At 40.6% G+C, this 288,358-nt stretch overlaps 2 protein-coding genes across 6 annotated transcripts; one reads left to right on the top strand and one right to left on the bottom strand.

Moving 5' to 3' along the window:
• The first annotated feature begins 87,409 nt into the window (after positions 1-87,409).
• LOC132815823 (ATP-dependent 6-phosphofructokinase, platelet type-like) lies at positions 87,410-214,934 on the top strand. 3 transcript variants are annotated; one of them, XM_060825101.1, is made up of 23 exons: positions 87,410-87,788; positions 106,286-106,359; positions 120,292-120,369; positions 124,946-125,135; positions 132,247-132,412; positions 137,662-137,706; positions 137,823-137,931; positions 141,043-141,138; positions 141,400-141,495; positions 149,312-149,404; positions 156,042-156,167; positions 160,612-160,676; positions 163,681-163,750; positions 167,156-167,302; positions 170,916-170,986; positions 172,989-173,076; positions 175,615-175,767; positions 181,521-181,685; positions 199,803-199,864; positions 201,740-201,851; positions 204,607-204,706; positions 212,846-212,951; positions 214,359-214,934. In XM_060825101.1, the coding sequence occupies exons 1-23, from the start codon at positions 87,680-87,682 to the stop codon at positions 214,513-214,515; spliced, it is 2,478 nt and encodes an 825-aa protein (XP_060681084.1). In that variant the 5' UTR covers positions 87,410-87,679; the 3' UTR covers positions 214,516-214,934. The 3 variants fall into 3 exon arrangements, with proteins under 3 accessions (XP_060681084.1, XP_060681087.1, XP_060681085.1); XM_060825104.1 differs by lacking the exon at positions 141,400-141,495; XM_060825102.1 differs by lacking the exon at positions 141,043-141,138 and having other exon boundaries at positions 87,411-87,788.
• A 5,032-nt stretch (positions 214,935-219,966) lies between these two features.
• Positions 219,967-285,039, bottom strand: pitrm1 (pitrilysin metallopeptidase 1). 3 transcript variants are annotated; one of them, XM_060825098.1, is made up of 27 exons: positions 284,931-285,039; positions 283,015-283,117; positions 279,301-279,407; positions 276,422-276,573; positions 272,899-273,013; positions 272,713-272,809; positions 271,880-272,040; positions 270,316-270,442; positions 264,379-264,467; positions 259,651-259,779; positions 258,056-258,169; positions 257,280-257,376; positions 256,300-256,434; positions 252,090-252,228; positions 246,835-246,951; positions 245,835-245,967; positions 245,567-245,687; positions 243,679-243,755; positions 241,816-241,981; positions 235,480-235,580; positions 231,078-231,207; positions 229,119-229,190; positions 227,850-227,959; positions 226,762-226,887; positions 225,636-225,781; positions 224,704-224,806; positions 219,967-223,677 (listed from the first exon to the last, which is right to left on the bottom strand). In XM_060825098.1, the coding sequence occupies exons 1-27, from the start codon at positions 284,990-284,992 to the stop codon at positions 223,584-223,586; spliced, it is 3,123 nt and encodes a 1,040-aa protein (XP_060681081.1). In that variant the 5' UTR covers positions 284,993-285,039; the 3' UTR covers positions 219,967-223,583. The 3 variants fall into 3 exon arrangements, with proteins under 3 accessions (XP_060681081.1, XP_060681082.1, XP_060681083.1); XM_060825099.1 differs by having other exon boundaries at positions 245,835-245,964; XM_060825100.1 differs by lacking the exons at positions 270,316-270,442; positions 271,880-272,040; positions 272,713-272,809; ... (3 more) ...; positions 283,015-283,117; positions 284,931-285,039 and having other exon boundaries at positions 259,651-259,795; positions 264,379-264,466.
• Positions 285,040-288,358: the final 3,319 nt, after the last annotated feature.

Below are 288,358 nucleotides of genomic sequence, written 5' to 3'. Positions count from 1 at the left end.
TGGCCACTTTTAGGGAACAGTGGACCTGTATGCCCAGCTCTGCCTGTATTTGATGTTCCTAAGGGTTCCGACATTTATAGTATAATTCACACCTAAATTTGATTTTCCAATGTGACATTTTTCTGGGTTAAACTCCATCTGCCATTTCTGCGTCCAAGTTGTCAATCTATCTATATCCTGTTGTATCCTTTTACAATTGTCAGCACTATCAACAACTCTACCAATCTTCACTTCATCCACAAATTTAGTAATCAGACCACCCACATTTTCCTCCAGATCATTTATGTACACTACAAACATCAGACAACCTAAGATTGATCCATGTGGAACACCACTACTTACCAGCCTCCATCCCGAAAAACACCCTTCCACTGTTATCCTCTGTCCTCAGTTTTGGTCATCTAGCCAACCTGCCCCAAATCCCATGTGATTTTAGCTTTTAAGACCATAAGACATAGGAGTGGAAGTAAGGCCATTCGGCCCATCGAGTCCACTCCACCATTCAATCATGGCTGATGGCCATTTCAACTCCACTTACCCGCATTCTCCCCGTAGCCCTTAATTCCTCGAGACAACAAGAATCTATCAATCTTTGCCTTGAAGACATTTAGCGTCCCGGCCTCCACTGCACCCTGTGGCAATGAATTCCACAGGCCCACCACTCTCTGGCTGAAGAAATGTCACTGCATTTCTGTTCTGAATTGCCCCCCTCTAATTTTAAGGCTGTATTCACAGGTCCTAGTCTCCTCGCCTAATGGAAACAATTTCCTAGCGTCCACCCTTTCCAAGCCATGTATTATCTTGTACATCTCTATTAAGTCTCCCCTTAATCTTCTAAACTCCAATGAATACAATCCCAGGATCCTCAACCGTTCCTCATATGTTAGACCTGCCATTCCAGGGATCATCCATGTGAATCTCTGCTGGACACGTTCCAGTGCCAGTATGTCCTTCCTGAGGTGTGGGGACCAAAACTGGACACAGTACTCCAAATGGGACCTAACCAGAGCTTTATAAAGTCTCAGTAGCACAACGGTGCTTTTATATTCCAACCCTCTTGAGATAAGTGACAACATTGCATTCGCTTTCTTAATCACGGTCTCATCCTGCATGTTTACCTTTAGAGAATCTTCGACTAGCACTCCCAGATCCCTTTGTACCTTGGCTTTACGAATCAATGAGCTTTTGTAACAATCTGCCATGTGGACTTCATGCCTTAATAAAGTCGATAAGAACTACATCCATAGCCCTTACCTCATCAATTATTTTTTCAAAAAAATTCAATCAGGTTGGTGAGACATGACATTCCCCATACAAATCCATGCTGTCTGTCACTAACTAGTCCATTTTCTTCCCAATGTGCATCTATTTTGCCCTCAATATCTTCTCCGAGAGCTTTCCCACCATCAGGTACACCAGCTGTAATTTCCTAGCTTATCCCTGTTTCCTTTCTTAAACAAGGAAATAACAGACATCCTCCTCTGATGTGCTGTATTTGCTACAATTGGATTATACTGCAATTCAATCATTAACCTTGACTTCAAGATGTATTGCTCTCAAGTCAAAATGGCAAGAATATACCGCAAAGCCTAAGAAGAAATCAAGCTATCCAGAACCAAACCTCTTCCACAGATTTCTAGGTGTAATTCTGAATTATTTAGAACTTATCTGGGAAGAACACTTAATTCCAATGAACTGGGCTTTAATGAAAGGAAAATTCATGCAAAATTTTTACCAACACCTTCAATAGGCAAATAGCAAACAGCAACTGGAGTAGGCCATTCAGCCCTCCAAGCCTACTCCACCAGGCAATATGATCATAGCTAGTTATCCAACTTGGTATCCTGTACCCACATTCTCCCCATGTCCTTTGATCCCTTTAGTCCTAAGAACTACATCTAACTCCTTGAAATATTCAAATAATGAAGCTTTTTATTTTACACAAAGATTGGTGATAATTGAGATCTGACAGATAATATTGAATCATTTAAGGGGAAATTTGATACATTGCTGAGAGAGATGAGAATGAAAGGATAGAGTAGGACAGGATTAGATCAGACGAAGACTGGATCAAGATCTGGGCAGAGAAAATTGGATCATATCATCTGTACGCTGTAGATTTATGTGATTCTATTCATTACAACATGATAGTTCGTTATACAAAACTTTGCATTCAATAAACTGAAATGAAATTAGATAAAGTAAGGGAATTAATTTTGTAATTTAGCAAGTCTTTTTATTTTGAATTTAGACAGTACAGTACAATTTGGAACAAATAGCAGAGTTTTCATATTTAATTTTACATTTAACACATAAATATTCTATTTTTCTTGACAGTGATAATGTACAAATTTCTGATCTAATGTAAAAATGAAAAAGGTAAAGCAACAAGAAAACATTTAAAACTGAACTCTAATTGGTTTCTGTAAATATATTAATTTAAGATTGTGCTCTGATTTTATTATATTTTGATGAATGTTAAATGATAACGTCATAAAAAATTGTACGGCCTTCGTGATGAACAATTTCCCAAGCACAGTTACTGTTTCCCTGTAAGGAGAACAGAGAAGATTTAATTCTTATTGAAAAGTCTTTAAATTGTTTATATTAACCAACATTAAAGTTCAATTTTACAAGATTATGGCCTCTGTAAATTATTAATTTTAATCATGCCTTACTTAAAAATAAAATAAAATCATTATTGGAAAGATTAACAAAATATCTGGTAACAGTTCACCAGATTTAAGGTGGTATTGAGGCTGAATCTGTTCTATATCTGTAGAAAATTATATGTTTTTATTTTGAATAGAGCAATAGAGTTGTTGGTTAGGTGAATTGGCCATGCTAAATTGCCTATTCAGGGACGTATAGGTTAAGTGCATTAGTCAGGGGTAAATGTAGGGGAATGGGTCTGGGTGGGATACACTTTGGAGGGTTGGTGTGGACTTGTTGGGTTGAAGGGCCTGTTTCCACACTGTCAGGATTCTAATTCTAAAATGAACAGTAATCTCGAAGCCAGGACATATGATCTCCATATCTGGTTAAATCCCACCATAGTGGCTGGGGTATTAATTGAATAAGATATTAGAAATAGTAATGATTAAAGTGAATGTTAAAAACATCTGCTCCATTGACATGCTTTAGAGAATGAAAGCAATTGTTCTTAAATGACATGTCCTGCATATAACTCCAAATTCACAGAAAAGTTTCCTCTGAAATGGACAAGCAAACTATTAAATTGTGAGAGATAGCAGTGGAATGAACTATAATCAGAAGCTTTATCAGTAACACCTATATTCGTAAGTGAATAAGACAATGACTTATTGATATTTTCTAATCAACATGTTGAGAAATTTGATGATCTGGAGAAGGTAATATTTTAACTAAAGCCTCCTTGTCTATCAAAAGGGAATCTACCACTGTGCCACACACACCCTCAAACACCCTCATTCTGAGGGTCACTTGACCTGAAATGTGAACTCTGTTTTCTCCCCACAGATGCTGCCGGACTTGCCGAGCTTTACGTCAATTTCAGGTTTTATTTTTGACCATTATAAGCAAGAGGAATCTTGACACACTTTCGCAAACCGAAACGGTGCATCATTTTTATTATAACATTGTTATTTGATTACATAATTATTTGAAATATGTTATTGTGGAAATATTTTACCTTTTGATTGATAAAGTCATGTAGTTTCTGGAATCTTTGCCTTATATTTGAACGGGAAACATAGTCAGAATTCTGCGAGTTTACCTGCAAAAGAATAACATGAAGGGGATAAAACAAGGTGAGTTTTTTTCACTAAAGGTTCGATTTGATTTGCTTTCTTATTGTCACATGTATCTAGGTGCAGTGAAAGGTTTTGTGTGCAGTGCAGGCAGATCATACCAATACAAAGTGCCTTAGTATTGTCGAACAAAGCAAGGAATGCAGTGTTACAGCTGCAGAATCTGAAATTTCTGGAAATAGACGGCGTCCAACACAGTAAGTGAAGTTTGCGTTCTATTGCTGAGTGCATTATCCTGCAGAGTGAAAGAACGAGCCCAGAGTGAACTATACTCACACATGATCGTAGCTGAGACAGAATTTCAAGCAGAATGTTCATGAATTTGCGGCGGGGTCCTGTGGGCAAAGGGTTGCCGGGATAACTGAAGAGATTGAGAAACGCACTTAGCAATGCCTGGGCAGCCACTACTGTTTCGTTTCTCCCCTACATCAAAACGAGGAAGGAATCAAGGAAAGATTTAGAAGATGACAGACTCTTGTAGGGTGGCCTAACAAAGTCTTACATGACAACTCTGTTTGGCTGATGTGGCACTCACCGGACGTACAATTGATGGCTGATTCAAATCTGGAACGTATTCACTTCGACACGCAGTTGTGAAAGTTGGATTCTGTTGAGGAAATAAATGCTGAAGGTAACTAAGGAGTGACAGAAATGTTTTTTTTTATTTTTCTGAGCTACCTCTAATAACAGTTCTGGCTGAAATTACCAACTCAAGAATTTTACCCATCAAATGCCATCCCCAAATTCCATTTGCCAGGTGCCAACTCAAATTGCAATGGCAGACCCAAATCTGAAATCACATCCCTCATCCTCTTCAATTCCCCACCACACCACACATATCATAGCTCACATCAGGAATGTCGTTAAGAATAATTTGAGAATCGAATGCAAGAGTGCGTCTGGAGACAAGTCTCGGTTGTATCTTGAAATCACTTACTAGATTCTCATATCCCCGCAGCAGAGACTTCCAGTAGGTCCTCGTCATACAGAGCTGGTCAGGCTGCTGCCCAAAGGCACTTGGTGAGCACAGGGACAACAGAGCAAGAGGGAGGCCGACTCTGATCCAGGACATCATCTTACCGAGGCTGCAAAATCTAGTCAGTCAAGTAAAGGGAGCCTGAGCACTGGAACTCAACCCAGAGGCAATAGCAGTTTGCTCGGGTGAATGATTCCTTGTGGAGTCTCCCTTTCCTGGTACCGCTTGGTGCTCACCTTGAGCTCTATCACCCATGCTGACGGTCGCCTTTTTAAAGTTCCTTGCTTCCCCCAGACACTCCTCAGGATTAAGATCGAAACTAATGGGTCCTTTATTTTTGGTGGTGAATCCTGATCATGCATGAAAGGTGCAAGGTGTTCTGGGCTAGCACAGTATGAGCTGTGACCCATACTTTCCCAACAAATGCTGCTGGACTCGACCCATTGGCGTTGTCAGTTCCCGTGCTCAGTTGTCCTTGCAGTGCAACTATTCCTGGTGGAATGTCGAGCTCACAAGTCATTGAACTTGTGTCAAAACACTGCTTTGATGAATGCATGAAAGAGAAATCTCTGAACAGGGTAGTAATATTAGGTGTTTAGATCAGAGTGATGCTGGAAAAGCACAACAGGTCAGGCAGCATCCGAGGAGCAGGAAAATTGACGTTTCAGGCAAAAGCCCTTCATCAGGAATAGAGGCAGGAAAGCCTCCAGGGTGGAGAGATAAATTGGGGGGGGGGGGGGTGCGGGGTTGGGGGGGGGGTGCTGGGGAGAAGGTAGCAAAGAGTACAACAGGTGAATAGGGTGGGGATGGAGGTGATAAGTCATAAGTGGGGTGGGGGAAGGTAGCAAAGAGTACAATAGGTGAATGGGGATGGGGATGGAGGTGATAGGTCAGAGGGGAGGGTGGAGCAGATAGGTGGGAAGGGAGATTGGCAGGTAGGACAGATCATGAGGACAGTTCTGAGCTGGAAGGTTGGAACTGAGGTAAGGTGAGGGGAGGGGAAATGAGGAAACTGATGATGTCCACATTGATGCCCTGGGGCTGAAGTGTTCCGAGACGGAAGATGAGGCGTTCTTCCTCCAGGCGTTGGGTGGTGAGGGAGCGGCACTGGAGGGGGCCCAGGACCTGTATGTCTTTGGCAGAGTGGGAGGGGGAGTTGAAATGTTGGGCCACGGGATGGTGGGGTTGATTGGTGTGGGTGTCCTGGAGATGTTCCCTGAAGCGCTCTGCCAGGAGGTGTCTAATCTCTCCAATGTAGAGGAGACTGCATTGGGAGCAACGGATACAATAAATGACATTGGTGGATGTGCAGGTGAAACTTTGATGGATATTAGGTGTGCCAAGATTCAGCCATAAACGACAGATGTTTACCATTGTTTTAGAAGAAATAGGGAGCTCTCTGTTCATTACAGTACCCTGTGTATAGAATTGCTATTGTGTTTGAAAGGAAGCTATAATATTTTGCAATGAGCTTTATAACGCTATAACTTTATAACCCTTGCTCTGTCACAGTGTCTAAATGATACTGCGAAGGTAAGGAGACGATTTTCTCCCCATCTATTGCCTTGATAACATAATGATAAATTCAATTTTGAGAGCTCAGCAACATTGACTAGCAAGAGTCTTATCAGTAAAAGAGGGAGTTACTTATTCATATACCATTCAACATCTCAAAACACTTTGCAGCCATTTTTCTTTTGATGTCCTGTGGGCTAGGGCATAGAGCCTCTGTCTCTGACCAGAAGCTCCAGAACATGATGGGCACCAATAGTGCCTTCATGATGCAGCCAAAAAAGTTGCGTATCCACTTTTAAGTCCTTCCAAGACACACAGTAAGAGTAGGACAGATGCATGGTTGGCCATGCAATGAAAACTAGGTTTTAACATCATTGCCATTGCTCCAGGGTTCAACCTGCAAGGAAGGGTACATGTTGCTAGGCAGCAAGTCAGGTTCCCTGAGTGAACTGTAAAGCACCTTCACTGTTGTAAAGTAGGTAACGTGGCAATCCATATGCACAAAGTCGTCTCCCACAAATAGCAAACTGGTAATTACAATATAACTTGTTCTTTCTGTTTGCATGAGGGATGTATTGGACAGGGCATGAGGCATTATTCCCCTGCTTTTCTTTATAGCAATGCCATAGGATCTTTTACATCTCCCAAGCAGGCAGACAATACTCCACTTTACTAGCTCATCTGAAAGACTGTACCACCAACAGCATAGTACTGCACTGTATTGTTAGCTTTAATTTTTGCACTCAAGCTTGAACCTGGAGCCTTATGACTGACAGACTGCCAATAAATCCACAACTGACACTCAAACAGGTCATGTTCCCACCTCTAACTATACCTGAGAAGGTAATGTTGAGCTTTACTGTTGAACGACTGCCATCCATAAGATAAAGGAGTTCCCGATGTTGCAAGGTATGGTGCTGCAAGAGTTGATGCAGTAGTGATTTATATCCAATTTGCAATGGGTTGTGACACAGAGGAAAATGTGGATTTGCTAATATTTCCATGCAGCTCCAGGCCTTGTCCTTCTCGGTGTCAAGCAAGGCGCTAGCAGTCTTCTGCGTCTCCCTGGCCATAATGCTCAACTTCATACCTATGAAACTTCCCACAGCCGTGGAGCTAATCTACAGAATGAGTAGGAAACTGTTCAATCAACATTACGGGCAATCCAGAATTAATGCACTGCTGTCTTTAAGATAAAGAAAGCTCAAGCTCCAAACCATCATTGATGCATACACAGATAATAGAATGGACTTAGAGCTAAACATCCTGGAGACAAATATCCTCTATAAACCTATTCCCACTGCATGACACTGTTCCCTCGCTATCAAAATCTATGGTGAGCAACTGGACAATTCCCATAGCTTGGGAACCTCCTTTCAGTGAGGGCAGATATCAATAATGAAACTCAACACTGCCTCCTGTGTGTCAGTGCAGCCTCAGTCATCTGAGGTAATGATGACAAAGACCTCAAACCCATCACCAAATTCGTGGTCTACAGAGCAGCAGTGTTCTCAGGCCTCCTGTATGAGTCCGAGACATGAACAGTGTCCAGTTGACACCTCAAATCCCAAGAAAAATGTCACCAGTGATGTCTTTGCAAAATTCTCCAAATCCACTGGCACAAGAATCGCTCCAAAGTCAGTGATGTCTCTCAGGCCAACATCAGATATTCCATCACAAGCTTTAAGAAGGCAGACCAAGTTAGGATGTATTGGAAATTCAGCTGATTTCCCATTAATTGGCTTCTCAGACTACTAGAGTCATAGAGATGTACAGCATGGAAACAGACCCTTCGTCCACCCTGAATTAATCTAGTCTCGTTTGCCAGCACTGAACCCATATATCCCTCTAAAACCTTCCAATTCATATACCCATCCAGATGCCTTTTAAATGTTGTAATTGTACCCACTTTCACAACTTTCCCTGGTAGCTCATTCCATATACAAACCATCCTCTGCATGAAAACGTTACTCCTTAGGTCACTTTTAAATCTTTTCTCCTCTCACCCTAAACCTCAGCTGTCCAGTTCTGGACTCCCCCCACCACAGAGAAAAGACCTTGTCTATTTAGCCTATCCAAGTCCCTCATGATTTTATAAACCTCTGCTGAAAATGTGTTGCTGGTTAAAGCACAGCAGGTTAGGCAGCATCCAAGGAATAGGAAATTCGACGTTTCGGGCATAAGCCCTCTACAAGGTCACCCCTCAGCCTCCAACACTCCAGGGAAAATAACCCCAGCCCATTCAGCCTCTCCCTATAGCTCAAACCCTCCAACCCCAGCAACATCCTTGTAAATCTTTTCTTAACCTTTTCAAGTTTCACAACTGAATTATTTTATAATAGCTGTATTGTCATTATATCAAACATTTATTCTTGGCCTGCTAAATGTGAGAGTCTTGACTCCAATATTCTTATCAGTCGATTTTTCATCAGCATGAACCCCAGCAAAAGTTAACATATTTCACTGGTACTTCAGAGACTTACTTGATATTCGATTATAACTATAGCATCACTCAAAGAATAATAGTATTCTATCACTCAGTACCAACATATCATTATTCAACTTCTTCTTAGAGATTCTACCAGCTGAACAAGAAGCACAGTTAGTTCTCAGCACACTTTTTTTTCAATGTTAAAAATCACACGACATCAGGTTATAGTCCAACAGGGGTAATTTGGAAGTACAAGCTTTCAGACCACTATTCCTTTGTCAGTAATTTGACAAAGGAGCAGTGGTCCAAACGCTTTGTCCACCCCAGTTCAATAGCAGCACCTCCACATTATTTCTTCAATGTGTCACACTTTAATAAACTGCTACATGTTGATCGGTTTGTGGAACCAGCAGCCCCAAGTTAATCTGTTATTTCTCAAATGACATAGTTTAATGTCCACACTGGGAATAATATTGATTTTGGAAGCAAATGTAAAACAGGCAATAGCGATTCAGTATGTGAAAATCAATTTTTACACATTTGTCCAAATTTAAATTTAATTTTCTATCTCAATTCTATTTGCCTTTAAAGCATGTTAAACTCTGATTTCTTTAATGTTTAGAGAGAGTAGATTGAACTACTATTTAGCAGAGTTCTAATATTATAATTTCAAGTTCCTGGGAACATGCTAAACTTTGATTTACTCTGGAGTGCAGCCTGTAAGGGGAACTGACATGATTCTTGACTTACAAATGGCTAGCTTGTTACTAATGTGCTCCTGTCAGGGATTTTGTAAATAGATTCTAAACAACAGAATGACTGCTTAACAAGAGGATTTAAAAAAACTTTTGAAATTTATTTGCGATTTTAATAAAAATTTGAATTTTAAGTTTTATCTTGGGAATTGGTTTGAAAGATGAGCTGTGAATCTAGACAAAAATACTATTGTATATAATGTATAAATACCTTTCCCATTATTAAAAGGAATCTAAGAGGTACCTATTCAGGATAAGCAGGTTATAGTTTATATTCCAGAAATGGACTGACCAGATGCACGTAAAGGGTGAAGCTGAGAGAGGATTCAGAGCCACCTCATGTAACTCTTTTTCAATTCCTTAACAAGTTTTGAGTCCTATGTCAGAATTCTGTACTGATCCCTGTGCATTTGAGAAGACAATGGTGCTCAGCACTATGATAACCGGGTGACTTCCTGAATGACTTCAAAAGACAGTTAAGCATCGATTAAGTTGCTCTGGGCTTGGAGTAACAGACTGAGCTGGACTGGGTAAGAAATTGCTTCCATAAAGCACTTTAGTGGGCAAGATGCATTTCATAGCAATCTGATGGTCTCATACTCACTATTATTGAGACTAATCATTTTAATTCATCATTTATTTTATTAACTTATATTTCCCAGTTGCCATGGGTGAATATTTTGGGTAGACCTCTGTATTCTTGGTTCAGGAGCATAACCACTATACTATTGCTTCTATAAAGTTAAAAATCACACATGAAGGGCTTTTGCCTGAAATGTCGATTTCGCTGCTCGTTGGATGCTGCCTGAACTGCTGTGCTCTTCCAGCACCACTGATCCAGAACACCAGGTTATAGTCCAACAGGTTTAATTGGAAGCACACTAGCTTTCAGATTAGTGTGTTTCCAATTAAACCTGTTGGGCTATAACCTGGTGTTGTGTGATTTTTAACTTTGTACACCTCAGTCCACACCGGCATCTCCAAATCATTGCTTCTATAAACCACTATGCCATCATCGTGTGGTCAATCTGTGCCACAGCTGATATAAATATTTGTTTTAAAAGTAAATCATGAAGATATTCAAGTTAGAAGAGATTTCAGTTATGTCACTGTAAACCAAGTTATCTCCTCATAAATCTTATGATCTTACAATCTCAGTAATGCAATGCACTCATGTTATTTCATACTCGTTGGAACATGTTGGGCTGTTATACAATCACTTTTCCAACAACTGGTTTGACATGAAGTTTAACTTTCACTCATTTCATAAGTGAATTGCTGCAGAAGTCAACAGCTGACCTGAGGGGACTTGGTAATCTAATGATGGTAATTTTGAAGCAACACCCATTTAAAGTAAAACTATAACATTGCTGTCTGCCTGAGACAGGAATTCCTTTCTTTCTGTTTCGATTTTCAGGTACCAAATACAACCATTTTGCAAAAATTCAAGTAAAGCTTTTGATCTTAATTAATATTTAAGAATGCTGCGTACAACTTTCTCTTTGACTATAATATTTCCATTGTGAATATTTTAAAATCATGTGCAGTTTGCCTGTCAAGAATGCCAAATCTCATGATTTTATAAAATATATTCTTTCCCAGATGTATGCATCACAAGCTGTGGCAGTGTTTGCTGCCCATCCTTCTCCATTTACTCTTGAGGAGATAACCGAGGTGAAGAGACTGAGAATGCATAACCTTCACAGTTAGCTCAGCCAGTGTAGGAGTTGGTACCTTTGTGTTGGCATTACTTTGTGTCACAAACCAGCTGCCAATCCAACCGAGCTAATTGACTCTGGTGTCACTGTGGCTTGGTGATGGAGGTCATGACTGTTTAAGCATGTGTATGGGGTAGTAAATGAGTGGTTGCTCTATCCTGGATGGTAGGAGAAAGTGAGGACTGCAGATGCTGGAGTACCAGAGTTGAAAAATGTGGTGCTGGAAAAACACAACAGGCCAGGCAGCATCCGAGGAGCAGGGTATGTGTCTAGTGTGGGAACATGAGACTGTATGGGTAATAGAATACTTTTGATGGGCCAAAGGGCCTCTTCTTTACGTTACAATGCTGTGACCTATGTTCTTCTTTTGTAGCCACAGCATTTATTTGATCTTCAGTTTACTTTCTGATCAATGGTAATCCTCAAGGAGTTATTGCTGGGAATTCATCTATGCTATTAAATCTCAGGGAAGATTCTATCCTGTTGCAGATGATTTTTAGCTGTTATTTGTGTGTCACAACTCACCACTTATAAGCTCAAGCTTGACTGTTATCCAGGTCTTGCTACTTTCTTTAGTCATTCATGGGGTCAGGGCATCACTGGCTCGATCAGTATTTATTGCCAATCCCTAATTGTCAAGATGGCAATTAAGAGTCAAACACATTGCTGTGGGTCTGGAGTCACACCTAGACCAGAGCAGGTAATGACAGCAGATTTCCTTCCCTAAAGGACATGAGTGAACCAGGTGGGTTTTTCTGAGAACCGACAATGGTTTCAGTCATCATTATACTCTTAATTCCAGATTTGTACTGAATTCCAAATTCCACCATTTGCTTTGGTGGGATTCAAACCGAGGATTTGAACCATATGAACATGCGCAGCTTCAGTTTCTGTGGAGATGCAAACAACCTTGAATATTGTGCAAACATCAGTGAACAACCCCAAATGAAAGGAAGGTCATGGAAGAAGCATCTGGAGATTTTGGAGCTAGGATGGTCCCCTGGCATCCTTTAACTATAATCTTTGCCAGGTATGATTCCAAACCGTGGAGAATTTCCTCTGATTCTCATTACCTTCAGTTTTACAAAGACTCTTTGATGTCAGACTCAGTCAAAAGCAATCTTGATATCAAGGGCTGTCACTCTCACCTCTATTTTGGACTTCAGTTCTTGTGACCATATTTCAGCCAAGGCTCAAATGAGGTCAGGATCATTGCAATCCTGGCAGAATCAAATCCAGCATCAATGAGCAAATTGTTGAGATGAAAGTGTAATTTATGGTCCTATCACCTTGTTTCTCTTTACTGATGGTTGGAGTAGACTTAACAGGCAGTGATTAGCTGCACTGAATTTGTCTTGATTTGTGGACAGGACACACCTCTGCAAATTTTCGCATTGTCAGGTAGATGCAAATGTTGTAGCCTTATTGGTAGAATTTGGATAAGGGTGCAGCTTATTCTGGAGCATATATTTTCAGTACAACTGCCATGATATTGTCAGAGCCGAGTCTTAGCAGTAATCAGTATCCACAGCTGTTTCTTGTTATAGTATGAAGTAAATCAAATTGCTTTACAATTGGTATCTGTAATGTTGGGAATCTCAAAAGGGAGCATCCAGCAAGCATGCCTGGATGAAGATTGTTGTGAATGCTTCAGCCTACTTTTGCATTCATGTGCTAATCTCCCCCAGCACTGAGTGTAACATATTTGTTGAACCTCCACTCGCGTTAATCATTTATTTGTCCAGATATTTGAGTGGCAGATGTGCTGGGCCATGAGCTTACAGATTATAGTTGAATACAATTTTGCTGTAGCTGATGACCCACATTGTGTTATGGATGTCCAGTTTTGGTTTGCTAGATTTATTATAAAATTAATCCCATTCAGCACAGTGGTAGATCAACATGACATAATGGAGGTTACCCTGAATGCAACAAGGAACTTAATTTCCATAAGGAGTGTAGGTTGGTCACTTCCACTGATATTGTCATGGAGACAAGTAAGTGTGGCTGATCAATTGCTGAAGTCCACTTCACATATTTTTCTTTTCTTCTTCACTCACCACTTGCTGCATGCCCAGTCTCACTGTTATAGTCTTTAGGACTCAGTCATCTCGGTCACTTGAGGTGTTATCAATCATTCTTGGTGATAGCTATTGACGTTCCCCACTCAGAGTGTCCTTTTGAAACCTTCAGTTCTTGTTTGATTGGCATTCAACTTATTCATTTGTCGTGTTTGGCTGTGATGGGGTGCTGTGGTGAATTGGTAACAACAACAGGTTTCCTTGCCCATTTTAGACTTAAGGCCATGGGAATTACTCAATTGTGGAGTTCACGCTGAGAATTCTCAGGGCCAGTCCTGCCTGACTGTATATAAGTTGTGATAAGTCAGTCCTGTTTCTGACACAAGATTTTTAAAAAAATACTTTCATGGGAAGAGAACATCACTGGCTTAGTCAGTATTTATTGCCCATTCAGCCACATTGCTGTGGGTCTGGACTAACCTGTAGACCAGATCAGGTAAGAACATCTGATTTCCTTCTCTCAATAGTATTCATGAAGCAGATGTTTTTTTTCCCCCCAACAATCAATAATGTGCATCAATCATTAGACTCTTAATTGCAAGTTTTCATTGAATTTAAATCCCACCATAGCAGTAGCAGGATTCAAACCCGCTACTGGCTCTCTGAATTAATAGATAATACCACTGGATCATCAACCTACCGGCTAAGGGATGGTGGTGATGAAGTCTGGGACATTGTCTGTAAGGTATACTGTTGTTATACATGAAGTTTGCTGCTTGACTAGTCAGTGGGACAGCATTCTCAATTTTGCCAGAGGCCCATGGATGTTAACAAGGAAGACTATGATACTCCACAGGAATGGATGTTCCTTTGTCATCTCCAGCACTGAGCCAATGCCAGATAGTCCACCCAATTTCATTCCTTTTTGTCTTGACTGTAGCAGTTTAGTATGACACAGAGGTTTGCCAGAGACATTTCATACGCAATTCTGTGTCAACCACCCAGCTAAGGGTTTGCAGTTACATCCAAGTCAGGCAAGGATGGTAGATGTTTTTTGGAAAAAGGTCATTAATGAACCGGTGGGGTTTTTATGACAGTTTTTTGATGAACAGCACTGTGACTATTTTTTATTTAAATCCCAGATTATTATTAAGCAAATACAAATTCCACCAGCTGCCTTGGTAAAATTTGAACTTGTGACACATTCACCTGAGCCTCTAGATTACTGGTGCAATGATGTTAGCAACATGCTAAGTGTCCCTGTACATTTTTATATTGCAGTCAACTTGCGCAGTAACGTATTTAGAGTTTTATCCTTCTGCTTTCCGTCACCTCACAAATGACTAAACAAGTGAACAACAACATACTGCTTTAAGTAGAACACCATTAAATCCATTTATTTAATTGATACAGATATATTGTCTCATTTTCTTTGGGCATCAATAATGAGACATTGTGTTCGCTTCACCTGATCATTCTTGGGACAGCTATGCACGTTTTTTAAAATCTAAGTTAATTTAGTCACACACTTAAAACTATTTCAGATCCCCAGATTTAAGAATATGCTGAAATACAATGTTTAATGAGTAACTTTGATCCAGCTGAAACTAGCACTGAAATTCAGATAGAAAAGACTAGAATATAGTGTTGCTGTTTATTATAATTCAGGGTGCAACAGAAATTTACCAAAGGAAGTAACATGCAATACCTGTTCAAAGTGAAACTTCACCCAAAGGCAACAATTATACTGACATTTTCAGGAATTGAAATTGACTTCAAGCTTCCTTTACATTCTAGCTTTTCAGGCATGATGAAATCTTGTAATAATTGCATATATTAGGTAAAGTTTAATTGGACTGACACATCAATTGATGGACTTGGTTCCGTACTGCACTTTCAGTGACAATGCTGATTTACAAAGATACCCACTTGGACATTTGAGAGAGAGTACAGTGATGGGGGTTCGGTGGGGGGGGAGGTTTGGGGGGAGGGGGAAACAAAGCCTTTGACCAATTTGAAAGCTAGGCGGAGAATTTTAAAATCAAGGTGTAGGTCAGCAAGCTCCTGATTTAAGCCAGATAGTGAGCCATTCTTCATTTCAAGATGAAATTTAGGTAACAATCAGAAATATCCAAAGAAAGAACAGCAATCTGTATTTGCATAACACTGCTACGGGGAGAATGATTAAGCAAGGTTTATCATTCGATCATATATTTTAGGAGAGCTGGCCAAAGCATTTGGTCAGGGAGGTAAGGTTTAGGGTCAGGGAGGTAAGGTTTAGGGTCAGGGAGGAGACATTAATCAGACAGAGAGAGGAACAGAAATGGAGAGCTTGGCAAATGAAGCCAATGGCAAAACAATTAAAGTAGAAGATACATAACAGACCAGTATTTAAGACGTGGTAATGTCTCAGACATTGGATTCCATGAGGAGCATTCATCTGAACATTTCACTAAAGTCTTGGTCAAAATGTGGATAAAAGAGCTGAATTCAAGAGGTGAAATGCAAATGATTGTCCTTGGCACAAAACCTACATTTGACTGAGTGAAGTATCATTGAAATTGACTAAAATCAAAGTCAATGGGAATCAAGGGATGAACACTGCAGTGACTGAATTCATACTGACCATGCAGAAAAATGGGTGAAGTTGTTGCTTGGCAATCATTTGAAGCCCAGCAAGTATTATTCAGGGCAGTGTCATAGGCTCAACCATCTTGGGTAAAATTCACACAACACCAGGTTATAGTTGGACAATAAGCTGGTGTTGTGTGATTTTTAACTTTGTACACCCCAGTCCAACACCGGCATCTCCAAATCATGTCAATCATCTTGAGTTGCTTCAGCAATGAATGTGCTCCACTGTAAGGTCAAAAGTGGGATGCTCACAGTGATCACTACCAATATTCACTACTTCCAAGATTGCAGTGATGGGACAGGCAGCATTTAGCTCACGAGTGCGAGCTCGGCTGCTCATGGCTCATGCGACGGGTTTTGCTGCATCCATTCAGCTTTATCGTTGACCTTCCAGCTCAGTGGCACTTTTGGATGCCCTAGGGCCTCCTGCTATGTCCTCTAGTGGAAGGCTGGGGTCCCATACATCTCCATCCCTGCTCCATCTCGGGCGGTAGCATTAGAAGATGATCCAAGACCTGGTCGGTCAAATTGGAGCCAGGACCCTGTCAGTTGATGTCTAACTTTAAGGAGGTGAAGGACCAATGCAACGTAATTGTCTCCAGCTCAGAGGCACCAGATGCAGAAGTGATGGCACCCGTGGCAGCAGGAACAGAGCAGATTGCTTGGGCCCTGGGGACGATGTTGGATTGCAGTGACTGGATGGGCAGAGAGGGTGAAGTCTAAGGAGATGAAAGATGAACTTTTGAAGCTGTTTAAGTTTTAGTAACATCAATTTGCTTTTAATTTATTCAGCATTTTGCAATTTATGCAATTCGTTCAGTAATTTATTCCGTAATCCTCGGTGACGTTAGAACTTGGTGACATTCTCCACTTTTCGTTGTACTGAGGTACAAATGTCAATAGATTAAACAAATAAATGAATTGCACAGTGTTCATTTATATTAGTAACTCCTCAAATTAAGCATATATCTTTGCAGGAAAGATAATATTCAGACTTGATGCAGAGCAGGAAATCAGTGAATATATGTCGGTGACAATTTGGACATGGTTCCTGGATGAGTGGTGGTGAGTAAGGACTTTAGATTATGGCCACATCAGTACTCAGTGGTTTATGGTGTAAGATCTGAAAAGCATCAGAGAAAGTAGGAGAAACTAAGGACATTAGGTAAGTGTGATCAATCTCTGAAAGAAAATGATGTTTACTAGATTGGTTTTAAAATTCAAAATATTCAAAACAGTGGGAAAAGATCGTAAGTTGTGCCAGTCACTGAGGTCTTATTTCTTGCTTCTTGTTAGAGTACAGTGAAGGTTATATTCTTATTGAATAGGAGAAGTTATTGAGTATTGTTAGCAATTAAAACAAAACCATTCCACTGCAGAATCAGAATACGGATTTGCAAAAAATTGAAACTAAAAGTAGCAATTCCTCTTTCTGAAATGAATGTTGATTTACCTTGCGTGGGCGTATTTTTAAATTTCACATTCTATGATTATGAAATAACCTTAGTACAGATTTTGACTTCCTCTAGGATAGTTAACTTTTCCTATGAGTGAAAGTTCCTGTCATAAGTCAGATGTAGTCAGGGTGATTCAACTTTATTCCTTGCAAAATGCTGAAATGGGAACACGAGATGAGTCCAGTGTTGAGAATCAAATTCATTTAAACAAAACTATTTGACATCCAGGAACTTACTCAATGCTAGAATTTTTAAAAAATTAATATTTAGAATTACTTTATCTTTGAATGTTTCACAAAATTTTTGTTTCCAATTACTACATTTCTAGTGAGTGTTCAAGGGATATTAATTATTACTGATCACAGCACAGGACAAACCTACTCATGATTTCATGTTGTAAAAGGGGTAACAGTATTCATGCATCCTATTATTTATCGCCACCATTTCAAAATTAAATTGGAGTATATTCTCCATGAGCTTCCTCTACGAGTTTTGTTAATAGCTAAAAGTCTTAAGCTTTCTCAACAAACAGAAATATCTAAAATTGGCAGCAAGGTACCTGTGAGCCATGACTGGATGTCGTAATGTAGTTATTCCCCACAACATGAACAAAACTCCCTTGATCAATTAGTCCAGCTCAGCCAATCTTTTTGTCTGCAACATCTATTTCTCTCATTAATAACAATAGCTAAAAACATAAAGTCCTTCTGATGAATGTACTGTATTCTCAATATTTTTCAGTTTTCTATTGAATTAAACTCAAAATGGTAGTCTGCTCTTAGGCTTGTTTACTCTCAGCAATAATGGTGTTGGGTCTGAGGTGAAAGTATTTGCATTCCAATGTGCCCCTTTTCCCTCCTAGCTCTTAGCATTCCCTAAATCGTCCACCATTTATCTTTCTGAGACTTACAGAAATATGAAAAAAAAATGGTTTTCATTGAAATAAAGGCTTGCGGCCAAACTTGTAATCATCAGCCACGTTAACTGTGTTTTTAGTTTTTGAAAACTTTCAAAACCATATGTGTCCATACAGAGGTGTGAAGTGAGTTTTAAATTCTTCAATTAAATTCTTCAATTCTGATACCTGGATTTCAGGGGTTAAGCTATGAGGAGAGATGAAACAAATTAGGTTTATTTTCAAGAATTTAGAATGTTAAGGGGTGATCTAATTGGAGTCTTCAAGACATTAACAGGAAAAGGCAGGGTAGATACAAATAAACTATTTCCTATGTTTGTGGATTCTAGAACTAGGGGGGCATAGTCTGAGAATTAGGGTGAGACCGTTCAAGAGAGATGTGAGGAAGAAGTTCTTTACAAAGGATGTTAGTTGCTTGGGACCCTCTTTACAAACAGCAGTGGAAGTTGGATCAGTTGTTAATTTAAGGTCTGAGATAGATAATCTTTTGTTAAGCAAAGGTATTTAGGGATGTGGGCCAAAGGCAGGATATGGAGTTAGGCCATAGATCATCCATTATCTCATTGAATTATGGAAAAGGCTCAAGGGGCTGAATGGCCTTCTCCTGAATTGAATTGAATTGAATTGAATTGAATTTATTGTCACGTGTACCGAGGCACAGTGAAAAGCTTTGTCTTGCGAGCAGTACAGGCAGATCACATAGTTAAGTAGCATAGATAGTAAATAATAGGTAAACAGTGGATGCTATTAAGTTTGAAGAGTGTAGAACAATTGTAGGAAATGGGAAATAGGAAACTTAGATCTGCACGCAGGAGCTCGCAAGGAGTTGACCATACAATGCAGTTCCAAAGCAGTTACAACACTGACATCTCCCTGCCAATGTGGAAAATTGCCCAGGTCTGTCCTGTACACAAAAAGCAGAATGAATCCAATCCCGCCAATTACTGCCCCATCAGTCTAGTCTTGATCATCAGAAAAGTGATGGAAGATGTCACTGACAGTGCTATTAAGCAGCATCTGCTCAGCAATAACCTGCTCAGTGACGCCCAGATTGAGTTCTGTCAGGGCCATTCAGCTCCAGGCCTCATTACAGCCTTGGTTCAAACATGGACAAAAGAGCTGAATTCTAGAGGTGAGGTGAGAGTGACAGACCTTGACAACAAGACTACATTTGACCAGGTGTGGCATTAAAGAACCTTCATAAAACTGAAATCAATTGTTATCAGAGTCTAAACTCTGTGCTGGTTGGAGTCATACCTGGCATATAGAAAAATGGTTATGGTTGTTGGAGGTCAGTCATCTTGACATCTCTGCAGGAGTCCCTCAGGATAGTGTCCCAGGCCCAACCATCTTCACTTGCTTCATCAATAACCTTCCCCCCCTCATAAGGTCAGAAGTGGGGATGTTCACCAGTGACTGCACAGTGTTCAGCATCATTAGCAACTCCCCAGATACTTAAACATTCCATGATGAAATGGAGTAAATCTATACAATATACAGGCTTGGCTAACAAGTGCTGAAAATGTGTTGCTGGAAAAGCACAGCAGGTCAGGCAGCATCCAAGGAACAGGAGAATCGACGTTTCGGGCATAAGCCCTTGCCCGAAACGTCGATTCTCCTGTTCTTTGGATGCTGCCTGACCTGCTGCGCTTTTCCAGCAACACATTTTCAGCTCTGATCTCCAGCATCTGCAGTCCTCACTTTCTCCTTGGCTGACAAGTGGCAAATAACACTTGTGCCATAAAAATGCCAGGCAATGACCATCTCTAATAAGAAACAAACTAACCACCACCCCTTACATTTAATGGAATTGTATCATTGAATCTCCCACTATTGACACACTTGGGGTTACTATCCACCAGAAACTCAACTGGGCTTACCACATAAATACAGTGGCTACAACAGCAGATCAGAGGCTAGGAATACTGCAGTGAGTAATTCACCTACTGAATTCCCAAAGCCTGTTTACCATCCACAAGGCACAAGTCAGGAATGTGATGGAATAATCCCCACTTGCCTGGATGAGTGCAGCCCCAATAATACTCAAAAGCTTGACACCATCCTGGATAAAGCAGCCCACTTGATTGACATTACATCCACAAGCATCCACTCCCTTTACCACTGACTCTCAGTGGCAGCAGTGTATACTTTCACTGTAAAAATTCACCAAAGATCTTTAGACCACATGTTCCAAACCCGTGACCACTTCTATCCAGAAGGACAAGGACAACAGATACATGTGAACACTATCACCTGCAAGTTCACTTTCAAACCATTTAGTACCTTGACTTGAAAATATATCGCCATTCCTTCACTATTGCTGGGTCAAAATCCCAGAATTCCCTCCCCAAGGGCATTGTGGGCCAACCTACAGCAGGTAGATTGCAGCAGTACAAGAAAGCAGCTCAACACCACCTTCTCAAAGGCAACTAGGGACAGGCAATAAATGCTGCCCAGTCAGCGATGCTAACATCCAAGGAGTAAATTGAAAAGAAAGTCTTTTTCCTCAGTTCAAACTGTTTTAATTAAAATTATTTTTCTTCCTTGCATTCTTCTTTCTCTCTTTTCTCCCCTGACTATTCCTTTCTTGTGTTTGTAATGCTCTTTCACCTTTTCTCTTTGAAATTCTAGCTCTCACCTCTTCTGTTCTCACTGTATTTTAGCTAAAGCTATTTTCTTTGTTTCTGATGCTGAACTTAACTCTGGACACCCTCATCCTACCCCACCCGACTACATTTTAATAATGCATAACCACCATGTTTTGAATCTGTTTCTCAACTTTCAGTCTAAACTCCATCTTCAATTGCTGAGCCATATTTTTCACCTCATTAATGGACTATCACTTTAAACAAGTTTGAGAGTGTGCTCTGTTGTAGGACACACAAGCCTTAAAAGTGAACATTTGGTTAGCTTAATTAACAAGCAAACTGTATTTGTATTTTAAATAATGTTCAGGGATATACATAATTACAACTTTCAATTATTCTCAGTTCATGATGGATGTGAAATATTTATTCTGACCAAGTCTTTTCACACTGACTCTTCTCTTCACACCCCTGAACGGGTGACAGAAATTATCACATAAAAGGGTGGTAATAATGCCAACTTAATAAATAATTACTTCATTATGTTGAACTCAGTGTAAGAACTAAGTCAACCAGTTTCCTTAAGTTAATAATAAGTTATTTTAATATCTAAGTTACACTCAAGGAAAGATGTAGAAATTATAAAGATGTAAAAAATTTTAAAGGCACAAATGTATCCAATTATCCATAAATGCAAAGTAGAAACACACACATAGTCCCCAAGCATCAAGTGATGAAGGGATAGTTGAAGGGACACAAGGTATGTTTGCCAAATTTGCTGACAGGGTAGACAAGCAGGAGGCTGGATGAACACAGCAAGTCAGGCAGCATCAGGAGGTGGAGAAGTCAATGTTTCAGGTATTACCCATCTTCAGGACTGAGGGCAGGGGTAGGGGGAGTTGCAGATAAAGGGGGAATGCAAAGGTTTTTGGATGAGGAGAGGGGCAGAGTAGTGAGCTGGTAATAGGTGTTTATGGGTGGTAGGTACAACCTGGTGGATCGATAGGAGAATTGAATCTGGTTGGTAGCTGGAAGGAGGGGTCAGTTGCAGGGATGGAAGGGAAGGGGGAGGGCTGGAAAGGGAGTTTGGGAATAAGTAGGAAGGGTATTTGAAATTGGAGAACTCAATGTTGAGTTCTTTGGTCTATAGGCTGCTCAGGGAGAAGCTGAGGTGTTGTTCTTCCAATTTACGGTCTGATTCAGTGTGCAATGGAGGAGGCTGAGGATGGATATGTTGGAGAGGAAATGGGAAGGGGAATTGAAATTGGCAGTGATCGGAAGGTCAGGCTGGCCCATATGGGCCCGGCTGAGACGCTCAGCAAAACATGCCCTGAGTTTACCTTTGGTCTCCCTGATGTAGAGAAGACCACATCGGGAGCACCTGATGCAGTAAACTAGGTTGGAGGAGAGGCGAGTGAATCTTTGTCTTACCTGGAAGGTCTGTTTGGAGCCCTGGATGGAGGTTGAGGGGAGGTGTGCCGACAGGTTTTGCATCCTTTCTGGTTGCAGGGAAAGATGGGTGTTTGGGAAGGTGGTGGGGAGTGAGGCACGAACCAAGGAGTGGCAAAGGCAACTGTTCTTGCAGAAGATGGAGGGGTGGGGAGGGGAAGATGATGGTGGGGTCTAGTTGGAAATTTGCTGACAACAAGAAGATAGTTCAGAAAGTAAGTTTTGAAAAGGACATAATGAGACTACAAAAAGATATCCTCCTGTACAAGCACAGACGGTGTAATATCAGCCACTTTCCTCCTCCACCCTCACCACCCAAGGTCCCCAACATTCCTTTCAGGTGAATTAAATGATTTACCTGGACTTGTTCAATCTAGTCTATTGTTTCCTCTGTTCATAATGTGATCTCTACAGTGGGGAGATGAAACGCAGACTGAGTAAACACTTTAGAGAACATTTACGTTCTGTCCATGAAAGGGACCCGAGCTCCCAGTTGCCTGCCATTTCATCACACAATCACGTCTTCTGGCCAACCTTTCTGGGGCTGACCTGCTGCAGTAATCCGGTGACTTCAGCACAAGGTAAAACAATAACATCTCATTTTTGGCTTGGGGACCCTGTAGCTGCTCGGACTCAACATTTAGCTCAATAACTTTATAGCCTGATTCCATCCTTCTATGATTTTTACCCGCCCCACAACCAGTCCTGTTATAAAGCTTGCTTTTAGCACAGTCACCCATTCCTATGTACTCCTATGCACAATATCACATTATTTGAATTACATTCAATACAGCACACGCATTCACTCCTATTCTTAGATGTTAATAATCACTCATTCAACTTTTCTTCTCTCCTGCCCTGTCATACATAACCTCCATGGAGAAAATGAGGACTGCAGATGCTGGAGATCAGAGTTAAGACTGTGGCGCTGGAAAAGCACAGCTGGTCAGGCCGCATCCAAGGAGCAGGTGAATTGACATTTCAGGCTAAAGCCATTCATCAGGAATGAGACTTGTGTGCTGGGGGCGGACAGATAAATGAGAAGGGGTAAGGGCTGCGGGGAAAGTAGCTGAGAGTGTGGTAGGTAGATGAAGGTGGGGGAGAAGGGGAAGGTCGGAGACCGATACATAATCTCCTTGTTTACCTATCCCTTTCACATCCCTCTGTCTCTCTGCGTTCCATCTCCAACTATCCTCTCACCTCTCCCACCTTACTCCCAACACTCCAACTTCACCTTCAATATTGAGATAACTTTTCCCTGGCTGCTGGTAGTGCTGATGAAGAGTCACCAGACTTGCAACATTAACTCTGCTTTCGTCCCAAAGATGCCGACAGACCTGCTGAGTTTTGCCAGCAATTTCTGTTTTTGGTTCAGATCTCCAGGATCTACAACCCTTTGATTTATGTATACAATAAAAAAGATAGATTAAGTGATGGATAAAAGCATGGCAAATGGAGTATTAAGTAACTCCACAGAGGCCAGTATCCTGTTACTCAATCACCCTTTTTTGACACATGGAGCGTCTCTGATACTTAGGTAGCTCTCTCAGAGCCAGCTCAAAGTGAACAGGATGCCTGACATTCCTTTTTTTTTCTTTTTTTTTCCCTCTAACACCTTCAAGGAGGAGAGTCCTTGCACACACACTCACACTGATCCAGCTCAAGTAAGGGAAAAACACCCGAGTAGTCCAGTAACAAGCAGTGCCCTACACTCTTTTTTTTCTTCTTTCCTATTAGGAAGATAGGAAAACACCCAAATCTTATTTTGTTTTTAATCATATTTTTCCCCAGCACCCATGGTGTGTGTAGGTGTGAGACACAGTGAGAGACACAAAGTGCACGAATCTTTATTCAATTTCCACCACCAGGAAGATAGGAAAACACCCGGATGGCCAGTGACAAGCAGTGCCCTTCACATCAAAAAGGACAATGCTGTGTGATCAAACAGTGAAGGGGAGGGCAGGGACTAAATCAAAATAGAGTTGGAGGGGGAAATAATACACTCCACTCCCTGCGACGCCCACCTCTCCCTGAAACATTCCTGTTTATATCTGTCAGTCAGGGCTCACTGATTGGACCAGATTAACAGCCCCAATCAGGGAACTCATATTCTATAAGGTCCACCTAGCTGGCCTTGTTGTAATCATCGGATCCCTTCCCCTCTGAGTCTGAGGACATAGGCCAGTTCTTTTGTTTGTAGTTCCTTCTGGGGCGTTTTAGCACCAGGTCTGGTTCCTCCAACTCTACCTCTGATACAGGCAGCATCTAATCCAAAGTTGTGCAGGTCAGGTGAATTGGCCATGCTAAATTGTGTTAGGTGAATTAGTCAGAGAGAGGTGGTTTATTCTTCAGAGGGTCGGTGTAGACTTGTGGGGCTGAAGGGCCTGTTTCCACACTGTAGGGAACCTAATCTAATCTAATCTAATGCACATTAGCTCACCTCTTGCACCTGAGGGTGTTGGAAGTAATTAATTCTCCTCTTAAGGAAGCCAAAGTGTCAAAGTAGCGACATCTGCCATGTCCATCTCAGATTCTGAGGTATCTTCTGAAGATTGGATAGGCAGTTGAGAAGCCTGATACATTTGACTCCGCACTGTTTGTGAGTTTCAAGCTTTCATATGATCCACACAATTGTTCAAGACTGCTGCATCCATCTGAACTTCATACATCACTGGACCTGACCTTGCGTCAACCATATCTCGTACCCATGCAGGCCTTTCCTGTGGCTCCTACACCAAACTTTATCCCTTGAAGTAAACTCTCTCTCTCTCACTTAGCCAAGTTTTGTGTCCGCCATTCCTGATGCCATTTCTCCCACCGACCCCAGGTCTGGGAAGGTCAGATTTAATCTGATGCAGAATCTTCTCCCCCTGAGCAACTATGCTGGAGCTATTTCTGGGGTTGTATGGGGTGCCATCCAATAATCAAACAGGATTAGGGACAGTTTGGTATTTAGTGAAGCTATAGGATGTTTCATTAAGCTTGTCTTCAAAGTTTGGACTGCTCTTTCCACCAGATGCTGTCCTTATATGACGAATACCATTCGACTTTCAGAAATACTCAAATTCCCTGCCACGAAACGATGGCTCATTATCTATGACCAACATCTCCAGGAGACCATATATTGCAAAAGATTGTAGTTTGTTGATCGTCATGTCCATGTTAGATGAATAAACTCTATATAGGTCCAGCCATTTTGAGCATGTGTCTACAATGGCAGAGAACGCTGAGCCCATGAAAGGACCTGCATAGTCGACATGTAACTAGATCCAGAGTTTACTGGGCCATTACCATGAATGTGGGGGAGATGCTGGTGGTAAATTTTGTCCTTGTTGGCACTTTGCACACTGCTCCAGCAATGCAGCTATGTCTGCATCCAATCCCAGCCACAGGCATTACTTGTCGCCGACATCTTCATTGTGGAAACTCCTGGATGACCCTGCTGGAGTTCATCCAGTATCGACATTTGCTCGGGATAATCAGTCCTGCTCCCCCTAATAATATACTGCCCTCTATGGTGATCTGATCTCTCTGGCTCTAAACAGATTTCAATTCTGATTGTGACAGCCCTTTGGTTTCCCCCATCACCACCAGCTGTTTCAGTTTTGCCAGGACCAAATCTTTCTACGTCCAAAGTCTGAAATTGTGAAGCTGTGGCTGGAAATGTGTCCAGACAATTTAAAATTATTACTGACATTTCCAGTGGCAGTATCACTGGTGGTGTATCTGCCAGTGGGAGGTAGCTCAACTGGCCCAGATTAACAGCCCCAATCAGGGAACTCATATTCTGTGAGATCCACCTGGCTGACCTTGTTATAATCGCTGCAAAGTATATTGTGGAAAATTGTTAATTTTGACACAAAAACTGAAAAGAAGAATATTACCTAAATAGTGAGAGATTACAGAACTCTGACATACAGAAGCATCTTGGTGTTCTCATTGCATAAATGGCAAAATATGACTATCTAGGAAGAGGCAGTAATTAGGAAAGCTAATACAATGTTATCACAACATGGGGGTAATTGAATGAAAGCATTGGAAGGCCATGCTTCAGTTATACAGGGCACTAATGACATTGTGCAGTATTTGTGACATTTTTTAAGGCAAGATGTGAATGCATGGGAGGTTTATTAATTAATATCTGGAAAGGGCTATTATAGTCCAAAGATGCGCAGGTTAGGTAAATTGGCTATGCTAAATTGCCCATAGTGTTAGCTGCATTAGTCAGACAGAAATGGGTCTGGGTGGGTGTGAGGGTCGGTGTGGGCTTGTTGGGCCAAAGTGCCTGTTTTCACGCTGTAGGGAATCTAATCTAATCTAATCTTATGAAGAAAATTTGGACAGGTGAGGTTTGAAACCACTGGACTTTAGAAACGTATGTAATGATTTGATTGAGACAAATGAGATCCAGTTGGGTCTGAACAAGTTAAATGTGGAGAGGATGCTTCCTTTTACTGGATAATTTAGAATTAGGGATCACTGTTTAAAAAGATATAATGTGCAATCTTTCTCTCCCAGAGGTTTGTGGGTTTTTGGAACCAACTTCCTGAAAAGGTGATGGAAACAGAGTCCTTGAGTACTTTTAAGCACGTTGGATAAGATTCTTATTAAACAAGCGGGGAACAGTTATCAGGGGTACAGGTCATTCTGCTACAACACATGTTTCATTAATGCAAATTTGCTATAGCACAATTAATGAATTGGTGACAATAAAGCATGAACCTTTAAAACATTTATTGGTTATAACGTAATTCTGGTCCCATATGAGAATGGGATTATAGTGTTATCGCAGAAATGACTAGATGCAAATGCAGATTTGAGGTCATATCAGCCATTATCTATTGAATGGCAGAGCTGGCTAAAGGAGATGAATGGCCTCCTCCTGCCCTTAATTTGTACGTATGTATGCCTGTGAAAAAGACAGTTAAACTTTTTAGAGAATCAGGTTCTAAAACTTGATGACATAACATTTAAATCCAGGAAAGAAAATGATTCATGGGTTGTCCAGAGGCTTGTTCCAGCTGAAGAGCCACTTGATCTGCAATGGCTGCTGGTACTGGGGCTTCCCACTAGAATAGTTATTGCTGATTAATCACTCTTATTGTTTCTCAAGACAATCATATTGTTTCAGAGTTTCTCCCTTAAAGAAATCTCCAATGGTAGCAATGAAATCTTCTGATGAGTTTCCAACTCTCAAATTTTGATGACTGAATTTTCAGAGAGATACTGCAGGGCTGTTCTCTCTCTCTCTCTCTCTCTCTCTCTGTAAGCTTTGAAGACTGTCTCCATCTAGCAATTTGTGTTCTTTAGAAATGCAACACCTTATTGATGTATCCAGTGTTCTTTACTCTGAAATATGTTCCTTTCAAACAGTTCACGATCTGGATGTCCAACTAATTATCTATATAATTCATCCAGGGTTGAGAATGTGGTGCTGGAAAAGCATAGCAGGTCAGGCAGCATCCGAGGAGCAGGAAAATCAATGTTTCATGCCGGAGCCCTTCATCAGGATTCATTCAGTCAATGACATTACAAATTTATATTTGACACAAAGCATTGTCATAAACTGACTTGACAAAGTTGGAGGGTCATGATGGCATCATAATGAAGATGAGTGTGAAATATTGAATAGGACAAACATTGTAAGAAAGAAGTACTTAAAGGTTTTGAAAGCTATGAAAATAGATCAATCAACCAGCCCAAACTGAAATATATCCTAACTGCAAATGTGTTGCTGGTCAAAGCACAGCAGGCCAGGCAGCATCTCAGGAATAGAGAATTCGACTGAAATATATCCTAGGCTGTTGACAATAAGAAGAAAATTGCAGAGGTTCTGATTATCACATTTCAATCCTTCCTCTTTCCAACAACAAGGTAAGAGCTTTGAGGATTGCCAATGTTGTACTGCTGCTTAAAAGGGATAAGCCAAGTAATTATAATTGTTAATTTAACTTCAGTTGCGGCAGATTATTGAGGTCAATTCTGAGGCACTGTTTAAGTCTGAGCTTACCAATTTGATTGGAATTTTTTAAGGGACTGTCAATTATGCTAGATTAAGTCAACATAGTAGATGTGGTCCACTTGGATTTTAGCAAGACTTTTGCCAAGGTCAAAAGATCAAAGCTCTTGGGATCAATGGAAAAGTTGCCAAATTGGATCTAAAATGGATTTAATGGCAGGAAATAAAGCATTCATGGTTTTTTTTATAGGCTTACAAAGATAAACAACAATCTTAACACCATACAGGACAAAGCATGATTGGCACTCTATCCATCATCTTCAACATTCATTCCCTCCATCACCAACATACAGTGGCAGCACTGCGTACTGTATACAAGATGTACTGCAGTAGCCTGTCAAGGTTCCATTGACAGCACCTTCTAATTTCTGAACTCTACTAACTAGAAGGACAAGGACAGCAGGCACTTGGGAACACTGTCACCTGCAAATTCCTCTTCAATCCATCCTGACGTGGAAATGTGTCACTGACACTGAGTCAAAACCGTTAAACTTCCCAGCTAACAACACTGTGGAGGCTGTTGCATTAGATGAAGAACAACATTTCCAGATGGCAGTTTACAAACATCTTCACAAGGACAATTGGCAATAATACAATTAATGTTGGCTTAGCTTGATATATGTGTGTCCCCTATGTTGGGAATACATATGGATTATTAAAAATCTGGAGGATATGGCCATTTTCTGGATTGAAATATGTTTGTCTGGGAAAAGGTCAAAAGTTCTACAGTGAATTGTACTGTGGTTTACCTGCTGTTTACTGAAAGTCAAGTGACATTGGAGAAAAGAGAGTCACAATCTTTGGGAAGATAAGAGATGGAGTTTATGGCCCTTAATTGCTTGTAATCCTGACTTTGAAGAAGATTATGTGGTTCTCTTTGCTGGTTGCTATCAAATAACCTTTCTGGGTTTAATCTATTTTCACAGACTTAAGTGATCAGTAAGGAAGGAGACCTCCATATCTGCAAGCGTCTCTCCCCTCTCAATAGAAGTTCTTGGGAACTAACAAAAAAATTCCAAATATCATTATTTATGACACCATTATAAACCCTACAATCTCTAACTATGACCATTTTCTACAGACTCAAATCCAGCCTGATTTGAATCCAAATGGAACATTGTGTTTCAAGCTATGGTTGTCAGCAATTCAATTTCATCAACATGGAACTGGTGGCCCATGCATTGTCATTATGTTATTATCATTATTTCAAACTCTTTTTTTCCCTTTTGATGACAAAGATACCTTCTCTGCAAAGACAGTTGCCTGTCTGAGTTGTATGAGGGCAATTTGGGATTATATCTTAAATGTTAACTAAGGTTTGCCACTTGCTTTAAGAATAAGTTTGTGTTATAATAAATGGATTATCTTTATTTCACTAAGGAACCTTGGTGAAAGTCCCTTTTATACTGGTTAGTGGTACCAATAGGCATTTGATTGTTCATTTTGTTGACTAAATCAATAAATTTATATTAAGAGTTTCATCCAGTAAAGGAGTGGTGTTTAATTACCACACATTCATGCCATCACAGTCATAATAAATGATAAGATAGAATAGAATAAGGAAGAGAGGTGCAGAGGTGTAAACATTTGGGATGTAACTTCAGAATTCTGGGTATTCACTAATGACATACCCCAAGTTTACGGAAGGTAGAATGTTGGAAACATGCATTGGGTTAGTTACGTATGAAAGCAACAAAGGTACTAAAAAGGGTTTCAGCAGCCAATGTGCTAATGCAGGGATGGTGATAGCAATGTTATAGAGGCGGAAATAGGCAGTCTTAATGTTAGCCTGGATGTCTGCTTGGTAGTTCATTTTGGGATCATATCTGACACTAAGTCTGCAAACAATTTGGTTTGGACTCAGGAAGTTTCCAGAATGAGCAGTTGAGTCAATGGCTTGGGAAAGAAATTGGAGGAGGGAATGAAGACAACAGCCTTGGTCATCCAAATATTTAATACTGTTATCTTTTTTGCGCATCCAACTGTGGCTAACATAGGAGTCTGATAATTTACAAACAGTGGAACCTTACATAATCACCGAAGCAAGCTGTCTCCACTTTTTATTTTCATGATAACTAGAACCAGTCTGTATCTACCACTTAATACATGCTCCTGACAAAGCTGCCCAGCTTATTTTTCAGATTGGTCTTATCCTTGGTTCCAGTGGGAGACTGACTGCAGTTCTGAGAGTGACCAACATTTCCAAAAGCACTTTTGGAACTGCAAAAAGATCAACAGAACATAGAACAGTACAGCACAATACAGCCCCTTTGGCCTTTGATGTTGTACCAGCCTTCCATCCTACTTTAAGATCAGACTAACCTACATACCCTTCATTATACTATCTTCCACGTGCTTTTCCAAGAGTCACTTAAATGTCCCTAATGTATTTGACTCTACTACCACACCTGGCAGTGCATTCCATGCACACAATGCTCTTTGTGTAAAGAACTTACCTCTAACATCTCCCTACACCTTCTTCCAATTACCTTAAAATTACTGCTGATGGGAATGGATGCCAGGTTGATCTGCCTTTTCAATATAACCATTGTTGATTAAAACGCTGTCACTTTCATTTAATGACCCAGCCTTTACAGCCTTCTACAGTAAAGAACTCTACTGATTCACTACTATCTGGGAGAAGAAATTCCTCCTCATGGAGTAGAGTCCTACATCTCTGTTTTAAATGGGTAACCTTCTGTGATTCCTTCCTCAGGTCCTACAAGGGGAAACAACCTTTCACATCTCCCCAGGAAAGCCTCCTAAAAGTCTTGTATGTTTCAATAAGGTCATCTTTAATTCTTCTCAATTTCAATGAGTACAGGTCTGACCTATTCAACCTCTTCTCATAAGACAGTCCTTCCATGCCTGGTAGGACCGTACTTGTTCTCCACGGTAGGTTATATGTTATTAAATCCCAACTATCCCTCCCAAATTAGCACTGCTGGTGAATCTTAGCTTCCCTACTTGATTTACTGGACATGGTGGGGAGGTAGTGGTTTGTGGCCTTGACATGCCTTTTCATCTTTATTGTGTACTGCTAGTTTACCTACAGTGTAATTACCTTCATTAATGAGTTGCTTGTACAATGTATATTGTTGACCCCTTGACCTACCCTACCTGTCCATCTTCCTTCCCATCAATCTGTTCCACCCTCTCCACCAAACTATCACAATCACCCTCCGCCTGCATCCACCTATCACTTTCCCAGCTACCTTCCCCTCAGCCACATCCCCACCCTCTGATTTATCTCTCAGCCCACTTCCCGCATACCCCCCCAAACACATTCCTGACGAAGGGCTTATACCCAAGATGTCGACTCTCCTGCTCCTCGGATTCTGCCTGACCTGCTGTGCTATTCCAGTGCTGCACTTTTCGACTCTGACTCTCCAGCATCTGCAGTCCTCACTTTCTCCAATGTATATTGACAGTCTGTATTTCAATGTTTCCCTGGATTTCACATTCACTTTGCTTTACCATGTGCATACAAATGTGGAGGTTGGGCCACCTTTTGACTAATCGTGGAATTTGAGTTTTGGAAACATGATTTCTTTTTATTTATCTTTTGATCACTGACCATTGACACATGTCCAGCTGATCAACTGGAAAAATCTTGGTCCAGGATGCTGCAGGATTCATCAAAGATTTGCCTTTTATAAAAAGAAGCTGAGCTTATATCGCTTGTGCAATTGAGAAAGTTGTTCTCCTCTGTGAAGCCACTGGGTGTGGACCGATGCCTTAACTCTTTGGAGTTGATCTGTCTCCATTCTCACTGGCCTCACTAGCACTGCTGGTGAATCTTAGCTTTCCTATTTGATTTACTGGACATGATAGGGAAATAGCAGTTTGTGGCCTTGACATCCCTTTTCATCTTTATTGTGTACTGATAGTTTACCTTCAATGCAATTACTTTCATTAATGCTTGTACAGTATATATTGTTGACCCCTTGACCTATTCTACTTGTCCATCTTCCTTCCCATTGATCTGCTCCACCCTCTCCACTGAACTATCACAATAATCCCACCTCCCCCTCTACCTGCATCCACCTATTGCCTTCCCAGCTACTTCCCCCCCGTCACCCCCCCCCGTCCCCCGTCCCCGGGGCACTGCCCAGTATGCTGCTGAGGAGAGTGTAGCTAATGCCAGTGCTGGTGTTATTCTGAGAAAATTCTGAGGAAGGGTCACTAACCTGAAATATTAACTCTGATTTCTCTCCAAAGATGCTGCCAGACCTGCTGAGCTTCTCCAGCAATTTCTATTATTGTCTCCTGTGTTATTCTCTCTGTGCCCCAGTGCAACTGGTCAATTGGCTGTTTTATACTGCATCAAATGTGGACTATACAGTGGAATATGCTGCTGGCATTCTGTATGGACACTGCCTGTAGAAGAGTGTAACTCCACGGGAACGAATAGGTGAAGTAATTCACAAACGGCACAAGGATTCCTCAGGCCAACTCAGGGAACAAAATTAACATTAACCTTAACTGCATTTGTGAGGACCTCTATTTTCGACAAAATGGCCAGTTCATTTTACTTCTGGAAGACATCTGATATTCAGACTAGGAAATTATTACAATTTTGGAAGTGAGGAGTTGTCCATTTAAAAAGAGGCTTTTTTCCACCATCACCACACCTCCTCCCCACCCCCCACCCACCACCACCACCACCCAGCCGCAGCACTCGTAAAATGGTGAGCCTTTGGGTCTTTCGCTGAAATGATGGTAAAAGCAGAGTCTATAAATATTTCAAAAGGAGAGGAGGATTATTCCTGACGAGGAAGCCGATGAATGGTGACAGGGGAAAGGGAGTCACAAGCAGATCAGCCATGATGCTATTAAATTCTAGACTGGGCTCGAGGGGCTGAATGTTCAATCCCTACTCCATTGTTGGGACATCATAGTGACTGGGGGAATCCTCGTTCCTAACCATGCAGGTTCATTTTAATGTGTGCTCGAAATCTCGTTGCTGGCAGCGAGCCCCGCTTAAATTTGGGAAAATTGCAAAAGATCAGGAAGGTTCGAGGTGCGAATTGTGAAGTCAGGTTTTGGCACCGATACACTGCCTGGATCCAACTTCGATCGGAACCAACGTTCCCCCAGGCGAGAGAAGTGGTAAATGTAATTATTTATGTAATTAACTAGGAATTGTCTGAATCTGGAATTTGGCTGATTTGAGACTGTTGTAACATTAACTTTTTTCTCACTATCTTCTGTGTTTTGTTTTGCTTTTCATTTTTTTAAAAAGAAAAATAGTTGATTACTAACACAATTCGTTGTTTGAAATCTTCACTTGCTTTTTGAATTATAGAATCCCGTATTTTCACCTGAATGCAGAAGCAAATACGATGAGAATTTAATTTTTCCAACAATTTCGAGACCGGTGAATCGGAATGAACCACTTCATAGAATCCCTAGAGTGTGCAAAGAGGCCATTTGGCCCATCTAGTCTGCTCTGACCCTCCGAACAACATCCTATCCAGATGCCACCACATTGTATATTCCCCGTAGCCCTACAATCTCCCATGGCTAATCCACCTAGCTTGCACATCTCTCTACAACATGGGCAATTTAGCATGGCCAATCCACCTAAGCTGTTCATCCTTGCCTGTAGGAGGAAGCTAGAGAATGTGGGGAGAATGTGAAATAAACATTGGTGCAAGGGTAGAATTGAACCCAGGTGCCTGGTGCTGTGAGGCATCATATCACCCAATCCTTTTCTTTCACACTTGCAATTGTTGCCTTTTCTTGCATTTTCAAGAGTGTCACTTTGCATTTTGTAACAGGAGGAGAATATCAAGCTGGCGCAGGTCATTGAAATCCTAACAAGGATTCAAAGCATCTTCAGTGTGCCCGAGGTGCCTTTGGACAGTCGCAATCTGCTCATGTTCCTCAACAGAATATTGGAAATCCTCTCTCATCTGCAATCCTGCTTAAGAACAGTTTGCCACAGCATCTCAAAGACAGTATTATTGGAGGTTTTAAAATTTCAAGAAATAAGCAAGTTTTCTTTATCATTCTGTGCAGATGAATTCACTGCTAGACACTCATCATCACCAATCAGCAGCACGAGAAAAGTTCCAGAAACTAAAGATATTTTTAAGACAGAAGGTAATGCATATGTGATTACTTTAGATTACTTACATTGTGGAAACAGGCCCTTCGGCCCAATAAGTCCACACCGACCCGCCACCCACCCAGACCCATTCCACTACATTTAACCCATCACTTAACATTACGGGCATGGCCAATTCAACTAACCTGCACATTTTTGGGCTATGGGAGGAAACCAGAGCAAACCCACATAGACACGGGGAGAATGTGCCACCTTTACACAAACAGTCGTCTGAGGCAGGAATTGAACCTGGGTCTCTGGCACTGTGAGGCAGCAGTGCTAACCACTGTGCCACCGTCCCGCCCACATGTACAGTAATCACTTTTAAAACAAAGTAATGGTTGGTTGTAGAAATCAGAGAAAGATGCTCTTTGTTACCTAGCCAGATTTCCATTACCCCTGTTGAGGCATCAGTCCTGATATACTCTTCAGTAGGTACATTTTAGGCCCCAATCCCATTGCAGGCATTGAGGATTTCACTTAGAATAACACTGCACTGCTGAACTGAGGGGTCTCAGAAGGGATGTTGAATCTAGATCCTATTTGATATCTCAGGTAGCAGTGAAAGATCATTTGTCAGTATTCTGAAGAAAAGCAGTGGTGCTTTATTAGTATCCAAGCCAATGTTTTACCCTCAAATATATCCCTTAAACAAAAAATCTCATCCTTTCACATTATTTGTGAAATTTTGCTTAAATCAGCTGCCATGTTTCACATCCTACAACGGTGACTATCAGTGTTGGCAAAGGAATATGTGATGGACCCTGGGAAATACCAAGGATCAGAGAGACCTTCATGTGCATGTCCACTGGTCCCTTAATGTATCAGGTTTAAAATTATTAAGAAGGCCAACTTTATTAGTCAAAGCATGGCGCTTAAAAATAATGGAAGTTATGCTGGAAATGTAAAAACAGTTGGCTACCCGAAATTGTATATAGTTTAGGAATCCACATTATAGGGGGGTTGACATTACAGTGGAGAACGTGCAAAGGAGATTTAACAAGACATTACTTATCGCAGTGATTTGGAGATGCCGGTGTTGGATTAGGATGTACAAAGTTAAAAATCACACAACACCAGGTTATAGTCCAACAGATTTAATTGGAAGCACTAGCTTTCAGAGTACTGCTCCTTCATCAGGTGGTTGTGGAGTATAAGATTGTAAGACACAGAAATATAAATTCTGTCTCTTACAATATTATACTCCACGACCACCTGATGAAGAAGCAGCTCTCTGAAAGCTAGTGCTTCCAATTAAACCTGTTGGACTATAACAACCCCTTTGTCTTTTGCACTGGGGCTCTACACCATCTACACTATTTTGCCTCTTGCTCCTCCTGTTCTTCTGTCAAAAGTTTAAAGAAAAACTATTTTCCTGAGCTTCTCAGTTCTGAAGAGGATTCATAACAGACTCAAAATATTAACTCTGGTTCTCTCCACAGATATTGCTACTTGCTGAGTTTCTCCAGCATTTTCTGTATTTGCTTTATATTTCCAGCATCAGCAGTATTTTGCTTTTATTAGATTTGCTTTTTGCTCATTTAATTTGACTTATCACTCATTTACAATCTATTATTCAATTTTAATGACATATTGTTGATAATGTTAATAACTACTAAATAGTATGTGCCTGAATCATTCAACTCAAAGTTAATAAAAACTCCATGAAAATTGCATACTAAAACAAATCTTTCCTCTACAGGGAAACAGTGCTTGTGCCTGGGAGATTGTCCATGCAGAAATCAGAACAATTCTTCAAGAGGCTGCAATAAACCATGCAAGAAAATGAAAAGCAATAGTTGACATTATCAATATAAGAGAGAAACATCTGCCTTATATTTTATGTATATTCTTGTTCTTTTCCCTCCCAACCCAACATTGCCTTAGATTTTTAAAAATATAAAACAGTTAAACAACTGAACTGATTTTGTAATGCATGCTCTGTGTGTTAATCTGAATTATATTATTTATTTCAGAACATGTACTAAAAATAAAGTCTTTTAAACTTTTACCTGACATTTTTGCATATGTTTCTTTTGAAAATGTGACTTTTTCTTAGTTATGTCTAATATAGACCAAGTCTTGCAATACATCTCACTAGTTGTTGATTAGAAAAATAGGCTTTATAAAAAATAAATCAATCTGTTCAGTGGCATTACTACACTGGAGTAGGTGGGTCTTGAATCCAGGCCTCCCAGTTCAGGACTGAGTTGTCTAACTCTGCACCATAAGAGGGTCCCCAGTTATTGATGTTTGACATTTGTTTTCAACAAAAAACACAGATATATCCCTTTGGTTAATGATCAGTTCATTGAGGGAGTTGAGATATTTCTTACTCTTGTGTTGCCAATAGCTGCAAGAAACTATATTTTTCATAAATTTCGTATTGAGGATATTAACCATGGATCTCCAATAATACAGGAATTAAAACAATGTTTCTTACATTGGTATTACTGTATTTACAAAGCATAAGCTAATAGTCTTGGAGTGAAATTAAATCTGTAATTTTAATTCTTTTGTTGCTGTTTGATTTGCAAATGTTTTTTATACCCTTCTAGAATAATCTAGAGAATATGATACTAGGGGATAGAGGAGCATTTGTGCCATGGCTAACAAAGAAAATTCTTTGATCTTGGTGCAATGTTTTCGTACCAGACAAATCTACCAGGAGAGGCTGAGAAATTCTATCAGTTATGATGTGGTGGGACCAGGACAGCTGAACTTATAATGTAGACTCCTATCAAACTTCACAAACTACAGAATGACATATCAATGGCAAATCACCTCAAAATTCAATCACCCAATTACTGACACAATTTTTAATGTTTTGTCACTGAGCTGGTGCTGCCCGTGAATTTCCCTGAACTCCAAACCTCAGCCCTTTTGGCTTTGTTTGAGGTGAACTAACCTACTGCTGAGACTGCATCCCACTTTGCTTCATAAATTGCGCTCTCATATCTCATCACCATCATCAGTGCAGCCATCCAGTTCTCTGGAGGGGAAAAAAAACACTATTGTCCATAGGACATCCATTGCACAAACTGTATGGAGCCACTTACAGCAACCCACACCCACAACATGATCAATTATGTCATTACATTCTGATTGGTCTAGGTTAGACAAAGTTTATTGCTAAAGAAAAAACAGTTCTGAAGTAGGGCCACCTGACCTGAAAGGTTAATTCTGATTTCTCTCCACAGATGCTGCCACACTGGTTGAGCTTTTCCAACAATTTCTGTTTTTGTTTAAAGCTTATTGCTAATTGGTATAAGAAACTTGTGAGCAACCTCTAACTGACTTTTAAGGGTGACTGACGTTGTTGCCTTACACTATCCTCTGACTGGTTCCTTCAGTTTTAATTATCTATGAGCCCATTTGTTCACTGTGGTCTGGTTACTGGCTCTAAATGACTTTTAGATAGTTGAAATCTTCTTTCTGTCTGTCATTGAGAATAGGTATGCAGTCAGAAACCAGTAGCTAGTGGGCGGCACGGTGGCACAGTGGTTAGCACTGCTGCCTCACAGCACCTGAAGACCCGGGTTCAATTCCCGACTCAGGCGACTGACTGTGTGGAGTTTGCACGTTCTCCCCGTGTCTGCGTGGGTTTCCTCCGGGTGCTCCGGTTTCCTCCCACAGTCCAAAGATGTGTGGGTCAGGTGAATTGGCCATGCTAAATTGCCTGTAGTGTTAGGTAAGGGGTAATGTAGGGGTATGGGTGGGTTGCGCTTCGGCGGGTCGGTGTCGACTTGTTGGGCCGAAGGGCCTGTTTCCACACTGTAAGTCTAATCTAATCTAAAGTTGATATCTTTATGCGCGTGTCTCAATTCTTGCTTAACTGTTGTAAGTGCCATGAAATCATAAACCTTTTTATCACAGCCCATTTGCTTTTCCTAGAATCATTTGTAAAATTATGCTATTTTTCCTTTATAGTGGAAAATGTCTGGAAAGAATTTCTTCTTTTTGATAAATGATAATATAACAAGCTGTTAATAACCTCAAAACTATATAAAATAGAATTCACATTATACTAATCTAAACAGATTATTATGCAGGGTATTTAAAAAGAGTGAAATAGTGAAATATATTTTACTACATAGTCTTGAGTGAGAAAGTGTAAAGGATTATACAGTTACAAAATGCAAACATAGTGTTACAAAATTAACTCTTAATGTAAGTTACATTATGTCAAAAGATTCTTCATAGCTAAAGCAAATTAAAATAACACTAATACAATGGCACAGCTGTGGTTATGATTTCTTGGTAAGGGCTAACAAACTGGGAGGAGACCAACATGCCTTATTCAACCTGGGAAGTCTGGATATTAACCATAAACAAGCAAAAGAGAGTACCCGGACCTTGGAACTGTAACTGTAAAACATCATGGTATTGTCTTTAATCTATTTGCAATTCCATGATGTATTTTTCTTTGTCAAGCTAAGTTACATGAAAGTACTAATATCTACAGTGGTTACAATTTAAGTGAGTAACTTTGCTTTTATTCATGTGCAGGATGTGGATGTTGCTGGCTGTGACAGCATTTATCACCTCTATCTTGTGTCCTTGAGAAGGTTGTGAGCTGTCTGCTTTAGCCACAGCAGTCTATTTGTTGTAGGTGGACCCGTTATGTTGCCGGGGAGTTTATCTCAGGGACACTGAAGGAATGGTGATTTAGTTCCAAGTCAGATGGTGAGTGTCCTGGAAGGGAAGTTGCAGGTGATAGTGTCTCCCTCTATCTGCTGCAATTGACCTTCTAAATGGAGGCATTCATGCACTTGGAAGGTATTTTTGAAGGAGTTTTGGTGAATTTCTGCATTACATCTTGAAGGTAGGGTGCGCTGCTGACACTGAGCATCAGTGGTGGAAAAAGTGCTTGTTTGTGGAGTTAGTCCCAATCAAGCAGACTGCTTTAGTTGGACTATATCAAGCTTCTTGAGTATTAAACTGCAGTAATCCAAGCCAGTGAGGAGTATTTCATCATAATACTGACTTGTGCCTTATAGGTGGTGGACAAGTTTTGGAAAGTCAGGTGAATTACTTGCTGCAAGCTTCACAGCTTGTGACCTGCTCTTGTAGCCACAGTATCTATATGATGAGTCTAATTCAGTTTCTGGTCAATGCTAATGCCCAGGATAGTGATAATAGTGTATTCACTGATAGTGATGCTTTTGAATGTCAAGGTAGAGATGCTAGATTCTCTCTTGCTGAAACGCTCATTGCTTGGCATTTTTGTAACAGGAATGTTATTTCCCACTTGTCAGACCACCCTTGCTCCAGGTGGGCAAGGACTGTTTCAGTATCTGAGTAGTCATGAATGGTGCTGAACATTGTTTGCTGATGATTGTACATCACCACTTCTGACCTTTATGGCGAAAGGAAAGTCATATATGATGCTGCTGAAATTGATTTGGCTAAGGGCATTATCTTGAGAAACTCATGCAGATAAGTCCTGGAGTTGAGATGACTGACCTTTAACCAACAGAACTATCTTTCCTTGTGCCAACTCTGACTCATAGAAATGAACAAGCATAGAAACTAGGAGCAGGAGAGGCCATTTGGCCCTGCAAGCCTGTTCCACCATTCCTTATGATCATGGCTGATCATTCAACTTAATAATCTGTTCGCACTTTCCTCCATATCCTTTAATCCATTATGTGCTGTATCCAACTCCTCCTTGAAATTGTACAATGCTTTGGCCATGACTGTTTTCCGTGGTAGCAAATTGCATAGGCTCACCACTCTGACTGAAAAAATTAATCCTCATTTCAGTCCTATATGGTCCACCCCATGTTCTCTGACTGTGACCCTGTTTCTGGACTTGCCCATCATTGGGAATATCCTTTCTGCATCTACCTGCCCAGACCTCTTGGTATTTTAGAGGTTTCTGTGAGATTCCCCATTCATTCTTCTGAACTCTAAGAAATATCATGCTAATTGATTCAATCTGTTTTCATATATCAGTCCTGCCATCCCAGTAATCAGTCTGGTAAACCTTTGCTGCACTCTAGCTATAGAAAGCACAAGATGGGTGCTTCAGAACCTCAGATAAGAAGATCAAATGCATACAATATTCCAGGTGCAGTTTCTCCAATCCCATATATACTTGCAACCGAACATTTCTCCTGTATCTGAATCCTCTCACTTTGAAGGCCAACATACCATTAGCTTTCTTAAATGCCTGTTGCGTGTACATACTTACCTTGAGTGATTGGTGTATGAGGGCATCCATGTTTTGCTGCACATTCCCCTCTCTCAGTATATAGCCATTCTAATAATATTCTGCCTTCCAGTTTATGCTCCCAAAGTGGATAACCTCACATTTATACACAAGTCCAAAGTTGTGCAGGTCAGGTGAATTGGCCATGCTAAATTGCCCATAGTGTTAGGTGCATTAGTCAGAGGGAAATGGGTCTGGGTGGGTTACTCTTCAGAGGGTCGGTGTGGGCTTGTTGGGCCGAAGGGCCTGTTTCCAAACTGTAGGGAATCGAATCTAATATTATTATACCGCATATGCCATGCTTTTGGCCCACTCATTCAACTTGTATAATTAACACTGAAGCTACACTGTAACCTCCTCACTGCTCATCCTCTCACCCATCTTGTGTCACTGACAGTTTCAGAGATATTAAAACCACATTCACTGAGATCTCCTCCTCTGTTCTATGAATCACATCCACAATGAATCCAGTAGATTCATCAAGAATGATTCCTTTTCGTAAACCCATGTAGACTCTGATCCCCTGGCTTGATGGCAATGACATAATGGGGATATGCCAGACCATGAGGTTGCAAATTGAGTTGGAGGATAAGTTGTCTGTTGCTAATAGCCCATCGTGCTTCATGAATACCGAGCCTTGAGTTGCTACAACTCTTGAAAATTTAGCACAGAGATAGTACCACATAACACGATCAAGGTATTTTCAATGTAAACGCAGGACGTTGTGTTCATAAGGACTGTGCGGTGTTTGCTCTTAGTACAGTCATGGACTGATGCATTTGTGGCAGGCTAATTGGTGAGGATGAACTCATGAATGTTTTTTTCCCTTATCGCATGCTGCAGACCCAGGCATTTTGTATTGCAATGGAATGCCTTTGTGTTTTTTTAGGTGGTTTTTCTGTTGTTACAATTATTATTATATTTGCTGCCTTTTTAAGAATTACAAACTTGTTGTCGCAGGCTTTCACCTGTAGATGGTGGTCAGAGAATCAAAGAATTTCTATTAAATTCAGAAGGAGACACATCATGTCTACGCTAATAATGGATCAATAACATGTGACCTTTTTATCATTTTCATGGAAATATTGATGTAAAATAAATGAAAGCAACCATCATTTGGACACTCGTTAATCTAGAAGAATGCTTTATTTTAGTGTTTTCTTTTAAGTTTTATTTTCTTTGAACAGCCCTTTTGGGACTACTTCTTTGTGGAGCTGTCCTTTTGGGACCACTTAAAATTACTCTTTCTTTCCAATCTGGTCACAAATAGCCTTTCATGTTTGCTTTGCTTTTAAGAGAGAGAGAGAGAGAAAGAGAGGTTGGGGGGGGGGGGGGGGGGCACAGTGATTATTGCTTTTCAGTACAGTTTTGTAGCCTATACTTTAAACTGTAGCACTTTTGATCCTGATTTGTAGGTCTGCATCTGACAAATTGATGGATAACAATTAGGAAATAAAGGACTTCACACCACCATCATGTTGTTGGTACCCGTTCAGCCTTTAGCATCCACTTATGCAACTAATTAGCTGTCACAACTAGCCCACTTACTGTCACCATGATGTTTTTTCAGGTTTGCTGCATGAAAGTGCACAAAATATGTACTGTAGAACTCTTGTGTCAGATGTTTTAAAGTTTATTGACAATACTAATGATTTATGAAGCTACAATATTACAGATTTGTACATTTAGTTTGAGTCCTGCATTTACTGATGTTACTGTACTTTCTATGCACTTAACTGGCCAATTATGCCGATTCCATTGCACCCAGATAGTGACTGAAGGTAAATGGATGCCTTTATTTGATTTGGTTTATTATTGCCACATTACCAAGATATAGTGAAAACTATTCTTTTGCATGCTATCCAGGCAAACCATATCTTACATAAGAACATCAGGGTAATAGAACTAAATGCAAATGCTTCATCCTTGTCTTTTTCACTGATATGTTGGGCTTTGCCATCATTTGAGGATGGAGATATTTATGGAGTTGTCTCCCCAGTGAGTTGTTTAATTGTCCACAACCATTTATGACTGGATGTGTCAGGACTGCAGAGCTTATATCTAATCCGCTCATTGTGGATTCATTAGCTCTGTCTATCACTTGCTTCTTTATCCTGTTTTGATTTGCAAGTATTCCTGTTTGATCACTTCGCCAGGTTGACACCTCATTTCTACCTGATGCTGCTCCTGGCGTGCCTCCTGCACTCTCAATTGAACCAGGATTGATCCTTTGGCTTGATGGTAATGGTTGAGTGGGGGATATGCCAGGCCATGAAGTTACAGGTGTGCTGGAGTGCAATCCTGCTGCTGTTGATGGATGCCCAGTCTTGAGTTGCTAGATTTGTTTGAAGTTTGTCCCATTTAGCACAACACATTGGAGGGTATCCTCAATGTGAAGGGACTTGTATCTGCAGCCAATAGATTGATAAGGATGAAGTGAAGTAGGTTTTTCCCTCACATTGGTTTCCTCTCCACGTGTCGCAGATCAGACCAGAGTAGATAAGCATCTGCAGTGTCTGTGGCAGACCCAGTCTAGCAGCTATGTCCTTTAGGACCCAATCAGCTCGATCAGTAGTGCTGCTGCCAAGACATTGAAATCCACCACCAAGTGTACATTTAATGCCCTGACCACCCTTAGTGCTTCCTCCAAGTAAGTACTGATACATCAGCTGAGGGAGGACAGTGCATGGTGATCAGCAGGAAGTTTCCTTGTCCATGAAGCCCTGAGGCTTCGATGGATCTTGATTCAATGAAGACCTCCAGGGCAACCCCCTCCTGACTGTGTATTCTATTGTTATATATAAATATTTTTATTGGAACAAAAGGATTTCAGGTTTTTTACAAAATTACAAAACTAGTACAAAATAGTATGACAGCTTTATAATAGCAACAATAGGGAAAAAAAACAAACTCCCCTTTTACTCCTCAGACTACCAAAACACAGAGAAGAACAGAAATAAAACTCTATAAAAACTACAGTTCAATAAATAGTCAAGGAGAAAGAAGAAAAATAAATAAACAGGCAAAATAAAATTATACAAGTTATAAAAAGGTAGCTTAAGTTACATTCAATTAAATTACTACACTCAGTGCAATCTCATCACAGTTTAGATCAGAGTGGTGCTGGAAAAGCACAGCAGGTCAGGCAGCATCCGAGGAGCAGGAAAATTGACATTTCGGGCAACAGCCCTTCATCAGGAATAGAAGCAGGAAGCCTCTATCCTCTCCACCCTGTAGGCTTTCTGCCTCTATTCCTGATGAAGAACTTTTGCCCGAACGTTGATTTTCCTGCTCCTTGGATGCTGCATGACCTGCTGTGCTTTTCCAGCACCACTCTGATCTAAACTCTGGTTTCCAACATCTGCAATCCTCACTTTTGCCTCTACAATCTCATCACAGCTCCCTAACACTGGGAGCAGTAGTGAGTAGACTGTATTGGTACGGGATTCATTCTTCCAGGGGCCTCCGGACCAACAGGCACAGTTCTCATGGCTAGACAAAGGCCCGGGATAATATAGTCAATATGTCTAAATCGATATAATTCAAAAAGGGCCACCATGTTCTGTGAAACAATTCCATTTTCTGGTACAGCATACTCATAAGAAAGTCTACAGAGATGTATTCCATGACTATCCTTGCCAACTCAAGAGCACTGGGGGATTTTCCGACACTCGACACCCATCTCATTAAAATGTTCTTCCTCGCGCAGAAAGAAGAATATTAAACAATTTCTTCCCATGTGCATCCAGGGAGGGAAGAGTTGGAAGACCCAGAAGGAGGGATACCGATTCCAACCGAATCAGTTGCCAAAATCTTTGCCAAAGCACTCACTATGTCATTCCAATACCTGAGAATTTTGTGGCATGACCACAAGCAATGAGTAAGAGTACCAACCTCCATTTTGCACTTGGGACACATTGGGGACGCTCCTGTTTTGAACTTTGCAAGCCGTCCTGGTGCCAAGTGAACCCTATGAAGTACCTTCAGTTGAATAGCCTGAGGCCTGTTACAAATTGTGATCTTCCTAACGTTTTCCCATATGTCCTCCCACATCTCTAAGGAGATTTCCACCCCTAATTCTTGAATCCAGGTTTTATATAGCTGCTCCATGTCCTTCAACACATTACTGCCTAACACGTGATAAAGAGTGCTAACCTGAAAGGACGCCTGCTGACTGGAGCACTCTCCTCTCCTTGTCTGAATTTTTTTTTAAGATTACTTACAGTGTTGAAACAGGCCCTTCAGCCCACACCGACAGCCTGAAGAGCAACCCACCCAGTGGGTTCACCTAACACTACGGGCAATTTAGCATGGCCAATTCAACTAACTTGCACATTTTTGGACAGTGGGAGGAAACCGGAGCACCCAGAGGAAACCCACAGACACAGGGAGAATGTGCAAACTCCACACAGACAGTTGCATGAGGTGGGAATTGAACCCAGGTCCCTGGTCGCTGTGAGGCAGCAGTGCTAACTACTGTGCCACCGTGCCGCCCATTACGGATTTGTAAGGATTGACCATCAATATGTTTTTTTTTGTACGAACTCTCTAACTTGGAAGTAATGAAAGAGATCCTTCCAAGGTAGCTCGATCCTCTGACTCAGCTGTTCGAAAGACACCATGACCTCCCCATCGAATAGATCTCCAAAACAGGAGATTCCTCTGGACTCCCAAAACATAAAGCCAGAGTCCATTGAACCCGGCTGGAATCCCAACATTCCCACTATCGGAATGAAGGGGAGGTTTTTTGTAAATTGCTCTCGCCGTGCCGCATCATTCTCCATGCTTTAACTGTGTTTAGGACAATTGGGTTTTTACAATGATCTATAACAGTTCTCATTTTGTCCATAAACAACAAGTTAATGAGAGGGAATCTTGTCTGGGAGGCCTCAATGTCGAACCAAATTGATCCCGACAGGCCCATTCAGCCACATAAGTAAACAAGAAACTCAGTTGGTACTTCCTAAAGTCTGGAAAAGTCTGGGGACAAAAAACGTGTCAATTCTTATGTGGATTAGAATGAAAGGTGAAACTCCTACCGTTAGGTTGAAGACATCTCCATACATCCATCACCCAACTTCCTGGTCAAGTCTACCAAATGACTAGATTGCGGAAACATACCAGCAAGCCCGCTAGGCATCCTGTCCATCTCGGGGTCAATAATACGGTTAAAGTCACTCACTATAATTGCATGGCACTCCCAAGGGTCATCAATCTAGAGAGTGCATCCATTACGAATTTAAAGGGATGTGCTGGGGGGCAATATACATTCAGAATACACATACTCCTCTCCAAGTATTAAAGGTTTAAGTATTATGAACTGCCCAGACTCATCCTTTATTTCGCCTAACATTTGAAATGAGAGGTTCTTCCAGATGAGAACTGACACTCCTGTACTTTTCAAGTTAAAAGGTGAGAAAAGCACCTGGCTGAATTCTCCCTGTTACAATGTCAAATGTTCCTTATCGATTAAGTGTGTCTCTTGTAATAAGGCGACATCGATTTTCTCTTTTCTAAGGCTTGCCGTGGCTCCAGAAAGTTGACTCAGTAGCCTCCTTCCTCCCGATTGGGAAGCCCCAGCAACTGGATATTCTACCGACGACCTTTTTTCTCTTGATCGGTGAGTGACTCCCCTTAACATTCCGGGTGCACCATTTAAACGAATGGCTAGCCATGACCATCCGAAACAGTCTGAGACCCCCCGGGAGGAAGAACCCCACTCATAGAGCACCAAGTGAGAACTATAAACAGTTCACATAGGTTTAAAAATGCAACTTTTAAAACTACTAAATCAAAGCGACTAACAACTACTTTTACAACATAACAACATAAAGCATAACTGAAAGGAGACTTTTCCCCTTATCCACAGGGGGTGCTCATACCACCCATTAATCCCACCATGACTCCTCCTAGCTGGAGCCATGCCCCCACCCCACACACCATCAAGTAAGAAAAACCAACACCAGTATCTTATGACAAGAAAGTAAAAAGTGGGTACCTAACCTGTCCCTTCTGTACCAAAACCCTAGGCACTCCTGGCAGAAAAATAACCTAAACAAATTTATAAAATTGGAATCCTGATATATATAAAAAGGGAAACCAAGTTCACACCCTGACAAACAGATAATCTAGGCAAATTACAGACAAAAGGGGCAAAATAAAATAATTGTCCATATAATTGTCCATATAATTCAGGCCAATCAGTCTACTTTACAGCATCCAAGAAGTCCTTTGCCTTTTCCGTGAATCAAAGTTGAACATGGACCCTCTGTGGCTGAAACGCAGTATCACCAGGTATCTCACAGAATACTGAATATTGAGGACCCTCAGCCACTTTTTTACCTCATCAAAGGCCTTCCTCTTGTGAATCACAACTGGGGAGAAGTCCTGAAAAAGTATAATTCTTGATCCTTTATATAACATAGCTAGGGATCCTTCCCCAGTGCTCTACAGACTCCCAGCATCATTTGCTTGTCTCTATAATGCTGGAGTCGCACTAGGACTAGGCAGGGCATTTATCAAATCCCAGCCTGCGTACTGCAACCTGGTGGGCCCCTTTGACCCGCACCTGGTCTATTATAAGCTCCAGCCTTAGAAACCATGGGAGTCATTGCTCCAGAAAGTGGCTTCCTTCCTCCTGATCATGAAGCCCTGCTTCTCGAAGGCCTGCACTTGGCGATCCAGAGCCTGAAGCTGGCTCACTGAGGATTCGGCTGCGGTCTTGGAGGCTGTGGCCCCTTGCTCCACCCCTCCAACATGCTGCCCGAGGCTCTGAATCTCCAGGTCGTGCCTGTGCAGCATAACCAACATTGATTCCCATCTGGCCCAGGTCTCCTACATCAACGCATCGATCTTGTCTCGGAGATTTATAAACTCCGAGATCAAACTCTGCTCTGTGGGTGAATCCTCTGGGGCGGCCGCAGATGCGTCCCTTGCTGTGGGGAGGGTCCCTGCCTGGTGCGAGCTCTGTGGTCCATTCCCCTTTGTCATTTCTAAACTGAGCAAACTGTTCAGAACTGGTGCAAAATAGGCTTAAGAGTCAGGAAAAAAATCTGTTTTATAACAAATTAAACAGTGAAGGGAGGGTGAGTGCCTCACTTTGTCTGGGTTCTGGGGCAGAGCTCAGCAAAAGCAGACCTACTGGGTTGCTGCCATCTTGAATTCCATGCGAATGTGCATTTAATGACTTACCTAACATCCACAATTTGCATAAGCAACCAAATTGTTTGATGTTATTTTGATCCTGAATTAGCAATATATGTTTTTGAGATTGGGAACAGCAAATGACCACTGCAGTCAAAAGGCTTCAATGTTATCGATCATGTTGGTACAATTGCAACACTTAAAAGGAATCTGGATGTAATTTGGAATATCTGGCTGGCATGGACGAGTTGGACCGAAGGGTCTGTTTCCATGCCGTACATATCTATGATTCTTTGTCACCATCAAATCATTTGGTCATGGTTTTAACAACCAGATTGGTCCTGTGGAATATTTTTCATCACTGAGAAGAATGGTGAAGACAAGTTACTTGGTGAAGCCATTAGAGGGCAGGATTGCACAGCAATTCAAATGAACAACAAAATAGTTTTTAACCAAGTGTTTTTCAACCATCATTTTAGTGCATTTCCCCAAATTCATTCAGGCAATATTCAAAATAAACCTTCTCTGAAAAAGGGCTATTTGTATTTTTATCCATTGCAATGTTACATTGCACACTTAGTTAGTGGTAGAATCACAGACACTGCCAAGGTTCTCAGGAATTCACCCAAGAATCATTTCTAACGATTTTCCTTTAGACTGCCTGAGTCAGTCCTATTAAGTCATATGTTTGGAAAGCACTTTGATCAGTTTGAGTCCAAAGTGGAGATTTGGCTGTGCTGGTCATTGAGTTTTCTATCCTTAATCAAAATCAGCATATTGTCACTGAGCTAAATTGTCAATTTAATCCCCAAGAATAATGCTGTACGGTGACAGTGCAGATTTACATTATACCTTCATTTGCCATTCCAGATTGCTGCAGTAATTGACCAGATGAATTCATATTGATCATCATTGCCTCTAAGTTCCGAAGTCATGCTGCTTCCTGAATTACAAATCTTTGTCAGCATTCTTGGTCAAAATCCTGGAATTCCCTCCCTCACAGCACAATAGGTGAACCAACGCCACATGTACTATAATGGTTCAAGATGGTGATCCACCACCACTCCATTCCCCAGGAATGGAGAATAACTGCCAGCTTTGTCAACAGTGTCCTCATCACAAAAATGAATTTTTGGTTAAACTAGCTTAATTTCATTGGTGCACAGTGACTGCAAACAGATCTGTGAACAAAAGTGAGAATGTGATCTTCTGTACTCGGGGTTATTTTTCAAACTAATATATATTTGTGACATTATTGGTAAGGAACATCCTGGGCAGCCTGACCACTCTGTGTAAAGACATTTTCCCTACCCTCTATTCTTTCTTACATTTAATCAAGAACTGACTACATCTCCACTCAGCAACTCAAGTAGAACATTAATTAGCTGGAGACAGGCTCTCTGCCCATCACTGAGGTAACAACGCTGGCCAACGCAGCTCTGTGGTCATAGCAGCGCCACCTGGAGTGGTGACCACTGCTGGGACTGCAAGTTTCATCTGTCAAAGTGTCCACAGTTCTGGGATGACAGGAAGTGTAGGCAGTTGGGGCAAGGACAATTTCAGTAAGGTCTTGGTTGGTTTAATTTTAAACTCAATTCTACATTATTGCATGTTCCCCCAATAACCTTTCATCCTGTCGGTCATGGCCAAGTTATCTGCATTTACAAAATATTTAAAGAATGTGTGACCACTGTCTTTTGAGGAATAGAATTTCAAAGACTTGTAATCCTTTAAGAGAAAAAAACATTTCTATTAAGTTACCTCTGATGCTTGTTAAAGTACAGAGGGTACAGGCCTGGTCTATGGCAAACACTTATTCCAGGTATTTATCCAGCAAACTTTCTCTAAACTGCTCCAATGCGTTCACATGCTTCTAAAAGTATGGAGACCAGTACTGTACATATATATGAGATACAGTCTCAACAATGCCCTGTATTACTGAATCATAACCTCCATATGCTTGCATTCCATTCTGCTCACAATAACGGTATAAAATCCAATTACGTTCCTGATTATCTGCTGTATCAACTCACCAACCTTCTGTGATCCGTGCATTAGGTTACCCAGATCTCTCTCACCCTCTACTACAATCCCAGAGATCCTCACCACCCTCCTCCCCAACCAAAACCCAGCCTCCTCGCAGCCACTGGATAAAAATTGTAACTGGGATGGAAACAGTCATGTATAGCCAAAAGTTTGCCATTCATGGCCTTCACTGAGTTGAAGAGTGTGAATCAAATCAACTTCTCCTGCCTAGACATGAAAACCCATCAACAGACTTTTGTAAAACCCTATCTATAATTTGAAGCATTTCTAACCATCATAACTTTTCTTCTCTCATTTATTGGCATAATCATTCACATAAACCAATTGAGGTGACAAGCCTTGATTTCAACACAGTGAGTAAAATAATTGAAGTTGGGATGAACAAAACAGTTCAGAAGAATGTTGCAGCTGAAGTCTTCCATCACCGAATTGTTAGAGTATAAGGAGGCCACTCGGCTCATCTTGTCTGCATCAGTTCTCATCATGAGCAATTCACTTAGTACCAGTCCTCAGCCTTCTCCCTATAATGCTCGTTGTTCTTTTTCAGATTATACCCTAATTCTATTTGGGATGCTTCAATCAAAACTGCATATAGCACACTCTAAACTAATGATACCAGACTCATAAGCCACAATGTATAAAAAGGATTTCCTTCTATCATTTTTGCTTAATTCACCAATTACTTTTCATTCTCAATCCTTTCATGAATAGAACCAGTCCCTTATGGTTCTGAATTCCTTTATCAAATCTCGTCTCAGCTTTCTTTTCTCCACTGGAAAGTAAGCTCCTAAATTGTCCATTCCATTTTCACAACTCCATTCTATATAATGCCACATTTCGTTCCGAAAGTGCAGTGCCCAGATCTGAATACCATTCTCCAGTTGAGGCTGAAATGGGGTATTTTAGGTTCAACACCACTTCCTTGCTCTTATTCTCTCTACTACCAATAATACAGATAGGATTGTGTGTATTTTATTAAGTCTGCTCTCAATCTACTTTGCCACTCACACGCTCTTGGTTCCAATTTGTATTCAAAGTGAATTTGGCTGAACGTATCTGGAATACTATGTACAGTGCTAGGTTTCTATACTTTCGTAAGGATGTGAATGCATTGGAGCAGTTCAGAGAAGGATTGCTGGACTAATAGCTGGAATGAATGGATTGCCTATAAAGGTCAGTTTTCAGGAAAGTGTTCAAAGTGACTCAGTAAAAACAAACAGTGGGCAAATACCAGAAATTGAAAGTAACATTTTAGTCACAGAAACAAATTTAAATGTTACTGTCTCCCTCAAAGTGCAAATTAATTCTTTTCTTTGAAATGCTATATCTCTCTTGATGATTGTCACCTACAATCCATTCCTAACTCAGTGATGATTTCTATGACAATATAACATATTGTCACATTTTGTATAAAGTTGTATTAACTCAAATTTTGTATCAACTCAAATTAAGTTGATTTTTCACTTCAACATAAGTTTGGAGTCAAGGCATTGACTCAGGAATCCTTAGTTACTGAATATTAATGTCAGCTAGGCAATCAATAATGCTGTACATTTGTTTTTTCTCTGGTTCTTAAGATGGGGAAAAGGCAAAAAGTGAACAGGATAAAGATCCTGCACAAACATCATTTCCATAATAGAAAAAAAACCTCATGAAATGGATCTTGAATGAAGAGATAAAGATGTTACACGATTTTTCCAGTAATGGCCTGTCATCTGATATAAATTTATACTCCAATATTGGCAAAAGTTGAAATTCCCACTAAGCACAGGAACATTGTGTCTGTCCATTACAGCCAATAAAAATCTATGTCATTATTAATATTGGAGACAATCCAATAACCTCAAAGAAGTAAAAGATTTCTGTATTTGTGAAATAGAGGTGATTCAGAGACTCTGATCCTTTATAGAAGTGAAGCAGTGCTATAGATGTGATGTATTTAATGGGTAAGAGTTTGCCAGGTTAGAGCTCTGAAATAACAAAGCTTAGGTCTTCTTGTTCCTACTTTCATAAAAATCCAAACTCATTCCCTCCGCTTACCCCATTGCTGCAGCTAACAGTACACTGGATGAATCTAATGGATATGATACCATTATACCATGAGAATGACGATTCCAGGTATACATCATTCTTTGCATGAAAAGTATTTCCGAACATCAGTCCTAAACTTGCCTCTTAATGGGTAAGTGATACTCAAAAAATACATTAAAATGTTCACATGGGACCACTAAATGTTAAAAAAATCATGTATCTTGTAATCTAAGGTCATGTAAAATCATTTGAAAGTCTTTTTGCAACAGAACAGATTGCATTGATTAAATCTGAATGAGCATTTGTGCAAATGCTACACATGACAGACTTAATGATGATCCATTAATATTAAATTTAATTTACAGTTAATTAGTCTGAGACTCTCAAGTGAATTTGCATAATTTGCACTTAACTGTTTAAAGATGATACACTTGAGTGTGATTTTGACCACAGTGATAAGATTTGGATCTGAGTTAACTTAGAACATATAAAAGAGGCATCTCAGTGTGATTTAGAACACAGTGCTAGTCTTTTGATGAGTAGTAGATTAGATTCCCTACAGTGTGGAAACAGGGCCTTCGGTCCTACCAATCCACACTGACCCTCTGAAGAGCAATCCACACAGACCCATTTCCCTCTGACTAATGCACCTAACACTATGGGCAATTTAGCATGGCCAATTCACCTGATCTGCACATTTTTTGGACTGTGGAAGGAAACCAGAGCAAACGCACATAGACACAGGGAGAATGTGCATACTCCACACAGACAGTCACCCAAGGCTGGAATTGAACCTGGGACCCTGGTGCTGCTAGTCAACAGTGCAAACCACTGAGCCACAGTGCCGCTTTGACGAGAATGCCGTGTGACTTTGACCAGAATGCTGGGAATCGAGAGTATGGGAGTATATGAAGAGGGGAAGCAGGTGCTCCTTTGTTTTTTCTATCTTTCTACCCCGTAAGAATTAGTTCTTTTTTACTATATAGAAAGAAGCTAGCTTTGGTGAGGATCTAGTAATTGGTTAAAGTTTATTCTGTTCCTTAGGTTTAATATAATGCAGGATATGGTGTTAATGTTAATAAAATGTATAACAAATGAAAATAATTAATTGATTAAAATAATCAAGTGGTTACTTAAAACACATTGAGAATAGCAGGACATGATGTGTCTTGATTGTGTCATATGCATACTCATGGATGCCAGTATAATCTCGGGTAAGCATTGTTATGGTTACCTGACCAGGCCAGGCCCACTCAAAATATTTTAAGAAGGCAGACTAGCCCCTAACCTTTTCTTATTTCAAAAGCAAATGTAAAGTGATTATTCCAGATGCAATACAACTGGTCAAACTACTCAATGCTAAGCGAAGCACAATTTATTTAAAGACTGTAGTTAAAACTTAAACCAGATGAAGTGGAATTTAGAATAACTTAACTCTATTGGAAAATGTAATAGAATAATAGATACAATAGCTGTTGTATAACTAACTGTTTCAATATAGTAACATCCCATAAACCTAACCCTCAGCAAAAAAGCAAGTTCAGACACAGATTCTCATATTCAGTTCTCTCATCCACAAGGAAAAAACACAAGAGGAATTTCAAAGACAGTAGCAGTCTGAAGACATTCACTGAAGTTTCTAACTTTGTTGAGACCGCAATAACTTCAGATGCTATTGAAAAAAACAAACCTCAGAAATCTGGATCCGAGAGAGCTGGCTACACCCATTCAGGTTGTTAAAAATTAAACCAAACTGTTTGCTCACGTTGTCTACAGTAGTCAGCTTGCTACGTCTACCTTACAAGCTCTCTTCAAGAAAAAAGGACAAAATAACTTCTTAAGGTGACAGCATTGTCACACTTGTATATAGTAAGTGCTTGCAGCTTGAAGAGCTTCAGCTCAGAGCGATTGAGCTAGTGCTGACCTGCAAACGCTTTGACACATCAGTGAAGAGAGCGGTTATCATCAATATGTTGTCCCAGAAGGTAGTCAAAGGCCTCAGCATAAAACATTCTGATTTGACAGTTGTTAGGGAAAGAAGAGTGTGGCTATATCTGAGGCAGTTCAAGGCACCCAGAAAGTTTGAAGTTCTTTCAGCTTGTGTGGATGAGAGTGGGATCTGTAAGGTTAATAAACCTTGGCATCGTGGTACTGGAAGCTATTCAAGAAGAGAGACAATTAGGAATGTAGTGAGGGGGTAGGCCACCATTCTTTGTAGCAAAGAGCAAAGGTCCAGAAGATGGTATCTTACCTGCTGTCAGTGTTTAGCATGTCTGCTCAGAGTTGGAGAGGAACTGTGAGAGTGGGAGGATCTAATCAACGTCGCCCATGTAAGTACTTACAACGTAGGCAGGAAAATGACAAAGGTTTGACATTGATGCATAGTAAACATGACAGCATCAGTGAAGAGAAAGCTGCCTTAATATTTTGAGTACAGTGACACTTCTTTAGAAATGATTTTATTCTGAAGAAGGGTCACTGGCCTCAAAACGCTAACTTTGCTTTCTCCCCACAGATGCTGCCAGACCTGCTGAGTCTCTCCAGAATTTCTGTTTTTGTTTCAGATCTTCAGCATTGGGAGTTCTTTGTTTTATCACATCATAAGTGTGCAAAGCTTGCCATTAAATTAATAAGCAGAACCTCAAAGATCCTCCACATTATTATTTGTGCCATATTAATTTGGCAAAGAGAAAATAAGATTAGAGAAATGAACATGAAGTTCAAAAACTGGTGTGTCAATAGTGGATTCCAGTTCATGGAGCACTGGCAACAATTTTGGGAAAATTGGGATCTGCATTAATAGGATGGTCTGTGCCTGAACGGTTTGAGAACCAATATCCTAACATGTAGCATAACTAGGTAGTGGAAGAGGATTGCTGCTGCAAATGTGTTGCTGGTCAAAGCACAGCAGGTTAGGCAGCATCTCAGGAATAGAGAATTCGACGTTTCGAGCATAAGCCCTTCATCAGGAATAAGAGAGAGAGAGCCAAGCCGGCTGAGATAAAAGGTAGGGAGGAGGGACTAGGGGGAGGGGCGATGGAGGTGGGATAGGTGGAAGGAGGTCAAGGTGAGGGTGATAGGCCGGAGTGGGGTGGGGGCGGAGAGGTCAGGAAGAGGATTGCAGGTTAGGAGGGCGGTGCTGAGTTGAGGGAACCGACTGAGACAAGGTGGGGGGAGGGGAAATGAGGAAGCTGGAGAAATCTGAATTCATACCTTGTGGTTGGAGGGTTCCCAGGCGGAAGATGAGGCGCTCCTCCTCCAGCCGTCGTGTAGTTGTGTTCTGCCGGTGGAGGAGTCCAAGGACCTGCATGTCCTCGGTGGAGTGGGAGGGGGAGTTAAAGTGTTGAGCCACGGGGTGATTGGGTTGGTTGGTTCGGGCGGCCCAGAGGTGTTCTCTGAAGCGTTCCGCAAGTAAGCGGCCTGTCTCACCAATATAGAGGAGGCCACATCGGGTGCAGCGGATGCAATAGATGATGTGTGTGGAGGTACAGGTGAACTTGTGGCGGATATGGAAGGATCCCTTGGGGCCTTGGAGGGAAGTGAGTGTGGAGGTGTGGGCGCAAGTTTTACATTTCCTGCGGTTGCAGGGGAAGGTGCCGGGGGTGGAGGTTGGGTTGGTGGGGGGTGTGGATCTGACAAGGGAGTCACGAAGGGAGTGGTCCTTGCGGAACGCTGATAGGGGAGGGGAGGGAAATATATCCTTGGTGGTGGGGTCCGTTTGGAGGTGGCGGAAATGGCGGCGGATAATACGTTGTATGCGCAGGTTGGTGGGGTGGTAGGTGAGAACCAGTGGGGTTCTGTCTTGGTGGCGGTTGGAGGAGCGGGGCTCAAGGGCGGAGGAGCGGGAAGTGGAGGAGATGCGGTGGAGGGCATCGTCGATCACGTCTGGGGGGAATCTGCGGTCCTTGAAGAAGGAGGCCATCTGGGTTGTGCGGTGTTGGAATTGGTCCTCCTGGGAGCAGATGCGGCGGAGACGAAGGAATTGGGAATATGGGATGGCGTTTTTACAGGGGGCAGGGTGGGAGGAGGTGTAGTCCAGGTAGCTGTGGGAGTCAGTCGGTTTATAATAGATGTCTGTGTTGAGTCGGTCGCCCGAGATAGAAATGGAAAGGTCTAGGAAGGGGAGGGAGGAGTCTGAGACAGTCCAGGTGAATTTCAGGTCGGGATGGAAGGTGTTAGAGGATTTTAAAGAAAGTAGTGTAGATAAGGGAATCAAATTTCGAAAGATATTGCAAATCTATTCGTAGACACAAGGCAAGAGAACAATACACTAGCATGAGAAATGATAAACAGACTGTGACGGGAGAGTAAAAATCTAAAAGTAAACTAACAGTGAGACTAGAGAATACAAAAATAATAAAATGACAAAACTATAAGATCTGCATCTGAATGCAAATAGCATTTAACAAAATGATTGTGCCAATGGAATTAAATATGATATATTAGCCACCACTGCAGAATTATATCAGGACTGAATATCGAAGAGTATATAACATTTTAAGAATATTAGAAAGCTGGAAAAAGATTGAGGCTCTGAAATTAATCTTGATATTGTAATAGACATGGATGACCCTTCCAGTTCGGGAAACCAGAATGTCTAAATGGTTATGATGGGAATAAGTCACTTATAGGATTTGCTTACAGGCCTATAAGATTAGCCACATGACAAAGCATGTGTTTGTGCAAAAATGAGGGACTGGTCAGATTAGACAGAATATCAAAATCAGCATTGAATAGTTAAAAGATTAATAAGCAGGAAAAATGTGAAGTACAAGAGAAAGCTAACTAGAAAAATAAAAATCAGACAGTAAGTGTTTCCATATATATTTTAAAAAGAAAAGAGTTAATGACATGAGCACTGATCCTGTAGAAAGTGAGTTTGAGAATTAGTAATAGAAAATAAGGAGATGGTAGATGAGTTGAGCAGGTATTTTGCATCAGTCATCACTCTAGAAGATCCAGGTAATTTTCCAGGACTGACTGGATATTAGGGAATCGAAGGGAGGGAAGAACTCAAGAGAATTATTATTTCCAGGGAAGTGATACTGGAAAATGTTTGGAGCTATGAGCTGATAGGGCCTGGGTTGTAATGAGCTTCATAAACTCGCAGTTATATAGCATGGAAACAGACCCATCAGTCCATATCGAACATAATCCCAAACTAAACTAGTTCCACTTACCTGCTCCTGGCCCATATCCCTCAAACATAGAAGAAGTGATGAGTAAGATGCCTGATATAGTGTTTTTAATTTTCCATATTTACTTCAATTCAGATAAGGTTCCATTACATTGGAAAGTATTGACTGTGACTGCTTTATTCAAAAGGGAGGGAGACAGAATGCAAGAAACTACAGGCCTGTTAGCTTAACGTCTGTCATAGGGAAGAATTTACAAACTTGTACTAGAGACATTTTAACAGAGAATCTAGAAAAGTTTATGATAATCAGGCAGAGCGAACAAAATTTATATGGGATTCAGTGGAAGAGTTGTGGGATTCAGTGGATTCTCACAGAACAGGAAAGTTTAAATTGGACTTGATCAGAGCAGGGAAAACATAATGAGATTTGATTAGATCAGGGGTGAGTTCTTAGCAGATACTTACAAAGCAAGAACAGTGGTTTTGTATTGCTAAATGGGGATCTAATTATAGAGGGAATGCAGGATCTTTAAAACTTAAGTTAACCACGGGAGTAACCACAGAGATCAGTTTCATGTGCCATTGCTATGGAACTTGATGTTGCTAAAAAAAGGTAACATTACTATAGAAATTAACAAATACAGTTACTCCCAAACTACTGAAAGCACAAGGGTATAGGAATGTGAGCCATGATTGAACAGGAGAGAGCTACTTTATACCATATATGATGCTGTCAACTCTTTGCAGAAGTTGTACCATCAATGTAATTGACACACTTCTGCAACAAAGACTGAAAGAAGACATCATGGAGTTCCCATGCCTGGTTATTCCTATAATCGGGCAAAACGAGTACTCAAAATACATGAGCGGGAAATCATGATTAACCAATTAATTGGATTTTTTTGAGGAAGTAACTAGAGCTGTGAATAAAGCAAAAAGATCTTGAGAAGCCATTTCAAAAAAAGCTGGATCAAAGGATCCTGTGGAATATAAAAGCCCATGGTGTGGGAGGTAACAGATTGGCATGGATAAATGATTAACAGGAGTTTGCATAAATTAGTCATTTCCTGCTTTGTAAAATCTGATGAATGGTGCACCACAAGAATTAGGTCTGAGCCTCGACTTTTTCAAATTGACATAAAGGATATGTTTGCTAAATTTGGTGATGTCACAAAGGTAGAGAGGAAAGTATGTTGTGAAGAGGACACATGGAGGCCACGTAGAAATATAGATTGTATAGTAAAGAAATAGGTAGGATTTGGCAGATGGAGTATAATTTGGGGAAATGTGGATTTGTCCATGATGGCAGGAAGAATAAAAAGAAGCATTTTATCTAAATTGTGAGACGTTACAGAGATCTGAAATGCAGAAGGATCTAATTGTCCCTGTAAATGAATCACAAAATGGCATGAAGTACAGAAAGCAATTATAGAATCTCTAAAGTGCAGAAGGAGGCCATTCATCCCATCAATCCCCTCTGATTATCTGAAGACTATTCCACCCAGGCCCAGCTTTCTGCTGTATTGCCATATTTATCATGGCTAATCTCCCTTAGCCTACAGTTCCCTGGTCAATACAGACAAATTTAGCATAGCCATTCCACCTAACTGCACATTTCTGGACTGAGGAATCCAGACCACCAAGCAGAAACCCACATAGATACAGGGAAAATGTGCAAACTCCATGCAGACAGTCACTCAAGGCTGGAATTGAACCTGGGTCCTCAGAGCTGTGAGGTAGCAGTGCTAACCACAGTGCCACCATGTTGTTCACATTAGCAAATTAGGAACTTTGTCTTCTTTTCACAACATTTAAAAATTACTTGGATAAACACTTGAAATGTGTTGCACAGGATGTAATTTTGCTGTAATCGTCTGCCATTCTGGAGGAAAGATCTGCAAGGAACTGAAGAATAATGAATAACTTGTTGTAATATATATTTAGGATAAATACAACAAAAAGCGTTAATTGTCGCCACACTCTGGCATCATTTCTAAATACAGAATGTAAAGAAAGATATAGCTAAGGCAATCTTTTGTTTCATCTTTTGTCCTCCTCATGGCTCCAGCGTTTCTGTAACAGGCTCCAGGCTTAGTATACCACAGCTGCTGTCACTATCACTGCGACCAGGTGTACCACCCCAGGTCCACAACAGCGTCACTGCTACAGATGCCACCGATGCCACCTTCTTCCACCATCGTAACCATCTTGGACAAGGAGCACGAGTGCTGTCTACCTTTCTACCAGTCCCGTCTTAGTTGTGATTTCACAGGTTACTGCCTCCATCCTCATTGGGAGATGCAACCTCTGTTGGACAAGTCCATTAGTCTCATCAATCTGCTCCTCAACAGATACGTCAGAGATGTAGACTAGCTAGCCATCACTGCTGGGCAGTAACTATCACCAACATGATTCTACCTCTGGCAGAGATGGGAATGCAATGGCTCATCAATTTGAAACCTCTCTTGGGACCTTCTTGCCAATCCCATTTGTTAAAGATGCTATGGTGGTAATGGCAAAATTGTTTCTAAGGACAGCAGTTTTACTTTAAGTTGCACCGTGCAGAGAAAGCACGGCACTGATTGGGAGAAGACTGTAGGTAGCAGCATTCATGCAATCTTTGCAATTGTATTTTCTCTTCTTTAATACTGTTAATGAAATAATCTGTTGGAAAATACAAGTTTTAACATGGACTTTACTTTCAAAACAACCAAAGCCAGAGACATCTGAAAAAGTTCTTTCAAACAGAAACGAGACCTCCCTGGAAAATATGATTAATTTCCCATTGCACATTATAAGATTTAGCTGACTCATTCATGAATCATGAAGGGCTCTTCCTTAGTAATCAAAGTGTTAACACATGGCTTTTTTTTTGCCTTGAATGTAAAACACAAACTGCAGCATTGTTTATATTTATTAAACAGGAATCATATCATAAAAAGGAAAAGATAATTCCTATATTGGTTTGTTTCATAGAAAGTGAAGAAGTTTGATTGATATTCAGCAGGTTAGCGCTTCACTGTCCATCACTTGGTTTTCAGAATATATACATTACCGGAATTTTATTTCTAAGTACTCCTGTTCAAATGCTATATGTCTTCTAACCCTTCTAATTATGCTTTAATGATCTATAGTACTTGTGTATTTATTTGTCAAACATGCCTCTTGCCAATCCATCAATTCTCTGTCACACTGCACATTACACCAACATTTTGGACACATTACAAGAAATAGTTCATAAAGAAGGAAAGACTTTGATACAAGAGACTGAATGATGCTATCTCTCCAAGCTCTCACAAGTTATACTTGCAAACCTCAGAGAAAGAAATGGCTATGACTTGCGATGTGCAAAATCATTTAGTCAATTGTTCATTAGGCTATTTGTTTTTATAGCTTTAAAAAGTAGCAGTTTCAGATTAGAAGCAGAATAACGCATTTGTATTTAAGTTTTGGCACTTTCTTTACAGCACAATTTGCAGAATATACTTTACATATCATGGGAAATGCACTTCGGAGTGAATTAATTTACAGCAGTAGTTTGTGGGCAGAAAACAAGAGTGAGACAAAGCTGTGTTATGTCATTGAATCAGAAATATACTTGTTCAAAGGAGGCTGTTTTTCCCATACATTTCCAATTATTAATTATTTCAATAGTGTCTGTTCATACAATTGTCTTTCCCTCATATAGATGCCAGGAATGAATTGTTGTGTCTGGAATGATCAAAGTCATGCACCATCCATGCAAATATATAATAGAGGTCTGAGTTGGGTATGATTCCATTAAAAACATTCAAAACACATAAATGCTCCAGCAAGGCAACTTCTTCACACAGAGGGTGTTGTGGGTATGGGATGAGCTGTCAGGGGAAATGGTGGAGGTTGGTGCAATTGCAGCATTTAAAAGACATCTGGATGGATTTTTAGATTAGATTAGACTAGATTAGATTACTTAGAGTGTGGAAACAGGCCCTTCGGCCCAACAAGTCCACACCGACCCACCGAAGCGCCACCCACCCAGTCCTAGTCCCCTACATTTACCCCTTCACCTAACACTGTGGGCAATTTAGCATGGCCAATTCACCTAACCTGCATATTTTTGGACTGTGGGAGGAAACTGGAGCTGACACGGGGAGAACGTGCAAACTCCACACAGATATCTGAATAGGAAGAGTTTAGAAGGATATAGGCCAAGTACTGGCAAATGGCTTAGATTAGGTTAGGATATCTGGTTGGCATGGACGAGTTGGACCAAAAGCTCTATTTCTGTGCTGTACATCTCTCTGACTAAGGAAGAAGGTGGCATTCTGCAGGCTGTTTGTAAATTAAATTGAAATGCAGACCAGAAGTGGAAAAGAAAAAAATAAATTATTGATAAGAATAAACTGGCAAGCAGCCTTTATTAATTACAGAATTTTCTCTGTCCTTCCTCCCACTGAAGGGCTCTTTGAACAAGTTGTAGGCCATTATCTCTTTACATGGCTCAGTGTCCAAGTTTGTTTGATAACCACTCCCGGAAAACAGCTTTATTGGTTTCACTGCATTTAAGGTGTTATTTAAGTATAAGTTGTTGTTGTTTGTGAAATTCATGTCATTTGCAGCTGCAGTTGTAAAGTAGGGAAATGCAGCAACACATTTGCTGACAATAGACCAACAGCAATGAAATAAAGGATCAGCTAACTGCTCGCTGATGTGCTGATTGATAAGTGTTGGCCAGCTCATTCTGGTTATTATGTAGACTTAATAACATCACAAAACAATGTTCGCTATAGAGAATTTATGTAACAAAAGGATGGCATGGTGGCTCAGTGGTTAGTACTGCTGCTTGAGCGCCAAGGACCCAGGTTCAATTCCAGCCTTGGGTGACTGTGTCTGTGTGGAGTTTGTACATTCTTCCTTTGTCTTCGTGGATTTCCTCCCACAGTCCAAAAATGTGTAGGTTAAGTGAATTGGCAATGCTAAATTGTCCATAGTGTTCAGGGATGTGTAGGTTAGGTGCATTGATCTGGGGTAAATGTAGGGTAGCGCAATGGGTTTGGGTGGGTTACTCTTCGGAGAGTTGGTGTGAACTTGTTGAGCTGAAAGGCCTGTTTCACACTGTAGGGATTCTGTATATATAAAATATATTACCAATGCAAAGCAAAACTCACAAAATGCAACAACGCTATTAAGAAGAAAATTGTCAAAATGTACCTTTCCTTATCTACCTGGTATCATAGTCGGACCATTCATTTTTGGTTGGTGACATCCCTATGTTCCCAGCAGAGTGTTTGACAGCGGGGCTAAGGGTTTGGGATCTGCTTCTGCCCAAATCTAGCCTAAATATCCATATTTCAAACCCTCGTGCCCAAACTGTCTTGGCCATTATATTCACACTAACCATAATTTCGCTCACAGCAAATTGTGCTGTAAAGGAAGTGGCAAAACTTACAATGCAAATGCATTATTCTGCTTCTAATCTGAAATGGTTACTTTTTAAAGCTATAAAAACAAATAGCCTAATGAACAATTGGCTAAATGATTTTGCACATTGCAAGTCATAGCCATTTATTTTTCTGAGGTTTGCAAGTATAACTTGTGAGGTCTTGGAGAGATAGCAGCATTCTGTCTCTTGTATCAAAGTCTTTCCTTCTTTATGAATTATTTTTTACAATGTGTCCAAAATGTTGGAGTAATATGCAGTGTGACAGAGAATTGATGGATTGGCCAGAGGCATATTTGACAATTAAATATACCCCAAGTACTGTAGATCATTAAAGCATAATTAGAAGTGTTCGCGAGTTTGCATAATACATCAATTCTTGATGTTTTCGTATCTCCCTTAATTATGGTATGTGACATCACAGAGTAATTTACTTGCATTCAGCATTTACTGAACTCAACAGATGCATCGTAATTAAATTTTATTTGAATGGCCAGACCAAAACATATGTTCCCCTGAAAAACATTCATCCTAAGGCCCAAAAAAGCTTCTGTAGACGTTAATAATGTTGTAGTGAATGTATAATTTTGTGATTTGGAGTGTGCTTTTACTGCTTTTACATGCTACTTTTATTTACTGCTGCATATAATGAGGGTTATTCTACAGACCCATTACAACAGTGCAGATAGTTCATTGAAAGATGAGTTGGAGATGGAGGTGCAACATTGCCACCTCACCTCTGTTGCTGTTTCTTCTTGTGTGTGCAGATATCCACTGAGAAAATGGAAGGACTGTTAACTTGTAAAATACATGTGAAGGAAACAAAAATGTGCACAGCATATTTAGATTAGATTACTTACAGTGTGGAAACAGACCCTTCGGCCCAACAAGTCCACACCGACCCGCCGAAGCGCAACCCACCCATACCCCTACATTTACCCCTTATCTAACACTACGGGCAATTTAGCATGGCCAATTCACCTGACCTGCACATCTTTGGACTGTGGGAGGAAACCGGAGCACCCGGAGGAAACCCACGCAGACACGGGGAGAACGTGCAAACTCCACACAGTCAGTTGCCTGAGTCAGGAATTGAACCCGGGTCTCAGGCGCTGTGGGGCAGCAGTGCTAACCACTGTGTCACCGTGCCGCCGATTTCTAAAATTTAGCTATGTCAGCCAAACAAGAATGAACAGTTTACACATTCTTTCATAATCTGCAGGAGAATCAACTCCCATTGGGCTTTAAGGAATACTTCCCTAGACAGCATAAGGAAGATAAACATTGCTGGTTGTAAAAATATGAATCCCATCTAATTCATAATGACCTGGTCATTGCATTATTAATTTTTTTCTTTTTTTTCCCACACAACCTCCTGACAGCGGTTTTGCTTATTTTTCCCCAGGACCCATGTCGTGTGTGTGCAGGTGTCGGACACAGTGAAAAGCAACAAGTGTCTAAATCTTTATTTACGTTCCACCACCAAGGAGAAAGGAAACACCCGAGTGGCCAGTGACAAGCAGTGCCCTTCTTAGAGGGCAATGCTGTGTGATCAAACAGTGAAGGGGAGGGCAGGGATTAAATCAAAACAGAGTTGGAGGGGGAAATAATGCACTCCACTCCCTGTGGTGCCCATCTCTCCCTGAAAATCTCAAGGGTGTTGGTAGACACTGCGTGCTCCTTCTGTAGGGACACATGGGTTCTGACATAACCACAGAAAAGGGGCAAGCAATTGGCCCTAACAACTCCCTGGTCATTGTATCATATTATGATAGTCAATTGTTGACTAAGCATAATGATTAATCTCTATCAACTAGGCTACAGGAGCCCTAAACCTGGAACTTTGCGTTGCTCACACTGCAAATCAAAACAAAATTGAACAGCTCAGGAATAATAAAAATGTATGAGCCAATTACATAATGACTGCTCACAAGAAGGATACAATTCATGTTATTTTAGGATGGTGCAATGCCTTCCTTGTAGTTTCTATTAACTTGTGCCAACAACTTTAACAAATAACTGTAAACTTTGATTAGTTATTAGAATATTGTATGTGTCCCAGTGTAATGTGGCATCAATGCTCAATTAAAATAGCATCAAACGTATTTGAAAAGATCTTAGTGCTGTGACTAAACTACTGATGTAAAGGACCAGGCTTAATCGCTGAGGGCACAAGTTCAAATCCCACCATTACAGCTGATAGAATTTAAATATCATAAAATCTGAAATATAGCATCTCAGTAATTAGTGATGACTAAGAAAGTATTAATGATTTTCTTGAAAACCAAGCTCTATCATTAATGCTGTGTAAGGAAGGAAATCTGCCATTGCTTTCTGATTTGGTCTACATGTGAGTCCAGACCCATATCAACATGATTGATTCTTTACCAGCCTTCTGAAATGACCAAAACAAGCCATTAGCTCAAGAGCAGTTAAAGGTTGGTAACAAATGTTAGTCTTTCTAGTAATGCCCATATCCCATGACAAGATAAATAAAGGAAAAGTGTTGTATGTAAGTATATTAACTCATGTCATTGCTCGAGACTGTTGTCAGCACGTCCAAAGTGTTTAGATTAGATTACTTACAGTGTGGAAACAGGCCCTTCAGCCCAACAAGTCCACACCACCCCTCCAAAGAGCAACCCACCCAGGCCCACTCCCCTACACCTATCACTACAGGAAATTTAGAATGGCCAATTCACCTAACCTGCACATTTTTGGACTGTGGGAGGAAACCAGAGCACCCGGAGAAAACCCACACAGACACGAGGAGAATGTGCAAACTCCACATGGATAGTTGCCTGAGGCAGGAAATTGAACCCGGGTCTCTGGCGCTGTGAGGCAGCAGTGCTAACCACTGTGCCACTGTGCTGCACCATGTTAATATTGATATTTATATAACAAACTATTTTCTATAACACAGCCTGCATAACTCTTCTGAACACCAGGCAGGAAAGAGGTCTCCCCAAACATCTCCCAACAAGATTTCCAAGGGATAATAATGAGAATCCAGAGAAAGTATATTCCTGTTAGGGTGAAAGAAAAGGCTGGTAGTTATAGGGAATGCTGGATGATGAAAGAAATTGAGGGTTTGTTTAAGAAAAAGAAGGAGGCATATGTCAAGTACAGACAAGATAGATCGAGTGAATCCTTAGAAGAGTATAAAGGAAGTAGGAGAATACTTAAGAGGTAAATCAGGAGGCAAAAAGGGGACATGAGATAGCTTTGGCAAATAGAATTAAGGAAAATCCAAAGAGTTTTTACAAATACATTAAGGATAAAAGGGTAACTAGGGAGAGAATAGGGCCCCTCAAAGATCATCAAGGCAGCCTTTGTGTGGAGCTGCAGAAAATGAGGGAGATACTAAATGAATATTTTGCATCAGTATTTACTGTGGAAAAGGATATGGAAGATATAGACTGTAGGTAAATAGATGGTGACATTTTGCAAAATGTCCAGATTACAGAGGAGGAAGTGCTGGATGTCTTGAAATGGTTAAAGGTGGATAAATCCCCAGGACCTGATCAGGTGTACCCTAGAACTCTGTGGGAAGCTAGAGAAGTGATTGCTGGGCCTTTTGCTGAGATATTTGTATCATCGATAGTCACAGGTGAGGTGCCGGAAGACTGGAGGTTGGTTAACGTGGTGCCACTGTATAAGAAGGCTGGGAAGGACAAGCCAGGGATCTATAGACCAGTGAGCCTGACCTCGGTGGTGGGCAAGTTGTTGGAGGGAATCCTGAGGGAAGGATGTAGATGTATTTGGAAAGGCAAGGACTGATTAGGGATAGTCAACATGGTTTTGTGCGTGGGAAATCATGTCTCACAAACTTGATTGAGTTTTTTGAAGCAGTAACAAAGAGGATTGATGAGGACAGAGTGGTAGATGTGATCTATATGGACTTCAGTAAGACTTTCGACAAGGTTCCCCATGGGAGACTGATTAGCAAGGTTGGATCTCACGGAATACAGGGAGAACTAGCCATTTGGATACAGAACTGGCTCAAAGGTAGGAGACAGAGGGTGGTGGTGGAGAGTTGTTTTTCAGACTGGAGACCTGTGACCAGTGGAGTGCCAAAAGGATCAGTGCTGGGTCCTCTACTTTTTTGTCATTTACATAAATGATTTGGATGTGAGCACAAGAGGTACAGTTAGTAAGTTTGCAGATGACACCAAAATTGGAGGTGTAGTGGACAGTGAAGAAGGTGGCCTCAGATTCCAACAGGATCTGGACCAGATGGGCCAATGGGTTAAGACGTGGCAGCTGGAGTTTAATTCAGATAAATGCGAGGTGCTGCATTTTGGGAAAGCAAATCTCAGCAGGACTTATACACTTAATGGTAAGGTCCTAGGGAGTGTTGCTTAACAAAGAGTGTAGGTTCATAACTCCTTGAAAGGGGAGTTGCAGGTAGATAGGACAGTGAAGAAGGCGTTTGGTATGCTTTCCTTTATTGATCAGAGTATTGAGTACAGGAGTTGGGAGGTCATGTTGCGGCTGTACAGAGCATTGGTTAGGCCACTGTTGGACTATTGCATGCAATTCTGGTCTCCTTCCTGTTGGAAAGATGTAGTCAAACTTGAAAGGGTTCAGCAAAGATTTACAAGGATGTTGCCAGTGTTGGAGGATTTGAGCCACAGGGAGAGGCTGAACAGGCTGGGGCTGTTTTCCCCAGAGCGTTAGAGGCTGAGTGGTGACCTTATAGAGGTTTACAAAAATATGAGGGGCATGGATGGGTAAATAGACAAAGTCTTTTCTCTGGGCTCGGGGAGTCCAGAACTAGAGGGGCATAGGTTTAGGGTGAGAAGGGAAAGATATAAAAGAGACCTATGGGGCAACGTTTTCACACAGAGGGTGGTACGTGTATGGAATGAGCTGCCAGAGGATGTGGTGGAGGCTGGTACAATTGCAACATTTAAGAGGCAGTTGGATGGGTACATGAATAAGAAGGGTTTGGAGGGATATGGGCTGGGTGCTGGCAGGTGGGATTAGATTGGGTTGGGATATCTGGTCGATATGGACAGGTTGGACCAAAGGGTCTGTTTCCATGCTGTACATCTCGATGACTCTATGACTGTTCTATAGCTGTAAACATAACTAGAACATTTTATGGTTTACCTTTTGTACTTTGTGATAACAATAGCGCTTTAAAATGTTGTAAGTTCACTATTGTTGAGTTTTCTGGTGTAAATAGTCCCTTCCTAACCGATGTAAATTTGCCTGAATCAGATGGAGCCAAGCAGAAGAAAATATTGTATTGCAGAAATGACATCTGAAGCAAGGCATACAGAGTAAAGGTGTTTTGATGTGGTTGCAAGAAACCTAGGTGAGACCTCAACTGGAGTATTGTGTACAATTTTAGTCTTTTAAACAATGTAAGGATTTACTTGCCATTCAGAGAGTAGACCAGTGATTATTCAGATTAATTCCATGGGAGACAGGTTGAATTATGTGGAGAGATTGAGGAAATTGGTTCTGTACTCTCAAGAGTTTTGAAAAACATGATGTGATCTCATTAAAACTGACAAAATGCCTGTATTATGTAGAATGTTGATATAGATAGAATGTTTCCCCCTAGCTGGTGACTCCAGACAGGAAATATAATTTCAGGATAAGGAGAATTTAAGATTGAGATAATTTTTAAAAAAAGGAAGTACAGCAGTAGATCAAATCCTATCTGCCTGCATATGCTCTATATCCCTCCATTCACAGACTGTTTATGTGTCTATCTAAATATCTCTTACACTTTGCTAACATTTCTTCTTCTACAACCTCTCATGGCAATGCATCCCAAGCACTTACCACCCTCTCTATAAAAACTTCCCTTGTCATTTCCTTTAAATTTCTCCCCTCTCACCTTAAACTGAGTATTTGATACTTTCACCCTTGGAAAAATACTCCAATTATCAATCCCATTCATGCTCCACATTGCCCCTCAACCTCTGACACTTTACTATGAGCAATTCAAGTATGTCCAACATTTCCTGAGAGCTAATACACTCCAGTTATGGGAATAACCTCTTCTGCACACTCTCCAAAGCCTTCCTGTGGTATGATGAATGGAACTGCACTCAATGCTCCCTATGTGGCCTACCTAAAGCCTTATATAGGAGGACTCCTTCATTCAGAGAATTGTGACTCTTTAGAGTTCTCTGTCACAGAGGGCTGTAGAAACTGAATCATTGAACATGTTCAAGACAGAAATCAGTGGATATCTAGAAACTTATAACATTACAGGATAGGGAAATAATGTGGGAAAATGGTGTTAAGGAGATGAGAGTTGAGAGTGTAGTGCTGGAAAAGCACAGCAAGTCAGGCAGCATCTGAGGAGCAGGAAAATCGATATTTTGGGCAAAAGCCCTTCATTAAGGAATGAGGCTGGGAGCCTCAGGGGTGGAGAAATAAGTGGAGGTAGGGTGGGGGGGTGAGGATGAGGCTAGGGAAAAGGTAGCTGAGAGTGAGAGTGCAATAGGTGGACGGTGGGGATAAAGGTGATAGATCGAGGGGAGGGTGGAGTGGATAGGTGGGAAGGAAGATTGACAGGTGGGACAGGTCACGAGGGTGGTGCTGAGCTGGAAGGTTGGAACTGGGATAAGGTGGAGGGGTGGGGAAATGAGGAAACTGGTGAAATCCACATTGATGCCTTGGGGTCCTGAGGCGGAAGATGAGGCATTCTTCCTCCAGGCCTTGGGTTGTAAGGGAGTGTGATGGCGTCCAGGACATGCATGTCCTCAGCTGAGTGGGAAGGAAAGTTGAAGTGTTCAGCCAGGGGGCGGTGGGGTTGGTTGGTAATGGTATTCTGGAGAGGTTCTCTGAATGCTCTGCGAGTATGCGTCCTGTCTCCCCAGTGTCGAGGAGAATGCATTGGGAGCAATGGATACAGTAAATGACATGTGTGGAAGTGCAGGTGAAACTTTGATGGATGTGGAAGACACCTTTGGGGACTTGAACGGCAGTGAGGGGATGTGGTGCAGGTTTTGCAATTCCTGTAGTGACCGCGGAGGATGCTGGGAAGGGAGGGTGGGTTGTTGGGGGGGCGTGGACCTGACAAGGTAGTTCCAGAGGGAAAAGTCTTTACAGAAAGCAGATAGGGATGTGGAGGGAAATATATCTGTAGTGGTGGGGTCCGTTTGTGGGGGAAATGGTGGAGGGTGATGTAATATATACGGAGGTTGATGGGGTGGAAGGTGAGGACCAGGGTTACATTGAATCATTCCCCCGCCATTTCCACCACCTACAAACGGACCTTACCAGTAGAAATACGTTTCCTTCCCCTACCCATCTGCTTTCCGTAAAGACAGTTCCCTCTGTGACTACCTCATCAGGTCCACGCACCCCCAACATCCCACCCTCCTTCCTCTCTCAGCACCTTTCTCAGCCACCACAGGAATTGCAAAACCTGTGCCCACACCTCCCCCCTCACCTCCACACAAGGTCGCAAAGGAGTCTTCCACATCCATCAAACTTTCACCTGCACTTCCACTCACGTCATTTACTGTATCCATTGCTCCCAATGCAGTCTCCTTTGGGGAGGCAGGACACCTATTCGGTATGGGCGGCACGGTGGCACAGTGGTTAGCACTGCTGCCTCACAGCACCTGAGACCAGGGTTCACTTCCCGACTCAGGCGACTGACTGTGTGGAGTTTGCACGTTCTCCCCGTGTCTGCGTGGGTTTCCTCCGGGTGCTCCGGTTTCCTCCAAAGATGTGCGGGTCAGGTGAATTGGCCATGCTAAATTGCCCGTAGTGTTAGGTAAGGGGTAAATGTAGGGGTATGGGTGGGTTGCGCTTCGGTGGGTCGGTGTGGACTTGTTGGGCCGAAGGGCCTGTTTGCACACTGTAAGTAATCTAACCTAGAACACCTCCGGGATACCTGCACCAACCAGCCCCATTTCCCCCGGTCGAACACTTCAACTCCTCCTCCCACTCCGTCGAGGACACGTCTTGGGCCTCCTCCATTGCCACTCCCTTATCACCCGATGCCTGGAGGAAGAACGCCTCATCTTCCACCTCGGTACCCTCCAATCCCATGACATCAATATGGATTGCACCAGTTCCCTCATTTAACCTCCCCCCATCTTATCCTGCTCCTCGGATGTTGCCTGACTTGCTGTGCTTTTCCAGCACTACACTCTTGACTCTAATCTCCAGCATCTGCAGTCCTTCTTTCGTCCAGTGTTAAGGAGATGTTCAGCCATGACACAGAATGGCAGGACTGGCTGAATAGCCACCTCCTATTCCTGTTTTCTCATGGTCAGGTGTAAATCACAGATGTGCAGTGTGATATCAAAACTTTCAGAATAATAAAATAAGCAATTAAATAATTTAAAGGTTCTTTAGCAGTTACAAATATAGTATAAAATTCCACTTCAAATTGACATACTTTTACAGCACCTAATAAAGGAAGGAATGGCTCTTGTCCCAGTCTTACTTAATGGCCAAGGAATGCATATCTATAATGTAGTGAAACAGGTTGTTAATCTGCATCTCATTGGTGGGTGGAGGAGTGGAAGGGATTTCTGGTTAACCATATGATGGACAAAAGTTGAACCATCTACCGTTGCTCCAGACTACAGTATGCATGTGAAAACACATTACCATAACAACTTGGATTCTCCTCAATGATCTTTAACACATTCCCACCACAATCACCATTCATGTTATCAAAACATGAGTTTTGATCTAATTCTAATTTCCCATGTGCAGATATAGAATTCATTATTTTTCAATGCAATAAAATGGAAAAGGTTATTGAATGATTGCCCTTGTGCTTTGTTTGTAGGAGAGACATAAATGGTGGAACTCTATGACACTGCCAATAAGAATTGAAACAAGCAAAACTGTGCGATAATTCACTGACATATTTTCAATAATTTAAATGCTGCACATAAAGGCTGCAAAACAGCACAACTTTCAGAAGAAATCCCTGTAATATGCACATGACAACCCAAACCCAAATACCTGTGCATTTGTTGCATTCCAATCTGCAAATCGGCAGAATCTGCAAAGTCATGCCCAATTTTTTTCACAATTTATCAATGTATATTCATTAATCATTGAGATATTATATATGCTGTAGTATAAAGGAGTTATCTTCAAGTAAAATTGCATCAAGCACAATAAGCATGGTTTTTGTGAGGGATCAAAACAGTCATATAATATTGCTGACACAGATTGCTGTTTAATGGGGAAAGCAAATATTTGTGTGGGTTTCGCAGAGAAATGCAAGCAATGGTGATCATCTGCTTTTGACTCTGTGTTTACACATGTGTAATATAGGATTTTCTTAAGGAATTAGTGAGTTTGTTACCTATGGATGGGTATCTCATGTCGACTCTTTTCCTTATTTGAAGTTCCCTAATTATTCTTTCAAGACCTAGGCCTTTGTCACAGCTTCTTCCCTTATTCATGACCCAAAGGTTTGTGTGGAGGGGCAGGTAGTGCTAAGGAAGCAGGAAAGCTGAAGAGTGACTTGAAGAGTGACTAGGATAGTGGACAAACAAGTGGCAGATGTGAGGTTTATGCACTTTGCTGGGAAGAATAGAGTTGCTGAATTGTTTCTAACTGAATAAAGGCTTTGGAAATCTGAAACACAAAGGAACTTAAGACTTCTTACTCAGATTCTCTTAAAGTTAAATATGTAGTTCAGTTGGCAGTTAGGAAGGCAAATGCAATGAAAGCATTTATTTTGAGAAGGTGAGAATAGAAGAGCAGAGATGCACTGCTGAGGATGTAACAGGCTGTGGTCGGACCACATTTGGAATATTATAAGCAGTTTTGGGCCACATCTAAGAAAAAACTTAGAGGGTGTCCAGAGGAGGTTGACAGGAATGATTGCGGATGTGAAGGCCTTGTCATATGAGGAGCTGTTAAGGACTCTGAGTCTGTACTCAATGGAATTTAGAAGAATAAAGGAGAGGGGAATCTCTTTGAAATTTACAGCATACTGCAAGGCCTGGATATGGTGGATGTGGAGAAGGTGTTTCCAGTAGTAGGAGAGACCAGGTCCCGAGGTCTGAGTTAAGTGTGCATCTTTAGAACTGAGAAAAAGAGGAATTTCTTCAGCCAGAGGGTGGTGAATCTGTGGAACTCATTGCCACAGAAGGTTGTGGAGGCCAAGTCACTGAGTGTTTTTAAGAGAGAGATAGATAAGTTCTTGATTAATAAGGGGTTCAAGGGTCATGGGGAGATGGCAGAAGAATGGCATTGAGAAACATGTCAGCTCTGATTGAGTGATAGAGCTGACCCGATGGGCTGAATGGTCTAATTCTGCCCCTTTATCTTATGGTCTATTTTCATGTGCCTTGACTCTTGATCAAGAGCAGAAACTTTTGTTGTACCTCCTCTGTTTCTTCATCCAGGAGTTAAGAGTTCCCTGATGCTGAATATCAAACTGCGGCAATACTCCTTGTTTGCTTATTTCTTAACATCTTCCATCACAGAGAAATGACTGGATAAACCAGTAATGCCAGATTTGAGGGGTCTTTGAGAGGTGAAATGTTTACTTAAAATAACTTAGCTCTCACAATATTGCAGTTTATCTTTCTCAGAGAATCATACATTGATTAAGGCAAAACTGAAGGCCACTTGACATATCGTGTCTCAGCTAACCCCTACAAGAGTAGACTCAATGACTCTATAACTCACCTCATCCCTTGTCCCCTTTTCCTTTTAGCATTACCTTTTCTTTAGGTAATTGTTCAATTCTCTTTTACACAATATGTGAATCTGCCTCCACTACTCTTTCCACTGTTACATTCCAGATCCTAACACCCAAAAACCAGCTTGCAATTGCAAGGACCAGAGGCCCGACGGGAAGGTAAATGTAAAAACTTACCTTGGCACAGCCAACACTGAGAAGGAACAGACATGGGACTGCTGGGTAAATGAGGCTTTTAAATGAGCAGCAGAGGGAGAGGCCACAGCGAGGTGCAGAGGACTGCTGGGTATATATTTGGGCAGCTGCTGAATCCCAAGACACTACACGTGTAGTGTCTCCCACCCGCCCTCCTCATCTGACCAAAAAACAAAAAACTCTAGTGTGTTGCTAAGGTAAGGTGTTTCAATTGATATTTCTTGACTATCCTATGATTGATTAAAAGTTTACTATTAGTTGGTTAGTTGAATAGGACCATAGAGAAGCACTAGAAATTATTTAACTCATAAATTTGTATAAATTAATTAAATAAGTAGAGGTGGCTGCACGGGTGATGTGCTGTAGCTGTACGATGTGAGAGCTGGCTGGTCCATTGTGAATGACAGTGAGTATTCGTTGCTGGAAGAACTCCGGATCAGAGTTGATGATCTGGAATCTGAGCTTCAAACACTGCGGCACATCCGGGAGGGTGAGTGTTAACTGGACGCTTTGTTTCAGAAGGCAGTCACACCTGGGAGATTAAGTAATTCAAACTCAGTTAGTGATCAGGGACAACAGGGTGTGACTGTAAGTGAGGCAGGTAGGGGGATTCTGTGTTCAGGAATGGAGGAGCCTCAGCCCTTGACCTTGTTCAACAGGCATGAGATTTTTGATCCTTGTATGGATGAGGAAAAGGACTATGGACTGGATGAGCCAGCTGACCACAGCACCATGGTGCAGAAAGCCATTCAACAGAGGAGAGCAAAAAGACAAGTAGTTCTTATAGAGGATTCTACAATTAGGGGGACAAATAATATCCTTCACGAGCTGGGTCGCGAGTCCAGCATGGTATGTTGTCTGCCTGGTGCCAGGGTGCAGGACATCTCCGACTGACTTGAAAGAATACTGGAGCGGGACGGGGAGGATCCAGTTGTTGTGGTCCACGTTGGCACTAACAACATAGGCAAGGCTAGGAAGGAGGACCTGTTTGGGGAGTATCAAGCACTAGAAAAGAAATTGAAGAAGAGGTCTTCGAGGATGATAATCTCTGGATTACTGCCTGAGCCACATGCAAATTGGCATAGGGATAAGAAAGTTAGGGAAGTAAACACGTGGCTAAGAGATTTGTGTGGAAGGGGGGATTCCAATTCATGGGACATTGGCATCAGTTTTGGAACCGGGGTGATCTGTAACAATGGAACGTCTCCACCTGAACCGACCTGGAACCAGTGTTCTGGTGAAAAGGATAAATAAGGTGGTCACTTGGACTTTAAACTTGTGAGTCGGGGGAAGGGAAAGGGAAAGCAACATGGAGCATGGAGTCAAGTAGAAAGATAAGCAGCAGGTTAGTATGTGTGCAGTGCTTAGGTTCAAGGCAGACTAGGAATGAAGCAAAAAGGAAGGATAACTTAGGACATATTACTAGAGATGCTGGAAATCATGAGGATAAGAAAATTAGCATTAAGGTGTTTTTTCTGAATGCTCATAGTATTCGTAACAAAGTAGATGAATTAGTGGCACAACTCATCGTGAATGATTATGATGTGGTGGGCATCACAGAGACGTGGTTGCAGTTGGTTCAGGACTGACAGTTAAACGTTCAAGGATTTACAACTTATCGAAAAGTCAGGGAGGTGGGCAGAGGGGGCGGGGTTACCTTGTTAGTTAAGAATGAAATTAAATCTAAGGCACTGAATGACATAGGTTCAGATGATGTAGAGTCCATGTGTGTAGAGTTGAAGAACCACAAAGGCAAAAGAACCATAATGGGATTTATGTACAGACCTCCCAACGGTGGCCAGGACCAGGGGCGCAAGATGTACCCTGGTGCAAGATGTTACGCCAGGGAACAGAGGTAGCTGGGTAACTGTTAGAGGTGGGAAGGGGAGGAAGCAGGCAGTGCAGGGATCCCCTGTGGTCGTTCCCCTCAACAATAAGTATAGCGCTTGGGATACTGTTGGGGTGGGGAACGGCCTAGCAGGGGTAAGTTGCAGTGACCGGATCTCTGGCACGAGGTCCAGCTCTGAGGCTCGGAAGGAAAAGGGGGAGAGGAGGATAGCGCTAGTTATAGGAGACTCTATAGTTAGAGGGACAGACAGGCGGTTTTGCGGACATGGGCGAGACTCTCGGATGGTTTGTTGCCTCCCAGGTGCCACGGTCCGAGACGTCTCTGACCGTGTCTTCAGAATCCTTAAGGGGGAGGGTATGCAGCCAGAAGTTGTGGTGCACATTGGCACCAACGACATAGGTAGGAAGAGGGGTGGGGAGATCATTTAGGAGCTCAGGGAGTTAGGCTGGAAGCTAAAAGCTAGGACAGACAGAGTCGTCATCTCTGGGTTGTTGCCGGTGCCACGTGACAGTGAGGCAAGGAAAAGGGAGAGAGTGCAGTTGAACACGTGGCTGCAAGGATGGTGTAGGAGGGAGGGCTTCAGGTATTTGGACAATTGGGCTGCATTCTGGGGAAGGTGGGACCTGTACAAGCAGGACGGGTTGCACCTGAACCAGAAGGGCACCAATATCCTGGGAGGTAGGTTTGCTAGCACTCTTCGGGGGGGTTTAAACTAATTTGGCAGGGGGATGGGATCCAGACTTGTAGTCCAGCAGGTAGGTTAGTGGTTGTTCAGGATGTCCAAGAATGTAGGAAAGCTGTGGAGAAGGTAGCACTGACAGGGAATACTTGCGGACACAGAGATGAGTTTAAGTGTGTATACTTCAACGCAAGGAGTATCAGAAATAAGGTGGGTGAACTTAAGCCGTGGATCGATACTTGGGACTACGATGTTGTGGCCATCACGGAAACATGGATAGAAGGGGACAGGAATAGTTGTTGGAGGTTCCTGGTTACAGATGTTTCAGTAAGATTAGGGAGGGTGGTAAAAAAGGTGGGGGTGTTGGCGTTGCTAATTAGAAATGGTATAACGGCTGCAGAAAGGCAGTTCGAGAGGGATCTGCCTTTGGAGGTAGTATGGGCTGAAGTCAGAAATAGGAAAGGTGCAGTCACTTTGTTGGGTGTTTACTATAGGCCCCCCCAATAGCAGCAGAGATGTGGAGAAACAGATTGGGAAACAGATTTTGGGAAGGTACAGAAGCCACAGGGTAGTAGTCATGGGCGATTTCAACTTCCCAAATATTGACTGGAAGCTCTTTAGATCAAGTAGATTGGATGGGGCAGTGTTTGTGCAGTGTGTCCAGGAAGCTTTTCTAACTCAGTATGTAGATTGTCCTACCAGAGGGGAGGCCATATTGGATTTGGTACTTGGTAACGAACCGGGACAAGAGATGGGCTTGTTAGTGGTTGAGCAGTTTGGTGATGGTGACCACAATTCTGTGACTTTCACCTTGGTTATGGAGAGAGATAGATGCATGTAACAGGATAGGTTTTACAATTGGGGGAAGGGTAAATACGATGCTGCAGGACAAGATCTGAGGAGCATAAGTTGGGAGCATAGGCTGTCAGGGAAGGATGTCGTTGAAATGTGGAACTTTTTCAAGGAACAGATACGACGTGTCCTTGATATGTATGTACCTGTCAGGCAGGAAACAGATAGTCGTGTGAGGGAACCTTGGTTGACGAGGGAGGTTGAATGTCTAGTAAAGAGGAGAAGGAGGCTTACATAAGGTTGAGGAAACAAGGTTCAGACAGAATGTTGGAGGGATACAGGATAGCCAGGAGGGAGCTGAAGAAAGGGATTAGGAGGGCTAAGAGAGAGCATGAAAAACCTTTGGCGGGTAGGTCAAGGCCTTTTATGCGTATGTGAGGAACATAAGAATGACGAGAACGAGGGTAGGTCCGATCAAGGACAGTAGTGGGAGACTGTGTATTGAGTCGGAAGAGATAGGAGAGGACTTGAATGAGTACTTTTCTTCAGTATTTACAAATGAGAGCAACAGTATTGTTGAAGAGGAGAGTATGAAACAGATTGGTAAGCTAGAGGAGATACTTGTTAGGAAGGAAGATGTGTTGGGCATTTTGAAAAGCTTGAGGATAGACAAGTCCCCCGGGCCTGACGGGATGTATTCTAAGATTATGTGAGAAGCAAGAGAGGAAATTGCAGAGCCATTGGCAATGATCTTTTCATCTTCACTGTCAAGGGGGGTGATACCAGGGGACTGGAGAGTGGCGAATGTTGTGCCCCTGTTCAAAAAAGGGAATAGGGATAACCCCGGGAATTACAGGCCAGTTAGTCTTACTTCTGTGGTAGGCAAAGTAATGGAAAGGGTACTGAGGGATAGGATTTATGAGTATCTGGAAAGACACTGCTTGATTAGGGACCGCCAGCACGGATTTGTGAGACGTAGGTCTTGCCTTACAAGTCTTATTGAATTCTTTGAGGAGGTGACCAAGCTATGGATGAGGGTAGAGCAGTGAATGTAATGTACATGGATTTTAGTAAGGCATTTGATAAGTTTCCCCATGGTAGGCTTATGCGGAAAGTCAGGAGGCATGGGATAGTGGGAAATTTGGCCAGTTGGATAGAGAACTGGCTAACCGGTCGAAGTCAGAGAGTGGTGGTAGATGGTAAATATTCAGCCTGGAGCCCAGTTACAAGTGGAGTTCCGCAGGGATCAGTTCTGGGTCCTCTGCTGTTTGTAATGTTTATTAATGACTTGGAAGAGGGAGTTGAAGGGTGGGTCAGTAAATTTGCAAACGATACAAAGATTGGTGGAGTTGTGGATAGTGAGGAGGGCTGTTGTCGGCTGCAAAGGGACTTATATATGATGCAGAGCTGGGCTGAGGAGTGGCAGATGGAATTCAACCCTGTCAAGTGTGAGGTTGTCTATTTTGGAAGGACAAATAAGAATGCGGAATACAGGGTTAACGGTAGGGTTCTTAGTAAGGTGGAGGAGCAGAGGGATCTTGGGGTCTATGTTCATACCTCTTTGAAAGTTGCCACTCAGGTGAATAGAGCTTGTAAGAAGGCCTATGGTGTATTAGCGTTCATTAGCAGAGGGACTGAATTCAAGAGTCATGAGGTGATGTTACAGCTGTACAGGACCTTGGTAAGGCCACATTTGGAGTACTGTGTGCAGTTCTGGTCGCCTCATTTTAGGAAAGATGTGGAAGCTTTGGAGAGGGTGCAGAGGAGATTTACCAGGATGTTGCCTGGAATAGACAATAGGTCGTACAAGAATAGGTTGCGAGTGCTAGGCCCTTTCTCATTGGAACGGCGAAGGATGAGGGGTGACTTAATAGAGGTTTATAAGATGATCAGGGGAATAGATAGAGTAGACAGTCAGAGACGTTTTCCCCGGGTACAACAGAGTTTTACAAGGGGACATAAATTTAAGGTGAAAGGTGGAAGGTATAGGGGGGATGTCAGGGGTAGGTTCTTTACCCAGAGAGTGGTGGGGGCATGGGAGTGGCAGAGTCAGAATCATTGGTGACTTTAAGCGGCAATTGGATAGGTACATGGATAAGTGCTTAAGCTAGGACAAATGTTCGGCACAACATCGTGGGCCGATGGGCCTGTTCTGTGCTGTATTGTTCTATGTTCTATGTTCTATGTACCAGGAAATAGAGCGGACAAGTCAGAAAGGCAAGGTCACGGTGATCATGGGGACTTCAATATACAAATGGACTGGTGAATAATGTTGTCGGTGGATCCAAAGAAAGGGAATTCATAGAATGCTTACAGGATGGCTTTTTGGAGCAGCTTGTGATGGAGCCCACAAGGGAGCAGGCTATTCTGGACTTAGTGCTATGTAATGAGCCAGTCTTTATAAAAGATCTTAAAGTAAGGGAACACTTAGGAGGCAGCGATCATAATATGGTAGAGTTCAGTCTGCAGTTTGAAAGAGAGAAGGCAAAATCGATATAATGGTGGTACAATTAAATAAAAGTAACTACAGGGGCATGAGAGAGGAACTGATGAAAAGCGATTGGAATCAGAGCCTAGTGGGGAATACAATTGAGCAAGAATGGCAGGAGTTTCTGGGTATAATTGAGGACACTGTACAGAGGTTCATCCCCAAGAAAAGAAAGATTATCCGGGAGGGATTAAACAGCCATGGCTGACAAAGGAAGTCAGGAAATTTATCTAAGAAAAACAGAGAGCCTATAAAGTGGCTAAGAACACTGGGAAATCAGAAGATTGGGAAGACTACAAAAACAAACAGAGGATAACAAAGGGAGAAATAAGGAAGGAGAGGATCAAATATGAAGGTGAGCGAGCCAGTAATATTAGAAATTAAATTAAATATTTATTTCAATGCATAAGAAACAAACGAGAGGCAACAGTAGAAATTGGGCCAATCTAAATTGATGCAGGAAGGCTTGTGATGGGTGATAAGGAAATAGCTGAAGAACTTAGTAAGTACTTTGTGTCAGTCTTCACAGGGGGAAGACATGAGTAATATCCTTACAATTAAGGCTAGTCAGGGAGCAGAGTTGAGTATAGTAGCTATTACAAAAGAGAAAGTGCTAGAAAAGCTAAAAGGTCTAAAAATTGATAAATCTGACCTCGATGGGCTACATCCTAGCGTTCTGAGGGAGGTGGCTGAGAAAATAGTGGAGGCGTTGGTTGTGATCTTTCAAAAATCACTGGTGTCAGAGAAAGTCCCAGATGATTGGAAGGTTGCTGTGGTTACCCCTTGTTCAAGAAAGGATCAAGACAACAGATGGAAACTTATAGGCCGATTAGCCTAACCTCGGTTGTAGGTAATATTCTAGAATCCATCTTTAAGGATGAGATTTCTAAATTCTTGGAAGGGCAGGGTCGGATCAGAATAAGTCAGCATGGATTTAGTAAGGGGAGGTTGTGCCTGATAACCCTGTTAGAATACTTTGAAGAGGTAACAAGTAGGTTAGACCAGGGAATCCTGGTGGATGTTATCTATCTAGACTTCCAAAAAGCCTTTGATAAGGTGCCTCACGGGAGTCTGCTGAGTAAGGCAAAGGCCCATGGTGTTTGAGGTGAGCTACTGGAGTGGATTGGGGATTGGCTGTCTGACAGAAAACAACGAGTCTTATGACTGAGATGAAGCGAAAGATCTTCATCCAGTGTGTGTTGATGAGCCTGTAGAAATCTCTGCCACAAAAATCTGTCAAGGTTAAATGTTTTCAAGAAGGAGTTAGATGTAGTTCTTCAGGCTAAAGGAATCAAAGGATATGGGGAGAAAGCAGAAAAAAGGTAGTGAAGTAGATGTCAACCCTAATGCATTGAATGATGTAGCAGACACAAAGGGTTGAATGGCCTACTCCTGCTCCTGTATCCCGTATTTCTCGGTAACACCTGCTATGTAACAATGTGTTTTCAGCTGGTTTTGCAAATTTTGCCAATCACCTGATTCTTAATCATTCGGCCAATGGTAACAGTCTCTGCCTCATTACTGTTTCAAACACCTCTGACAAAACTCTTCATAATCTTCTCATCTTCAAGGAAAATTCCCCCAATTTTTCCAAAAATATCCTAAATACTGAAGTTCCTTATCCAAAAGCAAAGGCATGCTGCTGCGGAAAATCAGAAACAAAAGTATAAATGCTGGAAATACTCAGTAGGTCTACCACCCTCTGCAAAGAGAAATTGAATTAACATTTCAGACTAACGATACTTCATTAGAATTGAGAGGAGATTAAAAACATAATTTGATTTGAATAATTACAAGGGGAAATTTTAATGAGATAGGACAAAAGGTTTGTGAAAGGCTGAAGGGTAGGAGTGAAGGAATTTGTGGTACATAAACCAAAAGGCGTGGTAATGGGACAGATGAAAAACAAAATTTGAAGCTCTTCATCCCTGGAACCATTTTCATGAATCCTTTCTGCATCCTCTTTGATGCATTCACAGCCCTCCTAAAGTATCGTACCACATATAGACTCAATATTCCACTTGGGACTGAACTAGTGTTTTATATGGTATGATGAGGGCACTTCAATCACTAATATTTTTTAAGAATTCATTTCCAAAGGATTATGAAAATTAGTTCACTTGAAATTATGATATCTTGACAGAAAGGACAGTGAGAGTCATCAAGTCATGGAGATGTACAGCACAGAAACAGACCCTTTGATCCAATTCCTCCATGCCAACCAAATATCTTAACCTAATCTAGTTCCATTTGCCAGCACCTGGCCCATATCCCTCCAAACCCTTCCTTTTCATATACCTATCCAGAAGCCTTTCGGATGTAATTGTACCAGCCTCCACCACTTTCTCTAGCAGCTCATTCCATACTCACACCACCCTTTTATATTTTTCCCCTCTCACCCTAAACTTATGCCCTCTAGTTCTGGACTGCCCCAACCCATGGAAAAGGCCTTGTCTATTTATCCTATCCATGCTCCTCATGATTTTCTAAACCTCTATAAAGTGAACAATCAGCCTCCGATGCTCCAGGGAAAATCCTCAAATCCTCCAACCCTAGCAACATACTTGTAAATCTTTTCTGAACTTGTCAAGTTTCACAGCCCTTCTTTTTTAAAAACACTTTTAAAAAATCATATATTTTAATCCAAGTAAATAGAAAATAGTCTGTGGAGCTGCTTCAATTTACTGGATCTCATGTGTTTGAGTTTTTGCTTGTCAGAAATTCTGGCTAGTTGATGGTGTGGAGTCAGTTAGGATGTATACTGTGTTGAGATAGGAACTACACTGCACCCCCCCCCCCAATCCCCATCCACCCACAATGCTCACCACATTCCTTTCAGGAAAACCCTTCGGATGATCCTTTGTGAGAGCTGAAGAAATGAAACAGCTATTCTCCAGGAGGAACTTCTCAAAGACTTCCTCTCAATACCTTCTGGGCACACTGTTCTGAGAAGATGCCAGTGATATTTGCATGCATCCAGTGACAGGCAACTATGTGAGCAATGATGTCAGACTGAAAGCTATCTAGAACATTTCTTATCTTATCTTTTATTCTGGAGAATTTACAAGTTTTTGGGTGATGAGTTTTATTCCAAATAAAGTGTTTATTCTGTACAAAATTTGTATGTGTGTGTTTGTATTGTATTGTTTAGAAGGGTAAACATTTATAAGTTCATATCTCAATCTATGCTAATCAGCTTTGCATTTTTGTTAAATTAGTCTTATTTATATAATAACTCAAAAATTCTATTATTATTAAATAAACCCAGTTAATGGATTTTTCATTCTGAATATAATACAGATAAAGTATTTAATTGATCATGTCACTAACTGAATGAAATGTTTACTAATGTGTTATGCCAAATGAGCCAAAAGAACTGGAGAGAAACAGCACTTTCCTTCAATTTTGCTTTATTATAACTTCTTTATGTTTGTATTTTCTGACCCTAAATATAAAGGCAAGGATACCATATATATTAATTATTTCTCATCTTGCCTTTCATTGGCTTATCCGTGATACCTATAAATCTCTCTACAGCTAATCTCCTTTATAATTTTATATGGATTCTCCCTTTTCTTCTCAACTTTAAAATTTATCTACCATTGCTCTGCACATGGCATCAGCTGGTCTATGTACATTTGAAGTTTATCACATTTCTACTCACATTTCATAATACTCCCAAGTTTATGTGATGCACAGAGTTTAAAAATGTGTCCTGTGCGCTCAAGTCGAGGTCATTACCTTATTAGGAAAACCAGGAGCTCTAACACCTAAGAAATACCACTGCATATCATCATCCAGTGATAAAAGAATTCACCTCTGCTTTCTTTTCTGTCATAGAATCATAGAGATGTACAGCATGGAAACAGATATCCCAACCCAATCTAGTCCCACCTGCCAGCACCCTGTCCATATCCCTCCAAACCCTTCCTATTTATATACCCACCCAAATACGTTTTAAATGTTGCAATTGTACCAGCTTCCACCACTTCCTCTGGCAGTTCATTCCATACACGTCCCACCCTCTGTGTGAAAAAGTTGTCCTGTAGGTGTCTTTTATATCTTTCCCCTCTCACTCTAAACCTATGCCCTCTAGTTCTGGACTCCCCGACCCCATGTAAACGTCTATAAAGTCACCCCTCTGATGCTCCAGGAAAAACAGCCCTAGCCTGTTCACTTCAGATAATTTTTTATCAATTCTGCTTCAGTTCCTCTATTCCATGGACTCTAATTTTGCTGATAAGTCTGTTGTGGAACACATAATTACTATTTCTTCCCACAGGTCCTAAAAGTGTTAACTCTCGTTTGTCATGGGACACTCTACAATAAACTGCCTAAATGACTATTATTCAGTGATAATAAAGACTCAGCAGCTCATTTGACTGTGGAGGAGGGAGATCCTCATTCAAGATCCTCACTTGCACAATTCAGGCAGAAGTTGCTGAATGTTGTGTTTAAATATGTGCTTCTAGTAATGCTGTTAGTGTAACTGGACAATCAACATACAGATGGATCTGTGGATAAATGCATCACCAGCTATATAATTGGTATATGGAGATCAAGAAGATCACAAACTTGATCCAGGGAGCTGAAAACCATCATACATGTTCAATTCTCATTCTCTGGCCTTCTTCATAAACTGTATGATGAACAACCATAAATCTGACTATGTAGCTCTCCTTAATTAAATATAGTGTGCACACATATATCAGGTGGGAGATATAAAGAGTGAATGTTTTAACGGGGCTGTGAGTTTGTAACTCTGTCCAATTTAGGAATTGGAAGAAAAGTATCCTAGGGTTATCCAAGATGCAAGGCTACATCCTTTTTAAAGCTTGTTTCAGTGTTCTTTGACATGTTTAATCACATTCAGGGCAGAATTTCATGAGATGTCAAGGATATTGCTTGATGCTGGAAATAATCCCTTTGCTGCAAATGTGTTGCTGGTCAAAGCACAGCAGGTTAGGCAGCATCTCAGGAATAGAGAATTCGACGTTTCGAGCATAAGCCCTTCATCAGGAATCCCTTTGACCTTTCAAGATTTATGGGCATGGCCTAGGTTGCCCATTCCTAAATGGCCTTGAGCTGATTGGCTGACATTACAAATCAATCACATTGCTGTGGGCCTGGTTCATATGTAGACTGGATCAGGTCAGGATGGTAGACTTTCTTCCATGAATTAAATTACATTAATGAATCATTCAAATTTTTATGATAGTCAATGACAATTTCATACTCAGCATTGAATTATTGAATCATACCATACAGAAAAGGCCCTACAATCTATCGTGTTTGTAGTATTAAACTACATTAAAACATCACTTGTCCCACTTTCCAACACTAGGTCCATAGCCTTGAATTTTATGGCATTTCAAATACTTTTTAAAGGTTGTGAAATGGCCCATCTTAACTACCCTCCCAGGCAGTACTCTCCCAATTTCCACCACCCTCTGGGTAAAAAGATTTTGCTTCAAAATCTCTCTAAACTACATGCTTTTCATTGTAAATGGGTGCCCTCTTGTTAATGAATTTTCAACGATAGGGAACAGCTGCTTTCTAACCACCTGCCCATGCCCTTTATCATCTTTGACACATCTGTAAGCCCCCCCCCCTCAATCTTTTCTACTCTAAAGAAAAAAGCTTGAGCTTGCCTCTCTTCATAGCTAAAGTACATTTTTGGAATTAACATTCAACGCCAGAGTTTTTGTTGAATTAATTTAAATTTCTCCAGCTGTCCTGTTGGGGCATAAACACATGTCTCCATGGATGATTAGTCCAGAGACATTGCCATTTTGCCCCATTTGCCTCTGAGTTGTGAAACACCCATGCTCCCTCTTTTCAGGATGATCATCCAGCCACAAGCCAATAGGCAGTGGCAGGCCAAGACCCCCGGGTTGGAAATCTTGTTGCTGGCCAATCAGAAGCTCGCAACTCTTTTGCTCAGCAACTCCAGTGGGAGGAACCATGACTGCTGCTGGGAGGAATGGATCATGGAGTATGCCAGGCCACATATAAGTAATATTGGGTTGATGGGAAGGGGTTCACAGGGTGGGCAGAGGAAGGTTGTGGGGTTGGCAGCAAGGACAGTACAGTGGTTCTCAGTAAGCCTTACCCCATTCTAATGATGATCAATAAGACACTGAATGCAGTTGATTGAGAAATCCCCATCACTGTGAAATGACAGGTTGGTTGCATAATTCTAGCTGCCATGCATCTTACCTGCCTGGAGTTGTGTTTATTGGGATGGGATGTAGAGATGGGATGAGGCTACCAACCATTTAAGAATCTCACTTGGTGGCAGGGTGGGGAAGTTGCCCTTGATCTACGCTCCCAGTAAACCTGAGCAAATCCAAACCGCTGCTGCCAATTCATAGCTCACACAAAATCTCATTCATTTACCAAAGCGCTCACTGACCTCCACTGATTCCTAAAAAAAACACTTTTCAAATTCTCCCCCCTTTCAAATCCCTCCAATTGCCTTGCTTTACCTTTCTACAAACGTCTACCCCAATGCACTCTGGCAAAACGGCATGCTTTTAATTCTGCCCTCTTAAACACTGCAGATTTTAATTACCTCACCATTGGTGGCCCTGCCTTCAGTTCCCTTCACTATAACTCTGGAATCCGTTCGCTCAACCTCACTTTCTTCCCTAAGGCACCCCTAAAACTGATCTCATCGGCCTGGTTTTTTTGTCATTACTCCTAATATTGGCTTACATGATTTGCTATCCTTTCTGTTTTATAATACTTCTGTGAAGCATAGAGTGATACTTTACTGTGTATGTTAAGGACATGTAATATAAGTTACTGGTGTAGCAAGGTAACCCTTGCACCTCCGAGCCAGAAGCTTGAGGCTAATTCTCACCATGAGCCGTCGGTGCATGTAATTTATACTTACAAAGTGCTTTTCAGGGCTCTCAATCAGCTCTGTGCACTTCACGGCCATTAACTATGATTCTTGGAATTAGTTTTGTAACATATGCCATAAAGCAGAAATTGTTATACTGTGTAATTAAAGTGTTTTAATCAACTTATCGGAATACACCACTGGAGCAGGTGGAATTTGAATCCAACCTCCTGGCCCAAAAGTCCGGACATTACCACTGTGCCACAAGTGCGCCTGCACCGAACAATCTAGACATACATCTTGGTGCAAGAGCGATGTCATATTAAATTGTCCCAGTTCGGTCTTTTGAACAAGGTTTTAAATTAAGACTCAAGTTGCTTCTTCAAATTAGGCTTTCATGTTTAAGATTCCACAGCACTTTTTAAAGCACTCCCAGCATGTTGGTGAGCATTTCTCTCTGAAATAACATCATTAAATAAAAAGATTTTGTAGAGTTCCTTTCACTGTCTTGACATATGCAAGTTGACTGCCTTAGTTGCGTCCAAACAAAAACGGAATTGTACTTTTAAAAATAATTTGTTAACTGTGGGTTTATGTTTTGAAACATCATAAAGGCGCTGTATAAATAAACGCCTTCATTATTGCTTCGAAAACAGTGTAAATATCAATAATACCTTCCAAGTGAAATAAATGGAAAACAAAAAGGGGCTGATTTACATTTTGGTTTGAACTTCCTTCCATTTAAATGCAGTCACGTTTCGCAAAATGTCAAATGTTTATATTTCTGGCTTCCGTTGGTTGGAACAACAGGACAACTTTCAGTTAAAACGAAGAACTCCACATTGTCCCCAAGCTGGGCTGGTGATGACCCTATAACAAACAGGATGGGCTGAAAAGTGGCTGAATCCAGGCATGCTCCGACTATCGTAGCTGAAATGCGCTGAACGAGTACACACAAAATCCACTTTTGCGCTGGAAATACCATCAGAAACCGTGAAACATACACACACACAAAAGCAGAAATTGCTGGTGAAACTCAGCAGCATGCGTGCAGAGAGGAAACTGTCTAGACCCTCCTTCAGACTAGTTTCCATCACGAGTTGCTGTAAAAGTGGACTCGAAATGTTAGCTGTTTTCTCTTCCACAGACCTGCTGAGTTTCTCCAGCAATTTTAGTTTCTGATTTCAAGTTTCCAGTGGAGACAATTATTTTTCTCTTTCCCCTTGCTGTAATGATTCAGCTTGCTCTTCGACAACCAGCAATGCCTATTGCTCTGCTCCCCAAAACCCACAAAGTGGGACCAGGTAGAAAAGCCCTTTGATTGACAGGAGTGGAAAGCGACAGAAGCCGGTCTGAGTTCATCTCAGGGGGCGCAACCTATCTTGGGAGAAAGTGGGGTGCGGGGTCGAGGGGGAGGGAGGATGAACTGAAACCCGCCCATTTAGACAGACGCACGTCTTGATTGGTGCGCTCTGGGGAACCGCTGTTCTCTCATAGGCTCAAAGCGGTTGTCACTCTCAGCGCGTCTGACGGCACAATGGGGGATGGCTGTCAGGTTAGGTTGAGAGGTCCGTGAATGGGGGGCGGAGCTGCAGCCGCAGCGCTGGAGCCGGGCGGTGGAAGCGTGAGAACCAGCGACTCTGAGCAGCAGCAGCAGCAACATCTGGGCTAGCTCTGGAACTCACACAGATACCATCCTCCAGAACATCACCGTCTCACACACTGCCTTAAAAAAAAGTCTTGCGCCTTGTAAAGAAAAAGTGTTTTCTTTTTGTCATATTCACAAACGATCAAATACATGCGAAGATGCACTCTGCCAGCGAGGACGTGTCGCAATCGGACAAGAAATTATTGGAAGATCTCTCGGGAAGCGATAAAGCCATTGGCGTCCTGACCAGCGGAGGGGATGCGCAAGGTAACAGGAGTTTTTTTTTAAAAAAGTCTTTGGCTGAGGATTGAGGGCTCCTGGTTAGATTTACAGCCGTGAGGGAAGCATCCTTGCGCTTGGCAAATGTTTGATGTACTTTTCCTCTGAAGGAAAGATGTACACACGTTTTTAAACCTGGGGAGCCATCCCACTCGGTCAGTGGAGAGAGACAGCGAGAGCGAGAGAACTGCATTTCCTCGTCTTGCATATTCCGAACCGCATTGCGTTGTTTTCGATTCTGTAAACCTGGTAAAATTCCGGGCAGCCTTAATGCAAAGATCTTCCATTTTGAAACAAGAATAAAATTTTAAAACAAAACTTTCAAACATTGTATTTCAAAAAAAGAGAGACAATTTCAGCCATCCAGGTAGAGAACCCCTTCCGTGTTCCTTTCCTATGGAGAAGTTACACCCGGCTGATTGGATTTGATTTCAGTGCAAGTTTACTGATGAGCGGTTTAAACAGAAAGATGTTTCTGCTGGTCTGTGTGTTTGCGGGTGTAGGTGGTGCCCAGGCGGGCTGTCGTTTGGTTTCTTCCCGTTGGCTTTTGAGGATGCTGTGACACGGAAGAGCGGTGTACGTGCTCCTCACCGAGTCATTGCGGCTGCGAGTTTCTGCGTCAGTTTCCAAGGGAGGGGTTCACGCCGTGTGTTACAGTGAAGGCCTGTCAACCACGTTATGCCATTCACTTTTAAATTACAAATCAACTCCTTCAGCCAACTTCCCAAAAGAGCCTCCGATAAGCCTTTACCCTTTTGGTGCTGGCTGGTTTACAGGAGCCACTCTTAGCCATGTCATACCAGCATCTTTGAATATGTGTGTGTGTGTTTGAGACTGTGTATTTGTAAATGCGGGTTTCCTTTTCCCCCTTGTTATCCCTGATTTATTGACTTGCGGCGTTTAACCCATTAATCTCCCCTGTCCTCATTGCAGCGGTGACCTTGAGATCTGTCGCCCTCATCCGTGATGAGTATATTGTAACCATTCTCTCAAAAGGCCCCATAAATCGTCCGTAGACAATTTAATTAAACGTTTCCTTCTCGAATGTCTTGTGGAAATTAATTATTTAAAGGCAGCAAATCGTGTTTGGGAAATTGCAACAGTTGCTCTGGGTCGGGGGGGGTGGGGAGGTGGGGTTGATTTCTGATCCGTCTGTGATTTTTTTTTTGAAGCAAGATCTTTGCTTGGATTATTTCCCATTGGCACCATAACGCCAGGAAGAGGAAAAAAGTTAGCCAAGCACCCCACTTTTGATCATATCCCTTGTAATTTATGAAATGTTGCAAAGGGTGCTATTGGAAAATTGTCGCAGGTGAAGTCAGAACCAGGAATAGACGCCCAGCAGCTTGCTGACATTAGGGGGCAGTATTTTAGTTTGTTTGGTTTGGGACCCTGACATTGGGCATTTCCTTGGAACTAGCTGAGGGAACTATCATACCTAGAGGGCTAATAGGAGGATGTTTAATACTGAAGAAGTGCAGCTTGAGCTGCAGGGTGTACCTATATTTTGAATTCACCTCCATGCACAAGCAGCAGGAGTAGACCATTCAGCATCTCAAATCTGCTCTGCCATTCACTAAAATTAAGGCAGATCTGATTGTAACCTCAAACCCACATTCCTATCTACTCTGACAACCTTTTAATCCCATTCCTCACCAAGATTCTATCCACCTCTGCCTTAAAGATATTCAAGGAATCTTCTTGCATCTTGTTTTCAGGACCAGACTTCACGATCCTCTTAAAGAAAATTATTTTGCTGTATCCCTCTACCAAATGAGAGACCCCTTATTTTTAAACATTGATGAATAGTTCTAGTTTCTCCCATCAGAGGAAACATCTTCTCCGCATCTACTTTGTCAAGACCCCTCAGGATCTTATATCTTCCAGTCAAGTCACCATCTACTCTTCCGAACTCTCTCCGAATTTAAAAATAAATTGATTTGAAAGGGCTCTCTTTGTGGATGGTATGTAACTTTGACAGGGTGACCTGCAGCTGTGTCCAGGCAGGCACAGAGTCCCAATGCTATCTAGCCTAATCCTTTACATCCCAGGATGCTTGACATTAAGTGAAAATGTCCACTGGTGTCTTACAGTAGGTCCACAATAATCAGGGAAAGGTCATAATTAATGATTCAGTGGAGACAATGGCCGAATGATATTTTTACTAAACTATTAATCCAGAAATTCAGCTAATGTGCTGGGGACTGGGGTTTGAATTCCAACACAGCAGAGGATGTAATTTGAATTAAATAAAGCATCTGGAATTATGAATCTACTGGTGGCCACTTTGGAGTTTGTCAGAAAATCCCATGTGATTCACTAATGTCCTTCAGTGAAGAAAATCTGCCGTCCTCACTGGTTCTGATTGACATGCAACTGTGGATGCACAGCAATGTGCATGACTCTTAACTGTCCTCTGAAATGGTGCAGCAAGCCATTCAGTTGTATCAATTACTATAAAGTCACAACAAAGAAATGTAACTGGGCCTATGGCATATAGACGGCAGTGGTTCAAGAAGGCAGCTCACCACCACCTTCAATAGGGCAACTACAGACAGACAATAAATGCTGGCCAACCAGTGACACCCATGTCCCACAAGTGAATAAAAAAACTTTGTATTTGTGGGTTGGCAGCCTTGACATCTGCATTCTTTCCCCCAACCCCCACCCACTGACTTCCAACCCCATGTGCACACACACACGCACACATATACATGCCCACATTCATACAGAATCCTGCCTCTTGGAGAATGGCCCTGGATAGAATAGTGCCAATAAGTTGACTTGTGTATGCACATTAAACTCCATCAGAGCCAAAGTGACCTTGGTCTAATTGACTGGACTTGTACTTAAAGGGTTGGCAAAGCAGTTAAACTTTAGAACAAATTATCTTCAAAACCAAAGGGATGATTTTCTACTTGAACTGAAATAATCTCCTAGACTTTACAATGATCAGACCATCTTCACTGAAGTGCAGGAAACCCTTTGAAATTCCTATCATAACATATTGCAAAGGATTTGTCTAGAAAAATGCATGTGCCACTGGAATTTCCCTATGTGTGAAAATCTCAAAATATTTAACTTGAAGAATTTCTGGGGTTTTGATTAAATTAAGTAATAGTTACTGAGTAAAAAATAGACAATTGAATACCTAGACTATCTCCCGAGTAACAAACTGACCTTGTGCTTAATAATCTATCCTCAACTACAACTCTCCACAAGCACCGATCAAACATTCTCCTTCACATCCCCAGCAACCTTGGATCTGACTCCGCATTACCAATCACCCACCTAACATTGCAGCCTAACCCAATTGTTGGACCTAAAACTCCTTCCTCTGCTAAAGATCTGACCCTCTGTAACCAGAACCTAATGTATTACTGCAGTCGTGAGGTGCAATCATTAAGCTTTATTAAGTTGAGTTCCTGTCTTCTATAAAGTGGACATAAGAGATCTATTGTCACTATCTTGAAGAAAAATGTGTAACTTCATTCTCAAGAAGGGTAATTGGACCTGAAACATTAAATCTTTGGCCAGATCTACTGAGTTTCTGTTTCTGTTTTTGTGGTACTCCTTCCTGGTGCCCTGGGCAATATTTATTCCTCAACCATCTTCAACATAATGGGTTAATTAGTAATTTATCTTATTGGTTATTTGGTTATTTATTATTGTTGGTGTTTATTGAAACTGAAAATGTGTTGCTGGAAAAGCACGGCAGGTCAGGCAGCAACCAAGGAGCAGGAGAATCGACATTTTGGGCATGAGCCCTTCTTCAAGAAGAAGGGCTCATGCCCGAAACGTCGATTCTCCTGCTCCTTGAATGCTGCCTGGCCTGCTGCGCTTTTCCAGCAAAACTTTTTCAGCTCTGACCTCCAGCATCTGCAGTCCTGACTTGCTCCTAGGTGTTTGTTGAAACTTGTGTGAAATACAATATACCTTCATTTATAACAACGTGTTTTCAATGTCATTTACTGTTACAAAGCTCTTTGAGATCTGAAAGGGACTTCTTGCTTTAAGTCCTTTCATTGAAGTCAAGGGTTTGAGGCTGTATCAGTCCATAGTAATAGGATACAGGGCTCATCTCTACTAGTTGTATGCGTCCTGTTTGAAATTAATTTGATACTGTTAATTGCTTAGACATTGGAAAACAATTGGTATGATTTATTGCTGAATTCTATTCCCTCAAAGAGACACTAGAAAGCATGTTGCTTTGAGAATGGAAATTCAATACTGTGCAGTAGGTTGTTTACTTTTGAAATTGGAGCTTAGCCACATTGTTAGCATGTTTAAAGACTTTGCACGGTGTACTTTATTTGATTAAGTTTATTCAGGACTATGCGAGAAGTGAAATATTGCTGTTACAGCAGTGCTGATGAGAACAAATTAAAGTTTTGGCATTTTATCTAAATTAAAGCCCTGATTTTGCGGTTGTTTTATAAGCACTTCTGAAGTTTTTAAGTCAAGCATGTTTATTCTTGTATTATTGTTCTCTAAACAATAGCATGTTTAACCTCCAAAACAGAAATCCTGATTCCTTTGAAAAGATTTCTGTTATGATAAAGCACTATATGCATGCATATTTTTAAGTCCAAAATTATAATAGATTTGCTTCCTTCCAGCAAAAAAAAGATTTTTAGATCCATGTTGTTATTAATGCAAGGTATTGCTTTGGTCTGCATCCCCAAATGTATTTGTTTTTAGGCCTCAGATGAAGAGCTACTTCTGTTTCAATTACGGGAAAGTGCAGCATGCTTGTCTAAATTTGGACACATTTTAAGCTGGTGAGCATATACTGAATATGCCAACTTTCATGTGTACTAAAGTGAAATAAAGCCGTATTTGGGCTGTTTCGCAGCTTAAGAGAGCCTTTTCATTATTTTTGTGTCTGATTCCTCAGCTATTAACAGATCCAAATGTGTAGAGTGAGGACTGCAGATGCTGGAGATCAGATTCAGAAAGTGTGGTGCTGGAAAAACACATTCTAGATTAGAGTGGTGCTGGAAAATCACGGCAGGTGATTCCTGATGAAGGGCTTTTGCCCGAAACGTCGATTTTCCTGTTCCTCGGATGCTGCCTAACCTGCTGTGCTCTTCCAGCACCACTCTAATCTAGAATCTGGTTTCCAGCATCTGCAGCCCTTGTTTTTACCTAGCTGGGAAAACACAGCAGATCAGGCAGCATCCAGGAGAGTTGACATTGCAGGGAGAAGTTCTTCATCAGGAATCAGGATTCCTGAAGAAGGACTTCTGCCCGAAACATTGACTGTCCTGCTCCTTGAATGCTGCCTGATCTGCAGTGTTTTTCCAGCGTGGAACTTGAGGACGTCGCTGGTTAGGCCAGCATTTATTACCCATCCCTAATTACCATGAGGGCAGTTAAGAGCCAACCACATTGCTATGGGTCTGGGGTCACATGTAGACCTGAGAAGGTAAGGATGGCAGTTTTCTTCCCTAAAGGGCATTAGTGAACCAGATGGGTTTTTCCAACAATTGACAACAGTTTCATGGTCATCACAAGACTCTTTTTAAGACCATAAGACATAAGAGTGGAAGTAAGGCCATTTGGCCCATTGAGTCCACTCTGCTATTCAATCATGGCTGATAGGCATTTCAATGCCACTTACCCGGACTCTCCCTGTGTCCCTTAATTCCTTGCAAGATTAAGAATTTATCAATCTCTGCCTTGAAGACATTTAACAATCCGGCCTCCACTACGCTCCGTAGCAACAAATTCCACAGGCCCACCACTCTCTGGCTGAAAAAATGTCTCCTCATTTCCATTTTAAATTGACCCTCTCTAATTCTAAGGCTGTGCCCACAGATCCTAGTATCCCCGCCTGATGGAAACAAATTCCCAGCGTCCACCCGTTCTAAGTCATGCATTATCTTGTAAGTTTCTATTAGATCTCCCTCAACCTTCTAAATTCTAATGAATACAATCCCAGGATTCTCAGCCGTTCATCATATGTTAGGCCTAACCATTCTAGGAATCATCTGTGTGAATCTCCGCTGGATATGCTCCATGCCAGTATGTCCTTCCTGAGATGTGAGGCCAAAACTTTGCACACTATTTTAAATGGGGTGTAACTAGTGCTTTACAAAGTCTCAGTAGCACATCGCTGCTTTCACATTCCAACTGTCTTGAGATAAATGACAATATTACATTTGCTTTCTTAACCACGGACTCAACCTGCAAGCCAACCTTTAGAGAATCCTGGACTAGCACTCCCAGATCTTTTTGTACTTTAGCTTTAGGAATTTTCTCACCGTTTAGAAAATGGTCCGTCCCTGTATTCTTTTTTTCAAAGTGCAGGACTTTGCAATTGCTCACATTGAATTTCATCAGCCATTTCTTGGACCACTCTTAAACTGTCTAAATCTTTCTGCAGCCTCCCCACCTCCTCAGAACCTGCCTGTCCACCGAACTTTGTATCATTGGCAAACTTCACCAGAATGCCCCCAGTCTCTTCATCCAGATCATTAATATATAAAGTGAACAGCTGCGACCCCAAAACTGAAGCCTGCAGGACACCATTGGTCACCAGCTGCCATTCTGAAAAAGAACCTTTTATCTTAACTCTTTGCCTTGTGTCAGATAGCCAGCCATCAATCCATGCAAGTAGCTCACGTCGAACACCATGGGCCCTTGCCTTACTGAGCAGCCTCCCGTGAGGCATCTTATCAAAGACCTTTTGAAAGTCTAGGTAGATTACATCCACCGGTTATCCCTGGTCTAACCTACCTGTTACCTCTTCAAAGAATTCTAACAGGTTTGTCAGGCTGACCCCCCCTTACTAAGTCCATGCCGACTTGTTCTAATCTGATCCTGCCCTTCCAAGAATTTAGAAATCTTATCTTTAATGATGGATTCTAGAATTTTACCTACAAACGAGGTTAGGCTAATCAGCCTATAATTTTCCGTATTTTTGTCTTGATCCTTTGTTGAACAAGGGGGTTACAACAATTGCCAAAAACTTGTCCAATCTGTGAGCATCCAGTGATTCTGTAGCCATATTAAGTCAGTATTTTAGTGCTTTTTACAAAACTGTTTCAGTCCATGATAATCCCATTCATTAAATCAGCCAAGGGAAATAAAAGATCAGTTATATAGTCATCGAGTTATACGGCACAGAAACAGACTCTTCAATCCAAACACACCAAATAAAATCTCAAACTAAACCAGTCCCACCTGGCCTACATCACTCCAAACCTTTTCTATTCATGTACCTATCTAAGTATTTTTTAAAGATTGTAATGGTGCTCGCATCCACCGCGTCCTCAGGAAGTTCATTCCACATGTGAGCCACTGTGTAAAACATTTACTTCTCGTGTCTTTTTTTAAACCTATCTCCTCTCACCTTAAAAATATGCCCCCTAGTCTTGAACTCTTCCATCCTGGGGAAAATAGACCTACCAGTAGCCCTAGGTATATTATTTATGACTTTATAAACCTTCATAAAGTCACAACTCAACTCGCCACCCTCCAGTGAAGAAAGTCCCAGCCTACCCAGCCTTATATTGTGACAACACTTAGGTTTTTAATCCAGCTACAAGTTGAATTTCTCTTCGATTTTGCCTTGCAATGAAACATGCTAAACCTCCATCCTTACACAAACATGTGTTGACAACAGCTTCACATTGACTTTTGTTGTCAATGGGGTCAATAGCGGCCCCTAAGTGCATCTATTCTTTTTCTACTTAACTGGTCATACTTAGCAGGCTTTTTTCTGTTCATTGATATTCCCACTAAGTTCCAAATGAAAGCTATTTGAGATCATTGAGAATGTTAATGATCCAAGCATTTAAATATTACTGGGCTTTACTAAGTACATTCACTCTTGAAAAGTGAATGCTTTTCTATTTGTCTCTTTTAAGATAAACAAAATGTTTTCTATCCACTATACTTTATCACACTGCAAGTTCCATTCCTACGTCTCCCATTGCCTCAGCTCATCTGCCAGTCAACGTCTCCATCATACCTCTGTTACCTCAATACGCAACAATTCCAGTGCTCATCAGTCGACCTCCCTCTCTCTGTAATCTTGAGCTCAACTGTAACTCTCCTGCCTTTATCCTGACCTACAACAAGTTCCATCACTCCATTGCCCTTGATTTTGCTGACCTGTATTTGTTCCAGGTTCATCAGTGTCTTGACTTTGAAATTTATATCCTGGTGATCAAATCCCTCCAATACCTTGCATCTTGCAATTGTCATAATTTCCTGTGACTCTGAAATCTTTTGAGATGTCTCCATTTCTCTTCAGAAACCTGATTTCAATCTATCCTCCCATTAGCTTGCATGTTTTCACCTTCTTAGCCTTTGATATGCGGATTTTCTTTTGCTAATCTATCTGCCTCTTTACTTCTCCTGTGATCCTCAGAATCAACTTACTTGATCAAATGTTCACGAATCTCTTCAAATCTCTACTCATTTAGCCCACTGTCAAATTTTGTCTAATAACATTCCTGTGAAGTGCCTTGAGACATTTGCTTCATTGACAACTCTATATAAATTCAAGTTGTTTTATTAGATTTCCTACAGTTTGGAAACAGGCCCGTCAGCCCAACAAGTCCACACCAATACCCTCCGAAGAGCAACCCACCCAGACCCATTCCCCTACACCTAACACTACAGGCAATTTAGCATGGCCAATTCACCTAAACTGCACATCTTTATGACTGTGGGAGGAAACCGATGCAAACACAGGGAAAACGTGCAAACTCCACACAGTTGCCTGAGGTGGGAATTGAACCCGGTCCCTGGCGCTGTGAGGCAGCAGTGCTAATCACTGAGCCACCGTGCCACCCAATGCAGTGATGCATTAATCAGGTCTTGATGTAGAGATATCTATTTAACCCAGAACATTTGATAGCCAAAGTGCAGAAATATTCCATGTTAACATTAGCTGAACATGGGGTCAATCAGCCCTTAGAGAATTAGGCATAGCAATTTCTCACGTTCATGAGTTTTTCTGCTAACATAGTGCAAATTATTTAAAATAAATAAACAACTAGTCCAAATTGTATAGGGCGAGAAAGTTGGAATGTGGTTTGTGTTTGAGAAGCCTCTTATCCCCTGAGCAGCCCTTTGAACTTACTCTCCCTGTTCTCATGTACTTTAAAAATAGCTGCATATTCTTTGCTGTACAGTTTTCATGATCACATTCACTTGCTGTGGATCTCTATTCTTCTGTAGTGTAATTCCACAATTAGGCTTTTGGAATATATTGGAGGAGAAACAAAGAACAATGACATGATATTCCATTAATACTGGCATTGTTAGCCCTCTTACAAAATGACTCTGTGCAGGTTAACACAATATTCTTGAGGTTGCAGCCTGTCATGGTTCTGCTTTGTGCAACTTTGGGCTGCAGTATGGGCCTCATTTCTTCCTAGAACTAGTAAGCACTGAAATAAGCGAGAATTTCAAGATTCTCACTCCATATCAAGATAGTAAATGGCTTGAGCATGGCATAACATTTTAATCAAATCTAACCAAGTCTTTTACTCATTTTGTGATTCATGAAATTTGGTGATTAAAAAGTGAACTGAAAAATAATTTTATAATCGCACATTGTCGAATAATTGAATGACTAGATTATTAAAAATATGTTTGACCTTTTACTTTCATCCTCTGTGCTGCCCCAGTCTTTAATTTAGCTTATGCAAAATTTTTATGCGCTTTTATTTTCAGTACCTTTTAGGTCCTGCCTGGCTGTCTCTTAAAATCTTTTAACGTCTTTGGTTTGTTGGATAGCCTGGTGATAATACTCCAGCTACACGCTGTGTAACCTAGTAAAGAACATTCTGTGATAGTACTTCCGTTGAGGGCAGTGATAGAGGTGAAATTCTCAGCCAGAGAGATAGTTAGATCTCTGAACAAGACTAACTTTCTGATCAATGGTGAGTGCCCTCACTTCACCACTCACTGCAATCATCAGTCCATCAGCACAATTTCATTGATCTATCTACCTCCTCACTCAGATAAATTGTGTGAAGGAAGAGATAAACTATTCTGATTTATATCCTTATCATTTTAAGCATTGATACAAAACAATGGATCACTCACGTAGAAGTTTCTGTCCTATAGAGAACCAATGATATATTTACATTTTGTTAGGAAGCATGTAATCAATTGATTCTGCTACCTGAATGAAGGGAATTAATGAAATTAAGTTGTTGCATTATTTGAATTTAGGCCACTTGCTTTTTCCTGTATTATTCTTTTTAATGTAATATACCCTTTTTAATTTAATACCTTTCCTAACCCTTCAAATTTCTACTTGGCCAAAGACATATACAGTACATGGTCTATTCTTTTCCATGCCACCAACAATCAGAGTCCCAGACCATGTATTGATTTAACCTCTTGACTTACAGAGAATACTCTTGTTAGTCTCAAACTAAATATAGTAGTGGTGAGGGTTCAAATGAATGGAAAAAATGTGACCCGTAGTTGTCATCTGTTTGCAAGCTACTCATTGCCAACAGCTGAAGCAAACTATTCTAATGAAACCATCACAGATAAGGAAAGTTACATGCAGCAGAAGTTTTATTATGGTTAGAATTGTTTCTGCATGAGGGAAACCAAGTGTTACAAGGTCACTATCCTTATAGAAAAGGAAAATGGTGGAATCTATTAACAAGGGTGTGATATACTTAAAAATAATGGTAGGATTAGGCAAGTTAATATTTCATTTATGAAAGGAAAATCATATTTCACAAACCTGCTGGAGGCTTTAGAGGAGGTAACCAGCAGAATAGATTATAGAAAACTAGTAGCTGCTATTATTTGAATTGTCAGAAGGTTTCAAGAAATTGGCCTACAAAAGAGTTGTAAGCAAAAATTAGAGCATATGGCCCGGTGTTATAATACTGGCATAGATTGAGAATTGGCTACTGATAGAAAGTAAGAATCAGATTGAAGAGATTAATTTTCAGATTACCAGACTGTAGCATGTGACATATTGCAAGACACAGTTCTTGGGACTGTTTGTAACCTATAGCTATGGTTTTGATGTTTGGACCAAAATAATATAAATATAATTGATAATACAATATATTTCTGAGATTTCTGATGACACAAAATTTGGTGCATTTTAAGTTGTGAGAAGGATGCAAAAAGGCTTCAAGGGAATTTAGACATAGCTGGGTAAGAACATAGAATCATAGAATCCCTGTAGTGTAAAAAAAGGCCAATTGAGTCCACAGCAACCCTCTGAAGAGCACCCCACACAGATCCACCCAGTCCCTATAACCCTGCATTTTTTGATTTAGATTAGATTAGATTCCCTACAGTGTGGAAACAGGCCCTTAGGCCCAACAAGTCCACACCGACCCTCCGAAGAGCAACCCACCCAGACCCATTCCCCTACATTCACCCCTGACTAATGCACCTAACACTACGGGCAACTTAGCATGGCCAATTCACCCAACCTGCACATCTTTGGACTGTAGGAGGAAACCAGAACATTCAGAGGAAACTCACACAGGCATGGGGAGAATGCGCAAACTCCACACCGAGAGTTGCCTGAGGAAATCGAATCCAGATCCCTTGCGATGCAAGGCAGCATTGCTAACCACAGAGCCATATAATGTGTAAAACTATAATCTATTTTGGTTGGAAAAGAATAAGTGCATAATGTAATGAGAGATAGGAAAGTATTGATGTCCAGTGGGACCTCAGTGTCCTCGTTCGAAGGTCACTGAAAGGTAGCATGCAAATGCAAAATGCAATTAGGAAGACAAATTTGTTTGCCTTTATTAAAAGAGAATTTGAGTGCAGAAGTAAATAGGTCCAATTATATACAACCTTGGTGAGACCACAGCTGGAGTATTGCGTACAGTTTGGTCTTCTTACCGAAGAAAGTATATGCTATGATAGATCATGTGCAACAAAGATTTTCAGATTGATTTCTAGGATGGTGGGGTTGTGTTTTGAGGGGAGACTAAGAGGCCTACGACAGAATTCTTTATGTTGGGTTGCTTGATTGGATTATATAAAGCATCGGAAACATGGCTCGTCACTGCAGTTGGTTAAAAGAATTTTCAACTTTCTTCACCCAGAGAGTGTTGGGCCTGTGGAACTCTGCTACAGAAAGCAGTTGGGGCCAAAATGTTGAATGTTTTCAAGAAGGAGTTAGATATAGTTTTTAGGGCTAAAGGGATCAAAGGTTATAGGGAGAAAGTGGGATCAGGGTCCTGAATTGAATGATCAGCCATGATAATATTGAATGGTGGAACAACCTGGAAAGGCCAAAAGGCCTACTCCTGCTTCAATTTTTCATGTTTCTATGTTTAATGCTTTTAGTCTGCCAAAGATTGCTTTCGTCAGTGTGTAAGTATTTTCTTTGACATAACTCATTTCAGACCCTCTGACTAAAAGGTACAACATTTCTGAATGAGTCAAATACTTGGATTATTGCAGATTTGTGCAATATTCTTTACTTATTCATGTCATTAACAATGATTCACTATTAGAATCTTTGTGTATGGACAGGATGTAATATCAAGTCATTGTGTAGTCCTCAAAAAATGAAGGTGAAAATCCATTTTGAAAGCTAATATTAAAAGCATCCAAGCACTGTTCATGACTACTTATGAGTCATTATTGAATTAAACAAACATCTAAATGTCAAGTATTGTAATGACAAGCTGATTTAAATAGTGAAACAGGCACTTCTGGATATGTTATTTTGTGGTTGATTTCGCAGAAACTTTGCAAATTATTTTCACCAGTTATGGTGCTGAGGCCCATTTTCCTGTAAATCAATCCAGTAAACTCAATTTCCAGAATGAATGTTCAGAACACCAGCACCACATTACAACAATGACTAAACTTCAAATGTACCAGTTTGAATATTAAACACTTCAGAATTTCCTGAGATCATGAGAGCACTCTATCATTGTGTGTTTTTCTTTTTAGTCCTCTTAGAATTCTGTGGATTTTGTTCATGCAGTGTTTAAAATAAAACCTTTCTGAATTGCTCTGAACTGTGATACCTGGAAATTTTATTTCACACTTCCTGTGGTCTTTTCAGGTCCTATAAATGGTAACAGAAAGTCTTTTCTCTCACTTCTATAATTGTCCACATACCTCACATTGATCTTTACTCCTAGAACAAAATTGTTTTGAGCGTATGTAATCTTTAGTTTTTAGACTTCTGGCTGCACATTTTTATGTCTGACATGTGTGCAAACTTTTAACATTCAGTGTCAAGATTTATATAAGATGAATGTCATCTTGGATATTATCAAAGAAGCCAGTCAGGGCCCTTGGAATAGAATCCCATTTTGGGTTCTTGCCTTCTGAAGAGGAAATTAAAGGATTGAAATTAAGTGTCAAACGGAGAAGAAAAATTTATCATGTAATGCATTAAATCATAAGGAGATAAACACAGGCCTCCCTGCCATTGAGTGTGAAGAGAATGCAAAACAGTTTAATAGCTCCTATATGGATGCTTCCCAGATATCTGTTGCAAGAATAATACGTTGATCTATTTGCTTCTATACTGTAAGTGGAAAACAAATAAATAATTCTCCTGCCTTAAGAATTTTAATAAATTCTGTTTCCTAAGTGCTCAGAATGTATATGTTCTGTTTGTATTACACTGATGAATTATCACAGACCTAACCAGAAATTATATCTGTAACTATTCTTTTGATATTGCTGAATCAAATTGCACTGCTGGACAGTTCCCATAAAAAATGCATTGATGATTTTGTGCATTGACAAAAAAATTAGTTTTGGTTGTTTGTGATTAGTATCTACCATGAACAGAATTATCTGCTGTGAGTGCATTGTGTGTATGCATTGGAGTAAGAGGATTGCTGCTTAGTCTTTGTTTTAAATTGAAAAACAATGTTATCAACTGGCTATCTTTAATTTTGAAGCAATTAAAACAAACCAGATGAATTAGTGATAACTATAAGGTATTATACTGAGTATTCTAACTCTGTTTTGGAAATGTGAAATTCTGGCAGTCCTGAATGTGAAACCTAGATCTGAACATTGGATTGGCAGTAAATTCAAATGACAGTTTAACTAGTTGAATCTAAGGCTTGGATAGATGAGAGCTTGTCATTGGTTGACCACTTTAGAATTTATTTGCTCTGACATGCAACAAGGTTAATTTGAAATGGAGCAAATTAGAACCTACGTGGTGTAAATATATAATAATAAAAATAGTATGTTGCTCTGAGGTTATTTTTGGGTGGAACAGATATATAAAGTTGATAAAAGAGCTTATTTGTGCTCAAGTCAGAATGCAAGACGAGTCAACTACAGAAAACGTCGTTGTGTTACTGGACAAATAATCCAAAGAATTGGATCAAATTTCCCAATAACAATATTTTAAAAATTCTAACTATAAAGAAAAGGCTGGAGTTTTTTTTTAAACAACTTAAAGGCTATAATTGCTAAGCTGTTCACCAATTCCATTAACAGGGAAGGACATTACTATCTCTACTTAATTGCCTTATCCATGGTCATGAAAACTTTACAGTTAATAAATTGTCTGTCAGCCATGGAATTTCTTTCTTCTGTATGCTTGTCAAGTCTAATTACTTCTGTACAGGAACAGCAGACTTCAGTTTTACATTTATTTAAAAGATATGTGGAGGGAGACAGGATAGAAAAGGATTTCACAAATTCTAAGAAGAGGCCACTTCATTGTCCTGGAAAAGTAAGTCATGCCAGAGCAATGGGGATGAGGGAAGCAGGTAGTTATGTTACAAAATCACAGAGTTGTTACAGTTCAGATGAAGGCCATTCAGCTCTCCTTGTCTGTATCAGCTCTTCAAATGAGCATCTTTCTTAGTGCAATTCTCCTGCTTTCTCCATGTAATCCTGTATATTCTTCCTTTTAAAATAACAGCCTAATTCCCTCTTGAATGTCTCAACTGAATCTGCCTCCATCACATTCCAGGCCCCAGTCACTCAAATGCAAAATCTTCTCGTCACATCACTCTTGTTTCTTTTTCTAATCACTTCAAAGTAATTACTTCAAATTACTTGAAGTATTTACTGTCTTCTCTCATTCTTAATTTTTTCACAAGTGAGAGCATTTTATCCTTTTTTGGCTTTGTACAAACTTCTCACAATTTGAATATTTCAGTCAATTGTCCTCTTAGCCTTCTCTTCTTCAAGGACAATAGTCCCAACGTGTTGAATCTATCCCATAACTAAAATCGTTCATCACTGGAACCATTCTTGGAGACGTCTTCTGTACTCCCTCCAATGCCTTCTCATCCTTGCTATGCTACTGGACTCTAGCTGAGGCTAAACTTGTGTTTTACATAACTTTGTCCTCAGTTGTGTATGTTTATTTGAGTCTTGCTATTTAATTTGAATTTTAGAATAGCAAACCTGAGTAGAATTTCTTTTGATTAATAATTACATGAACTGTATGAAAGTGCATGACAGACAGTTAAATTAGTTTAATAAAAAAGTTTTCTTGATTTCCAATACCGGGTGATTTCTCACAGATGTACTTATTATAAAATTAATTATTTTGAAATGCAAGCATTATAGTAATTTCAATGCATGATGGTGTCTTTTTCATACAGCAATAAAATGGATACCCAGTCGGTGTGGTATTTAAAGATAAGTTCGTCAGGAGAGTAGTGTTCACTTTGGCACTTTAGATAAAAATTGTTGAAAAAATAATTGGTTTAGTAGTTTAACAACAGCAAATCCGGAACTGCCAATTTCCTGTCCACTACCAAAGTGAAATTGACTCAATTCTCTCACTCCTTCCTGTTTTTCACTTCATGCTGTGAGATCCTTCACACCACCTGAGCCAATGGAAGGTGCAAACAGGGCCTTAGTTTAACAACACATTCAAAGGATCAGTTTTTCAATAATGCAATGCTGTCTCTTTCACTGCATTCAATTACATGATCAGTTTCTTAGAAACTCCGATCTTTTGACTTGGAGGCAGGATTACTGCAAATATGTTAAGCTGACAATAAATGTTGTGGAAGAAAGATGAAGATCTGTGTCATATGGATGTACTTTGTTAGGGAGTACAAATGCCATCCTTGAGTCATTGTTAGCCAGGGAACGTTTTGTCACAGCTAAGTTAAATTTGACAGCAGAATCCCAGGAAGGATGAGTTTTCACTGCCCAATTGCACGCTCTGTCACTACAAATAAACTTGACAATATTAAGGAATTTAATGTGTCATTTTGTTGTACGAACGATTCATATAGAACAGTGAATAAATAGCTTGATATCTCAGTTTTCTAAATGTTATTTTAAAAATGAATATTAAAAATTGCATGTTGTTACTTGCATGCTTACTAAGCTAAGATAATCTTGCTTGGCAGACTTCCTGACTATGGCACTGGTTAGTGAATATTTAGTCATGGAAGTATTTGAACATAAAGATGATATACTTTTGAGTTCATTGAGAATGCTGAATTCTACAATTACACAATACAGAATCTCTCCCAGTTTTTGCTTTTTCAGATTTGGAAAGAGTTGAAAACTTTGTCAGATTTTCAGGGTTATTTGTCTTGAAGTGAGAGTTAGCTCAGTGATCTCATGAGCTAGTGAATATGACTAAGTGTCTTCCTGAAATGGTGAGAACATGGGAGTTGAAGTAAACTGTGCAGCCCCTTGAGCCTGCACAGCCATTCAACATCATGGTTGATCATATCTCAATGCCATTTTCCTGCAATATCTCCATATCCTTCAATGTTATTAATGTATAGAATTTCTGTCTTGTAAATATTTAGTGACTGAACCCCCACTGCCTGCCAGGATAGAGAATTCCAAAGAAATACTAGCCTCTAAGAGATGAAGTTCCTCCTAATCTCAGTCTGAATGGCTCCCCCTTATTCTGAGTTCCTGTCTCTTAGTGCCACATCTCCCAGCAAGCGAAAACAATGCTTCTGCAGCCACCATATCTAGTCCTTTAAGAATATTAAGTTTCAATGAGAACTATGCCCATTCTTCTAAACTGTAGAGGACACAGGCCCAGTCTCCTCAATCACTCCTCATTGAATTGTCCTGCCATCCCAAATCTGGCAAATGTCTGTTGCATTTCCACTGTGGCTAGTATTACCTTCCTTGGGTAAGAAAAAAAAACTATTTGTTTGTAGCAAGGCACTTATCTCCTGTTCATGAATCATCTTGTCGTATGGTTCAACGTACAATTTGCCTTCTTAATTGCTTGCTGCACCTGCAAGTTAGCTTTCAGAGACTTATGAACAAGGGAACTAGGTCATTTTGCACATCAATACTTTCTAATCACTCCCCATTTAAAATGAAACTCTGTACTCCTGTTCCTCTAGCTTACACTTATCTGCATTATATTTCAGCTTCCATGTTTAGATTAGATTAGATTAGATTAGATTACTTACAGTGTGGAAACAGGCCCTTCGGCTCAACAAGTCCACACCGACCCGCCAAAGCGCAACCCACGCATACCCCTACATTTACCCCTTACCTAACACTACGGGCAATTTAGCATAGATTCCCTACAGTGTGGAAACAGACCCTTCAGCCCAACCAGTTCACACTGACCTTAGCCTGACTGAATCCAGTTGAAGCTTCTTTGTATTCTCCTTACAAAGCACATTCCTATCAGGGTTGTATCATCTGCAAGTTTGGAAATATCATATTTGGTCCCATATACAAATCACCAATATGTATTATAAACTACTGGGTCCCAACATTGATCCTTGCAGCCTGGCAATCATAACAAGATCCATCAATTTCTATTCTCTGTTTGCTTTCCATTAGTTAAACCTCAATCCACATTAATATACCATTCCCATCCCGATGGTCTAAATCTTAAAGCACTTAATTTCCTTTCATTGGCTTTATTGCCAAATATGGATAATACAGGCTTTGTTGAAAACCTTCTAAATATGCAAGTACACCACGTTCGCTGATTTTCCCCGTATCTACTCTGCAATTAACATCCTCAAAAAGCTTCAGTAGATTTGCTAAATATGATTTCTCTTTCATAAATCCAAGTTGATTCTGTAAATAAGATCATTAATTTCTAAGTGTCCAGCTACCACTTGTCTTGTAAAAGCCTATAGTATTTCCCCTTCTACTGATATCAGACTGACAGGTCTGTCGTAGCCCATTTTCTTCTCTCCCTCCGTTATTAAGTAATGGGATTGCATTTGCAAGTTTCCAATCTTCAGTTTGAGTAACAGTTGTTGGCAGAAATCAAAGCTATGAGAATGATTTACTCCTGTACTTCTGTTCAATTGGATACACTTTATTACAGTCATCTTGTTATCCTCAATATATCAAGTGCAGTAATGACGATAAATAATCTGTACTTCTAATATGGAGAAGTGCGTTCCAGTTCAATAGTATCCCTGTGTAAATTGTGTGCATGTCAGGTGAAATGGGGAAATTATTTTAAAGCATGGGTGACTGCATATCATTTCTTTTGTTGGTTTTGTTGGTACTGAGAGCATGTTCAGAGTGATGTTGATATCTGATTTCACTTATTACCATAGGTATGAATGCTGCTGTCCGTGCTGTGGTGCGTATGGGAATTTATGTCGGAGCCAAAGTCTATTTCATCCATGAGGTTTGTTAATGCTTTTTAAATCTTTTTGTGTAATTTATTTTGAGTTGCAACAAACTCAAAATGAAGTGAGACGTGATTCAAGTTTTTTTTTGGTAAAATGTGCAGTTGCTAAAACAAAGCGTTAAGCCGATTGTCAAAAAGGGCCGAAAACTGTTCACGTTCATGCAACCAAATGATCCAGACCCTGTAAAGAATAATAATGAGATTATCAGCACTGAAATGTTGTTATGGAGTAAATTGGCAGCGTTGGAGTCTGTACATGCGAAGCTACATGACGAAATCTGAAACTAGTTGTCCAATTTTCATTGGTCTTCCTGAACTACACAGTTCCATCATTGGTAGACTCAGCATTAAAATCCACATATTCCAGTGAAGTTACTATCCTCTAGTTGCCAACTAAATATTATAGAGGAAGTTAAACTTGATACGTTTAGGTGTAGGTGATTTTTTAATGGCACAGTAAAAATTAGGCATTGTCCAGCAGTGAAAGCTTAAATTTGCAGCCCACCACCATTCCTGATGAAGGGCTTATGCCCAAAACCTAAACCTTCCTGCTTCTCGGATGCTGCCTGGCCTGCTGTACTTTTCCAGTGCCACACCTTTTGACTCTGATCTCCAGCATCTGTAGACCTCACTTTCTCGACCACAAGTAACCCCACTGTGGAAAATGGAAGTAAAATTTTACGTTAACCAACAGATTCCCACTGGTCATTGCTTTGAGCTCGTTCACCTTGGGAGAAACCTGTTATAGAGGTGGACACTATTTGACAGATCAGATTGAAAGTTCACTCCAGCTTTAAAAGTCATTATTAGATGCTGCATGATAAATAAATTACGTTGTTACTGCTCTGTGGTGAGGGACGGCATGGTGGCCAGAGATTAGCATTGCAGCCTCACAATGCCACGGACCTGGGTTTGATTCCAGCCGAGAGGAACTGTCTGTGTGGAGTTTACGTATTCTTCTGGTGTCTGAGAGAGTTTTCTACCACAGTCCAAAGATGTGCAGTTTAGGTGGATTGGCCATGCTAAATTGCTTGTAGTGTTCATGGATGTGTAGGTTAGTTGGATTAGCCCTTGCAAATACAAAGTTACAGGGATAGAGTCATAGAGATGTACAGCGTGGAAACCTGTACAACCTGTCCCTGTCGACCATATATCTCAACCCAATCTAGTCCTATCTGCTAGCACCATATCCCTCCCAACCCTTCCTATTCATATACCCATCCAAATGCCTCTTAAATATTGCAATTGTACCAGCCTCCACTACATTCTCTGGCAGCTCATTCAATACACATATCATCCTCTGCGTGAAAAGGTTGCCCATTAGATCTGTTTTATATCTTTCCCCTCTCACCCTAAACCTATGCCCCCTAGTTCTGGACTCTCTGACCCCAGGAAAAAGACTTTGTCTATTTATCCTATCCATAATTTTGTAAACCTCTATAAGGTCACCCCTCAACCTCCAATGCTCCAGGGAAAACAGCCCCAGCCTGTTCAGCCTCTCCCGAGAACTCAAAACCTCCAACCCGGGCAACATCCTTGTAAATCTTTTCTGACACCTTTCAAGATTCACAACATCTTTTCGATAGGAAGAAGACCAGAATTGCAAGCAATATTTCAACAGTGGCCTAACCAATATCCTGTACAGCCGCAATATGATCTCCCACCTCCTGTACTCAATACTCTGACCAATAAAGGAAAGCATACCAAACGTCTTTTTCACGATCCCATCTACCTGAGACTCCACTTTCAAGGAGCTATGAACCTGCACTCCAAGGTCTCTTTGTTCAGCAACACTCCCTAGGACCTTACCATTAAGTGTATAAGTCCTGCTAAGATTTGCTTTCCCAAAATGCAGCACCTTGCATTTATCTGAATTAAACTCCATCTGCCACTTCTCTGCCCATTGGCCCATCTGTTCCAGATCCTGTTGTAATCTGAGGTAACCCTCTTCGCTGTCCACTACACCTCCAATTTTGGTGTTTTCTGCAAACTTACTAACTGTACCTCTTATGCTCACATCGAAATCATTTATGTAAATGACAAAACGTAGAGGACCCAGCACCGATCCTTGTGGCACTCCACTGGTCACATGCTTCCAGTCTGAAAAACAACCCTCCACCACCACCCTCTGTCTTCTAACTTTGAGTCAGTTCTGTATCCAAATGGCTAGTTCTCCCTGTATTCCATGAGATCTAATCTTGCTAATCAATCTCCCATGGGGAACCTTGTCAAATGCCTTACTGAAGTCCACATAGATCACATCTACTTCTCTGCCCTCATCAATCTTCATTGTTACTTCTTCAAAAAACGCAATCAAGTTTGTGAGACATGATTTCCCACGCACAAAGCCATGTTGACTATCCCTAATCAGTCCTTGCCTTTCCAAATACATGTATATCCTGTCCCTCAGGATTCCCTCCAACAACTTGCCCACCACCGAGGTCAGGCTCACTGGTCTATAGTTCCCTGTCTTGTCTTTACCACCCTTTGTAAACAGTGGCACCACCTTTGCCAACCTCCAGTCTTCCGGCACCTCACCTGTGACTATCAATGATTCAAATATCTCAGCAAGGGGCCCAGCAACCATTTCTCTAGCTTCCCACAGAGTTCTCGGGTACACCTGATCAGGTCCTGGGGATTTATCCATGTTTAACCATTTCAAAACATCCAGCACTTCCTCCTCTGTAATGTGGACATTTTGCAAGATATCATCTATTGCACCATCTATTTCCCTACAGTATCTTCCATATCCTTTTCCACAGTAAATACTGATGCAAAATATTCATTTAGTATCTCCCCCATTTTCTGTGGCTCCCCACAAAGGCCACCTTGCTGATCTTTGAGGGGCCCTATTCTCTCCCTAGTTATCCTTTTATCCTTAATATATTTGTAAAAACCCTTTGGATTCTCCTTAATTCTGTTTGCCAAAGCTATCTCATCTCCCCTTTTTGCCCTCCTGATTTCTGTCTTAAGCATACTCCTACTTCCTTTATACTCTTCTAAGGATTCACTTGATCTATCCTGTCTGTATCTGACATATGCTTCCTTCTTTTTCTTAACCAAACCCTCAATTTCTTCTATCATCCAGCATTCCCTATACCTACCAGCCTTTCCTTTCACCCTGACAGGAATATAATTTCCCTGGATTCTTGTGGAATATACTTTCTGTGGATTCTTGTTATCCCATTTCTGATAGGGAAGTGCGGGTCGGTCTGGGTTGGATATTGTTCAGAGGGTTGGTGTGAACTTGATGGGCTGAATATTATGTTTCCACCCTGTCGGGATTCTGTGATCATGAGGCTTATTCCTCGAAGACAATCATGAAACTGACCAGTATTCTATAAATGGTCACATGAATTAGAGTACTTTCCTCATGGATAAAGTGCACTTCTCATTTGAACCTAATAGCTGGATTTTTATGTTAATTTTAGAGTGTTGACTAATTTATGCTTTTAAAGAGTTGAATAGAAATCTGACATCTTCGCTTGAAAGTCCATCTGTTTATCCTGAAAAAAACATGAATAGACAGTTATGTCCTCAAGTGACCTCAAAGGTACAATTGAAAATGACCGAGATTGTTTATAGATTTGACAATGGAATCCCTTTGTGTTTGATTGCCACTTGTGGACTGAGGTCATCAGGCGGTGTATACACTGAGGAGAAAGGACCATGAGCTTTGACACTTTTGTAAACAGTTAATCGGGATAAAAGATTTCTGAGCCTTATTTTGACAGCTTCCCACAACTACTATGGCAACAAGCTGCGTTTGAATTCCCAAATTAATTTCTTGATGATGGTATTGTATTGATGACCTCAAGTTCTCCTTGAAAACACTTTCTCAGTCTTTACTCTGACAAAAGCTTCCCTTAATTTTAACAACCTCTTTTAGTGACAATTTCAGCCTCAAGAAATGGAGAACACCTTATGTCTGATTGGCAGAGTCTTTTAGTATTGCTATTAATCCTACAAATCTTTTTTCACCCTTAACTACATGTGGGTGGCACAGTAGCACAGTGGTGCCTCACAGCATCAGAGACCCGGGTTCAATTCCCGCCTCAGGCAACTGACTGTGTGGAGTTTGCACATTCTCCCCATGTCTGTGTGGATTTCTCTGGTTTCCTCCCACAGTCCAAAGATGTGCAGGTCGGGTGAGTTGGCCATGCTAAATTGCCCGTATTGTTAGGTGAAAGGGGTAAATGTAGAGGTATGGGTGGGTTGTGAGTCGGTGTGGACTTGTTGGGCCGAAGGGCCTGTTTCCCCATTGTAAGAAATCTGAGTATGTCAAATTCCATTTTATAAAATGTGATATGGAACCACACAGAGTGCACAAATATGACCTCGCAAAATGTTATTGCAAATTTATCATGACATCTGTGCCTCTCAATTTTATCCTCTTAAAATTAATCCGTGTACATGATCTGCTTTGTAAAGGCCTGCACAGTGACTTCATTGATTTTTATTGGTTCTCATAGTTCACCTTGCTCCTTTACCCCATTTTAGATTCAAATCTTCCAAGTGATATGTGGCCTCCTGATTTTTCTTACCATAGAAAAAACCCTCATGATTAGCAAAGTTGTAGTTATTTTATCAAGTACAAATCCACAAGTTTATTAAAATTTGAATTTTTTTGCATTCCTCCTCAGGAGATTGTTTCTTCCCATTTGGTTTCATCCACAAATTGTAAACTGCATTTTCACTTTCAAATAGCTAAAACACCCACAATAATCCTTGAGGTAACACTTTCAACCTTTTGTCATTCTGAATAACTACCCTTTATTCCTACTCTCATTTTTTTCTCTCTTTATGCCAGCTAGTTATTTGCACTGCTTTACCCATGATGTAAGAAGTAGCAGGACTAGACCTATGGGTCCCTTGAGCCCTCCCCACCACTCAATAAGAACGTGGCTGATCTGATTGTGGCCTTAACATTACTTTCTTCCTGACCTTATATTCCTAAGCTCCCTCGTCAATCAAACATCTATCCAACTGAACCTTGCATATATTCAATGATCCAGCCTCCGTTGCTCTCTGAGGCTGAGAATTCCAAATGTAAATGGCCTTCTGAGAGAAGAAATTCCTCTTCATCTTCATCCTAAGTGGGAGAGCTTTGCTTCCTGTGCCATTACTCGTTAGTCTATTTTATTTGGAACATTACCAAATGCATTTTGACATTTAGTTGTACACATTAAAATTACTTAATCTTTGATACCTCTTGAAAGAATTGAGTGAGGTAGGTCAAGCAAGAATTTCACTTTTGGTTATTATTCATGATTATAATTTTTGGTTCCTTGATGTTTTATTATATTCTCTCTTTATACGATTTCATTATTTTTCAGTGCATTAGCATAAAGTTGATTGTTCTATTTCACTTCTTCAATATGAATCTAAAAAGCCTCTGGCCTTACACCGTTTTCTAGTGAATTACTAAATATCTGTAGTCACACTTCTGCTATCTCTATCTGACGTTCTTCTCAACTGCAGGGATGCCATCTGTCTGGAGCACTTTGAATTTCATTCATTCATTTAATATTTTTTCTCCATTATTATTAATATATTTACATAATTTCTAATACCATTTTCCAGTATTATGACCAGATGATGCAAAGATGAAGCAAACCAATTACTTAATGCTTCTGCCAATTCACCATGCTGCCTGTGATGTTATGATTTGCTTCGATCTGGAAAACAACTGCTCCCTGCTCTGCTTTTTTGTGTACTTTAGCCAATTTTATATCCGGTATATTATTAGCTCTTTATTTGCAGGGTCTTTAGTTTTCAGTGGTTCAAGAAAGGCTGCTGAGACATCCTCAGGGGTTTACTTCTGTCGATTGCTTAATTAGGTCTTGGCAGAAGAAGCATGTATAGCTCTGGTTATCCACATTATGTTGAAGATCATTTTATGTGAATCCTTCTTGCATTTAATTTCCTCCCTGGGCTATATGTTATCATTGGCAGAGGTTATTGAAATAGTTCCTGCCATGAGAATTGAAGGTCATGCAGACTCAAGGACGCGCAATGAATCTGCCAGTACACTGACCGGTGATTGCCAAAGTGTTCTTTATAGTTTTTCTGACATTACATTTATTCTCAGAATAAGATTTAAAACCCAAAGCACTACAGGCACAACTTCCACCTCCCTGGATTGGGTGAGGACTTTGGAGAGAAGGCCAGATAATTGAATGAGCTGGCTGTGTTTGCATTTGTCTTGCCACGCTGGCAGTTAATTGGTCACCATCTTTACCCGCCCCAAATTATGGCTTAAGTTGTCAGGCAATGGCTGCTTAAAGACCACAGTTCTTGACTGCTCTACTTATCTTCCTGGGAGGTGGGAAAAGTGGGGGGTTCCTGATTGGAAAATCAGGGCAACCTACATGTTAGTTTTAGTGGAGTTGGCTTCAATATGCTCCAATCTTGGCCAATCAGAGGCCAGGATAAGCTTGAGGGGTTAGCTACAGAAATCCAACTCCATGCTCTGGCATCTGACGCCCCTGATCACCCTCTCCAGCCATCCCTGGCCTAATGTCTGACCATTGGAAGCTCTGAAGCTTGGGCCTTCAGCACCCAGCTCTAAGATTCAGAACTTGCCAGGCTTGGCCTGGCTAGCAGTTTCTACAGATTCTGGACTTTAGTGTCCTAGCATGGACGTAGACTTTGGTGGCTGCACTCCATGGGGCAAATGGAAGCATCTATCCCCAACACCATGGCAGGCAGGGCAGTAAACCAACCAGTTTTCTTGCATGTTGGGAGGGCAGTTAAGTTGATGCCTCGAAATGGCTGCTAATTGACCACTTCAGATGAGGATTTAGGGGCCTTAGTTTGTGGCAAGTTAAGATTACTTCAGTAGACTTCATGCACACCCCACTTGACTGCTGAGGTAGTGAGAAGGGGGCAAAGCTCTGAGGTGATAACTTGCCCAAGCATTTGCCCTTTTGTCACCTCCAGCAAGAAAGACATTCTCCTCTGAAAGTGACTGCTATCTATTCTTATTTGTTCAGTTTCTGAGTTTGAATCTTGGAAAGTTTGGAGCATATTCTTTAGTGAAACGTATTTTAATTATCATTCTGAGTCAGATGTCCGCCAATGATTCAGATGATTATATATTTCTGTGGCTGTTGTATCTTATGTTCTCACTTCTCCTTTCTCCGTTCACTGGCCCAGTGATAACTGTGACTGCATGCTCTTGTTTAATAATTTGACAACAGTGAAAAATCACTTTGCCATTTACTCTAGGAACACCTCTATCAAATTGAATCCGAGCTTTTATTCTGATTCCATGAAGTGATTTTCTTTTAAACATAGCTCTTGTAATCAAGAAATCTAGATAAATGTGAAGTGCTGCATTTTAGTAGAACAAATCAAAGCAGAACTTACCCTTGATAATAAGGTCCTGGGAAGTGTTCCGAACAAAGAGACCATGGAGTGCAGGTTCATAGTTCTTTGAAAGTAGAGTTGCAGGTAGATAAGATTGTGAAGAAGGCATTCAGTATGCTTTCCTTTATTGGTCAGAGCATTGAGTATAGAAGTTGGGAGGTCATGTTGTGACGACACAGAACATCGGTTAAGCCACTTTTGGAATATTGTGTGCAATTCTGGTCTCCCTGCAATAGGAAGGATGTTGTGAAACTTGAAAAAGGTTCTGAAAAGATTTACAAGAATGTTTCCAGGGTTGGAGGGTTTGAGTTATAGGCAGTTTTCCCTGGAGCTTTGGAAGCTGAGTGCTGACCTTATAGAGGTTTATAAAATTATGAAGGGCATGGAAAGGAATATAGACAAGGTCTTTTCCCTTGGGTGCAGGAATCCAAAACTGGAGGGCATAGGTTTAGGATGAGAGGGGAAAAAATTAAAAGGGATGTAAGGGGTATCTTTTTCATACAGAAGGTGAGTGATCAGAAGAAATGGTGGAGGCTGGTGCAATTGCAACATTTAAAAGGCATCTGGATGGATATGTGAATAGAAAAGATTTAAAAGAATATGAGCCAAATGCTGGCAAATGAAACTTAATTTATTTAGGATATCTGGTTGGCAAGAACGAGTTGATTCGAAGAGTCTATTTCTGTGCTGTACATCTTCATGAATTATGACTGTATACCCTTTCCACATGATTAATGTCATTCCCATAGCATGGGTCTCACGTTATTAATATCTGTCGTATAATGTGGGTAACTAGAACTGTGCACATTTCATCTAATAATGTATAATGACAGACTTGTGGAAGTGCAATAGCCACAGCATAAATGAAGTGCTCGAATATGGTAATTTATCTTAAACTGTTGTTATCTGTGTGCTAAAAATCTTGTTAATCCTTGCATTGTCTTAGTAAAACTGGATTGACTTTCTTAGGCCACATTGGAGGGAAACTAATGATCATCTGTGTTGTTGTGAATCTGGTAAAGCAGCAACAGTCAGTCGAACAAAGACCTCTCTCTTCCATGGGTGCTAGTGTCCCATTAAAGTTGATTATCATGACCACATTTTTCTGCCACCAACCTTCTATTTTTAAGTTCAGTTTTTTTTTAAACTTGGTGCAGTTCTGAAACGACAATGCTGAGATTTGAATTTGAATCTTATGATTCATATTCTGATTGCACTATCCTTTGGCTTTGCAATGTTACTAATGATTCAGCTCGTCTGTTGTGAGTTTTAAAGTGGGAGTAGTAGTCCTGTTCAAGAACGGCATGTAGGTTGCAATGGAGGCAACAATTGTTGACGCAGGGCTTACTGTCTGACACTGCATCCTGTGATGTTGCTTTTTAATTGGAAGAATTAGTTCTTCAAATTTCCATGCTCTATCACTGCCAAGTGTTTTGGTTACATGCAGACAATTTGCAGTCATTGAAGTCAGTTTGGCAGAAGATGATGTTTGATTTTCATGAGTCCTTGTATATTGGTTTTGGCTGCCCAGTGGGTTTTTCTGGCTTCATCAAGTTTTCCACATGGAGTGGCTTTTGAGAGGTGACCATTATTCATTTTAGCAGTGTGGCTGAGTCATCTTAGCTGGCATTGCTTGAATATGAGAGTCACAGAGTCATAGAGATGTACAGCATGGAAACAGTCCTTTCAGCCCAACCCAATCTAGTCCTACCTGCCAGCACCCAGCCCATATCCCTCCAAACCCTTCCTATTCATATATCCATCCAAATGCCTCTTAAATGTTGCAATTGTAACAGCCTCCACCACATCCTCTGGCAGCTCATTCCATACACGTACTACCCTCTGCATGAAAAAGTTGCCCCTTAGGTCTCTTTTATATCTTTCCCCTCTCACCCTAAACCTACGCCCTCTAGTTCTGGACTCCCCGACCCCAGGGAAAAGACTTTGTCTATTAATCCTATCCATGCTCCTCATAGTTTTGTAAACCTCTATAAGGTCACCCCGCAGCCTCCGTCGCTCCAGGGAAAACAGCCCCAGCCTTTTCAGCCTCTCCCTATAGCTCAAATCCTCCAACCCTGGCAACATCCTTGTAAATCTTTTCTGAAGCCTTTCAAGTTTCATAGCATCTTTCCGATAGGAAGGAGACCAGAATTGCACACAATATTCCAACAGTGGCCTAACCAATGTTCTGTACAGCCGCAATATGACCTCCCAACTCCTGTACTCAATGCTCTGACTAATAAAAGAAAGCATACCAAACGCCTTCTTCCCTATCTTATGTTCCTGTGGCTCCACCTTTAAGGAGCTATGAACCTGCACTCCAAGGTCTCTTTGTTCAGCAACACTCCCTAGGACCTTACCATTCAGTGTATAAGTCCTGCTAAGATTTGCTTTCCCAAAATGCAGCACCTCACATTTATCGAATTAAACTTCATCTGCCACTTCTCAGCCCATTGGTCCATCTGGTCAAGATCCTATTGTAATCTGAGGTAACCCTCTTCGATGTACACTACACCTCCAATTTTGGTGTCATCTGCAAACTTACTAACTGTACCTCTTATGCTTGCTTCCAAATCACTTCTGTAAATGACAAAAAGTAGAGGACCCAGCACCGATCCTTGTGGCACTCCACTGGTCACAGGCCTCCAGTCTGAAAAACACCCCTCCACCATCACCCTCTGTCTTCTACCTTTGAGCCAGTTCTGTATCCAAATGGCTAGTTCTCTCTGTATTCCATGAGATCTAACCTTGCTAATCAGTCTCTCATGGGGAACCTTGACGAATGCCTTACTGAAGTCCATATAGATTACATCTACCACTCTGCCCTCATCAATTCTCTTTGTTACTTCTTCAAAAAACTCAATCAAGTTTGTGAGACATGATTTCCCACACACAATGCCATGTTGACTATCCCTAATCAGTCCTTGCCTTTCCAAATACATGTACATCCTGTCCCTCAGGATTCCCTCCAACAACTTGCCCACCACCGAGGTCAGGCTCACTGGTCTATAGTTCCCTGTCTTGTTTTACCACCCTTCTTAAACAGTGGCACCACGTTTGCCAACCTCCAGTCTTCCGGCACCTCACCTGTGACTATCGATGATACAAATATCTCAGCAAGACCCCGGCAATCACTTCTCTAGCTTTCCACAGAGTTCTGGGGTACATCTGATCCAGTCCTGGGGATTTATCCACCTTTATGCATTTCAAGACATCCAGCACTTCCTCCTCTGTAATCTGGACATTTTGCAAGATATCACCATCTACAGTCTATATCTTCCATATCCTTTTCCACAGTAAATACTAATGCCAAATATTCATTTAGTATCTCCCCCATTTTCTGTGGCTCCACACAAAGGCCGCCTGGCTGATCTTTGAGGGGCCCTATTCTCTCCCTAATTACCCTTTTGTCCTTAATGTATTTGTAAAACCCCTTTGGATTCTCCTTAATTCTATTTTCCAAAACTACCTCATGTCCCCTTTTTTGCCCTCCTGATTTCCCTCTTAACTATACTCCTACTTCCTTTATACTCTTCTAAGGATTCACTCGATCTATCCTGTCTATAATTTACATATGCTTCCTTCCTTTTCTTAACCAAACCCTCAATTTCTTTAGTTATCCAGCATTTCCTATACCTCCGAGCAATTACCCAAACCAATGACTGAATTATTTTTTTGAAAGACCTCTGTTAAATCTGCTCTTCTTCAGGTGTATTGTGGTTCCGTAATGGTAATGTCACTGGGCTAGTAATCCAGGTTAATGTTCAAGAGATGTGGGCTCAAACTGCATTATGGGAGCTGGTGAAATTTAAATTTCAATGAATAAATCTAGAATTGAGAACTAGTCTCAGTAATGGTGACTACAATAACTGCAGAATCATTAATTGTTGTAAAAAGTAGAACTGTGTGATTCAATTTTGTCGTTTAAGAAAGGACACCTGTATTCCTTATCTATTCTGGTCTACTTCTGTCCCACAGCAACATGGTTGAGACGAGACTTGAAATTCAGTTGCAACAACTAGTAGAAAGGAAAACAAGGAATGAAGTCACATTTGGGGATTGGCAATGAGTGTTGTTTTGCCAGAAACTCCCACACCCCACAAAAGAGTAAAGAAAAGCAGTATTTCAAGTGGAAAGTTGCAGCACTTATGTGTTGTGGCCTCTTGTTTGCTGATATCTCCCAGTGATATTTTTCCAATATCACCATGAAGTTCTTTCCATCTGCATTATCATTATGATATGTAATCCAAGGCCAGGTTTCCTTGTCGAGATGGGAAAATCACCCTTTTGCTGCTTCTGAAATGTGAACCCATTTCCGAATCCTGCCACAGTTTTTCCGTGAGAAAGTGGAGTGGGGAGAGTTGCATTTGTACGATTCAACATTGTGCAGGGCAAGTGTGGGTGTAGCACTAGTTAGAAGGATTGCTGGAGTTCTCTGGGGCAACATCTCAGTTCCCAACGGTGTTCCTCCACCCCCTAAATCTCACCCGAACTCTGGGAAACGTCCAATGCAACAGATACATTTAAATCAGGCTGTTCCAAGTTGAACTGACAGCATTGTTTAAATGGTGCAATTCCCTCCTTTCCATGGGATACCACAAAGGTGACTTTCTGAAATTGGTACAAGTTATGTACATTGTGGGTTACATTGAGCATACAAAGTAGGAAAAGAACTTAATCAATAAAAGTAAATGTGTGCAGATGCTAGAAATCTGAAACAAACACAGAATGTGGGGAAACTCAATGCATGTAGCAGCATTAGTGTTTGTAATGGAAGTAACTTGCTCAGACTCTCAAGCCTGTGCTGCCATTCAGTATGGTCATGTCAGATCGTTGGGTTGGGTCAAATGCCATTTTTTTCATTTTTCATCAATACTATTTTTGGTAGACCTCTTTTGGTGTAAATTAGGAAGAACAGTGAACCATGTAGATTACTACAAATTTTGTTTTTGTCTGAACTAATATACTCCCATGGGAAAACAGTCAAGTTTTGGGAGGTGGAAAGAGCAAGGAGGAAGAAAAGACAAAGCAAGACGTACTGTAACAAGCCAACTGAATGAAAAACAGTTTGCTTATTGACAGCAGCTGTGTAAACCAAACAGCCCACTTCCACTATTGTTTGTAACTGCAGCCTAAAAGCAGTTCAACCATTTTTTTTCACATGAACAAACTCTTTAGTAAAAAATGGAAAGTGAATAGTGTAATTGTTCTCTATGCTTCACAACAAACTTAAAATGGTTTCATTCTAGCCCACCAAAGCAGCTTCCCAGTTATGTCTTTTAATGGATGAATTGAGTGTTGTCTGTGGCTGCTGAGTGTAAGCTGAACTTTACTGGCTTTACTTCAGTCATGTTTTCAAACCCGTAGGCTGTGCCCAGTTCAGATCTAATTTTGAATTAATGTTGATTTCAAAAAGCCACTTCCAAATATAAAAGCAAATTCCAAATATAATCTGAGAATGCTCACTTGCAGCGCAATAATAAGCTGCTCAGATTTATATCATTTCTGGTGATGTAGAAGTTTAGTATGAGGAGCAGAAAGGTATTTTAAGTTGTCACGCTGCCAGGACTGATGCTGATAATTTTAGGAAATAACAGGATAGAGAGCAAGCACCAGCAACCTTAATAACTGAAAGGGCCATTTAAAAAAATACTGAAAAATGCAATCCTGCATAAATTACACTGCTATAACTCAAATACCAATAATATTGAAAATTGAGAGAGAACTGAGAGATGGGTATAAGTAAGCTGGTAGTTCAAAACATCAGGAAATTAAATTTTGATGAAATTGCTGCTATTTGATTTTTTTGGAGTATTGTCTGCAGTGTGGTGTCATTTTATTTTTCAAGCAGACTTCATTATTAAATTGTCTTCCCCATGCAGTTAAGGAAAACTAAAACTGGACAGTATGCAATTCATGAACACCTTCCTTTCTGCTAAACGTGTTGTTGACAAATGCATTTGTTCAGCTGAGGTCAGGAGACACCCATACACCCTTAATGAGCCTGAGGTTGTTGATGCCTGCTGTAGAACATAGAGAGATGGATTGTGGCTCATTTTGTGAAACTGCAGTGGATAGAGTAAGATAACAACATGCTCCCAATGTTGAAGGGTGAATCATTGCCAGATTCTGCCATGCTTTATTAGCAAACAGTTCCCTGTGTCCATGGTTTCAGGTTGCAAGGACGTGCCTGTGTTTTTTAGTCAACAGGAGGGCATCAAGAGAAGAAAGGTGACAGCAAGACATAGAAATTTGCAATGTTTCCATTTCTGATTGATTCTTAACATGTGAATGAGTTTCCATCTTCCACCATTTCAAAACCAATGTTATCACCTAGCAAAGAGTGTGTGGCAGCAGCAGCCTGAAGGATACATAAAGTTATCAAATGAAAGCAGACTTCAAATGTAGCAAGAATGAATCATCCGATAACTGCTTAAACACGACCTTTTGTGTAAATGTTAATTGCATTTTGGCATTTGAGTGTTCCAGAATGCTTTCACTATAACATGGAAACTGCTTGGATTAATTAAAATGTCATTGTTTATTATTCTCTTGCAGGGTTACCAGGGTATGGTGGATGGTGGGAAAAACATTGTAGAAGCAAACTGGCAAGATGTCTCGAGCATCTTGCAAGTGGTAAGTAAATATAGTGCTGAAATGTGAAGTAAAAGGCAGGACTCCTTTTATGGAGATTCTGATTAACTGAGAGAGTTTCCAAGTTTGAGTTAAGTAGAAATAAAATGCATCCTAAAATGCTGAAGTAAAATGATTTGCATGGATTGCTGTCAAAAACAAAAGTTAAGCTTTTACACATTACCCTGTATTGGTAACTATTTGATTTAATTGAGTCTGAGATTTATACTTACGGAATACCTTACAGTTTTTCAACTGATAGCATTTCAGTACCCTCTAAACTCAGATGTTTACCATCTGTATATTATATGATATTTATTTTATTTGAAGAGGCTATTATGATACATTTTATAACTATATAGATTCTTATTAAGAAAATTATCAGTGCATACTATAGATTAGGTAATGCCTCTAATATCTGTGATCAGTTTGAAAGAAATACTATTTTCTTGTCCATTTATAAACTTAAAATAAAAGTGTAATAGTCCAATTTAGAAATTTAACTTTGGATTTTCACCATGGCCTTTCAGTAAAACTTGCCTCCTCCACAGTTGGGAATTGTGTGATTTTGCTTTATTTAATATTCCCATGAAAGTAGAACTTGCATGAATTTTAATGCTGAGATTAAACGTTTGGTAGAGAACTGTGCCTGTTCATGGAGTTGTAGGGTGATACAGCACAGAGGGAGACCATTCATCCCATTTTGCCTATACTGACTCCTCAGTAGAGCTCTCATTTTTTAAAAACCATTCTTGGAATGAGTAATGTGACATGAACTTGTCGTACTTGTACTTTAACTGATTAGCATACTGCCGTTTATGTAAATAGCTTGGTGACAAGTTGGCAGTGGGAGATAAAGCTCGCAATTGGCAAAGAATATCTTCATCATACAAATGTTTCTGGAGTTCCTAAATAGACTGGAAAGACCCATTTAAACTTTGGATAACATTGCAACATCAGCATTCAGTTAGGGTCAACTTCGGAATCCGACTCCAGCAGCTGGCATGGAGACAACAGCCCGTAGCTACTGTTGACTGGTTTATTAGTTATTGGATATTGGGACAAGACAAAGATCACAATTTTATTTGGAAGAAGAATCTCTGAGAAAATACTGGAGGTGGTAACCACATTGACCCCAGGAGTGGTATTCCACAAGGATTTGCTTGTGAAGATAAAGAGATGTGACATCATGAGTCTACTTAAAAATGATAAAAGCTAAAAGATGGTAAGGCAGTCAATGTCTGCAAGTACTTGGAACAGAAACAAACATAGGTGAGGTTGCCAAACAATGTAGACAGAGCAAAGTGTACAACAACTGGATCATCCTTATTCTTTCACAGGATCTGGGCATTGCGGGCAAAGTCAGCTATTATTGTCCATCACAAATTGCCCTTGAACACAATGGCCATTTCAGAAACCAGTTTAAAGTAATTGTGAATCTATTACCTCATGTAGGTTGAACTAGCCAAGGATCACCTTCCTTCAAGGCCATGTTTCCAAGTATGGGGATGGCAAACACGAGGGGACACAACTTTAAAGTGAGGGGAGATAGGTATAAGACAGATGTCAGAGGTAGTTTCTTTACTTAGAGTAGTAAGGGTATGGAATGCTTTGCCTGCATCGATAGTAGATTTGCCAAGTTTAAGTGCACTTAAATCATCATTGGACAGGCATATGGACGTACATGGAATAGTGTAGGTGGGATGGTCTTCAGATTAGTATAACAGGGCGGTCCAACATCGAGGGCTGAAGGGCCTGTACTGTGCTGTAATGTTCTATATGTTCTATATGTAATAAACAAATGGGTTTTTACAATCAGCAATTCATAGCATCATTACTGCATAAATCTTTCAAGAAAAAATGTGGCATTCTTGCGTCATGAAGATCCAACACACATTTGAACCATTAAAGCAGTCACTTTTGGCTGGGGCAAGCCTATGTTGTCATGATTCAAAGTAAGGAATTATACCCAAAGTAACTGCCTCACCAAATGGAGAATGTCATCTTCAGAAAGGCAGAGCACTTTGCTTTTGGTTCTAAAATTTATTACACTTTTAGGCATACTATAAATTATTGAATGGGAAATGCCTGCATCGTTATTCAGCATCACCAGGTTCTGTATTCATTTATTTGGCAAATACTTTGCTGTTGAGATTTGTCTCAAGTCACTTCAGATGTTTTGAAGAGCATCATTCACCAGTGAGGCAGCTAGACTTCAAACTTGGCTTCACATATCAGGATTACGATTGTGAGGTCAGGTAAAACCTTGGAAACCTCATGCCAATGTTGGACAGGCTTGAAGAGTATGGTGCTGGAAAAGCACAGCAGGTCAGGCAGCATCCAAGGAGCAGGAGAGTCGACATTTCGTGCATCAGCTGTTCATCAGGAATGAGGGGGTGGCCCAAGGGGGCTGAGAGCTAAAAGGGAGGAGGATGAGGCTGGGAATATGATAAGTAGAAGAAGGTTGGGGTGAAGGTGTTAGGTTGGAGAGGAGGGTGGAGTGGATAGGTGGGAAGGAAGATGGACCAGAGAGGGCAGTGCCAAGTTGGAAGGTGGGATCTTGGATAAGGTGGAGGGAGGGGAAATGAGGAAACTGGTCAGATCAACATTGACCCCGAGTGGTTGGAGGGTCCTAAGGAGGAAGATGAAACACACTTCCTCCAGGCGTCGGATGGCTGGAGTTTGATGGTGGAGGAGGCCCAAGACTTGCATGTCCTTGGCGCAGCGGGAGGGGAAGTTAAAGTGTTCAGCCACAGGGCGGTGGGTTGTTTATTGCTTTTCTAGCACCACGCTGTTCGACTGATTTCTGGCATCTGCAGTTCTCACTTTCTCCACACTGAACAGGCTACCCAAATCCATGGAAATAGAGTCAGGAATCACACAACACCTGGTAATAGTCCAACAGGTTTATTTGAAATCACAAGCTTGGAGTGTTGCCTCTTTGTCAGGTGAAGTTCTGACCTTGTGCACCCAAGTACAACACCGGCACCTCCACATCATGGAAACAGAGATATAATATTGTATGTCCAAGTGGATGAAACAGATGGGAATTAGAAGTTGGGTATGTCATTGCCTTAGCGCAATTTAGATGAGGCAAATGTGAGCAGCTTAGGTGAGGAACTTCTAGAGATCCAGTGCTCAGGGTATAATGACAGATCAACATCAGATGGCCAGTTAGAGTAAGAGGTTCCCACAAAATTCCAAATTTGGCACAGTAGGTGGAGTCAATTTCTAGGACAGACAAGTGCTGGTACTCAAAGTACTTTGTCAAGGTAACCTTATCCAATTGCATCAAAGTCACTTGGGCATTTCCCCCATAGCCCTGCAATTTTTTTCCCTTCAAATATTGATTCAATTCTCTTACTATTGAATCCACTTCATCCATCCATTTGGAAGTGCTCGTGAAAATCTTTTGCCATTCATCTTGTGTGAATCTGTGTCATTTGGTTAACAATCCTATTGCTAATTGCAATAGTTTCTCCTATTTACTGTAACAAAACCTGATTTTGAATGCCTCTTTCAAAGCTTCTCTTTAAGCTTCTCTGTACAAAGAACAGTAACCACAGCTTCTCCACTCTCTCCAGTTAACTGAAATTCCCTGTGTCTGGTAACATTCCAGTGAATCTTTCCAGGATCCTCGACAAAATCTGGACATCTTTCTGAAGTGTCGTGCCCGGATCCGAACAAGTAAACCAGCTGAAACCTATGTAACCTGTCACCACCTTACCCCCAACTGTCCCTTACAAAACTCCTTGCTTTATAATTGCCCCATTCAGTTCCTGTTTACTTACTTTGTTCATTCTTTCTGCCACAACATACCACTCAACCATTTCTGTGTTAAATTTAATCTGCCTATCCTATCCATTTATATCCTTTTGAAATTGATACAGTCCTCATTGTTTCTTCTACTGAAGAGCTTTATTTCAACTTTGTTTCATCTCTTCAGTCATGTCAGATACATCTGTTTGGATTGGAGACTGGCAGCCTCTTTCTTTTATTGAATTCATTATCTCTCCTGTTTCCAGGTTTTACTACTGCAAGGGCAGCCTTCTCTTCTTTCATGAAGACAAAATACTGATGAAGTAATGGAGACTGGTAAAATGGCAGCATTTAGAAGGCATCTGAATGGGTACATGAATAGGGAGACTTTAGAGGGATATGGGCCAAATGCTGGCAAATGGGACTAGATCAGATTGGGATGTCTGGTCAATGTGGACAAGTTGTGCTGTGTGACTCCCTGACTCTAAGACTCTGTGAAGCTTTAATCCCTTAGTTCACCATCACAAGAATATTATATTTTTGATACTTACTAAGCATCACCCTTCTTATGACAAGACATTTGTGTTCTCTTCATAGTCAAGCTTCTAACTGATTCTCATACTCTTTCTTTGTATCTTTAATTCCTTTTTGTTTACTCTCCCTGTACTATATGACTCAATGGGAAATAGCTAGTTTGATGACAATTTAACTCCCTTTGTACATTTTGAATGTCATCACTGAAGATTCTCCAGTGGTTGCTCTGATTTTGCACAAGAACATGTGAGGAAGATCACCAGGAACCTGTGTGCTTTGTTTTCAGGGTGGGACAGTTATTGGAAGCGCACGCTGTAAAGAATTTCGTACCCGCGAGGGTCGTCTCCGGGCTGCCAACAACCTCATCCAACATGGCATAACAAACTTGTGTGTGATTGGTGGAGATGGTAGCTTAACTGGCGCAAATTTCTTCCGTGAAGAATGGCAAGGATTACTGCAGGAGCTCATTCAGCAAGGTATGTTTTGTATTCAGGTTCTGTGGCTTTCCTTTCAGAGGCCTGATATAGAGTGAGATATCCTGCATAATAATAATCCTTGTGAAGTTGTACTTTTTTGCTTTCAGTGAGATTTTACAAAATGCAAAAGTCTTTGCTTGAAGATGTGTGAGTATTGCCAATAGCAGTGCAAGTGCCATACCCATGCAGTCATGGAAAAGAAATATGAAGCATGTTTGAAATGGTGTATTTTAAAGATAATCCTTAGAAATTGCTTGGCAGTAACTACTGGTTTACAGTTGTAAATGATAGATAAATGTGTGGCTGTTACATATTCTGCAATTGTTTATGGTTTAGTGTAACTCAGCTGAGAAAATAGTGATTCACCCATTACTCTTTAATAATGAGACCTTTGATTTATTGAAGGTTTTTAATTTCAATAAGATTTAATAAAGACACAGTGATTCCATCATTTTAGTTGAAAGTAATATTGAGTTCAGGGAAGTACTGAGGCTGTATAGTCAGAACATTTTAGTTATGTTTCCATATCTGCTATTAACTTACTTAATTCATTCTGAATTCTTTCTGCAGCAACGGGGTTTTCTGAAAATATAGCCAACATTTTTGGAAAGAGGTTTTTAGTGTAATGCGTTTGATCATAGTGATCTTGCAAATGTCTTAATGAATGTTCAAGTGCACAAGTGACATAGCCACACTTCTACATTCTACCTAAATTGATGAGCAGAAGGAAATTTTTGTTATGTTTGATTGTTTTCCAACAGGATGCTTTAAAAATGTGTTGTTATGATATACTAAAACAATTGGTGCAGCTGTCAGCCTAAACCAGAGGAGTTTGAAGAAAGTAATGCTCACCATTTGATGGGTCACTGAACAGTGCAGGAGCAGGAGCAAATTACTGCAGATGCTGGAATCAGTACTGAAAACAAAAAGTGCTGGAGATCACAGCAGGTCAGGCAGCATCCATGGGGAGAGAGCAAGATAATGTTTCAAATCCAGATGAAGTATTTGCTTGAGTTCTTTGAGGATATTACAAGTGGAGTTGATAAAGGGGAATCAGTAGATGAGGTTAGATTAGATTAGATTACTTACAGTGTAGAAACAGGCCCTTCGGCCCAACAAGTCCACACCGACCCGCTGAAGCGCAACCCACCCATACCCTACATTTACCCCTTACCTAACACTATGGACAATTTAGTATGTCCAATTCACCTGACCTGCACATCTTTAGACTGTGGGAGCAAACCGGAGCACCTGGAGGAAACCCACGCAGACACAGGGAGAACGTGCAAACTCCACACAGTCAGTCGCCTGAGGCTGGAATTGAACCCGGGTCTCTGGCGCTGTGAGGCAGCAGTGCTAACCACTGTGCCACTGTGCCACCCAAAAGGTGTATTCAGATTTTCAGAAGCCACTTGATAGGTGTTATATAAAAGGTTATTGCATAAGCTTGGAACTCACTGTATTGAGGTTACTGTATTGGCATAAACTGAGAATTTGTTAACATGCAGTAGATAGAGTCAGATTACTGATTTTTCTTTCAGGTTGAAATAGATAACGTGAAGTACCACAAGGAACAGTCCTAAGGCCTCAATTAATTGTTATCTATATCAACACTTGGAAAAGAGGAAGAGAATGTAATGCAGAGTAATGTATCCAAATTCACTTATGATACAAAACTAGGCAGAAGGGCATGCTGGATGAGGACATAAAGTATTTGCAACAAGATATAGATAGCTCAGTGGTGAGTGTAAAAACATAGCAGATATCTGCGACTGTGACTCTAACAGAGATTAACGTAGGAAATTGCGAGATCATGAACCTTGGTAGGAGGAACCAAGAGATAGACTATTACTTAAATTGAGAGAAAAAAATGAGGTCTGCAGATGCTGGAGATCACAGCTGAAAATGTGTTGCTGGTTAAAGCACAGCAGGTTAGGCAGCATCTCAGGAATAGGGAATTCGACATTTCGAGCATAAGCTCTTCATCAGGAATGAGAGAGAGTAGCCAAGCAGGCTAAGATAAAAGGTAGGGAGGAGGGATTTGGGGGAGGGGCGATGGAGGTGGGATAGGTGGAAGGAGGTCAAGGTGAGGGTGATAGGCCGGAGTGGGGTGGGGGCGGAGAGGTCAGTAAGGAGATTGCAGGTTAGGAGGGCGGTGCTGAGTTGAGGGAACCGACTGAGGCAAGGTGGGGAGAGGGGAAATGAGGAAACTGGAGAAATCTGAATTCATACCTTGTGGTTGGAGGGTTCCCAGGCGGAAGATGAGGCGCTCCTCCTCCAGCCATCGTGTTGTTATGTTCTGCCGGTGGAGGAGTCCAAGGACCTGCATGCCCCCACCTTTTCCTCCGCTACATCGATGACTGTATCGGCGCTGCCTCGTGCTCCCACGAGGAGGTTGAACAGTTCATCAACTTTACTAACACCTTCCATCCCGACCTGAAATTCACCTGGACTGTCTCAGACTCCTCCCTCCCCTTCCTAGACCTTTCCATCTCTATCTCGGGCGACCGACTCAACACAGACATCTACTATAAACCGACTGACTCCCACAGCTACCTGGACTACACCTCCTCCCACCCTGCCCCCTGCAAAAACTCCATCCCATATTCCCAATTCCTTCGTCTCTGCCGCATCTGCTCCCAGGAGGACCAGTTCCAACACTGCACAGCCCAGATGGCCTCCTTCTTCAAGGACCGCAGATTCCCCCCAGACGTGATCGACGATGCCCTCCACTGCATCTCCTCCACTTCCCGCTCCTCCGCCCTTGAGCCCCGCTCCTCCAACCGCCACCAAGACAGAACCCCACTGGTTCTCACCTATCACCCCACCAACCTCCACATACAACGTATCATCCGCCATCATTTCCGCCACCTCCAAACGGACCCCACCACCAAGGATATATTTCCCTCCCCTCCCCTATCACCGTTCCGCAAGGACCACTCCCTTCGTGACTCCCTCGTCAGATCCACACCCCCCACCAACCCAACCTCCACCCCCGGCACCTTCCCCTGCAACCGCAGGAAATGTAAAACTTGCGCCCACACCTCCACACTCACTTCCCTCCAAGGCCCCGAGGGATCCTTCCATATCCGCTACAAGTTCACCTGTACCTCCACACACATCATCTATTGCATCCGCTGCACCCGATGTGGCCTCCTCTATATTGGGGAGACAGGCCGCTTACTTGCGGAACGCTTCAGAGAACACCTCTGGGCCGCCCGGACCAACCAACCCAACCACCCCGTGGCTCAACACTTTAACTCTCCCTCCCACTCCACCGAGGACATGCAGGTCCTTGGACTCCTCCACCGGCAGAACATAACAACATGACGGCTGGAGGAGGAGCGCCTCATCTTCCGCCTGGGAACCCTCCAACCACAAGGTATGAATTCAGATTTCTCCAGTTTCCTCATTTCCCCTCCCCCCACCTTGTCTCAGTCGGTTCCTTCAACTCAGCACCGCCCTCCTAACCTGCAATCTCCTTACTGACCTCGCCGCCCCCACCCCACTCCGGCCTATCACCCTCACCTTGACCTCCTTCCATCTATCCCACCTCCATCGCCCCTCCCCCAAGTCCCTCCTCCCTACCTTTTATCTTAGCCTGCTTGGCTACTCTCTCTCATTCCTGATGAAGAGCTTATGCTCGAAACGTCGAATTCCCTATTCCTGAGATGCTGCCTAACCTGCTGTGCTTTAACCAGCAACACATTTTCAGCTTAAATTGAGAGAGCCTTCTGAGGGACCTGGATGTTCTCAAATGTGAAGCACAAAGTTAGCGCATGGGGGTAGCATGTAATTAAGAAAGCAAATGGAATTTTGGCCTTTATTGCTAGTGGGTTAGAAACAGGGAAGTCTTGTACAACTGTAAAGGTTGGTGGTGAGGCCACACCTGGTGTACTGTGGACAGTTTTGATTCCACATTTGAAAAAAGGATGTTTTGGCATTATAGGCAGTTCAAAAGACATTCAGTAGGTTGAAGGAGTTAGAGAGTCATAGAGATGTATAGCACAGAAACAAACCCTTCAGTTCAACTCATCCATGCCAATCAGATATCCTAAATTAATCTAGTCCCATTTGCCAACATTTGGCCCATATTCCTCTAAACCCAAATATTCATATACCCATCCAGGTGCCTTTTAAATATTGTAACTGTACCGGCCTCCACCACTTCCTCTGGCAGCTCATTCCATACATGCACCATCCTCTGCATGAAGATGTTGCCCCTTAATATCCCTTTTAAATCTTTCCCCTCTCACCCTAAACCAATACTCTTTAGTCCCCCCACCCCAGGGTGGCTATTTACCCTATCCATGCCCCTCATGATTTTATAAATCTCTATAAGGTCATCCTTCAGCATCCCACAGTCCAGGGAAAACAGCCCCAGCCTATTCAGCCTCTCCTTATAGCTCAAACCCTACTATCCTGACAACATCCTTGTCAATATTTTCTGAACCTCTTCTGTATTAGAATTTAGAATTAGAATTAGAATCCCTACAGAGTAGAAACACGCCCTTCAGTCCAACAAGTCCACACTGACCCTCTGAAGAGGAACCCACCCAGACCAATTCCCTACCGTACATTTACCGCTGACTAATGCACCTTGCCTACACATCCCTGAACATTATGGGCAATTTAGCATGACCAATTTATGTAAGCTGCACATCTTTGGATTGTGGCAGGAAACCGGAGCACCTGGAGGAAACCCACACAGACTCAGGGAGAATGTGCAAACTCAACACAGACAGTCACTCGAGGCTGGATATGAATCCGGGTGCCTGGCACTGTGAGGCAGCAGTGCTAACCACTGAGCCACTTGCCACCCATAACCATGACAAACATGACCTTCTGTAACCTCTTTCTCTCATTTGCTTTTAGGGTACTTTTCCTAATGGTAAGAGACCTGATACTGTTAAATCTGATCCATTGTTCCATCCCGATCATACTTCAACTCTCTGGATTTCTGCTTCTGGTCTCTCATTTCTGTCAACCCTTGCATCAAAACTTTTCAAGGCAATACACTCTACTCTTAACTTGAATTAAATAGTTTTAAATTATTTGATGACCTTATGATTAAATTGACTTATTAAGAGCCACTGTGCCACCAAGTTGACAGCTGATCTGGCACGGAAAAGGATTAAAGCCTGGGACACATCAACCATGATCTTGTTGAATGGCTGGGCAGGTTTGAGAGGCCAAATGGCCTACTGCTGATCCTATTCCTGATGTTCTTGGGGAGGAGATTTGAGTAACAGTGGACCCAGGCCTTTAAGAGACTTCTAAACATAATTTTGAATTTTAATATGTATAGGGGATGGAGAGCAATTGAAGGAGATTTGGAACGGCAAGGAATGAGGAGGTCTTGTCAAACATAACTGAACAAGCTCATCTAAATTTTATTTTCACAATTTTCTGCGTGGAAGCCAATCTAATTTGGGAGGTGCTGGTGGTGTGTTGGTGATCTATGGGATAAGAACATTAGTTTGTGGGTTATCTCACTAAGAAAAGAGGGGCTGTGGTAGTGATCCTGGACAGAGAGTTTTGTGAGGGTATTGACAGAAAAAAAACCTTGTATTTCACCTGGCCATAAATAGTTCTCTTTAAAAGATGCTCTGCTCGGCTCAGAGACAACTTGTTCCTTTAAGTTCCCAAATTTGCAAGCCCTACAAAACCTGATGGACAAACATTAAATCAGAGGCTACTTCTCTTTGCAGTTGAGGTGAGCAGGGCCAGGTTCCTGATAGATTAATTTTGCTTGAAATAGAGTTTAGACTCTGTAATTTGATCATTCAGGCTACTGCTTTGTGTAACCTGATTTGTTTAATGTCTGTCACACTTCTAAGTTCAGGCAAGGCCAACAGCTGACATTACAGACAACTCCCACTTCTGGTTAGGAGCATATACTTCAAAACACAGCAGTCCACATTGTGACGGTGTTTTCTCAGTGCTTATAGGTAGGACGTTCCATAGCTGTGACCAAACATTGATGAAAGAACAGTGTACATGCTAAGTTAAGATAGTGTGCTTTGGAAGTGAAATCGAAAGTGGTACTGTCGTGTGCACCTCGAGCTCATATCCTTTTAGATGGAAGAGGATGTGGGCTTGGGAAGCCTTAGAGAATTTCAACAACATATTTTGTAGTTGATACACATTGCAGCCATTGATCACCAGCGGTACTTTCTTCTAGGCTGTGTTAAACTTCTTAAACAATGTTGGAACTACACCCATCCAGGAAAATGGAGAGAATTGATTTAATCCTGAACTGTCCGTTGTTCATGACAGTCAAGATTTGGGAAGACAGGCAATGAGCTGTTTGCCATGGGAATACAGGGCTTTTGCCCGAAACGTCGATTTTCCTGCTCCTTGGATACTGCCTGACCTGCTGTGCTTTTCCAGCACAACTCTAATCTGGTTTCCAACATCTGCAGTCCTTGTTTTTACTTGGGTTACAGGGATCAGGTAGCAGGATGGGTCTGGGTGGGATGCTCTTTGTAGAGTCAGTGTGGACGTGAGAACCTGAGTGGCTTGCTTCCACACTGTAAGGATTCTATGATTCATTTCTTGTTAATGTGTGGACCAAGAATACAATGGAATCTAGATCTGTGTTCACTTGACAGGACCTAAGATGAATAGTGTTGAGTAAGTTATTGGTGAGTAAATCTAGCTGTGTTGTGAGTAGTGTGGGGTTGATAGTTTAGTAAAAAGCTGGTTGTGTGTAGTTGAAACTTCATGCTTCTTTTGGCCCACAGGTAGTCCTTCTTATTTAAGCTGTCAAGCTTCATGTGATCTGAGGTACCTGGTTCCTTGTGCTTCAGTACTGAATGGCTATTAAAATGAGGCTGCACAGTCCCACCACATTTCCATATTCCACTTCTGAACATATTTTCTTCTTACCTCTGACATTTGTTTTGGGAAGTTAAACTTTATCCAAAAATACCAGACTTTAGAAAAGTGTATATTTTCACAATGTGTATAATCTATTGATGCGTTCATCCAGTCAATCATGATTTACCGAATGAAACTTATTCATAATTAGTTGCACCTTGAATTTTCTGATCCTGACTGATGACATGTTCAAATTTCTTCTTGCTTTTTGCCTTCCTGCCCTACTTAGGTAAAATTGATAAAGCAGCAGCTCAGAAGTACAGCCACTTAAACATAGTAGGCATGGTTGGATCGATTGACAATGATTTCTGTGGAACAGATATGACCATCGGTACAGATTCTGCTTTGCACCGGATTATTGAAGTGGTGGATGCCATCATGACCACTGCTCAGAGGTAAATTTAGGGGAGGATATAAAATATTGTGCAGTGAGAACTGATTATTGAAGTACATAGCAATCATAGAAAATACAGCATACAAACAGGCCTTAATCCATACCATTGTTTGTGTTCTACTCAAACCATTTCCTTCTTTCCTCAGCTATCAGCATAACCTTCTATTTCTTTCTCCCTCATGCTTATCTAGCTTCCCCTTAAATACACCAGTGCTTTTCAACTACTTCCTGTAATAATGCATTCCGGTTTTTCAGCTCTCTGAGTAAAGAAAATTTCTTCTGCGTTTACTATGAACAGATGAACAAATGGACAAAAAAATAACAGTAACCATCCTGCCCCTTGACCTTGCTGCATCATTCAATACAATCACAGTTGGTCTGATGGAAATCTGGATTTGAGATTACAATCTGTTCCTGATAACTTTTTACCCTTTTGTTAATTGCAAGCCTATCTACTCTGCCTTAAAAAAATCATCCAAAAGCTCTGTTTTCAGCACTTTTCAGGAAGTGGGTCCCAAAGACTTACAAACCTCTACGATTTTTTTTGTCTCATTGCTGTTTTTAAATAGTGACTGCTGGTTCTAGATTCTCCTACTAAACATCCTCTCCACATCTACCCTGTCAAGATCCCTCAGGATTGTATGTGTGTTATTCTTCTGAACTCCGGTAGATATGAGCCAAGCCTGTCCAACCTACTCATTCCATGTATTAATCTGGTAATCTTTCTCTGAGCTGCTTCCAACATACTTGTATCCTTCTGTAAAACTGTTTGCCAATGCTAAGCAAAGACAGTACCACTACAGTACTCCAGATGTAGAGATCAATGGCCTTTATAACTGAAATATAAGCTTCCTACTTTTGTATTTAATTGCCTTCAGGGCAAATAATAACATAGAACATGGAACAATATAGCATGAGAACAGGCCCTTTGACCTAACTTGTCAATCTTCTTCAATAATTTCCCTATTACTAATCAAAAACTCATTTACTTATAATTTCCTAGATTATCCCTGTTGCTGTTTTTAAACAAAAGAACAACATTGGCTATTCTCCTGTCTCCTATGACCTTGGATACAAAGATCTCTGTCAAGGCCCCAGCAATCTCCTCCCTTGCTTCCCTCAGTATCTTGGTATAGATTCCATTAGGCCCTGTGGGCATATCTACCTTAATGTTTTTCAAACATTCTATCAGTTTTTCCAATTACGACTGCTTTTATATACAGAACAACCTCGGTTATCCAAACATCAATTATCTGAATTTCAGATTATCCGAACAAGACCTCAAGGTCCCATAAAAGTTTGAATCAATTTAAATAAAAGCACAGCGAGACCATGCCAGCACAGTGAGACCAGGCATCCTGGGCTGGTGTTGGGAGCAGGAACAGGGCCACCATGGGAACCCTGGTCCTGCTATTGCCGCCACCACGGAACTCTGTTCCTGCTATTGCCATCGCCATGGGAACCCTGAGCAGTTATCTGAACAACCAGTTATCCGAACAAAATACTCCACGCCTATCCCTTTCAGATAATTGTGGTTGGTCTGTCATAACCTTTTGTGATTCCTTCATGAGGGCATCCTTTTGCATCTCAGAGCTCTGCAATCTCTCACCATTTGCATAGTAATTATTCTTCCTCCTGCCAAATAGACAATTTCACGTTTTCCTACTTTTAACTCCATTCTCCATTTCTTTGCCAATTCGCTTAACCTTTCTATCTATTTTCTGCCTCCTTATTTTCCCTTTCACAATTTACTTTCCTCCCAGTCTTTGTGTCATCATCAGTTTGAGCAACATAACTTCCGTTTCTTTTTCTAAGTAATTTAGCTAAGCATTTGAGGTCCTAGCATTTTTCCCTTTGAAGCAATAAACCTTAAATCTTGCCAACCTGAAGTGACCCACTTACACCTCCTCTTTGCTCTTCATTAGCCAGCCAATCGTCTGTCTAACTGCCAAGCCATGAGATTTTATTTGTGCAGTGACCATTGATGTGGCACTTTATCAAATCCATCATAAGATTTTTCCTCCACTATGTTTTAATACCCATTTTATAAACTGTAGCCATGTATTTCCACAAAGGGTTATTTTGATCACCTCTTGTAACATCAGTGGAAATTTTGTAGAATCCCCCAGTAAATAAGCAGTAAAAAGACATGATTATGATCTTTACACAAGTGTTCTAGAGTTCTGAAGTTAAAATAGGACACCTGAACAACCCCATGCAAATTCAAGAAATTCATCTCTATAATACTTGGAGAAGAATGAGTGCTCTTCAGGTCTATGAGATACCTCATTAACCTCCTGCCATTGTCCCATTACCTTCACTTTGAACAAATGCAAAGAATTTCTGTGTCATTTCAATAAGGACTATTCATTCAGTTGCCTCTGCTGCTTTTTACTCCCATCTCCTGATCCCCATCATTTCCTTGGCAAATATTTTCCTTCATTTCGCTGAATTGTGTCATGTCATTTTTCACATCCTTGGACAGGGCAGATACGGCCTAGGTTTCAATACTTCACCTAAAGGCCATGGGGAAACCAGAGGCGTTGCCATGGAGAATGCACCAGCCATTCTCCTAATACATTCTCCATGGGAATGTCTTCATCAATCAAAGTTCACTTGTCAACCAATGGCACACTGCTTTCATATTGTGGCCTTCCCTTTAGGTATTTCTTGCTAATTGTCCTGATGAATGCAAGGCAAAACGTTTTGCCAGTATGTTTGTTTATTCAGCAATACTCATGTGCAGAAATTACAGGACATGAAAAAAATTAACTATTACACTTTGTAAATTAACACTTACAAAGCTGAGCTGCTTTTTTTGGGTTTCAAGAGCACTTTGCTTTGTTGACAACAGGATTAGCTTTCTAAAAACTCATTTATGTTTATTGATAAATCTGCTGTTATCTGGGCTATCCTTCATTGGCGTTTAGTTTGCTGTTGTTTCATGGCATATTCCAGTCTGATTAAGCACGTTTATCTTAATATCAGGAAGGTCTTATCCTGTTATGCATAAACCACTTGAAGTATGCCACTTGCAAACAGTTAAAGAAAGGTCGAATATTTATCTTTTTTATTAAGTGTTACCACAATGGTCAATAACACCACCTGACAGATGGTGCGAGTGTCCCTTTGTATTGGAGTGTTAATAAATTATATTAAACATATTGGATGTAACCAGACACCTTGCTGCAGGTACAGGTGTGCTTTTCGAAGAACACCAATAATATTTGTGTTCCTTTAAATGCTGCAGGTTTTATGGTTCTACGAACACAGCCAAATTGTACCAAAACAAATGGTGATTGTTGCCACAATATTACTGTGATTATCGAAGGATCTTTCATAACTTGACGGCTTTTTGTCAAGCTGCTTTTTAATCCACTCATCTCAAATGGAAATACCGCTAACTTCTTTGAAGGATTCCCTTCATAATTGTTAACTCCCTTGGTGACGTTGGTGTGAATTTATGCTCAAACCTGTCCTTTATTTTTAGTATTATTTCTAGAGTGCACCAAAACCAGTTATAATATTACAGTTGTAAGCTAAGGTCTTGTACACTTGCTGCAGACTTTACAATGGCTTTACACTTTGCAATGTCATTTTAATGATGTAACATTATGCTCTTCCTGTTCAATGCTGCTGTGCAGAACCGCACATTGCTGAAGTTCCTGCTTTAATTTCCCAGCACAATTCATCCAAATATGAAAGAAGAGATTATAATCTAGTGTTCAGATTCTGATGAAAGGCCACAGACTTGAAATATTGCCCTTGGCTTTCAACTTAGGTCACAACTGGGAAATGTCGGCTATTTCCAGCTCCTGAACCTGCACATGGTGTGCTTTAGGTAAATCACTGGGAATTTTAGTGCTTCATGAGGGAAGCTTGATAAGCATGTTGCTGACAGAGGAGGATCGATGGGAAGCTGTCCAGCTCTCAAGGATTGCATTTTTTTTTGTTCATAGGATGAGGGCATATCTGTCTAGACCAACATTTATTGTCTAATTCTAATTGCCCGGAAGAGTCAACCACATTGATGTGGGTCTGGAGTCATGCATAGACCAGACCATATAAGGATGGCAGATTCCTTCCCTAAAGGATATTAGTAAACAAGATGGAGTTTTTCCCGACAACTGGTAATGGTTTCATAGTCATCATTAGTCTCTTCCAGATTTTTAAAATTGAATTAAAATTCCACCATGGTGGGATTTGAACCCACGTCCCCAGAACATTACCTAGGTCTCTGGGTTAACAATTCAGCAAAAATGCCTCAAGGCCAACACCTCTCCAGGTGACCCACTGGCCAAGCTGGGAGCTCCAAGCTTGAAGATAAAGATTTCGAGGGATGTGGCAAGAACTGTTTTCTTGAGCTTTTTTTTAAAAAGAAACAGCTATTGCTACCTGTCATGGTTCTGGAACGGCAGTCCTTATAGCGGACAGCCAGCACTCATACCTGTGGCCTTATAAACCATTATCAAGCAGAGGAGAGAAGGAACCTAATGGGTGATCCATCACATGACCACACCCCCAAACCCCACCCACATCTTACTTCCTTCTTTCAGCTCTCTCCATGTTGACCTAGTATAGATCTGCCTACAATGCTAACTATCAATCACAGTCAGTGTGTGATGAGGCTTGAGAAAAAGAACATGGGTGGGGTCATATGCTCAGTTGGCTGGATGGCAGGTTTGCAACACAAAGTAACACCAACAGCACAGGTTTAATTCCCACATTACCTGAGGTTACTAACCTCGCCTCCTTGCCTAAGGTGCTGTGACGCTCAGGTTAAACTCTCCAATGAGATAGCAGCCCTATGATCTGCTGGGAGTTTCACAACTTTAACTTCAACTTATATAATTGAAAATCCATTGAATTAGCTCAGTATCTTTCCGTACTTAAGCTGCCAAATCTGCTGAGAATTTCCTGTCCCTCCTGTTTTTATTATAACCACTTGTTTTTAACAGCACTAATACAAACTAAAATATTTGTGATTATCTGGTGAACGTTGATAGTTATGATTGAGATTGTTTTCACGCACTCTTAAGTGTTTATCAGCAATTTCTTATTTTCTGCTTTTCCCAAATTATTAGCCAGAACCTTTCTGTGTATCAGGGAAAATAGTTCATGCACAGCAGGTCAGGCAGCATCCAAGGTGCAGGAGAATCAACGTTTTGGGCATAAGCCCTTCACCAGGAATCCAGAGGGCAAAGAACATAAAATAACTGATTCTGTAACTCTTTCCCCATTCTTTTGCAGCCATCAGAGGACATTTGTGCTGGAAGTGATGGGTAGACATTGCGGGTGAGCCAAACTAATTTGTGAGATTAACCGGTAGTTTTAAGATCAACATGATTGAAATTGTTGGTAATCGTTTTGAAGATAAGAATGAAAGATAATGAAAAATGTCTTGCTTTTAGATACCTAGCTCTAGTAAGTGCCTTGGCCTGCGGTGCAGACTGGGTTTTCATCCCTGAAAGCCCTCCAGCAGACGGCTGGGAGGATCAGATGTGCCAGAAACTCTCAGAGGTAAAACATTATCGAGGAGGCATGGCATTGCTTTATTTTTGGAAATGCTAGATGTGGTAGAAACAGTGAATTTGAAATTAGAGTTTGCTATTTACATTGGACAGGAATTACATTGGCAAATTCTTAGTGCATGATGCCAACGAGTTTCATAGGTAATGCAAAACAGAGGATCAGAAAGTGAGCAATTGGGATTCACTTCTCATTTCACAATTTAAATGATGTTTTTTGTGCTATTGATGAAGGAATTTGGTTGCAGGTGGATGACAGTTGGAGTGTGAATTTCTTCTGTTGATAACAAATGGAAAAAGTCAGTCTAAGTACAAGATGAGGAAGTAGTGTGTTGTAACACTCTGAATTTTGCTTAAATTATGAAGGATTAGTGCCTTTTAGCAAAAATACTAGTTCTGTTGTTTTATCTAACATATTGTCTGATTCTAAGCTGTGCAACTAGTAATCGCCTTTATACGATATGAAATTACTTCATACAGCACTGCTAAGTTTCCATCCATCATTGGTGGCATTATGTTGAGAAGAAAAATAATTCCAAAAGTGACTGACATCCAAAAGCCGATAACTTTTCACAGAAACAGTTCACAATTTGAACTATAAGGAGAGGTTGAAAAGGCTGGAGCTGTTTTCCCTGGAGCATCAGAGGCTAAGGGGTGACCTGATAGAGGTTTATGAATCATGAGGGGCATGGATGGGATAAATAGACAAAGTCTTTTCCCTGAGGTGGGGGAATCCAGAACTAGAGGGCAAAGGTTTAGTATGAGAGGGAAAAGATATAAAAGAGACCCAAAGGCAACGTTTTCACATGGAAGGTGGTACATGTATGGAATGAGCTGCCAGAGGAAGTGGTGGCGGCTGGTACAATTGCAACATTTAAAAGGTGTCTGGGTAGTCATATGAATAGGAAGGGTTTGGAGGGATATGAACTGGGTGGGACTAGATTAGTTTGGGATATCTGGTTGGCATGGACAAGTTGGACCGAAGGGTCTCTTTCTATGCTGTACATCTCTATGACTCTATCAGAGAAAATTATAAGCACAACGTTTTTATTATGATAAAATCCAGAGGTGATCTTAGATAAATATCTAGAGCAATGTCTGACTTCATGAGCTGAATGTTTTGCTACCGAGATGGTTGATTTCAATTAGGAAATCTATAAATGCGCCTTGGTAAAAGTGCTGATATTTCGTTGTGGGTGGAAGGGAGCATGGGTTGACATGGTTGAATCCTGGATGGAGTTAGGTGTTAGGAGGGCACAGACTGGCAAAGCTGTCTGGTTAGAAAGCCTGGGATCTGGGATCAATTCTCTGGGATCTGTTCCCAGTTATTACAGAAGATTTTAACCCAGTTGGTTCTCACCCCTCATACTCTCACTTTACCCAACCCTTACTGTCTTGTCTCGCTTGGCCCCTCTTAGTGTCCAATCCAACTCAATGTCCTCTTGTAACCATTATGCCAAATCAATTGCTAGTATGTTGTAAGGGCAAACCCTAGAAACCATGTAGAGAAGAAATACAAGTGGAATTTGAAAGAGTCAGACTTGTTAGTGAAAACAAAAACTATGAAGGCATCAAAGCTTTTAAATCTTCTTGAATGGTTAATCATTTATAAAAACAAACAAGCTTTTGTTCCGAACCTAATCTTTTGATAGCATCTTTAAATTATCAATCAAACTGTGGTATCAGAACTCTATGCTGCTCTGACTGTAGCTTTTGAAATTATAATGTATTGCCCGAAGGGAAATGTCAATGCATGACTTTATTGAAACTACTAGAACAGATCCTACACAAACTGACCTGTCAACCAAAACAGTCCAGAAAATTTTTTTTTAACAATCACTGCCAGATCTGGTTTATAGTTTGAAGAGCAGGGCATTTAAACTTCAGACCATGTTAGCAAACAGACATGATCTGTTTTGAGAGTGTTTATGTCTGTTCTATAAGTTCATGATTATTACACATGGCTTAGACTTGCAAAAGCCAAATGTTGTTTCTTTCAACTTGGTGCTAAGTTTGAATGGCCTTATGGAATCTAAATCTCTCTCCTGCATAATTCATACCATAGCCCCTTTCCCCATTTTGGCAAATATGAACTCAGGCGGAAATGGTTAGGCTTATGCAACATGTCCTGCCACCATTTTGAAAGTCCATTGAGTCTTCCAAATGCTACAAAACCAGGCCCTAGATGTTTCCTATAATCTATTGAGCTGCTCTCTTATGATCTAAGAGGCTATCTAAATCTCTGAAATGAATGCATCCTCAGAATATACTCTCCATTTGGTCAACTCAGACTTATTTTTATAATTTGATTGTCGCCTTCTACATGTTCAAAAATCACAAAATACACTTCACGGCTTCTAAATCTTCCCCAAAGTGGTTGATAATTTATCCTTTTCTCAATGCTCTTTTGTAGTTTATTCTCAATATTTTATTCTAATAGAATAAAAATGTTAAGTCGGAATGATGTCTTTTCCTAATGCATTTTGTAGGTATCCATTGGATATTTGAGGAACTTCCTGAGGTGACACATGGGTTTACGTGTTTATTTGATGTTGTCTCTGCATCTTCCCATACAGTGTTTCACATTTATTAATTGCCCAGTCAAGATGGGAGGCTTTCATATTGGGTCTTCGTGAGAGGCCGATTGTGTTCAACTCTTAAAGATAAGATTCATTCTGTTTCAGACTATACACTCTTTTGACTTCTACAGAATCCCTAAAAAGAATAACCAATTCTTCCAGTACATCTCAGCCGAATTCTAATAAGTTTTAAATTTTTCCAATTACTTGTAGAATGCATTCATTTGAAGTATTCCTGTCAAAAAAAAGACCGTGATTAAGAAATGGTAGCCAATGATGCTTATTGCGAAATTTATACATTTGTGTCAAATTCTTACATGAGCTAATTCATTCAAAATGAATAAATTGGCTTTAACATTCTTATTAAACTACCAGAACAGAAGAATAGTGTTGCACAGACAATTTCAAACAAAACAGAGTGAAATTAGAGGTCTTGATGCAGCAGCCTTTGTAAAAAACTAGAACGGTGTTCGCCTCATAAAATAAATGTTCACTTTTCCAGTATTTCTTTCTGCGTTCTTTAGAGCCGCTCCCGGGGCACCAGGTTGAACATTATCATAGTTGCAGAAGGAGCCATTGACAGACACAGAAAGGCAATTCCTTCCAGTTTTGTTAAGGATGTGAGTACCTGGAAAAAAAAATCAGGCTAAGGTGGAGCACTTGCTGCTCTAGTTTCCCTCCTGGTGCATTCTTCTGCTCTGTGGTCACATCCAATTCAAAAAGAATGCTTCCTTTTTTTTAACAAAGAGACTAATTCGATGGAGTGATTCAAGCATTTCAGTACTTCAGGTAGAGTCCTAGGAAGGAAGCTATAATGGCGGAAGATGCTCTAGTGCCTGAATTTTGATGTAGTGTCATGTGTTTTTTATTTTGTTCTTCAGAACCGTGCCCGAAAGAAAAGGCTGAATATCATAATTATATCGGAAGGGGCAATAGATTGTAACAACAAACCTATAACCTCTGACATGATTAAGGATGTGAGTACAGACCCTCTTGTGGTGCAACTCCTGCTCTGACCAACTGCTGAAGTGTCCTCTACCTTTCTGCTTGTGTTTATGGCAACATGAGTGCTGCGTGAACTAACCCTCAGTAGTGTTTTACTCAAGAGAGTGTTCCTGTTTGTATTTGCTTTGTTTTTGTCTTTTGTCACGTGATGAAGTAATTTTGTGCCATTTATCATGGAGACGATTACGTGCAGTACGGTTTGAGTTTGTTCAAAAATGCATGTGCATGCATCTTGAACCAAAACCATGAAATTTGCTTTTTATTTCAAAACTGAATATTGCATGCAATAAATGAGTAAACTCCTCATGAAATGTAGTTTGTGCCAGGATGAAGTTGTCTTCTGTTCCCCCTCTCTTTGTCCCTTCAGGAAACAGACATCCTGTACTTCATGAGAGAGGGGCAGAAAGTGGATGTATGACATTGGTAGAGATTTTGTTTTTGCTTGTAAGGTTGGTGGAAGGAGCTTGCGCAGCTTTTCCAAATATTAAATCCTGATATCCCATTCCTCCAGGACTATTGGTAGTGTATGCACCCAAAATATGAAGTTTATAATCAAGAAAACAAAAATCAAAAATGACATTTCTAGTGTGGATGAAAAGACAGTAAAAATCTATAATGCACAATAGCAGTTATTTCACTCCCAATAATCTTTTTGGAATTTGTAGGTAATGGGATATTTTCATCCTGAGGCATTATGTGGTCCTGCAGGAGTTGAACTCCAGAGATGTGTACTTCTGTCCAATAGCTCTCTTGATTTTGGTGCTGCAAAATATCTACTTTATAGATTGAGGTCTTACTGAATTTTAATTTGTGTATATGGTGACTGTAAGCAAATAGAACATTTCTCAGGTACTTCTTGACCTCTCTGCCTGCCCTTGTTGCACCTGCCATTGGAACTAACAAAAAAAAATTCTGTTTCATCTGTCCCTATATCTCTCAAAAGACAGCTTTATAAACTGAAGATTAAGTGGAAAATATTAATTCCCTTGTTTTGCAGATGGTAAGAATGTAACTTTACCTTGGTAAGGGCAATGTTATTCCAACTTGCTTTAGGGTTAACTGTATTTAATTTTCCAGAAAATAATAACTGAAGAAAATTGACAAAGTTCTTATACCTGTCAATTGTTTGGAGTTTTAAATATGTGAAATATAGGCATGTTCAATTGCATATGTTTTTGTTCATTGATCTGACTTTTGAGTACGATGAATCTTTTCTAACCATATCTGTGGTGCTGTTGCTTGTATATTTTTATGACTATATTAACAGATGCAATGAATCAACTTGTCTGCTTTGTATTTTATGCACTGTCTTATGATTGAGGCACTTTCTCTTTCCTATTATGATGCATTGAGTTTGCATTCTAAGCTAAAAATGATAACTTCTTTAAATGCAGGACAGTTTATGCGATTGATTACATCACTCAAAAGAAAATACAAAAAGAGAAAAAAGAAAGTAGTAAAGCTCCTTTTTGTGCATTAAGCAAAGTGAAGCTATCTTTGTAGCAGATGCACTTTTTAGAATTCATGAAATGATTATGCAAAAAAAAAGAGTAAGAGTGAAATTAAAAAGAATCCATCTGGTTCTCCTTTCTTCTTAGGGAAGGAAATTCTGGTTGGTATGTGACTCTAGACATATAGCAATTGGATTCCCTCTGAAATGGTCTGGCAGGCTACTCAAATGTAGTCCAGTTGTATGCAAAACATAATTATTTTGATAACACAAGATTTTCTCTTTGCACAATTATTTTATATTTTTGATGTGAGATTTTAAGAACAACAGGAATGCATTTATCAAGTCAGATGGAATGAAGTGCAGTCTATATCAGATCAGAAAGGGTTTGCATAGAGATCTCAGTCAAGATAAATGTGTGCACAATACCAGTCTTAGACAATAGGACTGATAGTGGGGTGACTTTCAGAGACAAAAGCAAGAAGATTATATTGGAGAATTTTTTTTATCCATTCACAGTACATAGGTATCACTGACTGGCAAAGACAGCGATACTCATAACAAACTGTGCTTACAATTAATCCTAATCTGCCTCCTTGAATTATCCCCATGCTGTGAAGTAGGGCATGAACAACAGTGAAGGATAATGATGTAATTCCAAATCTGGATGTTGTGTGACTTGGAGGGGGACTTGCATATAGAAGTATTCCCGTGTTATTGTTGCACTTGTTTCTTTAGTTAGTAGAGTTGTTGCTGAAGGAGCCTTGATGAATTCCTGCAATGTGTATTTTAGATGATACATCCAATTGCCACTATATGCCTGTGATGGAGAGAATGAATATTTAAGGGAGTGCAATTCAGGTGGACTGCTTTATGACTGATTGACTCTTAAGTGTTGTTGGAGCTGCAATCTGCAATCATCCAGGCAAGTGGAGAGAACTTTCTCAATCCCATTTGCGCCTTGCAGATGTTTGACCACTTTTGCAGAGTCAGGAAATGAGTTACTTGCTGCAGAATTTCCAGCCTCTGATCTGTGTTTACAGCCACAATACTTATACAGTTGGACCGGTTAAGCATTTGGTAGCGAGAAGTGTCTGATAAAGAACTCACGATGGTTGGACTCAGGACATTGCAGTAATGTCCTGGAGCTGTGGTGATCGACTTCCAGTGTCGACAGTTAATTCCTTTCACACTGGGTGTGACTCCAACCAATGCAAAGTTATCCCCGATTCCCATTAACTTCAATTTAATTAGGGGTTCTTGTTGCCACATTGAATCAAATGTTGCCTTCATGTTAAGGGTAGTTGCTCACCCTGCTGGATTTCAACTCTTGTCCATGTTTTTATTAAATCTGCATTAAGGTTTGAAGCTGAGTAGTTCTTAGCATTGAGTAAACGCCACTTAGTAATACAGTCAGTGACACCTTTTATCATTTTGTTGATTGAGATTAGCCTGATTGGGCAGTAATTGGCAAGAAGCTAACTGTCCTGCTTTTCACATTGCCAGAAAGATCCCAGTATTTAGCTGTCCTGAAGCAGCGTGGAGAAGGACATTGCTGGTTTTCAAGCTTTAAGTGTTCAATACTGCAGCTATTATTGCAGATATTGTTACAGCCCATAACCTTGCCACATCCAGTGCCTTCATCTTCACGGTTTCTTAACATCATGTGGAATGAATTGAATTAATTGGAGATCTGAGAAAGAGACTTCAGGCTTCAGGCTGGTGATAATTACAAATACTGTTGCCCTGATCTTTGCATTGTATCACTGTGTTTCCCAACTTGTAGAGGATGAAGATATTTGCAGAGCCTGCTTGTCCCCATTAGTTGCTAAATGTCCAGAACCATTCATGCAGGATGGTTATGCAGGAACTGGAGGAAACCAGAGTTTCTCACAAGATGAAAATGTTTAACAGTTGCCATAAGTAGTGGATAAGGATTGTCTCTTCGGGTTTGTCAAATATAGAGTCATAGAATCATAGAGATGTACAATATAGAAACAGACCCTTCAGTCCAACCCGTCCATGTCGACCAGGTATCCCAACCCAATCTAGTCCTACTAGCCAGCACCCGGCCCATATCCCTCCAAGCCCTTCCTATTCATAGACCCATCCAAATGCCTCTTAAATGTTGCAATTGTACCAGCCTCCAGCACTTCCTTTGGCAGCTCATTTCGTGCATGTATCACCCTCTGTGTGAAAATGTTGCCCTGTTGATCTCTTTTATATCTTTCCCCTCTCACCATAAACCTATGCCCTCTAGTTCTGGACTCCCCGACCCCAGGGAAAAGACTTTGCCTATTTACCCTATCCGTGCCCCTCATAATTTTGAAAACCGCTATAAGGTCACCCCTCAGTCTCCGATGCTCCAGGGAAAGCAGCCCCAGCCTGTTTAGTCTCTCCTTACAGCTCAAATCCTCCAACCCTGGCAACATCCTTGTAAATCTTTACTGAATCCTTTCAAGTTTCACAACATCTTTCTGATTGGAAGGAGACCAGAATTGCATGCAATATTCCAACAGTGGCCTAACCAATGTCCTTTACAGCTGCAACATGACCTCCCAACTCCTGTACTCAATACTCTGACCAATAAACAAAAGCATACCAAATGTCTTCTTCACTATCCTATCTTCCTACGACTCCACTTTCAAGGAGCTATGAACCTGCACTCCAAGGTCTCTTTGTTCAGCAACACTCCCTAGGACCTAACCACTAAGTGTATAAGTCCTGCTAAGATTTGCTTTCCCAAAATGCAGTACCATGCATTTATCTGAATTAAACTCCATCTGCCACTCCTCAGCCCATTGGTCCATCTGGTCAAGATCCTATTGTAATCTGAGGTAACCCTCTTTGCTGTCCACTACACCTCCAATTTTGGTCTCATCTGCAAACTTACTAACTGTATCTCTTAAGCTCACATCCAAATCATTTATGTAAATAACAAAAAGTAGAGGACCTATTGGTCCTTGTGGCACTCAATTGGTCACAGGCCTCCAGTCTGAAAAACAACCCTCCACCACCACCCTCTGTCTTCTACCTTTGAGCCAGTTCTGTATCCAAATGGCTAGTTCTCCCTGTATTCCGTGAGAACTAACCTTGCTAATCAGTCTCCCATGAGGAACCTTGTTAAACACCTTACTGAAGTCCATATAGATCACGTCTACTGTTCTGCCCTCATCAATCCTTTTGCTACTTCCTCAAAAAACTCAATCAAGTTTGTGAGACATGATTTCCCACGCACAAAGCCATGTTGACTATCTCTAATTATTGCTGAAAATGTGTTCCTGGAAAAGCGCAGCAGGTCAAGCAGCATCCAAGGAGCAGGAGAATCGATATTTCAGGCATGAGCCCTTCTTCAGGAACCCTCCAGCATCTGCAGTCCTCACTTTCTCCTATCTCTAATCATTCCTTACTTTCCAAATAAATGTATGTTCTGTCCCTCAGGAATCCTCCATCAACTTGCCCACCACTGACGTCAGGCTCACTGGTCTATAATTCCCTGGCTTGTCCTTACCACCTTTCTTAAACAGTGGCACCATGTTTGCCAACCTCCAGTCTTCCGGCACTTCACCTGTGACTATCGCTGATACAAATATCTCAGCAAGAGGCCCAGCAATCACTTCCCTAGCTTCCCTCAGAGTTCTCGGGTACACCTGATCAGGTCCTGGGGATTTATCCACCTTTAACCGTTTCAAGACATCCAACACTTCCTCCTCTGTAATCTGGACACCTTGCAAGATATCACCATCTATTTCCCTACAGTCTATATCTTCCATTTCCTTTTCCACAGTAAAGTCTGATGAAAAATACTCAACTAGTATCTCCCCCATTTTCTTTACCTACCAGCCTTTCCTTTCACCTGAACAGGAATATGCTTTCTGTGGATTCTCATAATCTTATTTCTGAAGGCTTCCCATTTTCCATCCATCCCTTTACCTGCGAACATCTGCCCCCAATCAGCTTTCGAAAGTTCTTGCCTAATAGCATCAAAATTGGCCTTTCTTCAATTTAGAACTTCAACTTTTAGATCTGGTCTATCCTTTTCCATCACTACTTTAAATCTAATAGAATTATGGTCGCTGGCCCCAAAGTGCTCCCCTACTGACACCTCAATCGCCTGCCCTGCCTTATTTCCCAAGAGTAGGTCAAGTTTTGCACCTTCTCTGGTAGGTACATCCACATACTGAATCAGAAAATTGTCTTGTACACACTTAACAAATTCCTCTCCATCTTAACCCTTAACACTATGGCAGTCCAGTCTATGTTTGGAAAGTTAAAATCCCCTACCATAACTACCCTATTTTTCTTACAGATAGCTGAGATCCCTTACAAGTTTATTTGTCTATTTCCCTCTGACTATTAGGGGGTCTATAATACAATCCCAATAAGGTTATCATCCCTTTCTCATTTCTCAGTACCACCCAAATAACTTCCCTGGATGTATTTCCACAAATATCCTCCCTCAGCACAGCTGTAATGCTATCCCTTATCAAAAATGCTACCCCCCTTTCTCTCACCTCCCTTTCTATCTTTCCTGTAACATTTATATCCTGGAACATTAAGCTGACAATCCTGCCCATCCCTGAGCCATGTTTCTGTAATTGCTATGATATCCCAGTCCTATGTTCCTAACCATGCCCTGAGTTTGTTTGCCTTCCCTGTTTGGCCCCTTGCATTGAAATAAATGCAGTTTAATTTATTAGTCCTACATTGTCCCTGCTTGACCTGACTGTTTGACTTGCTTCTGTTCTCAACTATACCAGTCTCAGATTGATCTTTTCCTCACTATCTCCCTGGGTCCCCCCCTTACTAGTTTAAATCCTCCTGAGCAGCTCTAGCAAATTTCCCTGCCAGTATATTAGTTCCCTTCTAATTTAGGTGCAATCTGTCCTTCTTGTGTAGGTCACTTCTACCCCAAAAGAGATTCCAATGTACCAAAAATGTGAATCCTTCTCCTATGCACCAGCTCCTCAGCCATGCATTCATTTGCTCTATCCTTCTATTCTTGCCCTCACTAGCTCGTAGCACCGGGAGTAATCCAGATATTACTACTCTCGAGGACCTCCTTTTTAAATTTCTGCCTAACTCTCTGTAATCTCCCTTCAGAATCTCAACCTTTTCCCTTTCTATGTGGGTGGTTCCAATGTGGACAATGACCTCTTGTTGGCCTCTCTCCCCTGTGAGAACATTCTGCACCCTCTCTGAGACGTCCTTGATCCTGGCACCAGGAAAACAAAACTCCATTCTGCGTTTTCGCTACTGGCAACAGAAATGTCTGTCTGTACCTTAGACTAGAGAATTCCCTTACACAATTGATCTCTTCGAACCCGACATACCCCTTGTTGCATTAGAGCCAATCTCAATACCAGAAACTTGGCTGTTCATGCTTCCACTGTTTTGGAAAATATAGTACATATCACTGTATTAAAGGCCATTTTTGCTCCTTCACAATCTACACACCCAGAAATTAACACCATCTTATTCCTCTACAAACATTGCCCCAGGTTAAATTAATAGTTATGGCTTATATTTTAATTTTAATCAAGAGACGTATCTCCAAAAACATATAATCAAGAAAGAACCCACTGTACTCACTACTGCAGATTTTCTGTAAGCTACACTTAAAACAACTATTAACTTTTTTGATTCTGCGCTGTGAACTTTGCCCAACAGTTCCTCCAAGATCAGTTGTGAATTTTACTGTTTGTTCATTTTCCCAGATACACTCCGATGTCCAGCGATACATGAATTCAAACAGCAAAGGCGGTAACTGTGTAGGTTCTCTTTCTCTCTCTCTCTCTCTCTCTTTTTCTCCTGCAATGATCTCACAATGTGCTTCTTTTGTCTGTTCTTCTCCCTTTTAAAACTGTTCCTAAGGATCATTGATATATTGCCAGTGGTTCAGCACTAAAATTAAAGCATTGTTGCAGAATCAAAGTCCTTTGTAAACGGAAGGAAACATGCCATGATAGGAGTATTGTATTCAATAATGGATCTCTTGGCAAAGTGTTGTCTCCACTTTGAAATAAAATTAGAGTTTTAGGTCTTAATAGTTTATTCCTATTCCAATAAATACAACAGATCAACTATCAAGCTTCTCTCCAGGTAGCTCCAAAAGATTTGGTTCCATTTAATTATTGGGGAATACAAAATTAATTCAAACTGAACATGGGCAGACATTAAACTTTTGGCTAACATTGTGCAAATACGAAATACAAGCAGACAAATTGATTCTATCAGATTTCTCTCCTTTTCTACTAACAGATCCACTCTTGAGTTTTGTCAGTTTTATCTGTTAAATCTAATAGAATTAACTTTATGTTCACAAACATTTCTAATAGCTTGTAGTCAAACGATTGGGATTTGACACACGTGTGACCATCTTGGGGCATGTCCAGCGAGGTGGTACGCCTTCTGCATTCGATCGAATCCTGGTAAGTAACTGGATCTTTCTTGTACCAGTTTGGGAAGTTTGAGAGAGACAGGATACCAGCCCTGTAACAGTTGTTAGGAACAATGGAACAGTATGTCATCCAGCTCCTCAAACCATTAAATTAGATTATGGCTGATCTGTATTTTGGCTTCATCTCATGGTTTCATAATTCTATGTGACCTAATAAAAAATCAATCCCAGTTTTAATATATCCAGTAAGTCTAATCCTGAATGTTTTCAGAGGATGTCAGAATTGTACATTTGCACAACAAAAGTGTAAAGACACTTTTCCTGACAACATTATGACTGATTGTTTCTCCCTATCCACCCTATATCCTCTAGTCCAGAAACAATCAACTCCTTTTACTCCCCTTAATAGACTTCAATTAGATCTACCTTTGATCTTGCTTTCATGAGGGAACGCAAGTTTTTTTTGTTTGGTCCAGTGCTGTTGACGTAAACATGTACCCTCCTGAACCAACTATGGTATTCCATTTAAATGCTCAGGAGCACACACCACTGAACTATTTCTCAACCAACTCACCTCTTTTTTTGTTCTTTCAATCTTCACGGTTTGGTCTCTCAAAAGGAAAAAAATACTTGTTGATAAAACTGTTCCTTTTGGAGTTTCAGCTTTTGTCAGTGGTGGCATTGTCACTTCTGAGTAAGAAGATTTTAAACAGTACTGGTGAAGAGTCATGTCGGCTCAAAACCTTAACTAGGGGATCCAAGATGGCGGCGACCCAGCAAGACTGAGTCCACAGTGCTCTACCCAAAGCTTGGGAAAAGTGGGCTATCCACCCCCACCACACTTACTAAACCATTTATAATAGTTGTTAACCTTAAATAGTTACCTATTAGTACATTTAAATAGTCTAATACTAGCTGGAAAATGAGTAAAGGGAAGGGAACAGGCGGCTCTAAGAAAGCAGGGACCCCTCCCCCACCCTCTCCCTTTTCATCTGCAACAAAGGTGTCTTCAGCTACTTCAGGAGATTTACCAATGAAGATGAGCTTTGAGGAGATGTTTGCCAGGTGGGAGGCGAAGATTGATGCTTTTATTGATGAGTCTCGGCAGAGCAGAGAAACACTATCAGCCGAGCTGCAGAAGCAGGGCAGAGACATTCAGGAATTGGAGTGCCGAGTCAGAGAGGTGGAGTCGAAGGCCGCAGCCTCAGAGACTGCGATAAAATCAACAGCCGACCACATCCGTTTTCTCGAGAATCGAGTCCAGAACCTAGAAAACCACATTGATGACCTCGAAAATCGATGTCGTAGAAAAAATATTCGGTTGTTGGGCCTGCCCGAGCAGGAAGAGGGAGGTCAGCTGACAGCATTCTTAGAGCATTGGCTGCCACAACTTTTAAATCTGCATAATGGATCAGGCCAGGTAAGGGTAGAATGGGCCTACCGGGTCACAGTACGTGGGCCTGGCTCAACCCAGCGCCCACGCCCGGTCCTGTTCCAGCTGCAGAGCTATAGGGAGAGGCAGATGCTCCTGGAAGCCTCAAGAAATCTGGGAAAAGATCCCCAAGCTATGACCCACAAAGGATCCAGGATCATGCTGTTCCAGGACTTCTCCCCAGCTTTGGTCCGAAAGAGGAAGGCATTCGATGAGGCGAAGAAGCGTTTAAGGGACTTAAATATCCAGTACTCCTTACGATATCCAGCGACGCTACGCCTTAGCCACGAAGGATCCGTATATAACTTCAGATCACCGGAGAAGGCTAAGGAATTCTTGGACTCTCTTAAATAAACTGTAAGAGATTGTGGACGCTGGTCTGCCTTTCCCATTATTTTGGTTTACATCCCTTCATCTTTTCTTATCTTTCCCCCTATGTGTGTATGTATATATATATGTTGGGGCGTTTGGTTAATGTTGATGGGGAGAGGTGGTTACCTTATTCTATTTTACTTCTGTTTTTAGGAGCGGGGTTGTTTTTCTTTCCCCTGTTATTTTGTGGTATTATATTTAAGTATTACATGTTGAGATTGTAATCTTATAGTTATATATGGTATTAATATTCCCAAATATATTTAGATGTGGGTGTGGGTGGGGGTGGGGTGTTCACTGTTAACTCTAGCTTTATATTATATTTGAATTCTCCTCATTTTATTGAGGAACACCTGGGTCAAGGGTGGGGCACTGGTTGGAAGAGGGTAAGATGGACTGTGGGAGAGGAAGTGACGCTCCCTGGGAACAAGGGAGAAAATCTCCAATTCGGAATGTTTTATATTTTTTATACTTAGAAAGAGTTTTTTGTTATATTGTTTTGAGTGTATCAGAGAATCTTTACTTTTGTAAATCTTGTATGCTCCATGCTCAGGATGTTCTAGATAGGGTTTCCCCTCCCGAGGGGTCTCGGATCTGTCCAGATGATTATGGTTGAACAGTCAGTTAAGTGGTGCACCTGGAATGTCAGGGGGAGTAATTCGCCAGTTAAAAGGAAGAAAATATTATCAAATCTTAAGAAGGAGAGAGTTGATATAGCTCTCCTACAGGAGACACACCTGTCGGATAAAGAACACTTAAAATTACGACAGGGCGGATTTGATCAGGCCTTTTTTTCCTCTTTTAATTCAAAAAGCAGGGGAGTCGTTATCCTTGTCCGGAAGAACTTCCCTTTGAAAATTCTAAATCAGATAAAAGACGAATCTGGACGATATATTTTGATTAAAGCCCTCATAAATGGAGAGGAATATGGGATCTTAAATGTATACTGCCCCCCGGCACACCCCTTTAAATTCATAACGGAAGCTTTTTCAAAACTGATGGCCTTTGGTGCCCGTCATACAATTATAGGGGGAGACTTTAATTGTATTATGGATCCGGAAATAGACAGGATTCCCAAGAGTGCCGCTGGAGTATCTCCCAGATCTAGACAACTGGCGGACCTGAATAAAGAATTAGGATTGGTAGATGTATGGAGATGTCTCCATCCACAGGGTAGAGATTTTTCTTTCTACTCTAATCCACATAAATGTCACACAAGAATTGATATGTTTTTTGCCCCATCGATTTTTCTAAACTCTATAGCAACCTGTAAAATAGGTACTATAGCAATCTCTGACCATGCCGCTGTATACATGGAAACGAAGGTAAAGAACAATGGGACATCTGCTCGGCATTGGCGTATGGACCCCTTCCTGATAAAAGATAGCAAATTTTTAAAGTACTTCTCCCAAGAACTTAAAACTTTTTTAGAAATTAATACTGGTACGGCTAGCAATCCGTCAATGATGTGGGAAACCATCAAAGCTTATGCACGAGGTTTGATCATCTCCTATTCAGCGACCCAGAGGAAAATGAAGGGAGAGCAACAGCGTCTGCTCGAAGCTCGCCTAAAAGCAGCCGAAACAGCATACGCTGATAGACCTTCTATCACAAAATTGCAGAGGATTACAGCTCTTAGGACAGCTTTAAACACCGCGCTTACTCAAACAGCTAAAAGGGAAATATTATTTGCGAAACAAAGATTATACGAATATGGCGACAAACCGGGTAGATACTTAGCATTTCTTGCAAAGAAAAAGAAAGCCCCTCAAACTATTCCGACCATCAAGGAAAGTACAGGTACCCTGACTCATGATCATAAAAAGATCAATGCGACCTTTAAAGAATTTTATTCTGAACTATATAGATCGCAGGATTGTGAAGATAGGATTAGGAGGATGCAGTCATTTTTTAAAAATTTGACCTTCCCGGGCCTGACTCCGGAACAGGTGTCGGCCCTAAATACCCCTTTAACAGTCCAAGAAATACTTGAGGCAATTAGGCAACTTCAGAGCGGAAAAGCACCGGGCCCGGATGGTTTTCAAGCTGAATTCTATAAAGAATTTACAGGAATATTGGTTGACCCACTTATGGATATGTATAATTTTGCGCATAGTCAGGTCTGTCTCCCGCCCACGCTGAAAGAAGCAAATATTTCTCTTATCCTCAAAAAAGGAAAAGACCCAGAAGATTGTGCATCTTACAGACCAATATCCTTACTAAATGTAGACTTTAAAATTCTCTCAAAAATGTTAGCACTAAGACTAGAAAGGGTACTGCCATATATTATAAAGGAGAACCAGACGGGATTTATTAAGGGCCGCAGATCATCCAATAATATCAGAAGGGTCTTGAATATGATCCAAGCCTGTCATCAGGGAAAGATACCAGGAGTAGTAATTTCATTGGATGCGGAAAAGGCATTTAATAGGGTTGAATGGTCATATTTATTTTACACATTGGAAAGGTTTGGCGTTGGACAGGTGTTTACCAAATGGGTTTCAACATTGTATAATGACCCCAAAGCAGCTGTTATTACTAATGGGTTAAGATCGGATGGCTTCAGTGTGGGTAGGGGCTGCCGTCAAGGATGTCCTCTCTCACCATTGTTGTTTACACTGATAATCGAACCATTAGCAGAAGCCATCCGGACTGATCCTAATATAACGGCCCCGAGGATTGGTACAGGTAAACACAAAATTACCCTCTATGCAGATGACGTTCTCTTATTCCTCAGTAATCCTTTAATGTCAGTGCCTCGTCTAATTCAAGTTATTAATACATTTAGTGCATTCTCAGGCTATAAAATTAATTTTTCAAAATCGGAAGCCATGCCAATGGGTGGTCTGGCTATGATACCCCACTTAATGGACGGATCCCCTTTTCCCTTCCGTTGGTCCCTGGAGGGCTTCTTATATTTAGGTATTTTTATCACGCCAGTATTTGATCAGCTGTATAGGGCTAATTTTGTACAATTAATGGAAAGGATAAGGCAGGACCTCCAGCGATGGAGAGACCTTCCGATTTCCTGGCTAGGGAGAATAGCATTAATTAAAATGAATGTTCTGCCCCGTCTCTTATATCCTATGAGAATGCTCCCGCTGATGCTGCCAAGGCTAGCCCTACGTAAATTATATGGCTGGTTGGGCTCCTTTATTTGGAACCATAGACGGCCCCTTATTAAGCTGAAGAAGCTACAGCTTCCACAGGCAAGGGGAGGACTGGACTTCCCAGACTTTAGGAAATATCAGTTAAGCTCCCTACTAAGTTACATAGCTGATTGGGTTTCATCTGATCCACAATCAATTTGGCTGGATATCGAAGCCTCCCAAGTAAAATACCCACTTATTAACCTTTTATTTTCAGATAAGAGGAAAATCATTACAGACCACTGTAAAAATCCCATAATATTAAACACAATTAAGGCCTGGAATATAATGCGGCAAAATGAGGGTAATTCACATAAAACATCCCCCCATGCACCAATAGTAGGCGTATGGGGATTCCAACCGGGGATTACAGATGCCACCTTTAAACTCTGGAGATCCAGGGGCATCTCATGCTTAGGGGACCTATTTAAAGATGGGATCCTGATGTCCTTTGAGCAGCTGCGTCTGAAATTCGGAATACCTAATGGGGATCTCTTTCGATACTTCCAAGTTCGAGATTATATACAGAGGAAGACTACATTAATAGATAGTCTTTATAAATCAGACAGAGAACGTAATGTCTTACGACCAGCGGGGGCATCCTCCGTTAGTACTATATACCATTTGCTACATGATGGAGTCTCAGGAGACATGGATGACCTGCTTAAAACATGGGAGCAGGACTTGGGGCTAGAAATCTCTGAGGATATGTGGAATGACATTTGGGAAAATGCTAGAAGAATTGCTATCTGTAACAGAACTCAGGCTATCCAACTAAAGATACTTCATAGGGCCCATATAGCTCCGGCTCGACTGGCAAAATTTAAGGCAGGAGCATCTCCAATGTGTCCTAAATGCAAAATAGAGGTGGGTACTCTTGTACATTGTCTGTGGACTTGTCAGAAAATCCGCAGATACTGGACTAAAGTGGCAAATACCCTGACAGAAATTTTAGGAACGGAAATTAGGGTGGACCCTGTATCTCTCCTTTTGGGCTTTTCGAACCTCTCATCTCTAGATATGCATGGGAAGAGACTATTTTCTATTCTCTCTTTCTGTGCAAGGAAAAATATTTTGGTGAACTGGGTGGCTGAGGGCCCCCCTGGACTTTCAAATTGGCACAGATTAATTATGGAATATATCCCCCTTGACTTCCTCACAAATATGGTGCACCGAAAGACTGAATTATTTTATAAAATATGGCAGCCCTTTTTGAATTATATAAATACAGATATTTCGGCTATCCTAACAAGGGCTTTTATTTAGTGAAGATTTCAGACCGGGCTGCTCCGGGGCCCCTTGGGAGAGGAATCCTGCGCGAATACGGGTTTTATTATATTTGATGTTTATACATTCCGAGCATGTAAGAGACTTAGGTATACACTCTGGTTAGTTATAGGTTAGATTAGTAGAAAGTTGAGTTTTTTTTCTTTCTTTTTTCGTTTCTTTCTTTTTCTTTTTTTGTTTTCTTTCTTTCTCTTTTCTTTGTTAAATTATGACTATTGTATATATGATTTAATTGTACATCAATGTTTGTATTTGAGAGTTTTGTTTATTTTTGTAAATTTGCAAAAATGTTAAATTTCAATAAAAATATCTACAAAAAAAAACCTTAACTAATGTAAAAGGTAGTTTATTACTGTGGACTCTTGTGTGAAGAATGTTATTGCTGTCATGTCATTAACCCTTGTTTTTGCACTTTTTCCATGATCCAGGCCAGCAGGATGGGAGTAGAAGCTGTAGTTGCCTTGTTAGAAGCTTCACCAGAGACACCAGCCTGTGTTGTTTCACTTTCTGGGAATCAAGCCATCCGAGTTCCCCTAATGGAGTGCGTACAGATGGTAAGGTCATAATTGTGAGCCAATACCAATGTTTACAGGGAGCACACGTCCATGCAAGATGATCTCTGTTTGGCAGTAATGCAAGGAAAGCTCAGATTGCAATCCATATTTTTGCTTTAAAGGTTGGGTTTTAAAAAAGCTTTTCTGTATGCTTAGATTATTTAATCAACAAATGTTTGCTACCTTGATTTCATTTACATGTGAATACTTTTTGGAGCTATAATGACAGAACAAATTCAAGGAATTATGTATCAGCAACTGCTCTCACTTGCAGGATTGATGCTTTAATCATTAAGCATTTATATGACTATCATTGCATAGAATGACCTAAAATATATGAGGAGAGCTAGGATGAAGGCTTTGCACAAATCCAATCATGGGAACAAATCTACATTTCAGTTAAGGCAAACCTCGTTAATGTTTTACGAGATTCTGTCCATTACTCTCCATTTATACGGTTATCAGTTCTTTCAAACAGGCTTTTCAAAGCTTTCACTGAGTAAGTACAAGGATTGAAAATGAAGGTAACCGAAAGCACTGTGAACAAAATCCAGATCATTAGTATCTAAAACGAGGAATCCTTTTAAAAAGAATTGTTGAAATTTGGGCTGGAGGTGTTGGTGGTAAATGTTAACTATTATTGTAGAATGGCCAATGGTATTAAATGGACTTGATAGTTTGTGACCAGGGTCTTATGAGTACTTCCATCCAGCATACTCACCTTATTATCCCCATTAGGGATATCATCATACAATATTTTAGTTTTTTTTGTGGGATGATGACATTACTGACATCATTTATTGCCCATTCCTTGTTGCCCTTGAGAAGGTGCTGAATAAATCTTCCTTTATTGCTGCAGTCTGTGAGGTGAAGGTACTTCTAGAATGCTATTTTAGGAGTTTAAGGATTTTGACCCAGTAATGGTGAAGAAAAAGCAATAGGATAATCTTAAGAATATACAATGATGTCTGACTAGAAGGCGAATTTGCAGTTTCTGGCATCCTAAATACCTGTGACCCTGGTCCTTCTGAGGACAAGGCATCATTCTCAGTGGAGTTGGGTAGTTTGGAGTAGATAGTGATTGCTGACTGAGTACTTATTTTTACTTCCATTTCAATTAAATATTAGTTAAGATCTATTAGCAGGTGATATTAAGAAAGTAATGAGCAGAGCATTTAGCAGTTATGGTATTTGTTTTTAATTGATCAATCTGCTCAGGAAAGCAGTTAAATCATTCAGAGAACTTTAATTTCCTTGCTTTACTTTACAACTAGAAATGGCATTAAATATTTATAACTGTGCAAAATTATGACTAAATTTTCCCATAAAATTGATTACTCAGTCTGCAGCCTTGATGGCTTTAGATTTTGCTCTCGTCTCATTAAGTTTGCTGACCAAGATCATAGTGAAGACAATTTATGCCTCAACGATGTAAATAAAGAATGTTGCGAGGGAGAAGTGAATAATTTGATATTGTGCTTTGGTTGTGATAATGAACAAACAATTCAAAGGAAACTTACTTCTTCTGGTAAGTTGAGCCAGCATTAAATGACACTTTTCGATCCACAAGAGCAGTCACTCTCAGCTCACCTGGATTTCAGTTCGTAAAGTCAGATTCAGAGTCAGACTCTTACAGCATGAAAACAGAGTCATACAGCATACAACCAGTTCATGCTGACCATAATCCCAAAATAAACTAATCCCACAAGCCTGCACTTGGCCCATATCCCTCCAAACCTTTCCTCTTCATGAACTCACCCAAACGTATGTAACTGTACCTGCATCCATCACTTTCTCTGGCAGTTTATTCCACATTCTCTGTGTTAATAAGTCACCACTCATGTCCTTAATAAATCTTTCTCCTCTCACCTTAAAAAATGCCATCTAGTTTTGAACACCCCCACCCTAGGAAAAAGACCCTTGCCATTCACCTTATCTATGCCTTTCATGATGGTATAAACCTCAGTAAGGTCACCTCACGACCTGCTTCTCTCCAGTGAAAAAGGTCCCAGTCTTTTGAATCTGTTTATTTAAGTCAAACCCTCCATTTCTGGCAACATCCTGGTAAACCGTTCCTGAGCCCTCTCCAGTTTAATGACATTCTTCCTATAATAGGGCAACCAGAACTGCACACGGTAAGGTCTCACCCATGTCCTGTACAATCTCAACAAGACATCCCAACTCCTCTGCTCACAGGTCTGAGCAATAAAATGCCTTCTTAACCATCCTGTCAACCTGAACAAAGAATTATGTTCCTGAACCCCTAGGTCTCTCAGTTCTACAACACTACCCAGAGACGTGGCATTTTCCCTAGTCCCCTATACTTTAAGAAAAAACCTGATGTCATAGGAAATTTGTAGCTTTGAGCTAACCACTGATTTAGTACAGGGAAAAAACATCATTTATATTTGACATGATGGTGAATTGAATTAATAAAAGAAGGAACACTTCTTGGAATTCTTAAAGCATGTTTCAATTGGGAAAGGAAAAGGTTGTAGCCTGTTGTAGATAATCTCATGGACCTTGTGCTTATGCTGTAGACATGGCTGGTGATTGATGACATTCCCTGTCAGTGAATTCTGAATGTAACTTGCACCTGTTGCTGTGTATTAACCCTAACGGTGATGATATAGCCTTTATTGCTAAGCCACACATTGATCAATGTACTAGCAACTTCTCCTTTGAGTATCTTTGATTGTTTCATATCTGATGTCTGTCAATCAAAATCTGTTTGGCTGAGCATTACAGCAAGTATCTAATTCAGATGTTTTCCTGGCTTTCCTCCCTCAGCATCCACATTGTGTCACTTCTGGCCCTCAGTGATTACAAACTCCCATCTCAAATCACATTGCTGCCTCTCCCCCAAACTCTTTTCAGCCCCAAGGACTCATCCTCTTGTATAAACCTTTTTTCCATTATTCACTTCCTCGATCTTTCCATCTTGCAAGGCCTTCCTATCCCCATTGTAACTGGTAGTGATGAGGCAATCTCTGGTCATTTTTCTGTTTTGCCTCCTATCCATACTTTCCCTAATCCCCAGCTCCCCCTTCTCCCAAAACCCCCTCCTCCTTTCAAGTCTAATCTTGGAAGATAGATTTCTGCAGTTACTAATTTGCTTAATCAGATCCTATAAGACCATAGGATATAGGAGTAGATTTTGGCCTTTCAACCCCTCGAGTCTGCTCTGCCATTGAATCAGAGAGTCCTAGATGTAGAGCATGGAAACAGATCCTTCAGTACAACTCATCCATGCCAACCAGTTATCTGAACATAATATAGTCCCATTTGCCAGCATTTGACCCATATCCCTCTATACCATTCCTAATCATATACCCATCCAGATGCCTTTTAAACGTTGAAGTTGTACCAGCCTCCATCATTTTCACTGGCAGCTCATTCCATACACGCACCACCCTCTGCATGAAAAGGTTGCCCCTTAGGTCCTGTTTATATCTTTCTCCCTCACCCTAAACCTATGCCCTATAGTTCTGCCCTATTCATGCCCCTCATGATTTTATAAATATCTATAGGGTCACCCCTCAGCTTCCGAAGCTCCAGGGAAAACAGCCCTGGTCTATTCAACTTTTCCCTAATCCTCCAAATCTGGCAATATCCTTGTAAAGATTTTTTGAACCCTTTCAAGTTTCACAACATCCTTCCGATAGGAAGGAGACCAGAATTGCATGTAATATTCCAATGTCCTATATAGCCATAACATGACCACCCAATTCCTATACTCAGTGCTCTCACCAATAAAGAAAAGCATACCAAACTCCTCCTTCACTATTCTAACCACTTGCGACTTTACTTTCAAGGAACTACGAACCTGCACTCCATGGCGAATATGTTTTCAACCCCTAACTCCTGCCTTCATTTCCCTAACTGTTGAGCCCCTTACCAATCAAGAACCTAAGAATCCTCTTCCAACAGTATTGGTGCCTTTATTCCTGTTTAAACCATTACGTCCTCTCTCTTTATTGTCAATTCCCTTACTTTGTCCACTTACATTATTTTGAAAATCATTACCAGAACAGTTGGGGAATGGGAAGAGAAACAATTGCAAGTGATTCTGTGACTGCAATTTGATGTATTAGGCTGAAGCCAAGCAAAGGAGCTGCCACCTAGCTCGAGCTGTGAGAGAAAAAGCACTGGTGGTGAATGGTGAGGTCAGCAGTGTCAACGTTTGTAAAATGGTGAAGATTGAAGAAGGACAGTTTATCACAGTCACAAAATAATGTAACCTGCAACTTTACTAAGAGTCGTTTCAATATTGTGGCAAGGCTGAAAATCAAATTGAAAGAATTCAATATGGAATTGAGGAGAAAATGAGTAGAGGATTGGAGGTTAAAGGACTTGAGAGCCTATTGTAGTAATCACATTTGTAATGCTAATTTGTTCAGACTTTATAAATTTTACATTTTATTTTCTTAAAATATGACTTTAGACTCAAGAAGTCCAAAAGGCCATGGATGAAGGGAAGTTTGATTCAGCAGTGAAACTGCGAGGCAGGTAAGGAGACTGCAATGAGAAATTGGCATCATTAACGTCCATCATTACTTCGAAATGATGGTTGTCATGCTCGCACACAATTGTGCCAAATATCCTAGAAGTAGGGATGTTGGTTCATGTGAAAGTTTACTGGAGAGCAGGAGGATCACACGATCCATCAAAAGTTTAACTCTGACGTGATGCCTGTGTTGTCATTTTGAAGTTCAACAAGTTTTTGTGTTCAACAGAATCAGGAAGTGATCATTAAAGGGATCTTCTGCCAGTTTCCTAGTTGATCTCATCCAGCTAGCACTGTGATGCTCCAAGTGTTTGGTATTTCCCAATTGTCTTTTCAAGTTGCAGAAGCCTGCAGAGAGTGCAGTGCCAGGTGATCAAGGAGTTTGTGTTGACTCCAAGATTTCTATACCAACAATTGCACATAGACATGGTTACGCTAGTCAGTTAAAATAAAACAAAGGGTTTGAAGAAGGGTCACTCAACTCAAAACATTAACGCTGTTTTCTCTCTTCCAGACGCACTGAGTTTCCCAGCAATTTCTGTTTTTGTATGTAAAGATGTGCACCTTGGAGTACAGTACAACTTGTAGAATGAACAGAAGTTCATTCATGCAGAGCAGAAGTTCTGGAGTAGATGAGTGTGGAGGCCTCTCAATGAGCACTTTCCCCCTTCCTATAACTCTTAGCCAAAGTAAAGCAGATATCTGCACTTCAGTTATGGTAATCTCATTGAATCTGCCAACTAAATCCTCAAAGCTGGAGCACAGTATCATTGCTAGTGGCTTTGACGGTGTTCTTTAATTTCTATATCCTTCCAGGATGAAACTGGAAATATTAGTAATATATTTCACACAAGTTGGCACCCATTATACAGAGAGAAGATTTCTCTTAACATTGAGTCAACTGCATTCCATTCACTTTTGCCAGAGGTCAGTCGGTGGAGAGCGCAATGCAATATTTTTAAGAATGCTGTCCAAGGAGCAGGGTTTTATTTGCTGCATGTGCATTGCTTTGTTGCTCTTTAACAAAACACAAAGGAATGCAATTCCCTTTCTCTCCAGTCGATAATTTGGCAGGGAATAATGCAGATAATGCATTTGGATCATGATGCTAATCCAGAGCATGGTGGTGAGCTATCCACTATGCACCTGCTGCATGTATTTACACTGCACAAATATAATGAGCGTCATATAGCCTCATGCAGTGTGATCGAGCAAAACTGACACAGTGCTTTAACTGCTGAGTTGCTCTGAAGGAGTCCCACAGAGCAGATGTGCAACTCGCTGGGTGATTTTCTCTTGCTTTTCTATATGTTGCAGAGTCCTGAGGTAACTGTCTTTAGTTATAGTGAGTATTGAGGAGGAAGAGCATGGTGAGCAGAAAGATAGAATCTTCCCTTTTTCCTTATTATCTGTCCAGGCTCTCCCTCAAAGACTCAATGCAGTGCAACCCCAATTTCTCTTTTACCTAAAATCACCTACTTTACCTTCCTTGCTTTCCATCTGTCACTGACCAACATCGAAACTACTTGTGCATGATTGAAAAATAAAAGCCATGACAAAAACAGTTCCAAATCAAATTTATAAATAAAATCAATGTGTGCTGCACATACAAGTCACCTAATGACCCTTCTGCCTTCCCTTATTGCCTGCCTTCTATCTTCCCGTCCCTTGTCCTGGTCTTCCTACATAGTGCAACCTGGTAGCTGCTGCACGGCCAGCTGGAAGGCTGCTGACTTTCACTGAAGGGGACTGCAGGAGGTGCTGGAGGACAAGCACATGCAGCTCTTGATCCACGAGGCTTTCTCTGAGGTTGCACCGTTTTTGTCATGGGTGCTGACTATCTCAGTTTGCTGCCAGCTGGGCAACATTAAGGGCACTGCTATAGGGGCGGGGGTGGGAACATGCATGCTGCCTTCCTGAGAGATGACAGCTCAACAAAATCACTGCCATTCATCGAGAACGATGCTTTAGCTTTAATGGGCATCTGTTGGAGGGCTGGTTGCTGAGCAGTTCTGACACAGGTGGCATGATGGCTCAGTGGTTAGCACTGCTGCCTCACAACACCAGGGTCCCAGGTTTGATTCCAGCCTCGGGCTGTCTGTGTAGAGTTTACACATTCTCCCTGTGTCTGCCAACTCTCACCTTAACTCAATTGTTAAACAATTCACCTTAACAATTCACATTTGAGGGTGGCACGGTGGCACAGTGGTTAGCACTGCTGCCTCACAGCGCTTGAGACCCAGGTTCAATTCCCGACTCAGGCGACTAACTGTGTGGAGTTTGCACGTTCTCCCCGTGTCTGCGTGGGTTTCCTCCAGGTGCTCTGGTTTCCTCCCACAGTCCAAAGATGTGCGGGTCAGGTGAATTGGCCATGCTAAATTGCCCATAGTGTTAGGTAAGGGGTAAATGTAGGGGTATGGGTGGGTTGCGCTTCGGCGGGTCGGTGTGGACTTGTTGGGCTGAAGGGCCTGTTTCCACACTGTAATTAATCTAATCTAACACCTCAATTAATTTAGGTGGATTAGTTGCCTTAGTTTTAAAAGTGTTATTCTGTTAATAAATGTGTGCTATCTATTTTGGAAATTGTGGCTTCTGATTGTCAATTAGCTCAAACATTATCCATATTAAGGAAACATTGTTTTTTCCATTCAATTCATGTAATAGTCTAAGTAGGTAAAATTAACATAGTCTCAATGGACCACAGGGCTGTTCTCCCATCAGAGAGATGGCTGGTGGTAGTTTAACCTGAAGGTCACCATGCCTCCGGTCAGGGGCAAGATGGGACTGTCATGATAACCTCAGCTGGTGCAGGAATTGAACCTGTGCTGTTGGTGTGACTCCGTGTCGCTAACCAACCCCCATACTTTTATAATGCATTATTTTTAATTCACAACACATGTAGTTATCATGTAATTAATGTCATTGATATTGCCTAAACTTTCAAATCTGGTCTTGAAATGTTAATCTCATCTATGTTAATTTTTGTATTATTGTTTTTATAAACAGGAGTTTTGAGAACAATTTAAAGACCTATAAGTTATTGGTACACAAGAAACCGGATAATGAGCAGACACACGTAAGTCCACACTGATTTGAGAATCACAGAGACAATCATAAGAATTTTGTTTCTAAATGGCAATACAGACTTGGAGAGTAATAATTTGTAATTGTGGACATTTGCAGAAGGCCTTGACCTTGTTATAATGTAAAACAGATCCGACAGCAAGCAGCCCATTTTATGATTCGAACAGTTTTCACTTCCAGAGAATTCAATGAAAATATGAGCTGAGACTGAAGTAAAACAAACTGTTAACTCTCGGACTTCGCTGGTTCCATTGATTACAAAATATTAAAATTCACTTCACTGCTTTTTCCACCCACACCTGTGATTTTTGGTTCAAGTTGGTATTTTTCATTGATATCCACATTGACTTTGTTCGAGATTTCTGTTCAGCAGAAAGGAGGGATAAGGCTCAAAACTCTTGTTTGACAAGAAAAACTGTGTTGCCTTCAATGTTATGCAATACTTCATTGATTGTGCCTTGTCATGGAAAAAATATGAATCAATTCATAGGTTTTTTTAAAAAATAAATTTACATTTCTGCCATAGAGAGATTTGAACCCTTTTCGCCAAAACCTGGGACCTCGAATTACCAGTCCAATGTCTGTCACAAACTCCCCAGTAATTTTATTTTCATGTGCAGAATGAGGGAGTTTCCGGCTATACCAGCATTTATTGTCCATCCCCAATTACTCAGGGGGCAGGTAAGAGTCAACCATATTGCTGTGGGTCTGGAGTCATGTGGAGGCCAGACCAGGTATGGATGGCATTTCCCTTCCCCAAAGGCTATTTGTGAACCACATGGTTTTTCCAATAATTGACAATGGATTTGTGATCATCATTAGACTTATAATTCCAGATTTAAAAAAAAATTGAATTCAGATTTCACCATCTGCCATCCCAGGATTTGAATGCCAATCCCCAAAACATTAGCTGGGTCTCTGGATTAGCACTGAAAACCTAATTTGCTGGAAAACACAGTGGGTCAGGCAGTATCTGTGGAGAGAGTACAAGCCATCGTTTTGAGTCGACATTACTCTTCATCAGAGCTATTGACACATCAACTGGACTCGAAACATTAACTTGCTCTGTCTCTCCATGGATGCTGCCGTGACCTCCAGTAATTTTTGTTTTCAGTACAGATTCTAGCATCTGCAGTAATTTGCTCCTCTCTGGCTTAACAGTCCAGTGATAATACCACTAAGCAATTGCCTCCCCACGTATATAGATATAAATCCAGTAGTGGTAGAAGTTCAGAATAAAGGACTAAATATTATTATAGCATAAACATTAACTCCAAATTGGGCTCTCATGATCTAAAATGATAAAGTAACTCAAATTAATCATGTGTCTTAAAAAAAGACAACAACTTATGGGAAATACTGTGGCTCTTCAAAGTTAAAAATCACACAACATCAGGTTATAGTCCAACAGGTTTAATTCGAAGCACTAGCTTTCAGAGCGCTGTTCCTTCATGAGGTGGTTGTCACCTGATGAAGGAGCAGTGCTCCAAAAGCTGGTGCTTTCAATTAAACCTGTTGGACTATAACCTGGTGTTGTGTGATTTTTAACTTTGTACTCCCCAGTCCAACACCGGCATCTCCAAATTGTGGCTGTCCGGACAGTCTATCCATTAACATCACTTCCCTCCATAATTTTCAGCAGTTCACTGTTGACCACTTGCTACAGCAGTGAATTTTGGAAGCAACATGCTCTTAAACCAAATTTCTGGCTCAAATCCAGCCTTTCGAGTCTTATGTCCACTGTTTCTCAAAACAAAAAGTCTGAAAACCACTTATGTCTTATCTCTTTCAGACTTGGTAAAATCTGTAAATCTGTTCACAAAGCTAAGATTGTTGACTTATCTGTGATAAAGTCTCTCAAAAGCTTGCTGTCTATTAATCGAACTCCATCATATTGTAAGATAATTCATTGTCCTGGTGTGTAGTCCCAGGGTCAGTACAATAAGGACAATGCATCTTTTTAAACAACAAAAGAAGTACTTGGGCGTAAACAGTATCCAGTCAAAACACAGCTGGGTGTCCTTGGGAACAGGACCAAAATCTATGGCCAGAATAAACTGCTCCTGATCACAAACAATTCTTCATGACTTAATCAAAGCACAATTTGGTTTCTATCAAAGTTTACAAAGTAATAATAAAAACAAACATAGCTGTAGAAACTCAGCAGGTCTGGCAGCATCAGTGGTGAGCAAACAGAGTCAATGTCCAGAGACACTTCAGAACTGATAGTAGCTAGGAAAGGTTGATGCGTATGCTGAGGTGTTGGTGGAGATGCAGGGTGGTGGAGGGGGTTGGGGGGAGGGGGGTGGGTGGGTGGGTGAGCAGGGAAGTAGATGAAAGGTGGAGTTGGAGCCCACAGATAGAGAATGGTATTTTGGCAGAAAAAGGGTATTGATTTGGGTTGGGAGAACAAAAACCCTGTGACTAGGGACTGAGGGCAGGTGAAACCAAGAAATTACAGACTGGTGAGTCACATGTCAGCGGTAGGGAAACTAGTGCAAGTTGTGACTTGGAGATGCCGGTGTTGGACTGGTGTGTACAAAGTTAAAAATCACACAACACCAGGTTATAGTCCAACAGGTTTAATTGGAAGCACTAGCTTTCGGAGCGCCTCTCCTTCATCAGGTGATAGTGGAGGACACAATTCTAAGGCACAGACTCTAAGGAGTGCTGAGCTTTCATAATTTTTTGAAATTATTTCGAGAACAATGAAACTGAAAAATAAATAATTTATGCTAAACTTATACTGAATCTTGGTCAGACCACCAATTGAGCATTTTTTACCACTCTGTTCACTATCATTACATAAGAGATGTAGACCATTGGAGAAGGTGCAAAGAAAATTTGTAAGGATGGTACTAGAAGTGTAGGGAGTTGGGTAGATAGCATGGAGTTGGGTGGTGACAGTGATGATAGGTGGAAATGGTTGGTCATTTTTCTCTTAAAAGGAGTGACTGACCTACTTGTCTATAAAATTATGAAAATTTTTTGAGGAGGAGATATAGAGAAGGCTTCCCACGTATAGAACACAAGAAATCCCATGCAGTTGTCTCTCAGAAATCGAATTGAAATTTCAGAAGAAGTTTCCTTACCCAGAAAGTGATTAAAATGTGAGGCATGAGTTGAGGCAAATTAAGACATTTAAATGGAAGTTGGATGAGCCCATTATGAAGAATGGAACAGAAGGGTGTGTTGGTGGGGTTAGATGAAAGATAGTGGGAGGAGACGGCTACAGAGTATAAATATTGGCATGCACCTAATTTGGGGCAAATGATCTACTCGTGTGTCGCAAAAACCTCATAATATTGCAAGATGGTTTCTTGCGTCAGTAAAATGATTGAAAACACCCATTCACATTGCATGGGTGATGCATATTTCCCTCTCCTTTCATCCTCAGAGTAACTTCAATGTGGCAGTCCTGAACGTGGGTGCCCCGGCAGCTGGCATGAATGCAGCTGTTCGTTCTGCAGTGAGAACTGGCATCACCCAAGGTCACACAATGTTTGCAGTTGCTGATGGGTTTGAGGGTTTCATAAAGGGGCAGGTGAGTCAATTTATTGTCTGAGCCTACTTGTCTAAACATGTTGTTTCCTGTATTTGAAGTGATTCCTGCTGATATTTTTAAAGAAGGGAGACAATAAAATGAATTGTTTGGTGTACATTCTAAAGAAAGAAAACTGGTATATCTCATTTTTGGGTAGGTTTGGAAACGTGTGACTACGTACCAGATGATTTTGAGCTACTGAGGGAACACCAACTCCAGTACTCAATCAACTCCAGTGGCTACGTCTTCAAACTTTTTGACCAGACTAACAATACCTGAAACAGCTGCTTGTCCCACTGATATGAAGTTTCACAGTTTATAGTTATTATTTGAGCATATGGGTTTGAAGGTGGAGTTAAAACAATTCCAACAATCCTGATGGTATCTGGACCAATGCCCTTGTTAACTAAAGCAATAATTCTCACCTGCCAACTTATCCTTAGCTCGTGTCTGTCTTCCTGACAAGATTATCAAGCACATGGGATTCTCCAGGACAATCGAGGATGGTAGAGTTGGAAAGTTCCCAACTCCCAATGTCCATTTCCTTGATATAAAAATTGCGATACCTCAGTTAGAAAATTAAAACTTAAAATTGGACATTGTAGGGCACAGTGTAGATGCTGCATTTCAGAGAAATGAGACATTTTATCTCTCATATGAAGAATGATAAAGAATGAATTTGCACTGGTCTCAATTACTTGAGGGCAGATAAGATATCAGTCATCATTTCTATATTTCCATGAAGTTTCTTTCAAAGTAACATTGGTGTTGTGTAGGATCTGGTAGTTCAAACAGTGAAATGGGGAGGTCAGAAGAAATTTGATCTGAATACTACAGTAAATCAAAAATAGCTTGGACCAGTGTGCCAGGGACCCAGGTTTAATTCCACCCTTGGTGACTGTGTGGAGTTTGCATGTTGTCCCCATACCTGCATGAGTTTCCTCCGGTCCAGAGATGTGCAGGTTAGGTTGATTTGCCATGTTAAATTGCCCAAAGCATCCAGGGATGTGCAGGCTAGGTGGATTAGCTAGGGATGTCGAGGTCAGTTGCTCTTCAGAGGGTATGTGGTAACTCGATGGGCTGAATGGCCTCTATCTGCATCGTGGGGATTCTATAGTTATCCTATATTGGTTGAAAATGTGGTCAAGCATTTACAGTTATTGAGTATGAATTAATCCTCATGCTGGTGCATACATTGGTTTGGAATGCAAACCCAGAGGCCAGAGCGAAAATTTATCCTGATTCATGTAATGTAATAAATAATAGTGCCAGAGATCTTTACACGGGTCTCAAGTTTTTACTAGATGTATCAATGACCAGATGAAGAAGAATTGTTATATCCAAATCTCATCAATTACATGAAATCTGAAGACATCTGTGTAATGCAGCTGAGAGATAATATGTTCAGTTTCGATTGGATGTTATGTGAGGGAAAGGGTGGTGGAAGGTACTGTTAGTAGAGGGTGGCACTGCATAGCAGTGCTAAAGGAAGAGTGTGCTCAGAAAGCTTTGAAGTCTGGGGAACACTCTGTTCCTCCTGCCTTTACAGCAATGAATTGCTTTCAGTAAGAGCTGACATTTTGTTAGCCAAAAACCAATGAAGAATTTGATTCTTTAATATGGATGCCGAAAGCACAGTATAAGTACTTTATTTGTGTATGAGAGCACCTAATTGCCAATTTAGTATGACTGCCAGGCATGCCAGAAAAATCACTTGGCCCACTTTATGATCAGGTATCTTTTGGATGTGCTTGGAATTGTGGGTACCCAAATTAAAACTTGTGCCTGTTTTGCACCTGTCAAAATCAGTGGCACGAGTTCCAATTTTTACCTGCTAATAATTTAAAATCCCACATTATCAAATAGTGAAATGGAGTTGACTAAATGTGGTAATTTTAGGGCTAACTCTCAAATGAAAACTTCTGGATTATTAGAAAGTGCCAGTGGGTTTACTGGTGTTACGGAAGGAGTCTGCTATCTTTACTCAGTCTGGCAACTACACTTCCATACTTCGTTGTTATTTTTAATGCCCTAACACTAATGAGGGATGGGGAAATATATAACATGTTTGCTAAAGTCACCAACTTTAAAAGAGCAAGTGAGAAGGAATGTGCTCTGAGTGCTAAATTAAATTAAATTAAAAATCTCACTCAAAAGGCTGCAGCATTAGCTGGGTGCTGGAGAGGAAATTCATGTTGATGCAGAATAGATCTTAGGATACATTTTTGGAACAGAAATCTGCTGTGTACTTGACCAAACTATATCGAGGTGTTCTGACTCCCAATGTTAATGACACATATTTCAAATAATAGCAAACACGTCTCAGTGCTGAGAATATAAATTCTTTGCCTGTTCGAATTGAAAGGTTATTATTAGGTTGCAGATTGCAAAGTTGGCAATTTTCCTTTACATCCAGAAAGATCCTCCTGCCATTTCAATTAATTGGAGAGACCTAAAATAGTTTGAGCCTTTACTTGAACCTGATTAACAGACTTGCCTTATGGCTGCTTTTCTTTTAAATCAGTTTTATAACCAGCCGATTTGATTTGATCAGCTTGCTATTACTGCCTTTTAAGTGAATCAAAATGTCTTTATTATTAATGTGCCCTGGATTATTCATAGCTGAAGGTGGATCAGTGAAGAGAAAGTGATATCACTAATAAGAGAATATTTTCCATCTCAGTTTCTTCCTTCTAGCTAACATTTGAGTAGAAGATTTGTTATTTACAGTCAGTTGGAATGCAATCCTTAATGTTAGCCTAGAACTTGTCCTGGATTGTGACAAGGATGAGTAGCTATTTCCTGAAGAACAGACCACAATTTTAAACACATTACTCATCACTGAGGGTCTTTGAGTTAGAGTTATTTTGTTTCATGAATACAAGAGAGTGGTATATGCAGCATGTTTTAAGAGTCCCACTACTTTTTTTGGGGATGTTATTGGGGAATAGGATTGCTGTTATTGACATCAACAAATGGCCTAATTTCACAAAGGTTACTATTTAAAAGAAACAGTCATGGCTAAGTGAACATTAAACAAAGCACTCTTTTAAATGTACTTGCAGGTTAGTTAATATTGTGAATTGGTTTTCTTGTGAATTAGTTCAGACTCGATTTAATTGAGAGGGAACTTGAACAGCTCAAGTGGTTTACTTGCATGTGTGGGATTGCCACAAACTAGTGACTCCATAATTTGTAGATAACTAAAGCAGTTTACGATACCAAGTACTTTGGATGAAGAATTGCACAATAACCTTGTGCTGCAGCATAATAGAATGCCTGGGATCACCCACAAAATAAACAAAGCAAGGGCCCAAAGTGATTCTGAGTAAACACTGAGCAGAAGCCTAGTGATTTACCCACTGGGCAGTTCTGCCTTGGCTCAATTTCATGTCAGCTAATAACTGGCTTCTCATCAGTTTGGAAGCAGCAGAAATTAAAGAATGTTAGCAGATTCAGTGTTCTGTCTCACTTCGTGGAAGATATCTTAGCAGAGCAGTGTTTGAAGGCAAGTTACTCAAAAATGTTACAAAAAAGTTACAAGAGAACCAACAATTAGTTTTAAGAGATACGGAATAAATTACAATGGCATTATTTTCTCCTCTTCCTTCAGATCAAAGAAATTAAATGGAGCGATGTTGGAGGCTGGACAGGTCAAGGTGGTTCGCTTTTGGGTACTAAACGGTAAATGCATTGTTAACTATGGTTTGTATGTCATTTAATCTTGAGTGAATAGAAATGTACGCTGGTATTTTTAAATGTCACTCTTTTCAGAGGGCCATAAATCTTTGGAATTCATTTCCTGAAAAAGGCGATAAAATCAGATTCCTCAAATATTTTTAGGCAGCGGTAGACAGCCTCGTCCGAAGCAAGGGGTGGAAGGTTATCAGGATAAGACTGGAACTAAGATTTGAGATTACAGTCAAATCAACCATAATCTTATTGAATGGGGGACCAGGTCTGAGGAGCGCTCTGATTGATTCCTGTTCTGAATTCTTAGTCATGTTCAGCAATAAGTAAACTGAATTAGATTTTCTGGGGAAAAAAAAACTATTAAAATAGCATGAATGTGCAGAAATTTGCGAAAAGGAAAATGACGGAGGCTTTGGCAGCTGAGAAAGAAGCTTTATTGTGAAGATGGAGTGACTCTCACTGAGGTTTGAATATCTGTAGTGGTATTGCTAGGATAAAATGGATAAATCTTTATTTCTGATGTTTTTAACAAGATTGTTCAAATAGTTCTTGTATGGTGTAATGTGAATTTTGTTTCTCTTTAGTAGACATTCATGTGTCTTTCTTACAATATTTGTAGCCTCTTTAATATATGTACAGTACCTGATCACCATAGTAAACCAAAAATTAAAACATATGATCTATTAAACAGGTTTCACCACTAGCTGGAATTATAAATGAGTCTTTTGTTTGGCGTTGACATGGTTTGTTTGCAAATAATTTCTGATTTCAATAAGGTTTTATTATGTACTCTGTTCACATTAGGGTTTGTAATTAATCTAGAAAATATGATATATTTCTGTTCAGTTTGATGGTAACTGTAGAGATTGGATGTTATTGTGTGAAGCAGTTAAGTTGTACAGCATGGAAACAGATCCTGCAGTTAACTAGTCCATGCTGACCATGTTCCCAAACTAAACTAGCCCCATTTGCCTACGTTTAACTCATATCCCTACAAACATTTCTTACTCATGTACTTATCTAAATGTCTTTTAAACATTGTAACTGTACCCGCATCCACCACTTCCTCTGGAGTTTCATTTCACACACAACCACCCTCCAAATAAAACATTGCCCCTCATGCCTTTTTGTAAATCCTGCTCCTCTTGCCATATAAATATGTCCCCAGTCTTGAAATCACCTACCAAGAGAAAAGACGTTTGCCATTCACTATATCTATACCCCACATGATTTTATAAAACTCTATTAGATCACCCTTCAACATTCTAATCTCCAGTGAGAGAAGTCCCAGCCTATTCAGCCTCTCCCCATAGTTTAAACCCTTCATTCTCAGCAATAGCCTGATAAATCTTGTCTGAACTCTCTCCAGCTTAATAATATCTGTCCTACAACAGGGAGACCAGTACTCCAGAAGAGGTCTCACAGTCTTGTACAGCCTCAACATAGGTATCAACTCCTATTCTCAAAGGGCTGAACAATGAAGGCAACTGTGCTGAATGCCTTCTTAACCACTGTATCTACATGTGATGCAAACTTCAAAGAATTATGTACCTAAACCCTAGCCCTCTCTGATCTGCAACACTATTAAAGGTCCTACTTTTAACTGTATGAGCCTTGATTATTTATTTACCAGTGTAGAAGGAGTGCCTTTTCTTGCCTGGGATGGAAAGACAATAGGAACAAACGGAACCACTATGCTTGTTTGTATCCTTAAGAACAGAGGAAAATTGGTGGTGGAGGTTAGGCTAATTTTGGATACCCGAGCCTAATGCAGTTTTGAGGATGTAAATTCATACACAGCACTCCTGTTTCAGACAAGAAGATGTTTTGATATTCAAAACAGGGTTTTATATCATTACTGGATCATAATTGGAGGGAGTTTGTGTATTTCATCCAAATACAGAAGCCATTATTCTCCATGTTATTCATTGTAAGTGATTATGAATCAATTGTCTTTGTTCCTGATGTGTCTCTTTTCACTTATACATCACAGTACCCTTCCCGCAAAGGATGCAGAAGCCATTGCTGAGCAAATACGTTTGCATAATATCAATGCTCTTCTGCTTATTGGTGGCTTTGAGGTACGTGCTGCATTTTGTTCTCTGCATGCTAAAACTTGCTTAAATGTTAAATGTACATTTGAAAGCTAAATATAATTATTAAGTATAGGCTTTGCTGAACGTACAAAAAAACTGTTCAATATATAAATTAAATATTCAAAGTTATCAATTGAAGAACAAAAGTTCTAAAGTATGTCACATCTTAAAAATTGTGATGCTGATTCCATAGTGCAGCTGAATAAATAATTTTTGGGTTGCTTCGTGATCTTCAAACAACTCAAAGGAGGCACTCTGGCTAAGATAACTAACCCTGCTGCATCAGCAAAAAATTGGCTGTAACATTGCATAAATCGTCATGTAACCTAATTGATCAACTCTGGTGATGAGCTCCAACTATCAATTTAACTACACTTTGTTGGAAAATTGTCATTTACAGCACTTTTTCAAAAAGAATATATACTTGTCACATATTTTGTGGTTTAGATTATCCGGATATTTCAAATCAATACTAACTGATCAAAACTGTGGTAGTTGATACTGAAAAACATAATTGAATTTATGCATTTTACTTCCCCCAAAATTTGAAGTTTTGCACAGCTCAAGAAAAGTTTGAAGGTTGTATCTTTTTTTAAAAAAATATTGAACTATCAGTCTGCATTTAAAAAGTTAATTTTATACTTGAATGCCGAATTTATATTGTGAATAGATAAACTAATGATACAATATTAAAACACCAATGAAATCTAGTATTTCAGTTTCAAATGGCTTAACATATGAATTCCCTTTGAAAAGAAAGGAAGTACTTACAGGAGAGTGCTTGGAAACAATTCAAAAAGCTTCCAGTTAGTAAATGATGAGAGTATGGTGAAATGTTGCAGAAATCAGGTCAAGAATGGGTTTCCAATACAAGCCAATCCGTAAAGTAATTGAACAGCCAGTTTGATGAGTGTTTTTTTTTCCCCACTGCCTAATTAACTAATGGGATTGTTTTGATTGGCTAAGAAAAGCTGGGAAAAGTAACTAAAAATAAACTTCAAAAAGTCCTAAATAGTAATCAATGCCTTGAGTCTTATCCAAATTTATATGACTTCATTTAAATTTTTGTATATTTGAAATGGGCAAGTGCTTTAAATATTTGCAATCGAGCTCAATTTGCTGAATGACCATCTTTCACATTTCTCATTTCCCACCTCCACTTTATTGAGTTTTACAGATTATGATCTCCAGACACACAATTTGAAGCTGTATGCATGAGATTCGGGGCGGCACGGTGGCACAGTGGTTAGCACTGCTGCCTCACAGCGCTAGGGACCTGGGTTCGATTCCCACCTCAGGCGACTGACTGTGTGGAGTTTGCACGTTCTCCCCGTGTCTGCGTGGGTTTCCTCCGGGTGCTCCGGTTTCCTCCCACAGTCCAAAGATGTGCGGGTCAGGTGAATTGGCCATGCTAAATTGCCCGTAGTGTTAGGTAAGGGGTATATGTAGGGGTATGGGTGGGTTGCGCTTCGGCGGGTCGGTGTGGACTTGTTGGGCCGAAGGGCCTGTTTCCACACTGTAAGTAATCTAAATCTAAAATCTAAATCTAAATCTAAATGGAAGATTAGTAAAGCCTGTTAGTGAACAATTTGTCAATAATGTTATTGAGTTAACATTCAACTGGAACCTGAAGTAACAAAGTTATTGAACAGTGTACATAAGGAGAATGCTGGATAAATTCAACAGCAACATCCCAAAATTTTGCAACATGGACAGAGTGTGTATAGCATTTTGTAGAAATTGATAAGTATTTTGAGTGGCTCTTGATTTGTTTTTACTGCCTTGCTGGCTCAATCATATAAAGTATTGGTGAGATGGTCTTTTGTAGTTGGTTATTCTAGCTGCCCCTTTTACTGTCACTTCATTGCACATCATTTTGATACTTAGACATAAAAATTAACATATATTGCACGGCCAGTGTCTAGGTCTTTTTCTGTTGTTCAAGTGTAGTGTAGTTCAGGGCGCAGTAAAGTGAATGTGTGGTAAACTTAACCCTTTTGTATGCTGAAATTACGTAAGATGGAAGAAAGCTTATTTGCTTTTTTCCCCCTTTGAGTGGACAGTGGGAAAGTGGTGGATGGATGAGCAGAGAGATTATCAAAGTGATAAATGTGTCAAGAGCAATCCTTTTGTGGCAAACAAATGCTGGTGGGAGCTCAAACCAAAGGAAGGCCAAGGGCCAACGTTACGCACTGAGTTTCAAGATGACCTCCTCATTTCTTTTTCAGTAGAATCAGGCCCTTCGTTGACCACTCATGTTTGGTGAATCATATAGATATGTTCATGTTGTGGCCTTCTTGGTTGAAGGAGGAAGAGCAGTGGTGGGTGGTTGCAGTGTGGGAGTCTAAATGATGAAAGTAGTTGAAGAATGTTACTGTTTGAAATGCATCTTTTTTTTTAAACCAAATGTGAGAATTTTACTGATTTGTTTTTAACAAATGAAGGATGGCTCTTCCTTTGGCCCTTGCCATCTTTCTGATTTAACTATTTGTATGTACAAGCTAATGTGGATGTGCCCTCCAGGCATACCTGGGACTTTTGGAACTGTCAGCTGCACGTGCCAAGTATGATGAGTTCTGTATCCCCATGGTTATGGTTCCTGCCACTGTCTCCAACAATGTACCTGGCTCAGACTTCAGCATTGGTGCAGATACTGCCCTGAACGCTATAACTGATGTAAGTCTGTCAAGGAATGTGTAATTACAAGACTAACACAATGGTCCAAAGAGATCTTTCAACTGCATCTGTTATCTGCTGGCACCAGCTGTGCTCATCCTGCTGTTCAGAACCACTTTCCTCCCTTACAAATATAAAATTAACATCCGTTTTAATGTTGTTGACGTGTGCTTCAAAGTGGACAGTTAAAAGTTCTAACTTCAGATAATTAAACCTATTTCTTCCAGTGTAGAGCTTTTTTTCAATTAGTGTGAGAAACTAAACTTTGTTAATGTCGTTTCTGACAGAGGAGCTCTTTTAAAAGCATCCAAAGTCTGACTTCCTTTTGAAGCAATTCTGCAGTGATATCAATGAGATTTTACTAGTTGAAAACCACTCTAAATTGCAAATTCTCAGGTTGTGCCTCTGAACAATCGAGCTCATTAAAAACAACTCTGGGGGCTTTGAAAGCAGAATTAACATGGCCCATGGGACTCATGCTCTGAAATAGAAAGGCTTCCATTTATATAGTTCTCCTCACAACCACCAGGCATCTCAATGCACTTGATACAGTCAGCAAAGTGCATTTGAAGTGTTGTTCCCATTGTAAAATAGGAAACATGGCAGCCACTTAGTGCCTAGTAAACTTCCACAAAATAAGTAGCAATTAATGACTGGCCATTTGTTTTTCTGGTGTCTGCTGAAGGTTGAATGCTGGCCAAGGTTAAGTTTCCCTGTTCTTGTTTGAAGTAGTGCCTTGGGTTCTTTTACATTCCCTGAAAAGGGGCTGACCAGATCTCAATTTAACGTCTCCTCTGAAAAAGGCTCCGACAGTAGTGTAGCACTCCCCTGCAGTGAAGTGTCAGCCTTGAATCATGTGTTTAAAGCCTAGGGTGAGATTTGAATCTGAAACCTTTTGATTCAAGAATTGCCAACTGAGCCATAGTTGAGACAATCAGCTGACAGAAACAGAAGCCCATACCATCCAAAAATGATGTCATCTCCATAGTATATCTATTGCATTGCATCCAAGAAATTAGGTAATTCCAAAATTTCTTTCTTTCTTTTCTGCAAAAAAACAACCTGGTGATTTTTGTTGTATGTACAACAGTATGACACCTGTTAGTGCTGGTGGATAATGTTGCAGTTGGCTATTGTTCAAGGTAGGTAAACCTACAGTGGCATTCAGTGGAGCTTTAAAAAACTTTATGTCTGTTGCAGCTTTTGCTTTAGCCTAGTTGCATTCTAATTGCCACATGTACTCTGTGTGTGGATGAGGCAATATTTTCTTGTGTTCCTGAAACTGCACCAGCATTAAAATTGATCCATAATAATTGACGTATCTTGCAACACATGGAAGTACACAGACGAATACCATTCTAATAGATGAATATTTTATAAGTAGATAAATCGTTGGAACTGTTTATCTGTCCAGATTTTGATAGCTATGCAAAATTAGTGATCTATCAAATCAGCATACAACACAGTCACATTTGCCAGGCAATGATGGCATTTCTTTACAATCCATAAGACCATGAAAAATAGGGGTAGGCTATTCGGCCCCTTGAGCCTGTCCTCGGATCCATAGGATCATGGCCGATACTGAAAGCAGGTTATTTTATTAGACACTATTCTTTTATTTTGTTTTTCTCTTTGTCTTGTCCTTGGCTGTCTTTATTGACAAATGGAAAGTGCAAATTTTCTAAAACAATGTGGTTTTTCTCTCCCTTTATTCATGTTTAGCGAATCTAGCAAGGAAATGAGGTTACTGTTATCTCCATTTTACCTCTCTCTGTGGTGTAATCCTTTACTTGGTGAATTTGTACAGGATAGTTAAGGTAGTATTCTAATCCACGTTATGCCTTACTCATTCAGGTGCTGTCTGATCCATCAATGCTTCTGATTTAAATTCTCCCCCATTTGGTCAGCTCCCTCTGTGGTTACTTTTTCTTATCACTCTGACCACCGAACAAGCCTTACACAGCTCCAAAAACACTGTGTATTCTTCCAACCCTGCACTCCGATGCATCCCTAATTTCTTTCACTCCACCATTTGGCAGCTTTGCCTTCGGTACTGTAGGTCTAAGCTTTGCGATTTCCTTCCTGAATTTAGAGTCATAGAGTTGCACAGCACAGAAACAGACCCTTTGGTCCAACATGTCCATGCTGACCAGATACCCTGAACTGATCTAGTCCCATTTGCCACCATTTGGTCCACATCCCTCTAAACTGAACCTAAACTCTAAGCTGCCTCAAACACTTCCTCAGGCAGATTATTCCATATGTTCACCACCCTTTGCATGGAAATGTTGCCCCTTAGGTACCATTTACATCTTTCCCCTTCTCACCTTAAACCAATACCCTCTAGTTTTGGCTCTATTTGGCTATTGACTCTGTTCACCGTATTCATGCCCCTCATGATTTTATAAACTTCTATAAGGTCACCCCTTAGCCTCCAATGCTTCAGGGAAAATAGCCCCAGCCTAGTCAGACTCTTCCCTATAGCTCCACCCCTCCAATCCCAGCAACATCCTTGTCAATATTTTCTGATTCTTGCTGTTCCTTTTGTTCTTTAAGAGATCTTCATTAAAACCACCTCTTTAGCTGAGCTTTTTGCCATCCTTCCTAATTTTCTTTTTCTTTTGCTTGTTGCTAATTTTCCCGATTACACTTTAACGTGCCTTGGGATGTTTTCCTGAGTTAAAGGCACTACAAAAATACAAGGTGTTGAAAGTATGCTCACACAAAGGCAGCATCCAAGTTCATTGGGTAATATAAAAGACCAGTACAATGTTGGCTTTTATTTCCAAGAGAATGGAATATGAAAATAGGGAGGTCTTATTAAAACAAACAAGGAACTGGTCAGACTACAGCTGGAGTACTGCAAACAGTTATGGGAATCTTATTGATTGGTATTGGGACAGTCCAGAGAAGGTTCACTTAGCTGTTACCAGAAATGGGGGGAACCGTCTCATGAGGAGTGCTTGAGAAGTTTGGGTTTTTACTCATTGGAATTTAAAAGATTGAAAAGTGACCTTAGTGAAACATGCAAGATTATTAAGGATGTTGACAGGGTAGATGTGGAGATGTTGTTCCCCCTTTTGGGTGAGTCTGGGACCAGAGAGCATAATTTAAAAAAAAGTGATTGCATATTTAAGACAGAGGGATGAAGGAATTTCTTCTCTGAGAGTAGTCACTCTGTGGAATTCTTTAACCCTGAGGGCTGTCGAGGCTGGATCGTTCAGTATGTTCAAGATTGAGATAGACATTTATTTTGTCAAGAATCCAAGGTTCTGAGGAAAAGGCAAGAAAGTGGAGTTGAGGGTTATCAAATCATCTGGGATTTCATTGAATAGCAGAGCGGTCTCATAGGGCTGACTGGCCTACTGCTGCTCTGACTTTTTATGGTCTTATAATAATTCAAAAAGGGATTCATATGATTTGTATCCACTGAAGTTTAAATTACACTTTATAAATTCTAAATAGGTCAAGTCCTGTGAGTTGCTCATTCTTTTTTAATATTATGTTTCAACTTTTATTCAAGTTTCAAGATTATGATGAAATGTTGCCTCAGTTTGTGTCTATAATCATTTATGAGCCATTGCACGTCCCTAACAATACCTCCCATGAATTCAAAACTTGTGCTTGGTGGCATTACTTCAAACTTGCCTCAAGCAGTACGTGCCAGGTTTGTAATGATTGCAAGTACTTTGCATGCAGTTATGCTTGATGTTTCTGTTTACAAATGGGAAGCCAAACGTGTCCTCACATTTAAAATGATGTGACATTTCACTCAGTGGTGTAATTGTAAAATTAAAGTCTAAAACATGTTTGTTCTGGAAATCCAGGCTTTTGAAGCTGTGCTGCAATTACATTTTGCACGTGCATGCGTTGAGGAGTTTTGCATCCCAATGTGCATTTTGCCTGCTACCATAAGTAATAATATACCTGGTAGTGATTTAACTATTGGTGCAGATACTGCTGTCAATGCCATTGTGGAGGTAAGGTCTATTTTTTTCAGTTTCATTTATCATGATGCTAGCTGCCTGATTTTTTTTAATGCCTCTGCACATAATGTGTTCTGTAGCTAGCATTGTAAAATTTTTGTTTGTACTTGTGTTGCATACTGCTTCCACTGTTGCTTTCTTTCCTGTCTTCTGCCTAGGAGTTTCAACAAATGTGACTAGTTTTCGTAACATGCGCCATTTTACAACAGTATGCTTGTTTGATTTAAAAATGCTCTTTGTTTTGAAGTATGCTGTGAGAATAATTCAATCTGGACGTTTAGACAATTATTGCCTCCCAACATGCTCTGTACATTTTCTGTAATTTAATGGAAAAACATTATTTTTGAAGACCAAAAGGAAGTTTTAGGGTTTCTATTTGCAGCTTATTAAGATTTTATGTTCTCAATATAAATACATACTCCTGATTTTGTAGTGGAACAAATGTTGCTCATAAAACAATTTGGCTTTGTTCTGATGTATATTGGAGAAATGAGTAAGTATGCCATTGTCAAGAACAAAAATTGAATATACCATAGGAAAGAATAAAATGCTAGAATTCATGTTGGCTAAGTTTATCTCAAGAAAACAATATGCTGGGTGGCCAATGCGTACAGAAATAGTGTCATACAGTATGGAAACAGACCCTTTAGTCCAACCAGCCCATGCTGAACTTAATCCCAAACTAAACTACACCCACCTCCTTGCTCTTAAACCCATCCCTCTAAACCTTTCCTATTCATGTACTTGTCTAAGTGTCTTTTAAATGTAGTAACTATGCCCACATCCACCATTTCCTCAGGAAGGTCATCCTACACTCGAATCACCCTCTGTGTCAAAAAATTTGCCCCTCATGCCATTGTTAAATCTATTTCCTTAAAAATATGCCCCTGAGTCTTGAAATCCCCCATCCAAGGGAAGAGGCACCTACCATTAACCCTATCTATACTCCTCATGATTTTATAAACCTCTGTAAGGTCACCTCTGACCTCCCACGCTCCAGTACCCAGCAACATTCAGGTAAATCTCTTCTGAGTCCTCTCCAGCTTACTAATATCCTTCCTATAACAGGGCAACCAGAGCAGGACATAGAAAAGGCCTCACCATTGTCCTCTACAACCTTAACATGACTTCCTAACTCCTATACTCAAAGGACTGAACAATGAAGGCAAGTGTGCTAAATGCCTTTTTAACCAACCTGTCTATATGTGATACCGATTTCAAAGAATTATGTACATGAACCCCTAGGTCTCTCTGTTCCACAACCCTACCCAAGGCCCTACCATTAATTGTATAAATTCTGTTTGCATTACCTCATATTTATCCAAATTGAACTCCATCTGTTCTTTGTCAACCTATTGACAAATTTGATCAAGGTCCCTTTGTAACCTTAGGTAACCTTCTTCACTGTCTACAATGCCACTGATTTTGGTGTCATCCACAAACCTACCAACAATGCTTTATATATTCTCACCAAATCATTTATATAAATGGCAAACAAAAGAGGACTTAAAGTCCTAAAAAAGGGCCTTATGAAAGTTAGAGAACTGGTCGATTTTTTTTCCATCTTTAAACACCAACTGACTTTTTTTTATTAACAAACTACCGGTGCATTTGAAGAATTTTGAATTCTACTAGCATTTTATAACTTAAAGTGATTTCTGTAATCACACTTGCAGATGAATAAATGAGGAGGAAAGAACAGATTTATTGAATGTTCTGCTCAATGTAATTTATACTTGCTATACTGATTTGAAGTTTTCCTGTTAGACGTGTGATCGCATCAAGCAATCAGCGAGTGGAACAAAACGTCGAGTATTCATTATTGAGACAATGGGAGGCTACTGCGGCTACCTAGCGAGCATGAGTGGCCTTTCTGCTGGTGCTGATGTTGCTTACATCTTTGAGGAGAAATTTGATATACGAGAGTTACAGGTCTGTATTTCTTTTTTCCTCATTAAAGATGACTATTTGCTTTTGTTATAGTTTCCTACCTCCAGGCTTTAAAAACAAAACTTTAAGATTTGCAATTTTCAATGTTTTTATATACATCTTTCAATAGATACGTGTTTTATTCATTCATGTCACTAACTAGGTCAACTTTTATTGTCCCTGAGAAGCTGGTGGTGAGCTGCTGTCTTAAGCTGTTGCAGTTCTTGTGCTGTAGATATTCCACAGCACACTTTGGTAGGCAGTTCCAGGGCTTTGATCCATTGACAATGAAAAACTGGTAATGTAATTTTAAGTAATAACTGTGTAAGACTTGAAGGGAAACTTATTGTTGACTCTGTTCCCATACATTTGCTGACCTTATTCAGGAGGACAGAGGCTGTGGATTTGGTAGTTGCTGTTGGAAAAGCTTTGACAAGATGTGGCATTGCATCTTCTAGGTGGTACATCACATTTACCACTCACTGTTGGTTTAGAGGGAGTGGATGTTTTAAGATCGGGAATGAGGTGCCAATCAAGGTGCCTTTTCTCCTAAATAGTGTGGAGCGTTTGAGTCCTGTCAGAACTGCACAAGTGTAGCAGAAAGGAAATCTGTCATGCTGACTGGTCTGGCCTGTACATCATTCTAGCCCCTCTGAAATGTGGTTAATTCTTAGGGCACTTAGGATACGCAAAACAAATGCTGGTCCAAGATTTAAGGAGCTGATTTCAGTATGTTGAGCCATTGATTCCAGTCTTGCCCGGTCCAGTTCTCCTTTGTCATGGTTCTGATGTCTGTAATGTGGAGTCTCATCAGTTGCCTTCTGCCATACCCCCATCCCCCACCATTCAGATCTAAGTGTTGCACTTAGTCTATTTTTAACCTTTGTTTCAGTGACTGTTGTCACATCTGAGTACTCTTTGAAATACATGAAAAGTCATGGAAAGAATCTGTTTTATTTCAGAGCTGAATGGACTTTCTAAATAAGGAATTCAGTTGTTGCTTTCCATTGTCACTGTTGCCAATAAAGCCAAGATTAACCAAAGAAAAATTACAGTATACCTCCCTGTTAGACTAATATTGAAAGGTTCTACAAAATCTCTATTTCTAACAATATCAAACAAATTCTGTAAATTGTTTATACATAAGGAGGAGTTGTTTCTGGTTTTATTTGGTATAACAGCATGGATCTTCTCTCAAGACTATATTATTGTTAATCAGTCAATCCCATTCTTAAAATATTGGTATAGGTGCTTTAAGAGTTGATCAATATAGTTTTAAGAGCCTTTTGACTCAAGTTCTACATAGCTGCTTTATCTGCATGACGATGTGTTGATTTAAATCTCTGTACCCCTTTGGAGCAGAATTATTCAGTAATTTGTTGTTCAGTGATTATTGTTTAAACTCCTCATATATTGTCCATATCTCAAAGCATGCAAAAGAACTTCATTCTTTCATTTTTATCCTTGCAATCCAACGTGATAGGGTCCTGGGCCCAACCAACTTCAGCCATTTTATTATTCACCATTTTTATGTTATGAGGTCAATACCACAATTGTTGAAACCATATGTGACTCCTCAGGGACTGAAGGGGTCTGAAAGTATTTGCAGCACGACCTGGACAAGAACGAAACGCTAGATGATAATCACCTCAAAGTAGAGACAATTTAAGCATCATCTTTGACATTACGGACATCCGAGGGATCGCCATTGACCTCAAAATGAAAGGGAAAGTGACAGGGTGTGTGGAGTCAGTAGAAAGATAAGCAGCAGGATAGTAAGTGTGCAGGGTTTAAGTTCAAAGCAGATTAGGAATGAAGCAAAAAGGAAGGATAACTTAGGACATATTACTAGAGATGTTGGAAATCATGAGGATAAGAAAATTAGCATTAGCTGAAAGCTTGTAGTATTTGTAACAAAGTAGATGAATTAATGGCACAAATCATCGTGAATGATTATGATGTGAAAGACATTACAGAGATGTGGTTGCGGGGGTTCAGGACTGGCAGTTAAACATCCAAGGATTTACAACTTATTGAAAAGACAGGAAAGCGGGCAGAGTGGCAGGTCTGCCTTGTTACTTAAGAATGAAATTAAATCTATGGCACTTAATGACAAAGGGTCATATGATGTGGAGTCTGTGTGTGTGGAGTGGAGAAATCACAAAGACAAAAAAACCATAATAGGAGTTATGTACAGACCTCCCAGCAGTGGTTAGGACCAGGAGCACAAGTTACACCAGGAAACAGATCGGGCAAGTCAGAAAGGCAACGTCACGGTGATCAAGGGGGACTTCAATATGCAAATGGACTGGGTGAATAATGTTGCTGGTGGATCTAAAGAAAGGGAATTCATAGAATGCTTACAGGATGGCTTTTTGGAACAGCTTGTCATGGAGTCCACAAGGAAGCAGGCTATTCTGGACTTAGTGCTATGTAATGAGCCAGACTTTATCAATGTTCTTAAAATAAGGAAACGCTTAAGAGGCAGCAATCATAATAAGATAGAGTTCAGTATGCAGTTTGAAAGAGAGAAGGCAAAATCAGATGTAATAGGGTTACAGTTAAATAAAGGTAATTACAGGGGCATGAAAGAGGAACTGACAAAAATTGACTGGAAGCAGAGCTAGTGGGGAAGACAGTAGAGCAACAATGGCAGGAGTTTCTGGGTATAATTGAAGACACAGTACAGCAGTTCATCCCAAAGAAAAGAAAGATTACCCGTGGCGTGGGGTGTGGGGTGGGTGGGAGGTGGGGGGGGGAGGGGAATGGTGGCTGACAAAAGAAGTCAGGAAATGTATCAAAGAACAGGAGAGAGACCATATAAAGTGGCCAAGAGCATGGCAAAATCAGAAGATTGGGAAGAATAGAAAAACAAACAGAGGGTAACAAAGAGAGAAATAAGGAAGGAGAGGATCAAATATGAAGGTAAGCTCAACAGTAATATTAGAAATGATAGTAAAAGCTTCTTTCAATACATAAGAAACAAATGAGAGGCAAAAGTAGACATTGGGCCATTCCAAGTTGATGCTGGGAGATAAGGAAATAGCTGAAGAACTTAAAAAGTACTTTGTGTCAGTCTTCACAGTGAAAGACATGAGTAATATTCCAACAATTAAGGAGAGTCAAGGGCAGCGTTGAGTATGGTACCCTTTACAAAAGAAAAAGTGTGAGAAAAGCTAAAAGGTCTAAAAATTGATAAATCTCCTGACCCCATTGGGCTACTTCCTAGAGTTCTGAGAGAAGTGGCTGAAGAAATAGCGGAAGTATTTGTTGTAATCTTTCAAAAATCATTAGAATCAGGGAAAGTCCCAGATGATTGGAAAATCGTCTTGTAACCCCATTGTTCGAGAAAGGATCAAGACAAAAGATGGAAAATGATAGGCTGACTAGCCTAACCTCAGTTGTTGGTAAAATTCTAGAATCTATTGTTAAGGGTAAGATTTCTAAATTCTTGGAAGTGCAGGTTTGGATTAAAACAAGTCATCATGGATTTAGTAAGGTGAGGTAATGCCTGAAAAACCTGTTAGAATTCTTTGAAGAGGTAACAAGTAGGTTAGACTAAGGAAACCCAGTGAATGTTACCTATCTAGACTTGCAAAAGGCCTTTGATACAGGCATGGATTGAGGATTGGTTGTCTGACAAAAGGCGGAGCATTGGGATAAACGGTTTTTTTGGAATGGCAGAGGTGACAAGTGGTGCCCCGGAGGGTTCAGTGTTGGGACCGCAGCTGTTCACTTTATATATCAATGATCTGGATGAAGGGACTGAGGGCACTCTGATGAAGTTTGCTGATAATATAAAGTTAGTTGAACAGGCAGATAGTACTGAGGAAGTGGGGAGGCTGCAGAAAGATTTAGACAGTTTAGGAGAGTGGTCCAGGAAATGGCTGATGAAATTCAATGTGAGCAAATGTGAGGTCTTCACTTTGGAAAAACGAATACAGGCATGGACTATTTTCTAAATGGTGAGAAAATTCCTCAAGCCAAAGTACAAAGGGATCTAGGCGTGCTAGTCCAGGATTCTCTAAAGGTTAACTTGCAGGTCTAGTCCGTGATTAAGAAAGTGAATATAATGTCATTTATCTCAAGAGGGTTGGAATATAAAAGTGGCGATGTGCTTCTGAGACTTCCAAGGTATCTGAGGTATACAAGGCACGTTTTGGGACAATGCTTTAATGCATTTGTATGATAATATGGTAGGAAGAGATCTGATCAAGGTAACCATTCATCAAATCATAGAATCCCTACAGTGGCCCATAGAGTCCACACTGAGCCTCCAAAAAGCATACCACTCAGAGTCATCCCCCTCCACCCAATTCCTGTCACCATGGCTAATCTAACCTCTACAGTGTGGGTAATTTAGCATGGCCAATCTATCTAACCTGCACATCTTTGGACTGTGGGAGGAAACCATAGCACCTGGACAAAACATATGTAGACATGTGAAGAATGTGCACACTCCACACAGTTGCCTGAAGGTAGAATTGCACCTAGGTCCCTGGTGCTGTGAGGCACTAGGGCCAACCATTATGCCACTTAGGATTATCCCTTAGAATAACTTTGATATACCCTATTTCAGAATCAGACTTGCCTGGTGAACAAATGGGTCAGCTGTAGTTTGAGTAGTTGTCAAAAAGGCCACTGTTTTAGCTGATGGAACTGTAGGAAATCTGTGTAAACTTGACTAGTGGAGTTTTGTTTACAGTAGAGGGGAATCCCTGTCTGGTTTCTCAACCAGTTTAGCATTGTCAGTCAGGCCTGCACAGTGGCACATCTAAAAAAAAATGAAATTCAGTCATGGAACATTGGTGTTGTTGCATTTATTGCCCATCTATAGTTGCCCAGAGGGTGGATATCAGTCAACCACATTGCTGTGGTTCTGGAGTCACATATGGGCCAGGCCAGATAAGGATGGAAGTTTGCTTACCCAGAGGGTATTAATGAACCAAATGTATTTTTCCCAACAATCAGGAATAGTTTGATATTCATCGAATGGTTTGATATTCATCATTAGACTCTTAATTCCAGATTTTGTTTTGAAATCAAACTTCACCGTCTTCTATGGTGGGATATTACCTAGGTCTCTGGATTGATAGTCTAGTAATAATACCACTAGGATGGTGGAGGGTTGCTTTTCAGACTGGAAGCCTATAAGGTGTGGTGTACCTCAAGGATCCGTGCTGGGGTCCACTGCTTTTCATCATTTATATAAATGCCTTGGATTCAAGGTATGGTTTGTAAGTTTGTAGAGACACCAAAATTGGAGTTGTAGTGGACAGCCAAGAAGGTTACCCCAGAGTACAACGGGATCTTGATCAGATGGGCCAATATGCCGAGGAGTGTCAGAGGGAGATTAATTTAGATAAATGTGAGGTACGTATTTTAGAAAGGCAAATCAACGCAGGACTTATACCCTTAAGGGTAAAGTCCTGGGTGATGTTGCTGAACAAAGAGACCCTGGAGTGCAGGTTCATAGTTCCTAGAACTGGGAGTCATGGGTAGGTAGGATGGTGAAGAAGGCATTTGGTATGCTTGCCTTAATTGATTAGTGCATTTTCCATTTTTGGAATGCTGCTTGCAATTCTGGTCTCCCTGCTATACGAAGGATGTTGTGAAACTTCAAAGGGTTCAGAAAAGATTTACAAGGATGTTGGAGGGTTTGAGCTATTGAGAGAAGCTGAATAGGCTGGGGTTGTTTTCCCTAGAGCGTCAGAGGCTGAGGGGTGACCTTATTAATAAAATCATAGAATCCTAGAGCCGTAAGTACGAAGACAGGCCCTTTGGCCCAAACTGGTCCGTGCCAACCAAAATGTTTGTTCACGCTAATGCCATTTCCCTGCACTTGGCCCATGTTCTTCTAAATCTTTCCTATCCATATATTTGTCCAAATGCCCTTTAAATGTTGCTAATGTACCCACCTCAACCACATCTGCTCAGAGCACATTCCATTTCCACACCATCCTCAGTGTAAAAAGCTTGCCATCAGGTTCCCTTTTATTTTGTCCCCGCTAACCTTAAACTGATGCCCTCCAGTCCTCAATTCCCCAAAGCTGGGAAAATGACTGAGTACATTCACCAATCCATGCTGCTCATGATGTTATAGACTTCTAAAAGATCACCCCCCCACCTCAGTCTCCTACGCTTAAATGAAAAAAGTCCTAGCTTGTCCAACCTCTCCCTATAACTCAGACTAATGAGTCCGGGCAACATCCTTGTAAATTTCCTCTGCACTCTTTCCAGTTTAAGAACATCTTTCCTGTAGCAAAGTGACCAAAACTGAACAGAACACTTCAAATGAGGCCTCACGTCCTGTATAACTGCAACATAGCTTCCCAACTTCTATACACAATGCCCTGATGAAGGCCAGTGTGTCAAAAGCCTACTCCACTACTCTGTCTACTTGTGACTCCACTTCCAGACTATGCACCTGAACATCAATGTCACTAAAGCTTTCTATAGGTATGTGAGGAATAAAAGAATGACTCGGGTAGGAATAGGGCCAGTCAAAGACAGTGGGAAGTTGAGTATGGAGATCAGAGAGGTGCTAAATGAACATTTCTCATCAGTGTTCACTCAGGAAAAGCAGAATATTGTGGAGGAGAAGAATAAGGTACGAGATATTAGACTAGAAAGGATCGAGGTTAGTTACGCACAGGTGTTATCAATTCTAGAAAGAGTGAAAGTAGACAAGTCCTCTGCGCCGGATTCGATTTATCCGAGGATTCTCTAGGAAGCTATGGAGGAGACAGAAGAGCCTTTGGCTTTGATATTTGAGTTGTCATTGAGGACTGGAGGATTGCAAATGTGACCTTGTTCAAGAAGGGCAGCAGACATGACCCAGGTAATTATAGACCAGTGAGGCTTACTTCTGTTGTAGAAAAGATTTTGGAAAGGATTATAAGAGATAAGATTTATAATCATTTAATGAGCAACAATTTGATTTCAGATAGTCAAATGGTTTCGTCAAGGGCAGGTCATGTCTCACAAACCTCAGAGTTTTTTGAGAATATGACCAAGCATGTAGATGAGGGTAGGACAGTTGACATGGTATACATGGACTTCAGTAAAGCCTTTGATAAGGTTCCACATGGGAGGCTGATGGAGAAAATGCAGAGGCATGGTACTGAGAGTGAATTAGCAGTTTGGATTAGAAACTGGCACTCTGGAAGAAGGCAGCGAGTGGTGGTTGATGGAAAATATTCAGCCTGGAGTCCGGTTACTAATGGTGTGCCACATGGATCTGTTTTGGGACCACTGCTGTTTATCATTTTTCTAAATGACTTAGGCGCAGGCATAGCTGGATGGATTAGTAAATTTGCAGATGACACTAAAGTTGGTGGAGTAGTGGACAGTTTGGAAGAATGTTACAAGTTGCAGGGGGATTGGGATAAACTGCAGAATTGGCAGCTAAATGTGAGGTGATGCACTTTGGGAAGAATAACAGGAAGGCAGAGTACTGGGTCAATGGAAAGATTCTTGGTCGTGTGAATGTGCAGGGGGATCTTGGAGTCCATGTGCTTAGATCCCTTAAAGTTGCCACCCAGGTGGATAGTGCTGTTAAGAAGGCACACGGTGTGTTAGGTTTCATTGGTAGAGGGATTGAGTAACGGAACTGCAATATCATGCTTCAACTATACAAAACGCTGGTGTGGCCACACTTGGAATATTGTGTATAGTTCTGGTCGTCCCATTACAGGAAGGATGTGGAAGCATTGGAAAAGGTGCAGAGGAGATCTACCAGGATGTTGTCTGGTCTGGAGGGAAGGTCTAATGAGGAAAGGCTGAGAGACTTGGGTGTGTTCTCATTGGAAAGAAGAAGGTGAAGGGGGGATTTGATAGGGACATACAAGATGATCAGAAGATTAGATAGGGCAGACAGTGAAAGTCTTTTTCCTAGGATGATGATGTCAGCTTGTACAAGAGGGCATAACTACAAATTGGGGGGTGATAGATTTAAGATAGATGTCAGAGGCAGGTTCTTTATGCAGAGAGTGGTAAGGGTGTGAAATGCCCTACCTGCTAATGTAGTTAACTCAGCCACATTATGGAGATTTAAACAATCCTTAGATAAGCACTTGGATGATTTTTGGATAGTGTAGGAGGATGAGCTGAGAATAGTTCGCAGGTTGGCGCAACATCGAGGGCTGAAGGGCCTGTTCTGCGCTGTATTGTTCTATATTCTATTTTCTAAGGTCCCTCTATTCCACTTCAGTCATTAAGGCCTACCATTTACAATGAAACTCCTACCTTCATTTGACTTTCCAAATTCAAGACAGCTTTTATTCTCGCTTTGAGCAGAATTTCAGTGGAGAGGTAACACTTATTCCAACAAGTCCCGATGAACCTATCCCAGCAGTCATTGCATCAGAGGTCAGATCAGCTTTCCTTTGTGTGAATCCAAGGAAAGTGATGGGACCAGACGGAATACCAGGCCGTGCACTCAGGGCATGCACAGATCAACTGGCAGAGATCTTCTTGGACATCTTCAGCCTCTCCCTGCAGTAGGCCACTGTCCCTGCCTGTTTCAAGAGGGCCAACTCATTCCTGTGTCTAAGAAGGTTCATGCAGCATGTCTCAATGACTACTGCTCAGTGACCCTACCCTTGATGGTCATGAAGTGCTTTGAAAAGCTGGTTATGGCATTAATCAACTCCAGTCTCCCCATTACTCTTGACCCACTCCAATTTGCCTATCAGACCAACAAATCCACGTCAGATGGTATATCACGTGCCCTTCACTACTCCCTAGAACATCTTGACACCAAGAACAGCTACGTAAGAATTCTACTCATTTAGCCTTCAACACCATTATCCCCGTGAGACTGATTTCTAAACTTAGTGATCTTGGACTAAGTGCCACTCTCTGCAAATGGATCTTCAGTTTCCTGACCCACAGGCCATAATCAGTGAAGACTGGGGATAATATTTCATCCTTGCTAACACTCAACACTGGAAGCTCCCAGGGGTGCGTACTTAGCCCTCTACTGTACTCACTGTATACTCATGACTGCGTCGCCAAATACCAGACTAATGCCATTTACAAGTTTGCTGATGACACCACCATAGTCAGTCAAATCTCAGACGGCGATGAAACAGACTATATAAGGGAGGTAAAAGACCCGGAAAAATGGTGCGCTGAGAACAACCTAGCTCTCAATGCTGGCAAAACCAAGGAACTCATTATTGATTTTCAGTGGGATGTTACTCATGTCCCCCTAGGTATTAACAGCACAGAGGTGGAACGAGTGGAGAGTGGCAAGCTCCAGGAAGTGGTCATCCATTACAAGCATTCTTGGACACTTCATGTGGATACACTGGTCACAAAGGCCCAACAATGTCTCTTCCTCAGGCAGCTGGGAAAATTTGGCATGATGGCAAATACCCTTGCCAACTTTTATAGGTGTGTCATTGACAGCATTCTGTCTGGATATATCACTACCTGGTATGGCTACTGTATCATTCAAGATCGGTTACAGAGAGTAGTGAACTTAGCCTGGACAGTCACAAAGCCAACCTCCCATCTATAGAATCCATCTATGAGGCCCATTGTCAAGGAAAGGCCGCCAGCATTCTCAAAGATCCATCCCACCCTGGCAATGCTTTTCTACAACCTCTACCATCGGGGAGAAGGTACAGAAGCCTGAACACATGCACCAGCCAATTTTACAACAGTTTCTACCCTACTGTTGTTAGAATAACAATGGGCAGCACGGTGGCACAGTGGTTAAAACTGTTGCCTCACAGCGCCAGAGACACGGGTTCAATTCCCGCCTCAAGCAACTGATTGTGTGGATTTGCACATTCTCCCCGTGTCTGCACGGGTTTCCTCATGTGCAGGTTAGGTGAATTGACCATGCTAAATTGCCCGTAGTGTGAGTTGAAGGGTTAAATGTAGGGGAATGGGGCTGGGTGGGTTACTCTTCAGCGAGTCGGTGTGGACTTGTTGGGCCCACAGCGGGTCGGTGTGGACTTGTTGGGCTGGAGGGCCTGATTCCACACTGTCTAATCAAAAAAAAACTGAATGGACTCATAAGCTCTTAACATTTGCCTGTACCTGTGGTTTTGTTTTTGCCAGTGTTTACCTATTATTTACTATCTGTGCTATCTGTGATCTGCCTGTATTGCTTGCGAGACAAAGCTTTTCATTGTGCGTTGGTACATGTGACAATAAATTCAATTCAATTCAATTCAATTTATATTAAAGTCCATTTGCCATTTCTCATCCCACTTCCCCAGCTGATCAAGATCCTGCTGCAATTTCTGATAACCTTCCTCATTGTCCACGATACCGCCTATTTTAGTGTCATCAGCAAACTTACTAATCAGGCCTTGTACATTTTCATCGAAATCACTGATACAGATAACAAACAGTAATGGACCTAGAACCAACCCCTGAGGCACTCCACTAGTCAGAGGCCTCCAGTCCGACCAGCATCTTTCCATTATTACATTCTACTTCCTACCATCACGCAAATTTGTATCCAATTTGCCAGCTCCTCCTGGATTCCATGCGATCTAACTTTCCATAGCAGCTTAGCATGAGGAACCTGATCAAAGGCCTTGCTGAAATCCATATAGACTACGTTTACCACTCTACCCTCATCAACATTCCTGGTCACTTCATCACAGAAGGGTATGGGTTAGGGTGAATAGACAAGGTCTTTATCCAAAGTGGAGAAGTCCAAAACGAGAGGGCATAGCATTAAAAGGGACCTAAAGGGCAACATTTTCACGCAGAGGGTGGTGCATGTATGGAATGAACTACCAGGTGTAGGCTGATAGAATTATAACATTTAAAAGGCATCTGGATGAGTATGGATAGCAAGAGACTAGAGGGATATGGGCCAAATGCTAGCAAATGGGACTAGATTAATTTAGGATATCTGATCAGCATGGATGAGTTAGACCAAAGGGTCTAATTTCATGCTGTACATCTCTATGACTCCAGAACAATACCTTCCCACATGTATTGGAAGTACTTGTACTAATGCACAGAATCCTGTTCTTTGCAAAAAGAACAATATGACATTGCTTTGTGTGTGTTTCAACTCAACAAAAAGGTGATACTCATTTACTGGTTAATTCCTCAGGACAATGTTGACCAATTAGAATCAAATTGCCTAATTTAAAATTTAAGTAAAGACATTTTAATAGTTAAGTGGGGAAAGTGTTCTGCAGTTTAAATATAAATTATCAACTGAAATAGTGTTCAATCAATGTTGCTTTGAGTTCATTGTGACAGTAAAAGTATTAAAACTTGAAATTTGTCTTTACTGATTGACTGGGACTTCAAAGATCTTTCTAATATTTAGATTCCCATGGTGATTGTAACACAGTGATATTAATATCTTAAGTGAAATGTTGTACATAAATAGGGTAAAAGTAATAAGACTAACTGGCAACAAGTAGCGTATCATGAGTTTGAGGCTTGGTAGATCTCTAGTTTAATGTGCAAAATATAATCATGTAAATGCCTTACTTGCCAACGCAGGCTGAAGGTTGTGTGTTCAGTATGATTAAAGCCTTTATACAATCTCAATGGCACAAATCAGGAAACACCATGGAGTATATCTACTTTCCTCTTTGAGTAAAGCTGCAACAACATTCATGAAGTGTGATACGATTCTGAGCTTGGCTTAATGTGTATTCCATCCATTAGCTTAAACACACACACCTTCAATCACAGCTGCTCTGTGCTGGCAGTGAGTCCTATCTATAAGGAACACTGCAGTGATTTATCAAAGCTACTTTGGCAGCTCTTCTTAAAAGTGCAATCGCCATCAATTAGGATAAAGGGAGTAGGTGTGTTTGAACACCCTATCTTTAAATTTCCTTCCAAGTCACACACTGTCCTGATATTTCCAGGGTCCAAGATTAGTGATTGGTATAGAATGAAGAAAACATTTCTTTTTAAACAAAATGAGTGGTGATTTAGAGTAGTGAGTTTCATCCTGAACATCTAATGAAGGGTTGTTTTAACCTGAAATGTTAATTTTATTACACTCCTTCGGCATTGCCTGACCTGCTGCTAGTTTCCAGCATTTTCTGTTTATATTTCCAATTTCCTGCAACTGCTGTATTGACTTTTGTATTATTGTATTATTCATCGCTGACTTTAACAAGATCCTCCTTATAATAATTGCAGACCACTGAAGACTAATGGAATTTGTGTTGTCTTCCAACAAGATTTACGTTGTCCTTATCCTCAAATAAAGAAAACGTATGTGGATGACTATCCAACAGAAAATAATGTTGCAATCATTAATTCGTTGTTGTTTCTCTACTGCATTCTTGCTCTGATTTTGTGCTCTTTGAAAATCTCTGTGCCAGATTTAACTGGCTGATAATGCAGAGTGAATCGACAACTTAATGAATTGACATATGGCTTTACCAGGCCGGTACTTGAATAACTAGGGTGAGCTAACCTTATGCAGCATGTGGAAAATTTGGAGAATAGCTCAAATTTAACACTATGCCCTTGTTGAAATACAACACCCTTATCTATCACTTCAACCATTATAAAGTTCTAACAATGGATTAAATATATTTAAGTGCCTTTTTAAGTATGGAAACTAAGGAGGTGGAAAGTGGAAATTGTAAGCAACCAATGATGCAGTTCTGGCCACCCTTGTTCCCTGCACCATCACACTCAAAACCTGTTTGACTGGTAGACCAGAAAGACTGCTGCATAAGATATGATGTGGAGGTGCCAGTGTTGGACTGGGTGGACATAGTTAAAAGTCACACAACACTAAGTTATAGTCCAACAGGTTTATGTGGAAGTTCCAGCTTTCAGAGCACTGCTCCTTCATCAGGTAACTATACGTAAGTAGGGTTTCCGTCTTTGACGCTGGTGGTCACTCCCCAAAAAGTGTTTGCAAATGCAGCCAACTACACCTGCGCAATAATCCAGAACATGCACGCACATGTTTCTAGATACCACCTCACCATGTGGAATGGACATGTAACGTCACTAAAGTGTGTGGATTTTTGAAATGGGATTTGGCAGCAGATTGTCAGGATGCGCAAGGTTGGAATTTGGGGGGGGAGGAAATTGGGGGTTCATGGAGAGAGTCAGGAGGATGGTGGGGGTAGGGGAACAATGACAGTCAGGAAAGGAGACAATTGGTGTGGGGGGGGGGTGGATAGGAAAGAGTCCCTTCTTCTCAATCCCCTGCTCTTCTGATTCCCTCCCCCAAGCTGCTGATTCCCACCTCCTGGGTTCCTATCTGTTACCCAGCTCCCCCAGGCATTGAACTCCACCACCTCCTCTCCCCCCCCCCCCAACCAACCCCTCACCCCCTGCCAAACAATTCTGGGTCCTGATCTCACTATTCGAACTGGTGCATGAGGAGCATGTGCTGGTGTCTGCAAGGTGGCGCTTGCCTTTGAGAAGTGGTGGGTAGGCTCAGCAATCTCTTTAAATGTGCAGCTTGATCCCTGATGTTTTGCGCTCTTGAGATCTCTACCACTCGGTAAAACGGCACTTTCTCTCTGCCCTTTCCATGGAGAAGTTAGTGAAGGTTTTTTTCCCTGCATGATACCCGGTTCACTCCTGAAAGATCCTAACACCACATTTTCACCCCGCTTTTCAGATGATGCAGCCTTTTCCAGCTCCTCCTTCACCATTTTGTCTGCTGCATTCACTGCTTACAATGTTGCCTCCTCTGGAGTGTGGAGATCAACCAGAATTTAGGTGACTGCTTTGTGGAACATCTCTATTCAGTCAGCGATATGGACCTGGGTTGATGGTGGCTTCTTGTTTTAGTTCTCCACCTTGATTTCATGTTGACAGCCCTGTCCTTAGCCTGTTGCGTGCTTTCAGTGATGTTCAGTGAAAGCTTGAGAAACTGCACCTCATCCTTTGATTAGGAAATTTACAGCCTACTAGACTCAATATTAAATACAGAAGTTTCAGGCCGTGACCTTTGTCCTGCCATTTTGCTGTCTTGTCTTAGTATTTCTCATTTTATTCATCTTTTGTGTGTGCACATCTTCATTGGCCTGATTTTCATCTTTGAGGTGGGCAGCAGAATGTGGGTAAATAACCCTGCCTCACATGCCCATCTCAGGTAATAGCAGGGGGATTTATCTCGCCAGGGTGGAGGGTGGGGGCAGATGCTGGTTGCAGTTGGGCCAGCTGACTCTTGAGAAAGTTATGGAGCCTGTCAGTTGTGAGGGTGGGCTGTTTGAAAGGTCTGTGGTGTCAGTGTTGTGAGACTTCATTCCAGTTTAAAAGAATTCTGGGCCTTGTGACCCATCTCCTTCACTATTCACTGCACCCTCCCAAAACACAAAGGCCCCATGTCCCATCATTTGCCTCCAGACATATACCTGAAACTGAAATTGAAACCACTTAAGCTTCGTTAAACAATGTTTGTGAAATTGACAGCTAAGAGCTTTGAGCTATCAACCAAGCAGGGGCTAAAGATGTTTCAAGACAGTGATGTTTATCTAGGGTCTCAGCTAAGCTTTCTTATATATTCTTAGCTGACAGGAAAGATATTTTATCTGATAATACAATCCATTGTTATTAAAGTTCCGAAGCTTGGCTTGGATATTCTGATGAGGTGGTGTTGCTAATTATTTCTAATAGTAGATGAATATCTTCCATGTTTATTAGATGAGGCCTTTAAAGGATGTGGTGCTAAGGCATTCACTAGAGTTGAGGTACAGATCAGCCCGAAGTACAGAACAAGTTCTGATTGGCCTACTCCTATGCCTCTGCTTCTGCATTCCTTTGATTAAACAAAGCTACACTGAGCAAATATTGGTGAGAGGAGACCAATCCTGAATTGTTGAGCTGCAATATTTTAATGTCTGCGAACATGCAGACAAATCCTCACAATCAACTGCAAGTACTTCAATCTGTTCAAATAAACGGACTTAGTTATATTTTTCCAAATAAGTGAATCATTTACCTGCCTTAATAAAAACAAGGTAAGAGCTGCTCACAAACTTCAATGGGGCTGATTTCATAGCCTTTGATAATGCCCCACTTTTTAATAGCACTCTTGTGGGAACAAACAGATGACACCAAAATTGGAGGTGTTGTGGACAGACAAGAAGGTTACCTCAGAGTACAGTGGATCAGATGGACCGAGGAGTGGCAGATGGAGTTTAATTCAGATAAATGTGGGGTGCTACATTTTGGAAAAGCAAGTCAGGGCAGGACTTATACATTTAATGGTAAGGCCCTGGGGAGAGTTGCTGAACAAAGAAACCTTGAAATGCAGGTTCATATTTTCTTGAAAGTAGTGTTGCAGGCAGATATGATATGAAGAAGCTATTTGGTATGCTTGAAGTAATTGGTCAGTGCATTGAGTATAGCGTTGGGAGGTCATGTTGCAGCTGTACAGGACATTGGTCAGGCCACTTTTGGAATACTGCATTCTGTTCTGGTCTCCTTGCTATAGGAAGGATGTTGTGAAACTTGAAAGGGTTCATAGAGGAATTACAAGTATGTTGCCGGGTTTGGAGGGTTTGAGCTATTGGAAGAGGCTGAATAGGCTTGGGGCTATTTTCCCTAGAGCGTTGAAGGTTGAGGGGTGATCATATAGAAGTTTATAAAATCATGAGGGACATAGATAGGGTGAATAACCCAAGGTTTTTTGCCGGGGTAGCGAAATCCAAAACTAGAGGGTATAGTTTTAAGATGAGAGGGAAAAGATTTAAAAGAGACCTAAGGGGCAACTCTTCCATGCAGAAGGTGGTGCAGTTATGGAATGAGCTGCCAGAGAAGTGGTGGAGGCTGGTACAGTTACAGCATTTAAAAGGCATCTGGATGGGTATATGAATAGGAAGGATTTAGAGGGATATTGACCAAATACTGGCAAATAAGGACTACATTAATTTAGGATATTTGGTCAGCATGGACTATTTGGACTCAAGTGTTTGCTTCTGTGCAGTACAGTTCTATGACTCTATTAATCTATGTTTGTACTACCTATGCAACCCAAATTTTGCTATTTGTAGAATCAGCACACAGTGAACTAAAGCAGCATTCTGCTCAGAATAACATGCATGAGGTAAGTGGGCATAGGACAAGGATGAAGAGCTGATGAAATCCCTGTATTTTGGCAAGATGAACATCTCTCAGACCACTCTTTTTGGAAGCAAAGTAGGTCATATATGATTATGGAATAGAATGATTAGGAGATTGAGAAGAGCAATATCATCTTTGCTGTCTCCATGTTGTAATTTTGTTGTCACTCTCATGAATCTTTGCAATGTGATTTAGTGCCAGTGTGTTTGGAATGGAGACAAGGTAAAATTAGGCAGGTAATTGAGTGTGCATGTTGGATTGTGGAGTGGGATGTAATCGAGAACAAGGATTGTTTAGGGAAATTATTCTGGCCCTCTATAAAGTTCTGGTTAAGCCCCAGTGAAAATATTGTGTCCAGTTTGGATTACCACATTGATGGGAAGGATGTAAGAGTCCTTGAGAGAGTGGAGAAGAGATTTGGCTCAATGAATCCCGGGTTAGGGTAGGTGAGGTTCATATTGAAAAGCTAAGGCGTTCTCCTACGGCAAAGAAGACTGAGGGATGATTTGAAAGAAGTGCACAAAGTTATGACAGGGTACTGCAGACCAGGAAAACTGTACCCCTGAGCTGATTGGACAAAGACTAAGGGCAGAGATTTAAGGTTTTAAGAAAGAAATGCAGGGGGACTGGGAGGACAAGCTTTTTTACATATTAAGAAGTAGTGAATGACCTAGAACACATACTGCACAAGGCCAGTGAAAGTATGAACAGTCATATGATTTTGAAAGGAAATTGGATGCGTGCTTGAAAAAAAATAAACCTTTAGGTAAACACTTAAATATTGATGTAAATCAGAAGTGTGCATGTGCAACTGTGCAGTGGTAAAGATAGAGCACATTCTGTCCTGCAGAGCATTCTGGGTGAGCAGCATGCCATTGTGGTAATATTATTGAGCACGAGATTCTGTTTCTCGAACCAAATATTGTTGCGGTCATGGGGAAAAGAACAAACAGTGATGAATCAACTGATGCAGCAACTAAAGTGTTTGTAGTTGAGATGCAGGGCCCATTCCAGACACCCTAGACCTTGTTACATGAAGGAAATGTAAAGATAAGTTCTATTGCATTTGGATCTTATTTTGTATTCTGTTTGAAGATGGCACTTGAGCGTGACCACACTAACACTTTTCACTGTATTTGTATACACGTGACAATAAATAAATCTACGAGTAAAAAATGAGGTCTGCAGAAAATGTGTTGAAAATGTGTTGCTGGTCAAAGCACAGCAGGCCAGGCAGCATCTCAGGAATAGAGAATTCGACGTTTCGAGCATAAGCCCTTGCTCGAAACGTCGAATTCTCTATTCCTGAGATGCTGCCTGGCCTGCTGTGCTTTGACCAGCAACACATTTTCAGCAGTAAATAAATCTAACTGAGTCTAAGTGTGGGGATTGAACAGTGTGAGTGGAATGAGCTTCAGAGAGCTGGCATGAATTCATAAAGCTGTACCATTTCATTCTAAGTAGTAAAGTGACTCTATGAACCTTATGTAATGGCTCATTAAAGAACTGATTCTGCATTGTTACAACTGATTGGCGTGAACTTTACTGTTTAACTGAACTAGATGAATGAGAATTTGGATTAGTGGTGCTGGAAGAGCACAGCAGTTCAGGCAGCATCTGCTGCTACTCTTCCAGCACCACTCATCCAAAATCTGGTTTCCAGCATCTGCAGTCATTGTTTTTAACCTAGATGAATGAGAAGAAAGTGATCAAACACTTGTGTTTGTGGCTGGCAGTAAAGCTCTACCCAACTGCTGATTAGTCAAAATGGGAGATGTTAATTAATTATCAAGGCAATCTTACCAATTGCACTTAGAAATGGTCACCAATCTGCAATCTCTCCGCAGATGTGTTGAGAATATCCATTATGTTTGTGTTTTTATGACTAATTGTTTATTGTATGCAGTCTTTCAGAAATTCTTTAGAGGTTTTGATTTTTGCCACCCTAACTTGTGTGAATACATTTTTCTTTTGAAGTTCAAGATTAAATATTTCCAATCTTATTCCGTGAACTAGTGCTCAAAAAAGCCGAAAATGTGACTTCTGCCTTTATGATATTATATTTTTGTTTTTCAGTCTAATGTTGAACACTTAACAGAAAAGATGAAAACAAATATCCAACGGGGTTTAGTACTCAGGTGAGTAGTGCATCAGTGAACCAGCAGTTCCACACTGCATAGTGATGCATTTAATGTGGCAGACATTATTAGTGTGTCAATCCTCCAATAATTCACAGTGACGAAGACCTACTGTGTGAATTGCAAATCATTACAAATTGTTATTCACTTGCTACCCCAAAGTGCAGTGGATGCTGAATCAGTGAGTAAATTTAAGTAGAAGTTAAACAGGTAATGGGATGAAGGATTATGGGGAGGAGGCAGGAAAATGGAATGAGGAGCCCTCCTGATGAAAGGCTCCTGCCCGAAACATCGATTTTCCTGCTCCTCGGATGCTGCCTGATCTGCTGTGCTTTTCCAGCACCACTCTAATCTTGACTCTAATCTCTAGCATCTGCAGACCTCACTTTTGCCTGAGGAGCATATCAGCCATGATTGAGTGGGCCGAATGGCCTAATTCTGCTCCTATATCTGATGAACTTATGATGCCCCATTATTAACTTCATAAGCTTGCTATGAATCTAATTAAATTGTTGCTTTGGTGTGTTATCTTTAACGTTCACCACATTGGGTACTTAAGGCTGATGGTTAACAGTGTGTGTAACAATATCATTGCCATAGCCCTGGAATACCATAGCGCCACCCTCTCATTAGAGAGAGATGACTAGTGGGGTGTTTAACCTCAGGCAAGGGCTGAGGTCAAGAAGGCAGGACCTCATGGTGACCTTAGCCAGTCTAGGGATTGAACTCTCACTGTTGGTGTCACCCTGTATTGCAAACCAGCCATCCAGTCAACTGACCTGAGGATACTTTAATCGATGCATGTTCTTGCAATGCCTTCCAACGTCTTTGGTCCAGAAAGGAAGCAGTTGCAGCAGTGGTGACCCAGTCCTGCTAACTTGGATTTGAATGGTTTTGCTCTTTCAATCCAATTTATTTATTCCTGTCTCTTTATTTCTTTAAGTAATTTTTTTAATCATCAGTGGGATATGGGTTTTGCTGTCTGGCCAGTATTTATTGGCCATCCATAGTGAGAAGGTAGTGGTGAGCTGCCTTCTTGAACTGCTGCAGCCCACATGCTGCAGATGGACTGAAGCCACCCTTGTTCCATCCTATTTCCCTCTTTGCCATTCCTGTTTTTTCTCGGTCCTTGATATTTGATTGGAACATGATTCACCATAATTCCAGTTGCCCTGCAGACCTCACTGTATTGTTATGAGCTTGCATTTTCAGCAATCTGCAGTACCTAAAGAGTGAGGAGAGAAAAGTTTGATAGGGAAAGCAGCAAATTCTGGACCAGTGCCTCAACTTTTAATTATTTATTTTTCTTTAACGAACCCTATTTAATAAGAATATTGTTGAAAATAGATGCATGTTGCAGTGATTTTTTAAGTCAAACAATAATGCCAAATTTCAAATAATCACATTTTATACTAGAGGAATAAAGATGAGCTAATAGTTGACAAAGAAGGCACAGGAAAGCTGTGTGCATTCCAATTAATTCACAAGGCATCACTGAATTGCTGGGAGCTCCAGGATAATGAAGATCCATTGGCTTTTCACCTGCATTAAAAGCAAAATATAGTGGATGATTAAAATTTGAATTAAATGCAGAGTATGGAGAAAGTCAATTGAATCTGCCAAAGCTGACACATACAGACTAGAAATGTTAACTCTGTTTTTCTCTCTCTCTCCACTAATGTTGCCATACTTGCTGAGTGTCCCCAGCATCCTCTGTGTCCTCTGCACCTGTCAAGAAATCTTGCCCCTTCTGCCAAAGCATTTAACTGGGGATAGATTTAACTTCACTAAGGGATTGACACTGCAAGACTCCCATAATTAAGTGGACTAGCCAACAAACCTAATCCAGGTTTTACCTTCTTGCATATGTTATAGAAATGAAAACTGTAATGAAAATTACACAACAGACTTCATCTACCAGTTATACAGTGAAGAAGGAAAAGGGGTGTTTGACTGCCGGAAAAATGTCCTGGGTCATATGCAGCAGGTAAAAATATAGCTTAAGCTGATGTTCTTGCATTCTTGTTGTTGATGAAGTCCTTCTGTTTAACGATGAGATGCAGTTTGTTAAATGACAGTGACCAAACAGTAACTCCCCTGCAACATCAAATGCTAATTCTATGAAAGCAGCCATGATTTATTAGTGAAAACAGGACTGGAACTCTGAATCTCACCAAATGGTGTAAATAATCCTATGTGAGTTTCCCTGAATAGACTAGTCTTTATCTAAGAATCTGACAGAATCTTTTTCCATGGGGTTTACCTCCCCAGAAGGTGAAAATCCAACAATTTACCATAACAAAACAAATAACATATTCCAAAAAGAAAATTTTAAAAATACATTGATGGAATTGTGGGAGGCTTACTACAAGTAATAGACTGATGAATATATTGTCATAAACTCAATTCTTGAAAGAAATTTTAATTCTAACTTTGAAAGTTGTATTCTTCTGTTGAATTTATGAACTGAGTTATTGTTTAAAATTAAGAATTAAAATCCCTGTAGTGTGAAAATAGGCCCTTCATACCGAGTCCACACTGTTCCTCCGAAGAGTGGGCCACCCAGACCCATTTCCCTACCCTATATGTGCCCCTAACTAATGCAACTAACCTACACATCCCTGAACACCATGGACAACTCATCTGACCTGCACATCTTTGGATTGTGGGAGGAAACCGGAGCAACCGGACAAAACCCACACAGGCATAGGGAGAATGCGCAAACGCCACATACACAGTCACCCGAGGCTAGAATCAATCCTGGGTCCCTGGAGCTGTGAGGCAGCAGTGCTAACAACTAAGCCACTGTGCTGCCCCTTGTTAAGATGAACAAGGAAAATAGATGGAAACACTTCAAAAAGATCAGCCAGTGGAGCTAATAACAATGCCAGAATGTCAGCAAAGTATCCTAATGTTTGAAATGTTCAAAGAAAAGAGATAATGCAGATGCTGATAAATTAATTAAAGGAAATTATTTAAGGCTTTTATTTTGTTTAAGGCTTTAAACTGTTGAGCAAATAATCAGAACTTTGATAAGCTTCGAGAAACGAAACTGTATAGAACTTCAGTTTGACCAATTTGGAATCTTGCATACAGCACTGGTTGCCACACTACTAGAAGGATATGGAGGCTTTAGAGAGGGCACAGAGATGTTTTACTAGGATGTTGCCTGCTTTGGAGGCTATTAGCTATGACAAGAGATTGGACAAACTTGGTTTGCTTTCATATGAACATCAGAGGCTGAGGGGCATGCTGATAGAGGTTTACAAAATTGAGAGGTATGGATAGAATGGATGGTCAGAGTCATTTTTTTCAGGTTAGAAATGTCAATTACTGGGGGAAATAAAGATAAAAAGGGGAAGTTTAAAGGCGATGTGAAGGGTAAGTTTTCCTTTATGAAGAGGGTGGTAATATGCTGCCAAAGGATGTGGTAGAAGCAGATACAATTGCAAGAGGCATCTTGATAGATATAAGAATAGGCAGGGAATAGAGGTATACAGACTGCTTAGAAGCAACAAGTTTTAAATTTAGAAAGGAGCCATGTGTCAGCATAGGCTTAGTGGGCCGAAGGGCCTGTTTCTGTGCTGTCCTGATCTTTGTTCATGGTTCCTAAACAACAAAATTGTGAATCCTGATTAGGTATTTAGAGAAAAACAGAAATAACAACCTCACAAAACCAAATAAAAATATGTTTTGCCTTAGATTCATAAATGTGTATAATGGTTTTTAATGGGAACATAGAGAAAACAAAACACTGCAGTGTGGTTGCATTGTGCAACAATTAAGAAAATCGATGCTGTAGTTTATCATTGTAAAACTTGATACATTGGACTTACAAGACAGAAGTTCAAACAAAATAAATTTTAAAACCTTAAGGAAAATGAAAAGGAAATATGTTGTAAAGCTCAACATCAATGTAAAATTTCTTCCTTAAAACTTAATCTGTGTATTTATTAATGTGTATTTATAGAAAATAGCATGATGTGGACTATAAATCCTGAGCTTCACTGTCAAGGATTGTCAAGAAAGGGATCAAGCGGTGGAAAATTTGAGTGCCCAAAATTACTGCTGAGCTTTTAAAATAAAAATGTAATCATGTCTAATCAGAGCATGTGAGGGGACATTGAAAATTATCCAGAGTGCCAAAAACCGGAAGGTTGAATGTTTTGTATTTGTTCAGACAAGAGATTAACAAAGCAGAGCACCAAGGAATGACATTATGAAGGGAGAACCAAATATAATCAGTGTGATGCTCAGGAGTATGCAAAAATCATTACAGAACTTCGTCAGGAACTGTAATTGCTACAAGAGCCTCATAGAATCCAATGGTTAGGGTGGTATAGTTTGCTGAAACATGAGTCATTTCATACCTAGCTCATAATGTAATCAACGAGATCTGTTAGATCAGCAGGGACTGGATATTTCAAGGATATTTGGAAAATTTTCAGAACCACTGTCTGGAATCGATTTGCACACACACACAAAAAAATGTGTCTTTCATCTTATTTGGTAAATGTTAGGGAGGTGTTTGTGTTGCTCATAAGTATAACCCGGCAGTTTCTTCAGAAGCTAAGATTGTTGGTTTGGTGGACACAGTTAGAATGTTGTTTTGTATACTCAGTGATTCTTTTTCAAGGTTTAAATACTTAATCCTCAAATTAAAAGAACCTTTGATGTCATACTCTTTACAGGTTTTCTCTGTTCAAACAATATTGCTGAGAAACATTTTTTCTAATTGTCAGGGTGGATCACCATCTCCATTTGATAGAAACTTTGGAACTAAGATTTCTGCCAAAGCCATGCAATGGATCACAAATAAACTAACAGAAACCTACAGACAAGGTAATATGTTCTGGAGACGATTGGTTTGTAATTTTAAAGCCTGTAATGAATGGAAGATTTTATTGTTTGGTGATTATCAACTTATTAATTTATGGTTTAAAATTTAGCAACTCTTTAGGAACTTTAACAGATGCTTCCTGCAATCATTTTTGTGACCTTATGAAGAAAATGATCTCTTTCTGCAATCTGATCTTCATTATCTCCATTCTGTCACTCCTGTGCTGTTTTGTTCCCAGTATCATAATTTCCTTTGTCTGTTACTACCCACTGTTATTGAAACACTTTCTAATTCATCTGAAAAATGTAATTCTTCTCTGCTGCTTTCTGGCTCTCCCATTGAATTCTTTTGTGTCACCTAATCAATGCAGTACCTTTTGAAGAAGGTCACTGGTTCCAAAATGTTAGCTGTATTTCTCTCTCCTCAGATGCCGCCAGGCCTGCTGAGTTTCTTCAGCAATTTCTCCAGCGATTTCCAGCATCCATAGTTCTTTATTTTTTCAACAACTTTTGTTTGTCAGCAAGGTGATTTAAAGCCTCATAGCAGACTTTAGAAACGTGCAAAAGTAGAATTTCCAATATAGGGTGAATGCATTCCACCTGAAGGGGCATACTTTAAGTCCTGAGGGCTTAGGTATACAAAAAAGCTAGACCTGTGGGTATTCAGATGTTTACACTAGTACTGCTCCAGCTTTCACTGTTAAAATCTTGCATCCTAGCAGCATTCAGCATTAATACATTTCCTACTATTGATTCAGCAAGGACTACTGAATGAGCAAGAATATTTAATGATAGGTATACTTTCAGCACTACATTTGTAAATCAGTGATTGCTCAATTATCAATAGTTTCTGTGCAGAGGAGATGACCTGGGGAGTGCAGTGAGAGAGGGACTCACTGAAATCCTTGTAGAGGGAGGAAGAGAGCTTCTTCAAGGAAGGCATCCTTGTAAGAGGATTCGCAGTAGGTTAAAATCTTCGAGTAAAAAATGAGGTCTGCAGATGCTGGAGATCACAGCTGCAAATGTGTTGCTGGTCAAAGCACAGCAGGCCAGGCAGCATCTCAGGAATAGAGAATTCGACGTTTTGAGCATAAGCCCTTATTCCTGATGAAGGGCTTATGCTCGAAACGTCGAATTCTCTATCCTGAGATGCTGTCTGGCCTGCTGTGCTTTGACCAGCAACACATTTGCAGCTGTGATCTCCAGCATCTGGAGACCTCATTTTTTACTCAATTATCAATAGTATTGAGGGCCAACTAACTTAATATGTATGATTTTCATCAATATGCCATCTTAATGTTACTTAGACCCTCAAAGTGAGATTGTGATTAAATATCTGCGCAGCATAGGTTTGACAGAAGTACCAAGAGCTCCTCTGAAGTAGAGTGGTAACCAGCATGAATCACCATTAAACGTATAGCCATATTGCCACAATCCTCCTCACCACATCTGAGAGATATATCATGGCCCTCTGAATGGCGCTTTCACCAGGAAGCTAATGCCCCATTTGATTTTCTGCAATCTTGTCATGGTTGACAGAAAAACCTGTACAGCTGTCAACCCAAGCCTCTGACTTACCTTGTCATCCTTTATACTGCTTTCAACCTCCACATTGTTCTCCTTGGTCTTTCATTTTGGTTTCCAATTTGAATAAACTCTCACTATGTTTGTTTAGTTATTTCAGAATCCAACTGCAGAAGTTGAAACAGGAAACCTCACAACCTTTAAAAAGTACTTGGATGAACACTAGTAGTGTCATAATAGTCAAGGCTCCCGAGTGTGGGGAAAGTGGGGGACTAGTGTGGGAGTAGTATTTTTGGTGGTACAGACTCGAAAGGTCTCCTCTATATTGTATGATTCTGTTATTCTAGAAGTAAACTGCTGCTTGCGATGTCCAAATACCCATTTCATATCAATGTGGATAGGCAATCAGTACAGTGGTCTTTTGGGTTATACATACTAAGAATGAAGGACCTCTGTAGAGATACCTCTCCAAAACAATAGTGTAATTCTATTGGTAAGTTAAGTAACAAGATAAATCTATATGTATGAATAGATGAAATTCTGACAGAATGTAGATCTTACTCACTTGGAATCTAAATAAATATATCTGAATCTGTGATATGTTGATAACCATCATGTTAGAATATTAGGTCTGCAGCTTTATGAAGAAAGTATTAGGAAGGCCTCTGAAAGATTTTCATATAACAAAAATCAACTGAGAAGTTGAGGTCTGGCACTTGACACAATTTTATTCTTAAAAATATCAATGTGAAAAGAATAATTCAGAGAAAAGTGTTATATTAAATTAATCTATTCCAAAGGACCAATAGATTAATGTCTTACATGAATTTAGTCATGTGAATAATGTAGTGTAGGTGCGACCAGGGAGCTGTTAGTGAAACCAGATAAGTATTGACATGTTGATTCTGGCACCTGAGTGTCACTGAGCAGGATATGTAATGAATCTTGCTCAAAATACTTTGCAAAACTGAGTGTGGATCAACAGAGTTAGCAGTAGTATTAGGCAGTATGTTAATATGTAAATTCAACAGTGACGTTCAATGTCAGAACAAAAGGAGGGATCACGGGGTGTGATTTGTATTCTGACAAATTATGTGTAATTGGAAACAGTGTAGTTAATGGTACTTTCCTATGCCAATCATGTAGTAATGGAAGTTTCACCTTTGAGGCTGGATTTCACGTCATTGAAATGAATGTTTGGCTTTGTACTGAGTAAAGCCATTACTCGACACATCTAATGCAAAACTGTACAGTATTTTTATCAGTAATGGAGACACTAAAATAATGACATTAGCTCAGAAGTAACACTTGTCAATGTTTCAGGCACAGACATCCCAGCTGGTATAACAGCTCATCTGAATGATAAGATGGCTCAGTGGTTAGCATTACTGTTTCATAGCACCGAGGACATGTGTTCAGCTCCAGCCTTGGGTGACTGCCTGTGTGGAGTTTTTATGTTCTCCTTATGCAGGTTTCCACCCTTTGCTTTTTATCCCACTGTACAAAGATGTGCAGGTTAGGCGGATTAGCCATGGTAAATGTGGCCTATAGGGTGGGTCTGGATGGGGGAGTATACTCTTCGGAGCAGACTGGATGGACCGAATTGCCTCCTTCCACACTGTAGGGATTCCATGAATGCCATATTGTTTGACTCTATGGATAAGCTGTGAATTTAGCCAGGTTGTAACGAGAACAGATTCATCATTGTCTCAGAGAATTAGAGAAGAAAATCACTTTGCAAGGTGGCAGTTTGTAGCAGGGAACCAAATAAGCTTTTGACTATACAGTCTGAAACCCCAATAGTCATCAATTGAGGACCTCAATGTGATGCTTAGCTATTACGCGAAATGTTCGTTTTGCTTTGAATTTAAGATTTAAAAAATGTGAAAACCCTGGACTTCTCCTTTGATGTCTACCTTGGTCTGCAACATAACTGCATCACTTTTGATTTGGGTGCAGAATTTAAACAGTAGTGCATAGATGATACATTGTCATTGTATCAGGGTTGTACAGACAGCTGCATCATTGTTACACACTTTAGAAGGATGTTGAAAGTTTATGATATACTTGTACCACTTTAGGTTAGATGAGATTTCTAAATTATTTTGAAGAAATTTTTTTTTATAAGATTTTGATGAATAAAAGGAGGAAATGGGTCATTTTAATTAAAATTTGTGAATTAAAACATAGACTAATTGTATTTGTTTATGTGAGAAATTACTGTTGTGTAACATATCATAATATCTTAAATTTAGAAAGCGAAATTGTCTGAGCTATAAGTTTCCATGTGATTTCAACTGATGCCACTTCATTTGGCAGGAGGCATGATTTAAAATAGGGCCAGGGAATGCACAAAGTTTTTTCACTCCTGAGCTGAAAACACTGATCCTTTCATAAAGGCTGCTCAATTCATCAACACACTCAGGACATACTCAACTAGGATTAACTGCTAAAATGTGCAGGCTTGTTGAATTTTAACATGTTAACTGCTAAGTTACCCTAAATTATGGTTTAGTTGGATTTCCCTTCAACATAAGCTCAAGTAGTTGCTGTATATGTTATTCTCTGGCAAATTTGTTTGTTACAAAAGTTACGTTAACCTATCCCTGCTTTGTCTTGTTTTGCTTCCCTCGCTGACACCATGGAATGCATAGATGAAGGTAAAGGCTTTTGTTTATTAACAAGATAGTGATATTAACTCTCTACTTTGTTAAAGCTATTAAAAGCTCAGTCCAAACTTTACAGATATTTTCTCCTTAATCACTTTACGTTTGAGGTCAATAATTCAATATTACTGGTACCTTAATTAGAGTTACTGTTGACAGGAATTATAAGCATCTTGCCACTTTAAAACCATAATACATTCAAAAAATTCAATAACTTGGTTTTGAAAAAAAATCAGACAAGTATTTGGGTCTGTAAATCAATTAAGTAAATAAGCTAGAGAGAAACATATACACAGTTATTTGCCAGTGAAGAGCTTCGGTATTGCTGAGAAAAGACGTTTTGTCAAAACTTTTAGTCTTGCACTCATCAGGATATTCATAAGAATACCGTTGTCACAAGATGGATAGATGAGCCTGAGCTAATTGTTCACCAGGCAAACTTCATGCTGAAATTGGTTATTTCATGCCATCCTGCAGGATAATGGCTCCCTGGATCAAACTTTTTGTTGTATGTTGCACTCATTAAAAGGCCCTAAGGCATGGACTCTTGGGTGCTGAATAGTGTCCAATCTACCTCTGATCTCAAACATTTGAACACCTTGTAGACCTTGCTGTCTTATGCTGCTCCTATGTAATACCAACACAAGTAGTGTTAATCACTGACAGGATGCTGCCATCAAGCTAAATGACATTTCTTCCTATCTCACAAATTAGTAATGTGGTATGTAATTATTAATATTTGTGTGATGCCAGACTGGCAAACTGCATTAAATAACATGTCTTTTTTTGATGTCTATGCATACCAGCTCAGTCTTGCAAACTTTGCAACTGTGTCCAATACTACATATGATTCTGCAATGGGATAATATTTGCTGGATAATCCTGCATGTGCAAACAATTATACAGATAATTAAGTTAGGATTATAAAATGGGCTAATGGTGTGACATGGAAAGCAACGTATATTAGTGCACAGGTATATGTTTTCTCTCTCTCTTTGCAGACAGAAAGAAAATGTATACACATTGCGACTGTGTCTACTGAACAAAAGTTGTGCCAGAGATTCTGTGGTTCATTTCTCAAGACGATGCCTTGACTAATCAGAGTTGATGTACCTAGTGTGCAATTTAACAAAGTCTAGCTGCTGTCAATCATCATTGACTAGTGCACTCTCCAATGCTTCTGCCAGAGTCTACTTGCCAAGCAATCAGCCCTCTCTTATCATAGAATATAAACGTCAGCTTTCTTCTTTAATTGATTTTTGTTATGAATCATTGTGATGAGATGAAAACTTTGACAAAATGCCTTTTTCAGTAATGATTACCAAATGACTATTAAAGTACTTGACTGTGTATATGTTAAAATATTTGTCTTGTTTCATGAAGACTATTCTGTTCAGAGATAATACAGGACTGAAATGATTGACCTTCAGTTCATTTATGGCATAGCCCTTTTCGGAACACTGGTAGTCTGTGATTTGCTAAGTTCTCTTAAGTTAACAGCAAAACATTTACTACTTTGAGAAAAAGAAGCAAAGCACTCCTGTGCCAGGAATGGTAAAATCACATTAATCCATTCCTCCTAGGTGGGCAGCTTCTGCATTTAACCCCTGGTTATTTTCAACAATCTGACATATTACCATCCATTGGATATTGTACAGAAGATAATAAGCAGTAACTGCTTCTAAGTTAAACATTATTCTTGGTTCATAGTGGTTATGTAATTATGTCCCAGTGTCATAAAAGGACTTGTCAACATTATTTTAAAGGGTTTATAGCAGCGAGACTTCCATTCCTGGTTAGGAAAGATGGTCTAAGTCACTTAACAATTTAAAATCTTTTCTTTGCATATGATGAGGTCAACTAATATAACATTTAACCCTATGAACCACTCAGTACCAATTTTTGAGCGAAATCTACATGTTTTTAGTTTTATTTATTTTCAGTAATCCAGGGAAGGTGGTGACGCAGTGGTAATGTCACTGTCCTTGTAATCTAGTCAGCCCCCAGGCCAATGTCGTGAGAATGTGGGTTTGAATCCTACTGTGGTAAATGGAGAGATTTGAAATCAATAAAAGAAAGCTAGTCTAATGGTAACTATCGTCAATTGTGGTCTAAACCCATTTGGCTCGTTAATGCCCTTAAGGGAAGGAAATTTGCCATCCATATCTGGTCTGGTCTATATATGACTCCAAACCAACAACAATGTGGTTGATTCTTAACTGCCGTCTAGGGAATTATGGATCAGCAATCAATGCTGGCCTAGACAACGATGTCTACATCCCATGAACGCACAGAATAAAAATCACATGATTGAATGCTTTCCCGCAATATTACAGAGTATATATTTTGGCCCAGTGTCTTACTGAAGTTGATGCATGTGTTTTACTTCTGGTTCAATTTTCCAATCTTTTCTTTCAATGCTACCACCCCCATTTAATTTAAAGAAAGATGGCTGCAGGAAATCCAATATGATTACACTCACAGAAGATGATTTGACCTAGGTGCTCCATCTGTTAATGGAATCTGAATACAAAATGATCTGACTTCAATTGTACCAAGCGCAATGCACTCCTAAAGTTATGTGACTTGCTGTCAGACTAAGTGACTTCCCGTTCTGTGCACTGAACTATTAAAGTGCACCTAGATTCATACTGCCACCCTGAAATGAGTTCCGGTCAATAACTGCCCACTTCATATTTTATATTTATATTCACTCTGTATTTCATCCTATACAGACACGTATGACCATGATCAATGACAAGCTATCCTTTCTGCAGCATGTTTTACTTTTTGCCCAAGGTTGTTTCCCACACTCCACAAAACAGTACTTTGAAGACTTCATCATTGACTCAGTTCCATCTGTAGTCAAAGCACAGTATAAGGTAGACATTCTCTGCATCTATGCTTATACTTTTGCCATTGGCCAATTTTACTTATCATTACAAAAAGCCCAATTAAAACAGAAAAGCAGGAATCAGCTCTCAGATATGTCACTTTCCTATTGGTTTACTGGGCCATATCTACACCAAGTATAAAATCTGAGTAAATATGTAAATGCAGGCAATTGTTGGTTGTATACTGAACTGGAAATACGTTTGAATTAAATGTAGTGTCATTTTACCCTATGCTCCCCCCACCAAAACAAATTTTGTCTTTTCTTCCTGTCACTGTGTAATGGCGAGCCTCCTGTTTTCACATGCACTGCTCCTACTGATACAGCTTACACTGAGATACTCAGGCAAGGTGAAGCAGAATGGGCACATAATCTGTGGATGTGAGAAGAAATAAGTGGTGATCTCATTGAAACCTATAAGATTCTTGGCAGAGAAGCTAATTCTACTGGCTGTACTGTTCCGAAGTGGGGATCTCAACCTAAGGTTATAGATTGGGCCTTTTAGGGTGTGTGAGGGAAGAAATCTTTATAGCTGTAGAAATACTTGGAATTCTCTACCCCACAGGGCCTTGGGTGCTCAGTTTTTAGAACAAAGGTTGGAGTTAATTAGATTTTCAGACACCACGAGGATTGAGGGATATGGGGATAAGGTAGGCAAATGGATCAGCAATAATCTGTTTGCAGAATGAACAGGCTCACAGGCTTTATGGTCTTTTTTTTAACTCATTCTATTCCCTCTTATGATTGATGAACTTATGCTTCAGGACCACTGACTAGGGATAACGGGTATAATGTTCTATGGTTAAACCTTGAAGTAATCTTCATGAATAAACATGATTACATTGTTGGCTCCAGCAATATGAATTTTGAACAGAGCTTATGATGATAACATTTCCATGATATGTTGCTTACTTCGTCTACTAATGATCTGTTCCACACACCTCACTAGTGTTTCAGCTACTTCTTGTTCTTTAAAAGCCTCTTCCTGTTTATACATATAAACGATGAATTTCAAATATAGGAAGTGTGGTTTGTTAAAATATTTTTAAAATTGTGCAGGTCGTGTATTTGCAAATAGTGCAGACAGTGCATGTGTACTGGGCATGCGTAGACGGACCTTGGTGTTCCAGCCTGTGACAGAGCTGCAGGATGAGACTGATTTTAAGTAAGTCACTTTTTTGAGAGATTTCAGCTTTGTTAGAAAATTTACCTTGTGCAATAGTCTTCCATTACCATAACATCAACAGATTATCGGCTCACCTTAGCCTATCTGCTGCTAAATCATCATCCATGTTTGTTTTATACTATTCCTGGCCAACCTCCCAAATCTCCACACTACATAAACTTTAACCCAACCAGTCCTCTGCTACCGTTTCCAAATGTGCACCAAATTCTATTCACTCATTATTCCATGCTTTCTGGATTTGACTTTGAAAACATTGGCTTGTTAGATTAGATTACTTACAGTGTGGAAACAGGCCCTTCGGCCCAACAAGTCCACACTGACCCGCCGAAGCGCAACCCACCCATACCCCTACATTTACCCCTTAACCCTTACCACTATGGGCAATTTAGAATGGCCAATTCACCTGACCCGCACATCTTTGTGACTGTGGGAGGAAACCGGAGCACCCGGAGGAAACCCACGCAGACACGGGGAGAACGTGCAAACTCCACACAGTCAGTCGCCTGTGTCGGGAATTGAACCCGGGTCTCCGGGCGCTGTGAGGCAGCAGTGCTAACCACTGTGCCACCGTGCCGCCCACAAATTCCTCCATGGTCTTGCTCTTTGCTAGCTTTGTAATTTGTTCCATGGTTTATGCACTCCTCCAGATCATTGTTTAAGGATAAATAGTAAAACTTTTAGGACTGACATGAGAAATTTCTTCACCCAGAGAGCTGTGGAAGTCACTACAGAAAGTGGTAAATGTCAAAACATTGTGTTTTCAAGGAGGAGGTAGATGTAGCTGTTGAGGGATCAAAGGAGATGGGAGAAGGTGGGATTAGAACTCAAGGATCAGCCATGATCATCTTGAATGATAGAGCAGACTTGAGGGGGTCAAGTAGCCTGCTTCTAGCTCCTTAATGATGAAATATTCCCAGTCCTTGTTCTGCTCTTGACACACGGTTGAGCTGATTGTGATTTGTTGGCTAATGTGTTGTCATTGAGTCACATGGCCATTTTGTGTCATAAGCCAAGGGATATGGTGGGCCACAAAGTTACAAATTGTAGTTGAATACAATGCTGATGTCCATTGGAAAAGATTTGAGTTTTAGAGGCCAAGTGATTGCAAAGTTTATATTACAGAGTTATCCAATGTTACTCATTCTGTGTTAAACCATTTCAGAACAAATTTAGATTGTGGTTAGAGGAAAAGTACGACAAAGCCTATTTGGAGCTCAGATGATTATTTGGCCCATTCTGTGCTGCAAAGATCTTCTAATTATTTCATAACCAGTTTACAGTTGAGGGAGGAATGGCGGTGAGCTTTAAAATGCAATAAGTCGTTGATGAATGCTGATTTGTCAACAATGTAGAATCTGAACTTCAAGATTCTGCTTTGAATTTCAGGCATCGAATTCCAAAGGAGCAATGGTGGCTGAAGCTCCGCCCACTGATGAAGATTCTAGCTAAATACAAGGCCAGCCTTGATGTATCAGATGCTGGGCAAATGGAGCATGTCAACCGTCGCCTTACACAAGATTCTCATCATTTTATTGCTATTTAAAATTGTGTCAGAAAGATCCATCAGATATGCATCTGGCTCAAGTAGTCTAAAAGCCACTAGTGTTTATATGGTTCAGCAGAGAATAATTGTGAGTTCCAGTTTGTTCTGTACCAGTTAAGTGTGTTGTACCATCAATTTAGATTGAAATAAAAGCAGCCATCCTGTAACGTCCTTACACATTTGTTCTAGCTATTCCCAGTTATCAGTACCAAGCAGAAAAATTGGTTTATTAATACTGTCAATCCACATAAATTGCCTTGCTTGCGTGGAGAAAACAAATAAACATAAAACATTGCTTTTCATTGCACAGCATTTCTATATTTATTGTGTAGATCACCTGTAGATGAGGCAATATAATTTTGTGAAAGAGATTCAAAGATATATTTATGTGATGAATGCAATGAATGTGGTGTAGTGAAGTGAATATATTGTTTATTTTCCTCCAGCTTTAAATAAAATTGCTATGGCTGGTCCTACAGAAACTGTATCCATTGACTTTTTCCAATTCTGTACATAAATGAAACTGTCTTAAGATATTCTAAAGAACATTGCATTTTGCGTAATCCAAGATGGAGGACAGGAAACATTTCTGGCTGTAACAGCGGATCCTTTTTTAAGGTATTTTAAGTGCTGGAGGTGATTTCCTCAAATTCCAGGAGCAGCAATTACTGTTTTATATGCTGTTGCATTGTTTTGGAACTTTGGAGGGAAAAAAAGTCAAAACAATAGCAATTTTAAAAGGGAGAAGAACAGACAAAGGAAGCACATGGTAAGGTCAGTACAGGAGAGAGAGAAAGACAAACAAACCCACACTGCTAACTGACAGAGTTAGCAGTATCGCTGGGCATCGGAGCATGTTTGGGAAAATTAAAAAAACAGTGAAATTCACAACTGATCTTTGCAGAACCTGTTTGGAAAAGGTCACAGCACAGAGGCACATAAAATCCACTTAAGTACAGCCTTAAAAAAAAGTCTGCAGTAGTGAGTAGATTGGGTTCTTTCTTGATTATATATTTTATTGAGCTATGTCTCTTGATTAATACCTATGGCTTATATTTGAAGTTTAATTTAACCTGGAGCAGTGTTTTGTAGAGGAATAAGCCTCTATTTTCTGGGTCTGTAGATTGAAAGAAGCAAAAATGGCCATTGGTAGAGTGATATGCTCTTCTTGTCGGATGTGGTAGTTCAGGGAGAGTTTACAGGTTACTGAGGATTATATCTGTAATAAATGCTGTTGGTTGCAAATCTTAGCAGATCGAATGGATCGATTGGAGAGCCAGGTAGAGGCAATGAGTAATTTACAAGAGTAAGGGGATATGATGGATGGCAGTTATTGGAGGGGGGGGGGGTCTCAAATACAGTCACATAGATGGGTTAACTCCCGGCAAGGTAAGAGAGGTAGGCAGTTAGTGCAGGAGTCTTCTGAGGCTATCCCAATTTCAAATAAGTATACTGTTTTGGAAATTATAGGGGGTGATGGACACTCAGGGATATGTAGCACGAACAACCAAGATTCTGATAATGAAACTGGCTCTAATGTAACGAGAGCTACGTCGGGTTCCAAGAGATTGAATGTGTTAGGGGACTCTCTAGTCCGAGGTACAGACAGGCGTTTCTGTGGCCAGCAGTAAAAAATCAGAATGGTGTGTTACTGATCCTGGCACCAGGGAAATGATGTCTCAGAGACGATGAAGAATGTTTTCAAGGGGAAGAGGGACCAACAGGAGGTCATTGTATACATTAGAACCAACGACATAGGAAGGGAAAAGGTTGAGATTCTGAAGGGAGATTACAGAGAATTAGGCAAGAATTTTAAAAAGGAGGTCCTCAAGAGTAGTAATATCTGGATTTCTCCCGGTGCTACGAGCTAGTGAGGGCAGGAATAGAAGGATAGAATAGATGAATGCATGGCTGAGGAGCTGGTGTACGGGAGAAGAATTCACATTTTTGGATCATTGGAATCTCTTTTGGGGTAGAAGTGACCTGTACAAGGACGGATTGCACCTAAATTGGCAGGGGACCAATATACTGGCAGGGAGATTTGCTAGAGCGGCTCGGGACGATTTAAATTAGTAAGGTGGAGGGATGGGACCCAGGGAGATAGTGAGGAAAGATTTCAACCTGAGACTGGTACAGTTGAGAACAAAGGCAAGTCAAACAGGGATAAAGCAGAGAACTGCATTTATTTTAATGCAACAGGCCTAACAGGGAAGGCAGGTGAACTCAGGGCCTGGTTAGGAACATGGGACTGGGATATCATAGCAATTACAGAAACCTGGCTCAGGGATGGACAGGTCTGGCAGCTTAATGTTCCAGGATACAAATGTTATAGGAAGGATAGAAAGGGAGGCAAGGGGGGGGGGGGGGTGGTATGGCATTTTTGATAAGGGATAGCATTACTGCTGTACTTAGGGAGGATATTCCCAGAAATACATCCAGGGAACTTATTTGGATGGAACTGAGAATAAGAAAGGGATGATCACCTTATTGGGATTGTATTATAGACCCCCTAATAGTCAGAGGGAAATTGAGAAACAAACTTGTAAGGAGATCTTAGCTATCTATAAGAATAATAAGGTGGTTATGGTGGGGGATTTTAACTTTCCAAACATAAACTGGGACTGCCATAGTGTTAAGGGTTTAGATGGAGAGGAATTTGTTAAGTCCATACAACAACATTTTCTGATTCAGTATGTGGATGTACCTACAAGAGAAGATGCAAAACTTGACCTACTCTTGGGAAATAAGGGAGGGCAGGTGACTGAGCTGTCAGTGGAAGAGCACTTTTGGGCCAGCGACCATAATTCTATTAGTTTTAAAATAGTGATGGAAAAGGATAGACCAGATCTAACAGTTGAAGTTCTAAATTGAAGGAAGGCCAATTTTGACGGTATTAGGCAAGAACTTTCAAAAGCTGATTGGGCAGAGATGCTTGCAGGTAAAGGGACAGCGGGAAAATGGGAAGCCCTCAGAAATGAGATAACAAGAATCCAGAGAAAGTATATTCCTGTCAGGGTGAAAGGGAAGGCTGGTAGGTATATGGAATGCTGGATGACTAAAGGAATTGAGGGTTTGGTTAAGAAAAAGAAGGAAGCATTTGTCAGGTGTAGACAAGATATATCGAGTGAATCCTTAGAAGAGTGTAAAGGCAGTAGGAGTATATTTAAAAGAGAAATCAGGAGGGCAAAAAGAAAACATGAGATAGCTTTGGCAAATAGAATTAATGAGAATCCAAAGGGTTTTTATAAATACATTAAGGATAAAAGGGTAATGAGAGAGAGAACAGGGCCCCTCAAAGATCAACAAGGCGGCCTTTGTGTGGAGTCACAGGAGGTGGGACAGATAATAAACAAATAATTTGCATCAGTATTTACTGTGGAAAAGGACATGGAAGATATAGAACATAGTGAAATAGATGGTGACATCGTGAAAAATATCCATATTACAGAGGAGGAAGTGCTGGATATCTAGAAAAGCATAAAAGTGGATAAATCTCCAGGACCTGATCAGGTGTACCCTAGACTTCTGTGGCAAGTGATTGTGGGGCCTTTTACTGAAATATTTGTATCGTGAGTCACAAGTGAGGTGCCGAAAGACTGGAGGTTCGCTAACATGGTGCCACTGTTTAAGAAAGGTGGTAAGGACAAGCCAGGGAACTATAGACCAGTGAGTCTGACCTCAGTGATGGGAATCCTGAGGGACAGGATGTACATGTATTTGGAAAGGCAAGGACTGATTAGGAATAGTCAACGTGGCTTTATGCGTGGGAAATCATCTCACAAACTTGATTGAGTTTTTTTGAAATAACAAAGAGGACTGATGAGGGCAGAGTGGTAGATATGATCTGTATGGACTTCAGTTAGGCATTTGACAAGGTTCCCCATGGGAGACTGGTGAGCAAGGTTAGATCTCATGGAATACAAGGAGAACTCTCAATTTGGACACAGGACTGGTTCAAAGGTAGAAGACAGAGGGTGGTAGTGGTGCATTGTTTTTCAGACTATAATAGGATCTCGACCAGATGGGCCAATGGGCTGAGAAGTAGCAGATGGAGTTTAATTCAGATAAATGTGAGGTGCTGCATTTTGGGAAAGCAAATCTTAGCAGGACTTAAACACTTAATGGTAAGGTTCTAGGGAGTGTTGCTGAACAAAGAGACCTTGGAGCACAGGTTCATAGCTCCTTGAAAGTGGAGTTGCAGGTAGATAGGATAGTAAAGAAGGCATTTGGTATGCTTTCCTTTACTGGGCAGAGTACTGAGTACTGGAGTTGGGAGGTCATATTGCGGCTGTACAGGACATTGGTTAGGCGACTGTTGGAATATCGTGTGCAATTCTGGTCACCTTCCTATCAGAAAGATGTTGTGAAACTTAAAAGGGTTCAGAAAGGATTTAGAAGGATCTTGCCAGGGTTAGAGGATTTGAGCTTTAGGGAGAGGTTGGAAAGGCTAGGGCTGTTTTCCCTGGAGTGTCGGAGGCTGAGGGGTGACCTTTTCGAGGTTTATAAGATCATGAGGGGCATGGATAGGATAAATAGACAAAGTATTTTCCCCAGGGTGGGGGAGTCCATAACAAGAGAGCATAGGTTTAGGGAGAGTGGGAAAAGAAATAAAAGAGACCTAAGGGGCAACTTTTTCACTCAGAGGGTGGTACGTGTATGGAATGAGCTGCCAGAGGAAGTGATGGAGGCTAGTACAACTGCAACATTTAAAAGGCATCTGAATGGGTATACGAATAGGAAGGGTTTGGAGGAATATTGGCTGGGTGCTGGCAGGTGGGACTAGACTGGTTTTAGATATCTGGTTGTCATGGACGAGTTGGACCGAAGGGTCTGTTTTGGTGCTGTACATTTCCATGACTCTAATTACTGTACCAGGTCAGGTTTTATAGACTTCATAGAGGAAAGGTGATTTGATCATCACATTTAAAACGTGAAAAGAATTTGATATCTTTAGCCTCCGGCATCCAATGGAGGAAATTGAGGTAACTGGGGCAGGGTGGACGGAACAAACTGGATCAGGCACATCCCAAAACCGCAATCTGGCCCACTGGTTGAAATTGCAGCATTCCACTGTGTACACAATATCTTTCAAAGTGGATTCATGGACACGAGTATGCAGGTTTACACGAGTATGCAGGTTTAAAAGTAATTTTTGAAAGAAAAAAATTACTAAAAATTAAATTTCATGGTTATACATTAGTCTAATGACTAAAAAAAATGCTGTTCTTACAATCAGGTTATTAAAGACAGAAGACTGCACTCAGAGCATTTTTATTAAAACCCATTGTTTATATTAGTAAAATTACCATTCCATACCAGGCTGGTGTATGATGTAGAGTGCAACTTATTAATACAGGGGGGAAACCCCTCCACTAATTTAAAACCTCCCACAGAAGCTCACCTCAGACCGTAATCTGTTAAATTTTGAGAGGCAAAGAACTATCCCAGAGATTACTATTTAAACAATTTTATTCTTTTAAGTCCAAAAGTGAACATTAAGCAACTATTTACAACTTTTCCTGAAACCTATCGTTTACCTCCCACTCTCCAATACAGGTCCAAATAAAAAAAACAATGAAGATTTATTTAAAAAAAATCACGTTTCAAAACCAGTCAGCTTTGTCGATTCTCCTTTGTAGATTTTTCACTGTATTTTCCTGGATCGTCTCTTCAGTCTTCGGCTGCACAACTTTTCTTATGGACAAGTACCTTTCAGAGAGCTATTTGGTAGCAGTTTATACTTAAAACATAGAACATTACAGCACAGTATAGACCCTTCGGCCCTTGATGTTGTACTTGGTGGTGTTCTTGGCAGTTCTCCCCAACTGTTTAAAATGTCTGGTTTTATACCCTAAAACATTGGATCATTTCTTTGGTTTGATGTCATCAACACATTAAATTCAAATGAGATTGGATATTGGTCTCTGGGGCATAATTTAAACTAATTGGCTGAATTTGAATTTGTTTTGTACCATGGCAACACAGCACCAGCTATTTGGGTCAACCAAATGTTACATTTTTAAATTGTTCACCACACACTCCTTTTAGTCCTTGCCAGCTTCCTCTCTCAAAGGTACAGTACACACTGACACCTTCATAACAAACTTGCAGGTGATAACGTACCCTTACATCTACTGCTCTTATTGTTCTAGTTGGCAGTGGTCAACAATTTGGAAGATGTTGGTGACCCGCCACATTGCTGTTCGTGGTGCTGAATGAACATTTAAGGTTGCAGATTGGTGCCAATCAACCTTGTCTTGGACATTATACAAAAATGGAAACAGACTCTTTAGTCCAACTCATCTGCACCAACCAGATTTCCTAAACTGACCTAGTCTCATTTGCCAACATTTGGCCCATATCATTCTTAAACCATTCCTAACCATGTATCCATGGTATGCCTTTTATATGTTGTAATTGTACATTTCTCCACCACTTCTTCCGGCAGATGATTCTATACTCGCATCACCCTGTGTGAAAATGTTGCACCTCCAGTCCCTTTTAAGTCTTTCCCCTCTCACCTTAAACCTCTGCCCTCTAGTGCTGTTAGGCTGCACTCATCCCAATAAGTGAAGAGTATTTCATCAGTCTTGACATATACCATGTTGTTAATGAACAAAATTTGAAAGCTTTGCATGTGCTAATCTTCAAATGAATTGTAGCGATCTTAATTCAACCATGAACTTTGCTCACATTATAACCGCATGCAGAATAACTTTATAACAACCATCATACATACATGGGATCACAGAATTTTATCAATGGAAGAAACTTAGTCCCATCAAAGCCTGCTCTTTGGCCTATCCACTTTAACATTTTATATTTTTACAAATACTACAAATTCCATTTCAACTTGAGGCAGGTTTTTCCAGGTACTAATGCATTTTTTTAAAAATGAAAACTCAATCTTTTCCTTCATATTTTTCATATTATATACTTACCAGACAAAAATATATTTCAAATCACTTATATAGACCAAACTTTCCACTGTTTGGAAATCTTCTGTCACTGAACTCGAGATGATTGGAGTGACTTCTGCCGTATCCTCTCCTTTGCCACATGTCTTGACATTTCATGCTGAACCCTGCCCCAGCTTTCAACTATTGACTAATCAATGAATTAATGACTAGAATTAACCTTTTACTTCTTTGTGCCAGACCATTCGCAAATACATTTCAGACAGCTTTAATTGACTCTTTACCTTCCTTACATTAAAAAAATCCTAAATCTCTCAATGGTACAATAACAAAGACTTAGATGAAGTAAATTTAGTACTTGTTTCAGTGACCTGAACTAGAATGATGCTACCCTCCAGTGGCTTTCCCCAGAATTGCAGTTTGAAGGTTTCACAATCCCCCTTTAAAATTAAGTCCCCAAGTGTACCTCACCCTGAGCTATACAAGGGTGGAAAGCTGATCAATGACCAATTTCCCCTTCAGTGGCTGGCTGATAATGATTCTGTCCAGTGATTAAAGAGAGGCAGATTAAACAATCACTCAGGCCAAACCACAAATATTGCTTCTCAATATCCTAATAAATGCACAGGATATTAGCTGTAAAACAAAATGCCAGGTTATAATATTCAGTGTAGAGGCTGGTGAGGTCAAGCAAAGAGGGTCTTAATAGTGAGAGTGAGGGAAAGGAATGAGAATACAAGTGTGGCAAATGTGATTTAGTCGAGAGCCCAGTGAACCAAACTGAAGACAAATCACAGTAGAAGGAAAGGAAGGAGGGTCCAAAGTTGTTTCAAATTGATGAATACATTGGAAGCACTGATAAGGGACAGGATGTTGTCAGTAGAATTAGAACAGTCCTTATAGGAAATGTAATTAAAGTAACTGTTGAAATCAACGGGCACTGACAATGAATGTGCTGCTACCACTACAGTATTGCACATTTCCAACAAACATCAGAAATTGTTGAAAAATCTGAGCAGGTCAAGCACCATCTATGAAGAGAGATCAGAGTTAACATTTCGGGTCCAAAACATTGACTCACTGGACCCGAAACGTTAACTCTGATTTCTCTGCACAGGTAGTATCAAACTTGCTGAGCTTTTCCAGCAATTTCGGTTTTTGTTTCCGACTTACAGCATCTGCAGTTCTTTTGGTTCTTATCATCACATATTACACCATCTCTTTTGACACAAGTTCTCCTATTGTGCATCGAATTACTGACTTTTCCTTTTGTTTTTTCTCTGCCTTTGTCTCTGTTTGAAAATTACAAATTCAGAACTGGACAAAATTAAGATGCCACTGACTTCAAATATCAGCTGTTTTTCTCCACAAATGCTACCAGACCTGCTGAGTATTTGAAGTACTTTGCTTTTATTTCAAATTCCAACACTTGCAATATTGTGCCTTCATAATAGAGTATATGAACTATATTCAAATGGTCGCCAGGGTTTCAGGAGGTTTAAAGGGCACACTGGGATCAATTCAGCTTTTACCCTTATATCTCCAACTCTAAAAGTTTAAATTTGGATCAGTAAAAATCCAAAGGTTCTAAAATACAGGTTTTGACAATCGTCCAATTACAATGGCTCATGCAAACCAGCTGTCTCAATCTCTTTGGGACACGTATTGTGTTTCCAATGTCAAATTAAATGTCAGATTCTATTTAAATAATATTTTTTAGGGGCATGGTGTTTGCTCTACATCTATTACAAAGGACAAGATACAGTTAACACTTGCATCATAATTGAGAAAAATTCAGCATGATTTCTTTCTTCAAACTCATAATTAAAATGACATCTTCTGCTATTTCTTCAATATTTAAATTGTTTGCATACATCCCTACCTTTTGTCAAGCACTGGATGCACGGAATTCATATTTACTATGTTTCAGTACAATTGAGGTATCAAGCATTTTCAATTCTGCCTCATTCACAAAAGCATTGAGCAGATTCATAACGTGGAAGCCTGTTGTTTACTAACTTCGCCTCCTGCATAACATCGGCAAGGAGACATTAACAATTCGGCTGAGTCCATCCTGATTCTGTCTTCAGTGTTATTTCAGGAGAATGAGGGGATTACATCCTTGGCCAGTTCGCTCGTTACTTTAATGTATTATCTCTGGACCCAAGTAGGATCTCGTGCAATAGATTCATTCTCAGGTCCTAAAATTGCAGCTCCCCATGTGCTGTGTCCAGTTGTCAAATACCTGGTATAGTGAAAAAAGTTAAAATAGAAACAATTTTCAGTATTGTTCCTATCAATTGGTTACGACAAAACACACTCTTTGATTAAACATCACTGTTTAATTCTATACACAGGCTCCCTCATTTTCAAGGTTACTTAACTTATAGATAAGAGAAGAAATATAGACTTAACCCTGATTTACCCCTGAAATAATTCATTTTGAATAAGTGTAACTGCCCTCTCTTTATCTTACCTGCAGTCAGCATCAAGTATTGAGACATGAATTAAGGACTTCCAGAGTGGCACATTGCCACCAAGCTACTTTCTTCTGCATCACAAGCTGAGACATGCCCTTGAAGCCAGACTTCAGCTCAACTGAAAATCAGGCATTTAGTTATTTTCAATGCTTCCAATCAGTTAGGACACTTATAAAGAAATTAAATGCTTTTAACATTTCTGCAACTGTTATCAAAGCTTGCCAGAATGCGCCTACTGGACATTAACATCACCTGGCTTGTCTCTCTAGCTCTGTCACCCTTTAAAACCTCCTACCATGAGCCTCTTTGCCAACAATCATTCCGCACATGTTTACTCCATTCCACCTCCAAGTCCCTTCAGCTACTTAAATCCTCAGTTCAGTGTCATTTGAATCTCTCCTGTTTTCCATCTTATTACAGATCCTTTTAGTCTTTTATTTCCTCCCCAAATTCCTCATCTTTTATAACCTTTGTATCTCTGATTATTTGAAACATTAGCTTTGTTTTCCTCTCCACAGACAGACCTGACCTCATTATTTGCAATTATTTTCTTTTTTTTTATTTCAGGTTTCCAACATCAACATTTAAGTCCTTATGAAAAAGGAAAATAAACATTCAGACTAGCTGAAAAGGAATCACCAAAATAAATCTGTACAAATTTTGCTTGAATTGTACTTTGAAACATAAAGCTTCCAGGGTGCACAAACCTGTGTTCCAGGGAAGGAACAACACGAACATAGTTTTATACCTTTTTACAATTTTGGGATGCTTCTACTTTAAAAGCTACTCACTTGTTGGCTGCTCCCACCAAACTATCATGATCAACAGCAAAAAGCTGCTCTCTATGTTTCTGCTTCATTTCATCAGAAATGCCAAGTAGAAAACGGTCTAACCCTGTTGGTGAAAACAGAATTATTGTCAGAAGTGAACAGATTCAATTACAAATTCCCTTGATACAGGGCTATGTTTTTGCTTCTCATTATTGCTACCTATGTTATTGTTAGTCCTAAACTTAGTTTTTCCTGTGAAAAGAAAGTTGGAATTGTACTCATATTTAATTCTATAATGCACAAATTATGAAAGCTCTCTCAGAGCTGGTTAGACTGCTGAGCTATAATAAACACAATCTTTTAAATAGTTTCTCTACCAAGAATAATACTGTCCTCAAATATTCTGTTGGAAACACATGCAGATGAACATTAAGTATTGAAATCAGTTTCACTAGTAGATTCCTGACCATCAACAGCTTTGAAAAACTCTCCAAAATTAAAACGGTTTAAGGAAATCACCATTACCTCGACACTGCCATCACTGTCTCCTCTAGAATCCTTACTGAATGGAAATAGGCCTTTCGGCCCATCAAGTCCACACTGACCCCCTGAAGTGTAACCCAACCAGGCCCATTGCCCAAACTATTCTCCTATATTTACCCCGACTAATGCACCTAGCCTTACACATCCCTAAACACTACGGGCAATTTAGCATGGCCAATTCAGCTAACCTGTCCATTTTTGGATTATGGGAGGAAACCAGAGCGCCAGGAGGAAACCCACACAGACAAGGGGAGAATGTGCAAACTCCACACAGACAGTCCCTTGGGTTGGAAGCCGGGTCCCTAGTGCTGTGAGGCAACAGTGCTAACCACTGAGCCACCGTGCTGTCCTCTCTCCATCAACGTAAGTATCTGCAACTTATAAAATTAAAAGTAATGCTTCAGCTTTACCTCTGTTTGATGGGGCTACAGGAGCATCCACTGTTGAAAATACAGACAGCTTAGCTTCATCAATATCTTCTTGGGTAAATTTTCCTGCTTTCGCCCAATCAATACTTTTTTGAAATACAGACATTGTGTCGATAGAATTTGGATCTCTAGAAGATTTCATTGAGGAGAAATAATACCACATCAAGTATTTTGTTAATATTACTTATTTTGCATTATACTTTATATTCATTAAACAAGCAACATTTCCTCAATTAAAAGCTGAAGACATTGTATGCTGACAATTTTTATTTCCATGTATTTCTCTACATTTCAATTCTCTTCTAAATTGTAGAAAGCTAGTATACGAGGGCAATTACCCAACACACACTTGACAGTGAGTCTTGACTAAAGACAGTTTGATAAATAAATCCACAGGCAGCAGGGAGCATCTCCATCAGTAGTACGTTATCTGAGTTGGCACTGTAATCAAGTTGGTGCATTTTGACAGAGGTAAAATGTAAATATTTCACTGAGCATATTTTGAAGAAATAATGCCCTTGATTGACCACCTCTGCTTAATTGTCCATATGTGACTTTGCTTTATTATCAGGTGAAATAATAATGATGTATAATGCACCTGAGAAACAAAGCAGAGCAAGGTCTCAGCAAGTTTCAGGAAGTTTTAGGGGGATATTTAAAATTTTTGAGGAGTTAAGCCTAAAAAAAATTCAGACAGGGTGGAACCCACTAATTTAATATTTATATCAATTTATGAGGACAAGATTAATAAGTGCAATGAATTGACAAACAAAAAGCTAAACCTCCATTTAGGAATAGAAAGTTGCTCCAGCAAAAAGTTACTGATGAAGTGATGATGTCAACTATCTATTCTTTGCTGTGGATTTTAGTAGCTATTTTACACTTTCAAATCTGGACAAGAAATAAATCAAAAGATTTTCCAATACTTGATAGGAACATAGTAACTCTTATTAAGTGTGAAAAATGGCCATACACTTTTAATTGTAGAAACAGGAGCTTTCAACAGCTGGGAAAAATTCAGAAATGGAAAGTTTGATTGTTTCATTCTGCTTTGTAATAATAAATTTCTCTGCCATTCTAAATTATGAACTGTGATTGATATATGTACCTGTAGGAATAAAATGTAAACAAGCCATTGTGACTTAGCATAGCACCTCCTCCATATGCACCACCCTTCTCCCGAATCTCCCGGTGAAGGAATTTAGACGTCAATAGTCGTGCAAGAACAAGAAGACTGTAAATAAAAAGTAGTTAATAGCACATTTATCCGAATGCAAATGCAGCCTACTGCATGTGATAGAGAATGTATTATCCTCAACAATCCTTCATATGAATAATGGTAATAATGGCGATACACTGGTAACCTAGATTACTTCCACATTTTGAATATTATTTTCTCTTTCGTATCCCCAGCTTCTTAAATATTAGGTAGAGTTGAAGTACTAGAGAAGCCCTCCCAGAGAAATGAGGATACAGCAGATAGTACAGCATAAGAAACTAATTTCTGCATTAAGCATGGATATATGGCAAGATGACTGATTCAGTGGTTTATCTTTAACTAAACCTTTTCTGCTTCTGTTCTTAGGGAATAAATCACAATTAAATAATCATAGGAAGCAGCTTCATTTGGAAACAGATCTTAGAACTCTTATAAGTCAGGACGTTTTTCTCTTAAAGCTGATGACTCAGGTTCGGGTAGAGTTGCACTTAACAATGTGAACCTGTAATACCTAGTGCAATGCCCATTCTCTGTACCCATTAAAATCTAGTAAATTTCATTTAATTTGGTTAATTTTATTCCTAGTTGAAGCTAAGACTTTTATTTTATTGGATGGTGCATTTGGACAGTGAATTTGGTGACGCTGTTAATTTTACATTCTCCCCTAAATGTACTCATTCACTTAAAAAAAAATGAGGAGCTGATGCTAACACCACTCCCTTCCTTCAACCAACTAATTCATTTACTGAACCAACAGGAGTTGATGTTAATTTCACATGCTTAGAGCGTATCCAAGACAGGTAAATGTATCTTTAGTGGATGTTTTCGAAGATTCCACACACATACAAAGTTAATATTTGCTTCCTATCTTCTAAAAAGGTTCTGCTCCTGAATCTGATCCATATTCAGAATCAAGTATGAAACTTCTACTTGAAATTTAAGACAAACATGTGGAATTTAAATTCAATATAACTCACCTGGGAAAATCTGGATTCAAGTAGGGAACTGTGCGAACACATTCACTCACATAATTCACAGGGAAGGGAAGCTGAAAGTGTGTCTTCATTTGACAAGCTTTGAAGCTTGACTAAGAGAGAAGAACAGCAGTAGACTTCAATCAAATGCTCTTGCATGGTCACAAAAAGAAGAAAAACTGAGTTACCTGTATCTAGGGGAGACTTGAGCAGTCAGTTCACTCAACAATAACACAATTTGATACTTGTGGTCTATAGGAGATTTTGCTTTTCACAACACCAAAAATAAAATATTACAGAATTTCATAAAGATAAAATTTCTCTCATTTTCTAAAATACTAAGGGTTCATAAAACATCTAATTGGGCACTGAAGCAACAACGTGTATCAACAGTCACCATACATGAAGGGCATTCAGGACATCAGCAATGGCTTGGAATGAAGTTTGATCAATGAGACTGGCTCAAGTATTTAATACTATTTTGTCTATTAGTACTTTTTCCACCAGAAGGCCGAATGACATTTGGTCATTAGCTTATTGTTCTTTTATTACATAAACTTACATTTTTAAAAAAATATTTCTGATGTAGGAATGTGCATAGTTGTTGGATTAGTTCAAACATCAATACCTAAAATGTACTTTCTTGCCATCCACTGATTATTTTTAATAAAGATCAGCTTTATTAAAAATAATGCATTTAATTAAGTCAACCCAGCCTCAACTGCTGTGTTCAACTCAAGGTAAAGATAACCTGTTTATCTAATAACAATTAGCAAAAACACAGGTTATTTGTTTCAACTAGTAGTTTGGTAACGGAACTTGACTGAAAAAAGGAGGCACTGCCAAATGCTTTTTGATTTGCATTGATAAGGACAAAATTTCAAGAATCGAATAATACCATATATTGTTTCTTGCACTTAACACTTCAGAATCGCACGAATGCCTCATCTCAAAGGAAAGAACAATACTACTGAATGAAAAGTGTGTGCTGATTGGTTGGTACTCTCTTCTTATGCAGCACATGTTATCATTCCCTTCGGAGATTGGGCATTCTTTGCATTCTGCCCTATCAAGTGCAAGATGAAAATCCTCATCATCAGACCTCTCTTTTCTTAGTGATAGATAATGGATTTATTAATGAATTCACTCCAAGTGCAGATCCAATAATGTCATCTGTTGTATTCAGAGACTTTTGGTTTCTATCTTGGGAAGGTTCAATAGTCTCAGAGCTTCTGTTAGTTACTGTGACTATCAGAGCTATATTACTCTTACAAACACTATCTTTTTGGTAGCTTGTGAACCTCCAGATACTTCACTTCCAGCATCTTCAGGATTGAGTGGTTTCTGTAATGAAATAAAGTTTAAATGATACTTAAGTTTTCAAATTAAAACTTGAAATAAAGAAAAGCGTACATCACTCTGGAGATTATTTATGCTGGGCAAGCCCATGGTCAAAATATGTTGTTTGGCAAGAATGGAGCCCTATATTGAAAACCATAACCTAAAATTTGAAATAGCCAATCACTAGTTGTTTTAGGTCTGTTTTTCCACAAACAATAGCCCAGTTTAGTGAAAAGCAAAGGAAATGCACTACACTATTTGTGAAATTAAGCTGGTTAAATAGGGAACTAACATATTCTCTAAATTAGACCATTCTTTGCTTTAAATAGAGGGCACATTGACTGCATCAGTGTTGATTATACGGCCATTTATGGTAAAGGCTCATTTCTCAACAATAATGGCCTGATTTCAAATATTACACTCAATTCCTGAATTTCCTCAAAAATGACAATTACTAAGTTACAATTTCTTATCAGAAAGCTACTGCAGAACTTTACTGGAATATAGGTGCCCAACATGACTGGTGCTTTTCCGTGAGTAAAGGCAGTATATTAGGTGGCGTGATTTTCTTGAACAATACCTCAGCCAGGTGGTCATTACAACTTTTTATGCTTAACTTCAATATATTAACATGATTAGAACTGCAAATGGTAGACGTGGGAATTATAAACTGTTAGGTCTCAGAATTAAACTTGGATTCTAATATAAGTTGTGTGTCATTTGTAAGCAAAGGTTTAGCTGAGTTACTCTAACAACAAAAGGTTAAAAGTACAGGATTCTGACATTCACAGTGACTTGCAAATTCTTTCTAAGAACTTTATGTAAGTGATGGTCTGAAACTTCCCATGGGCATTAGAACTGGATCAATTCTTTCAACAACACACGCCCGGCACAAGAGCTGGCCTACTAACTGGCCAACTCCATGCTTGCTGCCCAATTAAGGGTGACAGGGAATAAGGAGACTGCAAAGAAATGGCTGGCTGGGAACTCTGCTGGAAAATGAGTGCACTGCAGAGTAGAAGGGAGACCGAGAGGGTGAGCTTTAAATCAGAAGCTTTCATTAAAGAGTTCAGAGGGCATCAGAAACAAAGGCCCAGAACTATGGGGGTGCTCTTTGTGGAGGCATACGACGTTCTGCAGTAGCGTGTTCCTCCAATCTCCTGCTGAGAAGCTATTTTGAAAGCTTTGCAGGTTTCCTGACCGATGCTGGGAATCTTGCACCACTCTCAGAAAATGGACCTCAATTGATGCCTTAATTTCCTCCCCATCTTCTGGTGATTTTAGGATAACTTGCTAGAGATGCATATTATGTTGGGGAGCTGTCCAAAACTTTCCTGATCCTCCCACTTACAAACAGCCAAGGACCTCACTCACAATATTGTCATTGTTAGCCGCTATGGGAGCTTGGACCTATGTACTGCACATCAAATTAAGTAACTAAAGAGGTTTCCACAAATTTAAAATCCTGTCACAGCAGAAGCTCTAGCTCCATTAAGATTAAGACGATCCATTTGGTGAACAATAGCATTATCCTCTCAGGCAGTGTACAAAACACAATAAACTAAATTAAATGTTCTTGTTAGTGGGCTGAGCAAGAAGATGGAATTTCACGTAAGGCTATTACCATTACAAAAACTGATGGGTAAGAGATGACAACTAACCAGAGATTCTACTATCATCACAAATAACATTGGCAGAACTGTATATGCACACTTTCAATAATGAAGTAAATGAGCAAGCTCTTGAACTTCAATATCAAAATACAGAACTAAAAGGCACAAGTAAAAATTCAAGTCATAAGCAAGTTTAAAAGTCCCTTTGGCAGCAAATGGTAGGACATTATTTTATCATAGAACCCCAAACTGATGGGACTTTCAATGTTCATAGTACCTCAGTAATATTTGTACGGATAAGTTTCTTGTCTTTTTTTTTCTTTCCAAATCCAGGAATATTTCTGATGAACTTTTCAACTTCTGTTGACACTTCTGGAATGGCTTGTGAGGTAGCATTCACCGCACACCTATCACAGGACAGTTCAAATCAATGAAGTACATGAAGTTAATTTTCTCTCTCTAACTTAAAAATAGGATCAATGTGAACTGTACAATGGTTGCACTGACTTGAAAAACCTGTGATGTTTTCATAAATAATATTTACTGTAATTTCAGAAACATAATGGACTCATTTACATGATAAAATGATACTTTTACATAAACTGAGAAAGAAATTATGAAAAATGTAACTGATGATGCATTTATTTACATCTTACTAAAGGAGAAGCATGCATGTGAACAGCCTTTTTTTCCCTCATTTTAAGTTGTAAGAAAACGTTTAAACTGCTTGTATCTTCATTGCAATATTTCCAATGTGAAGTAATTTTGTGATCAAAACTGTGACCGTAATGACTGACACAAATTACAAAGACAAGAGAAACCATTTTCACCACGGAGGCTATGCCAGCTCTGCATAGAACAATCCAGTCTGGTGCATTCCACCTCCTCTATCCCTGTAACAATGCAAGCTTCATTTTCTCAACCAACTTTCTTTTGAAATTATCCATCTAACCAAATTAACTACTTGACACCAGCCTTGATCCTAATTAAGTCTGTCATAGTCTTTTATACTGAGAGAAAGTGAGGACTGCAGATGCTGGAGATCAGAGTCGAAAAGTGTGGCGCTGTAAAAGCACAGCAAATCAGGCAGCATTCAAGGAGCAGGAGAGTCAATGTTTCGGGCATACGCCCTTCAACATTCCTGATGAAGGGCTTATGCTCAAAACATGGACTATCCTGCTCCTTGGATGCTGCCTGACTTGCTGTGTTTTTCCAGCAACATACTTTTCAACTATACTCTTTTATACCTCTATTCAATGTCCATTTTTGCTGAACGAGCATATGTTGAACAATCTCCTAATTGAAATCCCCCACCCCAAAACCATTCTGGTTAATCTCCTCTGTGCTTTCTCAAGCTTTTTCATACCCTTCCTGAAATGTAGTGACCTGTACATGGTGTAATGCACTGGCTGTGGCCAAACAGACTCACCATAATTTCCCTACCTTTATATTTCCTACAAATGATGAAGCAGAAAATCCTATTATTTTGTACTAAATACACCTGTCACCTTCAAACAGATTCCCACAGATCTGCTCATCTCTCCATACTCTTTACAACTGTGCCAATAAATCTGTGTTGACACTGACGCTCTTACTCAGACACCACTGGTTTGTTGCCAGGTAAGTAATTTGCCAATCATTTTTTCAAAAATCAATAGTGACAACATAACTGTACCTCTACTTTACACCACCCAATTAAAATCTTGTTACAACATCAATAAATGCAGTTACATTAGTCCAGCAGTATAGCTCTTTTACAGATCTGCTGGTTCTTCATTAAATCAAACTTTGAGTGCCTGTTAATTTTATCCTTGTACATTGCGTTACAGATCAGACCAATCGCCTCAAATGATTCAGAAGATAGTCTGGGCCCTAACTTTTTCTTATGTTATAGGTAAATGTAAGCCGCTGCGTTCCAGATGCAATTTGATTGGTCAAACTACCGGATTTAAAAGCAAAACACACTTATTAATTCACTATAGTTAAAATACAACAAAAGTGAGGAGGAGGAATTGGAATATTTAACCCAATTGGAAGATGTAACAGAACAGATATTATAACTAGTAATTAACTACTCCAAAACAGCAAAATCCTATAAACACACTTTTGCAAATTCAGAAAACAGATTATGTCACACTATTCCTCCAACCTAGGAAGAAAGAACATCAAAAGACACTTCTAACAAAAACTGAGAGCGAGAGGGGTCACGTGAAAGAGACAGAGTCAACGAGAGAGCGAAAGAGTGAGAACAAGTGAGCGAGAGAGCACAAGCAAGACAGGGTTCGCGAGAGAGAGTGAGAGATAGAGTGCAAGAGGGAGCAGGAGAGACAGCACAAGCGTGCGAAAAAGACAGAAACAGCGAGAGGGGGAGAGAACACTCCAGCTTTCAGCAGTAGCCATGAGAGGAAAAAAGCAGCTTTCATTTCCTCAGAACTGCAATAGCAACTGCCAAAAGCAAAACTGAAAATCCCTGGTTCTGTCAGTGAGCTTGACCACACCCACAGGCTATTTCCATTGTTTAAACTTTAAAAAAAAACCCACCAAAGGCTTCACAAGTTGGTTATCTGCTCATAGGTTACTCCCACCTGTCCCCCAAACTTTCTTTAATCCAAACCAGGACAAAACACACCTCTTAAAGCCACAGCATTGTCACAGTTGTTTCAAAAATCTCACTCCCACTGAAGTTAAAATGACTGGTTAACTATTGTTAAGAATATCCTAACACCTTTTCTGAAACAGGGATATTACAATTGCTACTTTTCAAACTCTCCAACGTTTAGGAAATATTGTAGTATTACCTCCAATCCAGCTTTCCTTAGCAACTCGGGATGCAAGCTGCTCACCCAAAACATATTAAAAACAGGCTGCCTTTCCAGTGCATTTGGGATATTAATTTTCACTCCACATGGAATCTCTACTACTCCAGCTTTTATTAATACCTGATCAGTATCCACTTCCTTCATAAACAGTGCTGCAAAGTACTCATCAAGTCTCTCAGTCCTGTTCTGTGCCTCTAAGTACGCTTGTCGTCTTTGCCCACAACTGGCTTCTTTGCAGCACCCACACTCCCCGCCAAAAATCAGCACCCTGGACACCTGACTACTGAATATCACTTACATGCTGATTGAAAATCTTTGCATTTGCTTTATTTTATCTTCTTCCTATTTCTCATTCTCACCTTGCCAGTCTTATATTTGTCTTCACTTACTCCTACATTCAAAGAACATGGTCTGGCTTTTGCTCGAAGATTTGACCAAACACACAGCATACGTTTTCTGTTTCATCATATTCTTTATATCCCAAGAGCACTGGCTTTGATTTCCCTATTATTCCTCATATTGCAATCCAGCAAAAAATGAAGCTGAAACATCTTACTTTAAAAGATCATCATTGCTTCATTACAATTCGTCTTGTCAGTCTTTGGCTAGACCTTCTTCCAATCTTGAATGTTGCTCCTTCAGATTTCTCCTTGCTCATTACTTCATTATTGAACATTATGTTTGTGATCACTAGTGCTGCTCACAGACACTTGGTTCACTCACGCACCTTAGTCCTCAGCAAGAGATCCAGCAATGTCTCTTTGGCAGATAGACCAAAAACACACTGTTTCAGGCTGTTCTCCTGAGCAAATTTAATAAATTTCTCTCCCTTCCTATCTTTTGTGAATAATTATTGAAATATTAATTGGTATAAAGTCTCAAAAGATCTTATACATCCGATTTACCGCCAGATTTTCTCTCCCACTTCTTCAAGGCCTGTCATACATCTGGTACTGGGCTTATACCCTTTTTTGCTTCTCAAATCTAAGTAAGCGGTTTCTGTCATTACCCATTAAAATCTACCCTAATTTGCCACCCCATTTCCCCATTTTACCTTTCCAATCTTTTCTGAACGTATCATATCCTCAAATATTAAGCCTCCAGAATTCACCATTTTACAGGCATATTTCTATTACTGCTTTGTGGTACTCCCTTATTGTGCTAATTGTGCTTCCACCTCACCAACCTTATTCACCATCTGGTGCAATTACGTGCATGCAATCCTGAACTGCATTTTCTTAATCTTCTCCCATCTAAAATGATACTACTTCCTTTTCTGGCAATATTGAACATTCATACTTCTTAATGCATTTTAGTCCTTATTTCTACTACTTTATGTTGATAACCACTCCCCTGTCAATTTAGTTCAAAGCTTCCCTAACCACACTGGTGGATCTCCATCTGTCCCAGCGCTGATTAGGTATAACCCATCCCTTCTGAAAAGTGCCGCCTATCACAGGATTGATCCCCATGTCTCAAGAACCTGAAGGCCTGGCTCCAGCACTTCCAAAACCTTGCAATGATTCCATCTGACTTCTTACTCCCACTTATTACCACGTGGCACTGGGAGAAACCCAGACAATACTACCTTTGAGGTCCTTTTTTTTGGTTATTGGAAGCATGAACATAATCACTAAACTATATGTGGACTATTGCAATGCCAGAGCCAATACAGATATATGGAAATATGGAAAGAAAGGAAACAAAAACAAAGGTCAAGGAATGAGATGACATCCTTGGGTTTACTTAATGATCATATATGCTTACGCCTATCTGAATACGCTAAAGTACAGCATATATATCAAGATACTTTGTTTCGAAGGTTGTGTTTTTAAGTATAACTAATTGTAAATAACTCACCTCATGTTCTCATTGCTCAGTAAATGCATCTTAATTCGAGGCAGCTTACGGAGAACAGTCAAGAGTTCGGGCTTTTCAGCAATTCTTTTCATATGTTGCACCTTGGAAGAATATTTTGTACGTGGTCAAGTTTTTGGAAAGTTGCCACTATTCAATAAAAATATGTTCTGGAAAAGCTTCACAAAAATTAAAAGAACTAAGGCAGGGATTGAGAAAGAAAGTAAGTAAAATCAAAGAAAATCCAATGATACTTTATAAATTCTTAATGAAAAAGAGGAAAGAGCAGGCCAATTAGAGATGAGGGTGTGGAGGTTCAAGACATGGACATAGCTCTTAGTGAATACCTCGCGCCTATTATCAAAACAGAACATACGGTCATTCTGTTATAATGCATGCTTCGCCTGTGAGAATTTGCTGTTACGCAATTGACAAATTGAGGACAGTTTCTAAAGCGCGAACTTTTAAAGTGTGCATTATAACGTGATTCTGGCCCCATTAAATGGTGCTGCTATTCTGCAACCTTCTTATAACACAGGATTGCCCAAGGACAGAACTACCGCAGAATTGCAGAACTGACTGTATGTTACAGAGGGGTGTGGGGGGCTATGGCCTAGTGGTATTGAGAAAGTTGGTAGCCTTAAATCTGCTAAGGAGATGCGCGAAAACGCTCGACCACGGAGGGGGACCCATTTATTCAGATGAATTGGGGATATCTGTTCTTAGTATTAATGAATCGGTGATAACACTTGTTCACTTATGGAATGTGTGGCAGTACTTCCTTCTCACGCTGGAGGCATGCATATTTCACAGTGGAAAGTTAGATAACTAAATTGCTGGTTTATATCAAAGACACTTAAAACTCAAACTCAATAGGAAACAAATTTTTAATTCAATAAGCTGAGTGGAATTTGCATGTAATAGAACAATCCTGATAAGTTTTTATGTATACCATACTGAGCAGATTTGAATTTATGAAGCTCAGCTCCCTCATCTTGACTGTTCTGGAATATGAATGTCTCATTACCCTTACAGGCTAGGAAAACACGACGGCTGAAAGAGACATAGTTAGGAAGTTGGAACATGTTCAGGTGTAAGTGAGAGAGAGAAAACATTCTTCCGTAAATTACATGACTAAAGGGTTCACTGACTAAAGGGTTCAAAGGAGACAGAGAGGGAGGGAGAGACAGAGAGAGAGGGAGAGACAGAGAGGGAGGGAGAGACAGAGAGGGAGGGAGAGACAGAGAGGGAGGGAGAGACAGAGAGGGAGGGAGAGACAGAGAGGGAGGGAGAGACAGAGAGGGAGGGAGAGACAGAGAGGGAGGGAGAGACAGAGAGGGAGGGAGAGACAGAGAGGGAGGGAGAGACAGAGAGGGAGGGAGAGACAGAGAGGGAGGGAGAGACAGAGAGGGAGAGACAGGACAGAAGCTGGTGCAAAGTTTAACTCTTATGGTCTGATTTGAGTGTGCAGTAGCTTGTCATGGATTGAATGCTTGTGCGTTGTTCTCTGGAGCTTGAAATCTGGGAACGTTATGAATTTAATTTGCATTCTGGGAATCTAAGATGATTTTAAAAGAAAAAAGCCATTTTGTAGGACAATGATCCTGAACATGTCAGCTGAGCAAGATTTTCTCACATAATTTAGACTAGTCCCTCATTATGATGTACTAGCCAAAGCAATTGACCATCTGGCCTGGCTTGACCCAGGGTATCCACTTTGATGTGCACGTAGCTTAATCAGTCAAGCATACTCAAACCTGTCAATGAGTTTCTCCTCCTCTACAAACTTTTGCCATTTTATTGCTACTTATCTGATTAAGGACATGGAGTCTTTTTGTAATTTTAATACCAATTTCTGTATAAAGATAGCTTGTTTGCAACAATAAGGGGGGGAGCCTGTAAGCGCTCTTAGGTGCAAGAGCTGGTGCAGTGACTCTGCTAATGGTTTTTAAGCTTAGCTCAAGCCTGGCTTGTAGGTATCTATGTTACAGTGTAGCGTTGATGCTATTAGTAAATAAAGGTAATAATTTGAACTAAACTGGCTGTAAGAGTTTTATATTCCAAACTACCACAGAGTACAATCGCCGGTACGAACCAAGAGAAGCGTACAGGTAAAATCCATCAGGGATTCCCTGAGCCATCTCAAATAGGTACTTTAACAATATTATCGCAGCAGTGTTAATCCGGAGACCTAGGTAATGTCTGGGGGACTCGGGTTCGAATCCCGCCATGACAGATGGTGGAATTTGAATTCAATAAAAATCTGGCAACATAGTGTTGAGAGTCAATGACCATGAATTCATTTCTGATTTCTGGAAAAACCCATCTGGTTCATTAATGTCCTTGCAGGAAAGAAACTGCCATCCTTATCTGATCTGGCCTGCATGTGACTCCAGACCCAAAGCAATGTGGTTTACTCTTAACTGCTCTTTGGGCAATTAGGGATGGCAATAAATGCTGGCCTAACCAGTGATGGCCTCATTCCAAGGAAGAACAAAAAAGAAAACGGACATGAAACAGCAAAGAAATTCTCAGCCAAGAAAGAGGAAGCTTAAAATGTAAAACGTTGAAGCCAAATGCTCAAGATCCACCATGTCTCCCTGAACACAGCTCAACTCACAATAAAATGATCCCCGTCCCATGGCCAGGCTCACTGACATCAGACATCATTTCAAAGTAATAACAGCCAAATACTGCAGAAACTGAATGCTATATTTGTTAATTTTTGTTCTATCACAAAAAGATATCTGCCACATATTTCACTTGAGTGTTTGTGCATGTTCTACCTGGAGGTAGAATTTATTCAATTCAGATCTTTTTACATACAAAGGCAAAAATTCAGACATTGGCATTAAAGAATAGTGGATGGGAGAAATAATGAAGGAGAAAATGAAATATGATAACTTACAAGATCTGGATGAAATAAACCTCAGGCTAATAAATAAAGTAAGGGGAAGAACAGTGAAAGCTCAGACCATCGTTTTCCAATGTGCTCTCTGCAAGGAGGAGCTGGAGGACTAAACAACATTAACAAAAGGGAAGGAAGGCACAACCTGTGTAATTAATGGTTAATCATTCCAACACCAATGGTGAGCAATATACTTTAGTAAACTCAGACAAAAGTATAAATAAGAAAAAGACAGATTAACCAAGGAAAATTTGTATGGATGTGTTAGGGAAAGGTTATGTACAACCAGCTTGATTGTTCCTTGTTGTCAGCTATCGATGAGCATATGATCTCGACCACATGGATTTTTAACAAGGCTTTTGACAAGTTTGTAATGATCAGAAAATTAAAAACTCATGAGATCCAAAGGAAAGTGGGTAAATGAACCCAAGAACTCATTGTGGTAGGGGGTAGGAAGCAAACTGTAATGGTCAACAGGCGTTCATGTAGCTGGAAGACTGATTCTAGTTAAGCTCTGCAGGGTTCAGCATTGAGCTCTGTGCTGTTCGTGGTTTTTACCAAAAATGTAGACGTAGAAACAGAATTGCGATTTTTGAGAAGATTTGCAGCTCAAGTTGTGGTTCAGGTTGTAAGTTTGCTTGCTGAACTGGTAGATTTTCAGACGTTTCGTCACCATGCTAGGAACATCATCAGTAAGTCTCCGTTAAAGCACTGGTGTTCTATCCCGCTTTCTATTTGTGTGCCTTGGTCTATTGTGGTGGGTGGTATCACTTCCAATTCTTTCTGAGAGTTTGGTAAATGGGGTCCAAATCGATGTGTTTTTTGAGGGAATTCCTATTTGAATGCCAGGCCTCTAGGAATTCCCATACCCTGTCTTGAGTACCAACTAAAGGAGCAATCATCCCAACATCCACAAACACAGCTGCATCATGACATTATTTAAATGAGCTACAACACACTGTAGCATCCAGGAACTACAAGTAGCTGAAGAAAAATACTTATACAATGTATTCAAGAACAATGGTACCTGATAAGCACAGTCCTCTGATTCTTAAGCACCAAATCCTAACAAGAAGACACAATAAGCCCAGAGACTCTAGCCACACTACCATAGATCAAAGACGTCTCTGAGATGACGACCAGACTACTCCTGCCTCTTGGCATCATGGTAGCCCACAAACCTACCAATACACTGAAACAGTTCTTGATGAATCTAAAGGACGCTATACTAAAAGCCAGCAAAACGAATGTCATATACAAAATACCTTGCAAGGACTGCAACAAAAACTACATCGGACAGATGGGCCAGAAACTAGCCACTGGGATACACGAGCACCAAAAGACATGACCAAATATTATTGGTATCCTTACACACACGAAGAGGGACACAAGCTTGACTATGACAGTAAGAGAGGCTAAACAAAGACATGCACAGGAATTCCTAGAGGCCTGGCCTCTACTGGAACTCCATCAACAAACACATCGATTTGGATCCCATTTACCAAACTCAGAGAAGGAACCGGAAAGTATATCACACATCTTAAGCGACCAAGACGCAAATAGAAAGCAGGACAGAATACCAGTGCTTCACTAGAGGCTCACTGATGATGTTACCTAGCATGATCTTGAAACGTCTAAGTACAAATCTACCAACTCAGCAAGCAAACTTACAACCTTAGATACAGAATCTTAGAATGATCATAGCATAAGAAATTACTACAGGTACACAATTCTTTATCCGAAACACTTGGGACCAGCTGGTTTTCGGAATTCAGAATGTTTCAAGATTTCGGAATAAGTGGTAGTTTGACAGTGAAATTTTAAAAACTCCTACTGAGAAGCAGACTCACTATAAGTACTATGGGCCCTGAGACAGAATCAAGGCCTGCCAGTACTGGGCCGCACCCACCCATGTCACATCTGAGTGACATGCATCGAGTGTATTTGGAGTTAGGTTAACTGCACACCAAACAACCTTGTTAATGAGAAAAAAACTTCACAAAAAAAAACTTTCAGATTTCGGAGCTTTTTGGATTTTGGTTGTCTACCTGTATTTGTTCTGTTTAGTTCATGCCAATTCTCTGCAACAGAAATGTAGCTTGCACACGTGCCCTACTCTTTTCTCATTGCCCTGAAAATTCTTTCTGAAGATGTTTAACTAATTGCCTTTTCAAAATTGCCATTGAATGCGTCTCTGCTACACGCATAGCTAGTGCATTCCAGATTGTGACTATTCATTATGTGAAATTGTTTCCTCATAGCAGCTTTAGTTCTTTTGACAAACATCGTAAATCATTTTCTTTCTAGCTCTCAATTCTTCCACCAAAAGAAACAGTTTTCCCAGGAATGCTGTCTGTATTCTACATGATTGGAATAACTATCAAATACCCTAAATCATCTTTTACATCCCGGATTCTCTCTCTTCACAGGAACGCTGGCTCTCTACTCTCGTTATTTCCTCCTTGAGAGCCTCCTACTGTGCGAACATGATTATGTACTAGTAGCAGCTTGAAGTTGGGCCAAATCATATCTTATCAGTATAAAATTAGTCTTTCCTCATTACAGATGTTTTATTGTTAGTCTATTTTTATTCTTTTCCATAACAATCCTAAATCTAAGTTAGTTAAAGTAACAATCTCCAAAAAGCTCCTCTAGTATCATGCCTCCCATCTGTCCAAGTTCACTTCTGAGTATTAGGTCTGAAACTACCCCTTCCTAGCTGGATTTTCTACATTCTGCCAAAAAAGGTTCTCCAGGATACAATGCATTAACTTTGCTACTTTGGACATTAAAATTACTCAGATTAATATGTGGATGGTGGAAATCCCCTATTGGTACCTGATTATTTTTACTGAAATTTGATTACATATTTGATATTCCAAAAACTCCCTGGCTATTTAGGGTCATATAGTACACATCTAGCAGCATATCTGTCCCTTTACATCTTTTTACATCACTATCCATGCGGCCTCAGGTAATGATCCTGCCAAGAGATCATCCCACATTTCTATAATTGATTGCTTGAATATAATATTGCAACTCTCCCCCTCTCTCATCTGAATACCCTATAAGAAACATTGCATTGTCAATCCTGTCCAACTTGCAGCTCAGTCTCAGTCATAACTATATCATAACTATTATCAGCTCGTCTGTGTTACTTCTCTCCTTCCTCTCATCAACAGGCATACCACTTAGTCCAGCTAAATTCACTTCTTTCTTTTATCTAGTTTAAGTTTCCTGTGCATTCCAGACTCAATCACTAGCGCTAATAATTATGAACTATTCAAAATACAAAAAAAGGTTAAATTGCTCTAAGCAAATTATTTAACTATAGTTTTCTTATATGTGTACAGAAGTCTACCAGAGGGTGGAGTTGGGAAACAGCATTGGATAAAGAAATAAATACCATTTGAAAAGACTTTTAATTTTACCTGGCTTATTCCATTGAACATCTCCTGCAATCTTCCTGCTGCTGTCAGTGTTTTGCCAGCTCTAACTGCTGCATACAGATGCCCAGACTCTGGAATTCCATTTGATAATTCCTGGGCCGCCATCATAACTAACACTCTGAGATGTTCTTCATCATCAAAGTGTGGGCTGAAAAATATACTTGCATTATTTACTCAGAAATCTACTGTGACAAAGAGCAGTTTAATATTTAAAGTTAGTGAGCTTTGAGAAAAGTTGTGGCTCAGGTTGAGGTTCCGGATGTACGTTTGTTTGCTGAGCTGGAAGGTTCATTTTCAGATATTTTGTCACCATGCTAGGTAACATCAGTGAGCCTCCGGTGAAGTATTGGTGTTATGTCCTGCTTGCTATTTGTGCGTTTAGGTTTCCCTTGGGCTGGTAATGTCATTTCCTTTCTTTTTATCAGAGGGTGGTAGTTAGAGTCCAAATCGATGTGTTTGTTGATAGAATTCTGGTTGGAATGCCATGCTTCCAGGAATTCTTGTGTGTATCTCTGTTTGGCTTGTCCTAGGATGGAAGTGACTGACTGAGACAACACATCCATCCTATGACAAGCCAAACAGAGACACGCACGACAGTTCCTGGAAGCACGGCATTCCAACTGGAATTCTATCAACAAATACATTGACTTGGACCCATCAACCACCTTCTGAGAAAAGCAACATGAAATGACATCACCAGCCCAAAGGAACCTAAACACAAACAGAAAGTGGGACATAACACCAGCGCTTCACTGGAGGATCACTGATGATGTTACCTAGTATGGTGACAAAACATCTGAAAACAAACCTTCCAGCTCAACGAGAAAACTTACATCCAGAATATTTAAAGTTTCCAGATCCAGTTTTTAAATGTTAGTTTACAATTCTGTTATCCAAAAGTACTCCAGATGTTCAACTGCTAAGCACAACCATAAACATATATTGAGGAAAAAAAACTACTTCAGTTATTCTTTCCCTACCCAAGCTATTTGTACTTTTAGCAGAGGTATATTCTCTGTTCTGATTACTATGCCAATCTATTAATTATCAGAGTCTGTTAAATAATGTCAGAATGACAAAAAAAAGTGTCATTAATGCAATGTTCCTACCTTAACCCATGCATAATAGAAGCATATGATTTAAAAGATCTATAGTGAACACAAATGTATGACCTATGAATACCCATGGGCTTCCAACAGTGTTTATTTGACAGGCAAAAGACTTTCACTTGTGGAGGAGATTAATTCACTTACAAATTTCCCGCCTTGATAACAGGCATTAACAACCACCTATTCTCCAAATTCTAACTGCACGCTTCAGTGAACAAAGAATGTAATCAAACACAATGTTTAGTTACTAGACAAACTGCAGTTATGGGGAAAAGACCATAGCCCATCAAGGGCATACTATAGCAGTTTGCCATACTAAATCAAGGGTCTTAAAAAATATGAACTTATTAGCAATCCAGTAACTGCCATCTTTTTCATGAGAAAAATATTAAACATTTAACTTAATTGAAATATTTTGTAAATTACCTTGTCGATTATACTTTGGGCTCCAATTTAAATCAATTGATTCAATGATTATGCTAAATGACACTAGTGAGCAATTTGTATGTTAGATCAAACATGATCAGGCAAATTCTTGGTTCATGCAGACTTTTAGGAGACTAGTCATATCAGTGGAAGAGTAAATGTTAACACTAGAACCTACCCAAATACACTAAGGTGTGTCCATTGACATGGCTCAGGTAGCAAGGCCAATAATTAAGAGTAAAAGGCTGCCTAACTTCCATTAACCCAACTCCCCTACACACAAATTAAAAAAAACGCGAATCAATCGTACTTGTTAAAAATGTCCGTCCAGAGGTGCATCATGTCAGGCAGGTTTCTCTCCAAACAATGAGAAGTAAATAACACTCCCTATTGTAAAGGAAGGAAGTTAGCTAAAATTTTGAAAATATAACAGTAAATATTTTCCAAATACACGAAACAGAAAATCTAAACAACAATAAAATACAAAAATAATACAAGAAAACTATGAGGTACTTAAAAAAAGCAAATGAAATAGCAGCATAGCACTGGTAGCCATATTAGAAGCTTTGAAGGGATACAGTTTACAAAAGTTTTCAATATGCAAACATAGCAATCCTTTATTGACAATCTATCATTCAAATGGAATTCAAACAAAGCTCTTTGATGCTCTGTTTTGATTCTGCCAGGGCCACTCAGCTCGACACCATTACAACCTTGATTCGAACAAGCACAAAAGTTCTGAGTCCTCAACATTGACTCAGACACTCTGAAATTCATGGCTTCGAATTAAACATTGAAGGAAACTTGCTGATTTCCATATAGTGCCCTTGCTCAGCTGATGAATCAGTACACCTGGAGGAGGCACCAAGGGTGGGACGAGTGTAGAATGTACTCTGAATGAGGGATTTCAATGCCCACCATCAACAGCGGCACAGCAGCACCACTGGTCAGGTCCTGAAGAATACAGTCGCTAGACTGGGTCTGCAGTAGGTGGTGAAGGAACCAAGAAGAGAGAAAAACATATATGACCTCATCCTCATCAATTTGTCAGTTGCAAATGCATTTTCCCTTGACAGTAAAGGTAAGACTGACGTCTAAACAGTCGCTGTGGAGACAAAGTCCCACCTTTATATTAAGAATACCCTCCACTGTGTTGTGTGGCATTATCACCAAGCTAAATGGATCAGATTTCAAACTGATCTAGCAACTCAAGACTCAATACATGTGGGCCATCAACAACAGCAGAATTGCACTACAACACAATTTGCAAACCACTGGCCTGGGATATCCATCACTAAACCACTACCATCAAATCAGAAGATGAACTCTGTTTCAATGGACAGTGCATGGGGGCATGTAAACAGCAGTACCAAGTATGCCTAAAAATGAGGTGTCAACATGGTAAAACTACCAAACAGGACTACCTGCATGCTAAACAGCATGAACAGCAAATGATAGACAGAGCTAAGCAGCCCCACAACCAATGGATCAGATCGCTCTCCAGTCCTGCCACAACCAGTCATTAATTAGGGCAAAAGGTAAGGCTATTGCATTCACAACAATCTTCAGCCGAAACAGCCAAGTGGATAATCCATCTTGGCCTTCTCCAGTGGTCCCCGCCATCACAGATACCAGTTTTCAATCAATTCAATTCACTCTACATGCTATCAAGAAATGGTTGGAGGCACTGGATATGTAAAGGTTATGGGCCCTGACAACATTCTGGAATAGTACTGAAGACCTGTCAAAACTTTAGAATTATTTCTAAACTAAACATTTACCCAGCTTTCTTGCTCAGCCTTGACAAAAAAATTAGGTATCATCATCTAAACATCAGAAGGGACAGCAAAGTGATTCTCTCATTTCCTTTGTTCTCCAGACTACTTAATTATGTAATTGTTTCTTCTAAGGCTATGCTTACTATCATTTATTTCAATGAGTCATCTCAGACTTGCAATTAGCCATGTATTTCATGAATTTTATCGTCATTAAAAGACTTACATTTTGCTCACTGGACAGTCCTCATTCACTAATCCTACACGCTTGGGAGATGCAACTGCAAATAGATATGCAAAGTGTTGCCTAGTTATTTTAAAGCTGAGGAGAATATCTGCTTTCAAGTGTAAACTGAAAATAGTCTCTGGCTCCTGTACTATATTCTGCTATAATTTCTGCATTAAATATATGAAGTGCTGTACCTGTTCATACATATCCAAATTATCATTATCTTGGAGAATCTTAGGTGAGGCAAACATTCCTCCAGTCTTCAACTCAATCTGCTGATCCTGTTTTCTGTAATCAAGGTTCCCACAGCCCATCCTGAATAAAGAAAATACTCAAAATAATGAAGCTAAATGGACTTTCAGTTTTTAAAAGGCATTAATTTGTAAACTCACACAACAATCACATCATCGATATTTAACGAATATAACTGTTACCACACAACTGGGTGCTCCATTAATTTACCTTGTGATCACATTGCAGAATAATGGTACATATGGCTTCAGGTCCTCAGGTAATGTGTTAAGGTTAGTGAAAGCCTTAAAATAAACAACTCCATTGGTTGGCTGACTACAATACTGAACAGGCACCTCATCTTCTGAAATGAAATATAGCAGAATGTAGATTTTATCTGTAGTCAAAACTGCCAAGTTTCAATGATACGTTTGAAACAGCTCATACATGGAAATCAACTAAATTTCTCAAATTTTACTTCAAATTTAAGAATGAGTTCAGTCTCCACTTTTTAAAAACTTCTTTACCTGAAGCTCTGCCACTGCTCTGATGCTATGTTTGATTTGCAATGTCTTTCTCTCACCCTCTACCTATAACTCAAAATCAAATCCTTTTCCTTGTTACCACTGTCTTTGTCATTCATAATTCTGCCCAATCAGTACGAATTTGTCATAAACAAGTTCGATAGTTTGTTGCTCATAATCAAAAATTCATCTAAGATTAGCAAAGGTTTTTTAAATGACCTACCAAACCTTGGCATCACCTTCTTTCTGGGGTTATTTTTCAATGAACTATTTTGTAATTACACTAAAATAATAAGACTGTGATCAGCTACTGCCCAAAAATTTATATAAAATAATTTGCAACCTCTAACTGTTCTCTTGCATACAACTGTGAAAAGAAGCCTCAGGTGAGTTAGATTTGCAGCTTCTCCTAAATAGCTACAAACTTACTACTGGTCTCAAAATTGAAATAACATATCTTCCAGTGCCTAGAAGTCACAAGTCAGATCCTCTATCACTACTGGCAAAACTGAATTGGATGCAGGCAGGTTCACCTGTCTTGGAGGTTTACTAAGCATCTATACAGAAATAATGGCTCACATGCAGAATGCTAATACAGTCTTGGTAGAGTGACTGCATTTGCTTTGAAATGGCACAGTATCAAGGTTGTACTAAATAGGAGTGTATAGCTTTCATAATAATCCAAAACCAACTTTTAACAGTCGTACCTATGTATGTCATCTCTACAGGTGTCAATGAAAACGTTTGCTGAATATCAGAAACTTTAAGAGCTGGGAGACTAGATGCATCCTGAGGTCTGCTTTGTGCAGCAATCAGTTCCAGTCCTGAGGAAATAAAAAAGATTAGTTTAATAACTCAATGTGCATATGGAGAAGAATATATTCAAAATCAGTTCTGCAAAAATTGAAATAACAATACAGCATTTAAATACAGCAATAATCAAACTAGACTGCGAGAATATTTAAAGCAATGCTTCAGAACAAGGCAACCCATGCCAAGGTCAACCTTAATATTCTAAATGTTCAACAAGTATTCTTCAAACACAAGTATGGAAAGTTGTTTTTTCAGTCTTCTGGGTAATCCAAGATGAAGAACAAGAAAGATTTCTGGCTGTAAGAGCTGCTCCTTTTTTTGAGGTATTTTAGGTGCTGGAGGTGTTTCCTCGAATTCCAGGAGCAGCAATTACTGTCTTATATGCTGTTGTATTGTTTTGGAACTTTGGAAAAAAAAAGTCAAAACAACAAGTGTTAAAAGAGAGAAGAACAGAAAAGGGAAGCACATGGTGAGGACAGTGCAGAGAGAGAGAACCTGCACAGTTACTGCCTTAACTGTTTTTGAATTCATATGTCGCTGAACATCGGAGGGCATCCGGGAAAATTAACAAACAGTGAATTTCACAACTAATCTTGGAGGAACCAATTTGGGCAAAGTTCACAACACAGAATCAGATAAATAAATTGTTGTTTTAAGTCTGTCCAAGAGGAAGGCTGTATTAGTGAGTACAGCAGGTTCTTTCTTGATTATATATTTTTGGAGATAAGTCTCTTGATTAAACATAAAATATAAGCCATAGTTATTCATTTAAACTGGTGCAGTGTTTTGTAGAGGAATAAGACTGTTATTTTCTGGGTCTGTAGATTGTGAAGGAGCAAAAATGGCCTTTGCAGTGTACTTCTTGTAAGGTGTGGGAGTTTAAAGAAAGTTTAAGGGTTACTGCGGATTTTGTCTGCCATAAATGCTGTCGGATGCGAATCTTATCAGATCGAGTGGATCGGTTGGAGAGACAGACAGAAGCGATGAGGAATTTGCAACAGCAACAGTATGTGATGGATGGCAGTTATATAAAGGGGGGAAAGTCTCAGATACAGTCACATAGATGGGTTAACTCCAGGAAGGGTAAGAGAGGTAGGCAGCTCGGGCAGGAGCCTTTTGTGGATATACCCATTTCAAACAGAGTTGCTGTTTTGGAAAATGTTGGGGGTGATGGGTTCTCAGGGGAACATAGCACGAACAGCCAAGTTTCTGGTATTGAGACTGGCTCTAATGCAACAAGGGGTACGTCGGCTTCGAAGAGATCAATTGTGTTAGGGGATTCTGTAGTCCGAGGTGCAGACAGACGTTTCTACTGCCAGCAGAGAAAAAGCAGAATGGTGTGTTGTTTCCCTGGTGCCAGGATCAAGGATGTCTCAGAGAGGATGCAGAACGTTCTCACAGGGGAGAGCGGCCAGCAAGAGGTCATTGTAAACATTGGAACCAACGATATAGGAAGGGAAAGGTTGGGATTCTGAAGGGAGATTACAGAGTTAGGCAGAAATTTAAAAAGGAGGTCCTCAAGGGTAGTAATATCTGGATTACTCCAAGTCCTACGAGCTAGTGAGGGCAGGAATAGGAGGATAGAGCACATGAATGCATGGCTGAGGAGCTGGTATATGGGAGAAGGATTCACATTTTTGCATCATTGAAATCTTTTCTGGGGTAGAAGTGACCTGTATAAGAAGGACAGATTGCATCTAAATTGGAAGGGGACTAATATACTGGCAGGGAAATTTGCTAAGCTGCTCAGAAGGATTCAGTAAGGTGGGGGGGTGGGGTGGGACCCAGAGAGATAGTGAGGAAAGAGATCAGTCTAAGACTGGTACAGTTGAGGGCAGGCAGGGACAAGGTAGGACTAACTGCACTTATTTCAATGCAAGGGGCCTAACAGGGAAGGCAGATGAACTCAGGGCATGATTAGGAACATGGGACTGGGATATCACAGCAATGACAGAAACATGGCTCAGGGATGGGCAGGACTGGCAGCTTAATGTTCCAGGATACAAATGCTACAGAAAGGATAGAAAGGGAGGCGAGAGAGGAGGGGGAGTGACATTTTTGATAAGGGATAGCATTACAGCTGTGCTGAGGGAGGATAGTCCCAGAAATACAGGGAACTTATATGGGTGGAACTGAGAAATAAGAAAGGGATGATCACCTTATTGGGATTGTGTTTATAGACCCTCTAATAGTCAGAGGGAAATTGAGAAACAAATTTGTCTGGAGATCTCAGTTATCTGTAAGAACAAAAGCGTGGTTATGGTAGGGGATTTTAACTTTCCAAACATCGACTGGGACTGCCATAGTGTTAAAGGTTTAAATGGAGGGAAATTTCTTAAGTGCATACAAGACAATTTTCTGATTCTGTATGTGGATGTACCTACTAGAGAAGGTGCAAAAAACTTGACTTACTCTTGGGAAATAAGGCAGGGCAGGTGACTGAGGTGTCAGTGGGGGAGCACTTTGGGGCCAGCAACCATAATTCTATTTGTTTTAAAATAGCGATGGAAAAGGATAGGCCAGATCTAAAAGATGAAGTTCTAAATTGGAGAAAGGCCAACTTTGACAGTATTAGGCAAGAACTTTCGAAAGCTGATTGGAGGCAGATGTTCACATGTAAAGGGACGGCTGTAAAATGGGAAGCCTTCAGAAATGAGATAACAAGAATCCAGAGAAAGTATATTCCTGTCAGGGTGAAAGGGAAAGCTGGTAGGTATAGGGAATGCTGGATGACTAAAGGGATTGAGGGTTTGGTTAAGAAAAAGAAGGAAAATATATCAGGTATATACAGGATAGATCGAGTGAATCCTTAGAAGAGTGTAAAGGAAGTAGGAGTATACTTAAGAGGGAAATCAGGAGGGCAAAAAGGGTAGATTAGATTAGACTTACAGTGTGGAAACAGGCCCTTTGGCCCAACAAGTCCACGTACATGAGATAGCTTTGGCAAATAGAATTAAGGAGAATCCAAAGGGTTTTTACAAATATATTAAGGACAAAAGGGTAGCCCGGGAGAGAATAGAGCACCTCAAAGATCAGCAAGGTGGCCTCTGTGTGGAGCCACAGAAAATGGGGGAGATACTAAATGAATATTTTGCATCAGCATTTACTGTGGAAAAGGATATGGAAGATATAGACTGTAGGGAAATAGATAGTGACATCTTGCAAAATGTCCAGATGATAGAGGAGGAAGTGCTAGATGTTTCGAAATGGTTAAAGGTGGATAAATCCCCAGGACCTGATCAGGTATACCCAAGAACTCTGTGGGAAGCTGGAGAGGTGATTGGTGGGCCTCTTGCTGAGATATTTGGATGATCGATAGTCACAGGTGAGGTGCCGGAAGACTGGAGGTTGGCAAACGTGGTGCCACTGTTTAAGAAGGGCGGTAAAAACAAGCCAGGGAACTATAGACCGGTGAGCCTGACCTCGGTGGTGGGCAAGTTGTTGGAGGGAATCCTGAGGGACAGGATGTACTGTATTTGGAAAGGCAAGGACTGATTAAGGATAGTCAACACGGTTTTGTGCGTGGGAAATCATGTCTCACAAACTTAATTGAGTTTTTTGAAATAGTAACAAAGAAGATTGATGAGTGCAGAGCAGTATATTGTGATCTATATGGACGACAGTAAGGCGTTCGACAAGGTTAGCCATGGGAGACTGGTTAGCAAGGTTAGATCTCATGGAATACACGGAGAACTAGCCATTAGGGATACAGAACTGGCTCAAAGGTAGAAGACAGAGGGTGGTGGAGGAGGATTGTTTTGCAGACTGGAGGCCTGTGACCAGTGGAGTGCCACAAGGATCGGTGTTGGGTCCTCTACTTTTTGTCATTTACATAAATGATTTGGATGCGAAAATAAGAGGTACAGTTAGTAAGTTTGCAGATGGCACCAAAATTGGAGGTGTAGTGAACAGCGAAGAGGGTTATCTCAGATTACAATAGGATCTGGACAAGATGGGCCAAGGGGCTGAGAAGTGGCAGATGGAGTTTAATTCAGATAAATGTGAGGTGCTGCATTTTGGGAAAGCAAATCTTAGCAGGACTTATGCATTTAATGGTAAGGTCCTAGGGAGTATTGCTGAACAAAGAGACCTTGGAGTGCACGTTCATAGCTCCTTGAAAGTGGAGTGCAGGTAAATAGGATAGTGAAGAAGGCATTTAGTATGCTTTCTTTTATTGGTCAGAGTACAGGAGTTGGGAGGTCATGTTGCAGCTGTACAGAATATTGGTTAGGCCACATTTGGAATATTGTGTGCAATTCTGGTCTCCTTCCTCTCGGAAAGATGTTGTGAAACTTGAAAGGATTCTGAAAAGATTTACAAGGATGTTGCCAGGATTGCAGGATTTGATAGGAAGAGGCTGTACAGATTGGGATTGTTTTCCCTGGAGCATTGGAGGTTGAGGGGCGACCTTATAAAGGTTTACAAAATTATGAGGGGCATGGTTAGGATAAATCGACAGAATCTTTTCCCTGGGGTCAGGGAGTCCAGAACTAGAGGGCATAGGTTTAGGGTGAGAGAGGAAATATATAAAAGAGACTTACGGGGCAACTTTTTCACACAGAGGGTGGTACGTGTATGGAATGAGCGGCCAGAGGATGTGGTGGAGGCTGGTACAATTGCAACATTTAAGAGGCATTTGGATGGGTATATGAATAGGAAAGGTTTGGAGACATATGGGCCGGGTGCTGGCAGGCAGGACTAGATTGGGTTGGGACATCTGGTCGGCATAGACAGGTTGGACCGAAGGGTCTGTTTCCATGCTGTACATCTCTATGGCTATGACTCTAAACAGCCTGATGCACAGAGGTACAAATCAAAGAACTAAACGCACAGATGAGTAGGTGCCAGGTTTGGTGGCAGGTACGCATAACTAGTGCTCCTTGTGTTGAACATCAGAGACAAAAGTGTACATCAGGTGATAACTACAGTGACCTCCCTGTAGATGAAACAAGGGGCTGGCCTACAGACTTGACCAGCCACTTGAGAGGCATATTATGGAAATTCTTGGTGCCCCAGAACAATAGGTAACACTTACAGGACCAGAAGGTGATCAAATGTAAAATTCAGTTTAAAGTTGATTTTTAAGAGGAAACTATGAATGCAACTCAAATTTGGCAATATTATCCTCACTTTAGCAAAAATAACAAACCTTTTTTATAGATCTCTTTCTTTTCCTCCATCGACAGAGAATTGACCTTCTCTTGTAGCTTTTCTTTCTCAAGTTGAGCTTGATTCTTCAAATAACTTTCATCTGGACTCATTGACAAGGATAGTTGGTGTGCATTTTCCTGTAATGCAACAAAATATCACAAATTATGATAAAACAAAAAATAATCTCTCTTCAGAAATACCTGGCCTTCATGTTAAAGTGCTTTCCCTTTGAGCTAACCACCTACATGGAAAATAACAGAAACATACCACCACCAAGGAATCGAATGAAAACCGACAAAAAGAACCAAATAATATTGTGGATTTTTTTTGAAAAGAAAACCATACCAGAGAATTCTCTGGGTGTTAATATTCCTCTCCAAAAACAGGACATAAGAAATGAACCAGGAAATGCTGCATTAAGAGTGAAATTACAGAACAATTAGAGAAATATGAATCATTAAAGATATCGAAGTTAATTCGTAGACTGTGCCTGACCAACTTAACAGCAGTCTTTTGACAAAACAACTCATACATAATTCTTTAACGGAATTTGAATCATACATTTATTAACAACCATGGACCTGATGGATTGCATCCTAGGATTTTAAAGAGTATCTACAGAAATAGTAGTAATCATCCAAGAATCCTTAGGGAAAATGTTAGCATCTATAATAAAGAATGTAATGGCAGATCATTTATTAACACATGATTCAATGAAGCAGAATCAGTATGACTTCATAAAAGGGAAATCACACCTGAAAAATCTATTACAGTTCTTTGGGAAAGTAAAAAGCAGTATAGCTAAAGAGGAACCAGGAAATTATTTTGGATTTCCTAAAGGCATTTGATACGGTGTCAAACATATGACTACTCAATAATTTAAAGCCCATGGTGTTGCTGTTAGTAGCATGGACTAAATGATAGAGAGTTGGGATAAAGAGTCATTTTCAAGATGGCAAGGGTCAATGCTGGAGCCACCGTCACTGACAATTCATATTCATGACTTGAAACATGCTATCATTAAGTTTACAGATGACAAAAGCAGCTGCAAAAGTAAACAGTGAGAATGACACAAGGAGTCTCCAGAGGGACATTAGCAAGTTAAATGAGTGGACAAAAACATAGCAGATGTGGGAAAATTTGAGGTTATGTACTATGGTAGGAAGAGTAAAAGAACTGACAATTATTTATATGGGGAAAAACTGCAGAAAATTGCAGCACAGAGGAATTTGGGGGTCCTAGTGCACTCATCAAAAAAATCTAGCATCTATGCTCAGCAGATAATAGGGAAGACAAAATAGGGATGACCTTTATTTCAAAGAGAATCAAGCATAAAAATAGGGGGAAGTGTTGCTAAAACTAAATAAAGGTAGTAGTCAGACAACAGCTGGAATATTGTGATTAGTTTTGGTCCTCATCTCAGGAAAGATAGCTTGAAAATGGAGGCAGTTAAGAGAAGGCTCACTAGATTGATCCCAAGTATGGATGGATTTTCTTATGAGGAGAGATTGGGCTTGTATTCATTGGAGTTAAGAAGAATGAAAGTCCATATCAAAATGTAGAATTCGTAGGAGGTTTGACGTGGTGGATGCAGAGTGGCTATGTCTTGGGTGAGACTCTAGATGAGTACCCAAGGTCTTTTCCCCAGGATAGGGGAGTCCAAACCTAGAGGGCATAAGCTTAAGGTGAGAGGAGGAAGATTAAAGAGGGACCTGAGGAGAACCTTTTTCACACAGAGGGCAGTGCAAATATGGAATGAGCTTTTAGAGGATGTGGTAGATGCAGGTACAATTACAACATTGAAAAGACATTTGTAAAGGTACATGAATAGGAAAGATTTAGAGGGTTGTGGACCAAACACAGGCAAATGGGACTAGTTTAGTTTGGGAAGCTTGGTAGGCATGGATGGATTGGACAGAAAGGTCTGTTTCTGAGATACATGACTCTATAAACGAGGCAATCATTTAAGACAGAGATGAGGAGGAATTTTTACTCAGCGGTTAATGAATCTGTGAAATTCTTTATCACCAAAGGCTCTTGAGGCCGATCATAAAGTATACTGAAAGCCAAAATAGACTGCTATCTAACCATTAAGGGAATCAAAGGTTATGGGGATAAGGCAGGAGCTGAGGATTACCAGATCAGCCATGACATCATGGAGGAGTGGGTTTGATGGGCCAAATGTTTTTCATCCTATGGTTTTGCAATTCCCATAGCAACTGGCCTTCAAGTAACCCCAGCACATATAATACAGTTGAATACAAGCAAAGTACGGCAGACACTGGAAATCTGAAATAAAAACAGGAAATGCTAGAGCAATCCAGCAAGTCAAGCAGCATCTATGGAGTGACAAAGTTAATGTTCAGAGTCCAATATGTCTCTTCTAAAGTTTATAATGAAAATACTATAAAATACAATGTTAAACCAGTTCATCAGCAACATTTCTTCTACCATACAATCAGAATTGGGAATCTTCAAGGTCATAGTGGAGCAGCTGGTGTCCAAATGCAGCAAAATTAATTAATTAGTGTCATATATCAGCCAAACCAATGATGTGACAGATAATGACCACCTCAAATAAAAACCACCCCTGATGTTCAGTGGCATTACCAATGCTGAATTCTCCACTACCAATATTCTTGGGCTACTACTGATGAGAAAATAAACCAGACTAGAGGATGGCAGTGACAGAGTGGTAGTATCACTGGATTAATAACCCAAAACTCCAAGTTAATATTCTGGGGATATGGGTTTGAATCCCACACCGACAGATAAAGAAATTTGAAATCAGGAAGAAAAAGCTACTCTAATGGTGACCACTGCCAATTATCATAAAAACCCATGTGGATTACTACATTTTTTCAGACAAGGGAATCTGCCATTCTTACCTGGTTTAACCTGCATGTGATTCCAGATTCACAGCATTGTGGCTATAAATTAGCTGCCCTCTAGGCATTTATGAACAATCAATAAATGCTGGCCTACTTGTAACATCATCATCCCATTACTGAATTCTAATTTTTTAGCAATCAATACAGGTCAAAGGCACAGAAGTCTGCAGAGTAACTCACTTTCCTTCTTCGTAGAATCCCTCCAATATGGAAACAGGTCCTTTGGCCCGCCAAGTCCACACCGACCCTTAGAGAGTAACCCGCCTAGACTTGTTCCCCTATCCTATTACTCTACATTTCCTCTGACTAATGCACCTAACCTACACATCTCTTGAACATCATGGTTAATTTAGCTTGTTCAATTCACCTAACCTGCACAACTTTGAATTCTCCTCAAAGCCTCCCCACCATCTACAAGGCACAGGCAAGATTATGATGGAATACTTTCCCTCTTGCCTGGATGTGTGCAACTTCAAAACCATTCAAGCTCAACATCATCTAGGACAAAGCAGTCCACATGATTGGCACCCCATCCACAACCTTCACTACTGACACAATGGCACCAGTACCAACTAGAAGTGCACCACAGTAATACTTAATGGCTCCCTAAAAAGCATCTTTCAAACGTGTGAAAGTGGAAATCACCAGAAGGACAAACATAGCTGATACATGGGAACACTACCACCTATAATTGCCCTTCCAAGCCATACACCATTCTCATGGGAACTATATTGCCTTTCCTTCATTGCAGCTATATTCAGCCACTTCGCAATGCTTTAAAAGCTACGTTCTGCAGATTTCAAATTTATATCCAAATTTATATCCGCTAAGACAAGCCAAGAAATGGGAATCCTGTGCTAACCGCCTAGCGCCACATATGATCAACTCCGATTCCTGCATGAATGCTGAAAGAATCGAATCCTTCCACAATGTGTCAGATACAGACCACCAGTCAACAACCCACAAGCCAGGGACACAGCCAGAGGGCGAGAGACATTATATCCAAATTCCAAAATGGATTCAACATGCAGTTTCTCACTGAATAAATAGAATTTTGAGTAATGAATTCAACAATAATGCATTCTTTCCCACAAGAAAGGCCATGTAAATAATCTCAAAAATTCCCAGAAAACAAAATTGCTTCTCGCAATTCTTAAAGTAGCATTTAGTGTAAAAAAAAGTCAACAACAATTCATAACCAAGAATTTCCTGAGTTTATATGGAATGCTTCACAACAGAAAGTGAAGCTGAAACAGACAAAGCTTAACAGCTATTATAAAGATCCTAAACCAGGTTTGTAATTCCTTTGGCATTTACCTTGAAATAGTGTTTGACTTTATCCTGTAGGAAGTGTGGATTATCTTCCAATGACTGCTTAAACCTAGCCATGTTTTCACTGATCTGAAGCATCTCCACAGGATCACCATCATGATTCCAATTTGCAGCAATGTACTAGATTCACAGGATAGGCAAACAGAAAAAAAACACGATCAAAGAAGAATATCTAAATGCTGGCAAGTCAAATCCGATCTATAAAAAGCAACATTATTACAGTTTTAAAAAATTAGGCAACATTATAACTGAATAAATTATTTTCTTATCCAGTAAGGCAATTTTCCTTTCAAATTCAAGATTGATTATTCAAGTTTATGTTCACAGTGCAGTTTTTGCAGAAATCCAAGCTCTCTACGTTCTTTTCCTATGATGTGAGTTCTAAAACTAGACAGCAAAGGTTTAAGGTGAGCCTGAAGGGTAATGCTTTTATGTAGAGGGTAGTGCATGTACAGAACTAGGTGCCAGAGGAAGTGGTGGAGGCTAGCCAAATTATGACTTTTAAAAGGCATCTGAATGGATATGTGAATAGGAAGGGTTTAGAAGAATATGGCTCAAATGCTAGCAAATGAGACTGGGTCGGATTAGGATGTCTGGTCAGCATGGGCGAGTTGGACTGAAAGGTCTGTTTCCGTGCTGTATGCTTTTATGATATCTACACTTTGCTTTCTGGCATTCAGACAATTTTGTTTCCACAATGTGGAATTGTTACCGAACAGCAGTTTAAAATGTGTTGCTGAAGAATTAATTTTAACCACTTTAAAACATTCCCTTTCAATATTTCAGAATTAACTAATTCTCATCACACTGGGCAGTGCTGAACAATAAAGTAGGTTGTTAGTTTCTAGCACCATCTTGTGGTATACTGACTGGAAATACGCTCAACCATGTACTGTAAGTATTGACTGGGTGTCACATCAGTTTCGAACGCCATCTTGTGGCTGAAGTAGAAAAAAGAAACTTACTGATGCCAATGCAAGTCCAAAATTGGTGGTCTGGTGTTTCAACTGAATTTCAATCTTGTGAAGGAGTGCTTCAATCCTTTCTTGCTCAAAACCATTCCTTTTATTCATAAAGATAAAGAGAAATATATTTTCATAAAAAGTATATTTTAACCATCTGAATAAACATCTGGGCAAATATTTATAATAATGTCTGCTTCTGACATGTCTATTGAATCTTTAGCTTGGTAACCTATCAATTCTATTCAATCACTGTCAAACAGATTGCTCATTTTTTATGCCAAGAAATTCAGTCAGATTGGCCTGTGATCATGAACTGGCTGCAGGCAACAACTCCAAACAAACTGGATGGGCCAGAGTTCAGCAAACCCAATATTACACTCAAGGTTTGATTAACATATGAAAGAAACTATTAAAACTATATTTCACAATACGTCACATAGAACCCATTGTAGATACGTATGTTATTCACATCTAAATTTGCAGGCTCTTTTTTGAAACGCATCAACACTGGTGATGGAAATTTCAAATTATTACATTTGACCCAGACAAAAAGAAAGACTGATCGCTGTTTGTACAAATGTCTTTCCTCTAGTGAAAAAGGCATTGGCCTTTCTTCAGTATCATCCCACAAAGGAAAATTGAGATATCTGAGACAGGAAAGGAACATACTGGGTAGGTAAATGTGTGGCATCAATATGGCATTAAATGTTATAACTTCAATAAGTTGTTCTTCTGTAATTAAACAAAAACACAAGTTTACAGAATAGGCTACATACTCAATTACTTCATCTATAACTTTGGCGATGATCTCTTTCACAACTTTAATGTCTTGTTCTGCGATACCTTGTAACCCTATGGTAAAGCAAGCCTCTCTTGTGCTGCCATCATATCTGAAAAACAAAACATATTTACTTTAAGTGATAACAGAATCCACAAGACTCAGCTGGCACTTGTTTGGCAAAAAATAGCAGCATCAATAATACAAATTAAATCAATGTGACTTTTTTTGTATTTTATCAAATTAATTCTCTTTTCTAAGATTCCTTCAACAACAACCAACACATTAAGAAACTTGTCAAATTCCTTTTCCATGACATGATTGTGAGGAACCCACCCTGGATGTAATTTGGTGCTTTTAGTATCTGAACTATGCTTGTTCATACTAGCATCCCATGATTTGTTGGCAAAGCTACATAAAGCATCAAGCAGGGCAGCATACATGTTTGCACACTTTGTGAAAAATAAATTATCCATAAACTCCATTCAGTGTATGATTGTGTAAGCCTAGTTAAAGCACATATCCAGAAGGTTAAATTACAAACTTTAGACAACCGGTCTTAACTGTCACTTATTTGCAGGTACTTCTTTATTCCATTGGTCCCACATCAGTAATTTTTTTATCCTGTGGACCACCAGGAAGGCCACTCATTCCAAACATTATTGATCTGCAACTTCACTCCACCCTCATCCATCCAACCATAGTCATGGACATACACTAAAACCTTCGAAAGTTACCACAGACATTAATTTTATTGTGTCAACCATGTAGACTCGTACCACAATGAATCTTATGGCTTGGGTTTTCACAGGAACTATTTTCAAATCTTGCTACTACACAGTTTCATTGTTGGGCATTTCGACATTCAGGGGGTTTTCATCCATATTACCAATGTGACTAATCAATGTTCATGACTCTAAAGTGGCATCACTGGAAACAGGAAATTTAGGCATCAAGACCTTTTCGAAGTCTGAGCAGTTTTGTTCTTTGGAGCAATTTGATTTGGCTCACTAAGTGCATTTCCATGTGTTACATTTTTGCTGAGCAAATGCTGCCATCTATTTTGACACATGTTTGAAATTTCAAGTCAGTGTCTGGTCACTGTTCTCATGGTGTATTTAGCATTAGGTATCTTTCTCAGGGCAGGTTTTTTCTCCATTCTCACAGCAATCTTTCAGTAAATAGAATTCCCTCACTGCAGTATTATTTGACAAGCTAGCAAAAGTTTTAGCTCAAAACCAGTTTTTCAATTTATTTCTTTTTGCAAGTAGATCCAATTCTCTTCACTATTTTCCATGTGCAGTCGACTCAGAGGAGCTCCTAGGCAACACAATTAGTATTCCTTGCTTGTTCCTACATGCTCACTTAAGGTGAGTTAAGACATGTATTTCTGAGGCGAATATTCCAAATACAAACACTGCATTTCTTACCTTCTATGCAGATTATAACTCCAAACATTTTCAACGATGTGAGATCAACACATACATTGTCATCTACAGTAATCTTACAAAAGATTAACAATAATCTTAATCTCATTCATTAAAATAAACATTACAATATAAAGCAAGGAACATGCCAAAACTGATCACTTACCCAACAACAGGAGCAAAGTCAGTGCCAATGTGGGCATCAATCAATGCTTTGTAAAAGGGAGAGTTGGGTCCAGAAACCAACAGAGATGACAAAAGATTCAGTGTGAATGCTTCAAAGCTATCGGTTATGCTGTGGGAAGACATAACTGTAAAACATAAATTTTGAATAAAGAATTCCCCGCCAAAATTCTTTAAACACAGGAAAGTAGAGCTATCAGGTTTACATTAAAGAATCCATGAAGTTGATTCCAACTAACATAATAAATAGCGGATGTGAAAGATTAAGACATTGTTGTGGCTCTGTTCGCCGAGCTAGGAATTTGTTTGCAGACGCTTCGTCCCCTGTCTAGGTGACATCCTCAGTGCTTGGGAGCCTCTTGTGAAGCGCTTCTGTGACCTTTCCTCCGGCATTTGTAGTGGTTTGAATCTGCCGCTTCCGGTTGTCAGTTCCAGCCGTCCATTTCAGTGGTCGGTATATTGGGTCCAGATCGATGTGCTTATTGATTGAATCTGTGGATGAGTGCCATGCCTCTAGGAATTCCCTGGCTGTTCTGTTTGGCTTGTCCTATAATAGTAGTGTTGTCCCAGTCAAATTCATGTTGCTTGTCATCTGCGTGTGTGGCTACTAAGGATAGCTGGTCATGTCATTTCGTGACTAGTTGGTGTTCATGGATGTGGATCGTTAGCTGTCTTCAAGAGCATTTCCGAACTGACAGCCAGACTACTGCGACCACTAGGACTCAACAGCACACAAACCAACAGCCACTCTCAGACAACAACTCACCAGAACGAAGGACCCGATACCCAGCATGGAGCAAAACCAACGTAATGTACAAAATCCCATGCAATGACTGTACAAAACACTACATAGGACAAACAGGAAGACAGCTAATAACACTACTATTATAGGACAAGCCAAACAGAGAACAGCCAGGGAATTCCGAGAGGCATGGCACTCATCCACAGATTCAATCAATAAGCACATCGATCTGGACCCAATATACCGACCACTGAAATGGACAGCTGGAACTAACAACCGGAAGCGGCAGATTCAAACCACTATAAATGCCGGAGGAAAGATCACAGAAGCGCTTCACAGGAGGCTCCCAAGCACTGAGGATGTCACCTAGACAGGGGATGAAGCGTCTGCAACACAAATTCCCAGCTCAGCGAACTGAACCACAACAACGAGCACCCAATCTACAAATCTTCTCACAAATTAAGACACTGTTGCTCATAAATTTAAAAAACATAAATACATCCACAATCGTCAGAAGCTGCAAAGGAAACTGACTAAATTGGGATTTTATCCAGAGTTTCAAAAATACCCCATGGATGATAGATATCACTCAAATTATACGAATAGAGAAATGATAAAAAGACATGCAAGTTGTTGGAGGGAATCTTGAGGGACAGGATGTACATGTATTTGGAAAGGCAAGGACTTATTCAGGATAGTCAGCATGACTTTGTGCGTGGGAAACCATGTCTCACAAACTTGATTGAATTTATCTGAAGAAGTAACAAAGAAGATTGATGAGGGCAGAGCAGTAGATGTGATCTATATGGACTTCAGTAAGGCGTTTGACAAGGTTCCCCATGGGAGACAGGTTAGCAAGGTTAGATCTCATGGAACATAGGGAGAACTAGCCATTTGGATACAGAAGTGGCTCAAAGGTAGAAGACAGAGGGTGGTGGTGCAAGGTTGCTTTTCAGACTGGAGGCCTGTCACCAGTGGAGTGCCACAAGGATCAGTGCTGGGTCCTCTACTTTGTCATTTACATAAATGATTTGGATGCGAAAATAAGAGGTACAGTTAGTAAGTTTGCAGATGACACCAAAATTGGAGGTGTAGTGGACAGCGAAGAGGGTTACCTCAGATTACAACAGGATCTGGACAAGATGGGCCAATGGGCTGAGAAGTGGCAGATGGAATTTAATTCAGATAAATGCGAGGTGTTGCATTTTAGGAAAGCAAATCTTAGTAGGACTTATACACTTAATGGTAAGGTCCTAGGGAGTGTTGCTGAGCAAAGAGATCTTGGAGTGCAGGTTCATAGCTCCTTGAAAGTGGAGTTGCAGGTAGATAGGATAGTGAAGAAGGCGTTTGATATGCTTTCCTTTATTGGTCAGAGTATTGAGTGCAGGAGTTGGGAGATCATGTTGTGGCTGTACAGGACATTGATTAGGTCACTGTTGGAATATTGCGTGCAATTCTGGTCTCCTTCCTATCGGAAAGATGTTGTGAAACTTGAAAAGGATTCAGGAAAGATTTACAAGGATGTTGCCAGGGTTGAAGGATTTGAGCTATTGGGAGAGACTGAAGAGGCTGGGGCTGTTTTCCCCGGAGCGTCGGAAGCTGAGGGGTGACCTTATAGAGGTTTACAAAATTTTGAGGGGCATGGATAGGATAAATAAAGTCTTTTCCCTGGGGTCGGGAGTCCAGAACTAGAGGGCATAGGTTTAGAGTGAGAGGGGAAAGATATAAAAGAGCCCTAAGGGGCAACTCTTTCATGCAGAGGGTGGTACGTGTATGGAATGAGCTGCCAGAGGACGTGGTGGAAGCTGGTACAATTGCAACATTTAAGAGGTATTTGGATGGGTAGGAAGGGTTTGGAGGGATCTGGGCCGGGAGCTGGCAGGTGGGACTAGATTGGGTTGGGATATCTGGTCGGCATGGACGGTTTGGACAGAAGGGTCTGTTTCCATGCTGTACATCTCTATGACTCTATGACATGCAGTAACTCTCCACAATATCTTAGCAAAGAAAAGCTTCTGAAAATCTAGAGCTGTGATGAAAACATTATCATGTATGATACAGCCAGGATGTTTAGAACAGCTCTAAAATAAATTCTACAGATCAAATAAGAGTTAGGAGCTACCTTACAAACTTATTCCAAATATTCAATTATTTTTTTTCCCAAGAGGGTGTGTTGTATCGTGGAAGTTTGAGAAATAATGTGGATATCTCCAGGTAATTCAGTCAACAGAAAATTAAACACTTTTAAACTTGAAATTGTGAATTTTCTTTGAAGAAATGTTACATCATCTCAGAAAAAGCTGTGTAATACAAGGCTCCTTTCAATACTATGAAAAGTGCTACAGAAATTGCAGAATTTATTTATGGAAAAGTGCTAAATGTTCTTCAACGTATTGTAACCTTTAGTCACTATATGCTTAGAGCAAAGAGCCAGAAGAGTCATACAGCATGGAAACAGTCCTTTCGGACCAAATTAGACATGCCAACCAGGCATCTGATCTCATCCCATTTGCTAGCATTTTGCCCATATCTCTCTAAACCCATTCCATTCACATTCACCAGACGTGTTTAAATGCCGTAATTGTATCTGCCTCTACCTCCTCTGACACCTCATTCCATGTCACACCACCCACTGCATGAAAACTTTGCACCTCAGGACCCTTTTAAATCTTTCCCTTCTCACCTTAAACCTACGCCCACTAGTTTTGAATTCCCTCATGGTTGGAAAAAAACCGTGGCTATTCACCGAATCTATGCCCCTCATGATTTTATAAATCTCTATAAGGTCACCCTTCAGCCTACAGGGAAAACACACCAGCCTATTCAGCCACTCCCTATAACTCAAACTCTCCTGACCAGGTAAAAATAAAATCCTTGTAAATCTTTTCTGAAGTTTAACGTTCTTCCTAAAAAAAATAAGGGCAATCAGATTTGAACGTAGTATTCCAAAAGTGGCCTCACCATTGTTCTGTACAGCCACAACATGACATCCCAACTCATACACTCAATGCTCTGACCAATGAAGACAAGCATGTCACATGCCTTCTTCACCAGCCTGTCTATCTGTTACTCCACTTTCAAGGAACTATGCACTTGTACCCCTAGGTTTCTTTGTTCGTCAACACTCCCCATTGCCCTATCATCAATTGTATAAATCCTGTTCTGGTTTACCGTACCAAAATGCAATACCGCACATTTATCGAAATTAAACTCCAACTGCTTCTCCTTGATCCACTGGCCCATATGATCAAGGTCCCGTTGTACTCAGATATCTTTTTCGCTGTCCACTACACCATCTATTTTGGTGATATTTGCAAACTTACTAACCATACCTCCTCTACTCACATGCAAATCATTTTTATAAATGACGAAAATCAATGGACCCAGCATTGATCCCTGTGGTATAGCAATAGTCACTGCCCTCCAATCCAAAAAGCAATCCTCTACTATTACCCTTTGTCTCCTAACTTCAAGCCAATTTTGTATCCAATTGGCTAGCTCCCCCTGGATTCCATGTGATCTAACCTTACTAACCAGTCAACCATGTGGAACCTTATCAAATGCTTTAGCGCAATCCATGTAGACAACATCTACAGCTTTGCCTTCAATAATCCTCTTTGTCACCTCTTCAAAAGAACTCAATCAAGTTAGTGAGACATGATTTCCCACACACAAAGCCATGTTGACTATCCTTGATCAGTCCTTGCCTTTCCAAATACATGTAAATCCTGTCTCTCAGGATTCCCTCCAATAAATTAACCACCAATGACATCAGGCTCACTGGCTTTTCCTTAAAACCTTTCTTAAATAGTCGACCTCCAATTTTCTGGTAGTGCCCCGTGGCTATTTGATGATACAAATACCTGAGCAACGGACACAACAATCACTTCCTTAGCTTATGGTCAATATCATAATTGGGTTAGGATATTAAAATGCTTAATGTACCAATAGAATTATAAATATGCTTACTCGCCCAATAAGAAGCTCACACTGTATATGGTTTGTTTAGCAGGATCAGGAGCCATTGAATCAGGCCCACAATTCACATGGCATTCTCTCTAAAAAAAAAAGCAAATGCAAAAAAAATTACACTGCATACTCTAGGAAAAAAAGATTTAGCACTTTTGTTAAAATTAGTAATCTATTTTATCATGATAAATTGCAACAACAGATTATAATTCATAGTTTCTTTCACACATACCATCCTAGGAAACTTAGAGACAAAGGAAAGTACTACCAAGAAACACTCGCTTAGCGATAAACTCACTGACACTCAGTCAGAGCGCTGCTAGGACTACTTAGCTCATGAACTCACTTCAGCCTTGGTTCAAAAGTGGATAAAATAACTGACTTCCCAGTGAGATGAGAGTGACTACCCTCAAAAATTAAGGAGTTCTAGCAGCACTAAAGTCAATTGAATTGTGGGGGAAACCTTTCCACTAAATTAGCTAAAATGAACTTTAAAGTGGATGACAGAATAATTAACAATGAGAAACAAGGAGCAATAGAATTAGAATTTGAACAAGTATATTGCACATTTCTTCAAAGCAGAATACGCCAAAAGCTTTGCTAGAATAAGGAAAATCAAGTCGGGGGAGGGCGAGATGTGGAGAGAAACATGGGTCGGGGTGGGGGCAGGGGAGATGTGGAGAATAACAATCATCAGATTAAGATGTTGAAAATGCGAACGCAAGTAAAGACTTCATAAGCACAGTCTGCATTTTAGATCTTAATTTAAAAAAAAAGTGGCTGCTGACACAGTCAATACATAAGTTGTAACATTCCAAAATGCCCTAGATCATGGATAGGTCCAAGTCAATTAAAAATGCACACGTATGGGCCAAAGAGCTTTTCACCGTGTTATAGTTCTATGTCAATGATACACTCCTTGTTAAAGAAAGAAAGGAAATATAAAGAAGAAAACAAAGACAGTTAGCCAAACATATGTCATTATGAAAATAATACAATCCATTCTTAAAAAGATAGCAGCAGAACATCTTTTAAAAATCATGAGTTATTATTAGGACAGCACAATGGCTCATTGAGTAGCGATGCTGCCTCACAGAACCAGGAATCTGGGTTCAATTCCAGCCTCAGACGACTGCGTGGAATTTGCACATTCTCCCCGTGTCTATTCAGGTTTCCACTCACAGTCCAAATATGTGCAGGCTAGACCATGCTAAATTGTCCAGTGCCCAGGTAAGTGCAGGCTAGTCAGATCAGCCATGGGAAATGTAGGATTATGGGAGAGGGTGATGCTCTTCGGAAGGTTGGTGTGGAATCAATAAGCCAAATGACCTGCTTCCACAATGTAAGGATGCTATGATTCTCTGATTCTATGTCCTTGGCCATGCGTCAAAAATGTTAGCATGCAAATATAGCAAGTAAATGGAATATTGGATGTTACTGCATGAGACATAGCATATAACAACAGGGAAACCTTTTTACAACTGTACAGGGCATAGGTGGCACCCAACAAATAACATGTACATTACTGGTTTCCTTACGAGAGGAAGCAGCTGACAGAAGGTACACCAGGCTGATTCCTGTAATGAAGGATTTGTGTTATGGTGAAAGTTTGGAATTTAAAATAATGAGCAGTATTTCATTGAAACGTATGACACTTTAAGGTGGCTTTAGGGGTTAGATTCTGAGACTGATCCAGAAACTAGGATACACGGTTTAAAACTGAAGTGCAGAGGGGTGGGGGTCCCACCAATCTAAAACGGAGATGAGAAGAAATCTATTCATTTAGAGAGTGTTGCTAAGTCTTTGGAATTCTATTCCACAACAAGCAGGAGGTTAAATGATTGAATGTATCCAAGGCTGAGAGATAGATAAGGGATAAAGCCATAATCAGATCGGCTATGATCTCTTTGAATAGCACAGCAGGCTGAATGGACTATTTGAATTCCTTCCAATCTTGTGATCTGACTAGAACTAGTTGCTGTTCCTTCATGGTTATTGGGTCAGAAATATGGATCCACTTTCAGAAGAGCACTGGTGGACATCTATGTCAGGTGTACTGCAGGGAAGTGGCTCACTACCACCATCTTCTCTTGGACTATAAGGAATGGGCAACAAGGACTTCAGCAAGATTAAATGCACTTCTATCTTTAATTTCTTCACCAAAATCACAGCCAATTTGCTTAGTTTGCTACATGACCAGCATATGCTTCAGAATAATGGATTAGTAGTGCTGGAAGAGCATAGCAGTTCAGGCAGCATTCAAGGAGCCGCAAAATCGAAGTTTCGGGCAAAAGTCCTTTATCAGGAATAAAGGCAGTGAGCCTGAAGCGTGGAGAGAAGCTCGAGGAGGGTGGGGGTGGGGACAAAGTAGTATAGAGTACAATGAGTGAGTGGGGGAGGGGATGAAGCTGATAGGTCAGGGAGGAGAGGATGCAGTGGATAGGGGGAAAAGGAGATAGGCAGGTAGGACAAGTCGTGGGGACAGTGCTGAGCTGGAAGTTTGGAACTAGGGTGAGGTGGGGGAAGGGGAAATGAGGAAACTGTTGAAGTCCACATTGATGCCCTGGGGTTGAAGTGTTCCAAGGTGGAAGATGAGGCATTCTTCCTCCAGGTATCTGGTGGTGAGGCAGTGACGGTGAAAGGAGGCCCAGGACCTCCATGTCCTCGGCAGAGTGGGAGGGGGAGTTGAAATGTTGGGCCACGGGGTTGTGTGGTTGATTGGTGCGGGTGTCCCGGAGATGTTCCCTAAAGCGCTCTGCTAGGAGGCGCCCTGTCTCCCCAATGTAGAGGAGACCGCATCGGGAGCAATGGATACCATAAATGACCCTCATCACCTCAGGAGATCTCCCACCCACAGCTTCCAACCTCATAGTCCGGGAACCCCAAACTGCCCGGTTCTACCTCCTTCCCAAGATCCACAAGCCTGACCACCCTGGCCAACCCATTGTCTCAGCATGCTCCTGCCCCACTGAACCCATCTCTACCTACCTCAACACCATCCTATCCCCCATAGTCCAGGAACTCCCCACATACTTTCAAGACACCACCCACACCCTCCACTTCCTCCAAGACTTCCATTTCCCCGGCCCCCAACGCCTCATGTTCACCATGAATATCCAATCCCTCTACACCTCCATTACAAGGGCCTCCAAGCCCTCCGTTTTTGCCTCTCCAGACGTCCCCAACAGTTCCCTTCCACCGACACTCTCATTCGGTTGGCCGAACTGGTCCTCGTTTGGCCAAACTGGCCGAAATTTAACAATTTCTCATTTGAATCCTCCCACTTCCTCCAGACCAAAGGGGTAGCCATGGGCACACGTATGGGCCCCAGCTACACCTGTCTCTTTGTTGGCTACGTAGAACAGTTGATCTTCCATAATTACACCGGCACCACTCCCCACCTCTTCCTCCGCTACATTGATGACTGCATTGGCGCCACCTCGTGCTCCCGCGAGGAGGTTGAGAATTCATCAACTTCACCAACACATTCCACCCTGACCTTAAATTTACCTGGACCTCTCCATCTCCATTAATGACGACAGACTTGACACTGACATTTTTTACAAACCCACCGACTCTCTCAGCTACCTGGATTACACCTCTTTCCACCCTACCTCTTGCAAAACTGCCAACCCGTATTCCCAATTCCTCCTCCTCCACCGTATCTGCTCCCAGGAGGACCGGTTCCACCACAGAACACACCAGATGGCCTCCTTCTTTAGAGACCGCAATTTTCCTTCTCACGTGGTTAAAGATGCCCTCCAACGCTCCTCGTCCACATCCCGCACCATCACCCTCAGACCCCACCCCTCCAACCGTAACAAGGACAGAACGCCCCTGGTGCTCATCTTCCACCCTACAAATCTTTGATAAACCAAATCATCCGTCGACATTTCCGCCACCTCCAAAAAACCCCACCACCAGGGATATATTTCCCTCCCCACCCCTTTCCGCCTTCCGCAAAGACCGTTCCCTCTGTGACTACCTGGTCAGGTCCACGCCCTTCTACAACCCACCCTCCCATCCTGGAACTTTCCCCTGCCACCGCAGGAACTGTAAAACCTGCGCCCACACCTCCTCCCTCACCTCCATCCAAGGCCCTAAAGGAGCCTTCCACATCAATCAAAGTTTTACCTGCACATCCACTAATATCATTTATGGTATCCATTGCTCCCGATGCGGTCTCCTCTACATTGGGGAGACAGGGCGCCTCCTAGCAGAGCGCTTTAGGGAACATCTCCAGGACACCCGCACCAATCAACTACACCACCCCGTGGCCCAACATTTCAACTCCCCCTCCCACTCTGCCCAGGACATGGAGGTCCTGGGCCTCCTTCACCACCGCTCCCTCACCACCAGATGCCTGGAGGAAGAACGCCTCCTCTTCCGCCTCGGAATACTTCAACCCCAGGGCATCAATGCTGACTTCAACAGTTTCCTCATTTCCCCTTCCCCCACCTCACCCTAGTTCCAAACTTCCAGCTCAGCACTGTCCCCATGACTTGTCCAGACTTGTCCTACCTGCCTATCTCCTTTTCCACCTATCCACTCCACCTTCTCCTCCCTGACCTATCACCTTCATCCCCTTCCCCATTGTACTCTATGCTACTTTCTCTCCACCCCCACCCTCCTCTAGCTTATTTCTCCACGCTTTGGGCTCACTGCCTTTATTCCTAATGAAGGGCTTTTGCCTGAAACGTCAATTTCGCTGCTCCTTGGATGCTGCCTGAACTGCTGTGCTCTTCCAGCACCACTAATCCAAAATCTGGTTTCCAGCATCTGCAGTCATTGTTTTTATCTGCTTCAGAATAATGTCAACAGTTATATGTTCAATTCCCATTCCAGAAAATGCATTTTTGGTGCTTGCTTTCTTAACCAGACTGATAGTTAGTGAAAGCCAATAGAAAACCACCATATTAAACTGGGTAACAAAGGCAGCCAAATCAGATCTGTAAATGGCAATGAATAAAAGTTACTGATCAATTTGAACAAAAATTGTTTTGACTTTTGTTACAACAAACAAGAATAGCTAACTTACATTAATTTCTCTCATGCGTTTCTTTATGGCCTCTCCAAGTCTCTGTTCTTGTCAAAGCATCTGCTCCTTTCATGACTTAAGGGCATTCCAAAGTACTTCTCAACACTTAAGTACTTTTAATGGGTGACTGCCATCTATTGTTACTTCATTATACACAGTCTGTTTCTTGCACCACACTGATATTGCTTAGTGGCATTATCAGTGAAATATATTCATTGTTGAAATACTGCGAAGTAGATCAGCCAGTTTGTAAACAGAATGAACAGTGCTGATCAACATGAAACAGCAACGAGATAACAGCAGACATTCTGCTTTTGGATGAACTCCTTGATCTTTTTACATAATGCCAATAAATATTTTATGTCCGCACGAGTACGCACCTTGGTTTAATATTTTGTCCAGCAGTACAGTGATCCTCTAGTGCGACATTGAATTATCAACCCAGAGTATGCATCAAGTCTCTGGTGTAGAGTTTGAAACCAACAAACTTCTCATTCAGAATCAAGAATCATTGAAGCCAGTTTTCAATTATGGTATGAAGATTAAATCCAAAAAATAGTGAATTAGTTATATATAAACATTTTAAAAAACTGGTCATTTCCTTTTAGGGTTTAAAAACTATGCGAAGTACTAACTTAGTGATTTCTAATGCTTGCTTTGGAACAGTGGTTTCATTCTCCTTGAAGCACTGCAGGCCTTGTGATAATAATACAATGAAATGGTAGGAAATGTCATATCACTGACACAGCAGCAATGAAGACTGTGACTGACCATCACCACATTCCTTTTCCTTGACAAAAAACTAACACTGACATTTTCGTATTATGTTTAACTCTAGTGTATCGCACATTGACAATGCAGATATTTGTTCAGAAATAGCAAACATAATCTTTACTTACCGGTTCACTCCAGCGAGACTGTTTAGGAACTGAAGTACCAGGTTCAATTTTACTGAATTTACAAAGTGCCTCATCCTGGATTTGTTGAAGGTGTTGCTCCAGCGGCAGATCACCATAAGTAAAGAACCTGGAATGAATAGGTACATACAAAGAAAACTCTCAAGCTATTTTATAATCAATGCATTTTCAGAGTTTAGAATTCTTTCCAATGAAACCTTGGAGACTGATTCCCACAATGGCTTGACAAGTCCAACCAAACAGACTAAAATGATTAGAAACTGTGTTTCACGTTAGCTAACATCATGCAAATAAATCATGCAAATCAGTGTATTGATGCTCTGGTGTCTGAGGTCCAAACCTCTTCAGTCGTGGCACCAATCCTTCCATCACAAGGTCAAAAGTGAGGATGATTGCTCATAACTGCACAATAATCAGAACAATTCACTTCACAACATCTCAGATATTAAAACAATTTGTGTCCATATGCAGCCAGACCTGGACAATATCTAGGTTTGGGTTGATAAATGGCAAATAATATCCATGCCACACAAGTGCCAGGCAATGACCATTTCCAACAAGAGCATCCAATCAACACCCCTTGACATGTATAGGTATTGCCATCGCTGATCTCTCCTCAATTCCAATCCTCAGGATTACCATTGACCAGAAGCTGAACATTACCAGCTATATAAATACTACATGAGCAAGTCAGAGACTAGGAGTTGCCTCCTGTCTCCCCAATGTTTGTCCATCAACAAACACAAATCAGTACTGTAATGGAATACTTCCTCTTGCCTGAAGGATGCAATGCTCAAGAAGTCAATATCTTCAGTACAAAGCAGCCTTTTAAATTGGACTTCCAAATTCCATGTCAAGCCGCATGCCCATATAGTTGGAACTATATTGCCATTCCTTCGCTGCTACTGAATCAAAATCCTGAAATTCTCTCCCCAAAGCACAAAGTGTCCCTATATCTCAAGGACTGAAGGACTGTAGTGGTTCAAGATGGCAGTTCACGAGCACCAGGACAATTATGGATGGACAATTATACCATGAGAAGAAAAAAAACAAATTTACCCAATTTGTGCTATTGAATAATTTGAACTTTTTTCAATCAAAATTAAACAAGAATTAACAACGATAGACTATGTGCTCATATTAACACATTCCCTTGTTGCTGCTAAAAGTCACAAAAACTGAAGTGACATGTCAACTTAATTTGAATTGAAATGATAGCTTCAGTTCAGGTTCCAAGAAGATAAAAGTGCCCTCTAGAGGCGCTGAAAGTGAACTTAGAATTGATGGTGTTTTTTTTGCTGACCTAAAATTTCAACTTCTCACAAAAATACATGATTTAGTTTAAGCAGGATTGAGGTAAATTTAAACAAGATAAAAGTAAATAATCTTATGATTGAGACATGGAGGTGTGCAGATAGCCTTGATTTAAAGGAATCCCTGCTGCATGAAACACTCCCTTGAAAGATGGAAAACCTACTGGTGAAAGCACGTAATGTTTGAACACCATTAAATGAAGGATTTACATCATTTAAAAGTAGCATTATACCTGGCATTGCTAGGATGATAATGTGTAGCATGAAAGTTTTTCAATTCTTCCCAAGTAAGCTTGGGTATATGTAGTGGGTCACCACCAGAGACTACAGAGTAAGTATGCTCTGGTAGAAGCTTGTTCTGTAGATGCTGAGCATAAAGATTTTCATTGTTCGCCTGAAATAACGAATACAGACACTTTTGTTAAATATACAACAGAGAATATTTTGCAAATCTACACAGACTTGAGACACTTATTACTTTGCACCAAAAATGCACACAGCAAAATTGTTTCATAAGTCTGTAACAGATATACTTGATGATCCTTTTGTCCCTTGTGTAATTATATCTATTATCTTGTTCAGTCTTTCAACAAATTGCAAATACAAGTAATGAGTCAAGAGTAATAATGTCCATTTCACTGCATTCTTTACTTAAGAAGCAAAATACTTTTAAGTAAACTGTCGGACACATTGCAAATGTTTTCTTGTGAAAGGCTATTTGATCTTATCTAAAAAACGTCCTTATCAGCTTGAGGTGCATTTTTTTCTATTTGACATTCTCTGTATAATTAGCTAATTTATTAAACTGTTCTACAGAGGCATAAAAGGTTTGGATGGCATAATAAATGCAATGAATGGAACATCATTTTTAAGTTTAAACACAAGTAGTTCAAATAAACTTTAAAGGAACTCCACCAAAAACCTGTAGAAATACTACTTTCCAAAGCTTTAACATTAATAATGCATGCAATAGGGTCACGTCTATGAAATTCTATCCTCTGTTACAGCACCTTGAATATACATTAAAATGTTCAAATCAAACTGCATTTTTTTCAAACATACTTACAAATACACCCTTCATTTCATTGAACACAACTCCTTTGAAGATAAGTGGTGAGCCTGGATCATCAGGAATTTCGTGTTCCAGCCTCCACCCTTCTTGCCTGTTATACAAAGATAAGTGAAATGCAAAGCCACCTTATGAAAAATTTATTTATGCTTATTTGGTACAGGTAAAAATGCATCATCTTACCAAAAATCCAATTCCCTTAAGCATGGAAAAAAAACAGCATCCAGGTAAACAGACAGAAGATTCTGAAAATCCTTAGAATTTTGGGTGGAAAATGGATACATCGTGTAGTCATTAGCTAAAGATAAAAAAAATCCAAATCAATTATTAGCTTGTCATAATGTCATTAATTTATCGGCACAGCACAACACCTTGTATTGACATTAATTTCAACAAGCTGCCCTGGATTTTAAGGTGTCAGACAGAAACACAGTAGTGTTCAATGTTCACAGGAATATATTTATGCAGAATACCTATTGGTAGATAGAATGCCATTATCAGAAAATTTGAGTTGGCACATTTTGGTAAAACAAATAAAATGTTTTGAATTAAAGTATGTGTTTATATTCACAAATACATTAAAAGCAATAAAAACAGATATTGATGGAAAAACTCAAGTTTAGCAGCTTCTGTGGAAATCAGAGTTAACATTTTGGACCTGTTTCTGAAGAAGGGCCACCAGACCAGAAGTGTTAACTCTGATTTCCACAGAAGCTGCTAGACCGACTAAGTTTGTCCAGCCATTTCTGTTTTTGTTCCTGATTTCCAGCATCTGCAGTTCTTTTGATATTGCATTAGAAGTAATACTTTGAATGTCAAAGCAATATGGAAGTAAAAGGAAAAGTAAGTCTGAATTTTATTGTAGATGCAGAATTCATATACCAAGACGTAACGGTGAATATTTTCAAATTTTAAAACAGTGCTATTGTTCCACCTATAGGGCTTCACACGATATAAAGCTGCATATTCGGTTAAGTCACAATCTAGTCAAATGGAAGAACAAGTAAGAGGGGCTGAATGGCTTATTTCTGGTACCATGACGGACACTGAATTAATACTCAAACCAAATATATAGTCAATGCTCGATAGTAGGGATTACATGCACAAAGGAATGTTTGAAACGTTGTGACTGCTTTCAACTTCTAACCTCGTCCACCCCAGTTCAACACCGGCACCTCCACATCAAACTGAAACTTGATTATGATCACTTCAGTTTTTTATGCCATACCTTCTTCAACATTGCCCAAACCCTGCTGCTCCTCATCACCCCCACTCCTTCCAAAGCCTGTTTCAGAAGATAACTGGTATTTAATCAGTCTCGCCTTATCTACCTACCTACTAGACAATGTACTAGATGAATGCAGGTTTTCTGGCATTTATCAACTTGTTTCGTCTGCCTTACTGCCATTTTAAATTGTAAATAAGGCAGGGCAATGACTGAGGTGTCAGTGGGGGAGCACTCCAAACCGTTCCTATTCATATACCCATCCAAATTCCTCTTAAATGTTGCAATTATACCAACCTCCACCACATCCTCTGGCCGCTCATTCCATACACCCATCACCCTTTGTGTGAAAAAGTTGCCCCTTAGGGCTTTTATATTTTTTCCCCACTCACCTTAAACCTATGCCCTCTAGTTCTGGGCTCCCCAACCCCAGGGAAAAGACTTTGTCTATTTATCCTATCTATGCCCCTCATAATTTTGTAAACCTCTATAAAAGGTCACCCCCTCAGCTTCCGACACTCCAGGGAAAACAGCCCTAGCCTGTTCAGTTCAAATCCTCCTACCCTAGCAACATCCTTGTCAATCTTTTCTGAACCCTTTCAAGTTTCACAACATCTTTCAGTTAGGAAGGAGACCAGAATTGCACACAATATTCCAAGTGGCCTAACCAATGTCCTGTACAGCCACAACATGACCTCCCAACTCCTGTACTCAATACTCTGACCAATAAAGGAAAGCATACCAAATGCCTCCTTCGCTATCCTGTCTACCTGCGAATCCACTTTCAAGGAGCTATGAACCTGCACTCCAAGGTCTCTTTGTTCAGCAACACTCCCTAGGACCTTACCATTAAGTGCATAAGTCCTGTTAAGATTTGCTTTCCCAAAATGCAGCACTTCGCATTTACCTGAATTAAACTCCATCTGCCACTTCTCAGCCCATTGGCCCATCTGGTCCAGATCCTGTTGTAATCTGAGATAACCCTCTTCGCTGTCCACTACACCTCCAATTTTGGTGTCACCTGCAAACTTACTAACTGTACCTCTTATGCTCGCATCCAAATCATTTATATAAATGACAAAAAGTAGAGGGCCTAGCACCGATCCTTGTGGCACTCCATTGGTCACAGGCCTCCAGTCTGAAAAACAAACCTCCACCACCACCCTCTGTCTTCTACCTTTGAGCCAGTTCTGTGTCCAAATGGCTAGTTCTCTCTGTATTCCATGAGATCTAACCTTGCTAATCAATCCCTCATGGGGAACCTTGTCAAACACCTTACTGAAGTCCATATAGATCACAACTACTTCTCTGTCCTCATCAATCTTCTTTGTTACTTCTTCAAAAAACTCAATCAAATTTGTGAGACATGATTTCCCACGCACAAAGTCATGTTGACTATCCCGAATCAGTCCTTGCCTTTCCAAATGCATGTACATCCTGTCCCTTGGGTTTTCCCTCCAACAACTTGCCTACCACCGAGGTCAGGCTCACTGGTCCATAGTTCCCTGGCTTATCTTTACTGCCCTTCTTAAACAGTGGCACCACCTTTGCCAATCTCCAGTCTTCCAGCACCTCACCTGTGACTATCGATGATACAAATATCTCAGCAAGAGGCCCAGCAATCACTTCTCTAGCTTCGCACGGGCTGGGACTGTTTTGCCTTGAGCATCGTAGGCTGAAGGATGACCTCATCGAGGTTTATAAAATCATGAAGGTCATGGATAGGATAAATAGACAAGGTCTATTTCCTGGGGTGGGGGAGTCCAGAAGTAGAGGGCATAGGTTTAGGGTGAGAGAGGAAAGATATAAAAGGGGCAACATTTTCATACAGAGGGTGGTGCCTGTATGGAATGTGCTGCCAAAGGAAGTGTTGGAGCCTAGTACAATTGCAACAGTTAAAAGGCACTGAATGGGTATATGAATAGGAAGGATTTGGAGAGGTATGGGCCAGGTGCTGGCAAGTGGGACTAGATTAGGTTGGGATATCTGGTTGGCATGGATGAGTTAGACCGAAGGGTCTGTTTCCATGCTATACATCTCTATGACTCTGTGACTCTGTTAGAAGAGTCAAGATGTTTAAAATTATGAAGCAAAGTGGACGGGACATATTCTTTCTAATTGTAGAAAGAATGCACTCACAATTAGTGACTAAAATAGATATTTTAAACATGTAAGAGCTGAGATAAATAGCTGAAAAAAAAACTAAATAGGGAATGAGAAAGACTCTACTTCAAAGTACTAGGAACCTTGCTTGTACAGATGCTAAACATGGTGGGATTGTTAAAGCTGAGCAGCATAGTGTTCTAATTTCTTGGTGATGACATACAGAATTTAAACACTCTTTTTACAAAAAACAGAAAGCCTACAAAAATTACAAAAGTTATTCAGTCAAACATGTTCCTTAGGTTTATTACAAACCAAGCTCAAGACTCAACTACTCACAGCATCATCTACAGGTATATCTAATTCAACAATTCTGACCTGTGAAAGCATTCATGAAGGTGGCAAGTGATCGTGTCAACATTTTGAAGAAGGGATCTCTGCATTGGTACTTCTCCGAGCCACAAAGTACAACATGCTCCAAAATATGAGGAACTCCAGTACTGTTGAGTGGTGTAGTACGAAACTGCACACTAAAGAAAAAGTACACACAATTACCTCGTTAGTATTTTTTCTGTAACAATACCACTTAAAAAAGCAAAAACGGAGGATGTTATATAACCTCATTAAAACTCTAACTTTAATTTTCTTACCCATTAACAAAAGCAACAATGGAGATATGAAGAGAAACATTTTTTCAAAAGTCTTTAAGATCTGCAATGCACTGCCTGAGATTGTGGTGAATTGTACAATTGCAGGACTCAAATGGGAATCAGATTGTTATCTGTGAAGAAGTGAAGCATGGAGGGGATTAGAGAGAGAATGCCAAGAAATGAAATTAGGAGAGCCAGGGCAGATACTATGTTCTACCTCCTGTGCTGTAGCAATTTTGTGATTCTATAATCTAACATTTCATTGTTCAGCATCAATTACAGCAACCTTAATCCTCATGGGTTAACAAAAATCAAACAGCTGAAAATCTATTTGGAATCATGGGCTGAGATTTTGTACTCCAATAGCTCCCCTCCCTTGCCAATGAAGAAGCTCAATGGATCAAGCTCTGATTATCCTCTTTAATATCTGATAGGCACGCATCTCAAAGAATCACGAGCCTCCACAGTGAAGACCTGCCCCAGCAGAAGCCACTGGCTAATCACAGATGATTGCTAACATCCCAAGATTTGGGTATTGAATGTTGAGTTCACTTTCTTTCTAAACAATGAAGATGGGGATTGCAGGGAGTGTACAGTCAATGGTTTAGAGACAAGGAAGAGGGCTGGTCTTCATTGCCCATCCCTTTAACCTCCATCCCATATCCCTAATAGAGGCAAATGAAGCCCCTAACTTACTCGCCCAGTTTAAGAAACTTTTTTTTTAGATTCAAAAATGGGATGTAAGCATAACAGCCTTTGACAGGACTTTTCCCCATTCCTAATTATTAAGAGGAAAGTTAAGAGTAAAACATATTGCTGGTGTTCAGGAGTCACCTGTATGTCAGACCAGACAGCAGATTTATTTCCTTAAATTAGTGAACAAGGTGGGTTTTTGACCCAAATGTTGACAGTAGTTACATGATTGATGTTAGATTGTTTTTCCTTCAGATTTTACTCGATCCAAATTTGACCATCTGCTATGACGGGGATTTGAACTCATATCCCAAGATCATTAGCTTGTATTTCTGAATTACTAATGACATTATTGCTATGCCATTGATCCTTCTGCCAAATGGAACAGTCGTTTTCTATCTATCTTGTCTAAACACCTCATAATTTTGGAAACCTTCATCAACCCTCTCAGTCTTCTCCGCTCCAAGAAGAGCCCCAGCTTCTCCAATCTAACAGACCTGAGTTCCTCACCCCTTCTCTACATCCTCGACGCCTTCAAGCACTTCGAAAATTGTGTACCTAAACCAAATGCAGTTGCGACCAAACCAAAATTGCTTTCATAACCACTTTCTCAATCTGTTCTGCCATGCTCAATGACGAGTCTGCACATACACACCCTGGGGCCCTTTGCTCCCAAACCCTTTTCAGAACTGTTAATTTTATTTTATATTGCTTTTCATTATTCATGAATATTTACCACTTCTCTACATTAGATATCAACTGTTGCCGGTCAGTCTATTCAACCAGCCTAAGAACTCGAGGTCTATCATTAACTTCTTTACAGTTAACAATACTTCCAAGTTTTAGATCATCTACAAATAATGAAATAGTGTCCTATACACCTAAGTCTAGGTCATTAATATAAAACCCAAGAAGCAGTGGTCCCAACACTGACCCCTAGGGAACACCACTGCATATCTTGACTCCAAAAAAAACTGTTTAAACTTTTCTCTATTTCCTGTCATACAACCACTTTTCAATTCACAACAAAAACAGAAATTGCTGGAGAAACGTAGTATGTCTAGCAGCATCTGGGTAGAGAAAACAGAGTTAGCTTTTCAGGTCTAGTGACCCTTCTTCAGAATTTCAGACCCTTCTTCTAGAGTTTCATTCATAATTTGTTTTTTTTTCACTTTTCTGTTCCCACTGCTATCATCCCTTTCATTCCATGAGCATATCCATCTTTTAAAATACTGTTGCACACGTAGCAAAATTACTTATTAAAATTTTATTTGTGTAGGGTTCTGTAGAGAATGTGAACTGATTTTGTGACATTCCATTGCAAACTTTGTTTTAACCACATGTAATGAACTGGAAGTTTACAGTATTATCACATCTACGTAGTCAGTTGAGGGTGTGACTGAGGCGGCTCTCAGACAATCATATTTTAGTTATTATTTAAGTGATTTATGCTGTAAATACAACTGATGTGTATACCACCTGCATTATGTTTCTATTATTTAGCATGTGTTCTTACATTGATTATGTGGACCTCTTGATCAAACGGAATATTGCTCAACTGACGCCCTCCTGGTCCCAAAGGGGCTGATTAATAAAAGGTTTCTGTACTTTCAAACAGTGAAACATACAAAAAAAAATTGTAAATACTCAGTAAATCGGGGAGCATCTGTGAAAAGAGAAAGAGTTAATGTATGACCTTTCACCAGTTCATTAACCTGCCTCTCTCCCCCAAGATGCTGTAAGGTTTGACTATGTCCAGAATTTTCTGATTTTAGATTTCCAGCATTCACAATATTTTAAATTCTCCTGAACCCTCTCGAATCGATTAAAAAGCACATACCAGAGTCGGTTAATACTAAATCAAAAATAAAATCAAATAAGGCATAATAAACAAAGTCATAACTGAAGAGATACCTGAATAGATTGTTTGGATCATCCCTTGCTACATGCAAGTGCTGAGCCCCTGTATTATCATGGTTGAGCTTAACAGCTGTCAAGAAGAGATCTGGAACAGGCGTCACCTAACAGAGAGAAAGATTGTTCTTATTATGATAAAAATATTGGAATTTTGAGTTTGGTTATATTTAGAGGTCTTTTAAGACAATTTTTAAAAACAACATAGTTGCCTTTGTGTGTTAATGAAGAAGAATAATCTGATCAGTCCAGCCACGTTGAACTGTCACTGTCCACTGGCAAGAATTTAGTTATCTGAATATGCACCTTGGACTTTATTAAATTTGAAAATAAGAGAGAGAGAGAGAAGTTGAGCTACTCTGCTGTTCAATCCAACCATGATGACCTTGAGCTTCAACTCCAAATTCCTGTCCTCTCTCCGTAACCTTCAACCATCTGAGAGACCAAAGATCTGTCAATCTAAAACTTAAATATATCCAATAATGAAATATTCCAACTCTCTGGAGTGGAGAATTCCAAACATTCACAATCTTTTGACTGGAGAAATTTTGTTTCACTTCATTTCTAAATATTCAAACCTTTTTCCTGAAATTGTGTCCCCTTATTCTAGATGTCTCAGCTAGGGGAATTGACTTCAGAGTGTCTAGACCAACAAGCACCCTCCCTCATAACATGGACCCAATTTACTCAGCCTCTCATCCATGGGACAAATCTAGTGAAGCTTTGTTGCACTGCCTCAAACGTAAGTATACTCTTCCTTGCATATGGAGACCAAAATTATAGACAGCATTAGATTAGATTTTTTTTTAGATTAGATTCGCTACAGTATGGAAACAGGCCCTTCGGCCTACCATGTCCACACCAACTCTTCGAAGAGTAACCCACCCAGCCCCGTTCCCCTACCCTATATTTACCCTTGACTAATGCACCTAACACTATGGACAATTTAGCATGGACAATTCACCTGACCTGCACATCTTTGGATTGTGGGAGGAAGCCGGAGCATCTGGAGGAAACCCACGCAGACACGAGGAGAATGCACAAACTTCACACAGACAGTCACCCGAGGCGGGGATCGAACTTGGGTCGCTCGTGCTGTGAGGCAGCAGTGCTAACCACTGAGCCACCGTGCTGCCCTTCTAAGGACGACAGATTTGTGACATGACAGTCCTTTGCTCTACCAGCTGAGCTATCAAAGGAGAGCCCAAAATTAAGCTTTCAAGTCCAGTGACCCTTCTTCAGTTCAGACCTGCTGAGTTTTTCCCAGCAATTTGTGTTTTGGCTCCGAATTGTCATCCTTGAACCCTTTACCTCATTATTTTCTTTTTAAGGCTCTCCTTATAGCTTTATTTATTTTCCAACTTTCATATTACCCCTCTTAACTCAGGATGTACTTTGATTACACTTCTGTAAAATGGCTGGAACTTACTTTGTTTACAGTTCTACATAAATGCAGACTGTTGTTGCAATTTAGATTAGGTTCCCTCCAGCCCAACAAGTCTACACCGACCCTTTGGAGAGTAACCCACCCAGACCTCTGACTAATGAATCTAATACTATGGACAATTTACCTGACCTGCAATCTTTGGACTATGGGAGGAAATCCACATAGACACAGGGAGAATGCACAAACTCCAAACAGACAGCTGCCCAAGGTTTCCTTGGGCCCTGGTGCTGTGAGGCTGCAGTGCTAACCACTGAGCCACCGTGCCACTCTAAGAAAGCAGGTGGAATGAGAACAGTGAGCACTCAGTCCCTGAGTGGTTCCAGATGTAGTCTCACGAAACCCAGTACAATTTTACTAAGGGTTATTTATTACTCAAATCCCCTTAAAGTACAGATTAATGTAATGCACTGTCCTAATTTCTTGGCAGTATCTGCATGCTAACTTTGGTCCTCCTTGAAAAAGCAGACCCAGGCACCTATAAACACCTACATTTTAAAGATGCATATACTTTTCAAAATATTCTGCTTTTCTATTACAGTCATACAGATGTACAGCATGGAAACAGACCCTTCAGTCCAACACACCCATGCCAACCAGATATCCCAACCCAATCTAATCCCACCTGCCAGCACCCGGCCCATATCCCTCCAAACCATTCCTATTCATATTCCTATCCAGATGCCTTTTAAATGTTGCAATTGTACCAGCCTCCACCACTTCCTCTGGCAGCTCATTCTACCATCCTCTGCGTGGAAAAGTGGCTGCTTAGGTCTTTTTTATATCTTTCCCCTCTCACCCTAAACCTATGTCCTCTAGTTCTGGACTCCCCAACCCCAGGGAAAAGACTTTGTCTATTTATCCTGTCCATGCACCTCATAATTTTATAAACCACAAAAGGTCACCCCTCAACCTCCGACACTCCATGGAAAACAGCCCCAGCCTATTCAACCTCTCCCTATAGCTCAAGTCCTCTAACCCTGGCAACATCCTTGTAAATTTTTTCTGAACCCTTTCAAGTTTCATAACATCTTTCTGATAGGAAGGAGACCAGAATTGCATGCAATATTCCAACAGTGACCTAACTAATATCCTGTACAGCCACAACATGGCCTCCCAACTCCTGTACTCAATACTCTGACCAATAAAAGAAAGCATACCAAATGTCTTCTTCACTATCCTATCTACCTGCGACTCCATTTTCAAGGAGCTATGAACCTGCACTCCAAGGTCTCTTTGTTTAGCAACACTCCCTAGGACCTTACCATTAAGTGCATAAGTCATGCTAAGATTTGGTTTCCCGATATTCTCATGACCAAACGGAAAAAATTACAATTGCCTGCATTATACTCCATCTGCCACATGTTGTCCAGTTCAGTTAATCTACCTATATCGCTTTGCAGCCTCTTGGGTGTTTTTCTCTCAGCTTACATTCCTATATCTAGCTTTGTATGTATGTAAACACAAAAAAAAGGCTAAAATTCTTAGAGCACTCCAGTCATCATAGTCTTCAGAAAATGTCCCATTGACCCCTATTCTGTTTCCAGTCCATTAACTAACTCTATCTATGGGCCAATATAATAAGTCTCAATCCAAGTAGTCTTCATCTGGTACATTAATCTTCTGTGTAATACCCTGCTTTTTCTTTCTCTATCTTTCAAAAATAAATCGCTCATGGAATATGAGCACTGTTTTACTATCCATCCCCAAGTGTTCATAGGGCAGCAAAACATTAACACCACCGGGTCTGGGAGATGTCAGATTTCCTTCTCTAAAGAACATTAATGAACCGGTTAGGCTCCCATTTGATTAGCTTTTTATTGCAGATATTTTTCTTTTGCTGAATTCAAAAAACACCAGCTGCCAAGACAGGATTCAAACATACGTTCCAAGAATATTAGCCCATGATTATGGATCACCAGCCCAATGGCATAACCATTACACCACTGCCTCCCCAAAAGTAATGAGGTTAAATTTGTTGACTTCCAATCTGCTAGGATCTTTCCAGAATCTAGTGATTACATTTATAGTACTTCATAAGCTGTGGAGCTGTCTCAAAGACATGAAAATCACATAAACATGTTTTTCAAAATAAAGCTGTGCAGAACATTGAATACAATGTTTGTTTTCAGGATACATGCTGTCAGCATTTCCCAAACATCATAAAAATGCAGCAATACGACCCACAGAAGTTTGTTTCAGATCATACCATAGATCAGAATTCAACTCCATTTGGAGAGAGATTGCTGGTTAATAAGATAACAAACTACCTGGTTGACTGTAAACCCATGAATTTTCTTCCCAACTGTGTACTGCCTGGCTCGCTCTTGCGCAGAACTACTTCTCCATCGCCATGAACAGCAGCTCATAGATCTATTAAGAAAAAGGATGTTGGAATTACAGTAAAACTTTTCATCTATTTAGATAAAAACTTAGATAAAAACATGATTTCAGTGATAAACTGGAAATCAGTTGTCAACGAAAACAGAAACTGCTGGAAAAGCTCAGCAGGTGTGGCAGCATCTGAGAAAAGAAATCACAACTAACATTTTGAGTCCAGTGACCCTTCCTCAGATCTGAAGCTAACAAGGAGAAAGTTTAATGCAGAAAATAGGATGCAAGGATGAAGCAAGAAATAAATGATAGGTGGAGAAAAAGCCTAAAGATAGAGAAGAACATTTGGACAAGGAACCGAATAATAATCAGCTTAGAAGAATGAATAGCTACTCATGGGGACAATTATTAGCTAACAATGGGTCATGTAATAGCAGACCAAGTGATCACAAGGCCTGGTCCTGTTGGGGTAAGGTGCCTCAAACCCTAAAATTGTTGAATCCATACTGAGTCCACAGGCTGCAGTGTTCTTAAGCGGAAAGTGAAATGTTGTTCTTCCAGCTTGCACTGAGTTTTGGTTGAGCACTGCAGCAAACCAGAGACAGATGTTGGACAGGGAACATGGTGGTGTGTTGAAGTGGCAAACAACTGGAAGCTCAGACTCTTTTCTGTGGACAGAACATAGCTCTTCTGTGAAGTGGTCACCCAGTCTGTTTAATTTCCCTAATGTAGATGAGACCATGTTGTGAGCAGTGAATGCAATAGACTAGATTGACTGAAGGAGAAAATGAGGATTGCAGATGCTGCAAATCAGAGTCTAAGAGTGTGATGTTCGAAAAGCACAGCTGGTCAGGCTCTGAGGAGCAGGAGAATCAACATTTCAGGCATAAGCCCTTCATCAGAAATTCCTGGCCGATTCTCCTGCTCCTCGGATGCTGCCTGACCTGCTGTGCTTTACCAGTGCCACACTCAGATTGACCGAAGTGCGGGTAAATCGCTGCTTCACCTGGAAGGTATGTTTGGGTCCTTGGATATTGAGGGACGAAATAAACTAGCAGGTGTTACACATTCTGCAGCTGCAAAAGAGAGTCCCATGCGGCTTTGAGGGATGATTTTGGGAGTGAAGGAGGAGTGGACCAGAGTGTTCCAGAGGAACAGTCCTTGCAAAAGACTGACAGGGGAGTGGAATGTATATCTGGTGGTGGCAGAAATTGCCCTTCATGATCCTCCGGATACATAGGTGAGGACAAGGGGACCCTACTGCTGTGGTGGGAAAGAATAGTGGGAGTGAGGGCTGAAGGTGCGGGAGATGGGTCAGACTCGTCTGAAATCTGCTGAGTTGAACAAAAAGGTTGAGAAAATAATAAACCGATCTTAGGTATTTGGCAAAGTTAAAGTCTGCGTTCAGAGCCATTCTTTCGAACAGTAAAGTGAGAGTGACACATGGAGAACGAAGCAGGTGCCATCATATTGTGTCACATTGTGGAGAATCAGCACCAACCCACCCAGTACAGAACCTTCTCCAGGCTTACAGAGTTGGCACTGCCTCTGGTCACAGCAGCGTCAGTCTGTGACTCTCAGGGTATGGGCGAGGGGTGAATGTGGTGATGAGCGCCCAGGTCATCGCGTCGCCCTGGGATCGAGGAGGCAGCAGCTCCGAGGGCCGGCCTGTTATCTCTATCACTGGAGCGTGGGCAGGGCCAAGGGTCGCCCTGGTGAGTGTGGCCAGGAGGCGACCGCCTGTGCCCAACGGCCCTGTCTGTCTATCTGACTCTGGGTTCAGCTAGAAGGCTCTGAGCCCCCCCTCCTTCCCCTAAAAACACGGGAAGTAGCTGGACCGGGGTGGCCTCACCTCCCGCTCCGCACTGACAGCAGCGGCCTCATGCCCGCAGCCCTACGCAATACCGCCGCCATCTTGCCCTAAGGTTCTCCTCCACCGTCGCCAGGCAGCCTGCTGGCTCGCCGTACCCAGCAACATCCCGAACCCTCATTGGCTAGAGCCGCCCATAGAACACCCACACGGATTGGATAAAACAGTGACATCGCCAATGGAGGGCGTGGTCAATCTGCCGGGTGCACGCATGCGCGAATTTGTCAAATCTGCAGGGGGAGTGGGTGTGAAGGATTGCAAATTCAGCAATTTGTGCACATCATGATTGATACTGTTACCTGCTATTTAAATGTCTCAACTGTTGTCCTACTATCTCCCTGTGTTAAGTTTTGAGTCCAGAATGCAGTGCTGGAAAAGCACAGCAGGTCAGGCAACATCCGGAGAGTAGGAAAATTGATATTTCGGGCAAAAGCCCTTCATCAGGATGAAGGGTGGTTAAGTTTTGATGTCAGACAACTGCCAAATGCCTTGGCTTGAGACAAAAAAAAACTGCTGATGCCGGAATTCAAGGTAGTCAAGCAGGAGGCTGGAAGAACACCGTGCGTGGCACGGTGGCACAGTGGTTAGCACTGCTGCCTCACAGCGCCTGACACCCGGGTTCAGGCGACTGACTGTGTGGAGTTTGCACGTTCTCCCTGTGTCTGCGTGGGTTTCCTCCGGGTGCTCCGGTTTCCTCCCACAGTCCAAAGATGTGCGGGTCAGGTGAATTGGCCATGCTAAATTGCCCGTAGTGTTAGGTAAGGGGTATATGTAGGGGTATGGGTGGGCTGCACTTCGGCGGGTCGGTGTGGACTTGTTGGGCCAAAGGGCCTGTTTCCACACTGTAAGTAATCTAATCTAAACACAGCAAGCCAGGGAGCATCAGGAGGTAGAGAAGCCAATGTTTCAGGTGTAATCCTTTTTCAGGACTGGGGATGGGTGTAAGGGGAGCTGCAGATAAAGGGGTGGGGAGGGAGTGGTGATATAGGGATAGATGAACACAAGTAGAGGGTATGACCTAGTTGGTCGATGGGAGGAATTAATCTATTTGGTAGCTGGAAGGAAGGGTCGGTTGACAAATAGAAGGGAGGGGAAGGGGCTGGGAGGGAAGTTGGGGGATTGGAAGGTAGGATATTTAGAATTGGAGAACTCAATGTTCAGTCCTCCAGGCTACAAGCTGCCCAGGTAGGAGATGAGGTGTTGCTCCTCCAATTTGCAGTCTGATTTGCTGTCGCAATGGAGGAGGCCAAGGATGGTCATGTCAGAAAGGGATTCAGAAGGGGAATTAAAATGGACCCTATGGGCTCGGCTGAGATGCTTAGCAAAATATGCCCTGAGTTGCTGTGAAGACCAGATCGGGAGCACCGGATACAGTCAACTTGGTTAGAGGAGAGTCAGGTGAACCTCTGCCTCACCTATTTGGAGTCCTGGTTGGAGGTTAAAGGAGGGGGTGGTGTACCGGCAGGTTTTGCATCTTTTACGGTTGCAGGGAAGGTACCTGGGGGTTTGAGGAGGTGGGGGGATTGATGGGGTAGTGGTGTGAACCAAGCATTGGTGAAGGGAACGGTCATTGCAGAAGGCATAGAGGGATGGGGAGAGGAAGATTTTCTTGGTGGTGGGGTCTAATTGGAGTTGGCGGAAGTCTTTAAGGATGATACATTGGACGCAGAGACTGGTAAAGTGGTAGATGAGGACAAGGGGGACCCTGTATTTATTGTGATTAGAGATGGAAGGGTTTAGAGCAGTGGAGTAGGGAATGGACGAGATGTGGTGGAGGTCTGTCTGGATGACGGGGAAAAGCACGTTGTTCAAAATAGGTGAATGTCTGGGGTGCTTGGGAGTGGAATGTCTCCTCTTCTGAGCGGTTGAGGAGTTGGGAGAACAGGATGAAGTTCTTGCAGGATACTGGTGGAAGAAGGTATAATCCAGGTAGTTATGGGAGTCTGTGGGTTTTTGGAAATGTCCGTCCGGTGACTGTTGCTGGAGATGGAAATGGAGAAGTCAGCAAAGGGGAGGGAGATGTCTGAGATGGCGTCCGAGGGCAGGGTGGAAGTTTTGGGCGAAGTTGGTGAACTGTCAGTCTGGGTGCAGGCTGCTACACCGATACAGTCAGCAATGTAATGGCGGAGGAGTTGCCACACAGTTCCTGTGCAGGTACTGAAGAGGGTCTGTTTGATGTAGTCAACAAAGTAGTAGGCATAGCTAGCACTCATTGGAGTGCCCATGGGAAGATTTAAAGGTAAATTTATTATGGGTGAGGACTAGTTCAGCGAAGCGGAGGATGTTATTGGTGGATGGGGGTTGGATATGTCTATTGAAGAGGAAGAAGCTGAGGGCTTTGGCTTGTTTCACAGTATTAATGGTATGATATAAATGCAATAAAAACAAAAAAAACTGTGAAGTGTTGCAGTCCTAACACCGATCCACGGAAATGCCCCACATAGGCAAGAGGCATAATTGACATGAGGTCATGACCAGTAACATGTGAAGTTCAGGTACACACGACAGTCCTGAACAAGTACATGGACTATATGAAAGCCACAAATTTGCAAACGATGTGAGAGCAAAACGTGCCCTCCCCCTTGGAACAGTGGAAAGGTTGCTGGAACCTGTGGATTCACCTTGTCCGTCAAGCATTGACAAGTCCTCTAAATCCACGATGGCATAATAGATGTAGCCACCTCAATGTCTTTGCCACTGGAAGAAAAAACTGAAATTCTACTGAGGCATTCCTGGCTTAGGAGGCATGCTCCTGTGCATTACACTCCGCCCATAACAGACATCGAGTCAGAGGAACCTGAACTGGTGCTAAAATATCCCAGAAGGCCTTCCAAAAAACTGGACCAGCCTATGTCCTCGGACTCAGAGGGTGAGGGATAGTCAGGCAGCTGGACATCATAGAATATGAGGTCCCTGATTTGAGCTGTTAGTGGTTAAATCACAGAGTTTAAGCTGACAGATAAAAATGGGACTGTCAGTGATTTTGTCATTCTTGACTTTGAAGAGACAGTACTAAAGTCAAGGACTTTGCATATGTAAATAAAGGTGACTTGGTGACTGGGTATCGGGCTCTCTGGAATTATTTCAATCGTGTTCCAATCTGACATGCAATACTTACTGCAAACTGTTGTCTCCTCAACAGAGAGGAAACAAAATGAAGAATAAATAACTGCTAAAATTCTCAAGCAAAAGCAGAAATTGTTGGAGAAGTTGAGCATGTTTTGTGGAGAGAAAAGAGAGTTAATGTTTCAAGTCAACTGTTCTGAAGAAGGGTAACCCAACTCAAAACGTCAATTCTGCTTTCACTCCACAGATGCTGCCAGACCTGCTAGGTTTCTCCAGCGGTTGCTGTTTTTGTTTCAAATTTCCAGCATCTGCAGTTCTTTGTTTTATTTTAATGCTAAAAATCT

The sequence above is a fragment of the Hemiscyllium ocellatum genome, chromosome 5 (genome assembly GCF_020745735.1).
Source record: "Hemiscyllium ocellatum isolate sHemOce1 chromosome 5, sHemOce1.pat.X.cur, whole genome shotgun sequence".
NCBI classification, from domain to species: domain Eukaryota; kingdom Metazoa; phylum Chordata; class Chondrichthyes; order Orectolobiformes; family Hemiscylliidae; genus Hemiscyllium; species Hemiscyllium ocellatum.
The sequence above is the reverse complement of the archived record's forward strand: the minus strand, read 5'-3'. Positions and strand labels throughout refer to the sequence as shown.

What these genes read in the sequence shown, in the direction of transcription:
- LOC132815823 (XM_060825101.1), top strand. Translation starts at nt 87,680, where the DNA reads ATGCACTCTGCCAGCGAGGACGTGTCGCAATCGGACAAGAAATTATTG. An exon ending in TGTGCCAGAAACTCTCAGAG is followed by an intron (nt 137,932 to 141,042) that starts GTAAAACATTAT and finishes TGCGTTCTTTAG; the next exon opens with AGCCGCTCCCGGGGCACCAG. An exon ending in CGGATAATGAGCAGACACAC is followed by an intron (nt 163,751 to 167,155) that starts GTAAGTCCACAC and finishes TTTCATCCTCAG; the next exon opens with AGTAACTTCAATGTGGCAGT.
- pitrm1 (XM_060825098.1), bottom strand. Translation starts at nt 284,992, where the DNA reads ATGGCGGCGGTATTGCGTAGGGCTGCGGGCATGAGGCCGCTGCTGTCA. An exon ending in GATCCAAACAATCTATTCAG is followed by an intron (nt 276,574 to 279,300) that starts GTATCTCTTCAG and finishes CTTTTTCTTTAG; the next exon opens with TGTGCAGTTTCGTACTACAC. An exon ending in GTGAGCTTCTTATTGGGCGA is followed by an intron (nt 259,780 to 264,378) that starts GTAAGCATATTT and finishes GTCTTCCCACAG; the next exon opens with CATAACCGATAGCTTTGAAG.